The following is a 288,358-nucleotide window of genomic DNA, read 5'->3' on the forward strand; positions in this document are numbered from 1 at the left end:
TCTAGCAATTTTATCCCCAAAAGATGGGTCTTGGGGTTCCCAAATGGGCAAAATCACCCCTTTCTTACAGTAATATGAGCCAGTACATTCAGTGGTTTCATTTCCTCCTGTTTCTGCCTCTGTATCTGCAGTTATATGGTCAACATGGGAAAAGAGGAGAGTCACCAGAGCTACCAGACGAAATCCCATTGAAACATTGGGTGGGAGACTTAATCGGAGCATGTTGTACAGTAAGACTTCCAACTGTTCCAACCTGCAGTTTAAAAAAAAAAAGAGGAAGAGGAAGAGGAATCGCATCATTAGAGTCAAAGCATCATTAATAACAGAGTCCATCAGTGACTAAAACAATCTTTTGTAATATTTACAATTCAATCTCTCTGTTTGTGGATTTTCATCTTGTGGTCCTATTCATTGAGTGAGACACACAAATGACTCCCTGAAAATGAAAAGTCCCACTCCAGCACAGTTCTATTGAGCATGTGCTGGTGCACACTAACAGCCAACAATAAACAGAAAGCAAAACTTTCGAAGCCTTAAGTAAATCCTTCCTCATTGCGCAAGTAAATTCTTTTTTCTTTTTTTACATTTGACTATTTGACTTAGTATGTTATCTTTGGAAACTATTTCATTGACAAAATCACCTTATTAAGAGTCACATCTTGAAACTCAGACTCCTAATACAAGGCATGCTGATTATCTTAAATCCTGGAGTACATCTTTATTGTGTTTTGTAAAAATAACATCCCACTGCTCCAAGGTTCCTTGGAAACAGAGAAATCTTCAAGCTCGATGGCAATAAAGCTCAAAAGTATTTGTCCTTGTGAAGGAAATTATTTCACTGAAAATGCAGTATTCTCATATTTTAGTTTTTAAATGCAAGTTTTCATTAAGGCACAGCCCTTCTCCCCAACCTCCGCTGCCACCACCCAATTTCAGCAAGTTGGGTCTCCAGAAAGATTGCCAGCTGGTCACGTGGGTCTTCAAGCACAGTTCTTCACATCTGTATACACAGCCTGCTTAGAAGTTGCAGGCAGTGTGCAACAGGAAGAAAAGATAACCAGGCCAGTGCTGAGCCTGCAGAGTCAGCCATACAACATCCTTTCTCAGTGCCAGTGTCATACTTTCCATGATCATTCCAAAACACACATTAGTTCTATAGTGGGCTCAAGAGACCAAAAGATGCAGGAGTGGCGATTCAATCTGAATTTCCTCATATAGCATAACAACTGTGGCCACAAAGTACACATAAAGTATACATATGCTGAAGAGCTAAGAACATGGTAACTGAATCACTGAGCAAAACACAGAGTAAATAGTAAAAGTGAATTTGTTGACTAAGGCACTGGCTTAGCTAAAACTCCATAGCACCTCTGCCTCCAAGACCTGGAATTTGGGGTGAATGCAGAGGAACGTCTCTCTAACAGTCATCTGGAATGCCTCTTTAGAGCATCCATGAAGCATGGAAAGGAAAGAGGTCATAGTCAGAACTCTGTATCACCTGGGGAAAGTTGAACCAAAATCAGAATTCTCGTTGCTCAGTCTGACTGGAAGACATGCCACCTTGGCCTGTGTTTTCTGCCCCATGTCTGTTGTGGATGGCTGGTAGAAAAACACTGGGCCAAGAGAATCCCTTGCCCAGCACATAACCTCAGACCACAGCCAGGAATACATTCTAGCTAATAACTGAAGAAAGATCACTTTCTTTTTTTTTAATATTTCTCCCAAAGAAGACCAAATTGTGACAGCTGACATCTAATTTAAGGAAAAGACTGATAAATAAAAAGATGTATATTCAAAGTATGCAACAGTTTCTGTCTGTCACCCGTTTAGTCATTGAAGATCTTGTGTGGATTTTGAAATCATGACAATGGAGTGACATTCAACCAGATAGCAAGAGGAATGAATTGTCCAATTCCAACTTGCAGGTGTATTTAGGCCACAACATTTATGCGTTTAATATGGATTTTGCAATCACTTCTCTTCCGTCCTGAAGATTCACCAGTGACTAAAACACAAATCTCTGTGTTCATTAACTTCTGTTCTAATGGGGAGGTAACACATAAGCATATATAAATACTGGCTATTAGAATGCACCATAGTGTAGCAGAGAAGAATCAACGCAAGGACAGAGACTGTCTGTGTATTGATGTGTGTACACAAAGGGCCTGCCTGATTTTATACTCAAGGATGAGGTAATAGTTGAGCAAAGTCCAAAGACAAGGAAGAGACCAACCAGGTAGATACCTATAAGAGGAGGATTGCAGCCAACTACACAGGGTAAAGGTTCTAATAATAGCAATACTTGGCATGGTATGTCTCCAACCACAGAGATATCAGTGTGAGGATGCAGCAAATGAGAAAGATAGGACTCTGGAATATGGAGGTATTGGCCTTGGTAGGAATGGAAATGAATCCCCTAGGATCCCGTGGCTGATCAGAGTATGGTATCACACTATCTATTCAGAGATATCTCTCATCTAGATGAGAGCGATGAGTTGATTATGACATCAGACATGGAAACAGGGAGACTATAATAAGATCTGTGTTTTAAAGGAGCTCAGTATCTGGCAGGTATACAAATTAAAGATCAGACAGCTAACGTTTAGAAAGGAGAACGCCTTTGTAGTAATCTCTTCCGGAAGATGTTCAATGCAAAAATGTGAGCCTAAAAAGATAAGGGAAAGATTAACTAGAAGAGTCAAAAGTCTGCACCTGTCTCTAAGCCTGACACATTAGGTACTGTCCCCAAAGTGCTGTCAAACTCAGCATTCCTGTCTCCAGGCTTCAGTCAGTTTAAACTTGTAGAAAGCAATGAAGGTTATTTTCAACACATTAAAATCCTTTATTGGTTTCCTCCTGCCTCTTTCCCCATCGTCAATGCCTAAACGCCTAGGGTCTGCTGAAGACCTCTTAAGGCCTGATCTCTGAGCTCCAGGATGTAGTTCTTCCTGCTTGACACAAAGGACATCACTGGCTTATCTCTGTGTGATTACAGACTGTGTTCTCTGCCCCGACTAGTCATTTTTTCCCTCTGAGCCTCAAATTTTAAAATCACAATAACAACTCACTGTCAACTTCCTGAGACTAAGACGTTCTACATATAAACACTGTTGTAGAAATCATGCTAATTTTTTATGTGTATCAGTTAATTATAATATTTACAAGAACCACTTCTGTGTTATACTGCCCTAGTATCAAGGTTTCCATGACAACCCAGACAACTAGCACCCCTCTGGAACTTTTTGATAACCTGACAGTAACTCTATGTTGGAATGTGATAAATGAGGCTAAGACAGGTTCACTCTGTATAGAAAATACAACTCTATATATGATATGACTGAGGATTAGACAGTACTTAGTAAAAATCACACACATAGTGAATTCTTAAATGAAGATTAAACCCTGGCCTGTTTCAGAAACTAATATTAGCATCTCCTTTTTGATAATAGGAGAAGCAATATTTGACAACTGTGGTATTTCTGCTTGAACTAGCCCTTCAGAAAGCCTTTTAGAGTAAGGATTGAGTTAGCATCAGTCTCCTGAAAGGTTCCCAACAGCCTGACTTTTTTTCTTATGGATTAGACAGTGGCAGGCAAGCATCAATGACAGCACAAGAGCTGGCATGTTCCTAGAGACAGCTGCCCTGCACGCCCTACCCTTTAGCAATTGCCTGGCAACCACTTCCTGTGTACACTGTCAGGGCAATCGTAGGTCCGCCAACAAAAAAACTCTGCCCTCCACCCCTGCTGTAGCCCAAATCTGACACTGTTCTTAGCCAGAAGGCTAACAGATGTGGAAAGGCAGGTGGATCTGTACAAATCCATCACTGTGATTAGTGTCAACAAAATGAGGGTCGGGGTGGGGGGCTTCTGAGGTGACCTAAAAACATCACAATGATGTTCAAAAGGGGACAGAACAATAATTTATGAAATCAGTGACTATAAAACACTGATGTAACTTACTGGCAATGATGCAGCTGGAAAGAACTCTCTGGACTTCAGTTTCTTTCTCCATTAAATAAATACCAAATCCAAATACTCATTAGGGTATGGATAGGTGTTATATACAAGGCAGTTTCTTTCTTGGCCCTTTTGTCTCCCTTCTTGCAGGGTCTTTTTCTTCATTATTTAGTTAGTTAGATTTCATCTTTCTTACATATCGTTACATATCATTCCATAAAAATAGAACACAGAGATAATCTAAGACCACAGAAAAAGCAAATATAAATCCTGTTCTCTTCCAGGATTTCTTCTATTCTTTTTCTTGAATACTAGGATAAGTATAGGCTGATTACAATGGGCTCAGATTAACTATAGCCAAAGATCACTTAGAAATATCCATTATACCATCCAATTAGTTCTTAGTACCATGTGAATAATACCTGGGTTATTTCCTAGATACAGCCTATTTTAAATTAAAACAACAGTAGGTCATACATGTTCCTGAGCTGAATGACAGTGGCAGATGATGGTAAATAGCCAACCAGGTGCTCGTAAGCCTGTCCCTGCTGTTAAAGGAGAGGTAGCAACTGTAAGGAACACACACATGCAAGATGGCTGTTCATCAAATTGCCACTCTGACAAAAAGGAGCCTTCACCACAAAGATGTCTAAGCAGAATGCTTATTCCCTTTGGAGGCTGTAGTCAGTTTTGACTGTCAAGCAGTACAGTGCGTGGCTCTGAGAAAAGAATATTCCCACCAGCCCAGCTTACCAGGTGGCCTTATCACATTCTGTTGACTGGCAGTTGGTGTTATATCAAGGAACTCCTTAACATGCTTTCCTAGGGACCCAGAATCCCCTCCCATGTCACTCTTGCTGACTGAAATCTTCAAAGCTGCTAAGTTACTGATCTCACACCCGCCCACTACACCTAGAATGCCGTGAGAGCACCCTGGTTCCCAACCTTAGTCTCTCAGACCACAGGTAGACTTCAGGAGAGGACTCACGTTCCACAGTCGCTCTGCATTAATACTAATGTAACCTCTTGACACCCACCCCTGCTCCACATATCAAACAGAACAAATGGTGTTTACTCTCTGCTGATGGATAATGGATAAACTGGAAGGTACTTGCAGGAGCCAGGATGTGGAGGCCAGATGACGGGCTCATGACCTCCTCTTTGAACTAATACAACTGGAATCAGGATCCTGTCTCGTGTCAGAAAACACCCACTTAAATTGTCTAGCAAAGGAAGCGACTGGGGTAAAGGTTGGGCAATCCAGTCCCAAAGAAGGAAGAAAGATTTAAAACAGAAGATTTAAGCAAATGAAGAAGTTGTGGAGAAGCCATGTGTCCCACCCACAAACACATCTATTTTTGCCTATGGTCTTTACTACTTTTACATGCTGAATAATTTATTCAATGATTCTACTTATTGCCGTCTTACTCCAATCAGTGCAAACTGTACAGGACCAGGAAAGGTTTTATTTATTTATTTATTTATTTTTATTTATTTTTTATTTATTCATTGCAGTGATTCATTCCCAGTTCCTAGAATCAGGATTGGTGCATAAAAGATATGCAGCACATACTTACTGGATGAATAAAATGATTCTCATAAGCTCATGTGCTGACTCATCAAATCTCTGGTGCTGTATCAGAAGCTGGCAACTGGGTCTGGGCACCTGCACTTAAAAATATTCACTATGCAAAATGGATGTGCCCTCCATAAGCAGAGGTCAGCATCAGGAAGAAAAAGCCAGTAGTGGTGTCAGCCAGAAGAGAGGAAATTAGTTATCCAGGCTCATGGCAAAGAATCTCGAGCTGGAAAGGCTGGCTTCTAGCTTGGACAAAGGGTCTTCTGCCACAGTCTGGGGTTCCAGGGTGGTCTCAGGATTTCCTAGCCCAGGTCTGGTTTGCTGTTGGATGCATTGAACACTGTAAGCCTACTTAAGGAAGAATCTATTCCCTTTCCTTTCAATTGAAACCAAAGACATCCAATCAAATCTCTTCCCACCCTGCCATGCTACAGGCCTTAGAGGAGGGAAGAAATTTTAAATTTAAATATGTTAACTCTGCATGCCAACATGAACATGTGAGAAAGAAGAAAGTGGAAAAGAAAGGAGACAGAGAGGGAGTCAGAGAAAAGACACTGATTATCTAGATGGAGCCCTAGTCAGTGAGGGTTACTACACCTGAGCCGTGTAGCAGGTGTTATGACTACACTTATGGAAATTATGACAACAAAGGCTGAAATGTCCGACTAAGCATGACTCCCCCTACACACACACACACACACACACACACACACACACACACAGCACCACTTTCTTTTTGTCCATCTCCCTGAGCTTTCTGTCAGTAGAGAGGTTTGTGATATTCTTATTTTACAAATTAGAAAAGTATAATGCATAGGTTAGAATAGTTCATGGAGAAAGGTCATTTGACCTTAAATGATGTGATGAGGATTTTTTTTAACATGAGCTCTTGGCATCAGCTCATAGTGGGTCTTGTTCACTTCTACAACAGGTTAACAATACAACTGTACAAAGGCAAACAGCTCCGAGTTTAGATACTTAGTGTTGAATAAGCTCTTGACCAGCCTTTCTTTCCATATGACTACATGTGTGTAGGTTGCTTTATCTCTAAGCTTTCCAGGTTTTTACTCCTCTCTCCTTCCTCACCATCATCTAAGGTAGAATTTTGTAATTTGGGGCGTGGTCATCAGCTGAAGTCTAAAGGCCAAGATCTTTCCAAAGTCATGTGACACACTTAAGGATTTAGGCAGCAAAACTGGCAGAGAAGAAATGGGTGGCTGGTAGGCGGAAACTGGGACAGAAATTTGTCACAAGTCAAAACTACATTATTAATAAACCAAAACTTATTCAAGGATATCAGTGAAGCTCACAAATTCATTATCTTACAGTTAAGTCTTATTTTAAAAACTTAAACTGGTCAATAATAAAACAAAACAAAGCAAAAATAATTATCTCTAAACCCTACACGAGCAACATATCGTTCATGGCTTCACTGACCAAGCTTCTCTGAATCACTCGCAAGTGCCAAACACTTAAACACCATGGGGCAACGATATCTCTCCAATGTAGTTACACTTGCTAAGGTATTAATGAAGTCAAGGTATGAACCTCCTTTCTAGGAGGCAAACCTCTTCCATTGCTAGAAGATTTCAGAAGAGGAGGGACTCACTGAGCATTTCAACAGTGTAACTGACACTCAAGTAGACAACCTCGAAGTTCCCAGATTCATGCACTAAGTCCATGACTCTAGAAACCTCAGACCATCACACCCCTGGTCCTATATCAGGGGATTTTTTTCTTTTTTCTTTTTAATTTTTTTCTATATTCTTTGTTTACATTCCAAATGATTTCCCCTTTCTCGGTTCCCCCCTCCCCATAAGTCCCATAAGCCCTCTTCCCTCTGCCCATTCCCCAATCACCCCCTCCCACTTCTCTGTCCTGGTAATCCCCTACAATGCTGCATCAAACCTTCCCAGGACAAAGGCCCTCTCCTTCCCTCTTCTTGGAAATGGTTTGATATGTGAATTGTGTCTTGAGTATTCAGAGCTTCTGGGCTGAGGACACTGTCAATTGGACAAAACAGCAACCAACAAATTGGGAAAAGATCACCAACCCTACATCCGACAGAGGGCTAATATCAGGGGATTTTAAGAGTAAGGGAGCCAAGTGCTTGGAAACCTAACCTTTGTATTCTTAGATTCTTCCAAGGCCCTTCTGGTTGACAATACTAACTGCTTCAATGAAAATTTTCTTATCTTCCATATTAAGAAGAAATAACAGCCTTTCTTTGATAATTGATTTTATATGCTGCAAAATAAAGAATGAGGTCTTATGTGTGTTCCTATATATAAGTCATTTCAAAAAGATTTTTTAGCAAAAATATGTGCCATCCTAGACTGGAGACATTTAACCTTGAGAAATGTGGGGTGACTGTCAGACAAGAATAAAGACCAGATCTGGATCCCCAGAATCCACTTAATACCCCTCTAAGCATAGCAGCCTGCTTTAATTCATGTGCTGTGGAAACAGGTATATGGGATTGCCCAAGACAAGCTGGATGGTTAGTCTAGCCCACTGGTGAGCTCTGAGTTATACTAAGAGACTCTTCTTTAGAGAAATTGAGAAAGACACCTAATGTCAACCTCAGACCTCTAAACTCATTATAGAATTCTGAAGAAAAGAAAAGTCCATAAAGGAAAGAATCTAAAGGAGAAGACCTCTCTCTAGTACATGGAAGGTGAAAAATCTGAAAGGAACACAGAGTTGGAATAATGGTAGGAATGCAGGTCTCTTCAACGTCATTTCACTCGAAAATTATCCAGAGACAAAAGAATACAGGTACCTGGGCCATATCTTCAGACACACAGTGGATAGAATTGCAGTGTTCCTGCCTACACAGGCAGTTAAGAATGTGCAGTATGGGCATTATTCCCTGCAAAGACCCAGAATAAAGGCCAGATAAGAAGAGTAGGAAAAACTGAGCAAAATGCAGAGAGGACTCTGGGGCAGGTGCATGTGCAGCAATCATATACTCAGGAGAACACTTAATTAAGGAAGTGGAACTAACTTAGTGCCGGAGCATTGGAGGGCAGTCATGTGCTTTGTATTACAAAACTGGTGTGGGAAAAATGTATCACATGGCTTTGCCTCTTATGGACTGAGATGGGACCACTATGGGATTAAAATAGGGAGGACCTTCATGACTATGTTGGCAAGGAGGGGGAAGATGAGAGGCTGAGGGGAAATGGAGTGAAAAAAACACTCATAGGGGTTCGTCAAAGGGGGAGATGAAGAAACTGAGTCACTACAAAGCACCAAATTCATAATCTTGCTGCACATTAGTTCTGCAGGAAAAGGCTGGGGTTGCTAGATGCTACAGCAGTACCTGACCAGATTCAGGGAAAATGGAGGTTCCAGATACAAACCCTAAAAAAACAGAAGTTGAAATATGCATAACCATAAATGATCAGATATGATCAAATGATCAAATATGCATGTTCAGATTTGAGTGTGGAAAAAACTATACTCCTTAAAATATAGGCTTTTCATAGGTGTTACCTATTTACCGGCCTCTTAAACTCCAGAGCTTACCTTTGAGCTGTATAGTAGCTCCTATAGCTATATATTGCTATACATTGCTTTCTAGTGTGCCTCTTGGAGCTGGGAGGATTAGCTTTATAATTCAAATTCAGGATAGATGATACCAGAACATCTCAAATAATTTGTTTTGTCAGTGTATATTTTTATAAAGAAAATGCTGGTAAAATCAATTAAGCCCAGTGAATTTAATGAGCTGATGCCCCTGCTTCATCTTCAAGTAAAAACTTTCTTAGGAGATAGACATCATCACTGAAAATAAGTCTTCTTCCTGTTTGGTATCAAAACTCAATCCATGGACAAATTCTCCTGAGAATAGCAGAAGTGGGAAACAAAAGAAATTATATATATATATATATATATATATATATATATATATATATATGATAGATAATCAAATGCATAAATACTTTCTTTATGTGAATCTTCTATTAATATTATATGTTACAGTTTAGGAAAGTTCCTGAAAGAATGCTTAATAGTGTGCCCCTAAAACGATGCACAAATCTACACAGAAGCAATAAAATTTCAGAAGGGAAGTCAGCTTGAAGAGGAACTTGTCAGCTCTTATTATTCAACAAAATAAATGGAGTGTTGGTGGCCTGTGGGAAAACACAAAAGTTCTACACAAGTCCTCGAGCAGTGAAACACACGTGCTCCCTGTGACATAGGACGTGCAGCATGTGTGACCTTCAATCCAGTCTTGCTTATCTTGGGAAAATTGTTTAAATGCCAGTTGAAGGGTTACAGGGTTTTGTTAGGAAAGCTGTTGAAGCTACTTTATTATTGCCTTTTTCTGACAAGCAAGGATCTATCACAAAGTTAATCCTGAGAGAAGATACTGAAAAAATTAGGAGAAAAATTAACCGAGGAGAAATTAAAACCAAGCCACCAACCAACCAAGCAACAAACAAACAAACAGAGCTAGCCATTTAGTCATTTGATTCAAGATAATTTTGTTGCTTCTCAAGTCTTTGCTTGAACAAGAATCATTTTATCAATATTAATGAGTAGCACATCACTCAATTATCCATTCATTATCCATCCATCCACCCATTCATCCATTCACCCATCTACCCATCCATCCACTCATCTATACATCCATTCATCCATCTACCCATCCAGCAAATACTGAATGTCTATAAGGTGTCTGGTAATATGTAATTCGCTGGGGCTAAAACCACACACACACACACACACACACACACACACAAAGACAAATACAATCTCTCTCCTTTTGGAATGTATGCCCTCACTAAAAGTCAGTAAACAGATATTACTCTAAGTTATTATCCCAAATTGTAATCATTAGCTTGGCAAATTTTCTTCAAGAAAATCGCAATCATATAAAACATAAAAACATGGGGACTGCTCTGTAGGGTTTTAGTAAAGGCACCATGAGGAAATGACATTTGAGTTATTTAGAAATTTAGAAAACTACATGAAATCAGGCAAACCAGTTGCTTAAGTGCAAGGCTGACCCCTTGGCATTACCCTTCTGGATAATGAGATTACTCATAGACCTACCTTCATATGGGAGGTTTTAGATCATATTAGAAAATGCTGGAAATGGCTTCTCTTGTTTATTTGAGATTTTTCCCTCTTGGAGTCAGAGCTATGCAGCTGCCTTTATTGCTTCCTAACACATAGTTTTGGGGAGTAAGGTGGACAAAGGGCTCATTGGTCTAGAGACTACAAAAAATGTATACCAGATTCATCCCCACTGATGACCTTTGGACAAGCCCCTTCTGCTTCCTCTTTCCTACTCAACTGTAGAAATGAGGAATTCTGCTAACAATCTGGATTTAGGATACTCAAATCCCACATTTTGGTACTCAATGCCATTCACAATACAGCACTTGTCCACTTCGCTGGGTCTACTGTCTCCAACAGTGAGCTTAGCTACCAAATGAAAAAAAAAAAAAACATAAATAAGACTTATATTTTCCTTTCTCAACTTTTTATACCTAACTTCTGTGATCCATCCTCAAAACCAAATTTTTCTCTGTAAAATTTTCTTTACTATTACTATCGCCCTCCCCCACCCCCATCCCGGGGAAGCTTCTGAAAGTCATGACGCTTTGCTCTCCACTTCTCAGTAAGGAACACCAGGTTGATTATGCAAAGCCACGTGTCAAGAAAGTGACAGACTAGATTCTAAAACCTGGTCTGCGCATTCCTAGGCCACCTCTCTTGACTCTGTGCCAGCTGGTAAGGTGTCCTGGGCTCACTAACGTTGCATTTGTATGCCCTCATGTTCTATTCTGTATGTCAGGAATCGGCAATCCATGGCCAATGGCCCAACCCTGCCTGCCACCTGGCCTTGTAAAGCCTATGAAGTTAAATTGCTTTCCCAGTTTTAGATGATTGAAAGCTGGAATAGGGGAATATTTCACACGTCAATGGAAACTTGTGAGATATTCAGAGTCAGTGTTTATAAATAACTTCTTAAGAAAATCAGCTTTCTTTATGTGTGTATTGTCTACTTTGGCTTTCTTGTTGCAAGAATAGAGTTGAATGTCTGCGACAGACCACAAAGCCAAAAGTATTTTTATTTTTTCTCACTATTTAAAATAGTAATTATATATGTATGCATATATGTGCATCATATATATATGTATATATGTACATATATTGATTTTGAGGTCTATGAAATTGTGTGTATATTTACATTCCATCTTCCCATGACAAGACTCTATATTATTTAGCATATGCATTTAAAGTTAAAATTGGGACAAAGACTCTCTTAAGCTATGAATAAGTCTTTCTAAAATACTTGCATTATAGAAACTGTAGCATTAAAATATTATTGCCCCATAAAAGCCATAGACTTATTATTATCATTATTGATAGTATTATAATTATTATCCCTCCAAAAATAGGTGATGAAAGTTAGCTGAGAGAAATGTTGAATTCAAACAAATAGTATAATTATAAGGGGATATATCTGCTGGCCTCAGAGCCCTGAAGACTTAGAAGACGGGTGCCTTCAGTTTAACAGTCAACATTGCCATACAAAAAACAATGATTCAATACTCTTTCCTCCCTGGGGAATACTGCCCCACTTGGGAAGGTCTTCTCTCATGGCCAAAGGGGAAGCAAAGCAGACTTGACTTGGATGGAATGACCTCTGGGTATCACTTTCTCCCCTTTTAATCTCAGAGCCATTTGATATTAGGTATTCTTGATTTTGTTATTTGTTTATATATATATATATATATATATATAGATGATAGATAGATAGATAGATAGATAGATAGAGATCACTTGCTATCTATGGTCTGGATGAGAATATTGATTTAAAAAAAAACAAAACAAAAATTACTCATGTTCTGGGAAGAACGGTAGAAAAGATTCATGGGGATAAAATTCTTGGATTTGCCCAACACACAAAGACTTCAGTTCTGAGGTAGTCATTTCTGCTTTATGGGAAAGACACTTTAAAAGGGAGGTGAGGACGAGGTTCCTTCTGAAATGTAGCATCTTTTCAAACTCCCTGGTGCCACCTATAGTGAAGGCTACAAAGCAAGTGTCACTTTGGGAGCAGAATAAGCAGCCCAATGACCTGTTACTAGGCCTGGATACTCTATACTGAGGAATGCACACACTAGAGAGAGGCCCTATATCCTGTGTGTTAATGAGGAGTGCAGAAGAGAATGCACCAGAGCCATCAGTGGTAAATAAACAAAACCGGCTAGAGTGTACCAAGGAATGATCAGTGTAGCATCACACCTAAAATCTCAGAAATCTGGAGGCACAGGTAGGAGACTTCAAAGCCCACTTTGGCTCCATAGTGAGAATCTATTTCTAAAACCAAGTAAAAAGTAAACCAAGAAGAGCATTGACTGGTGGCCTATCCTTTCTCCTTGCCTCTGGCCATTGCAGCCTCCATCTTTCAAGTCTATGCTGTGACTCCACAATGAATATTACCTTCCAGTGCAAAATGCATTTGAAAAATGCCATTTTCAAGATCCTTACTCTATAGTGTATGCACATGGTCCTGACTGGGTGCAGGGCAGGTCAAGAGCTGTGGAGACACTCATGATATTGTCCTATGGTTGTCCTTCTGATAAAATTCTTAGAACATGTTTCACTTGGTCAACATGACTTGGCTTATTGGTTTTCTAAACCCCTTGACCTCTTGGTGATGACCCAAAATCCCTTTTCCTCTCCTTGAAGAGGTCACAGGCCAAGCTTCTCACTCCTCTGCAGTTCTGATCCTATCTTAACCAGCCATGCCATTCCATCTATGAGTGTTCTAGGTCATGACAGGAAGGACTGAATCCAGAGCATGGCTTTTGTAGTCTTTTATTTACCCACAGCTAAGTCACCATTCAACTGCACCATAGTCTTCATCTTCAAATGCGTTTTGTTTGTTTTGTTTTTGCTTCTTTGCTGGACAGTTAGAAGCATCAAACATATATACCAGCTTGTCTAGATAAGGACATGACAAGTGCCCACCAAATGTGAAATGACTTGCCTTTCCATGTGTCTTTTACACAACCCGAGTGCTCGGTAGATACCATGGTTGGATTAGTGTAAGGAGGTGAATCACTGGTTGCCTTGCTGTTTTGATCTCACATTAGATTCCACAAAGCCATCATTTGTGACTTGGCTTGCAATGGCATGACATCTACAGAGTGATTATTCCATCTTTTAAGATGGCCTCTGATACAGATGTTAATTTTTCAAGATCTCTTGAATGGGTAGGGGACAGTTTATCTGAATTGGCCTCAAACTAGTGTTGTCTAGGTGATTGGTAGAAATGTTATGATATAGCACCTTCAGGATTTTGAGACTGTCAATCTGCTCTGGAGAAAATGCTTTGCCCATTTCTTGGAAGACTTACAAAGGCTAATTTTTCAAGAAAAGAACCAAAGGTTGCTTCAGAGTAAAACCTATGTATAGGAATCCATGTTTCTCTGCTTCTGGTTACTCTCCAGTTACTCTTATTCAAAAGCTCTGCTCCCAGGCCCTTGGTTCCCTGTCCTCCCCCATCAGCACAGTCTTAAGAGGGCATTCACTGGGCAGAAACTCAGTTATAACGCTTCCACTTCCTCTTTGTCTTGTTGTATTCCAGGTCCTTGGGACTTTCTGCAAGGCAATTACATAAAGCATTTCAGGCTCACACATGACGACATATACTAATGGCTTGTGTAGATTCACACCTAGTACTTCTTTGCTGGGCTATTAATATCTCTGTATTTTGTTAGGGATTTGGTCAGAAATCCTTTACTCAAATGAATGATTTTCATGTTAATGGTTTCAGATTCTATGTTGGTCAGTAGATAAGGGCTTCGAACCCATGAATGCTTTACCAGACTCCAAGAACTTATTATAAGTGATGCACTAACCCTCAGTCACAGAAATTGTTTCCTTGCTTCACTTTTCAGACAGTATGTTCCTTTCCTTCTTTGAAAACTGAGCAGGAAGTAAGGATGTGTGTAATTTGCAGGAAGTAAGGATGTGTGTAATTTGCAGGATGTAAGGATGGGTGTAATTTGAACCTTCTTCTGCCTGTTACATTCTGGACATGAAGGACCAAGGACTAAAAGACCAAAGGGCAGGTGTAAATATGAGTGCAAAGCAATCGATTCCAAACAGAGTCATCAGGGAAGAGAGCAGTGAGCTCTCTGGAATCAAGGCAGTTTCTACTCATATTCTAAACTCCATCCATGAAAACGTAGCAGTCAGAACTTACCGTAGAAGTCTCCATGTTAGAAAGTGGGCTGTCACAACTACTCCATGGTTACTTTAAAGTTTCAACACAATGCACGTGGACACATGAGAGACTAGAGGCCACAGGAAAGAGAGAGGAAGAATAGCGAAGAGGAAAGAGAGGGAGGGGAGACAGAGAGGGAGGGAGAGAGAGAATGGAAAATAGTCCTACTGCATTTAATGAGGCCCCAGGGGACTAGTCCTGAGTTTAAATCAAATTCCCAAAGGCAAAAGCTGAAAGTTCACATTTCCAGAGTCTGGTCTATCCCAATGGGCCGGAAAACACCTGACGTCTACTTCCCCTACATCTAAGAGACATCTCCCAGGAGTCAGAACCATTTTGTTCAAAGGGAAAAGTGGGAACAGGTAGTGTTGTAAGCCACTGGCCTGGTTAGCCTTAGTCACCACTGAGAATTAGAGCTGGAGAGGCAGTTAAAGGAGCCATGAGGATCCAAGGCCTCACTAGAGTCTAGAGAAAGTCGGGGAACATACTTGCCACAAGAGGGAGCAGTAGAATTTGGTCAGATAGGAGGATCCTGGATAAATGTTCTTACTGTGGAAAGAGGGTAGGTATCTCACGAGTTTGAAGTAGACATTGGATCATGAGGTGTGGATGGTTATGAATGATATTAAAACACAAGACATATCCATAAGTGGCAGAGAGTAGCACTTGGACCACTAAGTTTTTAACAAAAACAACAACTGAAAGAAACACATACAACAGCTCAAAAATATGAAACCTGTAAGTAACCCCATGTAACATCCTCTTCTCTAAACATGCCTTACGCTATATTTATCTTCCATTCCAGTTTGGTCCTTGTGATACCTAAACCTGCTTCTTGCCTGTAGACCATTCTCCCTCCACCTTGAGCATCCGGGAGGAAAGACGGGCCTCACTGAATGGCAACCTGAAAACAACACACTTAAGTCCAAAACTACGACACTCACAGTCATAGGCAGACTACTTTCTTTATGCTGCCGTGTCTTTTAAAATATTTTTTCTATCCATTCTCTTTTTAAAAGGAGGAATGCAATTTATAGAAGCTCCAGGGCTTTTATCATTTATTCAGTCCAAGACACAGATTAAGCACTAAGAGGGAAGGAACCATGCGTTTACTTTGCAAGATAAATAAAAGACTATTTTTGTCGATTAAAAAACATGTTAAATATAGCGCACTAGCAAATGCCGACGCTCCTTTCGATGTATTTTACTGTTTCAAAACACAGTGAGCTTGAAAGAGCAGCTATGGTAGTTCCTACACATTAGTCTTCAGGGTACCCCTCACCTTCCATCCCTATTTTTATTTAGAGTTACAGCACTCACAGTACTATGCTCTTTCCTTCCCAGTCACAGGCAACAGAATTTCCAGCTGTCTCTTAATCTAAATCCAAATTGATACTATGGAAACTCTTACACAGCAACAGTAAGGTCTACAGACAGATAAGGGAACATGAGGGTTCCCACCTATATCTTTAATTCACTCTCTCTTTCCAACCCTGGCAAGGAGTTTTCAAGACAAGGGTAGTGAAGGCTGATCACCCCCGGAACACTTTCCATCCTTTGCTGCCTCTGGTCAGTTTGGCAGTGAAGGATGGTTTATCTCTGGTCACCTTTTTTTTTTTTTTCATTTTCCTCTCATTTTTCTAGAAACTGAGTTCATTTTTAATAAAACGCAACAGCCATTTTAAAAGGGGGAGGGGGAAATCAGGCCTCTCTTTATGGGGGGGGGGATCTTATTTAAAGTGCCCAGAAATCCAAAAAGAACACTTTATTAAAACAGGCAGAATTTGTAAAATGAACGTGGTTTAAGAAATCCCATCTCACTGAAAGCAGTGGGTTCTTCCCTGCCAGCTCCTTCACAAAACCCTAAAGATGGAGCAGGCTCCTTCCTTCCTTCTGCCTTCACACTCGGCTAAGCTCAGCAAATTAAGCAAGTTTAGCAAACCCAGAGAGCAAAATCCCAGTAACACAGGATTTGAAAGAGGAACCTAAAGGCAGCCCTCCTCCTTCCGGATGGCTTTCTGTTCTTATAACAAGTGAATGAAGAATCCAGATTCATCCCACCTGCCACCCTATGTTTTTTTTTCTGCAGAAGAGCTCTAAGAGAGGAGATGAGTGTGGTGTGTGTACTTGTGTGTGTGTGTGTGTGTGTGTGTGTCATACATTCAGAATTTCCTCCAGGTTGTCCCCACGACACACTCCCCCATACTCCCTCTGAGGAATCTTCACCCAGCAGCTCCTGAGTTGTAGATGTTCAGCTGCTCTTCCCTGTACTCAGACACTCCTTTGAAGCAGATCTGATCAGAAATCTCCACCTCCTCAGCTGTGGGCTCCATGACCAGGATGCCTGAAGTGTCTTTAGCTCATCTGTCATTCTTTTTTTGTAAAAAAGCTTCTTCCACTACACCTCCCACTGATATCCTTTTTTCCTCCTTTTAGTCTTTACACCTCCAGCAGGACAAAGTTTGTGTTGTTAATGTTCACAACCACTAGTGGCTGACTAGCAGAGAGCCAGAGAGCGCCTTTCAGGGAGCCAGGCTGAGGAGGGTTAAAACCATACCTAGCACAGAAAGCACGACTTTCTGCCCAGGACCACAGACGACATGCGTATGCTCTCCCAAAAATGCTTTGTTAAATTGGATCACTGCTGCTCTTGACTCAAGCGCTGCCACTTTATCTGGGGAGGGAGGGAGGAAATGCTAGCAAGTCATTCATCAGACAGAATCTATGGGTCGACAGGGGAGGGCTAGTGCGTGTGTGTGTGTGTGTGTGTGTGTGTGTGTGTCGCGGGGGGATGGGGGGCGGGCGGAATGCAAACACGCACATATGTTGTATTTTTAAGGCATCTCCAGGACAGATTTGGTTTCTCTGCCTGTCCTGCTGTAAGACCTCCCTCTTCCTCGAGAAGGAGGAGCCAAGAAGGAGATACTTGAATCTCAGAATACAAGCCATTTCCCCAAGAGCCAGCATAGCCTCTGTGTCAAATAATGCGACTGTGAAGTTCCCTTTGAATTTCTGGGTAGAGACGCCTGTGTATGCAGAATCCACAACACACACGAAGGCTGGTGCCCAGGCTCTGGGATCCTACAGCCCACTCCCCACCTCATTTCTCCCTCCTCTTCCTCCGCTACGCAGCCACACCTCCCTTCGCTCTGCAGTCCTCCCCTAGTAGCACCCAGCGCCCGCCAGAAGAGGTGGCTCATAAGTGGAGCCCTGGGGAAGACCCCAGGGATCACCGAGAAGAAGGGTGACCCACCGTGAAAGGAGCCCAATGGATGGAGGTGCCTGGCTTCCCAGCAGCGCTGCTTGTTTTCCGGGTGGACTTAGCTCTTAGCGCCCTGAATCCTCGCAGCCCAGCCAGCACTGTCCAGGGTGCAGCATCCCCCCTCCCCCCCCCCCCCCCAGCAACCCTTTCTTCCTCTGGCAATCTGCACTGGCAGGCGGGGACCCTCACGCCCAGAACCACCAACAGCTTGAGCAATTTCACTCTCAGAGAAGCATGGACACACTGAAAATGTGCAAGCGCGCACACGCTCACACACACACACACACACACACACACACACACACACACACACACACTCCAGAACCAGCCCTTTGATTTAAACCAAGGGAGTCGCTGCGAAGAGAGCAGTTCCTGTCTACCCGATGTCTGTCTCTGCCTGCCGGGGACCGGCTCCTACCTGGGCTGAGCCTTGTGGATGGATCCCTTTCCCCGATCCTGCACCGCCCGGAGATCGGGCGCGCTCACTCCCTTCTGAGACAGCTCTTGCTCAAGAAGAGGTCGCTCCCATCCTCTGCTGGAAGCACAAAGCCGGCGGTGGCGGCCCAACTCCCGAGCAGCGCCCGGCGCGAGCAGCGGCGGCGGCGGCGGCGGCGGCGGCGGCAGCAGGCAGCGGTGCGCGCGGGCGGGAGGCGGCGAGGCCGGCGGGCTGGGAGGGCCGGGGCCGGGCGGCGCGCGCGCTGCGCTCCCTCCCTCGCTCTCTCCCCCTCCCTCCCGCGCACCCCGCCCGCAGCCTCGCACTGGCTCGCACAAGCCGGGCCCGCCGCCTCCTTCTGTCTCCCGCCTCCCGGGACCCCCGTGCTAACCCAGAGTGATTTGCCGGAGCAAGAGCTAGGCAGGCAGTGGTGGCAACCACCGGGGTCTCCTCTGCTCCTCCAGTGGCCGGATTTCCTTGGCTGTGGGGCCCCCCGCAGTGCGTACAAACCACTCCAGCCAGCGTTCTCTCCTGCACCCCAACAGGCGCGGACCCGTGCTGCTGCAACTTTTCTTTTGAACCTCGCTAGACTGATTCTTAGACAACCCCCCACCCCAAACACACACCCCAACTCGCCTACTCCTTCCTTACCTCGGAATTTGCTACTCCAGATACATCTTTCTTCCTCCACATTCTAGTCCTCTGCTAATGCATGCTTTATACAGCAAAGGGAAACTGGGCATGTATCGCTGATTTTTTTTTATTTTTTAAATCCTTACTCTGTGTTTCACCTTCATATCTAGAGAAGAAGAAACAACACATCCTAGCTACTAGACGCTGCGGATCACATCCAGACTAGGGCAGGGGTTTCCCCAGCGGAGATCTCTGAAAGATTCCAGGTGTTGCTATTTCCCTCACACCTTGCCTCTTACAAGGGAATAAAGACCTAGAGGCCCTTTAGTGTGAATGGTGTGCGGCTTTTAAACTACAGACAGGAAGGAAAAAAAAAACAAACAGAAAAACAAAACCAACTGAGCATTAAGACTGAGTCAGGAGAGACCTAATGCAGCAATCGACGAACCATTCATTGTCCTTTCCAAGAGAAGCCCTACCATTGCCAATATATCACTTCCCCATAATTAATAAAGGAGCATTGCAGCAGGCGCTCGCTCCCAAGACAGCTCATTCATCCTTACAAATCCTTAATGACTTGGCAGGATAAAAGGCGAGACCCACTGTGGTCCCTCAGTGGTTCCCAAACCTGGCTGCGTATCAGACACACCTGGGAATGCAGACTCCGATACTGTAGAGGCTGTAGACAGAAGCAGCTGCAGATCCACTCGCAGTAGTCCTAAAGCAGAGCTGCAAGTTCCAAGCTTTTAAAGGACTGCTTGCTAAGAGCCCTTGAGTAAGATGCGGGGGACAGCTATATGGTGGAGACAGAAGAGACAACTGCAACTCAGGGCCTTGGAGGCTCAAGTCCTTCAGTAAAGTTCACCCCTCAGATTTACAGCACAGGTCTGACTGTCAGGACTTAAGGAAGGAGAGATTATGGCCCTGGAAACCAGCCTGACTGTTCAGCAAAGAAGTCGGGTGGGAGAATCAGCCCTTGTCTGGACCCTGGTCAAGGACTCTTAGGCCACGACTGTTCCGAAGATCTGCATGGCAGGTTTTTAAAATCCCAGTGAGTAGGCCACACCCCAGACTAGTGAATTTGCAATCTCTGGGGTGTCAGTGATTGGTATTCAGGCCCTGGTCCTCTCCTAGGCTTGTGAGTGAGGGTGGGGTGTAAGAATCAGGGCTCTGAGCTAATATGCTTTCAGTATCAGTATCATGAGGCAGTGAATCTCCTGGTGATTCCTCTTCTTGCTCAGAGTAGGACCTCCTCCATTTCTAGCAAAGTTCACTTGTCATGGCTGTCCTCTGAAGGAGGACGGCACTCTGTACAGCACACATAGGTGGTTCTAGAGCCGGAGCTTGGCAGAACAAGCTCAAGCTGTCTCCTGTGCTGAAACTCCCAGGAATCCTCCCTGCCTCAAAACAGTTTCCATTCTTTGCTGGAAGCCCCACTGCTCTCCATGCAGACTTCACAGTTAGACTGCACAGCCCACTGACATGTGAGATGACAAAATAGGTTCCCATCACTCAGCTAGAAGATGTCCTCTGCTAAAAATTTCCATAGAGCCCTGATGTGTAGGAAGAGAGAGGGGCAGCTGTTTGCCTCATAGTCTAGGAAAGGGGCTTCCCAAGAAGCACACCCCTTCTAAAGGGCACAGGAAGAAGCTTGTGGCTAAAGACCTCACTTCCTTCATAGGAAGGAGAAGGCAGGTATGAAAAGAGAGAGAGAGAGAGAGAGAGAGAGAGAGAGAGAGAGAGAGAGAGAGAGAGAGAGAGAGAATGAAATGGAAATGTGAGTGAATTGTATTCCACTGGGATAGATCTTGTGGGAAGTGTGGGGAGTGTATTTGCTGTTATGGACTGCCTAGCAAACACTCCCTGATTTTCTTTTTTGTAACATTTTTTGTAACATTTTTGTAACATAGGGTGCCAAAAGAGCTGGTCTTTTTAGGGTACCCTGTGGTGCCTCATGTCCATCTTGTTAGCAACTGAAAAGGTATTAAAGTGACATCCTGCCCTTCATTCTTTTCTACTTGAAACAGATAGGTTCATTTTAATTCCTGGAGAAAACTTACATTAAGTGTCCCCACCCACTTTTTATCTACAGTCAAGAGGCAGATCCCATGTGTAGTGATTTGGTAACCATTTTGATTTGGCTCAGTATCTGAGCCTCTAATTTTCTTTGTCTTCCATTTCTCATTAAAGACAACTCTGTAATGGTTCCAGTGCCCCAAGGCAATTTGAACCTTTTGCGCCCTACCTCCTAAATGTCATACATGACTGGATTTTTATTGCAAGAATTATCAAGGTCTACATCACTGGTGCAAGGCTGTGGAAGACGGTAGCTGTTCTTAAGAAAGTACTCTGGCTGCTGCAGGCTAGAGATCCAGAAATAAGGGGAAAAAATGAGCCTATGGAGGTGGGATTTTCCATTCCAATATAAAAGCACTTCTTAATGGCCATCTCTCTCATATATGATGGCTGTATTCATCTTTTTGAACTTGGGGTTTCACAAATGAGTTTCTACTGTATTACCAACTAAAAGAGTGTGAAACAACCACTTTGGAAATTGCACAGGATTGTTATTAGAATTGATGCATCCTAAGGTTTTCATGAGTTATTTCCTAGAAAACATTTGTTGGAGCCTTCAGCAAATTCTTTACAGAACCAATGTAGGTAACATAAATTTGATCCAGCTTTGTATCTGGTCTTCAGAAAGATGGGACAAAGAGTTACCCATTTTAAATTGTACTTAGTGCTGGGTTGAAACTCACAATGATTTTTATCCTAGAAAAAAATAAGTTCTATGCTATGGTTTCTTTCCTTTTGACCTGGATTCCCTGGGCCAGAAGTACCACAGTTCTTTCCATTGCTTGATGCCTCCTTAAGCCTGTTGGTTAAGCCCTGATCATTCTGGTCTCCTTTCCTTGTTACCAGCCTTAGATACTCACTAACTCTGCTCCTTCTTAAATCATAGGGATTTCTGCCTAAGGCAAAGGTCCTGCATTACACCAGACTGTCCAGAGCAGGGCGCTGTGGCTAACTCCCCCTCCCGTGGAACCTCAGGTAACCAGAATATCTCATTTTGTCCTTTAGGTTTTCTTTGCTGTTGACTGAATTCAGGGCTCTTCTCTGTGAGAATGACGGTGGGGACTCTTTGTTGACATCCTGTGCAATTGGTCTTGGTCCCTTGGTCTTACTCTTGCTGTTGAACACAGCTGTATTGTAACCTGATGAAAACCAGTCTAATAATGGCTCCAGTCTAACAATAGTCTGTGTTCGTGCATGTGAAGCTTCACAGAGTGTGGACTGCTTTCTGCTTTCCTGGTGGACTGGTAGAGCCAACCCCGCCTCCCGCGCGCGTACCCCTGCCACCTAGGAATCACCCACTTCCTTTGGTGGGACAATGAAGGGGTCACTTGCTTAGGAGCAATCCTATACTTGAGACATCTTTATTCTTTGACTTATCCAACAGTTTCTTTTCTTTTCTTTCTTTTTTTTTTTTTTTAAGTTTAGCTTCGCACCACACCAAGGAAACACCTAGTTCATATTCTACAAGGTTACCAATGGTAACCCAAAGGCAGAATCATTGTCTGAGCAGAAAAGACCAAATCTCTGGTTAAGGTCGAGTGCTTGGGAGTCAGAATACACGTCCTCGGATCCAGAACTCTCTTCTGGCTCTGTGGAAGCTTCTTAGTCCTTCGAATGCCATATCTTTGTTACAGAAACCAGAGTCACCAAGTCTCCTTCAGAAACTTGTAGGAAGGATAAAATGCATATAATATGCTTCACTTAGTGATCGTAGAAGTTACTCCGCAAATATATCATTCTCATTGTTGGGAGTGAAGTGCTATCAAAATGGTCACAAAAATAAAAACAACTAAACAATTGGTTCTGCAATCATGCCATTTTATTACTGGTGACAACTATGTTGTTCTTGCTCCTTGTTGCACAGAGTCCTGCTCAGTGAGCAAACCAGGGAAGGGAGGCTTCCCATCAGGGACTCACTTTCTTTTTTTCATAACAATCGAGAGAAACCACTTGACTACTCTCATCTTGTAAGGACTCAGTGTGGCTATATTCTTTCATATTATTCCTTTGATTTTAGAGTTACATATCAACTTGATCTCATCTGCATTAAAACTGGGAGTTCCAAAGAGAGCCATTTGAAACATATCCAAATACAGCCACGAGTTTGTCACTGACATTAATGATATCCAAGGAGACCTTATCTATAGGACAAAAACAACTTTCTTCACTGAGTTTGTACAGACTCTCTTTAATGTGGACCCAAAGACTCTTCATCATAGGAGCCTAAGATGAGTCCCTCGTGACGCTGTCTACCAGGCAGCTGTTTCCCACCATCTGCTTCTGAAGTCCTGTCCCTATGAGATTACACACCAGCTCTCTTAATAAATCTCCTTCATGACGTACCATCCATGATGCATGGCTCCCTTACTGCAGTTTCAATTGCTGGCAACTACATACAATCTTCTGAGAGCTGCCAGTGTTTTAGAGCTTAGAACAATGCAAGATAGCTGCTGCCTTCAAAGGTGAAAACAGCCAAGAGAGTTGAAAGCAAAGTAGAATGAACTTGAAGAGTCTTAATTCACGGTGTTATCAATACAGGTTCTGCTACCAATAGAAGAAGGGCTTGGACAACACACCCGTGTGTTTCCCTCTCCTTATGGACTCAGACTCACGCTATAGGATTTAAGGACATAGCAATGATGAGCAAACAGAGGTCAGAAGCTCCAATCCTCTACTCTCCCATCTCAACTCTACTCTGCCAAGAAAAACATGACTATCTCTGGAAATGTTTCAGCATCTCCTGGAATGTAAAACTAAGTGAACAGTAAGGCACTGGGCACTGGAGCAGTCACGGGGAATGATTGTTGTCTATAATTTAATTTTATATCAGATCATTATGAATTAGTCAGAGAAGCTATGATTACTTCTATACCTCTATTTTAAAGATTGAGAAAGAAAATATGCAAAGTGTGTTTTTCCCTAAGCATGACTCTCATATGTATTATCTGTTTAATCTGAAGAAAAGACCTAGCCACTAAAAGCAAGGCGGCACCACTGAAGGTTGTCTTCTGTTCAGAGGTCATGTCTGCACACTGTATGTAAGGGGCTTCTCTGACTGGGAGATATTTTGTTTTTATTTTCAGTTCTCTTGGCAGTTCTAGAACTCGGTCAGGACTGAAAAAGCACTGGCCTAGTTTAAGTCAGGAACTGTATAGACACTTGTTTTCTACTCTGTAGCTCTACTGAATATCGATTCTTAACAATATAAAAGCAGAAATGTTTCTTGGAAATTTAAACAGGTAAGCGTGTACTTTATAGCTTTTCTGTTTCTAAGAGGCTGGGGTGGATACCGTAATTCACCTTACAAAAAAGAGCAGATTGGAATATTCTTTCAGGAAAGCCCAATTTATGAAAAGAGGATTGTGGACTATTCATGCCATTTTTATAATCTCTAAAAGTTTTTGGAGCATGACAGATAAATCAATAGAGTGGATACTGTTTACTGCAAGGGGACTCGTAATGTGGAAACATGGCTGACTCTACTTGTAAGGTAACTCAACCGTCTGGCACCTATCCAGTGCAAACTGCAACTTAACTCCCATCACTTTCTGGTCCCTAAATACAGATCCTAGTTAGCAACTGACACAGTCACCATATCCACGCACCAGTCCTGGCTGGCCACCTGCTCTGTGGTGACAGACAGATTGTCTGTTGACTCTGCAGGAGGCTGAAGCACACTGAGGAGGCAATCTGACCCAGCTGCAGGCCTGAGCCTGTAACCTGACCCTCTGTCAGTTAGCACAGGAATTACTGATAAGCTGTCTGATGGTCCAATATATCAATTCTCTTATTTTGTCTGTTAGCATGTCTTAGTTTGGGCAATTACTTATAAAAATTAAGCTTGAGATTTTATTGCTTTATTAGAATCCAGGAACTTTTAAGCACTCTGATGGCATTCAAGGTCATCCAACTATTCATTAAAGGAAAAAACTGGGAAGAGTGGAGAAGAGCAAATCACATTCCATGGTTATTTTATGTGCTTTTAAATTTTATTTTATTCTCTCTCTCTCTCTCTCTCTCTCTCTCTCTCTCTCTCTGTGTGTGTGTGTGTGTGTGTGTGTGTGTGTGTGCTGCGTGTGAGCATGTGGGGTCAAGGTCAAACAACTTAACAACTTTCAGCAGTCAGTTTTCTCCTGCACCTTGAATGTCTTGGGCATTGAATTCCCATCCTTAGTCTTGGTGGCAAGTATATTAAGCCACTGCGCCAACCTGCTGGCCACCAACCTTTCATGTCTTATACCCAACAGATATTTATGAAGACATATTATGGGTTACTGAAGAAATACCAGGAAAAACTTGAGTAAAATTCCTATTCCATTCTAGTGTGGACAAATGTCAAGGCGGAACAAAATTAGGAAATTAGCACATTTTAGATGTCATATGAAACAAGACAACAAAAGGAATAAAGTTAAAATAAAAAAGCAATACAGAGAGGTCAGTGAGTAGGTGCTCAGTTAAAGATGGCGTGCCATCCATGCCACCACCAACCTCAATGATGAAATGATGCAGCCTACTATTTTGTTTGTTAATTCACTTCTACTCTGCATTGATGTTTTTTTTCAGGCTCACCTCAGGGACAGAGAGCTTTGATAGTGCAAAAGCACGGATATGTAAATACACTTCTGCACTCAGAATGTAGTCACCATATTCATACCTGAAATTTATGGCAAAAAGACAGGCTGGCTGTCTCCAGGGGCTGCATATAAAATGATTATATTTCTTCCAACTTAGACTCACTGCAAACTCCTATGTGCTACTTCAGCTTTCCTTAATGAGTATCATCTAAGCGGTGCGCACAGTGCCAGCTTGGTGTCTGTGAGCTGTGCTCTGCAGGCTCTTGTCACACGGTCAACAGCTTTGACCGAGAAGGAAAACCTGCCATGTCAGCTCATGTTGGGTCAGAACTGTTTTCCCAGGCACCATTTTTCCTTACTCCCCATTTCTCTTTTTCTGCAATCCTATCTTCAATTGCACAATACCCAGCACCCTTACAATCATAAACATACACACACATTCAGGCATACACACATATATGCACCATATGCACATTTGCTCTTTATACAAATGTACACCCTTTTATAAAAATACACAACCATGCATATTTTTGGTCCTTTTAGCTATGATCAAATATTCATTTATTGAGAAGTCACCACATCAACAGTTGCAAATTTTCATTGAAGTACAAGCTAGCTACTTTTCTCATTTTTAACATCATGGTCTTTTATTATTAAGGTTTTATATATTTAGTTTCAATTCTAATCAAAGGCTCATAAACTAAAGCAGAATAGGAAACGCCCATGAATATTCTCTGTATCAAGGCAAAAAACAGATCATTAATTTTGTTTCTTCAGGAAGTTTAAAAATACTTTTTAAATTTTGTGTAAAAATGAAACACAACAAAAGTCTTGGATGTAGAAATTGCTCAAGAAAAGGCAAAGCTAAGATGGAAAATTATTCAGTACTTCAATATATAAATACCTGATTCTGGTGATCAATATGTAAATACAGGCTTAGTAAATTATGCCAATTAAAGTACCATCCAAGCCTCCTTTCATGGCAGTGGAGTAGCAGTTTAGTGACTAAAGATTTAAGCCATTCTGAAAAAAAAGAGATGGTAAGTGGTGCCTCAGTGCGGAGTCACTCACTAAGCTCCTTGGCTGTTACAAAGTTCATTTGACACCATTTCTGACCTCTGGGAACTTCACCTCATAGGCAGAGGAGACTCATGGCTTTTGAAGTAGGTGTGATAGTTGGGAACATATATCTTGACTGTGTGTAGGAGATTACTTAAAGTTAGCATGACCATGAATAATGAGATTTTTTTTTTTTAAAACAAAGGCACAAATTGAAGATTGTAACTATTTTCTCCCTGGCCCAACTCTTGGCAGAATACCATTACCTCCCAGACCAATAGTTCCCCGAAGTCATGTTTTCATTTTGAAGAAAATTATTCTGGATGGTTACAGACAAAACGCATGTGATTTCCATAATGCTGCAAGTCCCCTTTCATACCATCATCCAAGGTGGGAGTGAAAGCCTGCAGTCTCAGGCAGAAGATATTTCATCAATGAGACAATGAACGGTATTAATAAAAATCAGACGGACTCTGGCTTGGTTTTATGAGTGTGTTTAAATTCTCTGCAAAAGATGTACCCCTTCTTCTTTGAACAGTAGATTTACTGTCCTCCTGTTGTGCCCTTGTGTTTGGAAGAGGTTAGAGCAATCCAAGAATATTTGGTCTTCCTCCTATGACATATAACTGACCTTATCTTGCTAGCGGGTAAAAAGATCATTTCCCATCCACTATACATTTCAAGTCAGTAGGTGGAGAATGTAAATGAATCTCAGGTGGGTAAAATATGTACTTATGCAAGTCTCTTACTTATAATCACAACTGACTTACCATTACTTTAGCAGTAGTCTCAATCAGGGAAACCTGAACAAACCGGCAGCATTCAATCAAATCATTACCTATCTGTCCATTCATAGGAGGCCGTTGTTTTGCTAAGACCTGCCTTAGTTGTTAGATAACATAATCAAAGATAAAAATCTCTTAAACAATTATCTATCCATGTTTTTAACATCTCTGATACATTTTTAATATGATACAACCTAAAATATGCCTATAGCTTCACTGTTATGAAAAATGTGGTGTTCATATAATCCTGCTTATAAAACTTGTTATAAACTATATGAAATGAAAAGCGCCCATTAGATTTTCATTGGTTTATCCTCTTATTTAAGGTAGTCTTTAATTTGTATTTAAGTAAGTGATGTCATTAATACTAACTGACTTAAACTCTTTTTAATGCATTTATATCAAGCAATTTAAACGTGTGAAAGTTTTCTCTATGTATTAATTACTTTTCTTAGTCTGTGATGAGATATGACCAAGGTAACTTAAGAAGAGGTTTACTTTGGGTTAAGAGGCTGTGGTGGCAGAGACTCATGGCAGCAGGCAGGCAGAGTGTCAGGAAAGGAAGCTAAGAGTTTACATTTATAACTACAAACAGGAAGCAAAGAGTGAACAGGAGTAGCAGAAGACTTCTAACCATCAAAGATGTCCAGCAGTGACATACTTCCTCCAACAGGCTACAGTCTCTCTAAGTGGGGATCAAATGGTCAGATATCAGAGCCAATAGGGAGAATCATTCTCATGGAAACCACTACAGTGTAAAAATACTAATGTTAAAAATAGTTAATGAATTTTCTGACAAATTTGGAAGCGTTTTTCCTTGTAAGAAGAAGAATCTTATGTTATAAAAAATCAGAACAGATATAGATTTACATTTTGTAGAAGTTAATTTGAATTTGGGGACCATTGCGTGCTTCCTACATGATCACAGGTAAACCTGGTTATTTCATTTATTTATCTGAGTGACTATTAAGCAGAACATTGAGTCAGACATCACATCTTTGCATTGTTACTTTGGGTTTACAGATAAGGGAGGATGGCAGTAGAAAAAAATATTGGTAGTCAATGTGAACCAAAAACTGATCAAAAGCCACTGGCTTAATGGTGCAATAGATATAGCGCTTTTCACAACTTTAAAAGTATACCATATTTCCACCACTCCAGTGCAGATTAGGCTTCTCAGAATCAGTATAGAAGCAGATGCAAAGCAATGGTAACCCTATTTGTTGTCCTCCCCAATGGTGAAGGAAACTAAGCACCACTAATTATTCCTTTGTGAAGTAAAGAAAGATGGTGACTCCAAAAAGTTGGTTCAAAGTTGTTGAGCTGCTGACAGCTGACATCCCAGTGGCATCTTCAAGCCTTATCCAGTGTACCAGACTGGGTAAGGGAAAAGCAGTCACTGGGGAAATAGATATAGATGAGATTTGTTATTATGGAATTATTTTCAAATGGTATGAGAAAAACATCTAGAGTAGAGTGATGTCACTGGAGCTGTGGATATATCAAGAGCTATACCCAGGGTCCAGGATAGAGGTGTACAGGGCAAGCACACTTAAGTTCCCTCAGGGCTTGAAGGAGGTACTGAGTTAAGAGTTCTCTTGGCTTCCCACTGAGCACAGAGTTAGTAGGGTCAGTTAACCACTATATGAACTCTCTGCAGCCTTCACTGGGCTCTTCTCTGTCAGACTCTGTGGGGGTATGGGAAGGAAAGGAGGCTGGATGGGTATGTAGACAGGTATCCTTCCTTCCTAAGGCTCTGTTAGCCGAGCTTGTCCGTTGGAGTGGTGCTACTCTCTAGGGACTATCTGGAAATTTTGAGGTGTGTAGCTATCACAATGATACAGAAGCTACTATGGATACTTGCTGCTGCAGTCAGGGAAGCAACACGTCCTGCAAAGTGTGGGACAAGTTTTAGTCAATAAATAACTGTTTCCCATTCCTTATGTGTTCTAAATGTTCTGCAGACCATTAGGTAAGAGAAAGATTTATTATCCTCGTTTTCAGTTTCATCTGGGTTTTTTTAAGTAAGAGCCAATACTTTTAAAAAGTACATTTTAATTTACCCTGATTTTTTTCAGGAATGTAATTATTGTGAATATTGAAGATAGATTGTGCTTGGCTTCATTTTTTAATTAAACCAGAACTGATCACCATTTCTATGAGTCCATTTCTAAAACTTATTTCACTGCTGGTAATACTGCCTGTTAGAGTACATATCTTGCCTTTATGTAGTTCTCTATAATAGAAAAAAGTTGGATGATGGAACTTTATCATCTCCTTTGGCCATATCTGAGTGTTTCTACCCTAAAAACTAATTTGATAGCAGAATATTGCTATTTCTAGCCTTTTACATTATGGCTGTAGTAAGATACAGCATATTCTGTATGAGTAAGGCATAGATTGCATTATCAATTATCTCTTAGACTAATGAGCTGCAGCATGTTATGTAGGAAAGGAACGAGATTGTCTCTGAGGATGCCCTTCAATATATGTGTTGGAAACAGACCCTGGATTACAGTTGTGAAGCCTGATGAGGGATGGCTGAGTCTATGGAGTTCTGTCCTTACAGATGACCTCATGCCACTATTAAAGGACATGTGGGAGCATATATGATCTTTGCTCTTTGTGTGAGAATCTTTGCTGTCACCTCTCTGACTTCCAGCTTCCACCATGAAGTGACATAACAAGAATGCCTTTAGTAGATGCTATGATCTTTGGTTTTCAGACTCCAGACTGTGACAAAAAAAAATCTTCAAAAATGTCTGATCTCTGATATTTCGTTAGTCATACAGGAGGAAACTGAGTCTGAAGGAGTTGATGACCTCCATGCTTATAATGCCCCTTCCCCTAGAATTAACACAGAATGATTCATAAGAGTAAGTGTTAGGGAAATAGTTTTGAGTTAATTGTGACTTGCATTTTAATGTAAATAGAAAAGACCCAGTCACTGGAATAGCTACACATGAGTGCTTTTTTATACTGACAAATTCTTCAAAGAACAACAGGGAATAAACTCCATCACTATTATCACTGGATATTCTCATCAGAAGAAATGGAGCTCAAGGACCCCTTATAGCTGTTATGTCCAATAAGACAGCCATCAACCTTCACACATGAAGGTAGAATTGGTGTTCTATAGATAACTAGTTGCTGGTAAACCCACAACTGCTTCCCTTGCAAACTGAGGCTATTAATGACTCTTCTGCCTTTTTCAATGCTTTTCTGAGAGTCTTGGGGTGCCTTAAGCAGAAGTGCTCTATAGTGACAAGAAATATGGTTATGCATTTTCTTGCCTTCTGCAGTGTCCAGGCGCATGCTGTGCATATAATAATAACTCATAATTCATGTAGGTTGGTTGAATGTATCCCCCTTTTCCTCTTATAAAGCATAGACACCAGCAGTTTGTGACTTAGTTATATTTCTAATGGGTATTGCTTAATTTCTTCATGTTTGCATATGAGGTACCTGAAAATCTATGCATTATTAATCTTCCAGGAACCAATTATTAAACATGAACTAAAAATAATCCAAGAGAAGCTGAATATGAGTACTAAAAGTCAGATTGATTGAGAGAAGAATTCTAGGTGGGACACACCAGGAGGAGAGTTAATTAAAGCCCCTGTGGAGATGTCGGGAGCTCATCCCAAAGGCTGAGACTGGGTTGGCTAGAACACATTCCGTATCATGTCCTTTAAGACATCTACCTAATCCCCAAGTAGGATAGATATTCAGTTTCAACTCTTGTCTATGCGAGTCTCTACTTTCAAAGTTTTCAGTCCTCAAGGTGTCAGGCTTTTGCTTGGAGCTAAAACTGGGAATCTGATAGAACCCAATTGGCTGGATGGGTTGTTTCAAGTGAAAGCATTTACACTGCAGAACACTCCAGCTATGTCCCCATCTTAGCTGATCCTGATGGGGGAAAGGGCATGATGGTGTTATTAATTGCTGCTAAGTATAGATGGAGAGGAAGCAAAAGTCTGAACTGCTTAATTTGCTTCCCTAAATTATCTTTTTCTCAATTAAAGGCATTGGTGATTGTAGTTATCTCCTTGTTCCTTCTGCAAACTAAGGATCCGGCACCCTTTGGTTATCTTGAGAGAGTCCCCTCCCCCCATAATTAAAGGTCATGTGAGGTGTCCCTCCATCTGACACTCTCTTTTCAATACTATCTACCTTCATTAAACCCATTTCAAGTTCCTATATGTCCAAAGAAATCAGTAGTAATTTTGTGGGGCACATTTGAATTTGCTTGTTAGCCACTATATTTTATTTAGTCTTTTATCTGTATAGTAAATCAGTGATCTTGAAAGTCATCTTTAATCACTGGGGAGCTGGTTTTGGTTGCAAAATTGAATAAAGAACTTTTTATACATGGCTATACCATTGTACATAAACAATCCAGACAATAAGCACCAGCTATTAGTACAGCTTTGAAGACATCAATTCAGCTGGGTCTCATGCTGAGTATCTTCCAATTAGCTGAGCAGAATTGACTTTGGTCTCTTTCTCAATTAAAAACACTGAGGTTTCAGGTCATAAAGTCTCAGTGTCCACCTTTTTAGCATTTAACCTCACTGTTTACCATTTAACATGCATCGAATCCCATAAGAAAAACCCTGTCAAATTATTAGCAGTGATTCACATTCATGAGAACGTTTTAACATGTACAAATGTACAAATTATAATCATCCTTTTTCTCTTGAAACACAACATGGAGATAAAACTGATTTTACTAGTACTTACTTTCATGTTTATGTTTGTTGTTCTTTTTATTTGTATGGTCTTTGTGTGTGTGTGTGTGTGTGTGTGTGTGTGTGTGTGCACGCGTGCATGTGTATGCAAGTACTTGTGTAGGTCAGAAGAAGGCATCACATCCCTGGAACTGGATTACAAGCTGTTATGAGCCACTTGCCATGGGTTCTTGGAACTAAAACTGGGTCCTGTGCAAAGCAATAAACACTATGACTCTTTGAACCATATTTTCAGCCCCTTGAAACATTATTATTATGAAATAATTTTGATGTCTTTTCACATAATTCTAAACAAAACTAATTGGGTTAAAGTAAGTGCCTAAGTACCTTCTAAGCCAGAAAGGGTTGTTCATTATTACACTTTCATATTTTTAACTTCTTAATTACAGGTGGCTGTTGTCTGTATTCTGTGTGGTCAGTGTGCACAAGTCTTGTTTATTTAGTAATCAATGTTTAAATATTTGAGCAAATTTTAACAGATAAAAGGTTGAGGGATAGTGCACAAAATCCTACTTGTCAACTGATGATCAATCTTTTTAGACCTAAGTTCAACAGTGATTATGTTAATGCCTTTTAACTCATTATCACACACACACACACACACACACACACACACACTTCTGTTTATCTTTTCTTTAGACTATGTTTTATAATTACAACAATATGATCACATTTAGAAAGTTAAAATAATTTTGTACTCTCATCAAAGATCTCTGATAATCTCATTAATAATACCTCTATGATTGGTTTGAGAAAAAATGATCCAGGATAGATCAAAACATTAAATATTTTTGAGGAAGAATGCATAAAGAAACGAAGTTAATTTTCTTCTCCCAAATTTCACACTCATGCTACAATTTTCAGAATACAGGCCCTCGTGTTTTTAAATAGATTGTTCTCTCCCCTGTCCTTCTTTCATGCGAATGCCAGGGCCATTGGCTGTGACTGTTTTATAGGCAGTATAGTGTATATATTTTTATTTTGTCACATAAAGATGAAAATATAGTCAGGGTACTCTCTTCTCATGCTGCTGAAGTTGTCAGTGTGTTTAAGTTTTGTCAGGCTCCATTGTGAAGTTCCCCTCACATCATTTTAATAAGCCATTTATCATTTTTGCCTCTTTCTCATTTTATCACAGATCTCAAACTTTTAGTATTTAAAAAAATAGAATCCATTTATTATCATTGGGAAAGGAAGAATTTGTCTCATCAATTTCTGGTTTATTCCAAATTTCTATTTAAATAATATTTTAATATTTTGATGAAATTTGATGCCTTTTTTTCCATTTTTTTCTTCTTGGAACTAATCTTCATTTTTGAGTATATTTCTCTCTTTGAAAGAATATTAAGAATCAACAACCTTAGTGTTTGTACCATCTTACAATCCCACCAGCAGTGAAGGAGTGTTCCTCTTTCTCCACATCCTCGCCAACACCTGCTGTCTCCTGAGTTTTTAACCTTAGCCATTCTGACTGGTGTGAGGTGAAATCTCAGGGTTGTTTTGATTTGTATTTCCCTAATGGCTAATGATGTTGAGCATTTCTTAAGGCGCTTCTCGGCCATCCGAATTTCTTCAGATGAAAATTCTTTGTTTAGGTCTGTACCCCATTTTTAATAGGCTTATTTGGTTCCCTGGGGTCTAACTTCTTGAGTTCTTTGTATATATTGGATATTAGCCCTCTATTGGATGTAGGGTTGGTGAAGATCTTTCCCCAGTTTGTTGGTTGCCGTTTTGTCCTTTTGATGGTGTCCTTTGCCTTACAGAAACTTTGTAATTTTATGGAAATCAGTCTGGCGGTTCCTAAGAAAACTGGGCATGACACTTCCAGAGGACCCTGCTATACCTCTCCTGGGCATATACCCAGAGGATTCCCCAGCATGTAATAAGGACACATGCTCCACTATGTTCATAGCAGCCTTATTTATAATAGCCAGAAGCTGGAAAGAACCCAGATATCCCTCAATGGAGGAATAGATACAGAAAATGTGGTATCTATACACAATGGAGTACTATTCAGCAATTAAAAACAATGAATTCATGAATATTTTAGGCAAATGGATGGAACTGGAAAATATCATCCTAAGCGAGGTAAAGCAATCACAAAAGAATAAACATGGAATGCAATCATTGATAAGTGGATATTAATTAGCCCTGAAGCTCTGAATACTGAAGATACAATTAGCATATCAAATGATTCCCATGAAGAAGGAAGAAGAGGGCCCTAATCCTGGAAAAGCTTGATCCAGCATTGTAGGGGAGTACCAGGACAGAGAAAAGGGAGGGGAAAAGATAGGAGAATGGATGGAGAGAAGAGGACTTATGGGACATATGGGGAGGAGGGAACTGGGAAAGGGGAAAGCTTTTAGAATGTAAACAAAGAATATAGAAAATAAATATAAAAAAAAGAAATAAAAAAAAGAAATTAAAAAAAATCAACAACCTTTTAGTATTTACATAAACACTTTCCCAAGGACAATCTGACAAGCTGTACAGAAGTTTCATTGTGCTATACTCAAAGTAATTCTTGCGGTGACAAGAATTCTTGCAGTGACAAGTTGCTCTTACAAGAGCAACTATAGAATATGTTGAAGTACACAAGCCTGGAAGCTCAAAATTACAGTTTTGGGAGAAATTCATCACAAACATTTTAAATGTCTAAAATTAAGTTAACAAAATCATGTTAATAATCATAAATAGACAATAAGATTAAAGATCTATATCGAGACTGGCAGCGTGACATATAGATACATACAGATCAATGATCATATGAATATATGTTGTAAGGAGACGTTGTGTTAGAAGCTTGTTACAAAATATCATCTTGTATTTGGATCCTGTCTTACTAGGAGGATAGTTTTATATTTATAGGAACAAATGTAGTGATATAATATACACTTGAAATTTTTTTTCAATTATTATATTTATTAATTTTAGGTGTTAATGTCTGAATAGCTTTCTTTTTGTAGATTGTTTTCTTTCTGAATACATTATTGTTTACAAGAAAAATAAAGTTTAAATTTCATTAACTTTATGATAAATATATAGTGTCATATCAAATATATGATATAACTTTATAGAAGTATCTGCAATCAGAAAAAATACGTATTTAATTGTGGGATTAAACCTTGCTAGTCAGATACCAGTTTGCATGTGAAGAAGACCCTACATTGCCATTTAAGTGGTTGCACAAGCTACTAATTTTCCCCTAAGTATCCACACTTAACACACAAAGGTAGATAACATGTTATCTATCATTGTATTCTGAAACCCAGTGCTTCAATTATTTATTGTTGTTTATTTGAGGTGGGGTTCAGTCTATAGCCCAAGCTGATATGGAACTCCCTAGGTATCACAGACCAGTCTTGAACTGTCAGCCATCCTTCTCCCTCAGCCTCCCAGATGTAGGGGTTATAGGTACGGATCATTACACTCAGCTCCAACTTCTGAAATGTAATACACAGACCTCTTCCTTTATTCTCTATGCAACTGCTGACTGTACACTGTGGTATAAGAAGAAGAGATTTGTACCAAAGGCTCTTCTCACTTTTCAGTCATGTGCTCCATACATGTTCTATGCTCGGAGGTTGAATTAATATTATGCTATTTAATCTTTAGCACTACCCTCTTTCATAAGTATTAATCCACTTGTGTAGGTGGCAGAGATTCACGTAAGCTTCTGAGTGAAACGTGGACCCAGGTTCACTTGTATGCTCGTGGTTTTTCTCCCCTGTGTGACTGCTGTATTCCAGCTCAGCCTCGATCACTCAGTTTCTACCTGATAAGGTTTAACATCACAGAGAGTATCTTACTTCTCTGTCAACATGCACCTCTTTGAGTACACTAGCCTAGACTACCAATGTTTAATTCCCTAAGGGATATGCTTCTCCTGCCCTATAAAAACACAGCAATAGATTATAAGATTGAATTGTTCTTGTTGCCTAGGCACAATGTCACTCCATCAGTCAGCTACACCGAAGAAGTGTCCTTCATTAAATTAAGAAGTAATTAAACTACTCTGAGCATTAGTCCTGAAACACATCTTCATACATCCCCGTGTAAAAGGAGGACAGAAAATCTGAAACGATTGCTGCAATTTCAGTAAATTGAAGCTTAAAAAAGATTACAAATACTAGAACCATTAGATACCTTTAGGAAGTTATGACAAAGCATATATGTTATTTAAAATTTATAAACAAAATTTTATTATGTGTATATCTGCATTATGCTGTGAAAAAAGCTTGACAATAAGACATTTCGAAAATATGCCACTAGCTATAATGTATGCTTTCTTAGATTGAAAAAACTCAGCATGAAGCAGACAAAGATAGAGAACTCTTTCAACTAAAGAAGAAAATGGTCAGGGATTCACTTCAACAGACTGACCTAGGTCTGAGTCAGGGGAGCCTTTAGACAGGGCATGGAAGACCAAGCATCACAGTGGTGTGTGGGGCCAAGTGCTGTCCAGGGATCATCAGCCTTATTCAGGGGAACACTGTAGTAAACCTTTCTGTGCACACTGCAAAGCCAAGTAAATCAGAGCTTTGGTGGGAATATGTGGACCCAAGGTTGACAATATCTGCCAATCAAATTCTCCTTGAATCCCTGGATCTTCATCAGACCTTTCTCTTAAAACAACTAAGAAGAGACCCTCTAACCTCTCTACTCCTCGGAGGTGGAGAGATTGCCTGAGAACACAGAAAAGGCATGTTGTAAAGAGTAAATCACTATGTGAAATAAAGCAGAGTTGGAATATTAACTGCCACTCTTATGACCCTATGCTGTTCTCCAGCATTCTACGGTTAGCTCACAGTGCACATCCCTCCAAACAAAGGCATTTTATAGGCCTAAGGTGGGTTTCATCTGTTTAGAATTCTATACTTACAGCAACACACAATACAATTTTAAGAAAATGTTCTGCCTTCTTGGAGTCTGCATAAATAGAGACTAAAATTATAGATGGCAAGGGTTGTGTAATGTATTCGCTTGACTTGATGTCCTATGAACAGCTGCCACATACAGAAAATAATAGTGAAACAGTGTTCAGTAGAGCCTTGGTTCTGAAGCTTAAGGCTGGCAGGGTAGCTAGGAGCTTGGCAAGTTTGAAGTGAATTTATAACTTGGTGTAATACTGCTAAGTCAGTTGTATAGCAGACACTGATGTGGATCTCAGAGAGCAAAGGAAAGGGGCTATTTACATCCAACAGAAGGTAGGGCATAGCGCGAGGCCATTAAAACATTTCCCTATTCTGCTCTGCATTTCAATGCTATTTTTACTCCGGGTCTGCCCATGGCAGAGACAAGACACAAAGGACTGAGAAAAGACACATTGCACATGATAAAACATGAACGTATCTAATATATTTATCCCCAGAGATTAAAGAGTAAACATTATGAATAAATAGGTTTGATATGGATCCAGATAGCTAATTTCAATGAATGGCCAAGCAAAAACCTTCCTAAAATTCTCACTCCTGTCTCTTTTCTTTCTTCTGGAAATACCCTTTGCTCTACTGCTGACTGACCCTCACACCAGTGCTAAGATTACTTATCCATCTACCCTATTCAAATTTTGCCCATAGAACACAATTTCTGATAAGTCTATTTTTATTTATTATATATTGATCTGTCCTGTTCTGGAATAATATAGCTTGTGAGGGAAGATGTTTAATAGTTCTTATTGTTACAGAATGTTTCAGAAAAGTCTGACTAGTGAATATTTTTAAATAAATAAGTCAGAGTATTCCAGAATGTGCAATGAATTGTAATGTCAAGTGGGTTGTTGATATCACAATTAATTGATGGATGGTGGTCTTGCTTACTATACCACTAATGCAATGAACCTCTGTAGAAAACATATTTTTTGGTGCTTGGGATTGAACCCAAAGCCTTGTATATGCTACACAAGAGTTCTACCACGAGCTACAACTTAGCTGCAATGGGAAACATGAAGAATTGAACTGACTTGCACTATTCTTCTTTCTGATGAAAATATAAAGGTATTTATTTAACACAGTCATTGTTGGTCAACTTAGTGCCTCAGTCCTGGTTAGGCCATTAAAGCCCATCAGAGCTGATTCATATATTGGATCAAGGCTGCTACTCCAGAAAATAAATCTAGTAATCCAAATTTTAATATGAACTGATAATTGATATAAAGGTTAAAAACTGATTAATTCAGGGTTAATATTTTTCAAAATAAAGTCCCACTCATACTATGATTAGGAAAATAATTTAGGAGTCCTGGAACATTCCATTTCAGATTATTTCCCATAACTCTCCTTTCTCTTGGACAAGTGGTGAGGCCTGCTCTTGCAGCAGATCATCTTCCGATAAGTCTGGTTGTCACTGACATTTCAACTTCTGTGTCAGGAAAGTTGTCTTCTAAGTCATGGGACTTTTAACAGGGTGGCCAAGAGCAGTGAACAGTGGTTCCCATGGATGACAAGTATTGAAACAAACAGATTTCCCTCTCTGTAAACACTAATCTCCATACCTTGTAGCCTCCATTTCCTCTGGTAGGAACATATGTACAATGGACATAAGAAAGCCTTATCGTGTGCTTGGTTGCTGGTGAGTGGACCAGAAAGGGAAATTTACTCCTGAATGAAACCATAAATGAATTCCCAGAAAAGAAAATGGGTACGGTGGTGAGATTAAACTTACATTCAATGTCCACTGACCCTGAATTCTCAGTGCTTTTGAAGGGTTTCGTAGTGTTTCTCCTGCCTCCTCTAGAGTTTATAGTGCTTTTCTCAAAGGACTATGAGACCTGTCCTTACTAAACTGGCTGTGATGACAGTTAATTTATTCAGTTTTATCCACCATTGTTCAGGCTATTTATAAATTTGGCATTTTTTTTTAAACTTTCTGAGCAGCCTTTTGACCTAGATGCTAATGCCCTCCGTCCTTGGACTTAAGAGCACAGACACATCTGGCCAGGCTAAATAAACCAGGCTGTTCGCTTCAGGAACCTGTGCTCTTGGCTACAACGTTAGACTGTAAAACTTTCTGAAGCTTGACAAGAATCCATGTTCGTGAGCCTTTATTAATGCTAAGGACAAATAGATTCCAACAAGTGTCTGGATCGACTGAGGACCTTTGTGGAAAGAGGAAGTCACAACAGGTACATAATATAGCTATTGTCTTGCAGAGAAATAGATATTCTACAGCGACTAACGTCAACAAAATTCAATACATACTTAAAAATGTATTTATTGGTAGATCAATATCTTAGATTAGCAGGAGTCAAGCTCTGAGGACCCCTCTACTTTTAAAACTTATCCTGATCTCTAAACAACTCCTATTTATGTGAATAATGTCTATAATATTAATATTAAAAATTAAAATAGAAACTAGAAATGGAAATAATGATATATTCACTGCATGTTAACCTAAATAACATAATTTTTTTAACATCGCTGCTTTTTCCAGGGGGAGAGATGTGTCTGCAGTTCAGCAGTAGAACACATGGCTTAGATCTGGGCTTAGATCGTAATCATCCAAAGCAAAAATCAAAACAAACAACAACAACAAAAAAACCCCACAAATGCGCACTTTTCAAAACTCAGCTAGTAATAGGTGTCTGTTTACTGTTTGGGAAGATCTCTGAGGCTTGGCCCAGGCAAAGAGAGGCAGATGCTCTCACATAGCTGTCCCTTCACCTACTCTGCTGCCGTGTTACAAGGCTCCTGACCTTTGGAAAACTCCAGTGTACACGTGTATGAAAGTAAAAACCAGGAAGTCAAACAAGGTCTCTGACATACTGTGGAGCTATCATAGCCTTTAAGATTCCCTTGAAAACTCTTCAGGGTGCTGGGGTGGAGGTGGGGGGGTTGGGGTAGGGAGTGGGGAGTGGGGGGGGGAGGTCATTGGAATGGCAGCTGTAGCAACATTAAAACAAAAGAAAATAAAACAAAACAACTTTCTGGTAAACAACAAAACAACCCAGAAAAGTGAGACCCTAGGGTTTACTGTGCAGCTGTTGACATCTAGCCTGAACTTTTTTATTGTCAGTGGTTTAATCCCCAGAGCTAACTTTCTAGGATACTTCTCAAATTTTAGAGATTTGGGGAAATTTTTCTGCCCTAAATACTTTCTATCAATCAGGGAAATTGCATAATTATATTCCCACCTCAAAAATGAAAATAAATACATTTAAAAAGAGCTAAAAATAAATTTAAAAAATTCGTAACCAAATTCTTAGCAAGTTTAGCCTAAGAGCTTCTGTTTTGGCAAAAGCATAGAAATAATGAGAAATGAAAGCACTATAGAGAAGACACTGAAAATATTTTGAGGTAAATTTGGAAACACCCGGACTCCTATGGGAAAGTAAGGGGGTCTGTTTCAGGAAGTCTGACCTTTCCTTGGTCATGTCTTTCTCATATGATTGACCATGACCCATGTTGACTTGCTTTTCTCAAAGGACACCTGATGGTACTAACTCCAAGGCTGAAGGCAGCTCTCTGTCTCCCAGTGTCCATCACTCCGTACGACTGCTGAAGAGGGTACTTTGTTTCTCTGCATTTACCAGGTTCAATTCTTGGTTCCTGCCAGGACCAACTCGTTCATTTAGAAATGCAGATATGAATTCTTGCCCTTGTGAAGTTTTACCTCAGCTGGGGACGACTGCAAATAAACGAAAATGACCCTAACGTTCGATAGTGAAAAGTCAAAAAAAAAAAATCTTTAGGGAAAGGCAGTGACAGATGCAGGTTTTGGACAAGGTCAGGAAAAACCCCTCCTGGAGCCCCGATAAAAGTGACAGGGAGTCAAGTGCAGCGACAAGGATCAGTGGCTAGTAAAAGTCCCTAGAAAGTATCCATCTTCTCGGGTTGGAAGAAGGTTGACTTGGATCCAAATGAACAGTATAGAAAAGAAAGTGTGTGAAGTGTTATGGCTGGGGGTTTTACCCTGGACCACGTTAGGTTGTTCCATTGTTTTATAAGTGTGTACAGATCAATCCGGAGAATATCCCAAGAGAATATGGTGTTGAAGGAGACTCAGAGCAGACAGAGCAGAGTCCTGGCAACTTTAAAGCGGCTAACTGCTCTAAGTGTGGTATTTTCTGAGCACAGATAATTGGACAGACAGCCGAGACTTAAGTCTATCCAGGAGTAATGGGCGGTGCAGACATCTCTTCCGGGGGCTTTGGAGTTGAAGATTGACAGTGTCAATAAAAGCAAGAATGAGACTGAAAACCCTCATCTATGGAGGGAAGTGGACTCAGCGCTGACAGGCTAATTAATGCCTGCTTCACAAAGCAAGGAGTGTCTGCAGAGTTCATACAGCTCGAGAGAAACAAGTTTGAAGAGGAGGCATGAGTGATGCGGGCATTAGATAGCTGTTGAGGCTCAATTCACACGGAGCAGCCTCCAGCCAAGGATCCTGGTGGGAAACTAATAGAATGTATATTAAAAATGATAACACAAGAAATGGCTCTGCTAACTGAAAAAGAGCAGCTGTCACACCCTGTGAATGCTTGAGGCGCTCCTGCTGGTGCCATCAGGGCTGGGAACTGATGTCAGCAAACCTGGGAAACTGCAGCCAAACTTTACAGGTCCACTGGATATCCAGGTTTCTCTGTAGAATGAGGAGAGGCAGGGGTTTTGTGGATGCTGAGTTGAAGTGGGGATGCTGCCTCTCCATTATTTTAATTCATTCATTTAGTTACTTGACTCCAACTCTGCCTTCTAGATCTGTAGAAGGAGGCAGAGTTGAACTGGTCAAAATCATCCTTTCGAGAATCACAAAGGGCAAGGGAAAAGTCATAAGGTTTGGTCTCACAAAAACAGAGAGGGAGCTATTGGGGCGCTCCAGCAGAGCTCTTCTGGTCAACTAAGGACAAACAGAGATTCGGAGGCATGAGGGGGATATTTCAGAAGGCCCACCTCCTCTACCAAGAGGAGGTGGTGACCTGTGGGGATAGGGCAGCTCAAGAAATGGACTGATTCCTGACACGTGTTGGTACAGTGTGGTTAAAATGCTTACTGCGTCCAGAACAATGATGGGAAATGAAGTTTGAGAAGCAAGGTACTCTAACTACTATCTCAATACAAACGAAGAATTTTAATTAAGGGGTCGAAATAGACAAACAAAACCATCAAAGCTTTGAAGGATGCCACTGACTTTATGTGAGGGTGTAGGTAAGGGTCTTTGGTTCTTAGATGTATATCGTGAAGTCTAAAGATGGAACATGATTCCCAATTACTTCCAAATTGACCTTTAACAGGTCTACACCAGCAGCTCCTATACAACTGAGTTACCTGACTATCCTTTAACTGAAGTGAATTGACCACTTCATATGTAAAAGGACTTCAAGGTGTTTTTCATAAGCAGCTATGAAAACATTCAAAACCTGGAAAGATGCTTTGAGACGGGCGTAAATATTACTTTGTGCTGATCATGTGAATAAAGTAAATCACTTAATAAAGTTTAGGCCATTTTATGATGTTTTAAAATTTTGGGACATATGACCCAGGTTTATGCTTTACGTACAGTAATTAGAGCATTTAATATTTAAGTATGTTTAATGCTTAACATTAAACATGAGTAATGGATTTATAAGGCAAGACCTTTCAGTCTATTTAAAGAGACTGAGCTCCAGTGGTTAACAGAAGTGTTAAATTTCTATCCTCCCAAGAAAGTCTTTGTGATACAGCCTTAGAATGGGGCTGAGGTTTCTAACGTATTCTGTTAGAGCCCTCCAAAAATGTGAGCACACTGACTGCGACTTTGTTTCTAGATGCTTTTCCATAAAACCATCCACTTGTTCTTTGCCCCCCTTCCAAATTCCCTTTTTACTGCACCATTTAAAGGGAGATCGTTTCTTGTCACTGAAACAATGTATTAGAATCCATCTTTTTTTAGACAGTTAGCTGGCAAGAGAAGTTTTCCTCTCTCTGTTTGGAGATGAACTTGACTCCATTTTTCACCGCTTTGCACACTTAAGCAACATGAGTAATTTGTCCTCTAGTTGAACTGCTTGCTGTCTTTAAATAAAAATGGGATGGTACAGGAGAGAAGCACCAACTGAAAAGTGGAGGGGAGAGACCAACGCAGCATCTCTGGATTCCTGGGTACAGGCTGCTGAGTGCATTGAAGGTGATTTGACTTCCACAGATCAAAGGTCCCAACAAACTGCAACACTCATTCATCATTTTAGCGCCCAGTCCAAACACTACAAAAACAATGTAGGTTTAGGTAATCAAGTGCATATGTAAAGTCTGTGATTTTGATTACTGAAATCCCAAGAGCATTTCTTTCTGTAACTTTTTTCTTTCATTAAAACATTCTCTTACAGACACTAAGTTACCAAGATACTTCTCTTCTTCTGAAAACCAAGCTCTGAGAAGCTCCAAAGGAGCTAAGAAAAAAAAAAGGAGGTAAAAACTATTTTATTTTTATATCAGTGTGTGTGTGTGTGTGTGTGTGTGTGTGTGTATGTGGTGTGAGTGTCAGCCATGTATGTGTGGGTGCACATGCAGGCCAGAAGGAGAGTGAAACTTTCTGAAGCTGGAATGTTGTGAGTTGCCTGATGTGGGTACTTAAAACTGAACTCCAATCCTTGGGACAGTAAGCGCTCAATCTGAGTCCATAAAAAATAAATAAACGTTTTAACATGACTTTTATACTATGTTGGACTTTCTATGAGAAATTTACATTTTTTTCTAGATTTTTTTAAATCATATACCAGTGAATTTGATTCTCCAAGGAAACTTCTAAACCCAATTCAGTGCACTAATTTGGAATGCACACATCGTTAAAATATGTGCCTAATGTTGAATACTTAAAAACAGTATTGTTGATTTAACATTTTACTGAGAATTTAATGATAAATTCTATCACTTCTATACAATTGTTCACAAATTTTCAGAATTAGTTTATCTCAGCATGTAATAATTTCCAAATTTACATTTTTATATGTCTCTTTTCTGTTTGGCTTTTACACATAACTTTAATGACTTAACTTTGATGATGCTGTATCCTGAACATTAAATTCATAAATAGTAATTTTTGGACACTTTCCTCAGAAATGATAACAGAGAAATTCTAATTGCTTCTATCTATCTATCTATCTATCTATCTATCTATCTATCTATCTATCTAATCTACCTCCCTATCTTTCTATCATCTCTATCAGCAACATCTTTTTATGAAAGTTTAGGCTGGCCTGAGCAATCTTCCTATTTCAGTACCTGTAGCCTTAGAATCAACTGTATGTACTATTATAACCAGCTTCATAAATATGCTTTAAATTCTCAACAACTCCTGTGGATCATCTGGATGGATCCCTTCTCTTCAGGGACCTACAATGTAGTGCTGCAGATGTTCTACATAAGAGGAAGTACTGGATTTTTTGTCTGGGCTAGGAAGAGAAAGTAGTCCAGGATTATGAAGTAAGATTTTCATATCCCTGTCTCATGTTATACAGGTTTTATTTTTAATTGGGGAAGAAAATAAGACTGAGTTGTTATCAATGAACATTGCTGTCTCAGCTTTGATCAGAAAGTGCTTTGACATTCATCAGTGTTCTAGGTTTATAAATAGCTTTATAAAATTACTTCCTGTCTCTTGTTGCCAGTCTGTCTGAGAGCTGTGCAAGTGCTTAGCCTCTGTTCTCGCCCAAGGGCTGGTGACTAAAGTACCATAGCAGTTTCTTCTTGATGTTACCATCTGATGATGCAGCCATAAGGACTGAGAGTGGTCCTTGATCAGGTCATATCGTAGTGTCTTGATCTAACTGCAGCATGGAATAAAGAGGGAAGCAAACGCCCCTTTTTATTCCCTTTATTTAAGATTCTGATTGTCTCTGGTGCCGGGGGAGAAGCCATCAGAACTGATACAAAATTTATCAAGAAACATCAGAAAAGGAAGTCGAAAGTTTCTTCTGTTCCCCAAATGTGAACTACATTGCTACATCAGGTAGACAGTGTTGGCTCCATGAAGCATCAGACTAAGAGCCACTGACTCAAGACATAGCCTGAAACTTGGAAGAGATTTGCTAGAGTCGGTACTAAAATGAAGCCTGAATCCAAATATCTAAGAACACAATCAACCGCAGCCACAGTCATCTAGTGACAGTGCCACCCTTTAATGCTGGAGGGAAGTGGGAAGTGCCTCCTTTGATCAGGGATTGCTGTGTAGTATGTCAGGTATCACTCAAAGGTTCTAAAGAAAAAGAAGAAGTGTGTGTGTGTGTGTGTGTGTGTGTGTGTATGTGTGTGTGTGTGTGTGTGTGAGAGAGAGAGAGAGAGAGAGAGAGAGAGACTATGGGGCACAGGGCCAGAGACAGAGTCAGAGACAGACAGAGACAAAGACACAAGTTGGGGGAGGGGAGGGAGGAAAGGAAGAAGGGACAAGGGAAGAGAGCTTTTAATACATTTTAAAGAATATGAGTAATGGACTGGGCAGATGGTTTAGTTTGTCAAGTGCCTGTTATACAAGCATGAGGACCTGAGATCATATGCCCACAACCCATATAAGAGCTAAAATCATCATACCCTGTCTGTAACTTTTGTGTTGAGGTGGTGGAGACAGGCAGATCTTTGAGCTTCAGGATTGGCTCTGTAGCCTAACCCATTGGGAGAGGCACCTTCAGAGAGAGGCTGTGTTTGAAATGCAGAATGATTGCGGAAGGTACCAATACCAATCTTTGGTCTTCATGTGTGCACATGAATTAATGTGTACACATTTATGTGCACATCAATAAATGAAGCATATGCACACAAGCAGTTAGGTATTTCTAAAAACATAAAACGTTGTTGTTTGGGAGAGGTAAACATGAAAACAAGGATAATTAATTGGGTTTGGTCCATATTTAAATCATACACCTATAAATTTCAGCATTGAATATTATCCCATGCACAAGTTAATGGCATCATGCAGCACAGAATTAAGGAACATGAAATAAATAAGGAACTCAGCCATACCTGGGCTTAATCTCCAACACATGTCAAATACGTAGATTCTTTTTCTTTTTTTCTTTTACGAAGGTCACTTCTCAGTGCCAGGACTGTTGAAGTCAACTGAATTGTAGAACGTGGAACATGTGGTAGGGAGACTGGGGAAGAGTAACTGCCAGTAACTGTTCCTGCCCTTTCTATCTCCACAGGAACCACAGCTTGCTGTGGGCCAACAACTCTCACAGCACTGAGAGTTACCATGGTCTCTGCTCCTAGACTCCCCAGCAGAGGGATGAAGTGGAATGATTTGCTAAATTCTTCAAAAGCCACCAATGGGAAACTAATAGGTTGCAAGTCTGAACCCCTCCAGAGAGGTTGTTTTCATTGCTGATGTGAGATGCCAAATCTTCATTTCTCCATTCTTTTTCTCTCCATAAAATCCAGGATAGCCCCCCTGCAGCACTAATTCTGCAAAGGAAGCCATGTGTCTGCTGTCTGATGCTCCCTTGACCTTTGACTGCTAATTTCAGAAACAGAGTCATGTAGTTTATAATTAGAACTTTGAGCAGGAAGTAACCTTAAACTAGAACAGTTCAAATTGTACAGCACCGGGCAATCACCTGAGAAGCTTGAAATGGAGACTGCTGAAGGCCCAGCTCAGATGAGTGTCTTTATGGAGAAGGGGAAAGGCCTGATGTTCTTGCTTTTCCAAACGGAATTCTACTGTGAAAACACGTGGTGTGAAATGCAGCCTCTTAACATATTTTCAACTGCATTTATTTATTTAGAGTGTCAGGGGTGTGAGGTGGGTATTTACATGCCACTGTGCATATGTGAGGTCAGAGGACAACTTGAACATGTATATTCATATGCTTCCTGGGTCTCTAACTCAGGCCATCATCTTTGTTGGCAAGTTCTTCTAACTTCTAACCACCAAGCCATCTCACTGGCCCACTCAAAACATGTTTTTAGCATACGTTATTACTAGATGTAGATGCACCAAGGTCTTGCATGTTGAAACAAGTGTCCAGGCTTCTTTAAAGGGTAGCTAATAATTGACTTTCTGCCAGTGCAAGGAAGATGCTGTTGCTACTTCAGAGAAGGCCTGGCCATGGAGACAGAGTGGCAGGCTTAATAAGGAATGAAACTTAGTTTGAGGCCCATATCAAGAGGTTATGCTTAAAATTCTTGCATTTTCAGTGTTCCACAAGCGTAATGAACATGTGCACCTACTGTTAGAGGTCCTCCCAGGGTGGTGGCATCACCTGTAAGGACTTCACAGGTCTGTGAGTCCTGGATACTATGATAGTCTGTCCTAATTGATATCTCTACTATGTGAGATGGAGACATGGAAGAAATGGACACATTAAGAAATGAGCCAGATTCATTCTTCTGGCAAGGGGCAAACATTGGGTTTGGATGTAAGCAGCCCTTCTCTGTGGCGCTTGCTGCTCTTAATACAGCACTGCCAAGCCTTTTATAGATACTTCCTGTTTTCTGAAACCCCTGAGAGGCACTGCTTCTCTTTTCTTCCAGTGCAGGAAAACTCTTTAGTATTCTTAGTGAATTGAATTACAAAACACTGTAACCAATTCAGTATTCTGTATTGTGAGGGCTATCAGCCCACTTTATATATTTAAAAATTCAATTCATGGTGCACAATCATGGTGTGTGTGTGTGTGTGTGTGTGTGTGTGTGTGTATGTGAAATAATTGATGGAGTCTCTAGGTGATTAGAAGGAATGAATAACTTTGATTCTCAGAAGCATATAGGCCAATAAGCCAAGGAGAAGAGCAAGCTATAACACTAAGCATATTTGAAAATATGTGAAAACTAATATTCAGAGGAGAGTTTAATCCTATCCTGCACCACAGAATAGCTAAAGTTAACATATAAATCACAAACAAAACAACAGAACAAACAAAAAGGAAAGAAAACTGATTTCATGGTTGCTCTGCATTGAGCTGAATAGGGTCCCTTAGTTTCAACTGCTTAGCATTGTGCTGAAGTATGATCACATGGCTAACTTATGTAACAACAAAGACATGTCACATGACGGCTTCCAGCAAGTCATGCTAAAAGAGATTGCTCTTGCTCATTTTGTTACTTTCTTTCCTTTGTGTTGGTGTGCTGGCTGGAATGCACAGTGAGGACTGGGACTTGAGCAATCGAGATTTTTCCCGAGAGCACTTTGAAGATGAGAAAATAGATTAAAGGAGTGTTGGAGATTGAGAGCCACTGTACCTGTCTTGAATTGCTTCTCTCCAGACTAAATGACAGAGGGGGGAGGGAGAGAAGGAGGAAGGGAGAGAGAGACAGAGACAGGGAGAGACAGAGAGACAAAGAGGAGGGAGGAAGGGAGAGATAGAGAGAGTGTCTTATTGATAATTTCTGTCATCTGTGGTTTAACTTAATCCTAATAGTTCTTTATTGAGAATGTTGACCTCAACCATTATTCTGTTGAAAGGATTCCACTGCATAGTGCAGATAATTAATGGAATTTGACTGCATACACACACACAAACACCCCCCACACACCCACACATATACATACATATACATCATATGCATCATATACGTATACATTATCATATACATCATATACATCATAAACATATACACATACACACATATGTATATATGTATATATATATAATGTATTCAAACAGATGTATCTCTCTCAAACAGTTCTTCTGGGAGAAAACAGTAGTCTACATAACTACATAACTGTGTAGGTAGTGTTGAGAGAGGCACCAATATTTTGTTTGGGGTCCAGTGGTGATTCCTGTCAAATGGACGGACTTGATTATACTATCCCCGAGGAGCAGTGGTGTCAGCTTAGCACCCAGGGGTCCATGGTGAAACAATGATCTTTAGATCTTCATGGGTTAGTTTGGATGCAGTCTGACTTCCAGACCTTCCCCATCCCCATCCTTCCTCCAGAAGGATGCTGGGCATGGATAAGCAAGATATAGAGAACAGCCTTGCTCCTATCTTGGGAGTTATACGTACATTTTAATGAATCCAAGAAATTCTTGTCAGAGAAAGAGTCAGATATCTGCCCTGCCCATCTCTGACAATTCATATTATCAGAGAATGGAAGTCCCTTTCCCACTCCTATTTCTTCTTCTCCATAATGTTTAATCTGTTTGGGTTTGGTAAAAGAGAAGAGGCTGATTGGTAGGAGACACTCAAGGAAAAACAAATTCTCTCTCACTCTCTGCCCCTTCATCGCTGCTTGGTTCTGCCCCCGTCTTTACCCTGAAAATCTCTAGTCCACAGCCAACATCAACTATGCCACAGGAAAGGGTTTACTTTTCCATAAAATCAATGTGATTATTATCTGGGATCATGCATTCTGCATGAGAACTATGTTAAGCCTTAGAGTAATTGCAAACAGCTTTTAACCCCACTGCCAAGGTAAAGTAGGAGAACAATAAGTGTAGCCTCTATGACCATTCTCCGAGTCCTGCTTCTTCTGTTCTGTTACCCTTCAGTACCAGGGGCACTAGCAAACACCAGGGCAGGTGGTTTTCTCTATCTCCCCTTGACTGACTCTGCCTTTCCTGTGATCCATCCTCATGCCAGTCATGCCATTTCTTTTGTGCTCTGATTTTATTCATCAGATGAAAAACACATAATAAAAATCAAACACTCTTAACTGTTTTATTAATGGCTAAAACCATTGCTCTCTCTGGGATAATTACCACTTCAAAGAGCTTCTTTGGAAGACAACTTTAATGATAAAGTAATTTGCCAAATTTCTAGCAAAAGCAAGAAAAGATCTCTTGTATATGGTATATTTCTGGCAATGATTAAAAAATATGATGCTGACAGTTTCCTAAGTGATCAGAGTCTGTGGTGCCCTCAGCACTAGCAAATGCTTTAATTAATAAAGACACTGCCCCTGTGCAAATGGCACAGTTGGCAAATGTGAGGCAAAGGAAACATCTGAGCCAGGGGGAGCGTGGGTGGAGAGGAAAGCACAGCCCACTCTGAGGATGGGAAGGAGGCAGAAGGAGGTGTTTGGCCACAGGAATGCAATTGACCCATTCATTTTCTCCAGCCACATGTCCCAATCAGCACTGTGCTATGGAAGTAAAAATAAATTAGTTCAATGAATGACTCCCTCTCTCCAATGTAAGCTGTCATTTCTAACTGTATAGAGTATTCAAATAAGAATCAATTGTTCAACCTTGGCTCGTTAAAGGTCCTGTTAAGCTATAAACTGTGAAAAGTGATTTATAACTTAAATGTCTAAGAATTATGTCTATTGCTTGTGTTCTTTATATTAATGTTCATATGCAAGCCTTTCTTTAACTCCTCTAATATCTACACTTTTGGTTCTTTCACAGGATGTTATAGTTCTGAGGAAAGAGACTTCAAGATTGTTTTACTGGGCCTGCAGAGATGGCTCAGTGGTTAAGAGCACTGGGTGCTCATTCAGAGGACTCCTGTTAGATTCCCAGCACCCACACAGTGATTCAGAAGCATCAACAGTTCACTGTCAGGGCATCTGAAGCCTTCTTCTGATTTCCATAGGCACCAGGTGTGCACAGACTTACATGCCAGCAAAACACAAGTAAATATAATACTAACAATAAAAACAATAATATTTTAATTTTTTAAAAAATATTCTTTTACTAATATTCAGCTTGTATTTTCCAATTGTAATTATTTGCCTTCAGCACATAGATATTTACCAGATATACCTTGCTTGATCACTTCTTTATTGGAAACTAGATTATGTATGAAAAATAATATATACAATCTGCTTTTTACTAACATTACACATCTACATGTGTATGCATATTGAATGTGTCTTTAGTTGGCATCGGATTCTTTGTGACTTATATTCATGCATATTTAGCTTGTCAGCCAAGAACTGCTACATTTGTTCTCTCATAAACCTAACTCTTCCTCACTCACAAGAACACTGCACAAATTCTACTTCCTGAATGTAACTTCCTCTGATTCTCCAGATCCATTTAAGTATCCTATTATATAACTGTGCTTCAAGAAATAGTCACTGTAATTGCAATGGGCAAGAGTTTTCATTGGTCTTTATCATCTAGCTTTATAATTGTGATATAAGCTCTTCAAAGGTATAAAATTTCACTGGTGTTCCCTGGACCTATAGTGGAACTTGACACAAAGAGGGTAGACATACCTAGCACATTGTCCTCACAAACAAGGAAAATTGATTGAACAAATAATGATTGAATATCTACTTTGTGGTTCCATTAACTATATAAATCATCTAATACCCACATTCTAGTTTTCCAGACCAAATTGCTATTACATTTCATTTGGGATTGGTAATTTCATGTTCTAGGTCCCTGAAGTATACTTCTGTTTTCATCCAGCAGGCTATATGCTACTGAAACATTCTGAAGCTAAAATTACCTTCTGACCTTCCATTCTTTTGAAATTTTGCCATTTTCCAGCTGATCAGATCACTTTAAAAGACCTGAGTGGCATGTGACCTTAGAGATGCCACAGTATAAAATATTTTGGATAAAGGCCTTTCTTTTAGTAACACATCTGAAAACTAGGCGCTGGAACTATTTAAAGACTTCTAATGACCATACACGTCTTAGTGAGGAAGACAACCTTTTGTTGTCTGCCAAATTAGTAGATAACTTTTCTTCTTCTGAACTACTCTATACTCTCAGGTCCCATGTGGAAGATGGGATTGTCCTTAGAATGAAAACCACAACTTTCTAGTATGAGCCTCTCCGCATTCAATAGGAGGCCCTTGTACTTTCTCAGGGAGTTTAGACCTTCAATGTTCCTTCATCCATCACTGACCTGCGCTCTTCCCAGATATTTTGCTTTCCCCACCCCCTTTTTATTAACTCTTAAAATGTGACGTACAAAAATGTGATGTGATGTATTCCCCAGGTGGTCAGTTTAGTTCTTTGAATGTGGAAAATTTGCCTCCTGGGAACTTTGTAAGGATCTTTGGATTCAATATTAACTCATTGGCAGTTGGTCCTAAAACCACAGTGGATGATAAAAATCAAGATTGTTTTTTTATTAGATTGTACCCATTGGCACAGGGAAAAAGAATATCCCAATAATATTCAGAGGCACACTTACATTTTATTATTTCATTTCCCTTCCAAAAAATCAATGATGATGAGCCCATTAACCATTGCTCTGTATTGATCTAAGCATGCTCTCCACATTTGCCTAGACCATCTCCATGATGAAAGGCTGATGGTAATAATTAGTTTCACTAAAGGCTTATGCTAAGTGATCTATAAATTAAAATAATTTTCGATGGAAATACATTCACTGTGAAAAAGCATTAGTCGTCCAGGTTTCTGTCTGAGTGTCAACCTCCTCGTTCTGTCCCTAGATCTGCATGCATGCTAAGTCAGATCATGTCTTCTGAGACACCGTTCTGCCACGAGGTATGTCCCTTTTTCTATCAAATTATTCTCATATTCTACAATGTCTTTATATGTATACTGTTATATGTTTGATTTTTTGAAATTGTTCCATTTTCAATAAATACACATGGTAGCATTGATGAGTAGGGGAAAAAAAGCTAAAATAGATAAGAGCCAGGAAAATATGTCTCAAAGACTCATAAATGAAAGCCTGTGTTAGTATCTTTCTGATATATTTTTATAACACACCCAATTCAATGGCAGTTGCATGAATCTTTATTAAGTTGCTACAAATAGACCAGGTATTATTAAATATCCATATTATTTTCTGTATTATAATCAAGATGCATCTTGATTGCAAGATGCATAGGAAACATTGTGGGCTATCAAGTGTTGCATGACCTACGACATAAACAAACATTTTTAAGGAGATCATCCTATTAGAGACTCATTTATCACTTGGAACTTACCCCTTCACTTCTGAGAACTAAAACATTTTAGATGGTTACTGTACATGCTTGTCCTGAGGTGTCCTTGGAATTGTACTATTTATAGAAGACAGCAGAAGAGAGCACACCCCTCTCTCTACTTTCCTGTTTAAGTTGAATCTAGTTTAATTTGCTCCATAATAATTTGTCTCCATGCTGAGTTAACTTTTAAAAAAATGCTTCCTTTAGACTGCTTTAGGAATCTTAACTTTTCCCACAGCTTTGGAGAAGAAAAGTGTGTATATAGACACAGCAGAAGTAAATAGGTCAGTTCTGACTCAAAAGCGGGAAGCAGCGGCTATCTGCAGGTGCTTTCTTAAAAGTAAATAAATCCCCCCAACTCTCACTACTGGAATGCCTATTAAGACTCCAGGGAGAGGTGACCGAGGAGAGAAGCCCTTTGGAGTATCTGCTGATCTAGACCAGTTTTCCCATTGCTTTGCAGAGCTGGGCCAGTGCCTAAGCACCTTTTCAAGGTCCAGTAAGTAAATTGTTAATGGAGTGATAACACCATCTTAATCTCCTATAGGCCTCTATGGAAAAAAAAATAACAACAAAAAATAATTCAGCTAGTCCCAGGGAAAGAGAATTTAGAAAATAATGACAAGCGAGGTTAAAAGGTTTAAGGCCAGCTGACTGCATATCTCCTGCTAAGTTTAGCATTAACTTTTAGAAAGGAATGAACATTCACATAAAAGCACTTCTTTTAGAAACAAGAGCAGTTTAAGGGTGGAAAACCAGAAAGCTGAAGGTCTTTGTTATTGGTGTGTGACCTGCAATATGATGGAGTGCCTGTCTAACCTTCCTGACTCCTGACTACCACAGGGGGACACCTTCAGTGGGAAAAATGAAAGAAGAGAAAGAGAAGAAGCCATTTATTTATTTATTTAGCATAATTCACCTCCCACCAATATGCTGCAAGAGCTGGGGAGGAAAGGAGCAAGGGAGAGAGGGAGGGAGGGAGGGAAAGAGAGAGGGAGGGAGGGAGGGAAAGAGAGAGGGAGGGAGGGAGGGTAAAATCCTAGGGATGTGCCATGGGATGGAATTTAAGACATTCGAGTCCCTTGATACTATCTCAGGACTGATTCTACTTGGCCTCTGATTTCACTGCTGTGAAGGCAGATGTTCTTGAAAGGATATTGCAAAGCTGGTTCCCAAGATCACTCACTATTTGTGGTTGTTTTTCCAGCAAGTGGAATGAGCCTGTTCCCTTTTAACAGTCAAAAGGGAAGTCACATATGACAAAGCACTTTCCGCTTAAAACCAGCCTCCCCCCCCTTTGTGTGTGTGTGTGTGTGTGTGTGCCTGTATCTGTATTCATGTTCTAAAGTAATATAACCAAAACAGGTGGAAGAGGAAAAGAAGAAGAAAAAAGATGAGTTGCTTTGAGCTAATAATCTAGTTCATAATTTGTTACTTTCTAACCCAAAATAGCACTTGTTGAAGATTCACCCAAGGTCTTTTCTTGTACCTCCCAAATAGTTTTTTAATTATTATTAGTTTTATTTATTTTTTTGTCAGATTTCTACAAACCATGCTTGTAGAAGTTTTAAGTCACTGGTCATCTACTCATAGTGGTATTTTAGTAAGAGTCAAGAAAGATATAAAATGCTTTGGGACTGATCTGTCGGAACTGGGTTTGGAAGCCAGTTTCACAAAATAATTACTGGGATTACATTAATATGCTATGAAATTAACTGGTGTTTGTGGAGTGACAGAAACAGCATTGGTTATGAGTAAGCATTACCTCAGGCAAGTGTTGCATGGGCCTCTGGAAGGTAGTGGAGTCAGTTGCTCATACACAGGAAATTTGGGCTCAGTGAACTAATCAAGCCTGTGCAAGTTGACACATCGTGTGTAATCTGGAAAAGAATCATGGTTCCAATGTTTTCTCTCTGCTCACTTTCACTGTCTATACAACCAGGAAATAAGCAACCTCAACTGTTCTGTACCTAAAGAGATGGCGTGAGCTTTGTAAAACAAAAAAGAACAAGAGCACGTTTTAAAGTGAACATGCCAGGCCGAGTGGGCAGGGAATTGGAAACTGAGTCCTCCAAGAGCACTGCAAAGGCACAGGACGATTTTCTTCCCAGGACTGTGTGTCTTATGACCACATAAAGGTCTTTTCTCCCTTTCTAACATCTGCCATGACTCTGAAGATACCAGAGCAAGTTTTATTTCTTATACCTGAGTACAAATACTGTAGCATATTGTGTGTTTGGGAAGCTGGAAATCAAGAAGGACACAAAATGATTTGCAACTGATCCATCTGTCTCCAGTGGATGCCTACACAGTTATTGAAGGCAGTGGGCCTGGAAGAACAGATACGATGTTGGGTTTACTTTGGGGCTGAGAACACTTTGATTGGAAAATAGCAGGCAGGGGAAGCACAAAGTCCAAAGAACAAATATCCAATCTCTTCTAACTTGAGCAGGGTCTCTATGTCTGTGGGCTTCCTTGGACTTAGCAAGAGGATCAGAAGGCTTGCTAGCTGAGTTCTCACATAGCAACAAGCCCTGACCTAGCACCATTAAAACAGTCTCCCAGATCTCCCAGATCTCCCAGAAGTTGGCATTGTATTGGGCTACTGAAAATCCATTTCACAGACGTTATAGCCCCTGTAAAGAGACAGGGGCTGTTTTCCTCACATGACACATTCCAAACATTTTTGCATGGTGTCATAAAGTATATGCTGAACATGAAAAGAAATGTATAGTTTGTTCTCTTAACTATCTAGAAATTCTTGTGAGACTGTTGATGAAAACTATGCAGAAGATTTTCTTCCCTCATGATACTGGTGAAATTGCATGTATGTTATTTACTTTCAAGGAAAATATGAATTGTCCTCCGAGCAATGTTGGTCACTTGAAAGATGCATTAACATGCTTATAAGGGTAGATGCAGTATGCTTTACTTGAAGACATAAGGCTCAGTGGAAGACAGAAAGATAGTTTCTGTTATTGTTTTAACCTTGCATTGTAGATGGGAATTTTAAATTGACATTCTACCATTTCAGATGGAAATAAGCACAGAATAATTTTGTTATGCAGTTTTCAGATCATTTAGTCCTAATTTCATATGCTCTAATTGTTTGTTTGCCTAAATCTGGAATGCATGCATCATATTTTTCTCTATAAATATAAATACATTAATGTATTCAAGATTGATTGTAACTCACTGGATAACCCAGCATTCTAATAAGTTTTTAGTAAGCAAAGACGGATGTCCTTTAGATGCTTAATGAGTCATATTCATTTAAAATGCTGTGCATATTCTGAATATGCAAATTTGAATATAACAGGGTAATATTTTGTTATAGGAATGTGAAGGAGCAGTGAATTCATAACTATGTAGGTAATCAAAGACGCCTAAGGGGCGTCTAAAAGGGGACAACTAAAGGGGACTAAAACAAAACTAAAAGGGGACAACTTCTCATGTTAGCTTGGCAGAGAGTTTTGGACATAAGCATTGATCGCTCTTATGAAACCTTGTCAAAAATTACAAAGAACAATGAACTCTAAATGGGTAACTTCTACTTGGGGTATGTGAGCAAAGATGACAGTTAAAGTATAAAGAAATATACAAACACATATACACATACACACATACACAAATGTACATACATACAATATACATATATACATATACACATATACATAAAATATGCACACATATACACACATATACACACATACACACATCACCACACATATACACATATATTTAAACACATAAACACACATTTTAACACATGTATACATACATGTCTACACACATATACACATACACAATATATATATACATACAGACACATACATACAAATACACACATATATATTCATAAACATACATATATACACAGAAATACACACTATATCAGATCCAGATAAAGATATCTACCAATCTTATAGAATAGATAATTAATAAGCAATATTTTCTGAAGCCTAACTCGAAATTTCTGCCCTTTATTGTACTCATTATGGGATTTATCCATTATGTGAAATGTAAAACACCACCAAAAAGTTCACGTTATATGAAAAGCATAGTATCTCATAACTACTTATGTTCTCTTTTTAAAAATGTATTTTAGTGTATGTGTGTGTGTGTATCTGTGGTGTGTGTATGTGTGCGTGTGTGTGTGTGTGTGTGTATGTGTATGTGCAGGTACCCAAAGAAGTCAGAATGGAATTAAATCACTTGGAGAAGTAATTATACTTGGAGATGTAGGTACAGATATTTTGAGCCCCAAATTAGCATTCTAGGACTGGAGTCTAGTGCTCTGTCAGAGCAGTAAGTTCTCTTAAGAACGGAGCCATCTTCCATATCTTTGTATTCAATTTTCCAACACACACAAAACTTAAAAGTGGTAAATATATTAAAAAGCCATGAAATTCAAGCTCTTATTTTAAAGTAAAAAATCTTGGGTCAAAAAATTTGAATTTATAAAGATTACAGAATTTGATAGTGGATAAATCAAGACTAATTCTCAGATTTTCCTCAATACCAGTTTCACAATCTTTATCCACATTATCCTTTAAGAGCCTACCTGTCAGTGGTTCCTTAAGTGGAATTTCCTTTTTTCCTTTGTTTCATACGCATACACATATGAGAAATGTTTTCCTTTAATTTTTGGCATTAATTTTTGGTTTCATATATATGAATATATATATTCACACACATTATATATATGTATATAATGCATTCTGATGACTCTTCCCCACTCTCCACCCACCACTGTCAGCTTCGATTTATTCCTGCTACCCCATTTGTGACTTTGAATTATTCTGTTTTATGACCTATTTATTTAGCTCAACCACTTTTTGTTTTTTACACTTGCCATGAAAAAATTCCTTCTTCAAACATTACTGCATCTAAATCCTCGCAGTTGAGGTAAGTTCCAATTTTTCTGAGTGTATGCACCATCTCTCTTTTCAGGTTTCTTAAATCACTAAAATATATATACTTGCATCATCTGATCTCTATTTTAATGACTACCCCAACCTCCCAAATGGATGAGCCTGGTTTTCTCAGCAACAATATAAATTTTAAGTCAAAAGTTTTGTTAGACAGAGTGGGAAACTTCATCGAACACTCTTCTTGTACATGCTGATTTTGAACTCACTGAAGTTCCATCTGTGATTTCTTTTTACACCCACAACCACCCTTTGTTCCTGATATCATTTTTTGCATAAATTGTCCTACTCACTGACATCTGATTAGAAAATAAGGAGGCAAAAATGGAGAAGAGTTAAGAAAAAATCACTGCTGCGAGTCCATCATAAGCTTGGGTCCTTCCTTTGGTGTCTTAGATATTCAGTAGAAGTTATTCTGATCTGAGAGTTACCTTTACCTTCAGTCATGGAAAAAATCAAATGTCTCTCCATTTATTGACCTTTTCTGTGCACATCTTATTGATACTAAGATCTATCCTTCTTTTCACAATGTCTTGTGACTCAGATAACAATTATAAAAAGTGGCTCTTCTCATGATCATGAACTCTGGGAACTCTTGTATTTAAACAACCATAAAATTTGGCATGAATTGAATCACATCCTAAATTGTATATTTTTTAGTTCTTTTATTTTTGAGATTACTATGTAATTATATAATTTTCCTTCCCCTTTTCCCTCCAAGATCTCTGTGTACACCTTCTTGCTCTTTTTGAAATTTATCACCTCTGTTTTCAGTAATTGTTCTTACATGCATATATGCACATATTCATAAATATATAATATAGCTAGCTCAGTCTGTATAGTGTTAATCATACATATATTTTCAAGATAACTAATTGGTGTGCTTTTCTCTGGGGAAGACTGTTTCTCTCACTCTTGGCATTACTTAGTTGCCTGGAGTTCTTTGTGTAAGGCTGTGTGCTTGCCCTCCCCCACCCTCTTTAGCATGTCTACTTCTGTAGCCTTTCTTTGGTTCATGTTTAGACACTTGTTTGGTGAGACTTTATCTCTATAGCTTTGGGCAGAATTCAGAGTCAACCAATTAAGCATCAAAATGTTAATCTTTAGCAATATGACTTTAGTTTTAACCTTTGTCTTCATTTGTTAATTAATAGTAAAAAATGTTCTCTGGTTCGAGTGTTGGTGGACAGACAAGAAAGTGAGGGTATGACACGAGACAGTGATTTGTCTCTCAGTTTATCAAAAACAAAAATAAGATCATTAACAAACAGAACTGTCTATTCCCAATTCTTGCCCTACCAATAGCCAACAAAGGTAATGCCTGTGAATAAATGGTACAGTTTTCTGAGGACCAGCAAGGCAAGGTAGAGCTAGCCCCACCTCTTAACTTTTCTTGACATTAAATACACACTATCTATAGGACCTCAGAAGTTGGTTCTTACACTTGATTTTATTCTTTCCAAAACTAGACTTATTTTTAGTGAGTGCAGTAAAAAGATCCTAAACTATTCAATTTTTATTTTAAAAAGTTTAGGTAGTTGAAAGAAAATACAAACTAGCCTGTGCACACCATGTGTTTTCAGTAAGACACCCCAGTCGTATGAATCCAGCCCCTATGACCCAAGAAGGAAGCAGATGTTGATAGTAACTTGCTCATACTTTGCTTTGTGACAGAACTGAAACTTGTGATCAGTATTTAGAACCTTCAGGGTAGTAATTATCCTTTTATTCCCTAGGCTTTAAATTGCGTCCCCATAAGAATTAAGCCTCATGACTGATAGGTGTACCTTTCCTCTGAGGTTCAGTTGTTACCAGAAATCATTTCATTGTCTTGCAATCACTAAGCTGAATGAAGCAGAGTGATTGGCAGCTCTACATGGAGAACTCTCAGAAAGTCTCTGAGTAGTGATGAGGTACTTGCTTTATTCTCTTCCCAGGTCCATTTATGCAGCAGAGGACATCTGGATGGAAGAAAAGAAGAGCTCAAAGCCAAAACCATGTCTGAGCATATACCACACATATATTTGAGATGTCAATGTGGCTCGAAATGAATAGATTCTTTCACTGAGTTGACTTGTGTTTCTGCTTATGGCCATTAGAAACAAACTTTGTCTAGAAATAGATACAAAAGTCAAACGAAGTCTACTGTTGTTTTTTGAAAGACCATTTGTGCAAATATGACCCCAAAAGCATTTCAGATTCTGAAGGGAAATGAGACTACCATATGGCCTGTTCTTCAAAAGGTTAAGTCAAAATCTGAATATAGTTGCTAAAAATGGTAATGGATGTTTTGAACTACCTCCACGTACTAATTTTACCCTGACCATCAAGGAAACCAATGTTTGATTTTTAAAGTCATTCTCAGACATTTAGAAGACATTAGAAGACTATTAGAAGACAAATCAAGAGGAGAAATATTGCAAGTACTTTTTAGGGTCAATGTTCATTTTGAAGCTGTTGAAATTGATAGTTTTTAAGAATGGTTAGTACAGATGGCCTTGTAATAAATAAACTATACTTTGGAGTTTTTTAAATCTACCAATGCCTACACATCCTTTAATATAGCTCTCAGAACTCATCACAGATTGGGGTGTGTGTGTGTGTGTGTGTGCGTGCACAAGCATGCTTGTGCCTATGCGTGTGCGTGCATGTGTTTGTATGCACATTTTCTGCAGGTATACAGTGGATGATGGTTACACAGAAACTCAGAACTGATCAAAATACAGACATTAAATGACTGTTGAGTGTTCAATCCCAGTTGGCATCTGTATAATTACTCCTCTTCAAGAGTCAGAGGCCATAGTGGAGTAGACTGAAAGATTTTAAGAGCCAGTGGTCAAGAGAACTGGAACAAAATGCTGTTTTCTGTACATGACAGAATCTCTACACTCACAAACTCACAGCAACTGTGGTTGCATGCACATTATAAAACTGTCCAACACTCCAATGGGAGGAATTCATGAACACCCAACCTTAACTAGGGATGTATGGGCAGCTGATGGCTTTTTAAATAGGGAGAGTCCGTTTTCTTTAAACGTGTGGCTCCTGGTTGGTCAACCATGCTCCACTGAATAACTCTGTGCGAGCATGTTTATAGATAGAACAAAATGGAGTTGATGGGTTATTAAATTAATGGCAAACTGCAGGAGAAAGTTTAGGGCATAGAGAGATGGGGATAAATCTTGGAGAAGATGAAGTGAGAAGGAAGGATGAATATGATAAAATACATTATATGAAATTCTCAAACACTCAGTAATGCAATTTTAAAGATATGAATCAATGATAATGCAAAAATCTTCCTTGTACTCAGGTGGGCTTCAAAAACTAAAAATAATAAAAATCCATTAATGTTCAACAACTTGGAGGTTAATGAGCTAAGTCATCTCTTTGAGACATGTACAAAAGAATAGAAAACAGCTATTATCCACGTTTTTCTGTCTTCTGTTATACTGAGACTTACTTAGATTTATATTTTTAGTTAAGAGTTATTGAACATACCAACTACATGATAGACCCTGTGGCTATTCTTGTATGTATAAAGAAAGATGGTTGTGGTGCTTTGAATATGGTTGGCCCATAGGAAGTGGTATTCTTAGGAGGTATGGCCTTGTTGGAGGAAGTGTATCCCCATCAGGGTGGGCTTTGGAGGTCCCCTCCTATGTTTATGCTCCATCCACTGTGGAAGAAAGCTTCCTCCTAGTTGCATAAGGATGCCAGGTTCTCCTGGTTGCTTTCAGATCAAGAAAAAGATAAAACTCTTTCTCCAGGACCATGTCAGCCTACATGCTGTCATGTTTCCTGTTATTATGATCATGGACCAAAGATCAGAAACTATAAACCAGCCCCAATTAAATGTTTGACTTTATAAGAGTTCACATGGTCATGGTGTCTTTTCAGAGCAATGGAGACCATAACTAAGACAATGGGTAAAATAAGTATATGCTCTCAATGAGCTTGGCATGTAATGAGAAGGCAGAAAAATATATGTTAATAGCACTAAACATAGTCACAGAGATAACTTCAAGTTTCAGTGAAAAAAACGAGACTATATACTAGGACTGAATAAGAAGTTGAATATCACAGAGAAAGTGGTTCTTGGATGGAGTCTCAAAGCACATACAGAAAAAGAAGCAAAATAAAGCAGTTAAGAAAAAAGATATTGTACATGTAAGAAAATGGATATCTGATCCATTCCCACTAATTCAATGGCCATTAATACTTTGTTATAGCTAGGACAAAGACAGGTTATAGAGACAGAGAAAAACCAACTTAGACCTGTAACTAGGTATTGCTAATGCTCGACATCACTGCATTTTTAAGGGTTGTATTGCTAACTGAATGAATTTGTTGGGGTGCTTGATCAAAACTGAGTTTTAGCAGGATCATTTCGGCAATTATGATACTTTAAGAGAACACACAGATATTCTGCCTCCTGTTCTCAAACATTCTCCTTTAGTATCATTTATTTGCCTGGTGTAATTTTTGTCTCCAGAGGCTTACTGCCTCTCTCTGCTAACCTAGGTCTAGTTCTGGAAGCTTGTAACCTCCATAGAATCGTATCTAGGCCTAGCGTGTCTTTAGCCTCTGAGAATTACTGTGGAATAAGCTTGCCAATTCTAGTTTTTTCTAAACTCTTGATGGTTGGTCAACTCAGTTGTTCTGGCTCAAAACTCAATTCCATTCTAACTGATTCAATCTTGCTTCTTTCAGATTCTCCTGAATTTCTTCTCTACCTGGCCTCACACTAACTTTGGCAATCTGTTCTTATCTTCTGACTCCTCATTCTCTGGCTTGTTCTGTTTTCACTTTTGTCTAGTTTGTTCTCTCCTTAATCTGCTTCTCTGTAACTGTCCTAGTAAAACTGTCTTCTCTGTGTCTCTGTGTCTCTGTGTCTCTGTGTCTCTCTCTCTCTCTCTCCCTCTCCCCCCCTCCTCTCTCTCTCTCTCTCTCTCTTGCCCTCCTCCTCAAGAACACCCCCTTTCTCTCTCTCTTTTCATGAAACCTGGGTACATGCTATTCTGTCAAATCTTTTTCTTTGTCACTCAATTAGACATCAAACTCTGGTGCTTCCTTCTACAAACTAACTTTACCTTCATTGTTTTGGATTATAGGGGTGTTCTAAGAGCATGTCTATATTCCAGCCAGAGAGATTAAAGGGGTCTGCTAAGGCCGAGCCACAATACAACTGGACATGGCTTTTTCCAGCAAACAACATAATTCTGGGGTTCCTAGTGAGGTTAAATATCCTGAAACTGCATTTTATTAAAATATAAAATTTAAGAAATTGAAATTTATCATTTGTCTATGTCTCTACACCTCCATGTATCTATGCATCTCTCTATGTACCATCTATTTACCTATCATCTGTCTTATTTATCTGTGTACATGCCTCAAATCATCACATTATACTTACATTGTGCACTTTGAATATAAAATTTACAATGTTTATCAGTCAGTTAATTCTTTTAAAAAGTCATGCTTTAGAAATCTCCAAAACTCCATGGAAGTTTCTTTTCAGACCTCAGAATCATGTTTCTTACCCACCCACTTTCTTATGTGAAATTTCATCCTAGTCTTAACAAATAAAAGTTGTCAAAAATGACTATAAGAATCCCTGATTCACAGTGAAGACTAGTAAGGCAGGTAATATTAAGGCAAAGTGACTCTTTTAAAGCCCAAAGAATTCACTCAGTAAAGAATTATTTGAGTGATTGCAATGTTTCACTTTCATAAAATTATTTTTCTCAACAGTTAATATTTGCAAATCCAGTACTTGGTGGAAGAGTTTGAAGTTATTATTATTAGCTTCTGTTCTTTAATCACCCACTCAGTACTGATTTGTACTCTTTAGTAAAGGAAAACATATGTTCCTGTTCGTCTGGGACATTCCTAGCTTATTGATTTTAATACATCATGATAAATGTTCTCCCTTTACTCTTAAAAAATTATTTTCTTAAGCAATTATGAACTGAGCCTGTGATTTACTTATTTTCCTTTTACCTTTCTGCAATCTAGTATGCCTATTTTACTCATGAAAATTTAAAAATGTAAGTGATATCCTTTCATTTCTCAGCTAAGAACCAGCCAATGGCCAACTAACATGAGTATGAATTGTAGACAGATTTTTTTTGAAGCCCATGATGGCCACATCTCTGATGTAACCTTTACAACATTTGACTCTTTATCTGGATTCTGCTGAGCTCCTCACTGGTCCTAAAGTGGTCCACAGGTGAGTTCCCACCTCTGAACTTTCACATTATTTGTTTCTCACTTTTCCTGGAAACACTTAAATATTCATATGATTTGTTTCTTCATTTAACTTAGTTTTCCAATTAAGTTTAATTTCTTCTGATTGCCATTTATAAGATGAATTCCCATATATACTTCTGATCTTCCCATTATTAATTGACATTTTATTTGACTTGAATGTTTGAATTGTGTCTATCATATGCTTTACATTATTATTTGGATATTTCTATTAGGATATATTAATAGACTAAGTATACCATTTACACTATTTTTCATTCCTCAGCACAGCTTAAGAAACTAGGTACAACTACACACCTTTGCTCAATTTAGAAGACTGAAATTTCAAAATAACAATGCCAATTTTCATATGGTATCTCTGTCTCTTTCTAGATACTTTGATTGGCAAACATTTGCTTTTGACATATGTGTTCACTCTTTTGATGAATATGGATGCAGGGTAGCTTCTTCACTTTGAAAAATAAAGCTGCAATTGAATCAGAGATACTTAGAAATTGAGCATTTCTAGAAATCCCCCAGTACAGCCAGACAGGAAAGTCCATTAAGGAGCAGAAATATATGTGGAGGAACATCAAGCATTGTCCATGCTTCATTGTGTCCTTTTGTGGTTGTCCCTTTCACATCGAGTAGGACTCTCAATACTCAGTTCCACCTCATCCAATGCATTTGTGCAACCTGTGCAGACATTATTCATAAGAATGTGCCATTGTCTTATGCAAAGTGTGCCAGTTTTTGAAACGGTGCTAAAAAACCAAAGCATCTATGAAGTGCCTATCATGTCACTTTGCTCTCCCCTGTCCCCTAAAGCAAGATCTTAGCCATCAGCATTGCTTATATTATTTCTAAACATATTTCAAAATTTACTCTTAGAGTAAAGTGCCTCCTTTCCTAATATTCTGGATAAGATTCTGGTTTGTCAGGCTCACCCCGGACCAATGAGTGTATAGACATAAAAGCAAAGCGAATATAATTCTAGAAATAAACTCTAGACTACAGAACGTATAGTCATCATTACATCCCCAGTGTATTTCCCTTGCATCACAATGTTCATCTGACCTGCACACAATAGTGTAACCATTTCATCCCAGTGTGCACTGCAGAATTCCTCAGGGCTCATAGTACAATGGTGATATAATAGTGAGCTTTTCACATGTCTGCAATGAACTTGACATATGTACAATGGCTCATAGACTTTTTTTTTCTTTTTGCCATATAGTTCTCAGTCTATGACACTAATAGTCATGATGTATTTCACTGAAAATAAATGTTTTTTTCAAGCATTTATGACATACTTTTTATCTATAATCAAAATGATAATGGGGGAGAGAAATCTTTAAATGTATATATTGCTTACATTCATTATCTGTTTAGTTTGTGTTTTTCAAAGCAGCATAGGCCCTTTATTTTGGCTCTGAGACACATTAATTGATCATGTTAAACACATATTGACAGTGCTCTTATTTAAGTTTTATGTCATTTTGAGTGTCTATTTTTAGCATACTGGGAGTGGAGATTTTTTTCTCAAAATTTATTTTTTTTATTCATGTGTGTGTGTGTGTGATTATGTGTGTGTGTATGGTGTGTATGTGGTATGTGTATGTGTGTGCATGTGGTATTTATTGTGTGTATATACGTATGTGGTGTGTGTGTTTGTGTGTGTGCACATTCATGCTTATATCATGTACTGCTTGTGAAGATCAAAAGACTGCTTTGAGTGTTGGCTCTTACCTTCTACCTTGTTTAAGACAGGTCTCTATGTTTACTTCTGTGTTCTACACATGACTTAGCACAGGAACTTCTGGGGATTCTATTGTCTCTGCATCAGTCCTGTCTCTGCCAGGGAACACAGGGGTTATAGATGCACACTAACTGCCTGGACTTTCACCAGTCTGGGTATTTGAAGCCATGTCCTTGTGACTGTACAGGAAACATTTTTACCAAACCCTTCAGTGTTTTTAATTTTTTAAATTTCTCAGAAAATTATGCTAAATGATTTATGAATTACTGTGGTTGTTTACTGTTGATGTGGTACTGGTTCCTGATAATATTTTAAAATGAAGCTTATCTAGGTCTATAGACACCTAGGGGGTTGAGAGTATTCTATTATTTGTGCCTCTAATCTTTCTTGTTCTCATTTCTCTCTTCCATAATAGAGTATCTCTCTCTCTCTCTCTCTCTCTCTCTCTCTCTCTCTCTCTCTCTCTCTCTCTCTCTCTCTCTCAGCAAAAGAGTACTTATGTTAAGTAGCATAACCACCTCTGGGGAAACGAAATAATAAGCTATTGTGAATGTGTACTGAAGAAATACAAGTGCATTAGAAAGTGGATTTGACACAGTCCTCTGCATGTGCATGAGGAGAGGAGGAGCAGTAGGAGAAGGAGAAAAGATTTGCTTTCATTATATCTTCTTGCAAAAAAAAACTGGCCAATTTTTATTGCTTTAGATTTAGTTTTTATCATAATTTTTATTGAACTAAATGCATGACTCACAATATTGGTGCGTATTTTACATTAAATTTCCAGAGGTCCTGAACTCATAAGTGTAATTTAAAATGTATGTTGAACATCAAGTGGCTTTTTGTTCTTGGGTTTAGATTTGTGAATTTGAATTTAAATGGGATTTAACACATATGGGAGAATTATAATACTTTCATTTAAAGATTCTTATCTTATTTTTATCCAAATTCCCATGCTTTATGACATTGAAGAGTGCTGGAAAGGATGATTAGATTTTCCTTGCAATTTATTCAAATATGAAAAATATGACAGCCATGATAAGGATGCAAATATAGTCACAAAGAAATGGTTTAGCTTCCGCTTCAGAAGAATGTCCATGTGACAATCTGAAAACATTAAATTTCATAGAGCAATTAATATTGCCTCTTAATTAGCTGACACTTAGAAGGAGCATTTCAAGTGATTAGTTTATTAAACATATGAAATTAAATAAATGTAATCCAAAATAGCATCATTTTGTTCTAAGTACTTGACAATACTATACAGACTTTTCACATATTAATTTGATTAATTCTTACTTTTAGGAAACCGTCATTGGATGGTGTATGGAAGAAACTAAGCAGAGTCTTCCTATTCTGCCTCGTTAGTTTCCTGTATGATGTTAGGCACATTATTTAATTGTTTGGGCACTGGCATCACCATCAGTAATGTGGATGATTACCTCATAGAGTATTTTTCAAGATTAATGAATGAGTGCATGCTATTTTCTTGAAAGTGTGAGGAGAAAATAATAAGGATTCAACATCTATCAAGATAGATTTTAGTAACTTGCCTTCAACATGCTAGCAAGCTGTATAGTTGGTATTTGACTATCGATTTGTCTGATCATGAACTGAGGCTTCCGACATGTAAAATAATTTTCATCCCACAGAATGTACTTCATTACTATGGATAACCCAGTAGTAGATTTAGTTAAGATTTGCAGATAGTTTGGTAAACTTATGTTTCTTGACATTAAATTTAATACCTTGTTATTGAGAGTGTCCCATAATGTCATTTCATATATGATTGCGTCTTACCTCTCAGAAGACAGGCTGCCAGATGGAGAGACTAAAGTTACAATCTTACGTGATATCATCGTTGATTGTCATCTAATAAACTTCTCTAAATAAATAAATAAACTTCAGTCTATTCCTCTCTCTCAGTTTTCTCAAAAACCACTCAGAAAATAATTTATGATACTGACTGTTCCTGGGTTCTTTGCCATAATGTTAGGCCTTAATTATTATATTATCTTATATCTCTTAATATTCATAAATCTAGAACCTAGAGAGTTGTTTCAGCAGCTAGGAGTACATGTTGCTCTTGCAGATGGTGTGGGTTCAGTTCCTAGCACCTGCACAGCAGTTCAACACTTCCTGTAACTCCACTTTTGGGAAATGTGACACATTCTTTAGACTTCTGCAAGAACTGCTCACACACACACAATAATATATATATATATTTTTATATATGTTATTTATATAAATATTATTTAATATATATTAAAATACATAGGCAAAACACATAAACACATAAAGTAAAAACTGGCAAAATGAAATATTCATAATTCCATATACATGCATGCTTATTTTTGAAACTGGAAGTGATAGTGTTTAGGGTCATCTTGGTAGGATTCAGAATACAAAAAGAATTTAATGGTCTTCACCAACCAATTCAAGACAATTCATCTCAGAATGCTGAATCATTCAAGACACCTAACAGAAGTCATCTCTACTCTTCTAGAAATGTGGCCGCTCTTCTCAGCATGCTTAGTGATCAGAAAATGAATCAGACTTGAGGGAAACACAGGTTACTTATATAAGTATGAGTTGTTGTCAGAAGCAATCAGTATTTTGCAAACTTCTCCTTAAAAGGTGGTTATGATTTTACCGAAAGTAGAGAATTATAGCGACTGAGTTCACAGTCCAAATTATACAGTCAGTAACACACCAAAGAGTCAGGCTGAAACTCACACTATCCACAAAGCACCCTTAGCTCTCATCGTCCTGACAACTGCCCCTCCTCACAGACATGCCCAGGGAGCTTCCTCTCCTGATTTCCTAGATACTGGCATTCAAATGTAGGCCACTGTGACAGGATATTTTAAGGAGACTGAACTGGGCTCTTATGCTTGCAAGCAGTTTATGCACTGAGTTTCATCAAGAGCCCTAAAGTGACATTTATCTTTTTTGAGGCAAATTAATATTAACTATTTTGCAAAAATTTATACACATCCTCTCCTCAGAGTTCTTGGTCCCTACTGGAAAGATAAAAGGCAAATGGCTTAATTTTTCATTAAAGTAACCTGCCCACTTTTTTTTTTTTTGAGAATTATTACTACCAAAAGTAATATACCCATTCAAGTTGGCTGTGTGATGATTTGTTAAGCAATATGAAATTTCATTTAGCAGTAACAGTTAGGAACCATAATGCCAATATGCAGAGTTTATATTTTTAATAATTGTAACTAGTGTTCACACAGGATTTGGGTAAAGAGTATGAAATACATCAAATATCTAAGGCAGTTCCATCTACAGACAAGAAGTTCTATTTACATATGCTGAAGGTTTTAATAAGAACTTCTCATCAGCAAATGTTACATAGGCTGTCCTTTGATTTTTCTGTCCCTCTGTCCCACCTTCCCTCTATCCCAGAGAGTGTATAACTATGCAGCCCTAATTGGTCTCAGACTCACCATCGCCCTATCTCTGCCTCACCAGTACTGGCATTTCCAGTCATTTCCTACAAACCCTGGCTTTTATTGTTATTTTATAATCTTCAGCTGTAGAGATTTCACTCCCCTTGTTACAATAAACTAGACTGTTTATTGTGGTTTTATTGCAAGCAGTGATTCTTAGTTTTGGCTGCATGTTGAAATTTCATGTGGGTGCGTTCAGAAACTCACACTATTCTCAACAGACTATTCAGTTCGTCAGAGGTGCTGCTGAGCCTCACTTCCCTGAGAGACACAAAGGTGCAGACAGAAGAGAGAACCATGATTCAGTAAGGAAGCAACAGTAATTGGGAGAGAAAGATGGCTCCTTCTAAACAGTGCTAAGTGCCACCTTCTCCCTTTGATTATTTGTATATTTTAAAAATATCTAGAGTAATGTTTTGATGTATCCTTTTTTTCTAATATTTTAACATGAAAGAACATGTAACTTTAAGCAGTTGAAAAAAAGGTGTTTCTTGAGCAGGGCAGGTCACTTATGACCTGAAGGTCTAGGGAATTTCCACTGTTATTCATTGACCTGCAGAAATAAGTCTCTCTGTTTTTCAAATATCTCCCCAGTAGGTCGTTCCTTGAGTCTTATGCTTTTTGTAATTTCGTTTTTTAATCTTCTTGAGATTTTGGATGTTCTGCCTGGACCCAATCAGTATGTCAGGTTTAAACACTCCAGCAAATAGTGTTGTTTGGGACTTTATTTTTTTGAAAGAATAACCAATGGTATTTTTTGACTAAACTGTGGTAAGCTTTCACATGGACCAAATTGTCTATACTAACTCTTGCTCTCCTATAGACTCTCTCCATTTCCATCATTCCTCTTCAAACCTCCTTGGGCACATTCCCCTTGTACCTGTTATGAAAAAATACCCAAAGTACCCTTTCTGGCTCCACAATAAAGACAAAAAACATCAACTCTTTGTTGTGTGCTATCTGGACACATGTTAACTTTTGCCACTTCAGGCTCATCTAACCTGCAACATTAAATCCATTTTGTTCTCGCATAAAACATTTTAGTTCTCACAGAGTAAGATCTTAGAATCAATTTTCTATAATGCATAGTCACATCTCAATACTTAGAAAGTTGTGAGTCACTGAGGTTCTACTATCCTCTCTGACTCAGGGTTTCTATTACCATGATGAAAGATCATGTTAGCAAAAAACAACCTACCAGCCAACCAACAAAAAACCAAAACCAAACAAACAAAAAAAAAAAAAAAAAAAACAAAAAAATCCAGTCTCGGGTCATAGTTCATTATTGACAGAAGTCAGGGCAAAGTCAGGGCAGAAAGTTAAGTTAGGAGCCTGGAGTCTGGAACTGAAGCAGAGGACATGAGGAACACTGCTTACTGGTTTTCTCTATATGGCTTGCTCAGCCTTGTACAGCTCAACACCACCTGTCCAGGTTAGCACTGTCTCAAACCCTGTCAATCATTAATCAAGAAAACGCACTACAGAGTCCTTGCTGACAATCTGATGCAGGTGCTTTCTCAATTGATGGTCCTCAGAGGTAAGTGTAGCTGTGTCAAGTTAACAAAATAAAACCATAGTACACTGATTTTGTCCCCCCTTGGGTTGGATATCAACCTTAGAGTGAAACAGTGTGCATGCTCTAGTTAAAGTTGGAGGTAGGCAGTGAAGAACAGATATGATCAATATAAATGGTATAAACATATGGAACTTCAAATACATGTCACACATCAGAAGGACAAGGAGCTTGACTGTCAGTAATGTTACCTACTACACATAAAAATAGCAACCAACCATTTCAATCACTTAGAGTTGTTTCTTACATTTGTTTATCAGGGGGAAAACAGGCACAGACATTTCACATGAGCGTGAATTTGAAATGTGCTTGGCGGTATCTAAATGGGAGAGAAGTTGCCAGCAACAGGTACGCATTGCATCTCTTCAGGCCTGCTGCCAGCTCAGCAGCCTTTCTATGACCCTTCTATATCCTGAGACCTGGGAGGGTTCCGACTGTGCTGTTTCTTTCTGAAAGCCAGCTGGTCTGTGATGTTTAGTTAAGCATTTTAGAGCCACTCTTTTGTTCTTTTCCAGGTCTGTTCCACTTTAGCTAAAGTTCTGACAGCTTTGCTCTGTTGGTAAAGAATGTACAGTCTCTGGCTTCTCCTCACCTCTCACCTCCTTTGCTCTCCTCTCGCCTCCCCTCTCCTCCTCCCTCCTTTCCTCTCTTCTTTCCTTCCCCCTCCTTTCCTGTTCCTCTCCCCTCCCCTCTCCATTTCTTTTACTTTTGTTTCCCTTTCTTTTTCCTCTTATCTCTCTCTTTCTTTCTCCCAGAGTATTAGTATTCTTTAGTGCAGTTTAACCTACCTTTAGAAAGAAAAGTGTTAAGTGTAAATGTGTTGTAAACTTAATATATCAGCAATGTAGATGGATAGATAGTTTAATGCAAATTCCATTCTTCAGTTCTATATCATGATAGTGGTATTGTATCATCGAAATAAATCCACATGTCCTCTTTTCCTCCTTTTTTTGTTTGTTTAAGTGGAGTGAAACACTTACAGCTTAGACAAAAACAGTATGCACACTTCCTCTATATTTGTCAAACTTTTTACCCAGAAATCTAATATATCCAGAGAACATTTCCCTTCCCAGTACTACAAGCTATACTTATTTATTCTTTATTTTCCATGTCATATTTGTCACCAGAGAAAACCAATCATGTTAACCATTTCTGCCTCCCCAACATGTTACGTCACACAATTGAAACCTAAAGTAATTGGGAGTCGGGTCAAACATGACTTGAATCATACACACATTGTGTTTACCAAGATAAATCCAGAGGCTAAATTTCATCATCCTTTATAAGAATTACTTCAGTTTCACCTTAGGAGAAACATGTGTATTTTGTAGGTATACCTTATGTTTTCCTTGCATAACTTTTATGTGTGTTTGGCTGATATGCCTTGCTCACAATATTAATAGAACTCCTTGATTTAATGACCACAGTTTGGCAACTATCTGGAATGGAGCTTCAAAATGCAATGAACAGGACTGGCTGGTTAACTGGCTTTCCAGAAACTAAAGTAGCCACAGAGATGCTTTGTTGTCGCTCTTGTTGTTATGCACCTACTTTGACCTTGAATTCCTGAGTGGGAGCTTTTCCTATTCTGGTGAAAGAAAACTATTATTTCCACTATTATTAAAGCATGACTAACAAAATGATAATAATATTTAGAGGAATTTCCTTTCAAGTGGTTAAGACTCTGCACCTCTACACTGAAGAAAGAAGAAAAAAATGCCAAGAGTATTTAGAAACTTGCAGGACATATATCTAGCTTTAGCCATTTTAACTCATATATGACATGCTTGTGAAAACAATCTTTGAACAGGATGTGACCAATCTATGAGCTGCTGAGAAAAGCTGAAAAACTGACTTCAGTTGCTAAAAATAATAATGCCTTTTACCAACCTTCCCTTGTTATTCCAAGAAGAACTAGCCACACATGTATTTCCTAGCTTCCAAGAAAATGCAAGAAAACTCACACATTGTGCCCGCCCTACCCTAAAGCCCACAGAGTATAGCAGAGCCTCTGTAGCCCATCCCAAAACATGCTGGCAATATTAAGGAAAAACTAGGTTCACACAAATCTGAATGATGAGTGGCCCAGGAAAAAGAGATTTAATTAGCTAGCCAATCTGGGGTGTTCCCTCAGCAGTTAAATTGCCCTGCTTGGTGAAGGAATAGGTGCTAAATACCTCAGGCATCAACTTCAACCCAAATCTCAATCTCGCTCTAATTCTTTTTTAAAAAACATTTTGGCACCCTCCCTTAAGAACATCAAGGGCTCTGCTGGGAGCAGCGGCGTATCATCCCTTATGTAAGTTTCATAAAAGCTGTGCACCTACCTCTGTCAAGCCGTCTCTGCCTGCATGGGCTGGATGAGAAACCGACCACTTCTGAAGGCTGCTCCAGATCGACCAGAAAGGAGGGACCCGGGAAGCTTGTCCTTAGTGTCTCTGAGCATGGCTGCATAGCTGGCTCTCAGCTTATCTGTGCCTTTCGGCTTTCGCTTCCATACATGGACCTGTTCCCAACAGTAACGCCAAGCTGTCGAGAAGCTATCTGGCAGCTCTCAGCCTCATCCAACACATGGGTGATAAAAATACAGATATAGACATCCCTTCAGCCAGCCCGTTTCCCACCCACAATTCTGCCACTACACACGCTTACAAATATGCTTTAGAGTGGCAGTCTTATTCTCCAGATCTTGGCGTATAATCAATTTCTACCTGATTCAAACACAAAGCTTGTAGGATATGGGCTTGCTTAAGGCTGGCTCCTTACCAGCCTCTTCACACTGAGAGACTTAGCAATAAGATGCTAATGGAACCTGAGAGACACTTATTAGATGAATGAATGAATGAATGAATGGTAGCTGAATGAACACTCTCCCCTATTGCACCACATATGAATTTCTAGATTTATTCTTGAGACATTTATTTAACTGGAAATGATTCTTAACCCTCTCAGTGACTCACCTTAAAGGAAAGACAGCACAGGGCCAAGGCTGTCAAAATCTCTCAGACAGGAGAGGCAGGTTTTTATTTAAACAGTTTTACATTTAGGTTGCTGTGGAGGGCCCGTTAAGCTAGTAAGACTTGGGTGAGAAAAGAGGATTGAGGGAATGTTTTTACTCTTACAGAACATAAGCCTAAGCAAATAAGAACTGTTAAGTTTGTTGATTATCACTGATAAGTTTTTGTGGTACATTATTCTGATTTAATCCTTAATCAAGGAATAAATCTTGCCCTCATAAGTAGAGAGGGGGGTTTTTAGTGGCAGGTAGTGTTTTGTGAGCCTTTGTGTTTTGTTTGTTTGTTTGTTTGTTTGTTTTTTACTTATTTGTAATTTAGGCTTTCATTTTTCAGATTGTGTTTTAAAAGTGGAGTTATCCCTCTCTCTACTATGTGGCACTAATCCCTGAGTTCATTCCTTTTAGTTAAAAATCAATTTTATTGCTTCTCCCTAAGGGTAATTTCTGGAGGTCACCTATGCACAGGCACATATATAAAATATATGTTTATTTGATATTTGTTTTAAAATTTCTATTATACATTAAAAAGGACAAGCTAGTATAGAGATGCCTTCCTCCAATCCTAGCACTTGGGAAACAGAGGCCAGAGGACCAGGACTTTAAAGTCATCCTCAACTACACAGCAAGGTTGGACTGTGCTTACAAGACTCTATTTCAAAACAAACAAATAAGAAAGGAGCACCAAAAGAATTACAGGGAAAAGAGAATTCATAGCACAAAACTATGTAGTAAAAGAAAGAACGGTCAAGAAGCATGGTGGAAAGCTTAAGGAATCACACTGGTAAGCACACTGTAAAAAAACAACAGGTTCAGAATGACAATGTTTAATAGGATATATATATATATATATATATATATATATATATATATATATATATACATTATAACTTTAATTTACAACAAATATTAATGACACGATATTTTTAAAAACCAACCTCATGTGACCAAGTACCAGACATAGTTGATGAGCACATAAATCAGGAGCTCTTTTTATGGTCACCTAACATAGGAGGTGTGAATGCTTAATCTTCTTTTTTTCTACTTCTTAAGTCCTATGCAAAACCCTTTATTTTGTTGTTGCCTGTAACTAGGAATGACCAAGTAATAGTGTTTCAGCCAATTAGGTTTCAACAGATGTGCAGGTGACATCCCAGGAAAGTTTTCATTTACCTGTTATAGAATGGCCCAGGCTTTGTCCCTCTCTGCCAACTTCCTTCTTGAAGAACAAACTTGAAGCCTCAAATTATACCAAAGTGAGAGAGACTTTAGCAAAAATGTTACACAGGAACACATGTAGAGTGGAAGCCAGAATTAAACAACTACCTTCAGTTCTTCCTGCTGTCACTAAGTAGCTGCAGCAAGCCTGAGGGAACCAGACTTAATGTTAAAGCCTGCATTCCAGATAATGAATAGATGAAAGGGCTAAGTTCTGGTCATCACTCCACTAGCTGATCCTTTCTGACTGGTTGCATAGTACTGTTTACATCATGTAATTCAACTCCCTCTCCTGTCAAGACAACAGCCATTTTCCTTAGGACAAGCTTTATTCCACAGACTAGTATGATGCTGCATCTTAGTGCATTGTAAGATGCCAGGTATTTATTCTACAAGGTGATTGATACACAGGACCCACAGTGACTCTGCAGCTAAATATAACAGCGATGGGGTGTCTGCTTTCTGTCGAGAGGATTTGCAGACATTTGCTTTGACTGGCTGAACTTCAAAACTCTTGGGAATTTTGCTCTGATGTTAGGAACATCCAAGGTATGGAGTGCTTGTGTATTCCAAATTGTGTTTGCCATTTTGAGCTTGCCAAATTGAATTGGCATGTTCTTGGTGAGGCTGCAGTAAAATGGGACAGTTTCCTGATTTGCCTTGGATAGGCAGTACTCTAGGGAAAAAGAAATCTCAGGAGACTCAATAGATTCAGGAGATTCTATTTCCTCCATACTCTTAGGGATGATTTACAGGTCACTTAAATATCTCGTGAGAAAGATAAAGTTCTTTCCAGAGAAAAAGAGCAAAAGGATTCCTGTGAACCTTGTAGGGTAGACTTTATGCATTAACATGTATTTGCCTTATTCTGAGAATAAGAAGTGAGAACAGCAGTCTGGGTATGCTGTTTCTTTCAAGGTACACTGCAGCAGCTGCTTATTCAGTGAAGTGGACTGCAACTTTTAAAAAAGTACATATATACATAAATACACACACACACACACACACTAGTTTCACATGAACATAGCCTCTGTCTTGTGACTCAACTCAATGTCTCCTCTGAAGTCTTTACTTCCATCATATATTCTGAAAGAATCATAATAATTCTCCCATTAACTTTTCTGCCTTTGGTTATTGAATTTTAGCTCCTACAGGACAGGAACTTTGTATTATGTACTGGTGTTTCTCCAGCATCCAGAAACATCTGTCCTATACAAAGCAAACCTTAGCATGCATTTATGAAAGCATCCAATGCAGTTAGTGTTATCCCCCTTGAATCCTTGGATCCTCTTGCCTTCCTGATCTTTGGGACTTTCTGTTGGCTACCCCAGTTCCTCATCCCCCATTGTTACACAGCTCTGTTCAATTTCCTGACCTTCTCTACATCTCCCCATCTCCTCCCTCACCTAATTCTGTACTTCCTTTTTTTTGCTCCCATCTAAAGGAAATGCAGGGGCAAAGAATGGAGCAGAGACTAAAGGAAAGGCCATCGAGAGGGTACCCCACCTGAGGCTTCATACCATCTGCAGCCACAGAACCCAGTCACTATTGCTGATGCTAAGAAGCTCTTGCTGACAGAAGCCTAAAATAGATATCTTCTAAGAGACTTTGCCAGAGCCTTACTGATACAGATGTGGATGCTTACAGCCAACCACTAGACTGAGCATTGGAACCCCAATGGAGGAGTTAGAGAAAGGACCCAAGAAGCTGAAGGGGTTTGCAACCCCATAAGAAGAACATCAACCAACTGGACCCCCCCCCAGAGCTCCCAGGGCCTAAATCACTAACCAAAGTACACACATGGAGGGACCCATGGCTCCAGCTGCATATGTAGCAGAGGATAGCCTTGTCTAGCATGGATGGGAGGGAGGCCCTTGGTCCTGTGAAGCTTGATGCCCCAGCATAGGGGAATGTTAGGGTGGTGAGGCTGGAGTGGGTGGTTGGGAGGGGGAGCATTGTCATAAAAGCAGGGGGGAGGGTGTGGTAGGGGATTTGTGGAGGGGAATCTGGGAAGGGGAATAACATTTGAAATGTAACTAAATAAGTTAATCAATAAAATTAAAAAAAAACTAATAGTGTTCTAGGAAAACTATAAAATATGCAAAGTGGCAGGTTACAAAATCAACTCAAGCAAATCAGTGGCCTTCCTATACTCAAAGGATAAGCAGGCTGAGAAAGAAATTAGGGAAATGACCCCCTTCACAATAGCCACAAACAGTATAAAGTACCTTGGGGTGACTCTTACCAAACATGCGAAAGATCTGTATGGCAAGAACTTCAAGACTCTGAAGAAGGAAATGGAAGAAGACCTCAAAAAATGGGAAAACCTCCCATGCTCATGGATCGGTAGAATCAATATAGTTAAAATGGCCATTTTGCCAAAAGCAATCTACAGATTCAATGCAATACCCATCAAAATCCCAACTCAATTCTTCACAGAGTTAGAAAGAGCAATTATCAAATTCATCTGGAACAACAAAAAACCCAGGATAGCTAAAACTATTCTCAGCAACAAAAGAAAATCTGGGGGAATCAGTATCCCTGACCTCAAGCAATACTACAGAGCAATAGTGTTAAAAACTGCATGGTATTGGTACAGTGACAGGCAGGAGGATCAATGGAACAGGATTGAAGATCCAGAAATGAACCCACACACCTATGGCCACTTGATCCTCGACAAAGAGGCTGAAAACATCCAATGGAAAAAAGATAGCCTTTTCAACAAATGGTGCTGGTTCAACTGGAGGTCAGCATGCAGAAGAATGCGAATTGATCCATCCTTGTCTCCTTGTACTAAGCTCAAATCCAAATGGATCAAGGACCTCCACATAAAGCCAGACACTCTGAAGCTAATAGAAAAGAAACTGGGGAAGACCCTTGAGGACATCGGTACAGGGAGAAAGTTTCTGAACAGAACACCAATAGCGTATGCTCTAAGAGCAAGAATTGACAATTGGGACCTCATAAGGTTACAGAGTTTCTGTAAGGCAAAGGACACCATCAAGAGGACAGATCGGCAACCAACAAATTGGGAAAAGATCTTCACCAATCCTACATCAGATAGAGGGCTAATATCCAATATATATAAAGAACTCAAGAAGTTAGACTCCAGAAAACCGAACAACCCTATTAAAAAATGGGGTACAGAGTTAAACAAAGAATTCTCACCTGAAGAACTTCGGATGGCGGAGAAGCATCTTAAAAAATGCTCCACTTCATTAGTCATTAGGGAAATGCAAATCAAAACAACCCTAAGATTTCATCTTACACCAGTCAGAATGGCTAAGATTAAAAATTCAGGAGACAGCAGGTGTTGGAGAGGGTGCGGAGAAAGAGGAACACTCCTCCACTGCTGGTGGGGTTGCAAATTGGTACAACCACTCTGGAAAGCAGTCTGGCGGTTCCTCCGAAAACTGGGCACCTCACTTCCAGAAGATCCTGCTATACCACTCCTGGGCATATACCCAGAGGATTCCCCACCATGTAATAAGGATACATGCTCTACTATGTTCATAGCAGCCCTATTTATAATTGCCAGATGCTGGAAAGAACCCAGGTATCCCTCAACAGAAGAGTGGATGCAAAAAATGTGGTATATCTACACAATGGAGTACTATTCAGCCATTAGAAACAATGAATTCATGAAATTCTTAGGCAAATGGATGGAGCTAGAGAACATCATACTAAGTGAGGTAACCCAGACTCAAAAGGTGAATCATGGTATGCACTCACTAATAAGTGGTTATTAACCTAGAAAACTGGAATACCCAAAACATAATCCACACATCAAATGAGATACAAGAAGAAAGCAGGAGTGGTCCCTGGTTCTGGAAAGACTCAGTGAAACAGTATTTGGCAAAACCAGAACGGGGAACTGGGAAGGGGTGGGAGGGAGGACAGGGGAAGAGAAGGGGGCTTACGGGACTTTCGGGGAGTGGGGGGGGGCTAGAAAAGGGGAAATCATTTGAAATGTAAATAAATTATATCAAAAAAAAAAAGACAAAAAAAAAAAAACTAATAGTGTTCTAGGAAAACTATAAAATATGCATTATGTGGCTTCATTATATTTAAATGTTTAGCTCCTGTTTATTTAAGCTGTATTATAAAATTGAATTAAAGTGTATGACTAGTTACCTTCTTAAAAAAAAAAAAGAAAGGGGTGGCTCCGGTGGCGTCGGTGGCAGCGGCAGCAGCTGGTCCAGCGGAAGGGCTATCAGCAGTGGAACCAAGGTGACAGGGTAAAGGCAGACCTTGTCCACTGACCTTCACTGGCCAGCTGGGCTGCAAGCGGTGGCAGATTACAGTGCCTTCCTCCCCACAGAAGCTATATCAGAACTCTGACTCCCGCCAGTCAGTTATGAGAGTCTCTCTGCCATCTTGGATCTTGGGCACCAGAGAAATCAGACAGACTGAGGTATGCAAATATAACCCGAGGCCAACATCGCAGGGGTCTAAGCCTGACGGGCGTTGGCCTGCACCCAGACTCCTGGGCTGTTTGGAGGGCCATCGGTGTGCAAACCCGGCCAGGAGGTTGATTGCCCGGCCAGGCGAGCACCGCCATTTTGACTACTGGACGCCAGAGAGTTCTAGCAGGCAAAGTCAGCTAAGAGTCATAGCCTGAAGCTAACATAGCAGGGGTCTAGGCCCGACAGGCCTTGGACTGACCCCAGGCCCTGGGCTGCTTGGTGGGCCATCTGTGTGCCAACCCAGCCAGGAGGTTGTTAGCCTAGCAGACTCTCCTGACACTTTCTTTCTTTCTTTCTTTCTTTCTTTCTTTCTTTCTTTCTTTCTTTCTTTCTTTCTTTCTTTCTTTCTTTCTTTCTTTCTTTCTTTCTTTCTTTCTTTTAGGGAAACCTTGCTTTTAATTTATCTTGTGGTCCTTGCTCCTTATACTTCACTCACAGAAGGAATTGTCCATTCATTTTGACTTACAGTAAGTACTGACTGAGCACAACCATTTAAATATTTTCTTAAACATAAAAACAACAAGGTGAAAGAGAATAAGGTGACAATGACTATAAGGCAGTGGAGGTGACAATGGCTATAAGGCAGTGGACTGTGCCACTATGCAGAATAACTGGTAAGGCTGTAGCAAGTTCAGAATCCTGATAAATCTTATAATTAAGAATGGCATGAGTTTGAACTAGCTCTTGACCAGATTCCTGTCCTAGAGCAAGTGACCACAATACTACACTAAGAAGGTCATGACAACTGGTCACATAGCATAAAAACTTAGAGTTCTCCATGCTAATTAGGTATCTTTATAGGCCCTGAGTGTTTAGCCAATAAGCTCCCCTTCTTGGGTATTCCTTCCTACAAAAGGTATTTAATCCTTGATTCGTCCTGAGTAAGAAGTATTTATCCTCATTCACCACGAATAAATCAATTTGGCCAAGCAAAGGCCTTCTCTTTCAGTATACAATCTAAAAAATAATCCTCCTCACTTTCCTGACCACCCCCAATACCTTCTATTTGTCATTCTGTCATACTGCTGACAGAACAACACCGATGTGCCAGTCATTGAAGGTGAAACACATTCTAAGATCAGATTCCAGCCCATGTTTCTCAGGGTGAAACTAGTAGTAACTGGGACTTCTCAAACTCTTGTGTACCCAGACACCACTAGGAACTGAGAGGAGTTGGGAACGGGAGACCGGAGGCCCTGCAATGAGCACAGGAGGAGGGTGGGATACCAGCTTAGCTCCAAGTGAGTGCCAAGTTTATGGAAGGGCTGAGACACCATCATGGGAGATTTAGGCACTGCTCTGTGTGACAAAGTGTCTCCCTCCACAGTGGTCTTAGATGGAGGAGAAGGTCTTTGCTTCTCCCAGAATTTTCAGGGTGCGGACACTCCGCCATCCTGGCCACCTGACAGAACCAATTAACAGTCATAGCCCGAGGGGAACTTTGCTCAGGCCTTGGCCTGCCAGGCTTTTGCCTAGACTCAGGGCCTCAACAGCTAGGCTAGCCTTGTGTGCACCAACCCAGTTGGGAGATTGGCTGCCCAGCAGAGTGACTAGCACTCGAAAAGGTCCAGCAGCATAGGCCATCAGCATAGACCATCAGCACTCACTGAAGGAGCAAACTGGCAACACCTGGTTCACACAGACAACCTGGGGCAAGGCACACTAGGGCTCCAAGGGCACCAAAGAGGAGGACAGCACATCAGCAATCTGTAGCAGGGGAAACCCAGCCATCCAGTATTGCAGAAATAGCCCTACAGCCTAACAGGAGGCACAAATGCCAGCCAGAGACAAGACCAACTAACACCAGAAATAACAAGATGGTAAAGGGCAAATGCAGGAATGCTACTAACAGAAATCTAGGCAATATGGCAGTGTCTGAACCAAACTCTCCAACATCAGGAAGTCATGGTTACACAAACACACCAGCAAAGCAAGATTTGGATTTAAAATCACTGTTCATGATGCTGCTAGAAGAACACAAAAAGGACATAGATGAATCTCTTAAAGAAATACAGGGGAACATGAATAAGCTAGAAACCCATATAATGGAAACACAAAAATCACTTAAAGAAATTCAGGAGAATAAGGCTCAAGAGATAGAATCCAATAAAGAAGACACACACACACACACACACACACACAAAACTTAAAGAAATGCAGGAGAAAGTAAGTCAAACAGCAGAAGTCACGAAAGAGAAAACACAAAAATCTCTTAAAGAATTACAGAAAAACACAAACAAGCAAGTGAAGGAGCTAAGCAAAACCATCCAGGATCTAAAATCAGAAGTAGAAACAACTAAGAAATCACAAAAGGAGACAACTTTAGAGATAGAAAACCTTGAGAAGAAATCAGGGGCCATAGATGCAAATATCAACAACAGAATACAAGAGATGGAAGAAAGAATCTCAGATGCCGAAGATACCATAGAAACCATTGATTCAACAGTCAAAGAAAATGCAAAATGCAAAAAGCTTGTATCCCAGAACATCCAGGAAATCCAGGACACAACGAGAAGACTAAACCTAAGGATTATAGGTATAGATGAGAGTGAAGATTTACAGCTGAAAGGGCCAGCAAATATCTTCAACAAAATTATGGAAGAAAACTTTCCCAACTTAAAGAGAGAGATGCCCACTTCCAGAAGATCCTGCTGTACCACTCCTGGGCATATACCCAGAGGATTCCCCACCATGAAATAAGGATACATGCTCTACTATGTTCATAGCAGCCCTATTTATAATTGCCAGATGCTGGAAAGAACCCAGGTATCCCTCACCAGAAGAGTGGATACAAAAAATGTGGTATTTATACACAATGGAGTACTGTTCAGCCATTAGAAACAATGAATTCATGAAATTCTTAGGCAAATGGATGGAGCTAGAGAACATCATACTAAGTGAGGTAACCCTGACTCAAAAGGTGAATCATGGTATGCACTCACTAATAAGTGGATATTAACCTAGAAAACTGGAATACCCAAAACATAATCCACACATCAAATGAGGTACAAGAAGAAAGGAGGAGTGGCCCCTTGTTCTGGAAAGACTCAGTGAAGCAGTATTCGGCAAAACCAGAACGGGGAAGTGGGAAGGGGTGGGTGGGAGGACAGGGGGAGAGAAGGGGGCTTGTGGGACTTTCGGGGAATGGGGGGCTAGAAAAGGGGAAATCATTTGAAATGTAGATAAAAAATATATCAAAGAAAAAAAAGAGAGAGAGATGCCCATGAATATACAAGAAGCCTACAGAACTGCAAACAGACTGGACCTGAGCAGAAATACCTCTCATCACATAATAATCAAAACCCCAAATGTACTAAACAAAGAAATAATATTAAAGGCAGCAAGAGAAAAAGGCCGAGTCACATATAAAGGAAGACCTATCAGAATCACACCAGACTTCTCACCAGAGACCATGACAGCTAAAAGATCCTGGGCAGATCTCATGCAGACTCTACGAGAACACAAATGTCAGCCAAGACTACTATACCAGCAAAACTCTCAATCACCTTACATGGAGAAACCAAGATATTCCATGACAAAACCAAATTTACACAATATCTTTCAACAAACCCAGCCCTACAAAGAATAATAGGAGGAAAACTCCAATACAAGGAGGGAAATGACACCCTGGAAAAAGCAAGATAGTTACCTTCTTTCATCAAACCCAAAAGAAGATAAATACTCAAATATAAAAATAACATCAAAAATGACAGGAAGTAATAATCGCTATTCCTTATTATCTCTTAACATCAATGGACTCAACACCTCAATAAAAAGACATAGACTAACAGACTAGATAAGGAAACAGGACCCTACATTTTGCTGCATACAGGAAACACACCTAAATGTCAAAGACAAAAACTACCTTAGAGGAAAAGACTGGAAGACGATTTTACAAGCCAATGGTCTCAGGAAATGAGCCGGAATAGCCATTCTAATATCAGATAAAATTGACTTTCAACCTAAAGTCATCAAAAGAGACACAGAAGGACACTTCTTGCTGGTCAAAGGAAAAATCCACCAAGAAGAACTTTCAATTCTGAACATCTATGTGCCAAATGCAAGGGCACCTTCATTCGTAAAAGAAACTTTACTAAAGCTCAAAGCACACATTGCACCTAACACAATAATTGTGGGTGACTTCAACACTCCACTCTCCTCAATGGACCGATCAGGAAAACAGAAACTAAACAGGGACACAATAAAACTAATTGAAGCCTTGGACCAATTGGACCTGACTGATATTTATAGAACATTTCACCCTAAAACAAAAGAATACATCTTTTTCTCAGCATCTCATGGTACCTTCTCCAGAATCGACCATATAATTGGTCACAAGACAGACCTCAACAAATATAAAAAGATCGAACTAATCCCATGCCTCCTATTGGATCACTATGGAGTAAGAGTGGTCTTCAATGGCAACAAAAACAACAGAAAGCCAACATACACATGGAGGCTGAACAATAACTCTACTCAATGACACCTTGGCCAAAGAAGAAATAAAGAGCGACATCAGAGACTTTTTAGAATTTAATGAAAATGAAGGCAAAACATACCCAAATCTTTGGGACACAATGAAAGCAGTGCTAAGAGGAAAACTCATAGCTATGAGTGCCTCCAAAAAGAAAATGGAGAGTGCATACACTAGCAGCTTAACGATACACCTGAAAGCCCTGGAACAAAAAGAAGCCAATTCACCCAGGAGGAGTAGAAGACAGGAAATCATCAAACTCAGGGCTGAAATCAGTCAAGTGGAAATAAAGAGAACCATACAAAGAATCAACGAATCCAGGAGCTGTTTTTTGGGGAAAATCAACAAGATAGATAAACCTTTAGCCAGACTGACCAAAGGGCAGAGAAAAAGTATCCAAATTGACAAAATTAGAAATGAAAAGGGGGATATAACAACAGAAACTGTGGAAATTCAAAAAATCATCAGATCCTACTACAAAAGCCTATACTCAATACAACTGGAGAATCTGGAGGAAATGGACAATTTCCTAGACAGATACCAAATACCAAAATTAAATCAAATAGGACCAAATCATCTAAACAGTCCCATAACCCCTAAAGAAAAAGAAGGGGTCATAGAAAGCCTTCAAACCAAAAAAAGCACAGGACCAGATGGCTTCAGTGCAGAATTCTATCATACCTTCAATGAAGACCTAACACCAATACTCTTCAAACTATTCCAAAAATAGAAACAGAAGGAACACTACCCAATTCCTTCTATGAAGCCACAATTACGCTGATACCAAAGCCACACAAAGATCCAACAAAGAAAGAGAACTTCAGACCAATTTCTCTTATGAACATGGATGCAAAAATATTCAATAAAATTCTTGCCTACCGAATCCAAGAACACATAAAAAACCATCATCCACCATGGTCAAGTAAGCTTTATTCCAGGGATGCAGGGTTGGTTCAAGATATGGAAATCCATCAATGCAATTCACTACATAAACAAACTCAAAGAAAAAAAACACATGGTCATTTCATTGGATGCTGAAAAAGCATTTGACAAAATTCAGCATCCTTTCATGCTTAAAGTCTTGGAAAGAACAGGAATTCAAGGACCATACCTAAACATAGTAAAAGCAATATACAGCAAACTGGTAGCCAGCATCAAACTAAATGAAGAGAAACTTGAAGCAATCCCACTAAAATCAGGGACTAGACAGGGCTGCCCCCTTTCTCCTTATCTTTCCAATATTGTACTTGAGGTACTAGCTCGGGCAATTAGACAACATAAGGCACTGGCTCCCTCCAGAAGAGCTGCCTCAGAGCTCACCTTGTCTCGGGTTTCTTTGGCTTGTCCTTAGCACCACAGTCAATAAGATGATTGAGTTTTATCATACTTGACTTCAAACACATGTCCAGATTTCTTTTGTAGAAAGCAGCTTTATTGACACATAATCCATATACCATGCAGTCACTAGTTGAAGGTGTACAATTCAAGGATTTTTAGTATATTCATAGATTTATGCAAGTATTGACATAATCATTTCTAGAAATTTTTATCATTTCACTCTTTCTCTATCCTCTCCAGCAGCAAGCCATAATTATTTCATTTTTTATCGATTTTTTTCTCACACAGATATAAGTGCATGTGCACACATGTGTGCCCACACACAGACAGGCAAAAAGACAGACACACACACACAAATGCATGCATGTGCATGTACATGCCACACATGCACACATACACACATGCACACACACACAACACACACACACACACACACACACACACACACACACACACACACACACACACACACACACACGATGGGGATTCTGAGATATTTCTTAAAGGAAAAGTCTCTGTTTAGAAGTTTGAGGATCTGCCACATTGTTCACCAAAGCAGATTCACCAGATTGCATCCTATCAAAACTGTATGAGATATTAGCTTCTCCATGTACTATTTGTTTTTGATTCAGGGTCTCATATATCTCAGTCTGACCATGACCTTCAGGTCTCCTCCTTCTTCTTGATCTTCTGAGTGCTGGGAACGGAATCATGGCTCTGTGGATCCTGGGCAAGCATTCCACCAGCTTTATCACCAGCCCATTGGCAGTCCTTACACGCTAACTTCCTGATTTTAGCTCTCCTAGGACATATGGCAGGGTCCGTCATTATCATTTCTATCTTCAGTTCACTTATGACTGACAGTGTTTAGCAGCTTCTTATGTATGAAGTGTCTCCCTGTATGCCTTCTCAGAAAAATGTTTACTAAGACGCTTATATCATTTTAAAGTTATTTTGTTCATCATTCCATGTATGTGTCTATACAATTCAGATATAAGACCTTATCAAATACATGGTTGGAAAGAGATCCTGATCTGCTGTGTTGTTTTTAACTTTCTTCACAGCGCCTTTAGAAGAATAAAAGGTTTTCAATTTTTGATATTCAGTTTATTATTTTCTTCTTTGGGTTCATTCTTTAATAGTTGTATCTAAAAGCCTCTTTGCCAAATTCAAAGTCATGAATATTTTTCTTCTTTGTTTTATTGAAAGAATTGTATGGTATTAGCTCTTAAATTTTAGTTTTTGATTCATTTTGGGTTACATTCTTTGTTTTTAGTTGAGCTTTGATGCGAGCAGGAGCTTAATTTCATTATTTTTCCTTGGATAATTACTTACTTCAGCATTGTCAGTCAAGGCTGATTCTTATCACTTACTGAATGGGTTGACCCATCCTTGTTGAAAATCAGTTGGTTTTCCATCTGTGCCCTGGATCTAAGACTGTGCCACAGCTCTCCATACCCAAATCCAGTCCAGAGAGAGCTGGTCTGGATTTCCTTCCTGGAGACACCAGTGCTGTCACTCCTAAATTCACAGGTGAGAGAACTAATTTAGCTCCAATAATTGGCTAAAGGGGGATACTGCAGGAGCCCACAGGGCACAGGAACCTCAAAGCAGTCAAGGACAGGAACTTTCCAATCTCCATTAGCACCCAGAAGCTAACCCTGTGACATAGCTCTCCACACCCAAATCCTGCCTGGAGAAAGCTGATCTCCCAGGAGTGCTGACATATATAAGATCACAGGCTTACAGGTTTACAGGAGAGACAAGCTCTGGTCAGAGACAGTAAGACCAACTAACACCAGAGATAAAAAGATGGTGAAAGGCAAGGGCAGGAATATAAGCAACAGAAACCAAGGCTACTTGGCATCATCAGAACACAGTTCTCCCACCACAACAAGTCCTAGTTATACCAACACACAAGAAAAGCAAGACTCTGATTTAAAATCACATCTCATGATGATGATAAAGGACTTTAAGAAGAAAATAAATAACTCTCTTAAAGAAATACTGGAGAACACAGGTAAACAGGGAGAAGTCCTTAAAGAGTGTACTGGCTAGTTTTTTGTGTCAACTTGACACAGGCTGGACTTATCACAGAGAAAGGAGCTTCAGTTGGGGAAGTGCCTCCATGAGATCCAGCTGTGGGGCATTTTCTCAATTAGTGATCATGTGGGGAGGGCTCCTTGTGGGTGGTGCTACCTTTGAGCTGGTGCTCTTGGGTTCTATAAGAGAGCAGGCTGAGCAAGCCAGGGGAAGCAAGCCAGTTAGCAACATCCTTCCATGGCCTCTGCATCAGCTCCTGCTTCCTGACCTGCTTGAGTTCCAGTCCTGACTTCCTTTAGTGATGAACTGCAATGTGGAAGTGTAAGCTCAATAAATCCTTTCCTCCACAACTTGCTTCTTGGTCATGATGTTTGTGCAGGAATAGAAACCCTGACTAAGACAAAGAGGAAACACAAAAGTCCCTTACAGAATTACAGGAAAACATAACCGAACAGAAAAAGGAATGGAAGAAAACCATCCAGGAGCTAAAAATGAGTATAGAGACAATAAAGAAATCACAAAGGGAAACAACCCTGAAGATGGAAAAACTTAGGAAAGAGATCAGGAATCATAGATGTGAGCATCACCAATAGAATACAAGAGATAGAAGAGAGACTCTCAGGATCAGAAGACACCATAATAAAGATTGATACAGTCAAAAAATGCAGAATACAAAAAGCTTGTAACCCAAAACATCCAGGAAATCCAAGACGCATGAGAACACCAACCCTAAGGATAATAGGTGTAGAAGAGTGTGAAGATTCCCAAATTAAAGGGTCATTAAACATCTTCAATAGTATCATAGAAGAAAACTCCTTTAATTTAAAGAAAGAAATGTCCATAAACGCACAAGAAGCCTATAGAACAACAAATAGATTGGAACAGAAAAGAAATTCCTCCCATCACATACTAATCAAAACATCAAATATACAAATCAAAGAAAGAATATTAAAAGCAGTAAGAGGAAAGGGTCAAATAACATATAAAGGCAGGCCAATTAGAAATACACCAGACTTCTGAACAGACACTCTAAAAGACCGAAGACCTTGGGCAGATGTCTTACAGACCATAAGAGAACACAAATGCCAGCACAGGCTCCCATACACAGCAAAACTTTCAATTACCATAGATGGAGAAACCCAGATAATTCCATGACAAAATGAAATTTACACAATATCTTTCCACAAATCCAGCCCTACAAAGGACAATAGAGGGAAAACTCCAACACAAGGAGGGAAGCTAAACCATAGAAAAAGCAAGAAAGTAATCTTTCAACAAACCCAAAAGAAGATAGACACACAAATACAATTCCACTTCTAACAACAAAAATAACAGGAATTAACAATCTCCTTAATATCTCTTAACATCAATGGTTTAAATTCCCCAACAAAAAGATATAGACTAGAAGACTGTATACATAAAAAGGACCAAGCATTTTTCTGCATACAGGAAATGGACCTCAGTGACAAAGACAGACACTATCTCAGAGTAAAAACCTAGAAAGCAATTTTCTAATCAAAGAATCCCAATAAACAAGCTGGAGTGGCCATTCTAATATCAAATAAAATAATATCAAACACTATCAAAAACCATAAGGAAGGACACTTCATACTCATCAAAGAAAAATCTACCAAAACGAACTCTCTATTCTGAACACCTATGCACCAAATGCAAGAGCACCCACATACATAAAAGAAATTTTACTAAAGCTCAAAGCACACATTTTATCTTATACAATAATAGTGGGAGACCTCATCATCCCACTCTAATCAATGGACAGATCATGGAAACAGAAAACATTTCAGAGATACAGTGAAACTAACAGAAGTTGTGGTCTAAATGGATTTAACAGATATCTATAGAACATTACATTCTAAAGCAAACGAATATACCTTCTTCTCAGCTCCTTCTCCCAAACTGACCATGTCATTGGTCAAAAAACAGGCCTCAACAGATACAAGAAGACTGAAATATTCCCTTGCATCCTCTCAGATGACCACCTACTAAGGAAGGTCTTCAATAACAAATACAAAACCAAAACAAAAAAACCAAACAAACAAACTGAAAAACAAAACAAAAAGCCCTCATACAGATGGAAACTGAACAACTCTCTATTCAATGATAATTTTGTCAAGAAAGAAATAGGGGACATTTTAGAGATTAATGAAAATGAAGGCACAACCTACCTATAGCAGCCCTATTTATAATTGCCAGATGCTGGAATGAACCCAGGTATCCCTCAACAGAAGAGTGGATGCAAAAAAATGTGGTATATATACACAATGGAGTACTATTCAGCCAATAGAAACAATGAATTCATGAAATTCTTAGGCAAATGGATGGAGCTAGAGAACATCATACTAAGTGAGGTAACCCAGACTCAAAAGGTGAATCATGGTATGCACTCACTAATAAGTGGATATTAACCTAGAAAACTGGAATACCCAAAACATAATCCACACATCAAATGAGGTACAAGAAGAAAGGAGGAGTGGCCCCTTGTTCTGGAAAGACTCAGTGAAGCAGTATTCGGCAAAACCAGAACGGGTAAGTGGGAAGGGGTGGGTGGGAGGACAGGGGAAGAGAAGGGGGCTTGTGGGACTTTCGGGGAGTGGGGGGCTAGAAAAGGGGAAATCATTTGAAATGTAAATAAAAAATTATACCGAATTAAAAAAAAAAGAGGAAAAAATCATAGCTCTGAGTACCTACACAAAGAAACTGGAGAGAGCACACACTATCAGCTTGACAGCAGAACATCTGAAAGATCTAGAACAAAAAGAAGTAAATATACATAAGAAGAGTTGACTGCAGGAAATAATCAATTTAGGGCTGAAATCAACAGAGTAGAAACAAAAAGAACTATAAAAGAACCAACAAAACCAAGAGGTGGTTCTTTGAGAAAATCAACAAGATAGATAAACCCTTATCCAGAATAACCTGAGGGCACAGAGACAGTATCCAAATTAGCAAAATCAGAAATGAAAAGGGAGAGATAACAATAGAAACCAAGGAAATTCAAAAACCCATCAGATTCGACCATAAAAGCCTATATTCAACAAAACTGGAAAATCCGGATGAAATGGACAATTTTCTAGACAGATACCAGGTAGCAAACTTAAATCAGGATCAGATAAATGATCTAAACATTTTCATAATCCCTAAAGAAATAGCAGCAGGCAATAAAGGTCTCCTAACCAATAAAAGCCCAAGACCAGATGTGTTTGGTGCAGAATTCTATCAAACCTTGAAATAAGACCTAATACTCATACTCTTCAAACTAGTCCACAAAATAGAAACAGAAGGAACACTACCCAATTCATTCCATGAAGGCACAATTACCCTGATGCCTAAACCACACAAAGACCCAACAAAGAAAGAGAACTTTAGACCAATGTCCCTTATGAATTTCAATGCAAAAATATTCAATAAAATTGAATCCAAGAGCACATCAAAATGATCATATTTCATGATCAAATAGGCTTCATCCCAGGAATGCAGGGATGGTTCAATACCCTGAAATCCATCAATGTAATCCACTATATAAATAAACTCAAAGAAGAAAACCACGTGATCAACTCATAAGATGCTGTAAAAGTATTTGACAAAATCTAACACGCCTTCATTTTAAAAGTCTTGGAAAGATCAGGAATTCAAGGCCAATACCTAAACATAATAAAAGCAATATATAACAAAACAGTAGATAACATCAAACTAAATGGAAAGAAACTTGAAGCAATCCCACTAATTTCAGGGACTAGACAAGGCTGCTCACTCTCTCCCTGTCTACTCAATACAGTATTCAAAGTCCTAGCCAGAGCAATTAGACAACAAAAGGAGGTCAAAGGCATACAAATTGGAAAGGAAGACGTCAAAATATCACTATATGTAGATGGTATGTTAATATATTTAAGTGACTCCTTAAACTCCACCAGAGAACACCTACAGCTTGTGAATAACTTCAGGAAAGTGGCTGGATATAAAGTTAACCCAAACACATCAGTGTTTGAGTAGCCTTCCTCTACTCAAAGAATAAACCAGTTGAGAAATAATTTAGGGAAATGACATCCTTCACAATAGCCACAAAACCATAAAATACCTTGGTGTGACTCTAACCAAACAAGTATGATAAGAACTTAAAGTTTCTAAAGAAAGAAATCTAAGATCTCAGAAGATGGAAAAATCTCCCATGCTCATGAATTGGCAGGATTAATATAGTAAGAATGGCCACCTTGCCAAAAGCAATGTACAGATTTAATGCAATCCTTATCAAAATTCCTACTCAATTCTTCATAGATAGAGCAATTTGCAAATTTATTTGGAATAACCAAAAACCCAGGATAGCAAAAACTATTCTCAACAATAAAAGAAATTTTGGGGGATTCACCATTCCTGACTTCAAGTTGTATTACAGAACAATCATGATAAAATCTGCATGGTATTGGTACAGAAATAGGCAGGTAGATAAATGGAATAGAATTGAAGACTCAGAAATAAACCCACACACCTATGGTCACTTTATCTTAGACAAAGGAGCTAAAAGCATCCAGTGAAAAAGAGACAGCATTTTCAACAAATGGTGCTGGGTCAACTGACTGTCAACATGTAGAAGGATGCAAATCGAATGGTATTAGGTCTTCTTTGAAGATCTGATAGAATTCCCCACTAAACCCATCTGGTCCTGGACTTTTTATTGGTTGGGAGACTGTTAATGGCTGTTTCTATTTCCTCAGGACTTGTAGGACTATTTAGATGGTTTATCTAACCCTGTTTTAACATTGCACCTGGTATGTGTCTAGAAAATTGTTCATTTCATCCAGATTTTCAAATTTTGTTGAGTATAAGCTCTTGTAGTAGGATATGATGACTTTTTGAGTTTCCCACAGTTTCTGTTGTTATCTCTCCCTTTTCATTTCTCATTTTATTAATTTGGGTAGTGACTCTGTGCCCTCTTGTTAGTTTGGCTAAGGCTTTATCTAGATTGTTGACTTTCTCAAAGAATGAGTTCATGGTTTTGTTGATTCTTTTATAGCTTATTTTGTATTTATTCTGTTGATTTCAGCCCTGAGTTGATTATTTTCTGCTGTCCACTCTTTTTGGGTGTATTTGCTTCTTTTTGTTCTAGAACTTTCAGGTGTGTTGTCAAGCTGCTAATGTAAGCTCTTTCCATTTTCTTTTTGGAAGCACTTAGAGCTATGAGTTTTCCTCTTAGCGCTCTTTTCATTATGTCACATAAGTTTTGGTATGTAGCATCTTCATTTTCAATAAATTCTAAAAAGTCATTAATTTCTTTCCTTATTTCTTCCTTGACCAAGTTATCATTGAGTAGAGCATTGTTCAATGTCCACATTATGTGTGTTTTCTGTTGTTTTTGTTTGGACTTAAGACCAGCCTTAGACTGTGTTTATCTGATAAGGTGTGTGGAAATATTTTAATATTTGTATATTTGTTGTGGCCTGTTTTGTGAGGTTAATTTTGGAGAAGGTATCACTGCTTTAGGATGGAATTTTCTATAAATATGTTAGATCAATTTGGTTCATAACTTCTGTTAGTTTCACTGTGTCTCTGTTTATTTTGTTTCCATGATTTGTCTAATGCTGAGAGTGAGTTGTTGAAGTCTCCCACTATTATTGTATGGGATGAAATGTGTGCTTTGAACTTTCGTAAAGTTTCTTTTATGAATGTGGGTGCCCTTGCAATTGGAACATAGATGTTCAGAATTGAGAGTTCATCTTTGTAGATTTTTCCTTTCACCATTATAAATTTTGCCTCCTCATCTTTTTTGACAGCTTTTAGTTGAAAGTCAATTTTATCAGATATAAGAATGCCCACTCCAGCTTGTTTATTGAGACTACTTTCTTGGAAAACTGTTTTCCAACCTTTGACTCTAAGGTTAGTCTTTGTCACTGAGTGGACTTCTTGTATACAGCCAAATGTTGGGTCCTATTTACGTATCCAGTTTGTTAGTCTATGTCTTTTTATTAGGGAATTGAGTCCATTGATGTTAAGAGATATTAAGGAAAAGTAATTGTTACTTCCTGCTATTTTCATTGTTAAAGGTAGAATTCTGTTTGTGTGGCTATCTTCTTTTGACTTTGTTGAAAGAAGATTACTTTATTGCTTTTTCTAGGGTGTAGTTTCCCTCCTTGTGTTGGTATTTTCCACCCATTATCCTTTGTAGAGCTGGGTTTTTGGACAGATATTGTGTAAATTTGGTTTTGTCATGGAATGTCTTGTTTTCTCCATCTTTGGTGATTGAGAGTTTTGCTGGGTATAATAGTCTGGGCTGGCATGTGTGTTCCCTTAGTGTCTTTATGACATCTGCACAGGATCTTATAGGTTTCATATTCTCTGGTGACCAGTCTGGTGCAATTCTGATAGGCCTGCCTTTATATGTTACTTGACGTTTTACTCTTATTGCTTTTAATATTCTTTCTTCGTTTAGTCCATTTGGTGTTTTGATTATTATGTTATGGGAGGAATTTCTGTTCTGGTCCTGTCTGTTTGGAGTTCTATATGCTTCTTGTAGGTTCATGAGCATCTCTTTCTTTAGGTCAGGGAAGTTTTTTTCCTATAATTTTGCTGAAGATATTTACTGGCCCTTTAGGTTGTATATCTTTGCTCTCTTCTATACCTATAATCCTTAGGTTTGGTCTTCTCATTGTGTCCTGGATTTCCTGGATGTTTTAGGTTACAAGATTTTTGCATTTTGCATTTTCTTTGACTGTTGAGTCAATGCTTTCCATGGTATCTTCAGCACCTCAGATTCTTTCTTCTGTCTCTTGTATTCTGTTGTTGATGCATCTTTGACTCCTGATTTCTTTCCAAGGTTTTCTATCTCCAGAGTTGTCTCACTTTGTGATTTCTTTATTGTTTCTACTTGCATTTTTAGATCCTGGATTGTTTTGTTCAGTTCCTTCACTTGTTTGTGTTTTCCTATAATTCTTTAAGAGACTTTTATGTTTTCTCTCCTAGGACCTCTACTTGTGGACCCATGTTCTCCTGAGTTTCTTTAAGGGATTTTTGTGCTTCCTCTTTAAGTGCTTCTACCTGTTGACCCATGTTCTCTTGTATTTCTTTAAGGGAGTCACTTATATCCTTCTTGAAGTCCTCTATCACCATCATGAGATGTGAATTTAACTCCAACTCTTGCTTTTCCAGTGTGTTGGGGTATCTAGAATTTGCTGTTGTGGGAAAAATGTGTTCAGATGATGACATGTTGCCTTAGTTTCTGTTGGTAATGTTGTTTCCTTTGCCTTTTGCCATCTGGTTATCTCAGGTTAGCTGCTCTTGCTGTCTCTGATCATAGCATATCTGTCCTGCAACATGTGTATATGTACTCCTGAGATTCACATTCTCTCTGTGCACACAGGTATGTAGGCATTCCTGAGAGACCAGCTCTCTTGTGGTGGTGTTTGTGTATGTATCTCTGTTGCCCAGGATCAGCTCTGTGCTCTTAGCCATCTCTATACTCCTGGGAGGCTAGCTATTTCCATGTGCCACCTGGATATGGTGCATTGTGTAGGAGGATGATCCTCCACTGAAGACAGAAATCAGAAGGCTTCCACCTGAGGGTTCTGGACAGGTTTATCTGAGCAGCAGGGGTGGTCTTATCTGTGCTCCCAGGCCTCTCCAAACTTCTTTGGAGGGATATGTAGCAGATGGGGTGGAAGGAATGGAAGGGGAGTGGTATTCTGGAGGGTGGGGGCAGGGGGTTGGTGGTTGCTGGGTGGAGAGTCCTACCAGCCCTCCAGCAGCAGCAGCTCTGGGACTCCAGAGGTGGGAGGGGGTTCTTACCAACTGCTCTGAGTGCAGCAGGTTCTCTAGGATGGATCAGAAGATGCTGTTTTCACTGTGGCAGACCCTGTAAGAGTTTGGAGATCCTTGCAGTGGGAGCAGGGATACCTACCTGCTCTTGATCATTCTTCTCTGGACTTATCTTCCTCAGCAGGCAGTGGGGGATAACTTGATGAAGAAAGCCTTCTAGATGAGGGATGGGCTCTTGGCACGACTATTTTGGTGTGAAGGCTCTGTTGGCCTTGCTGAATTGGAGAGAAAGGAAGTGGAAGTGTTCTCCCTTCAGATTCCAAAGACTCTTGCAATTCTTGTTGGATTTTCAGGAGGTAATATTTTTTCATTTGCTGTCTGCCCCTAGGAACAATTTCCAGAGGACTGGGTTATTGAAACAGTGACTATCAGTTTCACTAGGAGAATATCAGAGATGCATCCTGTGTACTTCCAGGAGAAACTGGCCATGCCCAGACTCCGACCTTAGGCTGTGATGTGGTGTGAGAGCCTCACAGGCAAAACATATGTCTTCATCATCAGATCTTGTAGCATAGAACAGTCTCTAGCAGGCATTAGCTACCCAACTAAAATCCCTCGCCTTGCATTTTTAAAAAGCTCAGATTTATATTTGTTTTTGTTTTGAATCATTCAGCATGTGTACTTTCAATATGCAAGTCTACCACAAAATCTTATTTCCATTTGAGCTTATTTCCAAATGAGCCTATAGAGAACTAGAGAAATGAAACTGCTTGCTTACAACGCACAGAAAACCAATGAATTATCCAAGAGACATCCCTGACTCATTGCTTCGTTGAATGTTGTCAGCCTCCCCATTTATCCTTAAGATAAATCACCAGTCAGAGGGATCTGTCTCATAAACAGCAGGAATACCAATAATTGCTGTATGTCTCAAGGCTGAAATTCCATCTCTACCATCTCTAAAGTTGCAAGAAAATGACACTTCTTATTCCTCTCAATGCAGCTGCTCCTCAAGTTAAACCTGGACCACCCCAAACTTGAAAGGAGACAGCTTTTCCTTAAAGAGTCTGCTAATCCAAGAAGATCTTTTCTCACCTGGCTGGCAGTTTGAATTTGCCTGTGCTACTTCAAAGTTGGATAGGTAACTTAATCACTAGGGGTTATAAGCACAATTCTCATCCAATGAAGGTAAGAAAAAAGCATTATTTGGCAAAGACAATCTAAGGGATGGATTATTTCAACCCAAACATAACAGTTATCCACTTTACAAGTGAAAAGAAATGGCAGATGGGTGTTGACATGTGAATTAAAAAAAAAAAGTACAGCTGTTCTTCCCCCACAGCTGTCCTTGGGACCACAGGAGGGAACAAGGGAACAGGAGTCATTATCACATCAGCTTCCTATTTAAGATGGACAATTAACTTCCAGAGTGACCCTGTTCCCAAATGCATACATAAAGCTCTTTAAGCCCCAAGTCTTAAGTTTCATTACTTTCTTAGATTTCTTGTCCACTACTCTAGATTTCTTCTTCCTCTGAAGTTTTGTTTAAATTCCTTTTTTTTTCTAGTGACAAATAGTGGTGTGTTACTTCCTAGAATTAATTAATTTTGTTTCTCTTGAGTTTTCGGCAAAGTCCACCCTTATCTTAACATTTTGACATATTTATCCTGACATTTTAAAAACACATTTTTATATAGTAAATACTGAGGTTATATTTTGAATTAATATAATGATAACATAAAATAAATAAATGGAATATGTTAATCTGCTGTAATGAACAGACTCTCACAGAGACAGTTCTAGTTTAATAACCATGGTGGGGTTTGGTTAGTCTTTAATGTTATACATTTTAGTCTATATACAGTGTTAGTCCTTGATATTTTACATATATGTATTTTAGAATCATTCTTATAGGTATGACCTATATAAATGGGGAAACAATGTCAATACATTTAGTCATTTTTAAGAAAAATGTGGACTTGTATACTTTGTGATTAAAATAAGTTAGGACTAGGCTATCTCATTTATATAGTATAAACAATTATACTCCATGTTAAAAACCAGCTATATTCCAACATTATATGATTAAAAAAGAAATCACTGAAAGCTGATCCACCTACTTACAATCATGTCAGTGCCATTATTAATTTACTTAACCAACCAGGATTCCATCCTCAGATCTCATATATGCTGTCTAGCAATTAGTTTACAGCAAATGTATTTGGGATTTGAAGCTAATTTAAGGTCATGGCTGATTTGCCTTGCCACTGTTTTCAGGGCATATGTCCTTGAATTAAATTCATCTGATAGAAGAAATCTTGAAAGAGGCAAACAATGCCTTTCAATGTACAGAGCAGACTGAAGAAAACCATTTTGGAAGACTCTGGGCAGGTTTGCATTTGTTTTCACTCATGACTTTAACAGCTACAGAATGCTCTTTGTAAAAATTAACAAAGTAAGGATATCCCCTTTTAAGGAATGGTTGGCACAAGAACTGGATCTTTCCTCCTTGTGGACATAAATCTCTCTCTTGGGATTTAGAGACATTGAATGTTTTACATTCTCAAGGCTGATAGTAAACTAGCCTAATGTATTTACAAGAAGGCTTTTGAGTTTGATTGTATTTAATGACTCTGACACTTAAATGAACAGTATCACAAGCACAGGGCATACATGAAGAACCTATCCTGGCTGAGACTGTTAGCCCATCCATTGTCTAAAAACTGAAGTCTCCATTCTGATTCAGCTTTCCTTCTTGCAGTAGCTATAAGCACTTATATATTGTTTACTATGGTTTTCTGCTTATTTTTTTAAAATATGAGTTGCAACCATTTTTATGTCATGTGTCACCTGAGCAATTAGTTACAACTCTTTTGCCCATGATATTATAATTAGAGACAACAAATTCAACCAGCAGTGAATATAGAATATTCTTTCTGTTCACCATCTTGATGCAAATTGCAGAGCACAGACAGTTTTCACAGCTCTCCTTACCGGTTTTCTCCCCTGCCCCTTACTTATGCTTTACAACGTATCATGTCAGGATACATGATAAAACTAGCAATGAGAGAGCAATGGGGACTGTGCCAAAGGTCTGGAAGGTAAAGTTCACACTTCTCGCAGTTAACAAGCTTGCCTGCCATAGATTCACGAGTTCCTGAAGAAGTCATTGGAGCTACCACTATGTCAGGGCACATGGTCCAGCAGGAAGCACTGCCACCAGCACTATTGTATCAGCTCCCCTGGGGCTGAAGTGTTGCAGGAAAGTTCACATTGACCCTCAAATAGATGTTTTTCACACAGAAGGAATTATATTACAGTGGGGAAAGAAGCTAAAGCTTGGAGCTCTGATTCTTTTATAATGAGTAATGAATATGGCTGCTTTCTGTCCTAGAAGTAGTTTGGGGGGTGTGAAGGCTTTTTGAGACAGTGTTTTAATGCAGGTTGACCTTGGATGCCAAATGCTGGCATTATAGGAATGTATCACTATTCTTGGCTGGGAGATTGTATCTTTATTGTGTGCACAATAGCTACTTTTATTGTGCAGAAAGAGAAACTGTCTTTATTTTGCAAGTGTACACCTTATACAAATATACTTGATCAGAGTCTGAAACAAAGAGCTGTTGCTGATTCTATTTGTCAGACCTGTAGAACATGAGAGACACATGGAGATTTGGTGCTCAACAAGAAATAGCAACAACTGAATAATAATAGTGACTAAGTTGGTGTTTAAAATGATGATTTTACTGCATCTATATTTAGCTGCAGTTATAAAACATAGACCTTTGGAATAGCTGGGTACAAAGAGATTCAAGAATTGGAATGCAGACACTCTGACATTAACAACCTTTCTGGTTACTCATTCAAAAGGACTGAGGTTGGGTATGGGAAGCAGATACTGCTGATGTTATCAACATTACTTTTTTTTTTTTTTTTTTTTTTTTTTTTTTTTTTTTTTTTTGGTTCTTTGAGACATGGTTTCTCTATGTAGTCTTGGCTGTCCTGGAACTCACTCTGTAGACCAGGCTGGCCTCTGCCTCCCAAGTGCTGGGATTAAAGGCATGTATCATCACTGCCTGGCCTCAACACTACTTTCATCATTTTTAAGTTACATATTAGATTTGTTATATGAAGAGAAATTAGATTTTTATATACTATTTTTCTACTTTGCATGTATCTTGATTATCTCAACAAGATACTTTATTTCAAAATTAATGAAATAAAAATCCAGGCATAAAAGAGAATTCACTCAGAAGGACAAAAGATTTTTTAAAGTTAAGAAAGCCAATGTCTGTGCTAAATAATTTATGGTTCTCTTCTCTGCTACCAGTATGTTCAAAACCTTCAGATTTACCATTTTTAAATGGCAGCAACTTCAAAACCTACAGTAGCTCAATATCATAGCTGGCAACTGAAATTAACACAGTGAAGGTATAGAATAGTTTCATCAACATAAGGATGTATAATACTGTCTCTTTCTAATTCCAAACTCTGCTCTCCCATTCACATTAACCAGTGGCAAGGACGAATGCATCTGCCATTTGTATAATATAACTCCAAAGGAATTGTATAAATGTACTAATATTTAACTTTGGAGAATTGGCTTTTTCATCTAGAAGAATACACTGGAAAACATATTCTTGTTGTTGTGGGTAATTTTCCATGATATAATATACTGTAATTTTTCTGTCCATTCATCAGTGGAAGTCCATCTCAACTATTTATAGGAAATATCAATTAAAAGTAAAGTTTGTGTGGACATCTGTATATAGGCTTTGTCTGAACATTAACAATTCATTTTTCTAAGATTAATATCCAGAAACAATGATATGGTCATGGTATGGCCAGCCTATTTAGTATTTTGAGAAACTGTCTATCTTCCAGAATGGCTATAAAATTTTATATTCCCAAAAGAAATGCATGAGTGTCTGATGATTCTGTCTTTCTATATCATGATAATTATTGTGGTAACAATATATTATTATTAAGAGAATGATATTTTATTGATATTCTCTTGGATTAAATTTCTATATTTGACTTTGATTTTAAGCAATTTTATATTGATTTTGAGATTTTTTTTGGATTATTAATCATTTGTAGAACAATTTCCAAAATGCTTAGTGTCTATTAATCATGGTTCCATCCATTTAATGCTTTTGAAATAGATAACACTTAAGCTATCGATTTTATAGTTCACTAATTGAGCTTTGATATCAAACCTAACTCCTTTACTGGATCAAGACAGAGATTAATTTTCCTTTTCTAAAAGTTTTGAATTTAAATTCAATGTCCAGTCCTATAAATCTAATGCTCATTTGTGGTTAATTTCCTAAGAAGTTGTGAGACTTAAGGTAAATTAGCTTCCTAACATTATAGAAAGCAATTCATGGTCTTCTGCTTCCTGGAAGGAAGAGAGTACATATTGTTGGTGTACAAATTTCTTTAAATGTTTGGGAGAATTTTCTGTTGAAGCCATCTCTCCCTGGAGACATTTTATGTGAATCTTAAAATTTTATGTTCAAGTTCATTAGTAGCTACTTGGCAATTAAGGTGAATTGGGGTAATTTAGGATGATCTTCCATCAGGATTTAGCACTTATTGTGTCTTTTCTTTGTGATTGTTCCTTGGTTTTGTTTTGTATTTTTGTTTTGTTGACTAGCAGTTCATAAAATTTTAAGAGAAGCTTTTAGTCTTTGACTGTAGCTTTTGATCTATCTGTTGCCTTTTTGAATTTTGTGGACAAATAAGTCATTTATTTTGCTAGTCTGTTTTTAGGCTTATGCATATTAAGATTGTAATGTTATCTCAGTTGATTGGTTGATCAGTCATTTAATGTATATGTAGTTATTCCAGCCCTATATAATATTTGATTAATGCTTATGTGATATATTACTTTAAAACTATTTTTTTTCATTGTTCAGTTTGTCTGTTCCTATACCAACACCATGCAGTTTTATTACTATTGCTCTGTAGTACTGCTTGAGGTCAGGGATGGTGATACCTCCATAAGTTCTTTTATTGTTAAAGATTGTTTTAGCTACCCTGGGTTTTTTTGTTGTTCCATATGTAATTGAGAATTACTCTGTTAAGGTCTGAAAAAAAATGTTGGAATTTTGAAGGGAATTATATTGAATCTGTAAATTGCTTTTAGTAAGTTGGCCATTTTCACTATGTTAATCCTACTGATCCATGAGTGTGGGAGGTTTTTCCATCTTCTGATACCATCCTCAGTTTCTTTCCTCAGCAACTTGAAGTTCTTGTCATATAGGTCTTTCACTTGCTTGGTTAGAATGACACCAAGATATTGTGAAAGATGTTATGTTCTTTCTCAGCCCATTTATGATATGTATAAAGGAGAGCTACTGATTTTTTTTTTTTTTAGTTAATTGTGTATCCAGACACTTTGCTAAAGATTTTTTTTTGAGTTTTCTGTGAATCTTATTTTTTTATTCGATATATTTTTATTTACATTTCAAATGATTTCCCCCTTTCTAGCCCCCCACTCCCTGAAAGTCCCGTAAGCCTCCTTCTCTCCCCCTGTCCTCCCACCCACCCCTTCCCACTTCCCCGTTCTGGTTTTGCTGAATACTGTTTCACTGAGTCTTTCCAGAACAAGGGGCCACTCCTCCTTTCTTTTGTACCTCATTTGATGTGTGGATTATGTTTTGGGTATTCCAGTTTTCTAGGTTAATAACCACTTATTAGTGAGTGCATACCATGATTCACCTTTTGAGTCTGGGTTACCTCACTTAGTATGATGTCCTCTAGCTCCATCCATTTGCCTAAGAATTTCATGAATTCATTGTTTCTAATGGCTGAATAATACTCCATTGTGTATATATACCACATTTTTTGCATCCACTCTTCTGTTGAGAGATACCTGGGTTCTTTCCAGCATCTGGCAATTATAAATAAGGCTGCTTGCCAACCGAATCCAAGAACACATCAAAACGATCATCCACTATAATCAAGTAGGCTTTATCCCGGGAATGCAGGGTTGGTTCAATATACGGAAATCCATCAATGCAATCCACTACATAAACAAACTCAAAGCAAAAAACCACATGGTCATTTCATTGGATGCTGAAAAAGCATTTGACAAAATTCAGCATCCTTTCATGCTTAAAGTCTTGGAAAGAACGGGAATTCAAGGCCCATACCTAAACATAGTAAAAGCAATATACAGCAAACTGGTAGCCAGCATCAAACTAAATGGAGAGAAACTTGAAGCAATCCCACTAAAATCAGGGACTAGACAGGGCTGCCCCCTTTCTCCTTATCTTTTCAATATTGTACTTGAGGTACTAGCTCAGGCAATCAGACAACATAAGGACGTCAAAGGGATACAAACTGGAAAGGAAGAAGTCAAACTATCATTGTTTGCAGATGATATGATAGTCTACCTAAGTGACCCAAAAAACTCCACTAGAGAACTCCTACAGCTGATAAACAACTTCAGAAGAGTGGCAGGTTATAAAATCAACTGAAGCAAATCAGTAGCCTTCCTATACTTAAAGGATAAGCAGGCTGAGAAAGAAATTAGGGAAATGACCCCCTTCACAATAGCCACAAACAGTATAAAGTATCTTGGGGTGACTCTTACCAAACATGTGAAAGATCTGTATGACAAGAACTTCAAGACTCTGAAGAAGGAATTGGAAGAAAACCTCAAAAAATGGGAAAACCTCCCATGCTCATGGATCGGTAGAATCAATATAGTTAAAATGGCCATTTTGCCAAAAGCAATATACAGATTCAATGCAATACCCATCAAAATCCCAACTCAATTCTTCACAGAGTTAGAAAGAGCAATTATCAAATTCATCTGGAATAACAAAAAACCCAGGATAGCTAAAATTATTCTCAGCAACAAAAGAAAGTCTGGAGGAATCAGTATCCCTGACCTCAAGCAATACTACAGAGCAATAGTGTTAAAAACTGCATGGTATTGGTACAGTGACAGGCAGGAGGATCAATGGAACAGGATTGAAGATCCAGAAATGACCCCACACACCTATGGTTATGATCCTCGACAAAGAGGCTGAAAACATCCAATGGAAAAAAGATAGCCTTTTCAACAAATGGTGCTGGTTCAACTGGAGGTCAGCAGGCAGAAGAATGCGAATTGATCCATCCTTGTCTCCTTGTACTAAGCTCAACTCCAAATGGATCAAGGACCTCCACATAAAGCCAGACACTCTGAAGCTATTAGAAAAGAAACTGGGGAAGACCCTTGAGGATATCGGTACAGGGAGAAAGTATCTGAACAGAACACCAATAGCGTATGCTCTAAGATCAAGAATTGACAAATGGGACCTCATAAAATTACAAAGTTTCTGTAAGGCAAAGGACACCATCAAGAGGACAAATCGGCAACCAACAAATTGGGAAAAGATCTTCACCAATCCTACATCAGATAGAGGGCTAATATCCAATATATATAAAGAACTCAAGAAGTTAGACTCCAGAAAACCAAACAACCCTATTAAAAAATGGGGTACAGAGTTAAACAAAGAATTCTCACCTGAAGAACTTCGGATGGTGGAGAAGCATCTTAAAAAATGCTCAACTTCATTAGTCATTAGGGAAATGCAAATCAAAACAACCCTGAGATTTCACCTTACACCAGTCAGAATGGCTAAGATTAAAAATTCAGGAGACAGCAGGTGTTGGAGAGGGTGTGGAGAAAGAAGAACACTCCTCCACTGCTGGTGGGGTTGCAAATTGGTACAACCACTCTGGAAATCAGTCTGGCGGTTCCTCCAAAAACTGGGCACCTCACTTCCAGAAGATCCTGCTATACCACTCCTGGGCATATACCCAGAGGACACCCCACCATGTAATAAGGATACATGCTCTACTATGTTCATAGCAGCCCTATTTATAAAACTATTTTTAAAACAGTATATATTTTCTTTCCCTTAATTAGTGCTGTTTTGGGTTCATCAGTATCTTGAATTAGAAGTCGACTTCTTTCCCAAAATGTAGACAGTTTTCAGCTATAAATCCTCCAAGTGATTTTTCAGTCTCATCCTTTCTTTTCTCTAGGACTCATGGATACATAGTGAAAACATGCCACTGCATGCTCCTTGGAGTTAGCTTTAAATTTTTAGTCTTTTCCTTCCTTCCTTCCTTCCTTCCTTCCTTCCTTCCTTCCTTCCTTCCTTCCTTCCTTCCTTCCTTCCTTCCTTAATTTTTTCCTTCCTTTTTTTCTTCCTTTCCTCTTCCCTTCCTCCCTTTCTTTCTTTCATTCTGTGAGTAGTGGTAGGATATTTTTTGCTTCCTCAAGACCCATTCAAATACACATCCCTGTATAATCCTATAATGTGTGTTACCGTCTAAAAATTTTTATGTGCATGTATAGTTTCGTGAAGGTGTTTTTATTATGGAATTTACTTTGTTATCTAGCTCTCTAGGACTATCTCAACTCCATATAATCTCACTGAACTATGATATGATTTTTAATAAACTTATTGAAGACTTAATTCTTTCTTTTCAATTTCTCTCCTTCTACCCTTCCTTTCTTTCATTCTTACTTATATATTGGATATATCATTGTTTCCCTTCAATTACTTAGCTTGGATAATTTTAATTTTTCTTTTTTCTCCCCCACTGATTCTTTCTTCCATTCTACTGTTCAGCTTATTTGCTGAACTATGTATTTTTAATTATGTTTTCAGCTCTAATGTCTGTGGATTTTTCTCTTATATATTTCTTATATTCACTAACATTTTGTTTGTTTTGTGTGCTTCTATTATATTTAGGATTGTTTTCTGACCATTTTATCATGTACTTTATTTCATGTTTTAAGATTATTCTAACAGTTCTGTCTTTTCGTCATTTTATGATGTATTTTTTTGTCATTTCTTCATTAAATTCTAGAATTACTAGTATGAATGGTGACCTTTGGTAGGAATTATTTTGGCAAAGATTCTATGAGGCTCTGACTTGAAGTATAGTGTCAGCTTCCCTGATGAGGGAAGCCAAACAAGTGGGGTCGCTAGTTCACTATTGCCAAGTACATCAAATTCCAGGTTCCTTACTGAGACAGTGTTGACACCAGAATCATCACAGCAGTCTAGTGAGCCTTTGTTATCTTTGGGTTTCTCTCTCAATCAGAAAATGAAGGCTGGAAGTAACACTTCATAATTGTTTAAGAATGAAGGCTGCATCTATTTAAAACAGGACATACTATATCAACATTTTATGAGTCCAGGAACTTTGCTTATCGTATACTTTATCATCTGTTTTTAGTAACTAAAGTAGCATCTATTCCTAAGTAAATTCTACAATTAATATTTGTGAACTAATATTTTCATTCATACAGTAAGGTATATATATGGCTACTAAATTGATAATAGTTAGTAATTATAAGAATATGTGCTGAAAAGCTATGTTAATTACTTATAATAGAGAATCATGTGAAGTTTTTATCCTAGTTTCCTATCTAGGCCCCATATTTAGTGTTATCCCTTCTATTGGCTTATTTTTACAGAGCCAGAGATATTGATTCAAAATAAAGTAAAATATAGATTTCTGTATTATCTATCTATGGCATTGATTTATGATAGGTAGGATTTGAAAAGAAATACTAAATTGGAGATGTGTAATTTAAAATTATTTTGATTCACACTGTTAGAAAATCAAAGCACCAAGAAAAGTCTGAGTTCTCTCACTGGTCTCTTTTCACAGTCTAGTTGTAACCCAGCAAATAATTTGATGAGAGCATAAAGGTTCCTCTTTAAGCTTCTTGAAATCAGACAGAGTTTGCACAAACTCTGAATTGAGTGATTATTGAAAAGAGGAGAAGGCCTGATTGTTCTTCCACACGTGTCCATTGGTTTGTAAAGAAAATCAAGCTTTGTCACAAAAAAAAAAAAAAAAAAAGATGTTACAGAGCTGGGGTGATAGCTCAGTGGTTAGGAGTCTTGAAGCTCTCCGGATGAGTTAGATTCAGTTCTGAGCACCCACATGCCAGCTAAGACCTGATCATTAGGAATCCATTGCCTCCTTCTGGCCTCTGTGGACACAGCACTCATATAGTGACAGACATACATGTAGTCAAAACACCAGCACTCATACATCTTTTTAAGCATCATGATATTAGATTGTTTAGGCACTAATCATATCTGGAGGATCTTAAGCAAATAATACATCATTAAATATATTGTCTGTGTTATGCATTCATAGTAAAAATAGAAAGTAATTGTTAAGAAAAGCACACAGACAATACATAGGGATATTTTTCTAAATCATTGTTTAGACTGAGATAATTCAGAACCATGTGCATCTCACATTAATGAGACCATTTCCAAGGAAAACCTAGCTCAGGAAATCACTCTGCTTTTCTACAGTCTTTAGATATTGAGTGTAAAAAAACAATATTCACATGTGAGGGAGAGAAAATTTTACTTATTTAATAAGCGGCACTTGGTTTATTCACAGATTTTTTTGTAGCAGAAACTACATCTGCCCTGTAACAACACCAGCCATCATGACTTGTTCTCAACCTGTTATGGAGTTAATGGTGGTGAGTAAAAGAGTTGCTTCCAAGTTTCATTTCCAAGGTAATGCATCTCATTAAGGACAAAACTCCAAGCAATGTGTTCTGAGTGGAAAAACAAAAACAAAAACAAAACAACAAAAAACCAAAAACCAAAACAAAATGAAGCAAACAAAACAAAACAAAACAAACAAACAAAACAAAACAAACCAACAATGACAACTACAAAATTTGCTAAAAATAGAGGAAACATCACACGAACCAATAAGGAATTAAAGGCTTGGTTAAGTGTGTAGGGGATGGTTCTCCCCAAGTGGTTCTTGATCATTCAATAAAGACACTAGGTACAAATGGTTGGGAGGAAAAGATGAGACTTTCAGGTCCCTGTAGGCGGCTAACAGATGCAGAGGGCTAAGGAGGATTTGCCATGCTTTGGAGGGACAGGGAGCCACCAGCCGTGTGAGATCTCAGGTGGAGTGGCCATTGGCCGCTTCCCATGGGCCTGGGGTAGTAGACAGGAAATTAGAAATGTAACTGAGGGCAAATTTAGTGTGCTGAGCAAGACGGTAACTGGGCAACTAGGTTGAGGGCAGAATTAGAGGTGTTGAGCTGGGAATGAAGGTTAGCTGTGGGAGGCTTAGAAGTGTCTGGCCATTGAGCGAAAAAGCATACTAAGAATAAGTTAGTGTGTGTGTGTGTGTGTGTGTGTGTCTTTCATCCTCAGATCCAAGGGCTGGTAGTGTGGTCCACCTGGAGCTTAAAGCGAGGTAGTAGAAACTGCACACTAAAGTGAATAGAGCTGGACAGCTTTGGGACTTAATGATAGCACCTCAAAACATAGGCAGACATAACATCGACGAGAAGTTTAGTTAGAGAAAGCTGTCTCTGTTTCAGGACTCTTTAGAATCACCTTCCAACTGCTGCCGTCACTCATGGCACTGGGGAGGAGGAGAAAACTTCCTCAATATGTTATTCCTGTTACTCTTAGTAACAACTCTGAGCTATATTGATTTGAAATCACAAGGAAAAGCATCCCTTTGAGGCTCAATGATACAATAAATTCAAACACTATCTTGGGTATTGGACAGGTAATAGTGGTTCAATATACCCTGACTCTGTAGCCAATCAGTTGTTTAAACTTTAAATGAAATCCATTTATTTATTTACTTGGTAGATTTGTTTTTTGACACAAGGTCTCTCCACATAGCCCTGGTTGTCCTAGAACTCATTATGCAGACTAGCCTGGCCTCAGAATCACAGAAATATGCCTGCCTCTACCTTCTGAGTGCTGAGGTTAAGTGCATACAACACCACTGTCCAGCTAAATTTATTTTTTAATGAATACATAAAGCCATAAATTTTACATAGCCAAGGGTATCACATGATGAATATTTGTGACTTGTATTAATGTTAAATCATCAGATTAAATATATTTATCTTCTTAACTATCTACCAGTTCTTTACACAATCAGTATTCTTTTGTTTTTTCAAATTGTGCAATAAATTTGAAATCATATTGTGCAGCATAGGCAATTTAGTAACTACACAATATTGATTTTTCTGATCCATAGTCACAGAATAGCTTTCCATCATGTCCCATACTATATTTTTTCATAATATTCAATAGTTTTAAATTTTCTATACCCATGTAGTTGTACCTTAGACCACAATAATTAACCTCTCCTCATCCCTTGTTCTGCCTCATAACCAGATCCTGGTAACTTTGTGTGTATTCTTAACTGCTATAATATCATCTTTTAATAATATATGTTGAAAATAAGAGTGTGGTCATATGATGCTAGTGTTATAAATGGATTGCTTCACTTATGAAGTAAGACCTCGGGCTCCATTGACGTTTTGTGAGTGGATACTATTCATCATGCACATGGAGCCCATTGAGTTTCTCCAGTCATCAGCACATGGGCGGCTGCATGCCTGCCTTGACTGTTGTGAGGAATGCTATAGCACACCTGTGTTTCCGTCACTTCAATGTAAACTAACTAGTGTTTTGTTTCCTATACTACTAAATATGTGTAAAATTTTATTTCCCATTCCAATTTCTTTGATTAGCATTTATAGAAAAAAATCAGTTGGTTATATATAAACGAATTCTCCACTACTCTTCTTTCTGTTTGTTTGATTTCTTGAAGAACAATAAAGTGCTGTTTTGATCCCAATAGCGTTATAATATACATTTAAAGCAGGTGGTCTAATTCCCTATGCCTTTGTTCTTTTGTTGGACTTTGACTTGTGTTTTTAGGATTTCTGGTGGTTTTGTAGAAATTCAAGTATCATCTAGTTCTATGAAAAAATATTATTAGCACTTTATAGAGATACAATACATTTGAAATCACTTTGGACACTCTGGACGATTTAGCAATACTGATTTCACTAATGCATAAATGTGTAATATTTTTCACCATTTGTAATTTTAGTGGCTTTTTATAGTAATCAATCTTTATAATTTTCATTGTACATATCCTATATCTCTTTCATTAAATATATCCCAAGACATACCTTTCTTTTTGTTTGTTTGTTTGTTTGTTTCTCTATTTACTTTTATGGGGTTTATTTTGGCTTATGGTTCTAGGGGGATAAGAGTCTACCATGGTGGGACAGCATAGCAGTAAGCAGCTGACATGGCAGCAGGAGCCAGCAGCTAAGAGATAGTATCTTCAACCCCAAACATGATGCAGAGAGAGCCAACTGGAACTACAGTCAGGCTCCACATTCACAAAGCCTACCCCAAGTGCATACCTCCTGAAGCTTCCAAAACAGAGCCATCAACTTGGAACTAAGGCTTCAAATGACCAAGCCTATGAGGGGCTTTAAAAAATTATTATATTTACATTCCAGTCTTTACCCTGTCCCCAGTCTCCCTCCCACAGTTCCTTCCCCCATTCCTTCTCCACTATGCCTCCCAGAGGATGGTCCCTGTCTTCCATCCACCACCACCAGGGATCCCCCTTCCCTGGAGCCTCAAGTCTCTTTAGTGACATCCTTACTCACTGAGGCCAGACTAGGCAGTTCTCTGCTATATATGTGCTGGGAGCCTTGGACCAGCCCATGTATGCTGCTGGTTGGTGGCTGAGTCTCTGAGAGCTCCCAGGGGTCTAGGTTAGAGCTGGTTGCTCTCCCCTTCAGCTTCTTCAGTTCTTTCCCTAAGTTAGACATAGGGGCCCCAGCCTTTAGTCCAATGGTTGGGTGTAAGTAGTTGCTTCTGTCTCAGTTACAGCCTGGTTGGGCCTCTCAGAGGACAGTCATGCTAGGTGCCTGTCTGTAAGCACATCATAGCAGCAGTAATAGTGTCAGGCCTTAGTGCCTCCCTCTTGCTCCCATGAGGTAGATCTCATGTTGAACCTGTCACTGAACCACCTTTCCTTCAGCTTCTTGTTCATTTTTGTCCTTGCAGTTCTTTTAGACAGGGACAGTTCTGGGTTAGAAATTTTGACTGTGGGTTAGTAATCCCATCCCTCCACTTGAGGCCTTATCTTTCTACTAAAGGTGACCTGTTGGAGTTTCTTCTCCCCACTGTTGGGCATTTTTGACAAGGTAACCTCTACTGAGTCCTCAGAGTGCCTCACTTCCCAGGTCTCTGGTACTTTCTAGAGGGTCCCCCTACTTCACACCTCCAGAGGTTGTATGTTTCTACTCATTCTGATAGACCTTTGGGTTTCTCCTGTCCCCCCACCAATAGTTGATCCTATTTCCCCTTTCCACCCCCTCCTACCCTGTCTAACCTAGATCCCTCCCTCCCTCTTATCCTATGATTGTTTTCTTCCCCCTTCTAAGTAGGATTAAAGCACCTCACTTGGGCCTTCTGCTTGCTAAATTTCTAATTTTTTCTTTTTTTTAATCTTCAATCATTTTTTATAGTCCATTCATTATTCCCCTCCTGTTCTACTCTCCAACAGTTCCTCATCCCATTCCTCTTACCCCTACTCCGAGGAGATGTCCCCACACCCCCACACCACATTCCACCTGGCCTCCCCACTTTCTTGGACCTCAAGTCTCTCAAGGGTTAGGTGTATCTTCTCTCATCGAGGCCAGAGCATTTAGTCCTCTGCTGTATACGTGTCAGGGACCTCAGACCAGCTTATTACATGTTGCCTGATTGGTAGCTCAGCATCTGAGAGATCTAGGGGGTCCAGGTTTGTTGAGACTGTTTGTCTTCCTATGGGGTTGCCCTTCTCCTCAAATTCTTCCAGCCTTTCCCTAATTCAACCACATGAACCTCCAACTTCAGACCATTGCTTGGCTGTAAGTATCTGTTTCTATCTCGGTCAACTGCTTGTTGGGCTTCTTGGAGGGCAGCCATGCTAGGCTCGTGTCTATAACCACACCATAGCATCAGTAATAGTGTCAGGCCTTGGCCCTTCCCCTTGAGATGGGTCCCAAGCTGGGCAGGTCATTGGACCTACTTTCACTCAATCTCTTTTCCATTTTGGTCCCTGCAGTTCTTTTAGTCAGGAAAAATTCTGAATGTTTTTGACTGTGGGATGGCAAACCCGTTCCTCTACTTTATTCTCTCTTTCTACTGACGGTAGATTCTACAAGTTCTCTCTCCTCACTCTTGGGCATTTCATCTAAGGTGTAAATGTCTTCAGTTCTGTGGATTGTATTCTAGGTATTCTGTACTTTCTGGCTAATATCCACTTATCAGTGAGTATATACCATGCATGTCCTTTAGCGCCTGAGTTACCTCCCTGAGGATGATATTTTCTAGTTCTTCCATTTGCCTGAAAAACTCAGGATGGATTGTTATTAATAGCTGGATAGTATTCCACTATGTAAATTAACCACATTTTCTATATCCATTCTTTGTTAGAGGGTAATCTGGGTTGTTTCCAGTGTCTGGATATTACAAATAATGTTGCTATGAACATAGTGGAGCAAGTGTCCCTGTGGGACATCTTTTGGGTATATGCCAAAGAGGGCTATAGCTGGGTCTTCAGGTAGAACTATTTTTAATTTTCTGAGGAACTGCTGGATTTGTTTGTGGTTGTACTAATTTGCAATCCTACCAGCAATGGAGGAATGCTTCTCTTTCTCTATAGCATGTGCTGTCACCTGGGTCTAAGCCACCAACCAAGGAGTACACACGGAGGGACCCATGGCTCCAGCCGTATATGTAGCAGTATATCAATGGGAAAAGAGGCCCTTGGTTCTGTGAAAGCTCAATACACCAGTGTAGGGGAATGTGAGAGCAGGGAGGTAGGAGTGGGTGGGTGGGTAGGTGGGAGCATTGAAACAGGAGGAGGGGGTAGGATAGGAGGCTTCTTGGGGGGTAGAATCAGGAAAGGAGATAACATTTGAAATAAATAAATAAATAAATAAATAAAATATCCAATAATAGTTAAATAAAATTGCTTCTAACTGGTTAACTTTCTAATTGAGAATATTGAACACTAACATCTTTCAAAAATTCCTTATGTTTTGTTAACACAGAAATTTAAAATTTTCTATCTTATAATTCATCCATACTTGTTTCTATGTCAACCAATTTTATTTTCTGGCACTTTGATAGTTAGATGAATTCATAGTTATTTTTGAAAGTGCTCAGTGATTGTGGGGGTCTGATATTGCAAAGTATGTGAAGACAAGGAATTTATTCTAGTCTTCACATAATTTGACCTTATTTACTTCTGCCTCTCCAGAAAAAAAAAATGGAGCAGGTCCATTTCAGAGCTTCTCACTCCCAGGAGTGTGTCACTAAATGTCTCCTATTTGATGGTTCATTGCAAGTTGCCTGTTGGTGTTGTACTATATTTTCAGAATTAGAGAGCGATCTGAGTGCAGGTCAATCACAGATCTACAGTTGAAGCACTGTAGGGTCTCAGGGTGAATCTGAAAATGTTAGTTTGTCCCCTAAAACATTTCTACCACTCTAGTGGTAGTAGTTCCAAACAGCTTGTATTCTTCCACCAGTAGACAACAAGTTGCTTCAAAGGCTTCACCTATAGGCTCAGGCCTGGGCATCTTCAGGGTTTTCCTAGTGTTAGGACTTACCAGTCTAGCACTAAGTTTCACAGAAATGATCTGTGGTTATTATTCCATCTTCTCACTAGTTAAACGGTTTCATTCCAGCCAAAGCTTCCAAATTGGGCTAATGCTAGTAAAGGTAGTTCCTGATCTATAGAGGCTGATGCTAAAATAGGTTTCTTCAGTGACTGATAGCCACAAAAGGAATGGAGTTTCAGAGATGAAGTTACTCACATACTGAAGATGCTTGTGATGAAGGCTGAAACATGAATCCTTATTAGGGCAAAGGTGTCTGTTTAATACCAGAGAAGTTCATGCATAAGCTCTGGCCTGGAGATAGCTCTGATATCTGAGGTTTGGAATAGCCCATTGACCATCAAATCTGATATCAAGCTGTGACATACCTGAGACTCACAGCCTAGGTGTGCCTGAAGACTTGGGATGGGAAACTCAGGGCCACCTCAACATTGGCCATTATATGAGTTAAAACGTGTGTCTATCCTGTCAAAGTACAGGTTTCTGCCCTATGATGAGGAAGTACAGAAATAACATCTAAGGGCTCTGGCTGTAATAAAAGCCTTTGCTTTCTGTCCGATGGCCTGTAGTTCTAGTGGCTAAGTTCACTAGCACTATTCTCAAGAAGACCTCGGGAGGCTTTGTGTAGCACTAGGTTATAATGGGGAAGGTCCAGAGCTGGGTTCCACATGTAAGACTTGGACTTAGCTACTTGCCTCCTTCTCTAAAAGCAGGAGGTATCTTTCTCAGTTCTGTTTGGATTAGAGAAAGGCAATATAGTCAACGCCTTCCTGTCTCTTTCACTGTATCCTTGTTATTGTGCTAAAAGCAGATACTGTAGTCTCTCTCTTGACTTTTTTGAAGGGAGATTGTTGCATAAATAGCTGTCCAACATGGTGTTCCTGTGAAATGATTGGTGAAAGACCTTCTCAGCCTACATCTTGCTTAAGCCACTTTTTTCATAATAATTCCTTTCACTTTTCTAGTGGCTAAGTTCACTAGCACTATAGTATATCTTAGCTACTTCTCTATTACTCTGATAAAATACCACTATAGAAGGAACTTATAAAAGGAAGGGTTTATTTTACCTTTTAATTCCTGGGGGTGTAAGAGTTAAGAGTTTATTACTATAAAAGCAAGGAAACATGGGGGAGGCAGGTATGAGCATTAACATCTTAAACCACAAGCAGGACACAGAGAAAATTTGAGATGATGAGAGGCTTTTAAGCCTCAAAGCCTGCACATATTACTAGACTTTCTCCAACAAGGCCACACTGCCTAAGCCTCCACAGACAGGGATGCCAACTGAAAATCAAGTACTGGAAGTTTAGAGCCTATTAGAAACATTCAGTTTTATCCCACCATACTGTAGTCATACTGATAAATAATTTCATTCTTTTTGAACTATATCAATATAATTACTTTATTAATAGAAGACTTTTGAACTATTTAATGAATATTTGTTATTGCATATGCTCTATTTGTAACATTTTTATTTGGATGCCAGTCTGTGGCTCAAAGGGCACTTTAGTCTGTCTTGTTTCTTGAAAACTCACTTTAAGAGTAATAGCCAGGTGGTGGTGGTACATGCCTGTGATCCCAGTACTTGGGAGGAAGAGACAGGTAGATTTCTAAGTTCAAGGCCAGCCTGGTCTACAGAGTGAGTTCCAGGATAGCCAGGCTACACAGAGAAACCCTGTCTCAGAAAAAAAAAAAAAGAGTAATAAGAAAATGTAGATTTATCCATTAGGATTAGACTCCACAATGCTGCATTTTAATTAGCTGCAGTTTTCTGTAATGGCCTCTGTCTAGTGCAAAGAGATGTTTCCTTGGTGAGGGGTGAGGACTCTACTTGTTTGTCTTTTGGAAAAACTTTTCTCCTGTGTATGTTGCAAAGAGATCACGTGATTATTGGCAAATGTTTCTTAAGTGCTTTTTGTCTCTCTAACTGCCCATAGCAATTGTGAGGGCAGTCACTACACAGAAATCAAATGTAAATTAAGTGCTGGACTTTGGGCAAATTAAAAGTTATTCCCCTCTTTACTCAGTCCTTGTCAACTCTCCTACTCAGTAGACAATGACTGTAATTCTTTTCCTTTTTTCAAATCTAAGAGACTTCTCTTACAGTCTTGGTGGAGTCGGTGTGGCTCTGACTCCTGTTATCACCTCTCCTTTTGTCCTTAGAGGCACAACACTTCCCTTTATTACCTACTATTCAAGTCAGAGTCAGTGGATCAAGAGCATTGAAATATCTCAGTGACAAAGTCAAGCTTCTCTAGTTTCTTATGGAACACTTGAAAAATCAAAAAGAACAATAGACCATCCAGGGAGAATGGAGAGAAAGTTGGTTTTAAGTGTTTTTATTGCCAGAAGAGGGTGTTAACATGTACAGAAGTGTTAGACCTCTGCTGTGAAAATCACAGTGACACATGTTGCCGCAACTCACTCAACCCTGACTTAACAGTCATTTGCAATCCTACGAGGAAAAGAGTCTCAAATACAAAAAGTATTTCCATATCTTTTGAGTGTTAATGCACATGAAACACTAGAGGGGAAGCCATCATAGAAATAGAATGACTATACTCCCACCCACACTAAAAAATATTATAGTGTGGTTGCCTGAAAGCATATGCAGAATGCGGGTTAAATGATAAGTGTATAAGCCCATAAACTTGAAAATGGCCAAGTCTAACCCATGATATAGACATGGTCAGTAGCAAAAGTACTCGTTATTGGAATGTATTGTTGTTGTTGTTGTTTATTTGGTATTTTTTGTTTTGTTATCTGGTGTTTTTTTTAATTCTAAAACATCTTATATTTTTAATCTTCCTGAGAGTAGGGCTTTAATTTAGAATTTTAATCACTGTGCTTTAACTACATTAGAAGCCTGAAAAAACAGCCAGATCTTATTCTCTGTGAAGTATTTACAATTGGATAAACTTTGTATTTGCAAGCCTGTCAAGTGGGAGGTAATGATTACTGAACCTAGGTGTAGCATACCCTGTCTAGGGTTTCTTCAGAAAGACTATTACATATGGGGTGGTACACCATTCAAAGTCCACTCTGATCATTTCTATATTGCATTTGAGACTCATTTGGGTGATATATAAATAAACCACAACTCAATCACATCTTTGAAAAGTCTATAATCTTGACGCAGACATTGCCAGGCTTATTTGACATTGAAAGATCTAATACAGAGGTTCTGCAAACCTTCCAAACATTGACTACAGATTTTATTATTTTTAAAGTTTCACTTTCTGCTTCTATATTTTGCATCAAGAACATTATTTTAGAGTTCAGAAATCATACTAAAAAGCAATCGTTGTCCTTGTGACACTAGGACCTATGCCAGATAAAGCACTTTGTTGCCATGGGGACCAGTAAATAGTCCTTGTATGAGACACTAGTTCCCAATATCAAGATGGGTGGGAGAAAGAGCTTCTCACAGACTGTTTTCTCTAGACTAAAAATATAGTATGCATTCTACTAAAGGGCAATTAAAAATTCCCAGTTATTTAGCCTTAAGGAAAAACACCCTATCATTTTTAGAACAATGAGGCATCAAGTCATCTACATAATACATTGAGATTGTATTTGTATATAATATTAATTATACTTATAGTCTGTCATGTCAGTTTTGTTGCAAGCCCAGCTTTTTTTAGTTTTTTTTTTTCATTTGGTTTGTTAAAATGCTTTATGGAAATTCATGTATGCATTACAGATAAAATATATATTTGTAAGCGTTATGATACAAATTTAGCACATTGAATTGAGCTCTTCAAAAAGCTGCTTTGGTTTGTGGATACATTATTCTGAATAGCTGTCATAACCCTAAGTTATTTTTAGTTTTATTTTGTGGCCAAGGTGTTCACTTTTTCCCAAAGTCTAATAAATAACATATTGACATAATTGTAATCAGTTCTAAGAGTTACAGGATGTTATACAAAGTGAAAAGTATCATTATCCTCAATTATTTTATAACTGCTTGGTATGAGGATATTAAGAATGATAAATGCTATCACGTTTTCCTAAAGGTACATAGACAATATGTACATGATTGACTACAAAGCACACCCATAAAATATCCACAAGGAAATACATTATCTTAGATTCACATCTAAAAATAAAAAGTAAATTTGTCTTTTCAAGTGAAGTTAGCTCACTTGAGGTTATAATGTCACCTCTCCCAAAGAATAAAAGGCAATCTGACAAAAGCTCTGATGCTAAGGATAGGAAACCTATCCTTAAGTTGTTGGTCAGGATCCCAAGAGGCTTTCAAAACCACTTAGGATATTGCTTTTGCCCTTGGTTACCTTCAATAACTTGAAGGTAAGACTCGATTAATGAAGATACTTGAGATCCCAGGGCTTGGCAGACATGGAGGACTTGGGGGAACTGAGCCAAAATACTCTTACTTGAGGACAGCTTCTCATAGAATCCAAGTGTGATGTGTAAGGTACCAAGGAGAAAAGCACACAAGCCACCCGGGAAGCCGGCAAACCACAACAAAGACCAGCCTCTCAAGACATCACCTAAGGTGGGATGGTGACACATCTTTTGGGGGTAACTGACACCTGTCTTATTGTCTTTGTTGTAGTTGTTAACGTGTCATAAACTAGAGTCATCTGAAAAGAGGAATGTAAATTGAGATAAATACCTCCTAAAGATTGGTCTGGAGGTAAGCTGGCGTGGGATTGCCTTAATTAATGATTGGCATGGTAAGGCCCAGCCTACTGTGGCTGGTGTCACGCTGAACAAGCCACAGGGAAAAACTGGTAAGCAGTGTTCCTCCATGACTTCTGCTCCAGTTCCTGCCTTGGACTTCTAACTTGAGTCCCTTCCTGACTTCCTTTGAAGATGGAACTAGAAGAGGAAATAAACTCTTTCCTCCTCAAATTATTTTGGTAAAGGTTTGAGCACAGGGACAGAAACTCTTAACTAAGACACCAAGTAGTCTCAAGGCCTGCTCAACAGGAAAGAATTCATCCTTATATTGTAATTGTAGCAAACTTAGCCATGGTTGCTGAGGTCATGGACTCTAAATCTGCTAATGCCATTTTTCTAAACCAGTGTGAGTTCTAATACTACAAGCAAGGTATAAATATTTGCTCTCATAGACACAGAGAAGTGGTGCTCTCATCATTCATCAAGTATGCTTCTTTTCACAGCAGATAAAGATTATTACCGAAATCCACAAGCAGTCAAAATGTAGAGAAGAGTTGATGGTAAAGTGTGCAAGTCAACTTAATGCATCTAAAACACAAGCCATGCTCCCAAGAATTAGGAAATATTGTAAAATAGGGAGAAGAAAGATTGTAACACCCACAGGACAAGGATATCTATAGTGAGCTGGTGTCTTCTCTACATAACAGGAAAGCTGCTGCTATGAAATTTCAACAAGAATGCATCTAAATGAGATGTTCACAATGATAATACCAGTTGACATGCTAAAATGGATGGGGAAAATCTCATAAGATCCTATTCTTTGATGATGTTCTACAGGCAAGTAATGGCTTCTAAGAAAAGAGAATTTTATTTTTTGTCAAGGACAAGTCCTGCTAGGTAATCCAAACTTAAGAGGTCAGCCTTAAATACTATATATGTATGTGCATGTGTGTATACATACATATATATATAGATAGATGCATGTATATATATATATATATATATATATATATATATATATATATATATATATATATATATAATTGTTGACTCTCATACCTGGGACAAATGGCTGAGATGATTAACATATCACAGTGGATATGTCTATCAAGTTTTCCCTCCATCTCACAGTCCCTACTTGTTACAGGGTATGGATGACATACCCTGCTCTCTACTCGAAACTCTCCAACCCAGGGTCTGGGCTGCCCTTCCCCCAGATGCTTTTCCCTATGTAATCCAGCCATTTTGGATTCCTGACCCTTTTTACTCCTTTATCCTCTTGGCTGCTATAACATTTCCCCCTCTCTCTGTTCCTCTTCCCCTCTTCCACAGTCTGGTCTTGTCCACTCTGAACACTCCCAAATGTCTCTGCCTCTGGATATGCTCTCCCACATATCTCTAATAAAGTTCTCCTCTACTATATTTAGGGGAGCAGTAGTGTCCTTTCCTTTCTTTTTATTACTTTTTAAATTCAATAACAGTATAATAATATATTATGTAATATTACAATTATATATAATTATAATTTTAAATATCACAATATATTTTATTTTAATATATTATATTTATAGATATTATATATTACAATTATAAATTAAATGATTATATAAATGTGTATTTATACAATAATTTAATATATTAATATATTTAATACAATAATTTATGCATAATCATTTAATATATTAATATATAATGACATATTCACACACACATACATATCTAAATATATACATACTTATATATTGCTTTTGTTGTGGAATACCTAGCTTTGGTTCTCAGGACCCACTTAGTCTTACTGTTCAGAGGTTCTGATAATTTTTCTGGCCTCTACCAGCACTGAGCTCCTGCAAGTGCATGTGCACACACACACACACACACACACACACACACACACACATGAGTATGTGTTTATATGTGTATAAAAAGAATAATTAGAAACCACATTAATTTGAGTGGGAGTTAGGAGGCATAGGAGGAACTTATGGGGGAGAAGATGAGTGAAAATGATATAAATACAGTATTCATGCAAGAAGTTCTTATGTACATATACATATAAATGTAGATATAGATAGATGACAGATAAATAGATGGACAGACAGACAGAATAACACCCCTTTTCCACTGTGGTGTAAGGACAACAGCACACTTTGCAAACAATGACTTTAATGGCCACCACTGTATGGGGACTTTGGGATTTAGTTCTTAAGAATGAATCTATATAAAATTTTCTGCAAAAATAAATAAATAAATAAAAATAAAAATAAAAATAAAAAAAAACAGCTGGGCAGTAATCCCAGCACTCTGGGAGGCAGAGGCAGGCGGATTTCTGAGTTCGAGGCCAGCCTGGTCTACAGAGTGAGTTCCAGGAAAGCCAGGGTTAAACAGAGAAACCCTGTCTCGGAAAAAAAAAATTCTGCAATAATCTTCAATTCTAACATGTTTTTCTACATTTTTCTACAATTTTATCAGAAATATTTTCCATGTAAATCTTCAATTCTATCACAAATGTTTCTATTTCATATTTCATTTAATTTAGCAATGTCTTACATGTCTACCACTTTACTTTTTAATTTTCCATGAAAATTGCCATTTTAATGAGAAAATTTAATTCGTTAAAATTTTAATGTAAAATTGAAATTTTAACATATTTTTCTATATATCTCTTCTATTTTATCTGAAATATTTTCCATGTAAATCTTTAATTTTATCATAGTGTTTTTATTTCCCTTTTCAATAAAAAAGAATGATAACATTCTTAACTCTCTGAATTTTCAGAAAAGTCAGTTGAGTCAAATAGCAATTAGGTAAAAATAATTGGCTGTCACTATGGTCCCATAAAGGGTATTTTATTTTAAAAACCTAAGCACACAGCCTGGAGAGATGGCTCAGCAGTTAAGCTTACATATCACTCTTGCAGAGGACTGGCGTTTGGCTTCCAGTAACCACATGATCTTTTAATCTGAAAGGTTCTGATCCTCTCTTCTGGCCCTTCCTGCACATGCTGCACTTATGTACGTGCATGCAAAACACTCATATACATGGAAAATCCTTAAAAATACTAAGCACAAACATAAAAAAGAGCTAATTTTGAGTTCATTATAAATTTTTACCAAAACCAAACTTTAATCTTCTTCTTTGAAGCTACCTTCCTCCCCTTACTAGTCATCCTCTCCCTGTGAAACCACTGAGTCTTGAGTATTTATATATTTATTAACCAAGGTAGCAAACCAGGCTGTAAATGATCATTGTCCTCACTCTTCACACTACCTCCCTTTAAAAGACTCTTCTTCACTAAAATATTCTAGTTCTAAATGAGTACAGGTCATCAAGAGACCACCACTAACTATAATGTGTGCTTGTTGATTGACTGTTTCAGGAACTCTGGGATCCATGTTTTCTTTTCCATATACATGACTGTTTTTCAGGCATGTACCGCTCAATGAATGTTCATTTAGAAAGCTGTCATTAGTTTTCCTAAGGAGTTCATCCATCATTCTCATTGTCCCTAGAGAGGAGACTTCTGCTCTGACCTTTAGACCCCTAGAGCTAAATGCCTCATGTCTTCCTTCAGCTTCCTCTTTGGTTTACATTTGTTCCCATAAGCCATCCCAAGTCCTAGTGTAATTTTTCTGCTTTACCAAGATTAAGCTTGGCTCCTATGCTTGCAGAGCAAAACAGACAAAACACCAATCAAACAAACAAAACCAAAATCCCACTGTTTGCTATGTTAGAGTAAAAAGAAAAGTGTTATAATTCTTAAGGGTTCCACATTGGATCAATAATTAAAAATAGCCAAATGTTTATATCATACATGGTCTTTATGGTATTATTACGTTTTCCTTAATGTACTATCATTCATGTATTGAGCTTATGTACATTTTGCTGGATTTCTGTCATAATCTGTGTTCATCTCCTGTCCCTTCTTTTTCATAGTCAAACAAAATGTGTATGCATAGAAAGAGGTCTGCATTCTGTTTTCACATTAGTGGCTCCAAAATCATGCTGGCCTAATCTAACTTAATACCTTGTTCAGATGATGTCACTCACTTCCAGGCTTACTTAGGAGTCAAAAAAGAGAACTACTAATCGTTCTGTAGTCTCTTCCAAGGCTAAACACTAGGCCTTGGGCTGGCTAATGGGAATAGATGTCAGCTAAAGAGGAAACTGAGGGAAGACCTGAAGGATTTAGCTCTAGGGATCTAAAGGTCAGAGCAGAAGTCTCCTCTCTGGGAAAAATGAGAACAATGGATGAACTCCTTAGTTTAGTTCCTTCTCTAGTCTGAAAATCTATTTGCTCTCACAATTATGTTAACCAGGTCAGTAATGACCCTTCTGCAGAGGGATGGAGCAGGGAGGTAAGAAGTCCATTCACAATGGCACGTGAATTGCTCCCACTCCCTGCATGACACCTGCTAATGGGAGTCTTGGCATGCCAGACCCTAATTGGCAAAGATAAGTGGTAAAAGCATGTTCCTAATAAGTGTGTTATGTCTAGGACTTGAGTCTTTCCCCTCAGATACTGCCATTATCTGAGTATAAGCACCGGTTTCCTATCATGGGAGGTAGGGCAGGATGAATGGGCCAAGGGCTAGGATGGGCATCTTCCACTTCCACTGCTGTTGTTCCTAAGGGCACATCATTCCTTTCTCTGCACATACACAAAAACACAGTGCCTTGTTGTAATAAATACTAAGTAATCATGGTGATGGTTTCCTTTCCACTTTAAACCGCTCATGTTCTTGGATGAAACACACATTGAGCCCTATATTTTTAAATATGCCTTAGGCAGCACAATAACTGGGCAACTGGGTATCCTCCATACTGTTAGAATCCATTTTCCTACCAATAACTCTGAGTTACTACTTACTACTATCTGTGTTTCACCTGGGCTGCTCTTAACTCCAAGTGGCCAGCCAACATGGATGGGTTCCTCTGGCTCAGCTCTCCCAGTGCAGCTCTCCTCACTCCTGCAGGTTCTTCTCTATCCTACAGCAGCGTGGATTCCTTCTCTCTTCCCTTCCCCACTGTCTCTCCAAGCCCTCAAAAACTCAACCCCACCTGTGGTTCTTCTCCTCAGCTACTAGCTGCGGGTATCTTTACCAATCAGAATTAACTGGGGGCAGAGGCGCTCAGTGTCCTATGTGGGAACTTTCTAGTCTTTGGGGTAAACAATTTTGGGGGACTCAAATTAGCTATAGAATACAAGAAGCATTAGGCCAAACCACTACATGTCTCCCCTTTTATCCTATCAAAAAGGCTCTTTATTCTCAGGTATAAATGTGGCTAAGAGAAAAAGAAAACCTTTTCTCTCATCTCTCTTCTCTCTCTTTTCTCTCTTCTCTCTCTCTCTCTCTCTCTCTCTCTCTCTCTCTCTCTCTCTCTCTCTCTGTATACTCTTTAACTCTTTATTAAATGTGTCATTTTCATTTCTCTCCTTTTTTCTCTTAATTTGCTCTAAATGAGAGATGATGAAAACTTAAGGGAAAATGGAAGCATATTTCCTCAAATCCACTTGATTTTCCTGCTGATCCTATGTTAGTATGGAGCTGTCCAACTGGTCTCTGGCTCTCTTGCCTAGAATCTTTTTTTTTTTTTTTCATGTCACTTCCACATATACTAAGCTTAGGTCTAATTTTTTTTAATTTTTTTTAATACAAAGTCTAACTGAGTAGCCATGGTTGACTGTGGAACTTGCTATATAGATTAGGCTGATTCGAACATACAGAGATATGTGTTTGCCTACCAAGTGCTGGAACTAAAACATTGTGGCATTCTGTTTTTGCTCCCCATATTACAGGACTTAGCTTGTATCTATCTTGGTTCTAAAGGTTTTTTTAAAAAACATCCTAATATTGATTTCCATTTAACATTCTCAAATGAGTTGGTGTTCCTTTCCCCCCACAACTGTGACAGCACTTGCTAGCCTTTTTTCTCTTCTTGTTAAACATAATCACAGGAGTAAGATAGAACGTCAAAGTAGTTCTAACTTAAATTTCTCTAATAGATAAGGATGTTAAACCTAGTTTCAAGTATTTAATGTTCATTTGTAATCTATTAGTCCTTACTAATTAGAATGTTTTTGTTGTTATTTGATTTTTGTAGCTCTTTACATAGTCTAGACATTAAACTTCTCTTTGTAGTATATGTGCCAAGATATGCTCCCTTACCTTATGCAGGTTTTTTCATTCTTTTGACAGGTTTTTTGCTGTGCACAAGCTATTAGATCTCAGGTGTCAATTCTTGTGCTTATTTCCTGAAGCTATTAGAGTCATTTCTAGAAAGTTCTTTCCTATGTCTACATTTAAAGCATTTCTCTCTAAAGGTTTTGGTATTTAGCTTTCATATAATAAGGGTTTTATCCATTGTGAACAGAGTTTTATACAACCCAATATAAATATATATATATGTATATTTCTACATATATATTTACACACACACACACACACACACATATATATATTCAACATCTTAAAATACAATCTGTTCAATAATATTCTGGAAGTCCTAGTGATAAAAAGTTACTTTACTATAGGAATTATAGAAACCAGTGTAGATATTGACATCCCTTAATTATTTACTCTGGAATGTTCTCATTATTGTCTTTCAAAGAGAGATATGGACAAATGTGAAAAGCAGGAAGAGTTTAGGCCTGAGGGCTATAATATGAGGAGCATGCTGGGTAGTGGGTGCCTGGTTGTCCTATGCCAAGGTGTCCCCTGAGAAATCACACCATCCGACAGACCTGGTATAAGGGAGTTTTATTGCAGGGAAAGGGGAGAGACAGAAGGGGCAGATGCAGACAGGCTCAGAGCTATGAGAGCAGAGAAAGGGGGAGAGAAAATGACAGAAAGGAGAAGAGGTAGGAGGGAAGAGGGAAGGAGAAAGAAGGATAGGGGCAAGAGAGGGCACAGGACCAAGTGGGTACAGAGAGAGTAAAAGGGGAGAGCTGCTGTGCTGGAGTCCTTTTCTATGCAGCCAGGCCACACCTGGCAGCAGCAGGAAATGGAGGATGGAGGAAATGGAGGATGGAGGCAGGTGATGACTATGGTGTAAGGTTTCTGCGAGGAGCCCAGTGGCACCATCTGTAGGCTAGCACTGAGGGGCACTACCACTTCCATCATCTACACACTCTTATTTCTAAGGGGCAGTGCCTGAGGTTTGCACTTCTGCCTCTTTGTGGCCAACATCATTCAGTATACTCACAGTTATGGTTACTAAATGTAATCCCGTGGTTTCTTGGAGACTTGTCCTTGTCTCATCTTTCTGAGCTCATTCTTATGTGCCCCCTTATCTCCATTCTTCCCCTTTCTGTTTAGCAGCCTGGCAATTGGCCTCAAAAAACAGAAAGCCCTCCCCAGACCCTCCCAAGTGGATGCAATCAATGAAAGACACATGTACCACGGAAGACCTGGGTGCCCTGCATTGTCACCTCATGATTTGCCTGGCTGTGGTTCTAGTAATTGCTGTCCTCCTCAAGTTTATAGCTTCTGCTGAACAAACTCACAGCCAAAACTCTAAGAAAAGACTTCATTATCATTATCCTTATGGCTAACAGCTTAAATATAAGAATAATACAGATTTCCTGATATGAGAGTTCTTAGGCACTCTGTATTTCATTGCTGAATACTGAATGCTATATTTTTCTACAAAGAAAAAAATAATCTTTGCTCTGTTAGGTCCAAAGTGGGGCCCCCAAAATGGCAGAGCTGGTGACAATGTATGAAACAGAAGAACTCTGACCTGGTAAGCAGTAGAATTGTTATTGGCAAAGCAAGTCTAACAGCATTTCTCAGGAATCTTGTAGGGCAAGTTATTGTTTACAAGGAAAGCAAATCTCTTAAAATGGGATTTATCAGGAGGTTCTCTTAATCTATCCTCAGAGGTTAACTACCTCAAGCCAAGCATACAGGTTCCATTTAGTCTGAACAGTCAATATCAGCTCAAAGTTCCATGCTGTGCATCATATAAAACCTGTGTGTTTCCCCACCATTTTGTTTCCCACCCCACCTTTGGAGATAGTCTTGACAGTTTTATTCCCAATAAACTTTACCATCCTTCTTGATCCTCCTTAGAGAGAAGAGGCTAAGTCAGTCATCATCAGTTTCCTTTTAGTCAGTTGGCAACAGTCTCCAATAAGGTCTAGCATCCCTGGTTTCAATTATTTTCTCTGTGCCTCAGTGGGGGGTAATCTTTTAAATGCAAATGAGAGCACTTTTAGCATGTATGCATATATATGCTTTATTAGAGTGTTTCACTGTGGTCAAGCTAGTCCAATTATGGCTGTCTTCAAGACAAAGTTCAGTATTTGTTCAGTTAGTCCTTGGTCCTAGATATCTCAGTTAGTCCTCACTCTGCTAGAATCCTGAAGAAATGAGATAAAATACAGCTAAAGTAGAACTCCAGCAACAGGTTATATGAAATTGCCAGTGAGAGCAAAAGTGAGTAGGTAAAAACAAAAGCTTTCTTCTTCAGCATCCCATCAAAAAGTGGAAGCCAGACTTAGGGTAGGTCTTTCCACCTCAACTGATCTATTCAAGAAAAATATCTCAAAGATGTGTCCAGAGACTTGGCTTTTAATCCATTCCATATATAGTCATGCTCACAAACAATTTTAGTCATCTCAAGCTCAAAAGCCACTTGCTAGAGGACACCTCTGAGATGTCCCAGAGATCACATGTTCTATCGGCTCACCTCTTACATGGTCTAAGATATGCTACAATTATGTTTTATGGTGGTTGTTTCAATTCTGATTAAGTGTGCATTGCTTTTCCACAGTTTAGTCCTGGAGAACAAATATGATTTCAGACTCCTTTCACCCTGTCTCCAATGTGGGTCGAATGTTATACAAACTGGCAGAACTCAATAAATATTTCTGAATAAATATTGAATTAAGGAAAGTAAAACAGAAAACAACATTTAAACCTAGTCGTGAGTCCTGGGTGACAGTGGCGGCAGCAGCAGTTTGTCCAGCTGAAGGGCCATTAGCAGTGGAACCAAGGCGACAGGGTCCTGGCAGGCCCTGCACCTGCTACCACTGACCATCTCTGGCCAGCCGGGCTGCAAGCAGTGGCTGATTTACAGCGCCTTTCACCGCTCTGAAGCCACATCAGAACTTTGCTTCCCGCCAGTCAGTTACGAGAGGCTCTCTACCATCTTGGCTCTTGGATGCCAGAGAGAACCGACAGCCCGAGGTTTGAGAGGCATGCAGACTTAGCCTGAGGCCAACATCACAGGGGTCTAAGCCCAACAGTCATTGGCCTGCACCCAGACCCTGGGCTGTTCGGGGGGCCATCGGTGTGCCAACCCGGCCAGGAGGTTATTTGCCCGACAGTCTGCTCTGCCATTTTGGCTATGGGACACCAGAGTTCTAGCAGGCAAAACCAGCTAACAGTCACAGCCCGAGGCCAACATCGCGGGGGGGGGGGGGTGGTGGTGGTGGTGGTGGGGTGGTCTAAGCCTGACAGGTGTTGGACTGCACCCAGGCCCTGAGCTGTCCAGTGGGCCATCTGTGTGCCAACCCAGCCAGGAGGTTGTCAGCCCGGCAGACTGTCCTGGCACTTTCAGGGAGCGTGCGAACCCCGCCATCTTGGCTACAGATAGAACCAATTAACAGTCATAGCCCTAGGTGAACATTGCTCAGGCCTAAGCCTGCCAGGCTTTTGCCTAGATTCAGGGCCTGAGCAGCTAGGCTAGCCTTGTGTGCACCAACCCAGTTGGGGGAGTGGCTGCCCGGCAGAGTGATCAGCACTCTGCTGATCACCTCAGAAAAGGTCCCCACAGCATACACCATCAGCACTCTCTAAAGGAGCAAACAGGTACCATCTGGTTCACAGACACAATCTGGGGCAAGGCACATTAGGGCTCCAAGGGAACCCAAGAGGAGGGAAGCACATCAGCAATCTGTGACAGGGGAAACCCAGCCATCCAGTGTTGCTGAAATAGCCCTACAGCCTCAAAAAAGGCTCAAACATTAGCCAGAGACAAGACCAACTAAATCCAGAGATAACAAGATGGCAAAGGGCAAACGTAGGAATGCTACTAACAGAAATCTAGGCAATATGGCAGTGGCTGAACCAAACTCTCCAACATCAGTTGGAGAAGACCAGACCTAAGGATTATAGGTATAGATGAGAGTGAAGATTTACAACTGAAAGGGCCAGTAAATATCTTCAACAAAATTATGGAAGAAAACTTCCCTAACTTAAAGAGAGAGATGCCCATGAATATTCAAGAAGCCTACAGACCTCCAAACAGACTGGACCTGAGCAGAAATACCTCCCATCACATAATAATCAAAACCCCAAATGTACTAAACAAAAAAGAAGAATATTAAAGGCAGTAAGAGAAAAAGGCCAAGTAACATATAAAGGAAGACCTATCAGAATCACACCAGACTTCTCACCAGAGACCATGAAAGCTAGAAGATCCTGGGCAGATCTCATGCAGACTCTAAGAGAACACAAATGTGAGCCAACACTATTATACCCAGCAAAACTCTCAATCACCATAGATGGAGAAAGCAAGATATTCCATGACAAAACCAAATTTACACAATATCTTTCCACAAACTCAGCTCTGCAAAGAATAATAGGAGGAAAACTCCAATACAAGGAGGGAAACTACACCCTGGAAAAAGCATGATAGTAACCTTCTTTCATCAAACCCAAAAGAAGATAACCACTCAAAAATAAAAATAACATAAAAAATGATAGGAAGTAATAATCACTATTCCTTAATATCTCTTAACATCAATGGACTCAATTCCCCAATAAAAAGACATAGACTAACAGACTGGATAAGGAAACAGGACCCTATATTTTGCTGCATACAGGAGACACACCTCAGTGTCAAAGACAAAAACTACCTTAGAGTAAAAGGCTGGAGGACAATTTTACAAGCCAATGGTCTCAGGAAAAGAGCCAGAGTAGCCATTATAATATCAGATAAAATTGACTTTCAACCTAAAGTCATCAAAAGAGACACTGGGGGACACTTCTTGCTGGTCAAAGGAAAAATCCACAAGGAAGAACTTTCAATTCTGAACATCTATGCACCAAATGCAAGGGCACCCTCATTCATAAAAGAAACTTTACTAAAGTTCAAAGCACACATTGCACCTAACACAATAATTGTGGGTGACTTCAACTCCACTATCCTCAATGGACCGATCAGGAAAACAGAAACTAAGCAGGGACACAGTGAAACTAATTGAAGCTTTGGACCAATTGCACTTGACCGATATTTATAGAACATTTCACCCTAAAGTAAAAGAATATACCTTTTTCTCAGCACCTCATAGTACCTTATCCAAAATCGACCATATAATTGGTCACAAGACAGACCTCAACAAATATAAGAAGATCAAACTAATCCCATGACTCCTATCAGATCACTATGTAACAAGAGTGGTCTTCAATAGCAACAAAAACAACCGAGAGTCCACAAACACATGGAGGCTGAACAATACTCTACTGAATGACACCGTGGTCAAAGAAGAAACAAAGAATGAAATCAGAGACTTTTTAGAATTTAATGAAAATGAAGGCACAACATACCCAAATCTTTGGGACACAATGAAAGCAGTGCTAAGACGAAAACTAATAACCCTGAATGCCTCCAAATAGAAACAGGAGAGAACATACACTAGCAGCTTAATGGCATACCCGAAAGCTCTGGAACAAAAAGAAGCTACTTCACCCTGGAGGAGAAGAAGACAGGAAATCATCAAACTTAGGGCAGAAATCAACCAAGTGGAAACAAAGAGAACCATACAAAGAATCAATGAATCCAGGAGCTGGTTCTTGGAGAAAATCAACAAGACAGATAAACCCTTAGCCAGACTGACCAAACGGCAAGAGAAAGTATCCAAATTAACAAAATTAGAAATGAAAAGGGGCATATAACAACAGAAACTGAGGAAATTCAAAAAATTCATCAGATCCTACTACAAAAGCCTATACTCAACACAACTGGAGAATCTGGAGGAATTGGACAATTTCCTAGACAAATACCAAATACCAATATTAAATCAGGACCAAGTAGATCATCTAAAGACTCCCATAACCCTTAAAGAAATAGAAGGGGTCATAGAAAGCCTTCCAACCAAAAAAGCACAGGACCAGATGGCTTCAGTGTAGAATTCTATAAGACCTTCAAAGAAGACCTAACACCAATATTCTTCAAACTATTCCACAAAATAGAACCAGAAGGAACACTACACAACTCCTTCTATGAAGCCACAATTACGCTGATACCAAAACCACACAAAGATCCAACAAAGAAAGAGAACTTCAGACCAATTTTCCTTATGAACATCGATGTAAAAATGCTCAATAAAATTCTTGCCAACCAAATCCAAGAACACATAAAAACGATCATCCACCATGATCAAGTAGGCTTTATCCCAGGGATGCATGGTTGGTACAAGATACGGAAATCCATCAATGCAATCCACCACATAAACAAACTCAAAGAAAAAAAAATACATGGTCATTTCTTTGGATGCTGAAAAAGCATTTGACAAAATTCAGCATCCTTTCATGCTTAAAGTTTTGGAAGGAACAGGAATTCAAGGCCCATACCTAAACATAGTAAAAGCAATATACAGCAAATCGGTAGCCAGCATCAAACTAAATGGAGAGAAACTTGAAGCAATCACACTAAAATCAGGGACTAGACAGGACTGCCCCCTTTCTCCTTATCTTTTCAATATTGTACTTGAGGTACTAGCTCAGGAAATTCGACAACATAAGGAGGTCAAAGGGATACAAATTGGAAAGGATGAAGTCAAACTATCATTACTTTCAGATGATATGATAGTCTACCTAAATGACCCAAAAAAACTCCACTAGAGAAATCCTACAGCTGATAAATAGCTTTAGCAAAGTGGCAGTTTATAAAATCAACTCAAGCAAATTAGTAGCTTTCCTATACTCAAAGGATAAGCAGGCTGAGAAAGAAATTAGGGAAATAACACCCTTCACAATAGTCACAAACAGTATAAAGTACCTTTGGGTGACTCTTACCAAACATGTGAAAGATCTGTATGATAAGAACTTCAAGACTTTGAAGAAGGAAATGGAAGAAGACCTCAAAAAATGGAAAAAATCTCCCATGCTCATGGATCAGCAGGATTAATATAATTAAAATGGCCATTTTGCCAAAAGCAATATACAGATTCAATGCAATATTCATCAAAATCCCAAATCAGTTCTACATAGAGTTAGAAAGAACAATTCTCAAATTCATCTGGAATAACAAAAAACCCAGGATAGCTAAAACTATTCTCAACAACAAAAGAAATTCTGGGGGAATCAGTATCCCTGATCTCAAGCAATACTACAGAGCAATAGTGTTAAAAACTGCATGGTATTGGTACAGTGAGAGGCAGGCGGATCAATGGAACAGGATTGAAGATCCAGAAATAAACCCACACACCTATGGGCACTTGATCCTTGACAAAGGAGCTTAAAACATCCAATGGAAAAAAGATAGCCTTTTCAACAAATGGTGCTGGTTCAACTGGAGGTCAGCATGCAGAAGAATGCAAATTGATCCACCCTTATCTCCTTGTACTAAGCTCAACTCCAAATGGTTCAAGGGCCTCCACATAAAGCCAGACACTCTGAAGCTAATAGAAAAGAAACTGGGGAAGAACCTTGAGGACATCAGTACAGGGGCCAAAGTTCCTGAAAAGAACACCAATAGCTTATGCTCTAAGATTAAGCATTGACAAATGGGACCTCACAAAATTACAAAGTTTCTGTAAGGCAAAAGACACCGTCAAAAGGACAAAATGTCAACCAACAAGTGGGAAAAGATCTTCACCAACCCTACATCAGATAGAGGGCTAATATCCAATATATACAAAGAATTCAAGAAGTTAGACCCCAGAAAACCAAATAATCCTATTAAAAATGGTTTACAGAGCTAAATAAAGAATTTTCGCCTGAAGAACTTCAGATGGCTGAGAAGCATCTTAAAAATGCTCAACTTCATTAGTCATTAGGGAAATGCAAATCAAAACAATCCTGAGATTTCACCTTACACCAGTCAGAATGACTAAGATTAAAAATTCAGGAAACAGCAGGTGTTGGCAAGGATGTGGAGAAAGAGGAACACTCCTCCACTGCTGATGGAGTTGCAAATTGGTACAACCACTCTGGAAATAAGTCTGGTGGTTCCTCAGAAAACTGGGCAGGTCATTTCCAGAGGATCCTGCTATACCACTCCTGGGCATATACCCAGAGGATTCCCCAGCATGTAAGAAGGATATGTGCTCCACTATGTTCATAGCAGCCCTATATATAATAGCCAGAAGCTGGAAAGAACCCAGGTATCCCTCAAGGGAAGAATGGATGCAAAAAATGTGGTATATATACACAATGGAGTACTATTCAGCCATTAGAAACAATGAATTCATGAAATTCTTAGACAAATGAATGGAGCTGGAGAATATCACACTAAGTGATTTAATCCAGTCTCAAAAGATGAATCATGGTATGCACTCACTAATAAGTGGATATTGGCCTAGAAAATTAGAATACCCAAACCTAATCAGCACATCAAATGAGGTACAAGAAGAAAGGAGGAGTGGCTCCTGATTCTGGAAAGATTCAGTGTAGCAGTATAGAGCAAAACCAGAACAGGGAAATGGAAAGAGGTGAATGGGAGAACAGGAGGAGAGAAGGGGGCTTATGTGACTTTTGGGGAGTGGGGGGCCAGAAAAGGGGAAATCATTTGAAATGTAAATAAAAAACAAATCGAATAAAAAAATAAAATAAAAACTAAAAAGAAAAAAGAAAAGTAAAACAGACTAAGAAAGTGTATTATATATTTTAGTTGGATATGCAAATAATTGGGAGCATCAAAAACAAATGTGAAAGGGGATTGTATTGGCAGAATCTTGAGTAGGCTTTAGATACACAATGAGAAATATATACTTTTGAGTTTGATAAGCAGAAATTATTTTATTAAAGACTTATTTTGTTAGATTAGTTGCCTGAATAAATAATGGATTTATACACATATGGTTAGAAGAATAGAGGCCATGGATTTGAAGGAAGGGGATATTAAGGAAGAAATATTGGAAAGAATGAGAAGGGAAAATTATATTATTATATTTTAATTTTAAAATAAAAATGGATTTTTGGGGGGCTGGGAGAAGCTCTATATAGAAGAGTTAAAAAGAAAATTCAATTTTCTGGAAAATTCCTATGAGGAGGAAATTAATGCAAATGAGCTTTTTGTTAAGTTTTTTCACATTAAAATATTCTGAGAATTCAGAGCTTCTGGGCTAATTAATATCCACCTATCAGTGGTTGAATTCCATGTGCATTCTTTTGCGATTGGGTAACCACACTTAGGATGATATTTTCCAGTTCCAACCATTTGCCTAAGAATTTCATGAATTCATTGTTTTTAATTGCTGAATAGTATTCCATTGTGTAAATATACCACATTTTCTGTATCCATTCCTCCATTGAGGAACATCTGGGTTCTTTCCAGCTTCTGGCTATTGTAAATAAGGCTGCTATGAACATAGTGGAACATGGGTCCTTATTACATGCTGTGGAATCCTCTGGGTATATGCCCAGGAGATGTATAGCAGGGCCCTCCAGAAGTGTCATGTCCAGTTTTCAGAGGAACTGCCAGACTGATTTCCAAAGTGGTTGTACCATCTTGCAATCCCACCAGGAGTGGAGGAGTGTTCCTCTTTCTCCACATCCTCGCCAATACCTGCTGTCTCCTGAGTTTTTAACCTTAGCCATTCTGACTGGTGTGAGGTGAAATCTCAGGGTTGTTTTGATTTGCATTTCCCTAATGACTAATGGTGTTGAACATTTCTTAAGGTGCTTCTCAGCCATCCGAATAAAATATTCTGGTCAGATACTAAATTTAACAAGAATTAGGATGGGGCTAAGACAGAACTTTGGTTAAATCAAGTTTTTGAGGAATTCTGACACCCATGTAACTTCAAGAACCAAGAAACAGGAAAAGGCAGTGAAATATAGATATGATTTTGCTGAACAGTTGCACAGAGAGAATTCTATACTAATGAGGAATCCATAATAACTTTCAAGCTGTTATATACAGAAATGTTTTTGTGTCGTGGCTAAGATGGGGAAGCGGAGACCATTCTGCATCTTTAATATTAGGACACGTCAATTGTATTTTACTCACTTACTGGTGTTTAGACTCAATGAAGTCAATCCTACTTGTCCATGGAAAAGTTAAAGCTAGAATCTTTCATCATATGAAATAAGATAGATCGTAGCCAATCTTGGGTTTTCTAATTTCTAATTTTCTAATTTAATGTCTTAAAAATAAAAGCAACATGATATGATTTTAGACTATATCTTTGTCTGTCTGTCCATCTGTCCACCTGTCCATCTGTCTTTAGGCCTGCCTGCTTGTCTGTCTGTTTGTCTTTCTTCAAGATAGGCTATTTTACATTTCACAGTGAAGTTGCATTACATTTGAAAGAAAATGCAAAATTCCATAATGTATTTGGGTTTTTTCCTGGATACTGTTTACCAATTTGTTATCATTTTTTGACTGGTTCACCACAGTTTAGTAATATATTAAAAGTGAACCTTGTAAAAGAGCAACTGAGAAAGTGTTTGTTCCTTAACCAAGTTTGATAAAGCACTATCCACACGGTGCTGATATTTGCTAATCTTTAGTAGTATTACTGGTTCCATAAAAGTGTGTGGCAGTTTTAATATTAGTTTGACCTTTGTTTAATGCTAGGTTAATAGTAGTATTTCCTGGAATTTGGACTTAAATATGAAATGTAGCATGGGAAATAAAATTAAATAAGAAAGTGGCCAGTAAACCTGTATCCCATACTCCTATAAAGTACTGTAAATATACTTTTAATTTTTTAATTTTTTTATTAGATATTTTCTTTATTTACACTTCAAATGGTATCCCCTTTCTGAATTACACCTCAGAAAACCCCCTATACCATCCCCCTCCCCCTGCTCACTCCCTCACCCCAATTTCCTGACTCACATTCCCCTATTCTAGGGAATCGAGCCTTCACAGGACCAATGGCCTTTCCTCTCACTGATGTCTGAAATGGTCCTCTTCTGCTACATATGTAGCTAGAGCCATGGGTCCTTCCATGTATGCTCTTTGGTTGGTGGTTTAGTTCCTGGGAGGTCTGGGGGTACTGGTTGGTACATTTTATTGTTCCTCCTGCAGGGCTGCAAACCTTTTCAGCTCCTTGGGTCCTTTCTCTAGCTGATCCATTGGAGACCCTATGCTCATTCTATTGTTTGGCTGTGAGCCATGGGTATCTTGATCCACTTTCCAATAAAGATCAAAGTATCCACACTTTGGTCTTCCTTCTTTTTGATCTTCATGTGGTCTGTGAGTTATATCTTGGGTATTCTGAGATTTGGGGTTAATATCCACTTATCAGCGAGTGCATACCATGTGTGTTTTTTTGAGATTGGGTTACCTCACTCGGGATGATATTTTCTAGTTCCATCCACTTGCCTAAGAATTTCATGAATTCATTGATTTAACAGCTGAGTTAAATCATTGTGTAAATGTACCACATTTTCTGTATCCATTCCTCTCTTGAGGGACATGTGGGTTCTTTCCAGCTTCTGGCTATTATAAATAAGACTGCTATGAACATAGTGAAACATGTGTCCTTATTACATGTTGTAGCATCTTCTGGGTATATGTCCAGGAGTGGCATACCTTTGTCCTCAGGTACTACTATATTCAATTTTCTGAGGAACCACCAGACTGATTTCTAGAGTGGTTGTACCAGATTGTAATCCTACCAGCAATGGAGGAGTGTTTCTCTTTCTCCACATCCTTGCCAGCATCAGCTGTCACCTGAGTTTTTGTTCTTGGCCATTCTGATTGGTGTGAAGTGGAATCTCAATGTCATTTTGATTTGTATTTCCCTGATGACTAAGTATGTTGAACATTTCTTTAGATGCTTTTCAGCCATTCGGTATTCCTCAGTTGGGAAGTCTTTATTTAGCTTGGTACCCCATTTTTCATAGGGCTATTTGGTTCTCTGGAGTCTACCTTCTTGAGTTTTTTGTATATATGGGATATTAGCCATCTATTGGATATTGGATTGGTAAAGATCTTTTCCCAGTCTGTTGGCTGCCACTTTGTCCTATTGACAGTGTCCTTTGCCTTACAGAAGCTTTGCAATTTTATGAGGTCCCATTTGCCAATTCTTGATCTTAGAGCATAAGCTATTGGTTTGCTATTCTGGAAAATTTCCCCTGTGCCTCTGTGTCCAGGTTCTTCCCCACTTTCTTTTCTATTAGAGTAAGTGTACCTGGTTTTATGTGGAGGTCCTTCATCCACTTGAATTTGAGCTTTGTACAGGGAGATAAGAGTGGATAAATTTTCATCCTTCTACATGTTGACTGCCAGTTGACCCAGCAACATTTGTTGAAAACGCTGTTGCTTTTCCACTGAATGGTTTTAGCTACTTTGTCAAAGATCAAGTGAACATAGGTGTGAGGATTAATTTCTGGGTCTTCAATTCTATTCCATTGATCCCCCTGGCTGTCACTGTACAAATACCATGAAGTTTTTATCACTGTTGCTCTGTAGTATAGCTTGAGGTCAGGGATGGTGATTCTGCCAGAAGTTCTTTTATTGTTGAGAATAGTTTTCCCTATCCTGGTTTTTTTTTGTTATTCCAGAAATATTTGGAAATTGCTCTTTCTAACTCTATGAAGAATTGAGTTGAAATTTTGATGGGGATTGCATTGAATCTGTAGATTGAAATGCTCCCTTTGGCGAAACATTCTGGGATGGTTGGGACAGCAGAGATCTGGCTGAGAGACACTGATAGGTAAGTCTGGATCCTATCCTAGCACTTCACTTTATCAGCTTGACAGGCTCTTCATCCCTGAAATGTCAGGATGATGTCCTTCAACACCCCTCCTGTTTCTACAGTTCTCTGATTCTCAATTCCATAAACTGAGGCTATTTGTAGTTTTTTTTAATAGAAATATAACTTGCTCTTAGAACATCTGCTATAGCTTGTAACATACATTGGAAGGCCCTTGACCTTCATTTTTCCACAGGAAACAGATGTTCCATCAGATTCTACTCTCATTTTTCTAGAGGATCATCAAGGACACTTGTTCCATAAGTAGTATCAATCTGAGTAAAAAATATGCTAGATTTGTTAATGTTACCTTTAGGTGGCTTCTTAATCAAGGCTGCAAATATCACTAATGATTTAATTCAGAGCCATTTTTGCATTAGAAGTTATATAAGTAGCCCCTTTGCATTTTTATTTTTATACATATTGTCAAATAAAAAATATTCTTGCTGAAAGCATCATACTTTCTCCAATCACACATTTAAAAATAATTCTATGATGCACTGATTTCCATATTAATTCAGGATACATCCTGTCTTCATTTCTCCTAGTAAACGAACATTTCACTACTGATCACTATATTTCCATCTATCATTTACCCCAAGCTTGCCTACAGAATGTACAACATTGGAATCTATTCCTGTATTTAAGTCTTCACATGTTTCTTTGTTTTATAGTTCCTGAGTATAGCAGAGAGTTCAGGCCATAGTCTGGCCTTGTGGTTGGCATCAGTCATACTAGCATTTAGTGGACAGAGGTGGCAGGAGGGTAGCAAAAGAAGTTAAAACCCAGCTGCAGCTACATGATGAGTTTGAGACCAGCCAAGTCTAAACCAAACTGAACAAAATATAAGCCTATAAGCCAACATAAATTCAAAAGTCTGGGTCATAAAAATGATGAAGTTTCTTCAATTCAATCTGTCATCTCTCCATCATCTGTATTATTATTTTAGAGAAATAGAGCAAATGCTACTTGGGATAGCTGCAGATCATCTGCTGTCCCATAGACAGGTAGAGAGCAGTAGGATCAATTTAGTAATAGAACACAATTGTACTTGAGAAATCTCCTTGAATCTACAGCATTGCTCCCTCGCCAGGGTCACGTTAACAACATCACCATTCTGTTTTCTCTGCAGCTAATCAGGCAAAGTCATTGAGCAAATTGGACTTCCTAATGCTGTTCCTTGTTTCTGTTTGTGGCTTCATATTTTAGTCAGAATAATGTGCTTTTAGCATCAAGTTATCAAATATTCATATTGTCCCCCCAAAATAATTTGACTTTTAAAAGTATTAGTGTGTGTGTGTGTGTGTGTATGTGTGTGTACAGGCACATATAAGTGTGGGTGTACATGACATCACAGACATGTCAAAGGACATTTTGTGGTATTTTAGTTTTTTATAATTGATTTCTTTTTTATTTTTTATTTAATTTTTTATTTTTTTACTCAAAAATCTATTGATCAACCCATAAACAAATACTGAAAGTGCCATTTGAGTTTGTATCCTTATGAAAAAAATGTTTAACAACCTGCCGAAGTATTCTGGGAAGTACAACAGGTTTGTACATCTGCTTATATGATCTGTTTTGCCTGTTGTCTCACTCTTCTCCATGTCTGAGCCACTCCCTTTATCTCCAGCTACAAGTTCTAATCAGACAGCTTGTGCTGGGGTTCCATGAGTGTCCACTTAAACTCTTCTGCTCCTAGAGAGCTGGGTCTGTGTAGTCTGTTCATGAAGAATCAGGTACTTACGCAAAGGAATAGGGAAAATAAACAGCAGGCTAAAGAAGAAAATTATCCATGTGTGCTGAAATCCTGAAAGTGTAAAATGCCTAACTGTGGCTGCTGTGTTCATGACCCCTTATGTGTGGCTTAGGTAAAAACGTCCACCTTGGTAGAGATGCAGAGACTCATGAGAGTCACACGACCTTCTCAAGGTCAAATCATTTGGAAACATTCCAAGCGTGTAGTTTCTAAATGGAGCTCCGGGATTCTTTCCACTACTTCATTCCCAGCATCTCTATTCTGGGACCACTATCAGGAGTGCCTGAACATGTCTTTGGGAATCTCTGTCACTCACTTAAGAACTTTGTAAGGTGGTTTGATTACAAAAGCAGGAGAGAGCGGGAAGCTTTGATAGATAGGCTCCTAGCGATACTGTAGTCTAACAAGAAGGGCGGAAGGACTTAGAAACCATCTTTCCCTCTTCGAAAGCAGCATTTCCAGAATTGCAATGGGTTTCTCACAGCAGCATGAGATGAACAGGGAAGTTTGTAGCATGTTCCCATACTCATAAAGATGGTTTCATTTGGTAAAAACTCCCCCATGTCAATAGTGATGGAGAGCTTCATGATGTCCTCTGAGAAGTGCCTGCAGCAGGTAGGATGCTGGACATCAAGCCACACTGACTTAAACTGCCTGGACGCTTGTTCTCATAATGTGTGAGACTCCTTTTTTAAGGTAGTTAGAAAACCGGGTCACATTCTAGTCATTTAGGGATTAGCAAAAAGGACATTTCTGAGTTTTGATTCTCCATTTTAGACCTAGTAAATCTGAATGTCCTGACCATAGTCCTGTGGTTTCTATAAAAGTTCTCAAGGTGATTCTAATGTGTGGCCAGCTGAGATATGTTTACTTGTAACATCAACTGTCCTTGGGTCATCTAAGCATGAAAGCATACATCAATGACCACAGATTAGTATATCTACTTCTGGGCTAATTTTCTTTTTCTTTTTTCCCCCCTGTTTTTTTTTTTTTTTTTTTTTTTTTTAAGATTTATTTACTCATTTTATGTATGTGAGTACACAGTGGCTGTTTTCAGACGCACCAGAAGAGAGCATCAGATCTCATTACAGATGGTTGCGAGCCACCTTGTGGTTGCTGGGAGTTGAACTCAGGCCTCTGGAAGAGCAGTCTGTGCTCTTAACCACTGAGCCATCTCTCTAACCCCACGGGGTGCATTTTTAATAGCTCATGGATTGTGTCCCCTGTTCCTTTAGATGACGGCTTTATTCATAATCATGGCACATTAGTCGGCCACGTCATGCAGCATCCTTCCTGTGGTAAGTGAACAGAGTGAAGGGTGACCTGGGCCCATGTCGCGGAGTGTAGGGAAGAGACCGGTGCTCACACTTGTTACTGCTTCTCAGCTGCAGTGTCTGCTCGGCTCTTCCTTTGCTTCCTTAACCCTTTCTGTTTCCACACTACTCATCCTATCATGTCTTCTATGTTTCTCAATCAGACATCCTTTATTGCTTCGATATCATGTTTAGGTGGTATGTCTGTGTATGCGTGTGTAAGTATTTATGTGGTATGTCATTGTACATATGTGTATGTATGTGGTTTGTGTACATATTCATGTGTGTGTATGTCTGTGTACATAGTTGTGTGTATGTGTGTGTATGTGGTATGTCTGTGCATGTGGCATCTGCATGCATGCATGTATGTGTGTTTGTGTGTGTGTGTGTGCAGGTCAGATGTGTCACTGGCTGTTTTATTCAGTCACTTTCTACCTTTTTTTTTTATTCTTGAGAATCATATAAGCATACAATTAGATGTGATTAAATACATTCATATCCCCCTCCGAACTGCTCCTCATACCCACTTTCATTCTATCTCTCTTCCAACTTCATATCTGTTTTTTATTCTCCCTTCAGCAAACACATTCTTAAATTCTCTCCCAACAGTTATCAGTTACCAGTGGCTCCTCATCTAGGGTCAGGTTATCGTGCCTTGTTAATAACTGGGATTTTGTGTGTCTTGAACATGCGTGGGTATTATGACTACTGTGAGCTCATATGTGCTCTGTTGTGCCCAGAAAACAACAAATCAAAATAAAAAATGCTTTTCTTATGGTCACACCAGAATAGTCTTTGGCACTTGTGATCTTTCTGCCTCTTCTTTAACACACATCCTTGGGTGGAGGGTGTGAAATAGATGCCACACATTGGTCTGAGCATGCTATAGTCTGTGTACATTACCATTTTCCACAGTACCTATTTTATCTCATCCTGTGAACTTCTCTGTCTGCCTTCCTTTACTATTTTCTGCGTGTGTGTGTGTGTGTGTGTGTGTGTGTGTGGTATGTCTGTGAACATGTTTATATGTGTGTCTGTGTTGTTCAGATATGTCACTGCTTCCTTCAGTTACTCATTACCTTATTTCCTTATTCTTGACAATTTCTCATGGAAGTACAACTAGATATAGTCATATATACCCCACCCCACCTCCTCTTCCTATTTAATCTCATCATCTTACCCGACTCCAACTTCAAATCTGTTTTTTTTTTTAATTCTTCTTTCTTCAGTAACTGTCAGCTGCTAATAGCTCTTTACTAAGGGATGTGTGGAAGCCATCTGCCCCATCTCTGCCAAGCTCATGGCTAACTATTTTTACAAGTCTTGTGCAGAGAGAACCACAGCTGGCATGGATTCATGAATGTGATAGCTACAGTCTTGTACAAAAGATAGCATTTCACAACACACCTCTCCATCCTCCAGCTGGGTATCATAGTATGTCTGGTGTTTCCTGAGCCCAGAAGCTTGGGAGATGGAGACAGATATGTGGCTGATGCTGAGACTTCAGTATCTCATTCTTAGTAGTTTGACCAATTATATAAGGTCTACAGCGTTTTTTAAAAAATCTGTGGGTCAAGAACCCAACAGGGTTTGCCTAACAGATCTCCTGAAAATCAAATATCCTGAATATCAGATATTTATGTTGTAATTCATAAAGTAGCAAAATTATAGTTATGAATCAGCAATGAAACAATTTTATAGTATGTGGTCACCACAGCATGAGGAGCTGTGTGAAAGGGTCTCAGCATTAGGAAGGTTGATGACTGGGCTAAAGTAACTTGCTCCGGGGCAAAACCAAGTGTCTCAGACCAAGACTGAGAGCAACCCAAGTCTGGGTACAATAAATATTATAAGGAAATTTGATAGCTTGTTTCCTTTACAAAATAGCAATATCTCCCTAGCTCTTTGTCTTGACAAGAATTACAGTACCAGGAATTCTGTCCTGTGTAGAAGGCCTCAAATCCAATCAGAATTGTACTTACCCCATAACAAAGATACTGCTATTGGTGCATCTTGCCTGGCTGATGATGGCATGCAGGGTCTAGGAATGGGTAAGACCATTGTTTTCTTCCCTTCATGCAGTCTACAAAACATCTGTTGGCACTATGAATCCCAGCAGGCAGGGATTAAGTTTCCTGGTTGGCTTGAAACTGATTTCTCTATGTCCTGTGGTTAAAGCATGTAGTATATTCAAGCAATAGGGTTTTTCCATATAGTTATGATGGTGACAAAGGGCAATGTCAGTACTCTGTGCTGCTTGGAGACCTCTGAGTCCTTCATAACAATAGTCTGTAGGAATATGTCCCATTCTTTAAACTGTGGTTTTATTTAATAATCCACACATCTTAGGAGCAACATTTTCCACCTATGCAAGGAAATTCCATTTAAAACGAATTCTGTTTTTAAAAAGTTGTATTTTGAAAGGAGCTTAATAACTAGTAGATTCCCACAAGGCTTTTTCATAGATTCTTACTTTTTGTTTAGCTATTTACCCTTTTCTCATCAAACCTTGGGCTCCTAGGCAGGACAAGCTGGCCAGCCATGGGGTGTAATGATCCTCTATTGTCTGCTACCACTTTCTCACACTGGGGATGCAAACAGACATGAGGCATCTGGCTTTCACATGCGCACCCTGGATCTGAACTCGGGTCTGTGTGCTCACATGGCAAGTGCTTGTTGACCATCAGGCTTCTCGCCCTTACCTAATATTTTTCTTTCACTTTCTCTATTCAGAAAGTTGGAAAAGTTTAGAAAATTAAACTAGACTAAACTCCACACCTGAGGATTTGATATTTCAATTACCACTATTTGTTCTGAGTTCTCTTTGGAACTAGATGTTCTCAGTATAGTCAAGCAAGCCTAACTTCTGATGAAACAGTAGCCTGTCAGTTTAAAGTTAAGAACACTAAGTTAGCCAAAGAGCCTGTTCTCAAGAAATCTTCAAACGAGTTGGTAATATGGGTGTTCTGGATGTATAAGCATTGTCAACTATAGAGTAGATAACCCTGAAGACAGTGTTCAGTGTATTCACAAATGTATGCCACAGAGATGACTAACAATCTCAAACACAAAAGGTAAAGAGCAATCACTTAGGACAAGAATTTAGAACAGGAAAACAAATGAAGATATGAAAGATATGCCAAGACTGCCATGTTCTGAGAATGTTGTGGAGTTTGGGGTAGTAAGATAAAGTATAAATCGTTTCCTGTGTCCATCTAAATTGATTGAGCTATAGAGTCTAAGATACACGAAAGCTTCTGGTATTTCATTTGGCTAGCTCGAGGTAGTTGTAACAACAAGTTGGTCAGTTTAAATCCCATGGCTTCCTGTTGGATAGACCATATTTACAAACATGAATGAATCTAGTCAAGACATTTTAGTATATAGAAAAGGTGAGGCAAGTGAAGTTTCTGAAATAGGTATGGAAAGCTAGAGTTGGAAATATTTTGTCTTCTAAGGACTTTTGCCTTGATGCTATAGACAAGAGGGCTAGGAAGGGAATTTAAAGTGGAATATAACTAAAGTAGAATGTGAGTGTTTTTCTCAGCGGTGTATGGAGTAAGTTAAGAGACTGTAGCAGGTAAAGCAGTCCAGCAAGAGACTGTGTTAAAAGAAGATGGAAGATGGTTGATGCTCTAAAGACTTTCATGAGATGTAACAGGCAGCGATTGCTGTTGATCAGGATGAAATTGTGGCAGAGATTGCTTAGAAGGTCAACTCAGAAGGTCAGCACAGTGTTATCAATGGTAACTAATTAGCAGTTCACTAGAATCCACATCTGATGTTTAAGATTTGAAGTGTCCAACTTCAAGATATAGCAGAGTGCAGTTCCACTGGAAAGGTAAGTCACACAGAGGCGAAACTCGGGTGGCTGCCTTTCCATTGCCAATGCCAGCCAGGCCTTAATTCCAGGGGGCTTTCCCCATTCAGAGGACTGATGTGTTTCTACAGGGTCAACAGAATGAATTATTTTATGATCATCCTGTTGATCACTCTTCACACCCCCTGGTAAATGAATGGGCTTTATTAGTAGTATATTGTCCTTTATTGGCGAAGAGTTCCCAGGTTGGAGCAATAACATATTTCTTAATGACAACAGTAATTGCTAATCACATAAAAATGTTGACCAGAAGAGAAGCCTAGTAACAGAGGTTCTAGTCATAATCCCTTAAAGCAAAAACAATTTCTAATGACTTTTTATTACAATACAGAGAACGGTTACGGGTTAATCAATAGGCTCTGTATCTCCATATTCCCTTCTCTAAACTGTGGTTTTCAAAAATTATCGATGCCTAGATCTGCCCTTAGAGAGCTTTTTCTCAATTCCTCCTAGTGTAGCTCAGTGTCCTCAAAGATCCCTTTAAAGTCTAACTACAAGAAAAGATGCAAACCCATGCTTAAACCACATCACTTCACTAATTTCCCTTCAGGAACATACTGACCATGCCACTCAATCTCAATGGCACCCCCTGCAGTTCAATTCAGATAACATTCCAGCGGCTGTGCCTAAACACTAATGCTTAACAAGACTTTCAAATATAGGTTGTAGTAAATCTATTTAATGGCTAGATTTCTTGAAAAAAATTGAATCTTGGGATTTTTTTTCCTCTTTCAGAATTATGTTGTGGATTTTTAATCACATAATTTCATACTCATCAAAATAACCATAATCATATTTGCTTGATTCGTTTATATATATAATAAGTTAAAAGGATTACAGATACTAAATGCTTCAAATCCGGAATGCAGTATCATGGTGACATTCTTCAGAACTATGTTGTCGGGCTTTCTGGAAGGAGACAGCCATGGAGGGAAGGCAACTGGGGTGGGCAGTCAGTGCCATTGCTTTCAGTTTTCCCATTGCTTTGGGAAGCTTCTGGCTTCTTATGCTGATGAGAAGACTGCAGAAAGTTCCAGTACAACTAGAATAGGCAAGGACCTAATGGGAAAAACAAACAAAACTTAAATAAATACAAAAATAAAAGTGTCCTCTGTCTCAGGACAGAGCTAGGCTGAAAGGTCTTATGGAGTTAGTTCTCTCTCCTATAGAAGGGGGTACCAGTCCCTCTTACCACCACATTCATGAGAACTGTGAATGAAGACAGTAGAGCCTGAATAAGCACAGTAAATTCTGTATTAATGGAAAGAGATTCGTAGAGATTGAAGACATATCTAACCTAGCTAGGTGTTTTACCAGCTATTTGAACTTGGATCACATAATTCGCCATTGAAATTTTGTTTGCTTTTCTGTTAAAGGGTGTGGTAAACCGAATTCTTAATGTGAGAGTACCTAGGTTAGAGCTGATCTATTCACTCCCACCCATCTGTGTTCACCATGGCTGGAACACAGCCCTTAGGGAAGTACAAAATGTCTTGTGGCTGCCACAGTGGTAGAAAGTCAAGAAACTGGGAACTCATCATCATACCAAGACTTGACTTGTCACTGAAGCCACAGATTCATATGCTAAGTTCCTTGTGTTTGTGAAGGAGGAACCAGCTTGGTAACCTTGCAGGTAGCTTCTTATCAGGAATAACTCAGGCTGGCCTGCCTGAGGTCAGGCAGCAGGAGTCTTATGCTCAGTAGGGGCTCCTCAGGAAGAGCACTGGCTTCACTCACTTCAGCTTTTAATGCCATTGCCTGGGTTTCCATTTAATTAAGAAGGCTGACCTTTAGAGAGAGTTCCACCCCCCCTTCCTTTAGCTTAGCTTACTATGATCCTAATGGGAACTGAAAATCTGATGCTAAAGAAGGCCAAATTTTCCTTGATAAGGCCAGCACACTGTTCCTCTTTTTACAAAGACATTTAATAGGCATCATTATGGAGGCATAAGCCAAAATCCCTTTCAAATAAATCTGACCTCAAGCTGTTGAGTAGGCGGCAAGAACATGAAGTTGAAGATAAGCCCTAACTGAATGTGTATCAGAAAGGACAGCACAACCACCAAAAAGCATGGCACTCGGAATGGATACCTTTATAATGAGCCTTATCTAATGCAAATTGAAGTTAAATTCTTACTTAATCATTTAAACCCTTGGGTTGAGGGAAACAGCCACTTAAAACCTTGGTCACGTATAGCATGTGGTATGCTTTATACAAATTCTTATGTCCTTGGCAAAGGATAATGACCTCGGTATAGAGTGCTCTGAGCTCACCAATGGTATTCTTTATATTACCAGGCAGATGGGGATCTTCATGCACAGGCAACATCTGAGACCAAGCTGGCCTCTTCTCTGCTCTGGTAAGCCAGTCTCTCTGTGTGAGAAAGATCTCTGCTTGAGAAGTTCACCCTGACTCTTAGGTATAGCAGTTGTGTTTCTGACTTGTATTCTTTATTGTTTGGCATCTGAATGAGACCCTCTTCCTAGACATCTGGCTCTTGATCACACCTAGATGCTTGATGACTCAGTATAGCACTCTTACTAGGTGCTCAGCATGTATCAGTGACTACCCATTCAGAAGATGACAAATTGTATGACTACTGTAACTAGCAAGGAGATGCCTTCAAGTCTCAGCCAACTGTTAAGCAGCTTCTCTATGACAGGCTAGCAATAGTTTATGGACAGGTGAAACAGATAATACCATGTCCATTGGCATGAACCCTTGGCTCCAGGGAGATGCTGAAATTTGTGTTACAAACTGTGAGCATATATGTTCTTATACTTTATGCCTATAATGAGATTTAGTGGAAAAGGAGCAGGCTTTAATTCTCTGCTTGTAAAATGTTGCCAAATATCATTAAATAAGAATGAGACTACAGAAAAATAAATACAGTGTAAATGGTTTACTAAACAAATAGTCTTTGGTAAGGTCAACATCATGTTGTTATACCCACTGTTTCTGTCTATGTTAATAGAGATAGCAAACTAGCATTGCTTCTCTAGGTATATTCTGTTGAGTGAAAAGACAGCAGATGCTTCACGTCATTAATCTAATATTCTTGTTCCAGGTGCCAGTATAAGATTAAATGAAGAATATCCTGAAGAAAAACTAGGTAAGAGTCCATAGCAGTTCCCTCTACCTTTCTAGAAATCATCCTTTCCTTGGAAAATGTCAATCCATTATAATTATTTGCGTGGGAGGTTACATAATTAGCCACATACCTGAATGAGCTGTGGGAAAGGAATTGTTTCTGTGTACTTATTGATATTCAACACATATACAAAGCAAAACATCCCCCCGGGGAGGGAGGGAGGGAATGAGAGAGAGAGAGAGAGAGAGAGAGAGAGAGAGAGAGAGAGAGAGAGAGAGAGAGAGATGGAGGGAGAACCCTATATGTCACTAACATATACCTATCCTCTCATAATAACAAAGTCTCAAACAACGTCATGCCTTGCTTTTGAGCTCTCTCTATAGAAGAGCCCTTCTTCCCCTTTATAGCTCATTATACACAGCAAATATACTTCAAGGTCAAATACCAATGTTTATCATATGCCATTCAGTTTTATGATGGGAGTATCATGAAAGAGTTTATTTTATTGGAGCTGGCATTAAAATGTGTCCTCACCCAAGATACTAATAGAAAAACAAAACTCGTTCACAGAGGAGTCTAGCTAGAGGTGAGCCTGTCTTCTAGAGGGGCCTGCACACAGAATCCTATGAAGGCTTTAACTTCAACTTTTTAAAAATTAAGAGAGAATATATATGTATGTATATATATATATATATATATATATATATATATATACTTGTTCTTTTATTATTCATTTTCTGAACATTAACATCTTTAATGTTCTTCAGGTGACTTTTAATCCCTGTGACAGGTGCACACAATTCCAATCAGTTTGCCAACCCCTCCTGCAGAGCTACGATCTTGTTCCCACCCCTTTATGTACCTTCTAAAACCTTATTTTCTTTTCCAGATAATGCATCTGTGAAACTATATAAATTTAACAGTTATCACTGATGCCCTCAACTGGTAACACTGGACTCCTCACCAGGAGCAGGGGTCATCTACTGAGCACATTCTTTCAAAAGAACACATATGTAATCTTTCTAGATAGCATAACCCACAGCAGAAGGCATTGTTCTGTTGACCCCAGAACACTGGTCTGGAATGTATAGCAATACACACATATTTACAGTATTATTATAAATAAAGATTGGACTTTTGACATATTATAAAATTGTCTTTGGCATCTGGGTGTTTGTTGAGTAGGGTAGATAGATAGAGATGGGTTGATTTCCTCCATTTTGTAATGGTCACATGAATATGTGCATGTGTAGATGGTTACAGAGGGGTGAAATGTGACAACAAAATACTTTTCTTCAAAGTTGTATTGAGTTGTAAATAGAAATTAATCATTTATGACCATCTTATTTGCTTTCTCCTCTCTTTTTCTTAATCCTTTCTTTTTGTATGTTTATTTGGTTTCAGGATAAGTGCACATGCATGTGTGTTACTAAGCCTAATAATAAGCTGGGGTGTAATTTCTCAGGTCTTTCTTTGGCCCGAAAATTGCTAAATAAGTTACTCTGCCTGCTAGGAATCCACAAGAATCTACTCATTTCTGTTTCCCTAGTAATGTGAGTACAAGTCAAGATTGTATGCCTGGCCTATTTTTATTTTTATTTAATATATGTTCTAAGAATCAAAATCACCGTTTCATGTTTCCAGGGCAAGAACTTTATCTACTGAGCTATGGCCGCAACCCTTATTTCTTTTCTTTTTAGAGTAAGTAGCTTCATCTCTTAATTTAATTCAGATCTGATTTCCCAATGGAGGGAATAATAAGATGAGAAGGAGAGGCTAATGGAGAGGAGAAGACAAGTCTGTCACATGAGACCAAATCCAACGGTGAGATCTGACATCCCTCTCCCTTTTGTGACACTGAGAAAGTGTTGTATCACAGTTCCCTGAGATGCTAATCCATTCTGCCCAGAAGGTCATTAAGACTCTAAGGGACACCCGTAAAACCCAGGAAATAAGTAACACACAAGCTTTAGGAAGGACAGGAAAATGAACACATACACTAGGCCACTCCCTGTCCAAGTTGATGTAAGCAGTAAGGACTGATGGGAAATACCCGCAGATAAACTGAGCTGCCTAGAAGAAACCAGCGGAGCTGCCTGGAACTGCTCAGACTAACTGATCTAACTGGAGAGACACTCTCCAGTGGCCTACGAGTTGTGCAGTTAGCAAGAGGTTTCTGGCTTTCATAAGTCATCACCGATGTTGGCTGGGGCTTTGATGATGCAGCTATGGATCACTTCCCATCTCATAAGAAATCGCTCATCCGTTCTCCTTTAAGTAAGAGTAGCATTGGGCTGGAGAGATGACTCAGCGCTTAAGAGCACTGGCTGCTCTTCCAGTGGTCCTGAGTTGAAATCCCAGTAGCCATATGGTGACTTGTAACCATCTGTAATGGAGATCTAATGCCCTTTTTTGGTGTGTCTAAAGACAACTACAGCATTCTTAAATATCATAAATAAATCTTTTTTTTTTCAAAAAAGTAACACCAATAACTCCACCAAGGTACTTCTGATGGTTTCCTTACCTTGTTTTGCCATTGGCTACTCATATATGGTGAGTAGTAGATGTTTCTTTACTTCTCCCCAGGAAGAGTGTCAGTCAACCTGAATAAGCGGTGGGAAAGAAATTTTATAAACAAAATTGTTTCTGTGTACTTATTGATGTTCAACACATATACAAAGCAAAACATCCTCTCTAGAGGGGAGGGAGGGAGAGAGGGAGGGAGGGAGGAGGAGGAGGAGGAGGAGGAGGAGGAGGAGGAGGAGGAGAGAGAGAGAGAGAGAGAGAGAGAGAGAGAGAGAGAGAGAGAGAGAGAGAGAGAGAGAGCCTTATATGTCACTAACATATATACTTATCCTCTCATAATAACAAAGTCAAGATTTAGGTCACATGTTGTGTTTGAATTAATTAAGAAAGAAGGATAAGCAGATTCAGGAGAGCAGAAAGTGTACACAGGGTCCCTCCAACATCTAACAAGACTATTACATTGCTGACAGATTCTGTTGGGTTTTTTTGTTTGTTTTGTTTTTGTTTCTAACATTGTGTCACAGTAAAACCTACTTCTAAGCCTTACAAAGGCAAGGAACTTTTCTTTCTCAAACACCCTAATATTTCCTGCCTAGCAAGTTAGTATTTCCTGTGTCCACCAAAGTAATGTGTGGTGTATGTGATTGCCTGTCTTTAGTCATGCAAAGACCTGGCACACAATGACCCCTAACAATATGAATTTAATGTTTGCTTGGAAAAGCATAAGGTAGAGCTTTGAATATTAGAATCACATTTTGCTGAGTAGTGCTCTTACGCACTATTAGGTGTGTGGGCTCTTGTCACTTAGGACTGGAGTTCCTCTCAGTGGACTCACCCTGCAGAAGATTGAGTCTCTGTCTCTCATCAGCCACTTATCCACAGCTCATCTAGGGGCGAGGCCTTGATCTCTATCCCCTGTCTTCAGTGATTTGTAGACTGATACTATTATTAAACAGGACTTGGTTTTACAGCCATACTGTTGATATTTCATAAGTACAGCTTTGCTGTCAATATTGGAACCACTATAGTCTTTATTTAGAATTACTGTGTGTGCATGCGTGTGTGTTTTACAAAATTCTATTTCATTTTATAATTTAGGTTCAGCCATTTTTCTTTAGTATACAACCCATTCAGAGTATTCTGAGTTGAGAACCTGCAAGAGTTGCTCAGAAAACCAGCAATGTTGAATGAAAACTCTCTGAACACTGCTGCAATGTCCCTGATGCTTAGAATAGGTAGAGCTCAGCCCTACCTAGGCCTTGCACATGACATTATTATACACCATTCTGTGGTTTACAAAATTTCTTTTGTTTTCTCTACTGTGGTGCATGCCTGCCTATATTTAGAAAACAAAACAAAACAATAACATATTTTATTATGTTCCCAGAGAATCATTGGCATATCTTGACAGTTTTACATACATGTTTGATTTGATTTGATTTTTTTTGCTAGAGGTATGCCATTAAATAATGTTTTATTATGTGAAAACAATTTAATTGGTAGCATTTTCAAGCTCAGGGTATACATTTAAATTAACTTGTTAGGGTGCTTGTAAATAAACAATTTGGTCATAACTGAAAAACTTTACCACATATCCTACAAGTGAATAATAAAAACTAAATTTGTTATTTGTTATTTTTTTCTGAGTAAATTAAGAAGTTATTTTCCTGGAAGGTCTTTGGGATAAAGAAGCCTATTTGTTTCACTAATGGCTCTTTGAGTTGAACCCTGGGAATAAAAAGAACTTTGATAAATACAATGACTGACATAGCAAAAAATTGATAATACTTTTAAATTTGAAAGATCTTTATCATTGTAAATCACAATGAGGAAGAGAATCTGAGAAAGCTACAGCAGATGATGTCAATTTTGACACTTGAGTGGGAGTATTATGGATGTAGGAATAACAACAATGGTATGTTATTGCCAAAATGTCCTGTAGGTAGTTTGGGCTCTAAACATCTGAGTCCACAGAAAGATTCTGAGTACGGGGAATGATCATCCCCCAAAAAGCAGTAGCTGAGAAGGGGATGAGTGTGTGCTGAAGTTAAAGGAATGCAAATTAGAATTTTACTTCTACCTCACATGTATTTTTTCAAAAACATAAATAAAAATATGCCTATCTTAGGAAGTTTTAATCAAAAATACAGAATACTATTGTCTACGTTTCTTAGAAACAATTACATTTGTACAAGTAGTGGCTCAGCTGTTATATAACACAGTCTCAGAAATGCTTTGTGGGTGCCCTCCAAAAGGTTGGTCCTATCTGCAGGTGCACCGTTAGGGTTTTGAGAGGAATCCTTGCTGTAAAGATGAAAGTGTGAGGAGAAAAACTGAGTGGCTCTTATATATGTATAGATAACTAATACATATATACATACACATATATATACATATACACAAGCACATACATGCATATATATGTATGTATATATGTGTGTATGCATGCATATATAAATATGTATATATATGTATATACATTACAGTTCTGCAACTTCATTTGACATTCAGCATGTTAGTTCTCATCCACTTTGACTGTAGATTTTGGAATGTTGTAACAGGCACGTAAGTTACCAATGTGCAGAGCTTGTTTGTTGAAATCCTCATCATCATTACATTTTCTGGACAAACATACGTGGATGCGATACAGAACATTCCTTATTCCCTTGGCCCAGACAGCTTTATTGAGCCTGGTGTCAATGCACACATTTGGAGTCCCCATTTCCTTCATGGCAAACTTCCAAATTTCTCTGAGTGCCCTAGGAGCATGCTTCTTGAAGCCCACTCCACAAATGCACTTGTGAATGTTGATGGTGTATTCTCAGGTCACCATCTCGTTGATGGCAGCACAGCCCTTCTTCTTGCCACCCTGCTTTGAGAAGCCATCTAAACTCAGGCGACAGGGAGGGAGGCTCAAAGCTAAAGTTGATGACTATTTTTTTAAAGGCAGAAATTTAATGCTATTTTAGTCCCTGAAAAAATGCACAAAGAATGGAAATTGTTTTTTAATGTGGCATGGAAATTGTTGGAAACCTAATAAAGTGGAGTGGTTTGGAGATGTTGATGTTCTCTAATGTATATGTGGTTACTAGCAGGGGAGTGTGAAGAGAGAGACTAAATAAAGGGTTGGAACAGGGAACGTTGCATTTGGATCTATATCTTATAACATGAAAGGCATTTATCCACTTTAAATTTCTCTGCAAATTGTGCTGGCCTGTATGTATTTGCCTCTATTTAATTCTTTATGCCATTTTGCCTTTTTATCCCCTTTGCTAAATTAAAAAGTCTCTTTTCCTTTCTTGTGACAGGATAGAAATCAAGTGAAACTATAATAAACCTACACCTTTACATTTTCCAAACTAATCATAATCTGTTAATTTTATGCCATTCTGTCTTCATGCTAGGAAAGTCCTGTTTTTGTCATTATCTGATATTGCCTCTCCTTTTCTTACCTTGTCTTTAATGAAACTGCTTTAAAGATTTCACTTCTTCTCAGAAAAGTCACACCACCCCTGCATACATTCTGGGTTCTGTGGTCTCTATAATTAATTCACCATTCAATAATACAGACCAGAGGGAGACCAGATGTTAATATCAATTCTTTCTTTTCTGCAAATAAATTTGGTCGCATGCCTTGCTACTCTGCAATCAGGGAAGCAAGAGAAGCCTGATACACTCTTCCAGGATGATTTTTAGATCTATGACAAATAGTTGAACTCTTGGAAATATTAAATAACCTGTAAGTGGGCTATAAGCCCATCACCAGTTCTTCAGGTACCTTCATCTCTGCAGCTCTCTAGTTAAATACATTCTTCATCCTTACTGTGAGAGAGAGCAAATTCTGCATGTGCTCTCTCCCTCTTACCACAGATCTATACTGTAAGGACAAGGTGGCCAGTAGAGTTTTAGAGTCCTCCCAGAACTGGCCCACTATTACCATAGTCTAAGGGATGATCTGGTCAAGCTTTTAAACATGAGACTATTGTTAGCCAGTCAAAAGTTTAACACTTTGTTCTTTATCATTTTATTTAATTATTCGTATATGTGCATATGTAGGTGTGTTAGTGTGTAAGTATGTGTGTATACACATGTGTGCACTTGTAGGCCAGAGGGAGCTAGAATTATGGACATTTCTGAGTTACCTGATGTAGTGCTGTGGTGCTCTGATCTGGACTCCTGCCTTCTGATACAATGGTAAACACTTTCCATTCTTCATCAAATACTCTTGATCTTTGCCTCACCCTTATTTATTTCATTATTTCATTATTCATTATTAAGTACCTTATATTAAAAAAACATGAAACTTAGATAATATTAAATAAAAGTGTATTACTCCCCTACTCATTAGTGTTATGTAATAATGGCTTATGTTAGTTTTTGGAAAATCAACTGCTTTTGAATTATTTAATATTCAATTAATATTCTCTTCAAACTGCAACTGTGTTGGGGGTTGGTCAAGCCACAGAAGGAAATGAACCAAAGAAAAAGCTAAAGAAACATATATAGACACAGAGACACACATTTAGGCACATCATAAACCTTATATACATATAAAAGACCTGTAAAGTAAAACAAACTAACTAACTTAACTAACTTACTAAAAAGCTCCAACAAAGCGTTATGAGACAAAAACCTTTAAAAATGCCATCAAGTTCATTTTTTGTTGGCCATCTATTGCTGGGTATGGGGGCTGGCCTTAAGAGTGGTTTGTATATATGGTCTCTCTATACTTCCTTTGTGAGAAATTATCAGTTGGAGATAGCTTCTGGTTTAGGGATGGGAGGCGGTGTCCTTTTCCTCTATCAGCACTGGGACTACATCTGGCCTGGATCCATACAGGCCCTGTGCATGCTGCCTCAATCTCTGTGAGTTCATCTGTGCACTGCTCTTGTTGATTTAATGGTCCTGATTTTTTTTTGCACATCATACAGCTGTAGGTCTCTACATTTGTTTAGAGGGATCTTTTCAGATGATACACAAAACACTGATTTATAAATATAGCACAATAGCATTAGGAGCCATTTTATTGCTATGTTCTTTTAGCATCACAGTAGTATTTTTTTTCTCCAAGTCTCTAGCTTATGTAGTCTCAGGTCTTGGCCACCCATACAGTTTTGGGCATGGGCTCCATCTTATGGACTGTGCCTTAAATACAATCAGATATTGGTTTGTTTGTCTCACAAGTTTTGTGACATGTAGGTCAAAGTTTTATAGCTGGGTTGGTGTTTGCATTCTCCTTCAGTAGTGTTCAGAATACCTTCTAGAACCAAAAAGACTACTCAGTAGGAGTGAAGGCTGTAAGTAGATATTAGCTCCACTTCTCTATGGTCAATGAGTTGTGTAGGTTTGTCTTTACTAATATGACCTTAATGTTAGTCTGTGGGGCAATAGGCTAGATTGTTTAGAGGGTTCCATAGGGCCCCTTTGTCCAGCAATTCAATTATGAGTAATCAATCCATTTTTTTAACTAGATGTTTCATTTGGTGGTGAGAGATGTCCCAGTGTAGCTCCATTTCCCCTGTGTTATTTAGTGATTCCATTTAGATCATCACCTTCATATATGAATATGATTTAGGAAGAAGCTCTTACTGTGTTAGGATTCAATACAATTCTTCAAATGACCCTTTAGCTGTCTCTCCCCTTATTTCCTCCTGCACTTCCCTCTTCCTTCCATCCTTCTCCTCATATGATGATACTCCCAGTTCTGTACCATCCTTCCATACTATTTGTTTTATTCTCCCTTCATAGGGAAATACGTTTCTCTCTTCCGGTTTCTTACTCTATACCCAACTTCTCTGAATATAGGTTGTAGCTTACCTATCTTTGATTTAATGACTAGCACCCACCTATATGTGAATACATGCTATATTTGTCTTTTTGGGTCTAGGTTACCTCGATCAGAATGACTTTTTAATCACTACTTATTTACCTAAAAATTTCATGATGACATTTTTAACAGCTGAGTAAAAGTTAACTGTATAAATATATCACATCTTTTTTTATCTATCCATAGGTGGATATATCATCCTTTTCCAATTTCTGGCTAATAAGAATAGAACAAGAATGTCTATTAAGCAAGTGTGTCTGCAATAAAATGTAGAGTTCTTTGAATATATGCCCAAGAATGATGACTAGATCTTTGGGAAGGCCTATTCCCTGCTTCCCAAGGAACCACCATACTGATTACCTTTGCAGCTACAAAAGTTTGCAGTCCCACCAGCAATGTATGAGTGTTACCCTTATTCTACATTCTTACCAGCATAAGCTGTCCTTTATTGATCTTGGCCATTCTGACTGGTGTAGGAAGAAATATTATGTTGAATATTCCTTTAGGTGCTTCTTAGCCATTTATATCTCCTCTTTTGAGAATTCTTTGTTTAGATCTGTACTGTATTTTAAAATTGGGTTTATTTTATTTCTTGATGCCCATTTTGAATCATTTATTAAATATATTAGATATTAGTCCTCTATCAGATATGTAGTTGGTAAAAAATATTTTCCCATTCTGTAGTCTACTGCTTTGTCTAAATGATGGATACTCAGAGACATTCTTGGTTCTGGAAAGACTCAGTGAAACAGTATTCGACAAAACCAGAACGGGGAAGTGGGAAGGGGTGGGTGGGAGGACAGGGGAAGAGAAGGGGGCTTACGGGACTTTCGGGGAGTGGGGGACTAGAAAAGGGGAAATCATTTGAAATGTAAATAAATTATATCGAATAAAAAAAATTAAAAAAAAATAAATGTAAGCTATTAACTCCATATAGTTTTACTTGTATGTACATGTTTTAAGAGTAGACCATTTTATATTGTATAACCAATTGATGTGCTCTTTCCTGGGGAAAACTATTTCTTTCACTCTCAACTGTCCATATTTACCTGTAGTTCTTTTCTGGAGCTGAGGCATCATGAGCCTTCCCCCTTCCACATTAGCATGACTATTTGCCTTGTTTTTATTCACATCATGTTTTGGCAGACATGTTTTTAAGACTTTATGGGTGTGGCATCTGACATTCCAAGGAGACACAGAATCACAGCAAATTACTTGTTCCTCTGACTCTTGCAATCTTTACACCCCCTCTTCCTTAATGAACCCAGAGCCTTTGGTGCAGGTTATATATGATGCATGTTTCTCTTGGAATCAGGCTCTACAACTCTGCACACAATTTGGTTGTGTTTTTTCATGATGATCTCAGTTTCTTGCAAAGAGGAGTTTTCCTAATGAGGGGTAAAACTACACTTATTTTCAAATTTCATAAACTGAACAAGGACAAGTACAGTGGACCTGTTAACAGATAGAAGAAAGCCCAGGAGATCTTAGTTATAAACAAAGAACAGTAAGCAACAAAGGAATGCTGAGAGCAGGAGAAATACTCTTCCCCAGGGAGGAGAATATCAATTGGTTATCCAATACCAAATGATCATTCCTGAAAAACATACATTTTAGTAAAAATATACAAATTGAACAGTTTGTCCTTATGTACCTAGGTATAAATATATACATATTTATCATTCTATCATCCATCTTTCTTTGTTTCTTTGTTTGTTTGTTTCTTTCTTTCTTCCTTCCTTCCTTCCCTTCTCTCTCTCTCTCTCTCTCTCTCTCTCTCTCTCTCTCTCTCTCTCTCTCACTTTCTTTCTTTCTAACTATCACAATTAATGAAAAAGAGACAGAAGAGAGATATTGAAATGGTTGGAGGGAGGAAAGGAAGGGAAAAATGATGTAATTATACCATCTCAAACAATTAACTAAAACAAATAAACAATAAAATAAACAATTAAAATTTTCTTTTAGCAGTAGAATTTGCCATTAAAACTCAAAATTTAGAAGATAGTTTCTGTTCCCAATTTCTGATCTGGATAATATAACACATTTGAAACTTCTAAATAATAAGCCAACTTCTATCTTTAGTTTTATATTCTGTGTTATGACAATAAAATTCATTCAAATTACTATTACACACACACACACACACACACACACAAACACCTCTGAATTGCCTTCTTGACACAGAAGTTTTCTTCCTCATTTTTCCTTTGTGAAGTGATCATAATTCTTGCCTACCTGGGAATTGCCTCCAGGGATTCCTATTATGAGTGCTGATTCAGCAAGGAGACCACTGAACCCTCCTAACTAATCCTTTAGGAATGGGAATGTAGCAAAAGCTCAAGGGTTTCAATTTTTTAGCATAATACAATTATTTAGGACAAGATTTGGTGTCAATCCCTCATGTCTTACTTGAACAATATTAAGGTACTAGGAACAGATCTTTAACAATTTTAGAACAGATTTTAGTTTCAAAAGTTTCCATCTGATCCAATTATAATGTCTAGAAGCAGATTTGTTCCATGTTCATCTTGAATATGGAAAAATAAGTAGAAAGGAAGAGTAGCCAATGGCAATATTTTAAAAGCCAAGAAAAAATGAATCAGAAGAAATAATGCTTGAACAAAGTTTTCTGGGCTAGTGTTTTCTACAAATGCTGTAACATAGTGTTTGCTGTTGTTAGACACTATTTATGCCATGCCAACATTCATTCAAGCACTAAGAACAAATGTTCAATCTTTGAGTCACTACAGTTTACATAACCAAGTTAGCAAGTTAATAATGTGTTGTATTAATGGAATCAATATTCACTAAGCTTTGGGTACTTGAGGACCAATGCTGTCTTTTGTGTCCTATTAAAGAAAGAGCAAATGGCAATGCTAAAGCCATGATTGACTTGAAAGGAGAAAATGTATCTTCATGGAATATAATACATGACAGAGCTAATCAGGATGACAAAGAGTCCAGGATTTCGGGAGAGAGAAAAATAAGTTTGAAGCCTGGATGTAGGAGTCAGGCAAGTGACAACTTGGAGTTTTATCTCTGGAGTAACTGCTGTATATATTAGCTAAACCATAGTATGAACACGGATGTAGGAATGTAAACAGTGAGTACAATGCTGTTGGAGTTGGTATCTGAGGAACAGGAAATGCAAATAAATGTATAGAGGGGAAGACAAGGGTCAATGGAATATTAGTGAGAAGGAATGACAGATCATGAGGGAGGCAAGGAGACTTTGAACTTTATTATGGATGTTTTATAAATAGTGCTGAACCTTTCACTGTTTTATAGAGGCCAGAGAAATCTCCTTTTTAATGGACTGCTGTATTACATAAGACAGAAGCCGCATGTCCTATATATAAACATTGGCTCATATGAAACATTTTTAGGCACATTAGTCTGGCAATGTTTCTCTTATGGCTTTAGAAATGGAAGAAAAGACAGCTTGGTGAAGGAACTATTAAAAAATCCAGGCATCAGAAGTATGGGCCAAAACAAAACATGGAAGAGGAAGGAAGGTAAAAATTCTAAACTGAGCTTCTAAATTTTCCCTTCAAGAAAGCAAAGAGCTATCTTTGTCTGCTAGTTGTATAGATACTACCCCTCTGTCCTTTATGCTAGGCTGCTTGTAGTCTGACCTGATATTCTTTCTGCTACAAAATGTATTTTGGGATTTCTCTCTGCTCTTTTCATCCGTATTACAAAGGATTGACCCAGTGATGTTTGTGATGTGTCCACTCCTCCCTCCTGCCCCCTGAAGACCATAGATCTAGCCCTGGTGATGAAACTATAGCTAACTGGAGGTGTTGTATGTTCCTCTCTAGATGTGCTGCACCTATTGGGATGTGCAATATCATGACTTAAATATGGGAGCTCCCCTCCAACTGGTTTATGTGTCAGACGCTTGTTCCCAAGGTGGTGGCATTGATTTTAGAAGTAGTGGAAAACTGAAGAAATGCACTAGGATTGGAGGAAGTAGGTCACTGGGGGACATTCCTGTGAGGAGAGTGTCTGTCCTTTTAGCCCCTCCTCCATTGTCTCTGTTCCTGCAGTCTCTGCAGTTCCTGCATTTCTGCATCGTCCTCATATGGTCTTCAAGCTCACCAGAATCAATCAATGGAGTCAGGAATAATGAACTTAAATCTCTGACTTGTGAGACAGAGGGTCTTTTCTCACTCTAAGCTGCTGTTTTTTCTTTGGATATTTTGTTAAATGCTGCACAAAAGTAACTAATAAGCATTATAGTTTATATCCACAAGGTTGAATGTTTGAGGGCTTGTCCATATAATTACCTGCGTTGGCACAGAAACCTGACTTTTATGGGTGCCTTTAACTCAAGCTTTAGCTATCTTTATGCCTGAATTTTCTTATTTGTAAAGCTGGCATAATAAAGCATTTTATGGAAACTGAAAGAGCACTCATGAATGTGGAGTGTTTTACATAGGGTCACGAGCACTTTAAGTGTTCAAAGCATTCAATAAGTGTCACTAATTACTTAAAGACAGGATTGATGAGCTGGACATGTGGCTCAGAGTCCTTGCTCCTCTTGAAAACAACACCAGTTTAGTTTCCAGCAGCCATATCAGGTGACCGCTCAGAACTCCAACTCTTAGAGGTCTAACACCTGCCCTCTTCTGGATTCACTGGGCACTGGGATATGCATACATATACAAATAAACAAAAGTGAAAATAAAATATTGATTGTGGCTAGAGAATGAATTCTGAAAATGTTTACTAGTTAGCTTTTATGTGAGTGATTTTAATACTATATAATTCCAACTGCAGTTTACGAGTACACAATAGTAGAGAATTAAATGAGATTTGATTTCTAGATTTTTAAAGTTAACATATTTTGATTACTATAGTTAAAATAACTCACTGATATCACTTAATTTTTATTTAATGAGGTAGAGCATTCATTTGTATTAATTTACATTAAAACTGTGGAAGGATGTAATTTGATTCCATTCATAAAATATTTTTGAAATCTGTGTGCCATTTTAAAAAAAATGTAGAATGGGATGGAGAATCATTCCTTATTGGAGATGTGACGCTTAGAAGGTGGTCAATGACACCGTGGATGACCACACACCCATAAACATAGTGGCAGCAATAACTGAACTTAGGGAGCTATAAACACAAACAGAGACAGATAAACAGACAGACAGACAGACAGACACATACCACAAATAAAAAGAGGACATGAATCTTGAAGGAACACAGTGTGTGAGGCAATAGAGGGATTTGGATGGTAATAATGTGGAGGACTTTTACTTCAAAGAAAAATGTTAAAAGGGAATTGCAGATAGGCAATGGAGGCACAGGCCTTTAATCCCAGTTCTAGGGAGTCAGAGGGAGGCAGATCTCTGTGAGCCAAAGGGTATTTCGTTCTTCAGAATGAATTCCAGGACAGCCAATGCTACTTTCCTCAAAAACCAAAATTGAACATAAAAGTGAATTTTAGAGTTCAAAGTTGTAATGCCAATAACACAAAGCATTTAAACTTTGTAGATTCATAGTGTTTTTAAAAATATTCTAAAAAGTCATGACATTTACTTTTAAAAAATAACTACTCTGTGTGTGTATGTATGTGTATAAATACAACATCAAAAGGACAAATCGGCAACCAACAAATTGGGAAAAGATCTTCACCAACCCTACATCAGATAGAGGGCTAATATCCAATATATATAAAGAACTCAAGAAGTTAAACTCCAGAAAACCAAATAACCTTATTAAAAAATGGAGTACAGAGTTAAACAAAGAATTTTCACCTGAAGAACTTCGTATGGCAGAGAAGCATCTTAAACAATGCTCAACTTCATTAGTCATTAGGGAAATGCAAATCAAAACAACCCTGAGATTTCACCTTACACCAGTCAGAATGGCTAAGATTAAAAATTCAGGAGACAGCAGGTGTTGGAGAGGATGTGGAGAAAGAGGAACACTCCTCCACTGCTGGTGGTGTTGCAAATTGGTACAACCACTCTGGAAATCAGTCTGGCAGTTCCTCCGAAAACTGGGCAACTCACTTCCAGAAGATCCTGCTATACCACTCCTGGGCATATACCCAGAAGATTCCCCAGCATGTAATAAGGATACATGTTCCACTATGTTAATAGCAACCCTATTTATAATTGCCAGAAGCTGGAAAGAACCCAGGTATCCCTAAACAGAAGAGTGGATGCAAAAAATGTGGTATACATACACAATGGAGTACTATTCAGCCATTAGAAACAATGAATTCATGAAATTCTTAGGCAAATGGATGGAGCTGGAGAACATCATACTAAGTGAGGTAACCCAGTCTCAAAAGATCAATCATGGTATGCACTCACTAATAAGTGGATATTAACCTAGAAAACTGGAATACCCAAAGCATAATCCACACATCAAATGAGGTACAAGAAGAATGGAGGAGTGGCCCCTTGTTCTGGAAAGATTCAGTGAAGCAGTATAGGGCAAAACCAGAACGGGGAAGTGGGACAGGTTGGATGGGAAAGCAGGGGGAGGGAAGGGGGCTGATGGGACTTTCGGGGAGTGGGGGTCTAGAAAACGGGAAATCATTTGAAATGTAAATAAAAAATATATCGAATAAAAAAACCAGACACACTGAAACTAATAGAAAAGAAACTGGGGAAGAGCATTATTTGAGTAAAAAAAATATTCAAAAAAGTCATGACATTTACTTTAAAAATATAACTACTCTGTGTGTGCATGTACGTGTATAAATACAACAGCTTCATTTCCATAGGAGAGGACAGAGTACACACATTTCTAAGTGTTAAAATTATGGTATTTCTTGGATTCAGAAGATGAAAAAAGTACTGGTTAATAAGTATTAATTTTTGCCTTTTCTTTACAAATGATGTAGCCCTCTGGCTATTAGTAGAAAAGATGATTGCAAGTGATTTTTGTAGTTTGTGAACTCTATACCTCAAGGACCAGCAAGATGGCCTGGCTGGTTAAGGGCACTTGTTTTGTCACCTGGAAATATGAATTTAATTTCTGGATTTCATATAAAGAAGGAGGGGAGAACACGTTCCATAAGATTGTTCTCTAACCTCCTCATGTGTGCTGTGGTAACTGTGCCTCCCATACACACCTTATACACACAAATGTAAAATAAAGAAACTGTAATTTCTCAGTCAAGCCTGTCCAGTGCTCTCCTTAGATTTGTGTCTATCATATTCAGAATACTGAATGAACTATTAGCATCAGTTCCATGAAAATTAAGTAAGAATGAATGTGTTCTTCTATTATGCACCATCCTCTGGTCTAACCATACTCAAGAGATATGTTCACAATTGAGCAGCCTTCTTTTTTTTTAATTATATTTTTTATTCAATATATTTTTTTATTTACATTTCAAATGATTTCCCCTTTCTTGGCTCCACATTCCCCGAAAGTCCTATTAGCCCACTTCCCTCCCCCTGTTCCCCCATCCACCCCTTCCCACTTCCCTGTTCTGGTATTGCCCTATACTGCTGCACTGAGACTTTCCAGAATCAGGGGCCACTCCTATGTTCCTCTTAGACATCATTTAATATGTGGATTATGACTTGGGTAATCCAAGTTTCTAGGCTAATACCTGGTTATCAGTGAGTGCACACAATGATTGATCTTTTGAGACTGGGTTACCTCACTTAGTATGATGTTCTCCAGCTCCATCCATTTATCTAAGAATTTCATGAATTCATTGTTTCTAATGGCTGAATAGTACTCCATTGTGTATATATACCACATTTTTTTTTGTATCCATTCCTCCGTTGAGGGACACCTGGGTTCTTTCCAAGTTCTGGCTATTATAAATAGGGCTGCTATGAACATAGTGGAGCATGTATCCTTATTACATGCTGGGGAATCTTCTGGGTATATGCCCAGCAGTGGTATAGCAGGGTCCTCTAGAAGTGACGAGACCAGTTTTCTGAGGAACCACCAGACTGATTTCCAGAGTGGTTATACCATCTTACAATCCCACCAGCAGTGGAGGAGTGTTCCTCTTTCTCTACATCCTCGCCAGCACCTGTTTTCTCCTGAGTTTTTGATCTTGGCCATTCTGATTGGTGTGAGGTGAAATCTAAGGGTTGTTTTGATTTGCATTTCCCTAATGACTAATGATGTTGAACATTTTTAAAGATGCTTCTCAGCCATCTGAAGTTCTTCAGGGGGAAATTCTTTGTTTATCTCTGTACCCCATTTTTAATAGTCTTATTTGGTTTTCTGGGGTCTAACTTCTTGAATTCTTTGTATATATTGGATATTAGCCCTTTGTCAGATGCAGGGTTGGTGAAGATCTTTTCCCAATTTGTTGGTTGCCGATTTGTCCTTTTGATGGTGTCCTTTGCCTTACAGAAACTTTATAATTTTATGAGGTCCCATTTGTCAGTTCTTGATCTTAGAGCATAAGCTATTGGTGTTCTGTTCAGGAACTTTTCCCCTGTGCCCATGTCCTCAAGGGTCGTCCCCAGTTTCTTTTCTATTAGTTTCAGTGTGTCTGGATTTATATGGAGGTCCTTGATCCACTTGGAGTTGAGCTTAGTTCAAGGAGATAAAGATGGATCAATTCGCATTCTTCTGCATGCTGACCTCCAGTTGAACCAGCACCATTTGTTGAAAAGGCTATCTTTTTTCCACTGGATTTTTTACAACTCCTTTGTCAAAGATCAAGTGGCTATAGATGTGCAGGTTCATTTTTGTATCTTTATACCTATTCCATTGATCAACCTGCCTGTCACTGTACCAATACCAGGCAGTTTTCATCACTATTGCTCTGTACTAATGTTTGAGGTCTGGGATACTCATTCCCCGAGAAGTTCTTTTACTGTTGAGAATAGTTTTAGCTATCCTGTGTTTTTTGTTATTCCAGATGAATTTGAGAATTGCTCTTTCTAACTCTATGAAGAACTGAGTTGGGATTTTGATGGGGATTGTGTTGAATCTGCATATTGCTTTTGGCAAGATGGACATTTTTAACTACATTAATCCTGCCAATCCATGAGCATGGAAGATTTTTCCATTTTCTGAGGTCTTCTTCCATTTCCTTCTTCAGAGACTTGAAGTTCTTGTCATGCAGATCTTTCACTTGTTTGGTCAGAGTCACACCAAAGTACTTTATATTGTTTGTGGCTATTGTGAAGGGTGTCATTTCCCTAATTTCTTTCTCAGCCTGCTTATCCTTTGAGTATAGGAAGGCTAATGAATTGTTTGAGTTAATTTTATAACCTGCCAGTTTGCTGAAGTTGTTTATCAGCTGTAGAAGTTCTCTGGTGGAGTTTTTGGGTCACTTAAGTATACTATCATATCTTCTGCAATTACATCTTAAAGATGATCACTGGTGACCACTTTTCTGCCTCAGTCCTATTCAGAGTGGAGTCAACATTTCTCATTGAGGCTCTTCAGGCACTGCTGATAAAAGAAAACACATAGTGACAGGGAAAGCAATGGCCTACCGAGGGGGTGTCACTTTCTGGGTTCAGTTGGTGCTGAAAAAAAGCCATGCGCTCAATGATGCCTCTCTTGCCAGGAACTCTGGAGAGGCAATATGTTTTGGCATCTGTTGCTGGCTTTCAGATGTGTGCAGCCCTTGGGCAACTGGCTGATAGTTAGTATGCAAGCCAGACTATTTCAGATTACTTGTAAGTGGAAATATGTGTAGGAAATAGAAGCTAAGTAATTCTGCCACACAGCTTACAAAGACTCTTGTGGTCTCTCCTACTACATTAGTATTGAAAGGCAAACCTGCCATTTGCTCGGGAGGTTCACAAAGATTCCAGTCAAGCAGAAGTGAACTCCAATGAGCATTCACGTACAGTGCAGATAAAATACCACATGTACCATTTCTGAGAAGGTTAATAATGAACAGTGAAGGGTTGGGGTGAGGCAATACTGTAAAAAATGGCAAGGAATGAATCTGCTGAAGAATCACCACCTTCTACCTCAAGCTAATAATCCTCTGAAGGGACTATGAGTCAAACTATGAACCAGAGGCTGTAATGAGCATATTCCTTATTAGCACATTCAGAGGTCTTACAAACCTTGGTGTTACAGCTTGAGTTTTCAAATCTACATGTGGAAAGCAATAGGCTATTGGCTTCATTAATAGAAGATCTTGACCATGGAGCAATATTAGTATTGTAGCCATACTGTGTGACTACAAACAGAACATGAATCAGTTCCAATAGGTTCTTATAATAGGTGGAATCCAAACCAGACTATTAGAATTTAGTATAGAGATAAAACTTTACCAATTGCCATAGACTCTATGGCAAAGGAGTTGGTGCTAATTTCTGAAAACAGGCATTTACATTTGTGTTTCATTTGTTTTGAAATTGGTTGGAATTAGTGAAATAGGATTCAGTATGTAGAAAGCCAGTGAAGGTAGATTCTCGAGGAAAATAGATAGAGATTAAAATGAGCATCTATAAGAACAGAGACACAGAGCCCTTGATTTAGTGGCACATTTGATGAAGCTTCCAAGCTTTTACTCACAAACTTTTACTAATAAACATCTTTACATAAGAATTCTCTACTCTGAATGGAGGCAATACTGTAATACCTGAAAAGAACTCATTTTAGTTAAAATTTGAGAGTACATCCATCCTTAGGGCAATTTGCTCTGTGTTTCTTATTACTTATGACCTACAGGGATCCAAATTGTAGTAAAATGCTTAGGGGTAATATATTAACTATAAACTAAACAATTTTATAAACAATTGTATATATTTTATAAAAAGTTAAAAATAAAGAAAATGCTGACAATTGAATTCTTCAAAAATTTCTTTCATGTTACAGTTTTAGATGATAACATAGGTAAAAACTGATTTAAAAGCCCCATGAATACACAAATTAATTGGTCTATTTTATATTACAATAGGATATATTTTCATCAGTATTAATTCCTTTTAATATATATTATTTTCATTTTACAATAAATTAAATCTTTGGAAATTGTCTCCAAATGTGTCAATTGTATGTCTACCAACAGCAAAAAAGCAAAAACATATGTGATATCCAGTAAAGAAATATAGTAAACACTGAACAATTATTTTAGAACATTCTTTTGCTCTCAGGATGATCCTGGAATGCATAAAAAATCAATAGCAGGCTCTTGGATGGACTATTGTGCTTTAATTTGGACAACTTTGGAGAACTTGGAAAGGTATTTAAGTTGTCTGTGTCTCTTCTCATTTGTAAAATGATGACAGTAGCCCCTTGCATCTGATGGGGTCTGAGGGTTAAGCAAGCAGTTAAGGACAGGGTACTCCATGCTCCCCTACTCCTCACTGACACTTTCATTCTCTTCTGAAGACTTTAACTGAATGTTATACTGTTGTGTCTTATTGAGAACTTCTGAAAGTCAACAGTGAATTCAGTTGGAAACAGGGCAAGAGGATAAAATGCAAGACCAATAAATTGGAAGAAACTTTAAACACACAAAAACATCATTGAGCACTAATAGTAGTTAAGTTAGTGCTTTCAAAAGAATTAATGCTCTTGATTTAATAAAATAGAAATTGAGGAGTCCTGGGGAGGCACCTTGCTCGGGTGAGTCCATCTGACCCGGTAAAGCAGAGGATTTATCCTGAGACCTCTGGCGGGAGCCTTCCAGCCGACACCCCTGGATCAGCAGCAGCCTGGGCCACATGCCCTTCCCCAAGCAGTGCAGAGGGACAGTGGCGCATCTGGAGGCCAGCTGCAGGGAGGCATCTTGCAAGGGTGAGTCCTGCATTGACAACAAGATCAACTAACACCAGTGAGATCTAGATGGCAAAAGGCAAACATAGGAATGTTACTAACAGAAATCAAGGCAATATGGCATCATCTGAACCCAGTTCTCCTTTAATAGCAAGTCCTGGATACCCCAACACACCAGAAAAGCAAGATTTGGATGTAAAATCACTGTTTGTGATGCTGTTACAAGAACACATAAAGGACATAAATAAATCTCTTAAAGAAATTCAGGAGAAAAATGATCAAAAGCTAGAAGCCCTTACAAGGGAAACACAAAAATTACTTAAAGGAATTCAGGAGAATATGGGTTAAAGGATAGTAGCCAATAAGGAGGAAATGCAAAAATCACTTAAAAAGGTACAGGAGAAATTTGATCAACAGGCAGAAGTCATGAAAGAAGAAAGACAAAAATCGCTTAAAGAATTACAGGAAAACACAAACAAGCAAGTGAAGGAACTGAGCAAAAACATCCAGGATCTAAAAACAGAAGTAGAAACAACTTAGAAATTGCAAAGGGAGACAACATTGGAGATAGAAAACCTTGGGAAGAAATCAGGGACCATAGATGCAAATATCAACAACAGAATACAAGAGATAGAAGAAAGAATCTCAGACGCTGAAGATTCCATAGAAACCATGGACTCAACAGTTAAAGAAAATGCAAAATGCAAAAAGCTTGTAACCCAAAATATCCAGGAAATCCAGGACACAATGAGAAGACCAAACCTAAGGATTATAGGCATAGATGAGAGTGAAGATTTACAACTTAAAGGGGCAGCAAATATCTTCAATAAAATTATGGAAGAAAACTTCCCTAACCTAAAGAGAGAGATGCCCATGAATATACAAGAAGCCTACAGAACTCCAAACAGACTGGACCAGAACAGAAATACTTCCCGTCACATAATACTCAAAACACCAAATGTACTAAACAAAGAAAGAATATTAAAGGCAGTAAGAGAAAAAGGCCAAGTAACATATAAAGGAAGACCTATCAGAATTACACCAGACTTCTCACCAGAGACTAGGAAAGCTAGAAGATCCTGGGCAGATCTCATGCAGACTCTAAGAGAATACACATGCCAGCCAAAACTTATATAGCCAGCAAAACTCTCAATCACCATAGATGGGGAAACCAAGATATTCCATAACAAAACCAACTTCACCCAATATCTTTCCACAAACCCAACAAATATAAGAAGATCGAACTAATCCCATACCTCCTATCAGATCACTATGGAGTGGTCTTCAATAGCAACAAAAACAACAGAAAACCCACATGCATGTGGAAACTGAACAATATTCTACTCAATGATACCTTGGTCAAGGAAGAAATAAAGAAAGAAATTAACGACTTTTTAGAACTTAATGAAATTGAAGATACAACATACCCAAATCTATGGGACCCAATGAAAGCAGTGCTAAGAGGAAAACTCATAGCCCTGAGTGCCTCCAAAAAGAAAATGGAGAGAGCATACACTAACAGCTTAATGACACACCTGAAAGCCTTGGAACAAAAAGAAGCGAATTCACCCAAGAGGAGTAGAAGGCAGGAAATCATCAAACTCAGGGCTGAAATCAATCAAGTAGAAACTAAGAGAACCATACAAAGAATCAATGAATCTAGGAGCTGGTTCTTTGAGAAAATCAACAAGATAGATAAACCCTTTGCCAGACTAACCAAAAGGCACAGAGACAGTATCCAGATTAACAAAATTAGAAATCAAAAGGGAGATATAACAACAGAAACTGAGGCAATTCAAAAACTTATCAGATCTTACTACCAAAGCCTATACTGAACACAGCTGGAGAATCTGGAGGAAATGGACAGTTTCCTAGACAGATACCAAACACCAAAATTAAATCAGGATCAAATAGATCATCTAAACAGGCCCATAACCCCTAAAGAAATAAAAGGGGTCATAGAAAGTCTCTCAACCAAAAAAAGCAGGTACAAGATGGCTTCAGTGTAGAATTCTATCAGACGTTTAAAGAAGACCTAACACCAATACTCTTCAAACTGTTCCACAAAATAGAAACAGAAGGAACACTACCCAACTCGTTCTACGAAGCCACAGTTACACTGATACCAAAACCACACAAAGATCCAACAAAGAAAGAGAACTTGAGGCCAATTTCCCTTATGAATATCGATGCAAAAATACTCAATAAAATTCTTGCCAACCGAATCCAAGAACACATCCAAACGATCATCCACCACGATCAAGTGGGCTTCATCCCAGGGATGCAGGGATGGTTCAATATACGGAAATCCATCAATGCAATCCACTACATAAACAAACTCAAAGAAAAAAACCATATAATCATTTCATTAGATGCTGAAAAGGCATTTGACAAAATTCAGAAACGTTTCATGCTAAAAGTCTTGGAAAGAACAGGAATTCAAGGCCCATACCTAAACATAATTAAAGCAATATACAGCAAACCGGTAGCCAACATCAATTGGCTAGTACTTGAAGTCCTAGCTAGAGCAATTAGACAACATAAGGAGGTCAAAGGTATACAAATTGGTAAGGAAGAAGTCAAATTATCACTATTTGCAGATGACATGATAGTATACTTAAGTGACCCAAAAAACTCCACCAGAGAACTCCTACAGCTGATAAACAACTTCAGCAAAGTGGCATGTTATAAAATCAACTCAAGCAAATCAGTTGCCTTCCTATACTGAAAGGATAAGCAGTCTGAGAAAGAAGTTAGGGAAATGACACCCTTCACAATAGCCATAAACGATATAAAGTATCTTGGTGTGACTCTAACCAAACAAGTGAAAGATCTTTATGACAAGATCTTTGTCACTGAAGAAGGAAATCAAAGAAGACCTCAGAAAATGGAAAAATCTACCATGCTTGTGGATTGGCAGCATTAATATAGTTAAAATGGCCATCTTGCCAAAAGCAATATACAGATTCAATGCAATCCCCATCAAAATCCCAACTCAGCTCTTCACAGAATTGGAAAAAACAATTCTCAAATTTATCTGGAATAACAAAAAACCCAAGATAGCTAAAACTATTCTCAACAGTAAAAGAACTTCTGGGGGTATTAGTATCCTAGACCTCAAGCAATACTACAGAGCAATAGTGTTAAAAACTGCATGGTATTGGCACAGGGACAGGCAAGTGGACCAATGGAATAGAATTGAAGACCCAGAAATGAATCCACATACCTATGGTCACTTGATCTTTGACAAAAGAGCTGAAAACATCCAGTGGAAAGAAGATAGCCTTTTCAACAAATGGTACTGTCTCAACTGGAGGTCAGCATGTAGGAGAATGCGAAATGATCCATTCTTATCTCCTTGTACTAAGCTCAACTCCAAGTGGACCAAGGACCTCCACATAAAACCAGACACACTGAAACTAATAGAAAAGAAACTGGGGAAAACCCTCGAGGACATAGGCACAGGGGAAATGTTCCAGAACAGAACAACAATAGCTTATGCTCTAAGATCAAGAATTGACAAATGGGATCTCATGAAATTACAAAGTTTCTGTAAGGCAAAGGACACCATCAAAAGGACAAAAAGGCAACCAACAAATTGAGAAAAGATCTTCACCAACCCTATATCCGATAGAGGGCTAATATCCAATATATACAAAGAACTCAAGAAGTTAGACCCCAGGGAACCAAATAACCCTATTAAAAAATGGGGTACAGAGCTAAGCAAAGAATTTTCACCTGAAGAAATTCGGATGGCTGAGAAGCTCCTTAAGAAATGCTAATGCAACATCATTAGCCATTAGGGAAATGCAGATCAAAACAACCCTGAGATTTCACCTCACACTAGTCAGAATGGCTAAGGTTAAAACTCAGGAGACAGCAGGTGGTGGCGAGGATGTAGAGAAAGAGGAACACTCCTTCACTGCTGGTGGGATTGTAACATGGTACAACCACTACTGGGAAAGGGAAGGCTTCTAGAATGTAAACAAAGAATATAGAAAATAAATTTAAAAAATAAAAAGAAAGAAATAGAGTTATTTTCTCCATATGCTAAATGAACTGTTGTTTTTATATAAAAATCATTGGCAGCTAGGAGTAAACTTAAATCCAGTGCTATTAAGGACATTAAAATAGGTTAAACATAACTTTTAAAAGTATCAGTTAAGCATTATATTGACCCTTGCAGATAAAGATTCCTTGTCTTTGCATAAAGAAGAACTTCTTGATTCATAGATTCGAGATACATTTCCTATTCTGGAAAAAGTGCAAGAATTATGACATTTATATTTCTTCATATCTACATATGAAGTATATATGAAATGTAACTGTCATAATATATAAAAAAAACTGTTAAACAATGAGAGCTACTGTTGGCAGCACATTGGAATAATTAGTGAAATTGTTCTCTGAATACATGCCCTACACGTCTTAATTATGAGTAAATAGTTTTGCTTACATTTTTCTTCATTATTACATGAAGTATTTACTCACAACTTGCAACTATTATTGAAATCTGCTTGTTTAATATTTCATTCAGAAATATTAGATTTTAAAACACACAAATATGCTGACATTTTAAATTAAGATCTCAAATCTTGAAGTCATTGATATTCAAAGTAAAGTTTAAAAAGACTGTGAGGGTCAATTATGATTTCTTCTTTTATGGACAGGCACGTGCATTTGTTTTAAGTGACCTTTTAATGAACAAGTGATATTAAAATCTATACATATTACTAATTAACCAATTAGTGAAATATGGTGGGTTTTCCTCAATATTGTTAATTTCTCTCTCTCCTCTTGCTCTCTCTCTGTATGTATTAATGGTAATTCAAACTTAAATCAAATTATTCTCTATTTTTGTATATGTTTCAAATATCGTATGTGACATACTTTCATCAAAATGTATATTCATTAAAAAATTCAATCAATTGCATTTTATCTGATAATCTTATAATTTGAGTGTTTTCTTTTTTTTTAATTTTATTCAATGTATTTTTTATTTACATTTCAAATGATTTCCCATTTTCTGGTTCCCCACTCTCCAAAAGTCACATAAGCCCCCTTCCCTCCCTCTGTTCTCCCACCCATCCCTTCCCACTTCCCTGTTCTGTTTTTGTCTTATACTGCTACACTGGGTCTTTCCAGAACTAGGGGCACTCCTCTGTTCTTCTTGTACCTCCTTTGAAGTGTGGATTATGTTTTGCATATTCCAGTTTTTCCAAGCTAATATCCACTTATTAGTGAGTGCATACCATGATTGATCTTTTGAGACTGGGTTACCTCATTTAGTATGATGTTCTCCAGTTCGATCCATTTGCCTAAGAATTTCATGAATTGTTCAGATATTTATACTGCTTACTTAGGAATGATTGCTATACATTAAGTTTTACTTAAGATCTTTCCTTAAGATCTTCCTATAAGATCTATAAACATATCTTATAGATCAATTTAGTATTGTCTCCAAAATTTGTTTATGAAAGGAAAATGAAGTCAGTGCTCACTTATGCATGACAAAAATCACCTCAGTTAAAATTTTAAAACATTTGAAGTTTTACCTTATTAAGCTCAAATCTACTCTTACTGGGAGGAAAACTGATAAATTATTAATATTGAGAATATAAAAAGTAAAACTTCGAAGGAAAGGTGGAACCATAATCTTAGAACTTGATAGAATAGTCTCACAAAATTGAAAAGTAAAAATGAGTCTGTTTTTATAAGAAATAGTGCTGTTAAAGACAATTTAAAAAGAAGAAAATTATAGAGAAATGTCATTCCTTTTCTAATTCTGTCATAATGTCATTTATGTTTCCAATTTATATCTACATAGTATATTTATATATAAAGAATCTAATTGCTAAGTGAATTATATGATGACTTCTATTAAAAAAATTAAGACAATTTTCAAGTGAACATCTGGTAGAGTGAGCATTGCCTATAAAGTTTAATTCAAGATTCATTCATTTCAGCAACAAGATGATATTGTAAGCACAAGATCTTTCCCTAAGTATAGCATAATATTTAACTTTGAATGGGGTAATGTTTTGTGTGATATAGTGATATATTTACCAACATGAAGAATAAAATAAATTTTAAACAATAATTAAAGAGATACAAATATTCTTTTGTTTTCATTTAAATATCACAATGAAAACCATGTAATTTGAATTATGTTAGTCCCTAGGAATATTTTACAATTGATATTAGAAAGACTTGGCATATATGGTCAAAACTGTAGAGAAAATTTTATAATTAAGGAAAAACAGTAAGAATAGTCAATGAAATTTACTATAAGGCTAAACACAATGATAGGTACTTGAGACCCTGGTAAGTTATTGCAAGCAATTTCAGTGAATCCTGTGTTTTACCCACAGTATACTTGAAATGATTCATGGATGGGCTACTGTGACCAAAACTACAGTAAAAATGGAAGTTAACATGTCTCTTTGACACATCATTTTATATGAATACGTACCAAGTAGGACAATTACTGGGTCACACATTTGTTCTATATCAAACTTTCAAAGAACTACAATATTCTTTCTGATAGTGGCTGTGTTAATTTTTATTCTTACTAAGAATGTTCAATAATTCCCTTTTTTCTCTGAGTCTTTATTGGCACTATTTATCTTCTGTGATATTAATAAAAACTATTCTTGTTGGTGGGAGGTGACATCTCACTGTAGTTCATGTTCCTTTCCCTTAGTCCTGGCAAGATAGAAATGGAAATTATGTCAGCCATTTTTATGCACCCTTCTGTAATTTGTATGTGTCTATGTGTGTGTCCCTGAGTGTGTGTGAGTGTGTACATGCGTGTGCAAATAACTATCTACTTGTATTCTGTTTTAAAGAAAGTTATTAGATTTAAAGCTTTTCCTATTGTATTCTCCAAATTTCTTGTGTATTCTTGATTTCAATGCTTTGTGAGACCAAGTGTTGAAAACTTTCTATTCTACTTTATATGATGGCTTGTATTTGATGATTGTTCCTTTTGCTGCAAAGAAATTTTGACTACAGAGAATCACATTTGCCCTATGTCTCTTTGCCCTATGTTTTCATGAGGTCTTTAAAATGTCCTGTTCATCCTAACATCCTGAAGTGTTCCCTCTGTGCTTCCTACTTAAAATGAGAAGTCTGCCATCTTCAAGTGAGGACAAAATCTTACTCCCAGGATGGATCTTTTGGCTTCTGGATTTTGTATTTCCCAACATTGTGTGAAACAAATACCTACCGTGTCAATCATGATGGTTTTGGCAATGTTTTACAGCTGCTCTAAGGAACTTGTTTATGCTCTTGCTGATTCTCTCTATCAGGCTGCACACTGTCCTCTGCTTCCCTCTTGTGCATGCACAGAGGTCAGTGTGGTCACCATCTTTCCCACCTTCATCAAGATGTCTGTGAACCTTGCCTCAGTTTTACTCTCCAGGGTTCTTGCATGCTTTGATTGGTAAGCTTCCGGACACCCTGACTACACACTTCCTGTCACCATGATGCAGTATTAATTTTAGTATTTTCTCATTAGAATCTGGCCTATCCTTTTATTTTGTTAGGAATTCTTGTATTCATACTCATTATTTTTAGCATCAAAATAGTTTTAATTATATTAAATAAGTTATGGTGTGTTTTTTACTGGAAGAATTTTTGTAAGTTGAAATGTATAGAAATACAATGTCATGAAGAAAATGATGGCAAAGCCAAATCTCTCTAATATTATAACTGAGCCAAGTTTTTAGTTAGTTATGAAATTTCATAGTATTAGTTATAACATTATTCTATTTTTAAATTTCTTCTTACAGTATTTGAATTATGTTTACTAGTTTATTAAGTTTTAATAATTTTGATATATATGCAATTATTTCACCTTATCAATATCAGCACTTTATGTCTGTATTTATATTCTATGCTGATTCATGACATATTAGGATTTTTTTTAGTTTTATAAAGTAAATTATGCATGATTTTCTTTTTATATAATATGGTCCTTGTAAATTTAGAAATGGCAGCAATTTCTATGCTTTTCTTTACAGATGAAAATTAGCAAGTGCTTGGAGTCATCTACCTCTTCAGGTAGTGCACCTGGCATTCCTATCAAATGAATTATGTACCAGGGATTTTGTATACATATAAATATATATAATACATTAAAATTGAAGTTTTACCAGTTGCAGTCCTTGTTTGAAGTCTCATAATTTATTAAGACTACATTAGTCAGTTGAACCAGCACCATTTGTTGAAAAGGCTATCTTTTTTCCATTGGATGTTTTCAGCCTCTTTGTCGAGGATCAAGTGGCCATAGGTGTGTGGGTTCATTTCTGGATCTTCAATCCTGTTCCATTGATCTGCCTGCCTGTCACTGTACCAATACCATGCAGTTTTTAACACTATTGCTCTGTAGTATTGCTTGAGGTCAGGGATACTGATTCCCCCAGAATTTCTTTTGTTGCTGAGAATAGTTTTACTTATCTTGGGTTTTTTGTTATTCCAGATGAATTTGAGAATTGCTCTTTCTAACTCTATGAAGAATTGAGTTGGGATTTTGATGGGTATTGCATTGAATCTGTATATTGCTTTTGGCAAAATGGCCATTTTAACTATATTGATCCTGCCGATCCATGAGCATGGGAGGTTTTCCCATTTTTTGAGGTCTTCTTCCATTTCCTTCTTCAGAGTCTTGAAGTTCTTGTCATACAGATCTTTCACATGTTTGGTAAGAGTCACCCCAAGGTACTTTATACTGTTTGTGGCTATTGTGAAGGGGGTCATTTCCCTAATTTCTTTCTCAGCCTGCTTATCCTTTGAGTATAGGAAGGCCACTGATTTGCTTGAGTTGATTTTATAACCTGCTACTTTGCATGCAGAAGAATGCGAATTGATTCATCCTTGTCTCCTGTACTAAGCTCAACTCCAAATGGATCAAGGACCTCCACATAAAGCCAGACACTCTGAAGCTAATAGAAAAGAAACTGTGGAAGACTCTTGAGGACATCGGTACAGGGAGAAAGTTTCTGAACAGAACACGAATAGCATATGCTCTAAGATCAAGAATTGACAAATGGGACTTCATAAAATTACAAAGTTTCTGTACGGCAAAAGACACCATCAAAAGGACAAATCGGCAACCAACAAATTGGGAAAAGATCTTCACCAATCCTACATCAGATAGAGGGCTAATATCCAATATATATAAAGAACTGAAGAAGTTAGACTCCAGAAAACCAAATAACCCTATTAAAAAATGGGGTACAGAGTTAAACAAAGAATTCTCACCTGAAGAACTTCGGATGGCAGAGAAACATCTTAAAAAATGCTCAACTTCATTAGTCATTAGGGAAATGCAAATCAAAACAACCCTGAGATTTTACCTTACACCAGTCAGAGTGGCTAAGATTAAAAATTCAGGAGACAGCAGGTGTTGGCTAGGATGTGGAGAAAGAGGAACACTCCTCCACTGCTGGTGGGGTTGCAAATTGGTACAACCACTCTGGAAATCAGTCTGGCGGTTCCTCCGAAAACTGGGCACCTCACTTCCAGAAGATCCTGCTATACCCATATACCCAGAAGATTCCCCAGCATGTAATAAGGATACATGTTCCACTATATTCATAGCAGCCCTATTTATAATTGCCAGAAGTTGGAAAGAACCAGGTATCCCTCAACAGAAGAGTGGATGCAAAAAATGTGGTATATATACACAATGGAGTACCATTCAGCCATTAGAAACAATGAATTCATGAAATTCTTAGGCAAATGGATGGAGCTGGAGAACATCATACTAAGTGAGGTAACCCAGACTCAAAAGATGAATAATGGTATGCACTCACTAATAAGTGGATATTAACCTAGAAAACTGGAATACCCAAAACATAATCCATACATCAAATGAGGTACAAGAAGAATGGAGGAGTGGCCCCTGGTTCTGGAAAGACTCAGTGAAGCAGTATAGAGCAAAATCAGAACAGGGAAGTGGGAAGGGTTGGGTGGGAAAACAGGGGGAGGGAAGAGGACTGATGGGACTTTCGGGGAGTGGGGGTCCAGAAAAGGGGAAATCATTTGAAATGTAAATAAATATATCAATAAATTAAAAAAAGACTACATTAGTCAAAAATGGATTTATTCAGAAGGTATTGGGTAGGTTTAAAAGAAACCTGGAGAACAGAATTCAGAACACAGGCAAAATTCAAGGGTAGTTCTCTAGTTAGACAAAGCAGACTGTAACAAAGAAGCTGTCTATGTAGCATTCTGATGCTCACTCTATCCATGACAACTGGCGATCATCTCAGTTTCTGAGGCTATCACATAGAGCTGTATTTTTTGTTGGCTTTTTGCTTCTTACTCAACATCCCAGTCATATATATATATATATATATATATATATATATATATATATATATATATATATATATATCCCAGTCATTCATATATATATATATATATATACACACACATATATATATATATATACATATACATATATATGTATGTATGTATATTTGGTTGAATCTGAAAGTTTGCCTGCCCCCTGTTGCCGGGGTGTAGCAAGAGCACACACAACTATCAACTTGTATTTGTTCCGTAATATTTAGGGTTGTAAGCAGTCATGTGATGACAGTAGATGACTGTTGTAACTGGGTCTTTAGACTCTGGTTGGATGTCTCAGTTTATAACATGTTTAGTGCAGGAAGAGGAAATGAAGGATAAAAGAAAAAAGAATTGGAGGACAGATAGGCAGATCCCAGGAATTCATTGGTTAGCAAGTCTAGCTAGATTTGTGAGCTCCAAGTTGTGGAAAATAAGCAGGTGGTGACTTATAGAGGAAAATACTGCCCCCATAAACATGTATACACGTTCACATGAATAGATGTTGATGGATATACTACGCAACACATACATACACGTACATATATACACATGCACGTACATACATGTGGGGCTAGCTACTAGAATTATAATAAAAGTGTCAAATTCCCAAAGGAAAAATGAACATTATAATGTTTAATGCAAAATGGAAAAAGGGGAAATAAGTAACTAGAACAAACTAAACCAACCGCTCCCCAAACTGACATAATAATAGAGACATGCACCATTTTTGACTGTCTAAATAAGTTTACTCTCATTCTGATACTGTCCTCTGGGTTTGACTCACAGAACAATCCCTTTCAATTTTAGTCTCCATGATTTAGGTCATGATATCTGGCCATGGATAAGGCCAACCTATCTGATACTGTCTGAAATGAGGCCTAGTTGAGTAGGTTATTCACATGGCAAAGGATACCATTGTAGGTAGCTTGGGACACTTAGAAGAGAAAGATACACTTGCATCAGAATAGCTTCCTGTTTGTCACAGTATCTTCAGCCACTTGTCACCATTTTGCCTGAGAAAGAATCCATTCAGATGGAAACTTAGGCCATAGGAGGAGAGATAAAAACCTAACTATCAACTACAATTTATTCCAGTCCTGATGGAGCTAGTTCCAAATCATCAGTGGAAATCCCTAACTCACTAAGATCACTCAAAAGCCTTAAATGTTCAACTCTGTTTCATTATTAAATTGAACTTGTAAGTTCTAAGGTGATTTCCAAAAGACTTTGTATAAATTTAGTAGAGAAAAGCCAATATGAAAATTAATAAAAATTGAACATGCTGTGAAGTTCCAAGAATTGGCATGGGGTGGGTGCAGGGCCAGAAGAAAGTAATTACTGAAAAAAAAGCCCGGGAATTTGATCATTTGTGTGATCAGTTCAGATAACAAATAATATTGCCAGTTCTTGTTAGTAATTAAAAAAATGGGCTATTCACCAACTAATAGTGGGGAAAATATTGACTCCGAAAAATAAGTTAGAAATTTATCTAAAAAAATACAGTATTGTATGGCTAAGAAAATTAAATTTCATATGGATGAGAAAATCAAATTTCAGAAGAATTAAACATCTAAATGTTTTAGAACATCCCTGTCTTTTTAACTGCTTTGGGCTGAATTGTGTCCACTATGTGTTTAGAGAAGCATCAACACACGTGTTGAATATATTAGGATATTCTGTTTTAGAAGGTAGAACAGGTTAAAAAGAGCATAAAAGAGCATGGTCTTTTAAGTACGGTCTTTGTGTGGAGACTATCTAAAATTAGAGGACGGAGCAGGAGAAGACAGGAAATGGGGGAGCTGGAGGGGAGGGAAGGAGGAGAGGAGAGGCAAGGCAAGAGTCATGTGAAATGGGCAGTCTCCAGCTAAAAATTCTCACTAGAAACAGACACTGGAATCTGGATCTTGGAGATTCAGACTACAGAATTGTGAGAAATACATTTCTTCAACTTGAGCTGACTAATAAAGAAATGTTAAAGATAAGAATAGTTATCAAACAGAAGAAAAGTGGAAGCCCAAAGTGGAGAGGCTATATAGATTTGATTTACTTGTAGCATACAACTATAAAGTTTCTGTGTCATGGCAATTCCCATAACATAGATAAAAGGAGAAGAACACAGGAATATTATTTTTTTGATAGGGATTTTCAAGTCATCAAGAAAATAAACCATTCAATAAGAAAGCAGACAAATGACAGAAGCAGAAAATTTGCTGAAGTTCTTATGACTAATAGACACAAGAAAGTGGCTTAATTCCATTAGTGACCAACATAGTATATAAGTGAATATTAGCTTATCTGTTTTACATTGAATTAGTGAAAATGAAGGAGAAATGGTAGCTGGTATTATTTAGATGCAACAGGAAAGAATTCTTATGTATCAAGTATCAGTCACATTCTATAAGTAATATGTCTTTTACTATTAAAAACATACCTCTTGTTTCTCATGAAATACTAGATTTCATAAAAGCAGTGCTTTTTTGTTGATATATATATATATACTCTCTATATATAAATATATATTTATACATTATATAATAAATTGGAGCAAATTTGGCAATGAAAACATTTGAAAAGTTTCTAAATACATTTTCAAGGGAGTGTAGACTTATTAAAAAATTGTTACATCCCTATACAAGTTATTCTAGAATTATGAAAACAATAACAATTTTCCTTATAGTCTTAAGAGGATGGTTCAATAAGAATTACTAAACATCAAAATGATTTACAAATGCATTCTGGATTTGCTGCCACATGCACATGTGCATATAAATATTACAAATCAACAAAAAAGGGGAAAAACAGGAACAGAAAGATATGTGTAAAATTCTTGGTAAAACTTATGTTAGAGGCAGAAGCAGATGGTGAATTAAATATTCTTTGGTTACTTAGATTTTACTACAATTTAAATTCACATTTTGTGTTTGAGTGTTTTATGTGTTTTTAAGACAAGGCCTCACTATGTATCCCAGGGTAGCCCAGCCTTTGCCACCTGAATGCTAAAATTCCAGCTGCCTTCTACTCTCCCCAGCCCCACTAACACAATTAAAAACACTAGAATTAGCACTTACCCTGAAGTTACTGTGAAGAGAGAGAGAGAGAGAAAGAGAGAGAGAGAGAGAGAGAGAGAGAGAGAGAGAGAGAGAGAGAGGGAGAGAGAGAGAGAGATCCTTCACATATGGAGAATCATCTATTACAGTGCCTGAAATACAATACAAACAGGGACAAAAGGAATACTCTGAGCATCACATTTTGGAGCTGTGAAACAAGATGTGCTTGGGAGACATTATTAGACAGTTGTGAGAATAAACAAAACAAATCAAAACAAAACGAAATGATATTCAATCAACTTTCAGTCACTAAAGGAAAATCATGAAGGTGATTTGTCTCTCTGCTGATGTCTGAGTATGAAGTGCGGGGCCACAGGGCAGTATTTATAAGAGAAGGACCCCAACCTCAAAATAGACTCATTTTATACTTACATACTGGAATAAGAGTTCTGGGAATAAGAGAGACACCCCCAGAGTCTCCTAAGTTTCTTTATAGCCCATTGTTTCATGTGTTAAGAATATTTTGGGAGCTCTGCCAACATTCATTGGTAGAAGCCAATTAACAGTGGATGAAGATAGTCAATAGCAATGCTGTTATGCGAGCACACAGAACAAATCACACTATGGCTAATTCTAGGCTGTATCTTTTCTGATAAAACACACCTAGAATAAAGTTTCATGTATTATAGATCATGTGAGTTTTCGAGGGGCCCCTGTAAAGCTTCAGAATAGAAAACTTTAAAATGGCCTGCTAGTAAATCAGGAGACAGTAAATCAATAACAGGTCTATGTCAGACAAGAGGCCTTCAGACAAGGACAGGGTACTAACTTTAAGTGTGTGTGTGCACTCAAATTTATAAATCCTGATGAAATCAATTCCTGTTCAGACCCTTAATTATACCCTGATAGCGGGAAATCATAAATACAGATTTAAGACCTTATATTGGACATTGTAATGATCTAAATTTAATTCAGCATAGCCTTTAATGCATCCTAAGTGTCACAGAGTGGTTGATATATTCTTTTTACAGTGTTCTGTGTTAGTCATATTAACACATTAAAATCTGAGCTCTTTTTGTCATTTCTTCTACAAAGGTATCTTTTAACTCATTTCTTCTAAATCTAGATATAATTTACATACCACAATGCTCACCATTTTATGTTGTTTAATATGTTAACAATATTGTGTGGTTACCATGAAGTAACTCCAAAAGTCTCTAGCATCCCAGTAAGAAGTCCCATATATACTAGGATCCACACCCTATTAATGCTGATCCCTCACTAATTCAGGAAAACAATAATAAAAATTATATATATTTGTTTATTTTATTTATATATATATAATTGTTTATTTTTGACAGTTGTATTAAGTAGAATTGTGTAAATGTGGTCTAACTCCTTTTCAAATTCATATAAAACCTGAGCTTATTCTTACTGTATCAGTAATCAGTACCTTATTTTTTCCTATGGCTGAAAAGTACTCTGTTGAATGAATAGATCATATTGTTTATGCTTTCTTTTTTTTTATTTTTTTATTTACATTGCAAATGATTTCCCCTTTTCTGGGTCCCCACTCCCCACAAGTCCCATAAGCCCTTTAACTGATGAACACTGAGGGTTTTCCTCCCACTTTTTGTCTAGTAGGATTGATGTTAAAACACACACTTGTGTAGATATATACTTTTACTTGACATGTGCTTAGAAGGAAACTCTTGGATGACAGGGCCTATACCACTTCCCTCCACTTCCTTCCTTTCTCTGTCTGTCTGTCTGTCTCTGTCTCTCTGATTCTGTCTTTGTTTCTCTCTGCATCTCTGTCTCCATCTCCCTCCCTCCCTCCTTCTCCCTCTCCCTCCCCCTCTCTCTTCTTCTCTCTCTCTCTCTCCTCCCCCCTCTCCACCCCCTCTCTGTTTTACAATTTGCTCTCTGGGTCTGATGACTACCAGGTGAGCACTCTGACCCCCATCAGCCCCATCCTTCCCAAAGACTGTTTTAAACTATGGCTCCATTGCACATTCCACAGGCAATGTTTAAGGCCATGCCCTCCCCAATCCTTTATAATTCTAGCTTATATCTTCCTTTGCATTTTATCCATCTTGTTTTGCATTATTTGATTTAATAAAAATGCAGTTAACTCTTTAGGATTCCTGCCTCCAGTAGGAATTGACCACTTAAGATAATCAGCAATTAAAGCTTAATTATTAGCTATTCATTTTCAGCATGCGTGAAATAGTACACTCCTGCTTTATTCACTTTGGATGATTGGTTTTCCTTTTTTTTTTTTCAAATAATTCCACTGAAGAATAAGCTTAAATAGGTTTAATGTATATCTTTTCAAGTCCAGCCACTCATATTTACAGATCACACATAAAAACTCTATTATTTTGGTGAATTATAGAATATCAAAGTCTAGGTATTAATTCTGAATTATGTGGTTTTTCCATGTGACCTTCAAGAAACTGCACAACCTGGTGTGTCACTTTTTAAAAAAACAAATGGTGAAATATTCAAAGTGTAATGCACTCAAAATAAAGTCTCTATTGGAATGTATTAGTTTCTTTCTGATGTGCTAATTTCCACAGTCAGTAGATTGAATACAACAGACTGATTTTCATGTATGATTCTATCAGCATCCTGACTAGAGTCTCACATTGCTAAAGCCAGAGCTGCATTCCCTTCTATATGAACAGAATCTTCTCTTTTCTGTTTGTTTTCCAGCTTTTAAAAATCTCCCCCATCCTTTGGCTCACAGCCCTCTCCTACTTTCAAGCCAGCAAATGCGGGCAGAGTTGTTGTGATACATTTTATCTTTATTGTCAGAAAAAGACAAAAGTTGTGAACAGGAGAGGAAGTTCTGTATTTCTGAGGTAGGACTTCAAACACATAAGCTTCAATCAATAGAAATAAGGCATGTTTCTCTATGTTCTTGAAAAACTGATCCTTGATTATCTGCTGGTAGGCAGCATATACTCAAATTCTGGGGATTATAAAACATATACATTTGCTGAAACATTATTTTGTTTTCTTTTTCTTTTTTAAGATTTATTTTTATTTATGTGTATGTGCAAATGTATGTACAAATATTTGGGTGCCTATGGAGGCCAGAAAAGGGCACTAAATCTCTTGAAGCTGTAACTACACATAGCCGTGAGGCACCCTATGTAGATTCTAGAAATCAAAGTCTGGTTCTCTGAAAGATCAATAGGCTCTCTTAACTGCGGAGTCCTCTCCCCAGTCCCCACCAGTATTTTGATCATGGAGATAATGAAGATCTCAAGGTAAGCACAAAGATGGCACAAAATTAAAGTTAGATAACTATGAGTTTCGATTTTGCTATTTAAAAGTAGGTACTTTGTAGGGGACTGGATAAGAAAGGGGTTTGAGTTTTAAGAGCATCATAGTTTTGGTTCTGAGCAACCACATCATAATCATGTGTAACTCTAGTGTCAGGGGATCCAAAACCCTTTTCTGGACTCCACAGGCACCTTCACATATGTGGTGTATATACAGACAACCAAACACATATGTGTACACACAGATAAATAAAAAAATGAGTCTTATAAAATGAGTATGTCAAATAAGATAATAAAGGATCACCCTTCAAATGTGTCCAAGGATCAGCAATTGAGTCTTAGAATGTAAAACAAAGACTTCAGATGTGCATATCATTCCTTCCTTAGTATAGCCACTCTGGTGGGTAAGTACGATCATGTGACCATCTATACACCAGGTGAGACCTTCATAGCTAATGTGTTAAGTATATGCTGCTAACCAACATCATTTTACCTTTTCTGTGTCTGTGTAGCCCAGGTATTTTAGTACCATTAGGATAGATGTCATTGTTTTTAAGCTAATCCTCAAAATCGTTAACAAAAATTGATGAGACACCCCCAAATTATTCACAAAATAGCTTTTTATTAATGAAAATTACTATTCTAATACGTCTCTCTTTAGACATACTCTCTGTGACAAAGTTCATGATCCTTCCAGATGTGCACATCAATGTGCACACCTGAGAACACCATTTTAGGAGATACAGAGATAAGCTTTATGAAGAAGAGACATTAACCTCATAGGTGCTACATTCCAAGTCAGAAAAATGGGTTGTCTCTAATGTCTACACACACACACACACCACATAACACACATAACACACACATGAATACACACAGGTACAGGACAGGCACACACACACATGGGTACACCCAGACACACACATACACACACACACACACACACACACACACACACACACACACAAAGCACAGAGAGGAGAATATAATACACACATGGATACACACATGTACAAGGACAGGAATACACACATGGGTACACACAGACACATACACACATTTATATACATCACATATACACAGGCATATTCATGCACACATCATCATCAAGCATGTATTCAAATTACTAGACACAACAGTAGGGACTCTCCACTTCATAGTTTCTAGCCTTTATGAGGAAAGGGTGGGGTTAAATGTCAATTATTGTGCAAACTGCAAATACAGCAGCTATTGCCATGAGTAGATTTCTGCTAAGAAAGCCCAAATTATAATGGAAAATAAGAAGTCATTTTTGTAGAGGCCAAAGCCAAAGAAAATAATTTTTCTCACCACATTGGAAATTCTAGTCTTGCTTTAGAATCTTCTTTTTGATAGTAAGAACTACTTTTCTCCAAAGCAATTAATTATAAAATTAGAATTATAAAATTCTAATTGAAGTTGGCCATTTTGTGTCATGATTTTGTTTCTTTGATCAAATAATCTTGAGCTGTATCCCCTGCCTTTGGGTTGTGTTGGTCCAAAAAGCTTTCAGTTGGAAGTCAGCCAGTCATAAGACAAATAATTGCTTTGTCAAAACTGTTTACAAGGAAATCTTGCTTTTACTACTTGTGGGCATTGCTTTAATGCCTCTCAAAGTTGGATCAACATTTGCCAGTTTTAGAATATGTTCTGGTAGAAATTCAGCAAGAAACATTTTAATCAAATCCTAATTAAGAATCCTTTATTTGTTAATAATCAAAGCATAGCTTTTGAAAGTTAATATTTAATGATGGTATGATTCATTTATATACCACTATATTCAGACAATATATCTCAATTGATAAGCACAGAGTGTAAGTATTTGTTTAATATTTTGACATGGACTTGGGCATATACACTCTAGTTTCTTGGTGGCTTAATGTACTGAGCTGCATATTTATATAGGACATGTCACATCCCAAGGAAACTGATTGTTTAATTTTAGTGAGAAGATGAATAGAGCAATGAATATGTTCACATCAATGGACACATCACTTCAGTTCAGGTGCTATTTGTCTCTAACCTCACTGTCTTTGAATGACATTGTTCCCTCTTTGCTGGCAACTGGTAAAAGAGGTGAGGATTTTTGAGACAAATAGCAGATAAGAAAATTCCCATCCATACCTTGTGTAAGATAGCAGACATTCTTTCTACACACTAAGTTTCTTGCATATTTCAATCCAAAGACATAAGTCAAAACAATGGAGAAAATTAATGGCAGGAAAATATTTTAACAGCTATGCTAAAGGCATAGTAGTACAGAGCTTAGGAAGGAGGTAGGTGATCTTTTGTCAATCAATTGTTTTCTTGGTTTTTTATCAATCTACATTTAAAAAACATAGAAATAAAATAATGGGAAAAAGCAAGGAAAAGTTATACATTTCATGTATTTCTATGTCAGCTCCTCTGTATATTATCTTTTTACTTGTAATTGCTGATGTTTTCTGCTTTACAGAACACTTGGAAGGAGAGTGAATTGCCTTGTTATACTTCCCTAAATTTACTCTATTTGTCATGTCTTTCTTGCTTTGTGTTCAGACAGGTGTGTGCATATATTCACATGCATCTATTCATGCATGAATATACACTACCTATATACTAGTTATGGCTTTCTGTAATGATGTCCATCTATTGCAAACAAAAGCTTCTTTGTTGAGGGATAAGAGCTGTACTTATCTGTGCGCATATGTATTTAAAATTATTAGAGATTTTGGTGGACAATAAAGAGGTAGAAGTACATTTTAGAATTTATGACCTCAGTAGTCTCAGATGGTTGACTAGGTTTCCTGAACTAGGTATGATTTCCTTCTTGTTGAGTAGGATGTCCACTTAGAGAACTGTTCATTATCCCCAGTTACAAGTGCCTCTATAGCACTTTTAAGATTATATTCTTGACAACATAATTATCACTGTTGTTGTGGTTCATAGTTATCAAAGATGGTTAGGACAAATAGGTGAAGTTGGATTATATGTTACAATAGTCATACATGAAGACATTTGTCCTTTAGAATATACTATTCTCTGATTTCTGGTATATTATTTACATGTTCTCAATATATGACATTACTTCCTTTAGTACTATATGGTGCTAGTAAATGTGCTAGACCCAACAGTGATTTTCTTCTAATAACTCATAGGATACCAGTATAGTAGGGAGCTTCCTTTTGAAACTCACCAAATAAGTAAATCTTTAAAATAAACTTATCTTAATTACTAATATGAATACAACATATGCATATGATTCCTGAATTATGGATGGGAGAAAATAATTTGGACAGCACTCTCTGGTTCTAATACTCATTCTTGACTCCAGTAATCTCTGGAACAGACATAATCTAATCTTTGGTTTGAAAGAAAATACACTAAACCCATGAAGTGAGGGCTTTTTATCAGTGACTCCTTCCCTGTCCACTTGTTTTGTTCCTTCCTATTAAACAACCCTTTCTTTTCTGAAGCAATCTGCTCTTGAGTCTTTATATTTTGATTCTCTTTATAGAACTCTTTCTACCTCTTCTTTTGCCTTAATAATAGTATCATAGAATAATTTCTATTGCCTCATTTGTTTTCTTCTCATATTCTAACTAGAAACAAGCTCAGAAGTAAAAATGAAGTGTATGAATTCCATTGATCTTGAACTATTGGCCAATGTCTCTTTATATAGATTTCCCCAAAGAGAAGTCTTTACCTTGTGATTTTGAGGATAAGCAGAGCAGCATTGACACCAACAGAGAACTTAATAGAAATGCAAAATCGCAAGGCAGGACCACAGTCCTCGACAGGTAATTATTAAAGCTTAAGAAAATCTGGTTTATCCAGAGCTTGCTTCTGAATTTCTTTCCTTAACTTATGTTTCTGGAAACATAAGCCTCAAGCTTTTCTCTGCCACAGAACATTGAAACTATATAAGAATCCATGAACTTACTTTTTAGTCTTTAACGGTTTCACAAATTATACATTTTGGTCATATTTACTTTTGTTTACTCTGTCTTACATCCCCTCTCCTTTTTAACAAGCCTACCTCCTACTTTCATGGATATTATTATTATTATTAATTACTGTTATTATTATTAGTAGTAGTAATAGTAGCAGTCGTAGTAGTAGAAGTAGTAGTAGTAGTAATCTCTCTCTGTGTGTGTGTGTGTGTGTGTGTGTGTGCAAATGCACAAGCATAGAAGTGGGTTATCTACATGCAAGGAAATGCATCTGGAGCTCAGTAGACAGCTTTTGTGTACCAATTTTCTTCTTCCAATCTTTTGAGACCAGGTCTTTTTTTTTTTTTTTTTCATTTGTTTTCCCATACTGTATATCCCAGGCTAGTTTTCTTGGGAGCTTCCAAGAAGCTCTTATGTTTCTATCTCCTTTCTTTCCTTAGGAGTGTTGAGATTATAGATGCAATCTTGTTTATCATTTTAGGTTATCTTTGTTTGGGGATTGAACTTGGGTCATCAGGCTTGTGTCAGCAGTCCTATGTTATTTAACTTGATTGTTTCATAATCTGTGAATTCTAATTAGAGTTATTTGCATGGACATAGGTGTGGAGTTATTAACTAGAGCCTTAGCAACTAACTGAAGGCTACACTGGAATGCAAAATAAGGATTCCTAAGTTTTGCAAAGTGGTGGCTTTCAAGTCATGTCTTCATGATGGCTACACAGCAATCCCAATCTTTCTGATTCTTTCATTTTGAACAGCATGGTGGTATCTTTTGAAGGATCAATGCTTTGGGTAACAAAAACATATGTTCTGGTATGACTGACTGTAACTGCCTGCAGTTGCATTGAATGAGTTACCTGGAAGATAACCTGGGGATGTATGGGATGACAGCAAAAAGAGACAGAGACCAAGATAACACTTGTTATTCAAGGTCTTAAAGTTTAATGAAGAACTCCCAATATATGTATATATGCAGGGGGAAAAGTCTGGAAGCTTCTCAGCATAATCAGTTCAGTTGCTCCACAGGTGGCTAGTGTTTCTCAGGAAATAGCAGGTCCTTGAAGAACAATATGCTTCACCTTTGTCTGAGCACTCCACCCTAGGTGGAGGGGATTATGGCTGACACAGGAGTTCCCACTCAAAGCCTAGGAGAGGAACTTCACATTGGTCATGTCAAGCTCCTGGCTCTCTACATAAGGCTCTCTACATCTCCTCCATTTTTATTAGTTTTAAGATGAGAAGATAATCAAGTGGACAGTCATCCATCAAAGGAAGGTAGACATTAACCACGGCAAGGGGTGGGGAGTAGTGACCTGGTCCTCCTAAATATGTTATGGTGTCTTTTTATGGAGGAGAGGGCTTAGGCTTCCTTGTCATTTGTTAGTCTAAGGACTGTCATTATACACCAACCTCTATGCAACCAGGTTTGCTTCATAGGGGACTCAGAGGCAGAAAACATGGTCCTCCCCTTGCAAGTGCTTTGCCTTGCACCTCCCACTGGTGCCCATGTCTGCTCGTAAGCAAACATACATAGATCTGAGCTCTATGTAGCTCTCATAAGAGGTCCACTTGTATAGGTTTTGATGTCAGAGAGTCGACTTTTTGCCAAACACCCTGCAAGTGTCTTTAACAGACTTGTCAGTTTTCAGTCCAGGAGAGCCTGAGTGTAGACAACCAATCTGCTTAAAGTATAAGGTCAATAGTTAGAAGCGAAACAGGATTAATTTATCTGCAGATATTCCAAGGTATACAATTCAGTTGTAAATTAGCAACTTTCAACTGTGCCATAGCTGTTTTTAATTCTTTTATCACTTTGAACTCCAAGGTCTTGCATTGTCTAACTCTATTCTGCAGGGCTATGATCTCAATGACAGGGAAAGCAGGCGGGTCAGATGTATCCTGTCCTTCCCTGCGAGCCTGACTCACAGCTCTTTCTAGTGGTGATTGGTGCATCCCAGGATCACTGCTCCTACCTGTACTTGATTCCCTTTTTAGCTCCTGCAGCTCATTAGTCAATTTCTGCAACTTAACTTCAAACCACAATTTATATAGTTCATATCCATCTGAGTATCATCTTGTACAGTAAAGACCACAGGTGGAACAGAAGGTGCACTAGGAGGCCAATCCTCCCCATAATATTTGGCAGCTCCTTTGTCTGAATGAGCTTTCTCCTCTGTTAGCTCATCAGTAGTATCTCTATATCTTTCTAATTTAGGGTTGAGAGGACCCTTTTCTGAGAAAGTCCTCTCTGTCAGGCTTCCTTTTTGAGTTTCCTTAAGTTCTTCCAATGTGCTATCTGATGCCTGCAAGTTCTCTACATCAACATCTTTTATAAGCATCCAGAGGCAGAGGGTAGTATTATCTGCCTTGGTGGCTCTTAACACTTTCCCAATTTTTTTCTCATATCTTATCTATATCTCTTATCTATAGTTCTTTTTGTTTGTTTGTTTGTTTGGTTGGTTGGTTTTGTTTTTTGTTTTTTGGTGGGTGTTACAGACCGTGGGTCTGCTGTGGGATAACCAGGGTCCTCTGGTCCAGGAAGGCATAGGTCCGGCTGAGATGACAGACAGAACAAACCACACACACACAGAGGCGGTTTGAACTGAATGTATTTTGGAGCTAAGGCAAGGATTTTTATACAGGAAGAGTTGGTATTACCATTTCAAAAGATGTAGCCAGTGAGGCAGGCACAATTATCATAGCCATTTGGTACAAGGAAATGCAACATCAATCAGGAACAAAGTTTCTCAAGAAACAGATACAGAGGATCAATTTACAGATGCCATCAAACTTCCTGATTAGAATACAGAGTCACTCAGAGTTTACAGCAAACCTTCAAAGAGTTTGAAGTTTCTTATACCACCTGGGTCTTAACAAGTTCTTGTGAGAAATCCTTATCTAACATTTAGTCTTCTATCTTGTGAAACAAAACTTTCTGACTTAATCAGAGCTTTCAGTACCAGAGTGCCAGAGCCATCCTCATACACATACACACAGCCATAAAAACCTGCATGTGGTTGGAAGGTAGTAATTATGTAAACAACTATGAAGCAAGGCATTGCAATTCTGAAAAGGGGGTTTGGCGGGTCAGTGAGTTGACTTCAAAGACCGGATTATCAGCCAGGAATCCCAGTAAAGAGAGAAAAGGAGGAAGTCAGGGCAAACTGCTACTTGAGAAGTAAGGACCCATCTTAAATAGCCAGAAAGTAAGAGAGTACAGTAAATTGCCAGGTGAGATTATCAGCTTCCCAGGAGGCATTTCTTTTCCGCCTCTGTCTGTAAAATATCATTTTTTCAGGCATCACTGGGCCACCGCGGCAGGTGGGTTTTTTTGTTTGTTTGTTTGTTTGTTTGTTTTTCTTTGAGACAGTGTTTCTCTTTATATTCCTGGCTGTCCTGGAACTCACTCTGCAGACCAGGCTGGCCTCGAACTCAGAAATCCACCTGACTCTGCCTCCCAAGTGCCGGGATTAAAGGCGAGCACCACCACCGCCCAGCTATTATCTAAAGTTCTTTTTTCTTGGAACCATGGGAAACAACAATATATCTGATCTAAAAAACCTTCTAACTATTGTTTTTCAAACCCTTCTCCTTTCACCTGAAGCAGCTCTTGAAGGCTGTGGACAAACGCCTATAAAGTTCCTATCCCATTTTCCACTGTAAACCCCTAAGCGAGTTCAGCACTAAGTCAATACTGTCCCACTTATCCTTCTGAACCTACAATAATAACTTAAAAGGATGAAACTTTAGACTAGCGCTAGTATTTAACTCCTGTAGTTGCACACCGTGCAGGATACCATCTTTTTCCTTTTTCTTCAAAGCTTCACCAAGACAGGGTCACCACAAGAGACCTTCCCATACCCAGTCACACACTCAGGCACCAATCTGAAACTGCTCACAGTTACATCGAATGGCTTACCTGGAAGGGAAGCTGGGGGATATATGGGAATGTGGCAAAAAAAGAGATGATGGAGACCAAGATAGCAACCGCTATTCAAGGTCTCAAAGTTTAATGATATATATAGGCAGGGGAAATCAGAATCAGTTTAGTTGCTCTACAGGTGGCTAGTGTTTCTCAGGAAACAGCAGGTTATGAAGAACAATAGGCTTCATCTTTTTCTGAGCACTCCACTCTAGGTGGCAGGGTTTATGGCTGACACAGGAGTTCTCACTCAAAGGCTAGAAGAGGAACTTCATTCATATTGGTCAAGTTCCTGCCAGGTGGCATGGCACCTCAGTAAGGCTCTCTACAGATGACAGTGAGGTCTCTTTTAAACTTTTCATATTCTTAAAAAAAAAGTCACTCAGAAATTAACCAGATCGAATGTCTACAATCTCAATAAACTTTATTCAATTGGAATATTTATTCCTATGCAGTAGTGTTTAGGGAATGAAGGGAAGAAAAATGCAGGTAACTGACAAGGCCTCCGATATACTGGCATATAAAATAGGTATAAATATCAAATGAATCTTCTATAATGGCACCAGAGAGCAGATCATGTGCTCCAGTGCTCCTGCCCTGGCCACACTCAGAGACAGGTTGAGCCACAGGAGTTTTGACACCACCAGGGTCACAAATGAGACCTGTTCTCCTGCCTCAATATTTGGCCTAACTGGGACCCCCACCATAGGGCCCAGAGAACAAGGACCCCATGTCCTGCTGGAGGCATATTTTCCTTCTTGTCTGCAAGTGCTCTTGGGAACAGATCATATACTCCAGCACCCCAGCCTCACCACCCCCCCACACACATCTTGCCCACACCCAAGACAGCTTAACTCCCTGGAGTTCTGACACAACCAAGATCAATCAGGTGATCCATCACAGCCAGGCTCACAGATCTGGTGCTCCAGTTCTCCTTTCACACCCAGAGACAGCCTGACCCAAGGAGCTCCATCATTTCCAGGTTGACAGGAAGGGCAGACTCTAGCCAGAGCCAGCAAGGCCAATTAACACCAGAGATAACCAGATGGCTAGAGGCAAGTGCAGCAAATCGCCTTCTGCACCTGGGAGCCCAGGCAATTCCACAGACCTTTGTGCAATGGCCTGCTAGGAGAGAGCTGGGCTCCAAGGAGTGCTGACACAGGCTTACAGGCCCACAGGAGGGACAAGCTCCAGGAAGAGACAGCAAGACAAACTAACACCAGAGATAACCAGATGGTGAAAGGTAAGTGCAAGAACCCTATCAACAGAAACCAGGGCTATTTGGTAACATCAGCACCCAGTTCTCCTACCTCAGCAAGTCCTGGATACCTCAACACACCATAAAAAATAGGCAAGTACACAAACATAAGCAACAAAATCTTGTACCATCAGAACCCAGTATTCCTACCCAACAAGACATGGTTACCATAACACACTTGAAAAGCAAGATTCTGAACTAAGGTCCCATCTCATGAAGATGATAGAGTATCCTAAGGAGGACATAAATGACTTTCTTAAAAGAAAAATACAGTATAACACAAGTGAACATGTAGAAGCCCTTAAAGAGGAAACACGCCAATTCCTTAAAGAAATACAGGAAAACACAAAGAAACAGGTGAAGGAAATGAACAGAACCATCTAGGATCTAAAAATGAAAATAGAAACAATAAAGAAATCACAAAGGAAGACAATCCTGGAAATGGAAAACCTAGGAAAGTTATAGACAGAAGCATCACCAAAAGAATACAAGAGAAAGAAGAGAATCTCAGGCATAGAAGATATTATAGAAGACACTGACACAACAGTAAAAAACAAAACAAAACAAAACAAAAAAAGCAAAACAAAACAAAAAACAAAGTGCCAAAAGCTCCTTACCTAAAACATCCAGAAAATTTAGGACACAATGTGAAAACCAAACCTAAGAATAATAGAGGTTTAGAAGAGAGTGAAAATTCCAAATTCAAAGAGACAGTAAACATCTTTGATAATGTCATAGAAGAAAACTTCCCTAACTTAAAAGAAAGAGATGCAAAGATACAAGAAGCCTACAGAACAATGAATAGATTGGAACAGAAACAAACCACCAAATGTACATATCAAAGGAAGAATGTTAAAAGCAATAAGGGGAAAAGGTCAAGTAACATATAAAGGCAGACCTATCAGAATTACACCAGACTCTAAAAGCCAGAAGTTCTTGGACATCTCATGCATACCATAAGAGAACACAAATGCCAGCACGGGCTACTACACCCAGCAAAACTCTAAAGCACTATAGATATAGAAACCAAGATATTTCATGACAAAACCAAATTTAAACAATATTTTTTCACTAAAACAGTCCCCCAGAGGATAATAGAAGGAAAACTCTAACACAAGGAAGGAAACTACAGCCAAGAAAAATCAAGAAATTAATCTTCTCACAACAAACTCAAAAGAAGAGAACTATAGAAGCATAATACCTAACAAGAAGCAACAATCATTAGTCTTTAGTATCTCACAACGTCAATTGACTCTATTGACTCAATTTCCTAATAAAACGATAAAGAATGGATACATAAACAGGACCGAGCATTTTGCTGCATACAGGAAACATATCTTAGTGAAAAAAAGACAGACTACCTCAGAGTAAAAGACTTGGAAAAATGTTTCCAAGCCAATTGTCCAAAGAAACAAGCTGGAGTTGCCATTTTAATATCCAATAAAATAAATTTTCTACCAAAAGTTATCAAAAAAGATGGAGAAGGACACTTCATACTCATCAAAGGAAAATCCACCAAGATGAACGCTCAATTCAGAACATCTATGCCCCATATGCAAGGACACCCATACTTGTAAGAGAAATGTTACTAAAGTTCAAAACACACATTGAAGATACCACAATAATAGTAGCAGACTTTAACACCCTACTTTCCCCAGGGACTAAGACTGGTCTTCAATAACAAGAAAAACAACAGAAAGCCAACATACTCATGGAAGCTAAACAACTCTCTACACAATGATAACTTGGTCAGGGAGAAATAAAGAATTTAAAGACTTTCTAGAATTTAACAAAAATGAGAGTATAACACACCCAAACTTATGTGACATAATGAAAGCAGTGCTAAGATGAAAATTCATAGCATTGAGTACCTTCATTAAGAAAGTTGAGAGATCCTGTAGTAGCAACCTAAGAGCATATCTGAAAACTCTAGAACAGAAAAAAAAAAATCAAATATACCCAGAGGACTATGGGGCAGAAAATAGTCAAACTCAGAGCCAAAATCAACCAAATAGAAAGGACAAGAAAGCTGCCACCCAATTCTTTCTGCTGGGGCAGACTCTTGACTGGTCTACTCCAGTGAAGACACCATCTCCTAATCCATCTTAGAGAACCTGCTGCACTCAGAGCAGTTGATCCCATTGCACTCAGAGAAGTTGAGAACCTGCTGCACTCAGAGCAGTTGACTCAACAGTCTGAAGGCCTGCCAGGAGATTTACTGCAGTCAGGGCAACAGATCAGAACCCCCTCTGCCCCTGTGAAGAGCCTCCAGTCAGAAAGCCACACAGGTAGTCTGCTACAGCCAGGACTGCAGTCCTACCAGGAGAACTGAAGAAACCCAGGGTCAAAAGAGGCAGACTCCAGACAATCACCCAGACCAACAAACACCAGGGATATCCACATGGTGAAAGGCAAGTGCAAGACCATAAGTAACAGAAGCCAATATATGTGGGCATCATCAGAACACGGTTCTCCCATCAAAGCAATTCCTGAATATAACAACACACCCAAAATCCGGAAGCTGACCTAAAATACTATCTCTCGAAGATATTAGAATGCTTTAAGGACGTTATCAATAACCCAATGAAAGAAATACAGAAAAACACAGGTAAACAGGTGAAGGAATTGAATAAAGTGATTCAATACCTAAAAGTAGAACTAGAAACAATAAGAAAACACAAATGGAGGCAAACCTGGAAATGGAAAACCTAGGAAAGAGGTCAAGAAATACAGATGTCAGTATATCCAACAGAATACAACAGATAGAAGAGAGAATCTCAGGTGTAGGAGATACCATAGAAGAGATAAACACAACAGTCAAAGAAATGCAAAATGCTAAAATCTTCTGACCCAAAACATACAGGAAATCCAGGATACTGTGAGAAGACCAAGCCTAAGGGTTATAGGTATAGAAGAGAGTTAGGATTCCCAACTTAAAGGACCAGTAAATACCTTCAACCAAATTATAAAAGAAAGCTTCCCTAACCTAAAGAAAGCCAAACCCATGCACAAACAAGAAGACTACAGAACTCAAAATAGGTTGGACAAGAACAGAAATTCTTCCTGTCACAGAATAATCAAAACACCAAAAGCACTAAACAAAGAAAGAATATTAAAAGCAGTAAGGGGAAAAGTTTAAGTAACATAAAAAGGTTACTATCAGAATTACACCAGATTTATCAACAGAGACTATGAAAACTAGAAGATCCTGGGCAGATTTCACAGACCCTAAGAGAACATAAATTCAATCCCAGAGTACTATACCCAGCAAGACTCTCAATTAGCATAGACAGAGAAAACAAGATATTCTATGACAAAACCAAATTTACACGATATCTTTCTATAAACCTAGAGCTTCGAAGGATAATGGGTGAAAAATACCCACACAAGAATGGAAACTACACTCTAGAAAAATGCATGAAGGTAATGTTTCAATAAATCCCAAAAGAAGATAGACACACAAACAGAATTCCACATTAAACAATAAAAATAGCAGGAAGTAACAATCACTTTTACTTAATATCTCTTAACATCAATGAAGTCAATTCCTTAATAAAAAAGACATAGACTAACAGACTGGATATGTAAATAGGACCCAACATTTTGCTGCATGCAAGAAACTGACCTCAGTGAAAAAGACAGTCCCTACCTCAGAGTCAAAGGTTGGTTAACTATTTTCCAAGCATTTGATCCCAAGAAACAAACTGGAGTGGCCATTCTATTATTGGATAAAATCGACTTTCAACCAAAAGTTGTCAAAAAACTTTGGAAGGAAATGTCATAATGGTCAAAGGAAAAATCTAGCAAGATTAACTCTCAATTCTGAACATTTATTCTCCAAATGCAAGGGCACCCACATTCATAAAAGAAACATTTTACTAAAGCTCAAAGCACACATAGTACCTCACACAATAATAGAGGGATACTTTAACACCTTACTCTCAGCGATGGACAAATCATGGAAACAGAAACTAAACAGAGACACAGTGAAACTAACAGAAGTTATGAACCAAAAATGGTTCTAACAGATATTTATAGAACATTGCATCCTAAAACAAAAGAATATACCTTCTTCTCAGCACCTCATGGTACCTTTTCCAAAATCGACCATATAATTGGTCACAAAATAGGCCTTAACAAATAGAGAAAAACTGAAATATTTCCACATACCCTATCAGACCGCCATGGTCTAAGGTTAGTCTTAAGTTCCAACAAAACACACATGCACATGGAAGCTGAAAAATGCTTTACTCAATGATAACTTGGTCAAGGAAGAAACAAAAAAAGAAATTGAAAACTTTTTAGAATTTAATGAAAATGTAGGTATATCATACCTAAACTTATGGATGCTAAGAGGGAAACTCATAGCTCTAAATGCCTACAAAAAGAAAATGGAGAGAGCTTAGATTAGCAGCTTGACAGCACACTTGAAAGCTATAGAACAAAAAGAAGCAAATACACCCAAGGGAAGTAGACTGCAGGAAGTAATCAAACTCAGGGCCGAAATCAAGCCAATATAAACAAAAAGAAATATACAAAGAATCAACAAAACCAGGTGCTGTTTTTTTTTTTTTTGAGAAAATCAACAAGATAGATAAACCCCTAGCCAGACTAACCAGAGGGCAAAGAGACAGTACCCAAATTAAATAAAATCAGAAATGAAAAGGGAGACATAACAAAATAAACAGTGGAAATTTAAAAAATCCTCAGATCCTACTAAAAAAGCTTATACTCGAAAAAACTGGAAAATATAGTTGAAATGGACAATTTTCTAGACACATACCAGGTGCCAAAGTTAAAACAGGTTCAGACAAATCATTTAAATAGTCCCATAAGACCTGAGGAAATAGAAGCTGTCATTAACAGTCTCCCAACCAAAAAGAGGCCAGGACCAGATGGGTTTTGTGGAGAATTCTATCTGATCTTCAAAGAAGACCTTTTACCAATACTCTTCAAACTATTCCACAAAATAGAAACACAAGGAACACTACCCAATTCATTCTATAAAGCCACAATTATACTTATACCTAAACCAAACAAAGACCAAACAAGGAAAGAGAACTTCAGACCAATTTTCCTTATGAACATTGATGCAAAAATACTCAATAAAATTATTGCCATTTGAATTCAAGAATACATCAAAATGATTTTTCACCATGATCAAGTAGGCTTCATCCCAGGAATGCAGAGATCATTCAATATATGGAAATCCATCAATGTAATCCACTACATAAACTCAAAAGAAAAAAAATGATCATTTCATAAGATACTGAAAAAGCATTTGACAAAATTCAGCATCCTTTCATGTTAAAAGTCTAACTTCTTGAGTTCCTTGTATACATTGTATATTAGCCCTCTATCAGATGTAGAACTGGTAAAGATCTTTTCCCAACCTGTTGGTTACCATTTTGTCCTATTGACAGTGTCCTTTGACTTACAAGAGCATTTCAATTTTATGAACTCTCGTTTGTCAATTCTTGTTCTTAGAGCATAAGCCATTGGTTTTCTGTTCAGGAAAGTTTCCCCTGTGCTCTTGTGTTCAATGCTCTTCCCCACTTTCTCTGTATTTGGCTTTTTGTGGAGGTTCTTGATCCACTTGGACTTGAGCTTTGTACAAGGAGGTAAGAATGGGTTGATTTGCATTTTTCTACATGTTGACTGCCATTTGATCCAGCACCATTTGTTAAAAATGCTGTCTTTTTTCCACTCGATGTTTTTAGCTCCTTTGTCAAATATTAAGTGACCTTAGTTATGCGGGTTCATTTCTGGTTCTTTAATTATATTCCATTGATATCCCTGCCTGTTTCTGTACCAATACCATACATGCTCCACTATATTCACAGAAGTCTTATTTATAATAACCAGAAGATGGAAAGAACCCAGATGTCCTTCAACAGAGGAATAGATACAGAAAATGTGGTATATTTGTACAATGGAATACTACTCAACTATTAAAAAAACCGAATTCATGAAATTCTTGGGCAAATGGATGGGGCTAGAAACTTTTATTCTGAGTGAGGTAACCCAATCACAAGGGAACACACATGGTAGGCACTCCCTGATAAGTGGATATTAGCCCAAAAGCTCAGAATAAACAAGATACAACTCACATACCACATGAAGCTTAAGATGAAGAAAGATCAAAGTGTGGATGTTTTGGTTTTTCTCAGAAAGAGAAAAAATACTCACAGGAGCATTTATGTTGATAAAGTGTGTGGCAGAGACTGAAGGAAAGATCATCCAGAGACTGTCTGATCTGGGGATACATCCTACAAACAGTCACCAAACCAGGACACTATTGTGGATGCTTAGAAGTGCTTGCCGAAAGGAGGCTGATATGGCTGTCTCCTGTGGGGCCCTGCCAGAGCCTTACAGCTACAGAGGCAGATGCTAGCAGCCAACTATTGGACGTAGTACAGGGTTCCCAATGGAGGAATTGGAGGGAGGACTAGAAGAAATGAAGGGGTTTGCAGCCCCATGGGAAGAAAGATGATTTTAGTCAACCAGACTCCCCAGGGGTCCCAGGAACTAAGCCATCAACCAAGGGTACACATGGTTCCAGCAGCATTTGTGGCAGAGGAATGCCTTGTTGGACATCGGTGGGAGAAGAGGTCCTTGATCCTATGAAGTCTTGATACATGCCCCATGGTGGGGAAATCTAGTATGCAGGGTAGATGGGAGTGGGTTGGGTGGAGGAGAGTCCTCAGGAAGGCAAGGGGATGGAAGATGGGTTGGGTGTTTTTGCGAGGGGAGGAAACCTGGAAAGGGAATATCATTTGAAATGTAAATGAAGAATCTATTCAATAAAAATAAAGAAGGGAAGAGAAAGATACAAAGAATCAACAAAAGGCACTGGCGGCAGCGGCGGCGGCGGTAGCAGTGGCTGCTCCAGCTGAAGGGCCATCAGCGGTGGAACCAAGGCGACACAGGGTCCAGTTAGGCCCTGCGCCCACGACCACTGACCTTCGCTGACCAGCCGGGCGGCAAGCAACTGCGGTTCTGCGGAGCCTTTCGCTGCACGGAAGCCACTTCAGAACTCGGCTGCCCGCCAGTCAGGAGAGACTCACCGCCATCTTGATCCCGGGCTCCAGAGATCGGTCAGACTGAGGTACACAAACATAATCCTAGGCCCAACACCGCAGGGGTCGGAGCCAGACGGGCGTTGGCCTGCACCCAGGCCCTGGGCTGTTCGAGTGGCCATCGGGGCGCCAACCCAGCCAGGAGTTTTTTTTTTTTGCCCCGGCCGGTGCACGCGCCGCCATTTTGCCTACAGGAGCCAGAGTGCTCGGGAGGGCAGAGACTGCTAACAAGCGTAGCCTGAGGCTAACAAAACGGGGGTCTAGGCCCCAAAAGGCACAGGACTGACCCCAAGAACTGGGCGGCTTGGTGGGCCATCTGTGTGTCAACCAGCCCAGGAGGTTATTAGCACAACAGACTCTCCCGGTGCTTTCGCGGAGCGCGGACGCGCACGCCCGCCATCCGGGTCACCTGGCGGACCCAAATAACAGACATAGCCCTAGGGGAACTTTGCTCGGACCTTGGCCTCCCAGGCGTTTGCCTGGACTCAGGGCCCAGGCGACAAGGCTAACCTAGTGTGCGCCAGCCTGGTTGGGGAAATTGGCTGCCCAGCGGAGTGAGCAGAGCACAGGGGAGGTCACAGCAACATTCACCTTCGGAGCTCCCTGGGGGTGCACACGGGTTCCACCTGGTCCACAGACACAATCTGGGGCAAGGCCTCAGGCAGAAGCCCCCAGCTCAACTCTCTCCGCTTCAGATCAGCCTGGGTGGCCGCCACATCTCCAGGTCCCTCAAGAGGCTAGTGGGGGCTTCCGGGCGGCCAGCTGGGAGAAGTCGGTGTGCTCCAATAAATCCTGCGGGCCCCAGCGGGAGCCTTCAGGTGCCTGCTTCGGGATCTGAACAGCCTGGACAACAGCACCCTGTCTATAGGCAGTGCAGAGTGTAAGCTGTGCACCAGAGGCCAACGGGGAAGGGGCAGCTTGCACTGGTGAGTCCAGCACTGACAAGACCAAGTAACACCAGTGAGAGCTAGATGGCAAAAGGCAAACGCAGGAACGTCACTAACAGAAATCAAGGCAATATGGCAACATCTGAACCAAATTCTCCTCTACCAGCAAGTCCTGGATACCCCATCACACCAGTAAAACAAGATTTGGATTTAAAATCACTGGTCATGATGCTGGTACAGGAACACATGAAGGACATTGAGGAGAAAATGGATCAAAAGTTAGAAGCCCTTGCAAGGGAAACACAAAAATCATTGAAAGAAATCCAGGAGAATACAAAAGCCAACAAGGAGGAAATGCAAAAAACACTTAAAGAAATACAGGAGAACTTTGCTCAACAGGCTGAGGTCATGAAAGACGAAACACAAAAATCTCTTAAAGAAATACAGGAGAACTTTGGTCAACAGGCTGAGCTCATGAAAGAGGAAACACAAAAATCTCTTAAAGAATTACAGGAAAACACAAACATGCAAGGGAAGGAGCTAAGCAAAACCATCCAGGATCTAAAATCAGAAGTAGAAACAACTAAGAAAACTCAAAGGGAGACAACTTTGGAGATAGAAAGCCTTGGGAAGAAATCAGGGGACAGAGATGCAAATATCAACAACAGAATACAAGAGATAGAAGAAAGAATCTCAGATGCTGAAGATTCCATAGAAACCATGGACTCAACAGTTAAAGAAAATGCAAAGTGCAAAAAGCTTGTAACCCAAAATATCCAGGAAATCCAGGACACAATGAGAAGACCAAACCTAAGGATTATAGGCATAGATGAGAGTGAAGATTTACAACTTAAAGGGCCAGCAAATATCTTCAATAAAATTATGGAAGAAAACTTCCCTAACCTAAAGAGAGAGATGCCCATGAATATACAAGAAGCCTACAGAACTCCAAACAGACTGGACCAGAACAGAAATACTTCCCGTCACATAATAATCAAAACACCAAATGTTCTAAACAAAGAAAGAATACTAAAGGCAGTAAGAGAAAAAGGCCAAGTAACATATAAAGGAAGACCTATCAGAATCACAGCAGACTTTTCACCTGAGACTATGAAGGCTAGAAGGTCCTGGGCAGATCTCATGCAGACTCTAAGAGAACACAAATGCCAACCAAAACTACTATATCCAGCAAAACTCTCAATCACCATAGATGGAGAAACTAAGATATTTCACGACAAAACCAAGTTCACCCAATATCTATCCACAAACCCAGCCCTAAAAAGGATAATAGGAGGACAACACCAATACAAGGAGGGAAACTCCACCCTGAAAAAAGCAAGATAGTAACCTTTCATCAAACCCAAAAGAAGTTAAGCAATCAAATTTAAAAAATAACGTCAAAAATGATAGGAAGTAACAATCACTATTCCTTAATATCTCTTAACATCAATGGACTCAATGCCCCAATAAAAAGACACAGACTAACTGACTGGATACGTAAACAGGACCCTACATTTTGCTGCTTACAGGAAACACACCTCAGGGTCAAAGACAAACACTACCTTAGAGTAAAAGGCTGGAAGACAATTTTACAAGCAAATGGTCTCAGGAAACAAGCTGGAGTAGCCATTTTAATATCAGATAAAATTGACTTTCAACCCAAAGTCATCAAAAGAGACTCTGAGGGACACTTCTTGCTGGTCAAAGGAAAAATACAACAAGAAGAACTCTCAATCCTGAACATCTATGCTCCAAATGCAAGGGCACCCTCTTTCATAAAAGAAACTCTATTAAAACTCAAAGCACACATTACACCTAACACAATAATTGTGGGTGACTTCAACACTGCACTTTCCTCAATGGACCGATCAGGAAAACAGAAACTAAACAAGGACACAATGAAACTAATTGAAGCTTTGGACCAATTAGACTTAACTGATATATATAGAACATTCTATCCTAAAACAAAAGAATATACCTTTTTTTCAGCACCTCATGGTACCTTCTCCAAAATCGACCATATAATTGGTCACAAGACAGACCTCAACAAATATAAAAAGATAGAACTAATCCCATGCCTCCTATCTGATCACTATGGAATAAAAGTGGTCTTCAATAGCAACAGAAACAACAGAAAACCCACATACACGTGGAAATTGAACAATACTCTACTCAATGACACCTTGGTCAAGGAAGAAATAAAGAAAGAAATTAAAGACTTTTTAGAACACAATGAAAATGAAAACACAACATACCCAAATCTATGGGACACAATGAAAGCAGTGCTAAGAGGAAAACTCATAGCCCTGAGTGCCTCCAAAAAGAAAATGGAGAGAGCATACATTACCAACTTAATGACACACCTGAAAGCCCTAGAACAAAAAGAAGCTATTTCACCCAGGAGGAGTAGAAGGCAGGAAATCATCAAACTCAGGGCCGAAATCAATCAAGTAGAAACAAAGAGAACCATACAAAAAATCAACAAAACTAGGAGCTGGTTCTTTGAGAAAATCAACAAGATAGATAAACCCTTAGCCAGACTGACCAAAGGGCACAGAGAAAGTATCCAAATTAACAAACTTAGAAATGAAAAGGGAGACATAACAACGGAAACTGAGGAAATCCAAAAAATCATCAGATCCTACTACAAGAGCCTGTACTCAACACAACTGGAGAATCTGGAGGAAATGGACAATTTCCTTGACAGATACCAAATACCAAAATTAAATCAGGACCAACTAGACCAACTAAACAGTCCCATAAAGCCTAAAGAAATAGAAGGAGTCATAGAAAGTCTTCCAACCAAAAAAAGCACAGGACCAGATGGTTTCAGTGCAGAATTCTACCAGACCTTCAAAGAAGAGTTAACACCAATACTCTTCAAACTATTCCACAAAATAGAAACAGAAGGAACACTACCCAATTCCTTCTACGAAGCCACAATTACGCTGATACCAAAGCCACACAAAGATCCAACAAAGAAAGAGAACTTCAGACCAATTTCCCTTATGAACATCGATGCAAAAATACTCAACAAAATTCTTGCCAACCGAATCCAAGAACACATCAAAACGATCATCCACCATGATCAAGTAGGCTTTATCCCGGGAATGCAGGGTTGGTTCAATATACGGAAATCCATCAATACAATCCACTACATAAACAAACTCAAAGAACAAAACCACATGGTCATTTCATTGGATGCTGAAAAAGCATTTGACAAAATTCAGCATCCTTTCATGCTTAAAGTCTTGGAGAGAACAGGAATTCAAGGCCCATACCTAAACATAGTAAAAGCAATATACAGCAAACCGGTAGCCAGCATCAAACTAAACGGAGAGAAACTTGAAGCAATCCCACTGAAATCAGGGACCAGACAAGGCTGCCCCCTTTCTCCTTATCTTTTCAATATTGTACTTGAGGTACTAGCTCGGGCAATTCGACAACATAAGGAGGTCAAAGGGATACAAATTGGAAAGGAGGAAGTCAAACTATCATTATTTGCAGACGACATGATCGTCTACCTAAGTGACCCAAAGAACTCCACTAGAGAGCTCCTACAGCTGATAAACAACTTCAGCAAAGTGGCAGGTTACAAAATCAACTCAAGCAAATCAGTGGCCTTCCTATACTCAAAGGATAAACAGGCTGAGAAAGAAATTAGGGAAATGACCCCCTTCACAATAGCCACAAACAGTATAAAGTATCTTGGGGTGACTCTTACCAAACATGCGAAAGATCTGTATGGCAAGAACTTCAAGACTCTGAAGAAGGAAATGGAAGAAGACCTCAAAAAATGGGAAAACCTCCCATGCTCATGGATCGGTAGAATCAATATAGTTAAAATGGCCATTTTGCCTAAAGCACTATACAGATTCAATGCAATACCCATCAAAATCCCAACTCAATTCTTCACAGAGTTAGAAAGAGCAATTATCAAATTCATCTGGAACAACAAAAAACCCAGGATAGCTAAAACTATTCTCAGCAACAAAAGAAAATCTGGGGGAATCAGTATCCCTGACCTCAAGCAATACTACAGAGCAATAGTGTTAAAAACTGCATGGTATTGGTACAGTGACAGGCAGGAGGATCAATGGAACAGGATTGAAGATCCAGAAATGAACCCACACACCTATGGCCACTTGATCCTCGACAAAGAGGCTGAAAACATCCAATGGAAAAAAGATAGCCTTTTCAACAAATGGTGCTGGTTCAACTGGAGGTCAGCATGCAGAAGAATGCGAATTGATCCATCCTTGTCTCCTTGTACTAAGCTCAAATCCAAATGGATCAAGGACCTCCACATAAAGCCAGACACTCTGAAGCTAATAGAAAAGAAACTGGGGAAGACCCTTGAGGACATCGGTACAGGGAGAAAGTTTCTGAACAGAACACCAATAGCGTATGCTCTAAGAGCAAGAATTGACAAATGGGACCTCATAAGGTTACAGAGTTTCTGTAAGGCAAAGGACACCATCAAGAGGACAGATCGGCAACCAACAAATTGGGAAAAGATCTTCACCAATCCTACATCAGATAGAGGGCTAATATCCAATATATATAAAGAACTCAAGAAGTTAGACTCCAGAAAACCGAACAACCCTATTAAAAAATGGGGTACAGAGTTAAACAAAGAATTCTCACCTGAAGAACTTCGGATGGCGGAGAAGCATCTTAAAAAATGCTCCACTTCATTAGTCATTAGGGAAATGCAAATCAAAACAACCCTAAGATTTCATCTTACACCAGTCAGAATGGCTAAGATTAAAAATTCAGGAGACAGCAGGTGTTGGAGAGGGTGCGGAGAAAGAGGAACACTCCTCCACTGCTGGTGGGGTTGCAAATTGGTACAACCACTCTGGAAAGCAGTCTGGCGGTTCCTCCGAAAACTGGGCACCTCACTTCCAGAAGATCCTGCTATACCACTCCTGGGCATATACCCAGAGGATTCCCCACCATGTAATAAGGATACATGCTCTACTATGTTCATAGCAGCCCTATTTATAATTGCCAGATGCTGGAAAGAACCCAGGTATCCCTCAACAGAAGAGTGGATACAAAAAATGTGGTATATCTACACAATGGAGTACTATTCAGCCATTAGAAACAATGAATTCATGAAATTCTTAGGCAAATGGATGGAGCTAGAGAACATCATACTAAGTGAGGTAACCCAGACTCAAAAGGTGAATCATGGTATGCACTCACTAATAAGTGGTTATTAACCTAGAAAACTGGAATACCCAAAACATAATCCACACATCAAATGAGATACAAGAAGAAAGCAGGAGTGGTCCCTGGTTCTGGAAAGACTCAATGAAACAGTATTTGGCAAAACCAGAACGGGGAACTGGGAAGGGGTGGGAGGGAGGACAGGGGAAGAGAAGGGGGCTTACGGGACTTTCGGGGAGTGGGGGGGGGGCTAGAAAAGGGGAAATCATTTGAAATGTAAATAAATTATATCAAATAAAAAAAAAAGACAAAAAAAAAAAAGAATCAACAAAAGCTGTTTCTTTGAGAAAATCAACAAGATAGATAAACCCCTAGTCAATCTAAAGAGCACAGAGTCAGTATCCAAATAAACAAAATCAGAAATGAAAAGGGAGACATAACAACAGAAACTGAGAAAATTTAAAAAATCATCAGATACTACTACAAAAGCCCATACTCAACAAAAATGGACACTCTAGATGAAATATATGAGTTTTCTAGACATATTATTTACCAAAGTTAAATCAAGACCAAAGAAATTATCTAAGCAGTCCAATATCCCCAAAGGAAATAGAAGCAGTCATTAAAAGTCTCCCAACCAAAGAAAAATTCAGGGCCAGATGGTTTTAGTGTAAAATTCTTTCAGACCTTTAGAAACTTAATATCAATATTTCTTGAACTCTCCCACAAAACAGAAATAGAAGGAAGTACTACCTTATTTGTTTTCTGAAGCCAGAGATAAGCTGATCCCTAAATCACACAAAGATCCAACAAAAGGGAAAACTTTTGACCAATTTCACTTATAAATATTTATCAATGCAAAAATATTCAAAGAAATTCTAACAAACTGAATCCAAGAGAACATCAAAACATTCACCACAATAAAGTAGTCTCATCCCAGGGATGCAGGAATAACAGTTCTATGTAGGGAAATTCATCAAGGTAATCCACTAAATAAATATGCTCAAAGGAAAAAAAAATTCCATGATCATCTCATTAGGTGATGAAAAAGCCTTTGACAAAATACAATACCCCTTCATGTTAAATGTCTTGGAAAGATCAGGAATTTAAGACACATACCTAAACATAAATAAAAAAGAGTATAAAGCAAAGCAATAACCAACAGCAAATTAAATGGAGAGAAATGTGAAGCAATCCCATTGAAGTCAGGGACAAGACAAGAATGCCTACTCTCCCTATATCTACTCAATATAGTACTCGATATTCTATAGGGACATCGATGTTTGAAAGGGATACAAAATAGAAAAGAAGAAGTCAAAGTATCACTATTTGTGGATGATATGATAGTATACATAAGCCACCGCAAAGGTTTTACCAGAGAACTTCTACATCTGATAATAAACTTCAGCAAAGTGGCTGGATATATAATTAATTCAAATAAATCTGTAGCCTTACCCAACACAAGGGATAAACAGGCCAAGAAAGAAATTAGGGAAACAAGAAACTTCATAATAGTCACAAATAATATATCTTGGTGTGACTCTAACCAAGCAAGTAAAAAATCCACATGAGAACATCAATATCTGAATAAAGGAATCAAAGAAGACCTCAGAAGTTGGAGATATCTCTTATGCACATGGATCAGTAGGACTAACATAGTAAAACTGGCCATTCTACCAAAAGCAATCTACAGATTCAATGCATTCCCCATCAATATTCAAACTCAATTCTTCGCAGAGATATTAAGAGCAATTATTAACTTCATCTAGAATAACAAAATCCCAGGATAGCATAAACAACCCTCAACAATAAATGAACATCTGGGGGAATTGTCACCTCTGATCTCAAGCTGTACTACAGAGCAATAGTGATAAAAAAAAACACATGGTATTGGTACAGGGACAGACAGATCAACAAAACAGAATTGAAGTCCCAGAATTAAACCCACATACCTATGGTCATTTGATCTTTGACAAAGAAGCCAAAACCATACAGTGGAAAAATAAAGTATTTTCAACAAATGGTGCTGTTTTAACTAGTGTTGTCTATGAAGAAGAAGAATGCAAATTGATCTGTTTTACCTCCTTGTACAAAACTCAAGTTGAAGTGCAACAAATTCCACATAAAACCAGATGCACTGAATCTAATAGAAGAGAAAGTGAGAAAGTGTCTTAAACACATTAGAACTGGGGAAAATTTCCCAACCAAAACTCCAATAGCTCAGACTCTAAGATCAACATTTGACAAATGGGACCTCATAAAATTGAATGCCCTGTGTAAGGCAAAGAACACTGTCAATTTCAGCAACCTACAATATTGGGGTAAGATCTTTTACCAACTCTACATTGGATATAGGGCTAATATCCAAAATATACAAAGAACTCAAGAAGTTGGACTCCGGAGAACTAAATACCCCTATTAAAACATGGGGTACAGAGCTAAACAAAGAATTCTCAACTGAGAAATCTCAAATGTCAGAGAAGCACCTAAAGAAATGTTCAATATCTTTACTTATCAGGGAAATGGATTTTAAAATGACCCTGAGATTCCACTTCACCCCAGTCAGAATGGCTAAGAGAAAAAAATTCAGGGGGCAGCAGATGCTGTCGAGGATGTGGAGAAAAATGAGCACTCCTCCATTACTGATGGCATTGCCAATTCCTATAACCACTCTGAAAATCAGTCTGGTTTTTCCTCAAAAAATTGGAAATGGTTCTACCTGAGAACCCAGATATACCACTGATGAGCATATACCCAAAAGATACTACAACATATAATAAGCAGACATGCTCTACTATGTTCATAGAAGTCTTATTTATAATATCCAGAAGCTGGAAATAAATCAGATGTCCCTCAACAAAAGAATGGGTATGGAAAATGTGGTACATTTATACAATGAAATACTACTCACCTATTAAAATCAGTGATCTCATAATTTCTCAGGCAAATGGATGGAACTAGAAAACATTATCCTGAGTGAGGAAACTCAGACCCAAAAAGACACAAATGGTATGTACTCACTGATAAGTGGATATTAGTCTAAAAGCTCAGAATACCCATAATACAAACCATATGAAGTTTAACAATAAGAAAGACCAAAGTGTGGGTGCTTTAATCCTATTTAGAAGGGGAAGCAAAATAATCACATAGAGGGTGGAGGAAGGCAAGGACCTTAGTGTGAGAGAGGAGTGGGAGGGGAAAGGGGAGCTAGAATCGTTTCTGGGAAGAGATAGGAGGGAAAGCCAAAGGGCCAAGAGAATGAATAGAAATATGTAGAAATGGGGAATGGGAAATGGGGATAAGCACTAGAAAGTCCAAGATTACAGGGAAGAGAGAGTCTCCCTGGACTTACCAGGATTTACATTAACCAAAATACTCAACAGAGTAGAGATAGAACCCAAAAAGATCACCCCAAGTGTTCTCTTTTGCATGGCATTCAGTCGAAGGATGGTACCACCCACCCATCTCAAAATGTTTTAAGCCAGAATTGTTCTTTATAAAAGAAATGTGGGGACAGAAAAAGGAGCAGAGACTGAAGGACAGACCATCCATAGATTGTGTTGCCTTGGGATCCACCCCATCTACAGACACCAAACCCCAACATTATTGCTGATAATAAGTACTTGCAGACAGAAGCCGAATATGACTGTCCTCTGAGAAGCTCTGCTAGCACCTGACTAAGACAGATGCTGGTTGGCTCACATTGGACTGAGCCAGGGGACCCCAATGGACTAGTTAAGGGAGGGACTTGAAGAGATTAAGGGGATTACAACCCCATAGGAAGAACAATACTATCAACCAACCAGATCCCTCAGAGCTCCCAAGGACTAAACTACCAACCAAAGAGTGGTATACATGTGTTGGCCCATGGCTCCAGCTACATATGTAGCAGAGGACTGACTTTTCTGGCATTAGTGAGAGGGGCAGCCCTTGTTCCCGTGTAGACACATTGCCCCAGGATAAGAGGACGCTAGAGGGGTAAAACTGGAGTGGGTGGGTGGGCGCGGGAGCATCCTCTTAGAGGCAAAATGGAGGAGGGATGGGGTAGGAAGTGAGTGGAAGGTAGACCAGGAAAGGGGACAACGTTTGAAATATAAATAAAATAATCAGTTAATAAAAATCAAATGTTTGTTGATATGAAGTCACTAACAATTTAAAAATAATCCTTTTCTATCTACATACTAATGCTATGGATTTGTTAGTTTATTTTAAAATACTGAACAAAGTTGAGAGAGAACCTGTAGAGATTATATCCAGAGGTTAGGCACTGCCGTGGGTTGAGGGATGAGGCCACCCACCTATTTCAAAAACATTAACCTAGAATTTCATTTTCTAAAGGAAACACAGGGACAAAGAGTGGAGCAGAGACCGAAGGAAAGGCCATCCAAAGACTGTCCTACCTGGGGATCCATCCCATATGCAGATACCAAACCCAGACACCATTGCTAAGGCCAAGAAGTACTTGCTGACAGGAGCGCATATAGCTGTCTCCTGAGAAGCTCTGCTAGAACCTTACCAATAAAGATGTGGATGCTCATGACTAACCATTGGACTGAGCGTGGGGACCTGAATGGAGGAGTTAGAGAAAGGAGTGATGGAGTTGAAAGGATTTGCCATGCCATAGAAAGAACAATATCAACCACCCAGGCCCCCCTCCCCCAGTGCTCCCAGTGACTAAACCACCAATCCAAGAGTACACATGGAGGGACCCATGGCTCCAGCTGCATCTGTAGCAGAGGATGGGAGGGTAGGCCCTTGGTCCTGTGAAGGCTCGGATACCCCAGCATAGGGGAATGCTAGGGAGGCAAGGCCAGAGGGGTGTGTGTGAGAACATCCTCATAGAAGCAGGGGAAGTGGGGAGGGGATAGAGGGTTTGCTGAGGGCAACCCAGGAAGGGGGATAACATTTGAAATGTAAATAAATAAAATAACCAATAAAACATTAAAAAAAGAACTGAATATTGACTGAATATTTGGTACTCATATATCATCTTCAATGGGTTTTATATATGATTGATATTTCAATTTCATAATGTACAAAATGGCAGAAATAAGTTTAGAATTATTTAAGATATTATTTAGAACTTTTGTACTAATCATAATCCAAAATTTATTTAATTATTTAATGATTTTTTTACTTGTATATCAAAGCTTTTATTGATTGCTAATTAGAGTGTATCTACTAATTGTTAGATACATGGATAGATATATAGCAAAAGCACATTCAATTTTTTTCACCAGATGGAGAATAATTAGGAAGAACACTGTTAGGATAAATTCAAATAGGGGAAAAAAACCAATAAAAAGGTGTAAGTATTATTTGAGTGTTAGAAGTGAATATGAATATCTTTCTAAGCAGGGGGTCTAATTTATTAATAGAGAGTGGATACATGGTAATGATGGACACTAAAAATGTCTGAAAATCTCTGCCTTATAAATTAATTTAAACACAAAAATATGCAAGCTTATGTTTCAATATGTCTTCAAATTATCAAAGATAGAATTGCTATAATCAAAAGAAATCAACTCTGCTAATGTGAGGAAAGGGAACTTACTGAAGAGTGAGTATATGTTCCAAGTTTCCAGACTTTAAGGAAAGAAGGTGCTAGCTTAGATAGAGGAAGAGCCAGGCATATGTGTGGAATGAGGGATTAGGTCCAGCTGAGCAGCCTCAGTATTAATACACCATTAGAATATAACTAGAATCTTTTAGCCTGAACTTCATGTAGGCTTATTCAAGAATTTTATTCCAGAGAAAGGGTAACTTGTTGATAATTTTAATGATAAATATACCAAGATTGAGGATGCTGACAAGATCCTATCCATGAGCATGTGTCTAAGGAATCTCAGGGTACTGTTAAAAATAGATGGGGGCTGGAGTGGATGCTGAGGGAAAAATACATTTTTGATCTTACTGTGGGAAGTATGCAGTAGACTTTGATTTGATTCTGAGTATAATATGAGGACCTAACATCTTATTTGTGAACAGGAAGAACAAGTACTAAAATATAAAGCTTCCCTCCTCTCTGAATTATATATATATATATATATGTATATATATATATACACATACGTGCATATTTGTATTTTCAAAACTATCCATCTGTCTGTATGTGTTGATCAGTCAGTCTGTCTGGTTATTTATATATTGATTGATGCTGTTATAGTAGTGAATACGGTATGAGAGTAGGAACTGTAACATTTTTGGAGCTAAGACATCAGAAAAGCTGGTAACACCAGAATAGAACACTAAGTGCTTAGCCTTATGTCTTGGCTGATTTCCTTAGTCTAAATGCGTACAGCAGATCCTTGAAAGGGTAAGCGAAAGCAGTGCGGTCACAGGAAACTTTCCATGGATGCTCTTCTTATCAGCTGTGTTTTATCTTTTTTCTATTTATGCTTCTATCCACTGTAGCCCTAAAGCCACAACTTAGAGAATAAATCCTTAAAAATTCCTTTGATGTTCACATAATTTTATATAAGGAAATAATTGTGAATTTTAAAAAATTATTACCAAATTTGGCATTACCAAATTACCAAATCAAAGGACACTCTCCAACAAGTGAAATACATTTCTGTTTTTGGAAAACTGTATGAGGGCCTGTGAAGATGACTTACATCCAGAAGACCACTGTAAACAACTTTGAATCTGAGTGGTTGTCTGCATAAATAGTGTGCAAAAGACTGACAGGAAAGACAGACAAATAACAAGAATTGAGGAAGGTGAAAGAGGAAGAAATTTACATCAAATATTTAAAATTTTTTATCACATTTGAATTATATTCAAAATATTATCATTAAAAATGTAATCTTACTAGCCAGGCATGATAACAGGCTCCTACAGTCTTCCCTCATTGGAAGTTGAGGTAGGGGAACCATGACTTCATGCTCAGCCCAAGCTTCACATAACAGTTCTGTCTTGGAAAGAAAATAAAACCATTTCAAATACCTATAGGGAAAGCAAAGTGACTTGGCTATTTTTATTTAATCAGAAGTTTTCTGGATAGGATTAGTTTATGTCTAGGTGATATATATCATGTATTTTAATATAGATATAAATATATATCTTCCTTTATTTTACTACCATAGAGCCAAGATTTCCAAATACTAATTTCTGTTCATTTTGTTTCCTTCTTTTCAAACTTTTAAGAGGTCGCTTAAGGCAGCTGGTCAAAAGGCCTGATAACAGAACCATTCCCAAACATTCACAACTTAACACATACCAAAGCACAGTTTCTAAAGTTGGCTGAAAGCTGGAAATGTGATAGGCTGGAAGAGGCTAACAACTTTAGAGATCTTAGGAAACATAAGCTTTATGTGGACAAAACAGAGGACTTCCCTTTTCTGGACAGACATGGTGACTGATGCTGGTGACTTCTCTATATGCCTTTGGGAGAGGGGCATAAAACTAAAAAGGAGGCTTCCCATGCAGCTCAGCAGGTAGTGTACTTATTTAGAACACACAAAGTCTTGGTAACTTAGGGTTTCCATTGCTGTGAAAAGACACCATGACTCTTATAAAGGAAACATTTAGTTATGGCTGGATTGCAGTTTTAGATGTTCAGTTCATTATCAACATGGTGGGGAAACTTGGCAGGACACAGACAGATGCGGTACTAGAGAAGGAGCTGAGAGTTTTACCTCTTGATCCAAAGGCAGTCAGGAGGAGACTGTCTCTTCCATACTGGGCAGCACTTGAACACTAGGATCTCACTTTCTCCAACAAGGCCACACCTACTCCAATAAGGCCACACCTCCTAATAGTGCCAATGTTCAATGGACAAGCATAGTCAAACCACCATATTTGGTTTGGTTTGATTTCCAACACAGTATTTAAAACTCAAAATCAGATAGCTGCTTGGACAAAATTTCAAAGTCATTCTCTGCTATACTAGAGTGTGAGATCATCCAAGACCTACTTGGTGTTCTCTAAAAGTCAAGAGAAAGAGTCGAAAAACTCTCACTGGGGCACCTGTGCTCTGCCAACCCTGAACAGTGTGCCTTGTATGTTATGCAAATAGGCAGGCCACCTCTCCCACAGTCTTTCATTTTCTTTCTTTCTTTTTTTTTTTTTTTTCTGTTGGGGCCAACTGTCTTTTACACAACTGACTATCACTGTGAAACTAACAGCAATCATTAACTGGCACTATTTTCAAGGGTCTAAGTTTCAGGGCATATAAAATACATGTTATTTTGTAAGGCACCAAGTATTGTGACCTTGCATTGTAGAACACTATTATAGATTTAGAGTGTCCGAAATAACATTAATTGGATTCTAGACCAATGTAGTTTGCCATAAAAATCATTACAAGTCTGCATTTTGATTTATTTATAAGCAGCAATTGGAACTGGGGATGAATCAAAGTAGGAAGATGCCTACCAAGTACATGGGCCTGAATCCTACCCTTAACACTGCAAACATTTATCTTGACATGGCTGGCATAAATTGAATTGTCTCATAACCTTGAAAAGATTTAATAGTAAGTGCTACAGCACTTGTGCAGTATGCAGTAGGCATGGGTGACATATGATGTCAGCCTTAAGGATTTGGACAGGTGGCATAATGCACAATATAAGGATGGCAAGCACCCACTTACAGATCAGATCCCAGTTCTTTTTTAAAATGTTCTATATTATTTGTTTACATTCCAAATGATTTCCTCTTTCCCAAATCCCCCATCCCCATAAGTCCCATAAGCCCTCTTCCCCAATCAACCCCCTCCCACTTCTCTGCTCTGGTAATCCTCTACAATGCTACATCAAGCCTTTTCAGGACCAGGGACCTCTCCATCCTTCTTCTTGGGAAGCATTTGATATGTGAATTGTGTCTTGAGTATTCAGAGCTTATAGGCTAATATCTACTTATCAGTGACTGCATTCCATGTGTGTTCTTTTGTGATTGGGTTACCTCACTTAGGATGATATTTTCCAGATCCAACCATATGCCTAAGAATTTGATGAATTCATTGTTTTTAATTGCTGAGTATATTCCATTGTGTAAATATACCACATTTTCTGTATCCATTCCTCCATTGAGTGACATCTGGGTTCTCTCTAGCTTCTGGCTATTATAAATAAAGCTGCTATGAACATAGTGGATCATGTGTCTGTATTGCATGCCAGGGAATCCTCTGGGTATATTCCCAGGAGTGGTATAGCTGGGTTCTCCAGAAGTGTCATGCCCAGTTTTTTGAGGAACTGCCAGACTGATTTCCAGAGTGGATGTACCAACTTGCATTCCCACCAGCAGTGGAGGAGTGTTTTTCTTTCTTCACATCCTCGCTAACACCTGCTGTCTCTTGAGTTTTTAATTTTAGCCATTCTGACTGGTGTGAGGTGAAATCTCAGGGTTGTTTTGATTTGCATTTCCCTATTGAATAATGATGCTGAACGTTTCTTAAGGTGCTTCTCAGCCATTCGAAGTTCTTCAGGTGAAAATTCTTTGTTTAGATCTGTACCCCCATTTTTAATAGGGTTATTTGGTTCCCCGAGGTCTAACTTCTTGAGTTCTTTGTATTGGATATTAGCCCTCTATCGGATGTAAGGTTGGTGAAGATCTTTTCCCAGTTTGTTGGTTGCTGTTTTGTCCTTTGGACAGTGTCCTTTGCCTTACAGAAACTTTGTAATTTTATGAGATCCCATTTGTCAATTCTTGATCTTAGAGCATAAGCTATTGGTGTTCTGTTCAGGAACTTTCCCTCTGTGCCCATGTCCTCAAAGGTTTTCCAGTTTCTTTTCTATTAGTTTCAGTGTGTCAGGTTTTATTTGGAGGTCCTTGATCCACTTGGAGTTGAGCTTAGTACTAGGAGATAAGAATGGATTAATTCGCATTCTTCTGCATACTGACCTTCAGTAATTTCTTATCCCATTCAACGGTAGCACTCGGAAATGGAACTTTAAATATATTCCCTTCTTTGCTTTGCTTCCCAAGGATTCCTATTTACTTAGAATGGGGCCTACATAATAACAGTTTCATAATGTCACTCTGCTCAAGTCCATCCTCCTGCAGGAGACAGTGGAGCTGCATCCATGGATGTCTGTGCTGGAGGATAGGAGGAAGGAGTTCCCAGTGGCAGGAAGAGGAGTCAGGCTGATTTCAGGCTTAAAGCCTTTGCTATTCTGTCCTTTACTGATGCCCTGTCTTTGCTCAATGGAGTCTTATGTTGACAGGTTTTTAAAAATGGGAGTGAGGGTCTAGGGATGGTAAGAAGTGGTGTCAAAACCTGGAGCAACTGCTGGGAGGTTGCACCAAGAACTTTGAAAAGCTCACCCATGAGAAGAGGCGAACAGGAAACTGTAGAGAGTTTGATGCCTTTCAGACATCTTGTTGAAATCAATGGTGCATTTCAGGTCAGCGGAGAAGTCCATAGAGCAGGAAGACCTGTAAATTTGATTGGAATCAGGAATTTTCCTATTAAAAATTATATGAAGGAAATCTTTTAAAAATATTTATCTTTTGAGAATTCCACACATGTAAATAATGTCTTTTGATCATTCCATCCTCTCAAACTCCTCCTAGACCCCCTCCTAACTTAATGCTCTCTCTCTCTCTCTCTCTCTCTCTCTCTCTCTCTCTCTCTCTCTCTCTCTCTCTCTCTCTTTTTCATAGCTAAATAAGGCTGCCAGTATTTGAAAAAATTGGGGGTTATCTGCTGGAGCATGGACCACCTTTCAGGGAGTCACCCTTTTGACAGGAGTTTTTGAGTTTAAAATCTCACTGTCTAAGGTATATAGTCAGGTATGGAAATCCTTTCCTGAGCTATAATAGGCAAACAAATGTAAAATCAATGGAAGAGACTAAACAGAAGAGTATGGGGAAGTGGAGAAAGAGAGAAGATGCAGAAAGAAAAGGGGAAACATGGCAGAGAGTAACCCCCCAAAAGGAAAGAATAAACTTTCAGTGGAAATCCAGAGTGCGGCAGTGAGCAGCTGCCGACTGTGATTTGTACCAGTGTAGAAGAAAGGAGGCAGGAGAACAATGACTCCTAATCCACAGGGACCGTAATTACCCCTGCATTCATCGTTTGTATACTAAAAGTAAATTAATTGCAATAAGGCATTGTTGGTGAATGGACGCCTTCTGCTTCCGGGTTTGCCCCTTTGTGTTCCATTGGATGCTGAATGTTATCAGGGGGACAATGTTCCATTCTACTGACATCCTTAATTATACATCCGCCACATCTGACTTTCAGAACTTTTACTGAAAACCTTCCTAAAAATGAATGCTTTGAATGAGAACATATAAAACAGAGAAGTAAAAAGCCATTAAATGCATATGACTCCAACTTGATCTCCTGTCACTCATCTCCCAGGGGACACAGTCAGTGTTCTCACTCTGACTCCAACTGAACTGAGTTTGTCTAACACTTCAACATGAAGAGGATGCCAGGGAATAGAAGAATAGTGAAGGTTTGCGGTTAAGATATACAATGTGTGGAAATGCTCTCTGATTAAATGTCAAAATTGAAAAAATACAAGCTGAGCTAAAATTACTTTTCTAAATGTGGCTAGATAACTCATATAAGAAAAAAAAATGTTCCCATTTTGACTTTCAAATGTTCATTTATGTTGTTTCAAGGTTTACTCCCTCTTCCATCCATGTTCTGGCTCAGAAGAGTGCTCCATCCTCTAATGGTGTCTGGACACACGTTATGTTTCTTTCTGAAGGGAAAGGCTCTGTTTTCTGGATCTCATGGACAATCATAAGCATTGTCCTTATTTAAATGTCTACATGAGATTCTCTCACAGCTTGCTAAGCTCTATTACACACACACACACACACACACACATTTCCCTATAATGTTGGTTTTCTTGTAACAATATATTTCAAGTGAAAGACCAGTTATGTGCTAGGAGGTTTCAGCGATCAAGTAAGTGTTTTGTTCCTAATGTTCCTTGGTTCACTGATACCCAAAATATCAAGTAGAATTCTTGTCATATTCTTCAGTTAGATAAAAGAATAACAAGAGGAAGTCAAAAGAAAGAGGAAATAGATAGAAAGAGGTAAAAGGAAGATCTGTCCTAATTTGGGGAAAGCTTCCTGGTGTTAAGACACTGCAGAGTCCTACAGAGAGGGGTCAACTGCTTATTCTTGTCATCCAAGCTACCCACTCCAACGCTGCCTAGTAATGAGACAGCTCTGTCCAACCCCTCTCCTGCCCTGGAGGTGGTTCAATTCCTCCAATTCCTGTACAAGTGGTTTTTATCCACTTATGTGCTCTCTACAGATGCTCCTAACACTAACAACCCATCCAGTTCATTTCACTCTCTCTAGGTCCTGCACACCTCTCTTCTTGACCTGTAATGCACACTTTGCCTTGCTGTGTCCTGCCACTACAGAGAATGCAGAGCATTTGTGTTGGGGAATGACCAGAATACCAGTAATCTGTGTCTTAAAGACATTGAACACTCTATGTATAGTTATTGCTGAAAAATAGGAGGCTTTTTGTGTTGTTTTAGTTTTTAAAACATTGAACCTCCTATTTGGGATTAACATTTTGTCTTCTGCTTTGCAAGCCTTCCCCTTGCTTTCTGACTTGTTATATTTATGTTATGGTATCTGTATGATTTCAAAAATCTTTAAAACTTTTGTTTTCTTTCTATTTGGACAAGATATTATTAGCTAGGCCTATCTGGTCTGGAACTTACCATGTAGATCAGACTGTCCTGAAACTCACAGATACCCACTTGCCCTGGTTTCCTAAGTGCTGGGGTTAACAGAATGTGTTACCACATTCCCTTCAGTTATCTTCTTGAAAGGGCATCCTTTTTATTCTGGTGCTGTTTAGTCAGGGTTTCTATTCCTGCACAAACATCATGACCAAGAAGCAAGCTGGGGAGGAAAGAGATTATTGAGCTTACACTCCTACATTGCTGCTGATCACCAAAGAAAGTCAGGACTGGAGCTCAAGCAGGTCAGTAAGCAGGAGCTGATGCAGAGGCCATGGAGAGATGTTTCTTACTGGCTTGCTTCCCCTGGCTTGCTCAGCCTGCTCTCTTATAGAACCCAAGAATACCAGCCCAGGGATGGCACAACCCACAAGGGGCCCTCCCCCCTTGATCACTAATTGAGAAAATACCCCACATCTGGATCTCATGGAGGCACTTTCCCAACTGAACCTCCTTTCTGTGTGATAACTCCAGCCTGTGTCAAGTTGACACAGAAAGCCAGCCAGTACATGTGTTATTTAGAAAAAGAAACTTGAGTAAGGCATATAGAGACAGAAGCATGAGGAAAGAGATTATGTATAATTTTAAAGTGGTAATCACAAGCAAACCATAAGCTTGCTAAATTTTCATGATCAGAGCAAGAAGTACTTTATACATCTAAATGATAGTTCTAAATATATATGTGTACTGTTTAAAGATTTCAGTTTCAGTTTGTTTATTATTGTGTGTTTGTGTGTGGATGTTGAACATAATGGTGTGAGTGATGATGATGACAATATAGTGATTGTGATGGTGTGTCTGTGTCTGTGTGTGTGTGTGTCTGTGTCTTTGTGTGTGTATACATGTGCATGTGCATGCGTGTGTGTCTGTGTCTGTGCCTTTGTGTCTGTGTCTGTGTGTGCATGCAGGTGTGCTTATGGAGTACAAAGGACAACTTTCTGTAGTCATGTCTCTCCTTCCAGCATGGGTTCCAGGGATCAAGCTCTGGTTGTCAGGCTAGTACAGTGAGCACCTTTACCTGCTGAGTCATACCAGCCTGTAGCATCAGTATCTTATTGCCACTATGCTAACTGCAGGACAAGGAGACCTCTTCTAGATATACTTAGAAACAAATAAAATTAATTAGAGAGGACTAGATGCTCTGAGCAGTCAAGTCAGTCTTCCCCATGTGGTTATAGGAGATCCATGAGGAATGTGTCAGTCTTCACTGTGTGGTTATGGGGGATTCATGTGGACTGTATTTAGCAGTGATTCTCCAGTTCACCATCTCTGTCCCACCACCTGATAGTTGCTCATGTGCCTACCCACATCCTTCTTCTATTTGCATAGTGATTCCTTCCCACTTCTGGGTCATTTAACTTCCCCAACTGGTCAAATCTTCTTTTATTCTCCTTATTAAAATAACCAAGACTGATAGCCTCTTCTTGTGTTTGTAACACAGGAAAGAATATGAGGTAGATAAAATAGACATTTCCCAATAGAACAAATATCAAAAGAAAGTTCTGGATTTCAAATAACAATCTGACTATGAAAGTTCATGTTTCTATACTGCTCAACCAAATTGTTCATGGAGGATAGGCAGGTAGTTGTCTGATTTCTCTGGCTTACATTAATCTAATCTTGATATTTAACATGTCATGTTTGTGACATTTAAAATCCTTTGTTATATGATTGCTTGCTTAATGTGTTCTTCTGCACAAATGCTGTGGAGTTCCTTGTCTTGTGTAATATGAGGCTTATTAAAGAAGCTTGGCACTAAGGCTTTAAGTCATAGCTTATTCATTATTCATTCAGCAATACATTTTGGAAAGCTTAGATTGTAAATGTTCCTTAGGTGGTGGTGAAGAAGTTACAGGACAGGCTGATCCCTTCTCTAATTTGTTTTATATTATAGTGGAAAAAAGTGTCACTGAAATAGTGAACAATAAGAAAGTAAAAATGTTTATTTCTTGTTGTAAAGTTTTCTTTTATTACATAATGAGAATTGTGTGACAAATTTAAAATATTGTTTACTGTGTAGTTAAATTTTGCACAAATATAATATTATAATATAACTATATTAAGGAAGAATAGCATAAAAAGAGAACATAAAAATATCTGAGATTGACTCACTTCTTTGACTTTATTTGGGATATCCTTCTGTAAAACATCTCTGAATTTCTGTCTTCTCTTCTCAGAATGGCATCAACATTTGTTCTTATGTTTCATTAATCTCTGAAGCCAATGAGATTATCTACACAGAGGTTAAAGTTAAATAATCGCTGTGGTCCAAATGTGTTCATCTAAAACTTAATCTCAGGAAATTATTTGAGGGTGAAACATCTAGAAGGTGATTAGGTCACAAAGGTGAAACCCTTATGAATGAGTTTAGTGCTCTCATAAGAAGCATGAGGAATCACTTGTTCCTAAGGTGTTTGCTGAGACAGCACAATGGCACAACCAATGAATCAGAAAGTATGGAGCATAGGCCAAATCAGACAGCTTCTTAGTTTCAGATTTCATAGTCTCATTTATAGAAAATAATTTTCAAGTGTTTATATACTATCCTGTCAATGTTTTTTGTTGTTATAATAGCCAAAAGACTAAGGCAACAAGATATAGCAAATAAAAAATACTATAAAATCATTTTCTATTTAAAAATTAAATTAAACTGAATTTACTTCTTTCTCTCTTAATGTCAGCTATCATGCACACATGTACTTTTCTGAATTTGTACATGCAAATGTATTTCATAGATGTGAAAAGTCTCTATATGTTTTTGAAATAAAAAATGAAATCCTGAAGCTGAAAAGGGGCTCGGAGACTGCCTAATCCAACTTTTCTTTGATGCTTAAAACCTTATGAACAATTTTCACAACATATCCACACTTTAGGATATGTTTAGATATCCACAATTTAGATAAAGTTTCAATACCTCAGGAGGACCTGGAATTTAAAGTTGAGTTTGTCAACTATACTTGAACTGTCTTTAGTGCCAGAGTTTCCCCCTGGAGTTTCGGCCAAGTGGATCCAACTGAAAAAGCACAGGAGATACCCATGGCTTCAGATACATATGTAGAAGAGGATAGCCTTGCCTGCCAGCAATGGGAGGAGAGGCCCTTGGTCCTGGGGCGCTTTGATGACCCAATGTAGGGGGATGCTGGAATGGCAGTGTGGGAGACTATGGGTGGGTGGGGGAGCACCCTTATACAGGCAAAGGGGAGGAGGAAGAGCACGTGTAAGATGAGTGTTGGGTTGGTGGAGGGGCAACTGGGAAGTGGGATATCATCTGAGATATAAATGAATGGAATGATTAATAAAAACAAAGAAAGGAAGGAATGAAGGAGGAAGGAAGGAAGGAAGGAAGGAAGGAAGAAAGAAAGAAAGAAAGAAAGAAAGAAAGAAAGAAAGAAAGAAAGAAAGAAAGAAAGAAAGAGAGAGAGAGAGAGAAAGAAAAGTTTAAAAAGCGTAAGAATTTCTGTCTAGCTGTGTGTTTTCAGAGTTGTTGATGTAGAGGCAATGACTTGGTTGTAAATATCACATAGTCATATGATAGTTTTAGCAATGTTCTGAGTGGTACATGCAAAATCCAGTAAGGAAAAAATGTCTTCTGCTTGGTGCATGGAAAATACACTAAGAAAAATGTCGTCTCCCAGGTTTTGGAAAAGTGCTTAGAGTGAAGAGCACACTATTGTTCTCATGAGCTCAGCCAATTTCTAACCCTCCTCACTATTCTTTTCAGTGTTTTATTCCCACTAGACTACCTCTAAGGGCCTGTGGACTTCTTTCCTGTGAGGGACTAAGTTTTTCTTTCCTTTTATTCTGTTTTCCATTATATCATGAAAATTTCCATTAAACACAAAATTGTCAGAAGCATCTGCATATTCAGCTTTCGATCATTTCTACCTCGAATCCTCTTTCATGGTGGAACTTCAAGGTTATCCCTTGTTTTGAAAAAGCAGCTTGCAGTGTTGTGTTCCAGTGTCTTATGAACTCCGTTCTTGTCCAGTTAGAATATACATGTTCTCCTTGTAATGTTCTAGCCAAATTTCTGACTCCCATGTCACTTCCTACAGTCTCATATGAATTTTTGTTGGCAGTTAAGAAATTTCCAAACTCCCTTCTCAAAAGATTATAGCTATTATCAGTTTCATTGATATTCTTGTGAAAACTATTAACTACTTTTTTGGACATATTGGTGTGTGTATCTCTCTCTCTCTCTTTCTCTCTCTCTCTCTCTCTCTGTGTGTGTGTGTGTGTGTGTGTGTGTGTGTGTGTGTGTGCATGTGTGTGTGTTCTTCCCTTGGGAAGGGCATTTCTACCCCTCTCAACATTTCTTAGCTTCCTGTAGTTCTTTGTATGGGACTGAGAGATTGTGGGCTTTTTTTCAATCCACTTTGAGATATCTATTGTTATTCATACTCAGCTCATGTTTAGGCAATCATGTTGATGAGATTTTAAGAGTACATCTCATGGTATTACTAAAAAAGTACCTGATCCTCCCATTCCTCCTATTTTTTACAATCATTCTACTTCCTCTTCTGCAATATTTCCTAAGCCTTATGTGCAGGAATTGTTTTCTAGGTATAGCATCATAGCTACATTTTTATTCATTGTAGTTATCTACAGTGGGCTCTGTCTGTTGCAATGAAAAGCTTCTTGGATGATGGCTGAGTACTTTGCTGTGGATAAAAGGGCAAATATTTAGAGTATAATTAAGGATTATAATGCTTCAATAAAGTGGTAGTTATAAGTTTTTATTCAACATATTTGTCTTCAGTAGCCCTGGGAAGTTGGCTGTATTTTCAGTATTAATCATTGTTTCCCTCCTGTTGACTGATTTTAAGTTCAACTCTAAAGCTGTTGGTCACTGCTGAGGTATGTGTGCCACTACTATATCCTTGGGGTTATTAAATCAAACTGGTTGTAGTGGTTCCTAGGAAACAAGCTGTGTAGGACTGCTGGTTCCTTTTCTCCATTGGAACTTATATGGCATTTTCAAGTTCCATGGAAACTAGTTATCATGGTGGATACTTTCATTTTAGTTCCAGCTCAGGGGCCTCTGGGCCATGTATCTGAATTGCATGGTGTTTTCGTCTTTAGCAATATAGGGTTTACTTAAAATGCAACATTTTTATGAATCTGATGTAAACGGAGGCTGATTATAGATGAACATTTCAACCAAAAGCTTTATACAAAATGAAGAGAACTAGAAAAACTACAAGGAATGATCATTTCCCCCCCAAACCCTGAATTCATTTTCTAGAACACACGTACAACTGTCAAGTTAAAAAATACAGATCAGATTCATGAGGTCCCTTTTATTAATTGTTGATCTTAGTGATATTGGTGTTCTGTTCAGGAATTTGTCTCCTCTGCCAATGTATTCACGACTGTTCTCCACTTTCTCTTCTATTAGATTTAGTTTATCCAGTTTTATGTTGAGGTCTTTGTTCCACTTGGACTTCAGTTTTGTTCAGGGTGATAGATATTTATCTATTTGCATTCTTTTACATGCAATTCTTCTACATTTCAATTCTTCTACACATATCCAGGTAGTTCAGCACCATTTGTTGAAGATGTGTTCCTTTTTCCACTGTATGGTTTTGGCTTCTTTGCCAAATATCAAGTATCCATTCATAGGTGTGTGACGTTATTTCTGTGTCTTTAATTTCATTCATCAATGAGTCTGTTTTTATGTCAATGTCATCTGGGTTAGTATTATTGCTCTGTAGTACAGCTTGAAATTAGGGGTGGTGATTTCTACAAAATTATTTTATTGTACAGGATTGTTTTAGCCATCCTTCATTTTTGGTTTTCCATATGAAGTTGAGAATTGCTTTTTCAAGTTTTGTAAAAAAAAAAAAATTATGTTGAAATGTTGATAGAGACTGCATTGCATCTGTAGATTGCTTTTGGTAAGATGTCCTTTTTTACTATGTCAATCCTATTGATTCATAAGCATAGTGAGGCCAGAAAACACTTGTGTGTCCACCTGGGCTTCTCAAGTGTCATGGAGTTCATGCCTGTAAACTGATTTTTGCTTAGAACATGATTCATGACATTTGAATGTTTGTTCAGGTCCACATTTTAGGCACATTGGTTACTATTGTAGTTCACAAAGCTCACAGATGAGCAAGATTGATGACTCTTTATCTTACTTAGAGATAATTAATCATTCATGTTCATTTCTGCTTTATTCACAAATAGCCAGAAATGTAAACAGTCCAAATAATCCAGATTTCCATCAACAGAAAATGGCTAGCAAAAATGTGGTATATTGTCTAGCTGTTAAGAAAATTGAAATCATGAAGTTTGCAGCTAAATTGATGGGACTGGGATTCTTAGTGAGGTAGCCCTGACTCAGAAACATCACATTTTTCCCATACTAGCATTGAGTCTTTGCATATGTATCCTTAATTTTGAATATTCATAAAGACCAGACACTAGTATAAGTGATGATTTTTCAAGAGAACTAAGAATGAGAGTGATACAAAAGATGGATGGGAAATAATGTAGCAAGAAATATATGTGGAGTAGGGGATGGGAAGGTTGTGTAGGGGAAGAGTATGGAGAAGAATAATTAATACTGAAGACATTTTAAAACATCATATTGAAGCCTACAATAGAATCACATCTACATATATATAATATATTCATACATATATAAATACATACACACAAAACACACATACATATATATAATATATATTATTAAACACTAATATATATATTAGTGTTTAATAAAAATGGATGGCTATCTATGAAGCCTATTTGGATTGGTCTCAGAATAGGTATATAGAATAAAATTAAGCCAGTAAAAGAGATGCATATGCATGTGCTTATTATATGCTTCAATTCTGTAAATCCAATATATTAAAATTAATTTATATTGAGAGAATACATGGTTATAGAGACCAGGAAGAAAAGGAAGAGATACTGCAAATGGACACAGTAATTTAAAAAGTAAGAAAATAACTTTTCATAATGGATTTCTTTATTATCTTGACTCATTGGCATTTTTTAACAAGTATTAACATATGCCCACCTTGTCACAGTCACTGAATTATACTTCACCAATATTATACTTTTCAAAGGGAAATGTGCTGTTCTTGGGCAAGAACAGAGTGAACTCATTTTCTCCAGACATTTTAGAATGTTAGGCTAAATGAGATCTTTCTGGAAGGCAAATAGAACAGTGGAATAAAATAGAAATTCCAGAAAAAGACCCGAGCATATGTGGAGTCTTCATTTTTTTAAAGGTGCTACTCTGAAACTGAGGAAGGAAAATATTTTTTATTGTATCTCACTTGGCCATTTTATACTCATAAGAATAAAAATGTGGCTTCAAACTTGTGTCATAGCAGATATTATCTTTTCTGCCATCAATAAATCAAAATATAAAACTGAAAAGAATAAAGTACTTGGGGGACAGTTCAGGAGCATATATTCATGGAATAAAAATAATTTATATAAAATTGCTAGTAACTACCATATCAGTGAATTTGGCTGTAAGATTATTCATCAAAAAAAATGAACACTTGAAAATCTAAGGTAGATTTATCAGTGAAGAAATGGAGACATTTGAGAACGTTCACACCACTAAATGGCTAAAGTGGCTAAATGTGTAGCAAATGTCTAGAATCAGTAGGAAAAGTAGAGTTGAAGAGACAAAGAAATATTGAAAAGATGGTCAAGTTTATTAGTAATGAGAAAAATGGAAACCAAAGCCATTCTGTGATGCTCTGAAGCATCCCTGGGATGACTACAGTAAAACAGCTTGAAGCCAGCGGAAGGCTTGGGTGCTGCTGGTGTGGACCAAGTGAACCCTAGCACTTTGAGAAACCATTTGACATGGGTACAAACTTCTCACTGTCCACCCTACAGTCTGGCAATGTCAGGCTGAAGCATGTAAAACAACCAGTGAGAGGCCAATCCTTGCAAATGTATACCTGCTATTAAAGTTTCAGAAACTCACAACCTAATTCTTAGACCAGATAATTTGAGATAAGTTGCGCTGAAAGTGTTTACATCAGCAGGTTTTAAAACACAGCACATGGCAGAGTAGAGGGGTGACTTCCTCCACTATTGAGAATATTTGAGAATGCTATTGAATATGAAAAGTAAACTCCAGATGGAAACTGCCTAAATATCCATGTAGGAGACAAATAACAAATAATTTGTAGGAAAAGCATATATTAAGTATACATTATTAAGAAAAACTGAGAATTGCAGGGATATTACTACAGAAGTATGATTATAATTTTATTGTTCGTCTGCATGCTAACTTGTCATGTAGGTATATGTTTGGAGGTAAACATGTGATGATTGCAAATTTGAAAGACTAACAATAACATGTGACTTAATATTTAGCTGGTGACCTTTCTGCTCTCTGTCTCACTCCGTCCCTCTCATTTTGGCTCTCATCCCTTCCCTTCATTTATTTACCCAATGGTATTGTTGTGAAACATAACTGAAGGCTGACCTGGTTTTAGACAGCATTACAGGATCTTTTCTTCTCTAAGACTTTATTGATGAAGTATTGCTTTATCATCATGGATAAACAATAGTATTTCCTTTGTTTAAAATTGGAATGAGGAATGGTAGCTATGGTTGTTGTGAAAATTAATTTTTTTGCTCAAATGTTGTTGATCTAGTTGCTGGAGTTCTATGAAAAGATTTTGAAAACCTGACATACTACAAGATACAGGAGTAGATACAGCCATTTACCTTTAATGATTTCACTTTCTTTCAATGTTCCATTAGCAAGTTAGTCCCCTAACCTACAGGATAAGAAGAATAAACATGGGGGTTTATTCACAACCTCACATAGTGACCACTGTAGAATGCTTTGGTTTTGTTTGTCAATGAGTATTTTCTTTCAGCTACTTTTGACAGTAATTTACTTAGCAGATGTTCTAAGACCATATTTTTTTTTTTTTGCTTTAGCTAGGAGTGGACATATTTACAGTCAATAAGAAACCATTATTGGCTTTTTATATAAACAAATAATGGAATATCAGTGCTACAATTTGAGTAACTAACAGAAAGCTTTAATTTATTAATGTCTATTTGAAAAGTTATTCAGAATCCCCCAACATATTCAAATGTGTTGAATTCACTTACCTACTTTTATCTTTGAAATAGGGAGATATTTTGTTGTTGAACACATTAAATGGAGACTAAAGATGAACATTTTCTTAGGTCAGCCACACTGGGAATGTGGTTCTCTTTTCTCTGTCCTTAATAGTTTTTTTTTTTTTAACACAACTGTTGGATGAGTTTACTATGAAGGGAATCTTACTCCTTACTGTGGGAGCAATTGAGGTTCAGTAAGCATAAGCCCTGACTCACTATAATGAGAGATTAAGCTTTAATAAGAGAGTGTGTTTAGTTGAGATTGAGTCAAAGAGCTATTAATTAACTTTGGTAGTTTATTGACACATCTCATACTTGCATTATTCCCCCAGAATTTTACATTTCACTTTATATAATGAGCAACACTCTGCTAATTACATTAAAAAAGGAAAGAACATAGCCATGTATGTTTAACTACTGTGTGTGTGTGTGTGTGTGTGTATGTGTGTGTGTGTGTGCACATGCGTTCAGGATCAGCATAAGAATGCTGAAATGGTGGTGATGTTTATTTGGAGAAATAGTGCAGAAAATGTATATTGTAATTCTATCTTATTTTAATTTAGGTTTTTTTCATAGTTTAATTTTATACTTGATAGCCACTAGAGTTTTTGATACAATTACACTTTTAAATGAAGAATTTCAAGTAATACTAAAGTAATCAAAAAATTAAAGCAATAATATTCACAATGATGTGGAGACCTTGCAGCTCCTGTGAACTGATGTCAGACATAAAACTGTCCATCTGTTGTGAAAAATAATATAGGGAAAAACAAATTAAAAGGTATGACCCCTGAAATTCACTTCTATGCATTTATATAAAATAGTTGAAAACACTGAGGCAAGTAGTGCATGTATACACATAGTTACACTAACACTATCTATAAAAGCCGAAGTGAGGAACTAAATATGCATCAACAGAGGAGTGGATGAGCCATTTGTGCTGTATTCATATAATGGAATGTTTTTTCCAAGGTACAATTCAAGTAAACGGCAAAAAGTACCATGCTAAATGAAAAAAGCCATGCACAGGTGGTGGCATAACTCACGATTGATTTTATAGGATGGGTGTAGAGAAGACAAAACCATTGAACCAACCCATATGAGTGGTGATGAGGGGCGAGAGGGAAGGAGATATGGGCTTGACTTACTTCTGCTAGGTGTGTAGAGTTTCTGTACAGAATAATAAACTGAATGGACATGGTGACATCTAGTGAATGACTCAGACTTCACTTCATATAGCTCATTCGATAAATTTTATGCAGACAACTTCATCCTTTTAATTCCAAGAGCTCTGACATATAGTCTGAATTAACAATACAGTGAAGTGTTCACTTCACTATTTACAATGTTAGTATGTAATACATCATTTACATGGAGTACTAACAGGGACATAAGAATAGATGTCAGGACCACTACAGAACAAGAATGGCCTTCACATTCAAATTACCACTGCCATGATTCATGGCATTGGCAAATCCTCTTACTTCTATTTAACATGATACATACAACAGTGTAGTCATTACTCTAAACTATAATGTCTAATAATTTACTTCAGTGTAAAATTTTTGTAATTGGTAGCATTTTCTGTTACTTTCTCATTGAAGTACCAAGACACTTCTAATATAGATTGTTCTCTTTTTATTTTAAACTGGTTAATTAACAAATGAAATGTATATATTAACAAACAATTACTATTTCATACTTATAAACAGTATATTGCAGAGTCAAAAGAATGATACAATCAGTACCAATCACGGTTGATATTTCTGTGTGTGGAGGGTCATGAATGAGATCTAGCAAAATCTGCTAACTTCACAATTTCGCATTAACCTTTGTAGTATTAACTGTACAGGCATTATGCTGGACAATATAGTATTAACTGTACAGGCAATATGCTGAACAATAGATCTCCAATACTTTTAATCTTACTACCAAAGTTTATACCCTGCCACATTGGCTATGTTTTTGTCTCTTTTGCATTCATGTGTTGGGAGTGTGAGCCTTGGTGGAATATTATTGGGAAGTAGAGCTTTATGGGCGGTGTTAGGCTATGGAAAGACTTGTGGGTTAGGTGCCATCTTTCTCCATTTCTCTATGTGAGAATTTCTTTTATGAAAAGGATGCAGCTTGCAGGTACTATATTGAAAGTGGAAAGGGAGGTTTGGGTAGGCATTGAACCTCTGAGCATCCTGATCTTTGACTTTCCAGGTTCCAGAAAAGTGAGAGTAATTTTCTGTTTTTACAAAATTCCTCAGCCTCATCTGTTTTAATATAGTATAGTGATACAAACCAGAGTCAGACATTTAAGCATGTGTGTGTGTGTGTGTGTGTGTGTGTGTGTGTGTGTATATAAGGTTAATATGTTTACATTGTAAACTCCTAGAGGAAAACAGAAGAAAACTCCTCAACATTGGTCAAGCATCAATTTCTTAAGATATAAGAATATATATATATATATATATATATATATATATATATATATATATATATATATATAATCACCTTATTTTTCCAGTATTATATTTTATTGTTTGAATGTACCAACAATACTTATATGTTCCTATGCTTATGTGTGTTTGTCTTTCTGTAATTTGTGAACTAGTATTTCTACAGCCATGTCATAGGCTTCCCAGGCACATACTGAAGACATCTCTAAGTGACTTTCCTAGAAATAGTTCCCAGCCTTGGATTTGCACATTAATGCACTCTCCTGCCAGCTGTGTGCTGTGCCTGTCCCTCTGGAGCCTCCTAAATAATGCTATCATCAGACCTTCTCTGTAGACTTTGCTTTCTGTCTTTTTATTTGTTTCTACAAACTGGAGGTTATAAACTGTCATAAGTACATACATACACACACATGCACATATATAATATCATATATATATAAAACATAAGATGTCATATATGTATATGTGTGTATAATATTGTTACTTTACTGTTATTATATATGAGTATACATTTTATTAAATGTTCATTTCATTTCATGAGAGCTTGCATTTGCATTTACATGATCCTTAATATGATAAAACTTGGTAAAAAAAATAAAACTTTTTTCTTTGTCTTTAATAGTATACTCATATGCAAATCACATTGCACAAAATAAAGTTGATATTCTGTCTTCTTTTTCTTTTGGATGATGTTCAAATACTGGAAGTTAAAGGGACTCAGCCTGGAAAATGTCTAACTGACATAGCAAAAAAAGAGAAAAAAATTGAATGTGTTTAAGTTATTTTTATTGCTGAAGGATTTTAGCACTGTATCCAATAATTTTATGTAGAACTTCTTCCACTTGATTTATAGTAGTGAGGAATGGCTGGCTGTATTAATTTCATTAGTTGTAGATGAGCTAATTGGAGACAGCAGAAGTTAATAACTCTGGACAGTCACAAGATCCGACATGTAGCAGCTGTGCAATGTAAATATTTTTAAAGAAATGAATTGATTCCTTTAATATGAAGCATGAAGAACTGTGAAAGAATAAACATTAATGAAGTTAAAGTTAAACATTCTTGAAAATATCCATAAGCTGGACAGTGCTTTTAGGCTATATAAATATATTACATTTAGAAGAAGATGCTAATATTATGTGATGTATGATCCCCTGATGAAATACAGCAAAGTTTAGATAGACCATTTTACAATGAGTAAGCAATACACCTTTCCTCTGGCTTCCTGCCATGTTGGTCATATGTTCTATGTTGGAAGCAGGCAAGAACTTGACTTTGAATAGCACTTTCTATTTTCTGATATGATCCAGATGCTTTCCTGAGCAGTAATCTAATGTGTTAAAGTTGGAAGGACATGACAAAGCAACCAAGGGGAAAGAAATGTGTTCCTTTAAACAGTGAAATTATTCTGTTGAAAGGCAGAATGATGTAGGACTTCTAAGACATGGGACTCAATTATCTTCCTGAAGTGTGCATCAACTCAAAGTAACATTCTCCATGTTAAATCTCATTTATACTTAAATTGCTTTATTAACCACACTTCATCACTCAGTAGAACAGAGCAGCTCTACGGTTCATTGGTTCGTTGTAAATACAACTCGGAAAAAGATCTTATTAATATTTCCACAGGACTACAGTTAGAAATCACATATCATTCAAAAGCATATTTTAGTTTGACAATTGTACAGAGCCACATTGGGGAGTCATACCACATGGTAGGAACTTGACATTAGCCAAGGACAATCCCTGGCTTCAGGCAGGAATCTGACATTAGGACATAATAGGGAAGTAGGTTACAGCAGGAATTTTTATCCTAGGGTGGAGAAGCTCAGAGTGAAGGTTAAGCTCTTTGTTCCTCCAGGTCTAAGAATTCCTGAATTAAGCAGGTGACCCACCCAGCTGACAAGGACTGCCAGGAGAAGCTAGATGCCAGAAGTCAGCCTGGAGTCTGGGGGGAAGGGCTTGCCCAAACTGTTAAAAGGTCTGACCACCATTAAAGTTGGGGGCCTCGATCAGTAAAATATTGTCCTGGCCTTCTTTCTTTTCACCCCTTCCCCATCTATTTCCTCAGCTTCTGTCCCAGCAACCCAGTTCATAGTAGCTGCAGGCAGTTACGGAATACAACAGACAATAACAGTATTATTTTGAAATTTGGTAGACAACATGTGAATTATTATGAATTCCACTTACATTTATTAAGATATTTGAGACAAAATATCTTATATCCTTTTTTAGGATATACAAATGTACTATGGAAATAGCATTAGTCATATCTTGCTTTTTTTGAGATGTCTGGAGAATAGAATCTTTATGCATGTGAGAACTAAGAAGATAATGAACAAGTCAAATCCATACAGTAAGAATAAGACAGATTCTTACAGATAAACATCCCAAGAACTTGCAGATGGCTTGAGAATGGATTCTCACTTGCCAGAAAATTTCGAAGTGGTAACAAAGAATTTCTTGGGAGTTTAGAAATTGAAGAATTTAATTTGGATGTTTTCCTTAATGAAGGTAATCTTTAATAATAGAACCCAGCTCTTAACCCAAATTTTCCACCATGATCCTACTGCCATAAAATAAGTGAGGTTTTGCTCTGTAGTTTTCTTAGAAGATGTGAATTTGCTTACAGGTCTGTGGAAACAGTTTTGTATATAGTCTCTTGCCGGAAGCTCAGAATTATTTAGTGCTCACTGTAATTGCATCTTCGAGGAGGTAACAGGCAGCATGTTGACTCGTATTGCCAAAAATAAATCTTTTAGGTTTCCTGGGAGCACATCTAAAAATATTGGGTCTTGTTTGAAGATTATCTAGCCCACCAAATAATCTCTCTCTTCTCTTTCTTTATTAAATAGAAACATATATTTATAAGTGCGAGGTATGAAGTTTTTCAGTAACCTGGGAGCCAGCAAAATTATATGAATAAAGATGTAATTTACAAAAAGCTTTGATAATGTTTAAGTGCTAGTTTCCATTTAGTGTTATTTATTTTAAATTCTTTTGCAAATAAAGATTGCAAAGTTATTAGTATATTCAGATATATGTCATGATAAAGATGGTGTCTATTTCCTGACTTTGGTGTATTATATAGAATATTCTTTGGTGTTTGAGGAATAACTATTTTATTGTGATTGATTGGTTTTATCTCCCAGGAAACCCAATTAAGCGCTTAGATTATTTACCTTTTTTGGGCTTATATAAGCAAAATTTAGAATAATCATTTAGTATATACAACAGTGAATTGATGGTGTATTTTAAAATTTACAATTTCAACCATTTCTTAGAAAATTGTAAGAAAATGAATTGGTTTTCACCACCACATTTATGGAATTGAGTGTATTTTCATCTAGAATCCTTTTTTAAAATTTAGACATGAATCATGCCTGGTAATTTAGTGTGAGAAATCTCAGAGATAAGTTAAGCTTGGGAGGATAGATCTTCTGTCGATCAGATCCTGAATGGAAAGTTGATCATTAGGCAGCCATATGATATTCCCGTTTTTCAAATCTGAGTTAGATTATGAAATTCAATTCATTTTACAATGCTGTCTCTTTTTCCTTCTTTTCTTCTATATATGCTCTGCATTTAAATATATTCTGAAGATTAAGGAGAAAATTTTGGTATTGATTTTGAAGGTTTTGAAATTATTCTAGGTAGTCATTAATAAATTATAGACAGGTTATTTCTAAAGTCAGATGAATCACTGCACCATTCTGATGTCTGTTGATAAGCTAGAGGGGGGGAAGGGAGGGAGAGAAGGATGGAGGAAGGGATGGAGAGAGAGATTCTTAAGAATGAACCTCAACTAAGAGAATGCTTCTATCAGACCAGCCTCTGGGGGCATTTTCTGGATATATAGCTGATGTCACCTCCTTTGCTGTGCATGGTGACATCCATGGGCAGGTGGTTCTGGGTGCTATAAGAAAGAAGGCTGAGTAAGCCATGAGGAGCAAGCCAGTAATCAGCTTCCTTCATAGTTTCTACTTCAGTTCCTTACTCCAGGTTTTTGAATACCTGCCCTGACTTCTGTCAATGATGGACTACGATCTGTGAAGCAAAATGAACCCTTCCATGCCCAAGTTGCTCTAATGGTAGTGCTCATGACAGCAATACAAACCCTGAAGAACAGGTGTCTATAAAGCTATCCTTACTATTTCTCAGCCATGAGCATTGCCTACTGCCCACTTGCTTGTGCCCTTGAAATGTAACGGGAGAAATGGAGACAGAAGTCTAGAAGTACAAATGAAAATTATTAATGTAGCCATAAATTCAAAGTAAATGTACTGTGCTTGTCATTACTCCTAACACATTAATATATGCATCATGAATCGATGCATTGTGGCAAACATATATAATTCTAGGACTTGGGGCCTGAGACAGGAGGAGCATGAGTTTGAAGATGGTTTGAACTTTATCCTCATACACTTTCCCTAAACAAACAAACAAACAAACAAACAAACAAAAATAAAAACTAAAACAATCAAACATCCAAAGAAAACCACCATAAAATTTTCAAAATAGTGATAATTTCCAATGTCACCATGAATGCAAAAACTACCACCTGTATATCTAGGGGAAAAGTATTTTGGTTGCAAATGTTAAACTCAAGTGTAGTTTGGAAATTAGTAGCTCAGTTATAAACACCCAGATAAAAGTTTGTAAAGGTCCCAAGATAGCTTTCACTGTTAGGAATCATTTGACATGTCAGCTCAGGTACATATCAAATTGGAGAAACCACAGTACCTCGGGACCTATATTATATACCGGCCGTGTAAGTATCAGCAATTAAAAGTTGTACATGATGATAATGATAATAAAATAAAAAAGTTTTCCACTGGATGCTAGTAGTGCTTTTTGGAGGAAACATGCAATAGAGTGAAGCTGATAATTATTCTCATGCTCTCTTAGCCCCCTAAACTTCCTTTTGTTCACTGAGGAAAGGGATTACGTTGTAGCAAGTTTAGAATCTTCTGCTAGTAAATGATTCAACATAAGGACAATACCAGCTCATTTATAGTCACATTGACTTTAGTATTCTCCTCAGCCCAGTGCTGTGCTAAGGTGTTTCCATTGAAGCACAATGAAGGCATCGATACAAACCAGAACTCTTCCCAAATGCTCAGCACAATTCCATAGTGGTTTTGATGGGAAATAGCCTCCCAAGCCTCAGGCATGTGGCCACTTGGTTCCCAGTTGGTGGCAATATATGGGGAAGATGAGGAGGCACAGCCTTGCTGCAGAAAGTAAGTCACGGGCTAGGCTTTGGGAGCACAACATTCTGTCTACTCCCAGCATACTTGATCTATTTCATGGTGGCCTCAGAAGATGTCAGCTTTCTTTATGTTCTTTCCTATAGGACTATAACTTAAAACCCCAAGACTGAGTTTCCTCCAGGAGAGTGTTCTCTGACAAATAGCTCTAAAGCTCTTCTTCCTTGACAGACCTAATACATTTTCCTTCATTTTTATTTTTTAAGCCTGGCTTTGCTTGTTGGCCCTCTACTCACCAAGAGAGGGAGAGGAGGAAATCATTATTTCTTTGTACTACCAAGTTGCCTGCCAAGTTTGCTTTCATTGTCTACGCCTGGAACCCACAGTGATAGAGGAGTCATCCTTACATGGTATATGAAATGTAACTTGTATTTTCTAATTCTAATGGCACTGAACTTTTTTACATGGGTTTATGGTCTTATTGTCTTATGATTCTGCAGTATACACTGTATTTTCTAGCTATTTTTAAATGCCTCTCTTTGTAGTTGATGGTGGGCAACTTGCCTGGTTACTTTTATTTATTATCTTTGGTATTTTTAGTGCATCTTAAAATCTAAAAAAAAAATAAATAAAAAAAACATTTCTTACTTTACTGCTAGACTGTTCCTTTTTTAAATCTTCAAATATTTCAACACATGCCCAACTTTTTATTTTTCCAAAACTTTATTAAAATTATTTTGTACTTTTAAATCATGTGTTGTGTTTTGTACATTCTTTTTTTTATATGTTGTTTTTCTTGGTAGAACTATCAGTGACTTCCTTAGAGTTGCCCTTGATACTGTTTTTTTTTTTAACTTTTTATTGGTTCTTTGTGAATTCACACCATGTACCCCACTCCTACACATCTCCTGCTCCCTTTGCACCCACTCTCCACCCTTTCAATTTCCCCCCCGCAACAAAGAAAAATATCTTGTTATAAAACCTGTAGTTGTGTCCCACAATATACCCTTTTGTCCACACATCCTGCAAATGTTCATTGCTGTGATGGCCTCCAGCTTCTGCTGCTCTATCATTACTAGAACCTCACTGGGACTCCTCTCTGGTATCCTGTTGTTGCCCTGTGTCATGGAGATCCTGTAATTTTGAGTTTGTAGAGTTGGCCCCCTCCAAGCACTCTGTTTCCTTGACAAAGTAGATGTTGGGGTGAAAGAATTCAAAGCCCTAGATATAGGTATGAGATGTATCTGAGTTAGTCAGCTCACCAGCTCTCCTAGTCTTACCTTCCAACCATGACCAGTTCTACCCTGTTGCCCAGGAGAGATGCAGAACACACTCTACAAAGTATTGCAATCTCTAAGGCACATGCCCAGTTCTCTCACCCTCATGGCCCTGAGGCCACCTCTCCTGCCTACCATAGGTGGCAAGGGAGGAAGGAGAAGAGGAGAGCATCTCTTTGTCTTCTGTGCCTTCTGTGCATAGCAGACAAGAGGGGGTGACAGCTTTTCTACATTCAGGCACTTGGGGCTAGCTCATCTGCCATCCTCATATACAGGGTCAGCTCTACTGTGCTGCCTAGGTAAGATAAAAAGTTCACTCTTCTGAATGTTGCAGCAGGCGAGGGGCAGGGCCAGCTCTCCTGGTCTCTTGAATTACTACATTGTTGAATTGCTGTTGGTCTGTTATCAAAATTATTTTGTTTTGTTTTATATATTTAAATATATTTAAAATATTTTATTTGCAAGCTGATTTGGTGCTTTCAGCAGCTGATTGGTACTTCTGCTTGGATACCCTTGACCAGAGACAGGTTTTCTTCTATTTGGTGAAGGTCATTATCTTTGTCCCAGAAGTTGCTTCAGGAAACCCATGGTACAATGAGGGAGGAAGGGGACACTCAAGGAGATAGGGAGATCAAAAGGATCAGCCCTGGCTACAAATAGTTTTGCAGGTACTGTGCTCTGCTAATGGAAAATAACAATAAAACAATGGCTAATGACATACTCATCAGAGGGGCTTCTTCCAGTAATTAAGACAGAAACCCACACCATGGCAATATGTGGCAGACAGTGAGAGATTTTGGAGGTCTCTATCCTAAACAGGTTGTCTTTGTCAAACTTCTTCCCGCAAGGCTTGGGGAATCTGTGCAGAAAAGAATATAGAAAGACTGTAAAACCAAAGGTGGTGGGTGGCTCCAATGATCCAGTGTCTTCTTCACACAACAGAACTAATACATACAAAATGACAGAGCCTGACAGTACTAACAAGACCTGCATAGTTTAACTTCGACTAAGGCCCAGCATTGAGGTGAAGGGAACCTAAAGTCCCACCTTTAACCTGCTGAGAAAAGACGGTTTTTTCTAATGGAGTCTCACTGTAGTCCAGGGCAGGCTCCATGTCAAAACAAAATGAACTTCGTGTTTTCTTATGCTTTTATTTCAGTATATTTTATATGTTTTCTTTGTTTTGAGGGAGATATAGAGACAGAGATAGAACATAAAGTTGGGTAGGTAGAGAGGTGGAGTGGATCTAGGAGAGGGAAAAGTATGTGATCAAAGCATATTGCATTAAAAGTTTTAAATAAAAAGTTTAAAATATTAAAATGAAATAATAGTGTGTGTGTCTGTGTGTGTGTATGTGTGTGTGTGTGTGTGTGTGTGTATGTGTACTATGTATGAAGTCAAAGTATAACTTTTGAGGTAGATCTCTCCTACCACCATCAGTACTGTGGTCTCTAGATCGCCATTAGGCTTCCAAACCAAGTACTTTACTTGCTGATCCATCTTGATGGCCCAAGTCCATGATTTCTTCCAGGTTCTAATTGCTTCTATTTTTCTTTACTTATTGTGTATATATACCTTCCTTTATGTCTTATAGCACCCAAAAATATTTTAAAATTGAAACGTTCCATAATTTAAGCTAGAGTGAATTGAAAATTGCAATATATTCTGTTCATGTATTTGCATACCCTTTCTTATGTGTAAATTGCATATTATATAGCAAATTGTGTACAAATCAAGCACATACTTTAAAAACTACTTATAAATAGATGTTCATAAAATTGCCACTAGAAAAGTAAAATTAGAATTTTAATCTCCCTTAAATCATCATGGAAAAGAAATTTCTTTAAAACATGCAAATATAGAAAAGCTTTTAATTGAGTTTAGAAGTTATTTTGTGCCTGATATAGAAAAACTTTTGAAGGTCTTTCATGAACAGGTCAGGAATGGAATTACTGATCCTATGCATATTGTTAAATCGTATTAACCTTATCATTGAGCCCCCAGCTCCTGCTGTGTTTTCTCTGAGCACCTGCCCATGGTCTCCTGCCTCTGAAAAGTTCCTGCTGGTTTTAATCTAAATACCTTAGTGTTTTTGTTGGTGTGTGGAGACTTAAAGGTTTGGGCAAAATTACTTTGTCAATGTATCATTGAAGACTGTTATGAGGTAGTTTAATAAGTGCTTGCTAAATACTCATTGTAGACAGTTTCAGAAGAAAATTTTGAGGAGTAATCTCTGCTCCATGTAGGTAAAGACCTCAGATTTCAACCAGTTCTATTTCCTTAATGTCCAGTTGAGTGAATGTGGCTGCCAAATATATGTAGACTTAAAGTGAGCAAGGCAATAAGGCTGTGTTTACCTCAACACAAACTTCCTGTTTCTCCAAGTTTGGATTGTTGTACCACAACACCTCAGTTCTACTGGTGTCTCACAGACAAATAAACAAACAAATAAAACTTGAACATTCCTATTATTTTGTACATCTACTTATGAGTAGGCACATACTTTCCAGAGGATGTGTGTGGAGGTCAGGTGACAAGTTGTCTGACACTTGAAGACTGGTCTGCATGCAATCACATTGCTTTAGGGACCTGGATACACTGGCAAGGCCTCTGGGAAGCTTTAGTACATGGATTTGGTCTCTGCTTTCTCTCCTCTGGTTGTTTAGAAAGCATTGTACTGCTGTCCATGGCTTTAGCATACTGTCTTAGTACAGATATTCTACTCACAGTTTTTGTTTTTGTAAGTTAGGATGGGCCATGCAGAAATTCTCTAGAGAGAATATGAGCATCCCTAGGTGTCTGATTTTTCCCACTCTGCAGGAATTTATCTAGCAGTTATTCTGATTTGTTTGTCAATACCACTCCTCACATAATTTCTTTTCCTGATTTAATGGGGTAACACTTCCATGACCTGGAGACAGGGCTAAGATCAGTTGATCTCACTTCCTTATTATGTGGAAGGTATCTAAATATTTCAGCATCAACTAGGTGAGCCCTTTTTATATTTTTTGTTATTTTTTCAGTTGTCATTGTTGTGCACATTCATTCCACATGGTAATGTGTTGCCTGTATTATTAAGAAACAATCCATGCTATTGCTGGCTACACATTAGCCAGCGGTCTTGGTGTGTTCCCAGCCAGGTACCAAGACCCCATGTTTCCCCTCATCGCCTTTCCCACCAACGCTGGCTCTTCCTCTCCAGAGCTCCGAAATTGCTCTTTCCTCCCTGTGGCTGGCTGCTGCCAAATCCACTCAGCACTTCCAAATTTCCACAGCTAGTTGGGGGCACACTCTTGCCAACCCGATGCTCAGCTGTGGTTACCTTTCACTGGAGCTCAGTTGAGACGCTGCAAAATGGAAAACACCAGACCATCTTAGTTTAGAATCAGCAGATAATTCAATTGCTGAGTGCTGAGAGCAGAATCTAGCTCTCAAAGGCCCAAATTCAGCAACTATTACAACTGTTAGAAATCTTCCTGTGGTGGATCCTGATGGATTCTGCCACCAGAACAGCCCCCAGCCTACATCTTCTTCACTTCACTCCTGCCTCTCCATCTGGAGGCCTTCCTTTCTCCTGTGTTTCTTCTTCCTCCCCAATCCTGGATGCCCTGCCTCCTCCTCATCCAGTGATTGGCTTACTGTTGTCTTTATTCCTTAATCAATTAGGGGAAAATTCCGCTACAATAATGTAAAGAGATTTTCATCTAGCTACACGTTGTTTGTTGAACATATCTCCTATTTTTCTTATCCTTCTATTTCTTGCCACTACAGGAATTAATATGGAAATTTTTATTTAAAAAGCCCAAAAACTAAAAATAGGTAAGCCTTGACAATCACAGTTCTCTGTGTCTTATGGAAAAGGAGGAGTTCCGAGAGATCCGAGGGATGACTAGGATGTGAGTCACTGCTGGTTGGAAGACAGGGTAGCCACATGGAATGGATGCAGATGCCACGTCAGAGGCAGACTACCATCTGGCTCACAATCTGCAAGGTGAAAGGGACTTCTAGACTTATGGGCACAAGAATTCAAATGCTAGTAAAAGTCTGAGCAGCACTCATATACCAAGTATGAATATGGTTGTAGAATCCTCAATGCCAGTTATGGTCCCCCAAACAAACCAATAGAACATAAGCTGATGAGTGAGTTCTGCTTTAGTTGTATTAAGAAGCAATGATGAAAAATGGGTGCAAGGCACAGTTAAAACATCTGCTGGCAAACTTGTAAGGTACTTCCAGACTTGGTGACCTATGTGTGACATTGTGTGGCATATTTAAGAACTGACTCTTTTTGCCACAGTGCAACATTTTTTAAATTCCGCGTTCTGTTCTGTTTAGAATGTCTCTCCCACCTAATGTTCCTGGTTCTGTCAGTTCCCGCCCTGACCAAACCATTTGTTTCCATCAACACTCAGATCAGATTGGTGATTCCATTTGTTACTCCCCTATTTTCCACCTTCTGTCCTTTTCTTCTCCTCCTTCCTCTCTAACATCCCTCCACCCATAACTTTGATGAATATGGGATGTTTGGTCATATATTTTCACATATTAATAAATTTTATTTCTTTTACAAATAATCTGGAGCACTTATAAAATAATGACAGCAGCTATAAAAATTGTAATGAAACCTAGTAAACAGCATATATATGAAACAGAACTTTAAATTATCGAGTATGACATTTTAAATCCTTCATGTTTTTGTCAAGTTGTCTTTTAAATGATCCCGTGTGACACTTTATCATCTTTCCGTATGTTTGCATCAATTGATTATATAGTTTACAAATGTGATTATATAGTTCACAATGCTATACAATGTGAAATACAATATTTCCTTTATGAAAATCAATTTTATTTTTCTTTCCTGTAATCATATTCTTTGAACTAAAGCAAATGGCTAAATTGATTTACACTTTATAAAAGCATAGTATAAAAGGATAAAGAACATGAGGTTTCATTGTCGCCGTGAATTATATTTATGATTTAAAGTTTATTTTTAGTAATAAAGAAGCTTCTTTTGAAATGTGTAGTTATAAAACATGATGTCTTTTTATTCTAATATTTTTTTCAATTCACATTACCCAATTTAAAAATTGGGTACCAAGCTAAACAGACAATTCTCAAAAGATAATGTCCTAAAAGCACTTAAAAATGTGCAACATCAGTAATAATCATGGAACTGTAAATCAAAATGACCCTGATATTCCATCTTACACCCATCAGTATGGATTAGATAAAAACTCAAGTAGTAGCACATGCTGGCAAGCATGTGGGGCAATAGGAGTACTCCCCCACTGCTGGTGGGATTGCAAACTTGTACAACCACATTGGAAATCAGTTTAGCAGTTTCTCAGAAAACTGGGGATAGTTCAATCTCAAGACCCAACTATACCACTCTTGGACAGATACTCAAAGGTGCCCCATACTACCACAGGGACACTTGTCAACCATGTTCATAGCAGCTTTATTCGTAATAGTCATTGACGTCTCTCAAATGAAGAATGGATAGAGAAAATGCAGTACATCTACACAGTCAAATACCATTGGGCTATTACAAACAAACAAAGACATCATGAATTTTTGCAGGCAAATAGATGGAACTTACTATCATCCTGAGTGAGATTACCAAGACTCCAAAGGGTCTGCTTACTGATAAGTGGATATTAGCTATAAAATACAGGATACAGACCCAAAGAAGCTAAATAAGAAGGAAGGCTCAAGTGAGGATGCTTGAATCCTACTTATAAGGGGGGGAATAAAATAGTCATAGGAGACAGATGGAGGGAAGGAATTGGGGTGGAAGAGGGGTGGGAGGAGAATGGTGGGGTTCAGGCACAGATGTGCAAAGAGACAGAAGAGAGGGCCAGGAGAATGATCGAAAATCTTTAGATGATGGGGCTAAGGGGTACGGTGCATCTCCAAGACCTACAAGAGATCTGGAATGGAGGAGGCTCCAAGGAATCAAGGAGAGTGATCTTAGCTGAACCTCACAGTAGGAGAAATATGAAGCCTGAAGAGGCCACCTCCTGTAGCCAGGCAGGAACCACACTGGAGTGTTAGGGACATCAATCCACACAGAAAACTTTTGACCCAAACTTTGTCCTATCTATAAGGAATGCAGGAATGGGGGAATGAGGGAATAGCCAACTAATAACCAGTCCAACTTGAGACCTCTCCCAGGGGCAAACACCTGTTTCTGATGCTATTAATGATATTCTGTTATGCTTGCAGACAAGAACCTTGCATAACTGTCCTCTGAGAGGATCTACCAGGAGCTGATTGAAGCAGATGCAGAGACCCACAACCAAACATTGGACGGAGCTCTAGGATTCTTATGGAAGACTTGTCGTACGGGAATTAAGGGCCTAAAGGGAATAGGAGCACTGTGAAATATTTCTAAATAGAAAAAAATAATAATAACTAAGTTATAAGTGAGAAAACATTAACCTAGCACATCCTTTACCTCCTTTCATCCCATTTCTCCCATAAAACCAGGTTATTTCAAGGCATTACAAATTCATGAACATCATAAACATGGGAAAGAAAAATCAAGTTTTGAGGAGAAAATATCTTTATTTACTGCCAAAATTTTGCCTTACCAAGTCTAGAGAATCAGATCTAAAAACAACAACAATACACAAAACAAAAACAATAACAAAAATGGAGCTGATGCAGAATAAATGAATGGGATGGTTGTGGTGTTAAAGTTGCTACTCCCAAATTGTTTTGAAATGTTTGCTTAGGAAATGCAGTGTTATTGTAGGTATCCTTAGCAACGGAGTTTCAATTGCATCTTGTTCTCAGACAAACGTGAAAGTACAGTTCATTAAAAATAACATGCTCTCCACCACACAATAGTATCTGCCATTTTCTGTGATTGTCATCCTGTAGCAGACCTAGAGTATTAGAGATAATCAGAGAGAACTTTGAATTTTACAGAAGTAAATAACATTGTGATTTCCCTTCAACATATCCCAGACTGCCTTATTACCAATTTGTAACAAAAACTCACAAAAACAAACTGCTTGCACAATTATGCTTAGAAGTACATCTTTGTAAACAAAACCCATTTTTTTTCAGACCAAAGACACAGTTGAAGATAGTATCAGAAGACAAATTCACAAATTTGTTGAAAATGTTTTTATATCAAATGTACTGATCATTGAAATTGAAGACAGAAAACTGACTAAGACATCATCCCCGACCTGCAGGGCTGTTGGAGTTATGTGAAGCAGACTTCCCCAAGATCTAAAGTAATCTATTGTTACACCTACAAAAATAGTTTTCAAAATACTTTATAATGTTCTTCCTGCCCCCCTAATCACAAAGTTGTCTTTTCTAAGCCACAAAACTCATAAAAGGAAACAAACAAACAAAAGTGAAAAACTCCAGCAATTTGAGGCATATAAAAGTTAACTAGCAAGAATCTCAATGAGTGAGAAAATAAATTATCCAGAAAGCCTAAGTGAGGACCCAAGTTCTAATTCTGGAACTGAAGGAGGATGTAGAGAGCTGGAGTGCTGGGCACTGACCTCACAGGTACACTGTGGTATGTGTGTGTTTCCCCCACTCCTCCACCCCCATATGTGGTATGTGTGTGTTTCCCCCACTCCTCCACCCCCATATGTGGTATGTGTGTGTTTCCCCCACTCCTCCACCCCCATATGCACACACACACACACACACACACACACACACACACATACTCTCTATAAATATAATGATAATATATGAATAAAAATTAAAAACTTTTGAGAAAAATGTATAAACATTAAGTTATATATCAATGTAACTTAAAAAAATAAAACTATTCACTACTGTGCCAAGACATGGATAGTTTTCTGTCATTAATTTCTGGATAAGCTATAACTTAAATGTGTATGCCTATTTTCACCTTAGAATTAAAACTTTTCAGAATAAAAGTCAGTTTAAACTTCTATGGAAATGAATCTGTTAGTGACTTTTAACTAAAGAAATTGGCAATTTGATTCTCTATATTTACTTTAACCCACAACAAATTAAGAACGATCAATGTCATAATGACTATCTCTTTGAATGTTCAGACTTTCAATGACAGAAAATAGTTTTATGCTGTCATGACAACATTCTTTCGTTAATTGTAGAGTTACTGCTGAAGTTCAGAGAAGTTCTTCTTTGACATCTTCATGATGCTTTTGTATCTCTTATTATTGATCACTTATTTAATTCATTGCTCTGATCAATTTAGAGTTGTTTTACCAGCTCACTTCCTTTCAGGCATTAACTGGTCTTGGTGTACGATTGTATATCTATGGATATTTCTGTGGTACTTAATTTGAATTAAATAATTTCTACCTTCATGTTCATATGAGAGGGAGGTATACACTGTTGTTTTCTCCTTTCACAGATTTCAGGTTTGATGTTGTGTTAGTTACTTCTCTGTGCTTCGAACGAAGCACCATAACCAAGGGAGAAGGAGGCTAAAACATGAGGCGTTGATGCTAATATTTTAGAGAATTTCTATTTTTTCATTGTGAATTCAATTACCTTCAATTTAAGTAAAAAGCAAGTACTAATTGTACAATAAGGAAGGCATACTTACTTACTGGGAAATATATAATTGTTTCTAAATATTTAGATTTTCAGAAGGTATTCAGGGAATACATGAAGAATTGTACATAGTTTGTTAATTAAAAAAGTAATCTATTTGGCTTATGAAATATTGAATAAGCATTAAAGTTTTACTTTTATACTTATACAGGTTACTTTTTGTCTTTAGAGTGACTAATACGAATATTTTAGAGAGCAAATTGAATGTATATTACAAAATAATTGTCATATACTTGCAGCAAGTTCATAGTAATACCAAACCTGTTCTTGGTTTAAAACAACATCCTCTCTTCTTATTGGATAGAGAGCTATGTTAAGTACATCATCAGAGATTAGCTATAGGTACCTAAACTCTCTTCTCACAGCATATTGTCTTAAAGGATCCCTGAGCACTGCTTTTCAATCCCAGCATATTTCAGGCAGTTTCACAAGTTCAGATTTCAGGATTTTAATCAAGCATGTTGGATGTGCATGAATCAGTTTGTGATGTCTAATCTCCTCCTTTATCCAGAATTTTTCTCTTCTTCATTTTAATACGATGCCTACTTCTTTAGCAAGTAGACCAGAAAAGAGATATTATCTGCCCTCTAAAAAAGCAAAACAAATGAAAAAACAAAAAACTTTCTATGATCTGCACTTATATTTTCTACTTCCCTCTACCAATAAAGAATAATCTGTTCTTGCTTAATTTTACTTTTCCCTTTGTGTTTTATTATGTCTCTGTAGATAAACAACACTTCTGTAATAAGATTTCACTCATATAGATGGTATGTTTTATATATATGCATATAATATGCATTGTGCAATGCGTAATGACTTTCCTTCTTTCCATAGTTATTTCCTATGGAAAGAAACAGGAGTGCTTTGTGCCTTTATATGCATGTATGGTGAGTGAATGACTATCCAGTTCCTCACTTAATCTTATTGTGGAAACAACAATGCAGCCTAAGTAGGATTTAAAGGCTTTCTTCGCCCTGAAGACCAGCCAGGAGATTCTTGAGCAGAAGCAGGAAGAACTGACAACAGGAGGGCTTTTAAAGACCAAGCTAGAAAGAGTTGGTTGGTGGAAAAGCAAACATAGGGTGTTGATGGACTGATGCACTGACAGTATTCACTTCAAATCATTGTAAACCTTGCTTTTGGGACAGGTAGAGAAAGTTCAGGTTTTTATTCTTTCCCCTTTGTGATTGTTGGCATATTGACATTCCAGTATCTGTCAGAGCAGTTTTCCTTTTGAGAACTGTTTGATAAACTTGTGGATTATAGGCAAGAGAGTATTCAAGGAACAATTCCCAAAGGGGAGAGAAAAAGGGTAGAGAGCAAGGTAAAATCATGTTGGGCCTGGGGAAGCAAGTGAAGTAAACTTCTGCTCCACAGCACCTCTTTTAATTCTTTTACACACTGATTTACACTATTAAAAAAAGTCCCTGAAATTGTTTTCACACCCCTTGTCTTTAATTCTTGCTTCACATCTTTAAATATTTTTTTAGATTTATTTTATTTTATGTATGTGAGTATTTTCCTTACATGTATATCTGTGCATCCCATGCATGCAGTGCCTGTGGATGCAAGAAGAAGGAATCGAATCCCCTGGAACTAGAGTTATAAGATGGTTGAGTGCTTTTCACAGTGGTGCTTCACATGGGAGATCTGATGCAGACACAGAACCATATGCCTATTAATTCAATTAGTGACCAATTAGAAAACCAAGTATAATCCCTTTCCTTTCAAAGTAGGCATAGTGAAACACAGCTGTAATCCTAGCACTCACAGGGTAGAGGCAAGGGAACCAAGACTGTGCAATGATATCCTAAAAAATGACAAATATATACAATGACAAAATACCAAGAAGGAAAAGGAGGAAGAGAAGGAAGAGGAAGAGGAGAAGGAGGAGCAGAAGTAGAAGTGCCAAGAAGAAGAAGAGGGAGGAGGAGGAGGGGAAGGAGGAGGAGAAGAAGGAAGAGGAGGAGCATGAGTAGGATGAGGAGCAGGAGGAGGAGGAGAAGGATGGGGAGGAGGAGGAGGAGAAGGAGAAGGAGAAAGAGAAGGAGAAGAAGGAGAAGAAGGAGGAGGAGGAGGAGGAGAAGGAGGAGGAAGAGGAGGAGGAGGAGGAGGAAGAAGAAGAAGAAGAAGAAGAAGAAGAAGAAGAAGAAGAAGAAGAAGAAGAAGAAGAAGAAGAAAGAAGAAGAAGAAGAAGAAGAAGAAGAAGAAGAAGGGCTCTTCTCTGTTTCTGGATCCTGTTGTAAATAACCACTTTAAAGTTTGGAATTCAGTCACAGTCCAGTTATACACACTAACTCTCTGTTGATGAGCATGGCACACTACAGTCCTAGCTTTGCATCTTTTGTCAGACATTTCTCATTTCAGAGTTTCTCATGGGAATCAACATCAATTGGCACATTGTTATGTCCACCCATGCTTTTGTTATGATTCTAAACCTTTTCAGGTGAAATTAATGCATGTGTAGGAGGGCATTTAATTTTAGACATTGTGAATATAATTTGAAACATTTCATTTACAAAAGAGAAGTGAAAAAAAAGAAATGGGTAGCATCCTGATAAAATAGACTTTCTTGCTATGCGGGAACTGCTAGATGTACACTGCTGTGTGCATAGATTAAGGTGGGATCTGATAGTCAGCTCAGGTGCCCAGGCTAGTAGGTTATAGACAGCAGGAGAAACTGTAAGAATGCCCAAGGAAGAGCTCCCTTCCTGCCAGCTGACACCTTTGGACAACTGCAGTGTGTGGGAGAGATGTACAGTAATGAATGTGTGCATGAGGCAAACTTAGGTTTAAAAGCCCCATTATACTGGGCTAAATGCAGCTAGTTTACTAAAATTATCACTTTGATTTGTCCTTCTGAAATATCTTGCCTGCTTACTTTTTTCTCTGGGGAGTAGCTTTCTGTGAGGAGAAGGGAAGCAGAGCTTGAAGAAGGAAAGAAAGAGAGGAGCATTAGCTTGATCTTCTGGGCATGGAGGAAATAGAGGATGCCCAGATTCTTCGTAGGGTGATAAAGTCAGCTAGTACTGCCCACCCACTGCCTCCAGAAAAGCATCATCAGCTAAAACTGGGGCTCAGCTTTAATAATAGCTTTAATAATAATAATAGTATTTATAAACCATTGCTTTCCAAAGAACTTAAAACACTTCCCACTCACAGTCTTACAGTGCTTGAGTGCGCCCAGCTAGACAAGGAGCACAACTGTGTGCCATTGTTTGCTTTCTGCCGTAGAGAACTGTAGAAACATAACGCATGGCACATGCTCAGGCTTCAGTCCCTTCTTCTACCCCTCCCCCTCCTCCTCCCCATGAGCTCCTTGCATTTTGTTTTGACCCACTTCCCCCTCTCCCCCACACTCCTCAGGGATCAAAATGAACAAACTATCTACAAACCAATATTTTGCAAATAATCTGTAACTTTCAAATACATTTACTAAATTTCTCAGACTTTTTATCTCATCCTGGATGTAAGTTCATCTTTCCTTGCGTACAATTACCTACTGCCTCTTATCAATAGCCTTAGATATGAAGTCTGTGTGTTCTATGGGCTATGACTTAAAATTCTACTGATTTTTAGACTGTTTTAAAATGCTTTAGTTCTCATATATACCATGTCATACCAATGATTTTGAAGCATGAGAGATATCTAAAACCAAAGTCTTTTTGAAAACTTTGGTAACTATGAACAGTAGCAGTAATACAGGTATAAACACAAACGCTAAATTCATTTGTAATATTCATACACTATTAAAATTTAGTCACCCAACATTTCTATTTTTCTTAGTTATTACATTTTTCTGTATTTTCTTGGACTGAAAGTGTTCCCCCCCCACCCCCGTCTCTCTTCTTCCCACTTAGGCAGTGTGTAATTTAGCATTGCCAAAAATAGGAGATCAGTTCAGTGACTCATTTCCCAGATTTTACAAATAATGTGGTAAAGTATGGATATATCCAGAGTGGAGTGTTGAGTAAGAGACAACGAGAAAAGGATGATTAACTTAAAATATCAGCATGTGTGCATTCGCATGGGGCAGGCATAGTCATGGGCTACTGGCAACTATGGGATGATTTCTGATGACTTCATTTTGTTTACAGATTTCATTTTGTTTCCCCCACAAGTTGAGGAAACATCGCAGATAGATAAGCAAAATGAAAGTCTAGGTGTTTAGGTGTTTGTTCATTACAAAGAACGCCTGCCTCTCATCTGTTTTCAAAGTATGTATACTGTCTAAATGCATGATCATATTTATATAAATGTGAATGCTATCCACTTAAATAAAAAAAAAAACGCTTTTTTTTTCTGGGGACAGGAAAAGATCAGATGTTGCAGGAGGCATGGGTGGGGAAGCCCAGGCAGACTTAAAGTCAGTGTCGCTGAGTCTGGTCTTGAACTCTTGAACCAATTCTGTAGCTGACAGCTGAGGGTAGAGGCAAAGTCACTATGCCAGGCTCAGGTGAAAGGGTTGGAAAAGGTTTTGCAAATTTACATCATTACAAATGATGTAAATACATGGCAATTTACCCTGTGAAGGAAGTTCTTCTCATGACGTGTGCCATCTTTGCCAAGCTTGTCTCCCTCTTCTGTAGTTGTCATTCATGCAGCCATGGGAATGTCTACATGAAACACACTAGCTGCTTCTGAGCCTTTCCTGGTTTTTGATTGTTTGTTTGTTTTGTTTTTTCAGATGTTACATTTATGGCTAAAGTCTTTCTTGTTTTTAGACCGACCTTGACTCATGTCCAGCAAATCATTATCTAAATATATCCATTTATTATTTTTTTCATCCCACAAGCGATTTCTTGAATTAACACATACAGAAGTTGGAAGTGAACAAAATTTTTCCAACATGCTATGAACACACTCATTTACATGTTTAAAATCTGCAGAATTAAATAAATGAGAGAACATATTCATCACAATTTTAAAAATGTAATGATTATATTAATAAATATAGCAAATTATTGCTAAGCTTGGCTCAATATTATAATTATCTATGGTTAGGTAATATATTTTTCAGAGTGTTGAAAGAATTAAATGAATTGATTTTCTTCTAGGCAATAAAATGAAATATTTCACATGGTTTTTCAAACAAGATCTCAGTAATTTTTAAGTTGTATTCTCATTAATTCTGCTGTGTTAGTTTAAATAATACTTTTACATTGCTTAGTTCATTGATAATAATACTAATTTAAAATTTGTTTCTGGTCCAAAATGAAAAATCTCTTTTATAATCAAGAGTATGGCTCATTCCTGTGCAGCAGGTAATTCTGGAACTTTTATAACTGATACTTTCCTGGATGAGTACATAAAATTTTAAAAATTTCATTAAAAATCCTATAAAGGAGGTAGCTCTTAACTAGGACTATGTGTCATGTGCTGCTTATGGTTAAAAGTTGATGTTGTACACTGCTCTGTCACTCCCAGGCTTCAAATGATCCTTAAATATTTATCCACAAAGACAATCTCAAGAAATACAATAAAAAATCCTATATAATTTTGTTACTTTTAATAAGCATGTTTATAATAATATTTAATGCAGAAAATATTTATTTATCTCAGGCTTTAATTTTTCTTCTAGTAGTAACTGTTCATTAATAATGTTGAACAGCAATGTACAAAGGAAAATGATATAAATTTGACTGAATGATGATTGTTAAATTGATACCCTCTTTCTAACTTTTCCATTAAAGACAGAAGTTTACCAACTGCAGAAAATAAATAAAGAAGATAAAAGGAAGGAAGGATGCAGACCCTAAAGACTTAACCAGAAAACTAAAACTGATCAATAATTTTGACAAAGTAGCAAGATACAAAATTTAAGAAAACCACTAATCTTTGCAACACCAATGATAAACATGCTGAGAAGAATATCAGGGAAATTATTCCATACATAACAGACTAAAAAACAGCAACGATAAAATATCCTCATAATGAACCTAGCCAAGGAGGTAAAAGAAACTTACAAGGAATGGGAATTTGGGGAAAGAAGAAAGACCAAAACACAAATAAAAACTATTTTGAAATTTCATCTTATCCCAGTTAGAGTGGCTTGGAACAAAGAAGTGAGAACAAATGTTGGAGTAGATTTTGGGGCGGGCAGATATAAGGTAGTTATTCACTGTTGATGCAAGTAAAAGATTAGTTCAGTGGCCTTGGAAATCAGTGTGAAGATCATCGAAATGGGATGATCCAGAGGTTCCACACCTTCACATATATCCAAAGAACTTTATATCCTACAACAGAGGCATTTGTACATCCACATTCATGAACACTATTCACAATATTGTGAAAAATACAATCAACCAAGATGTCCATCCACTAATAAATGGATAATGAAGATGCAGTATATATGCACAATAAAATATGGACTATTTTCAAAACTCAGAAAATTAGAAAAAGGCTCATTGAAAGACTATACGCTTAAAGTGGTGGTGTGGTCACCAAGTGCAGATGCTATGATAGTAGATAAGTTGACTATTGGTGGTGGAAAACTTTTAAGCACAGAGGGGTGAGCACTCCAGATACCAGTGCATGTTACCCAATTTGAAGTAGGCATGAAGAAAAAAAACTATAATCATCTTGTAACCAAATCAAAAACATATTTTTAAAAATAATTTAAAGATTTTGGAGGGCAATACCCAGCATGGGTGGATAAAAGTGCTCCTAGAAGAAGGAGAACATTAAGCAAAATCCTGGTGCAAGACTGGACTATCCCTCAGCAAGCTGTTAGTCTAAGAAGCCCCATAAGTGCTCTCGAAATGTAGGCTCTAACAATTCCTCCTGGTTGTCCACCAACTATGTGCCAAGATTCTATTGCTGGAGATACTACTCACTTGGGTTGCATGATATGGAGAGATGAAGCTAGAACTGACTGAGAGGCTTCCTCCCTGCCCCTTGGGCTTCATGGTCCTGGAAATGCTAAGACACAGGAAACACATTCACACACTCTCAGTAGATGAGTATGATTACACTGGGTCTGCACAGAAACTGGGCCTCTCAACACTTAGACAAGGATGTGGGAGGACTGATGAGGCCCCCAACTCTCACTACCTGACTATTTGCTGTTGATAGACCGAGGGAGAGGTGTAGTCACTGCTTCCAGTTTTTAAACTGCAGATGATGCCATCAGTCTACAATGCATGGCCCCAATCCAATGCTCATATGAATGACCCTAGTTCTACTTCATGGGTCACAAAACAATCTCAAAGTCATAAATCTAGGAAGGGTACTGGTATGGATGGAGACGTGTTAGACAAGGGTGGGAGTGACATAGCATGTGGGGGAAAGTTATGTATCGTATTCTATCTGTCTGTCTGTCTATCATCTATCTATCTATCTATCTATCTATCTATCTATCTATCTATCTATCTATCTGGTATTCTGAAATATCAAACTATAAATTATTAAGTAAAATTTAAACAAAATTAAAAAAAAAGAAAAGAATGGAAGAGTAAAGTAGATTTAATTATGAGTAAACAATACAATGTACAAATATAATTTCAATTTTACAGTACACCTTAGAGAATGTACAAATTTTAGGATAAGTGTTCATTTTGAGAAAAATATTTTTAATTAGAAAAATTGTAATTTTAATTTTGTTATTGATGAAATTTTTAAAATTTTATGTACTCATCCAGGAAAGTATCAAATATCAAAGTGCCAGAATTACCTGCTGCACAGGAATGTGCCATACTGCTAATTATAAAAGAGATCTTTCATTTTGGATGAGAAAAAATTTTAAGTTAGTATTATTATCAATGAACTAAGCAATGTAAAAATATTGTTTAAACTAACACATTAGAATTAATGAGAAGAAAACTTAAAAATTACTGAGATCTTGTTTGGAAAACCATGTGTAATATTTCATTTTATTGCCTAGAAGAAAATCAATTCATTTAATTCTTTCAACATTCTGAAAAATATATTACCTAACCATAGATAATTATAATATTGAGCCAAGCTTAGCAATAATTTGGTTTCTGCAATTTTAGGATTGCATGCACTGCTTTGTACAATTTGTACATTCACTTCAAACTTTACACTGTCTTGTTGTGTATTTCAAAAGTTAGACTTGGGTATATGCTAGATTTTTACAAATTCCAGATTCTTTTGTTGTTTTGTCAAGTAGACATTGGAGTAGTGGCACTATAAAGAACATTTATGGAGTACATTTTAAATTAATATCATATCAATTATAAGAATTACTTTTGTCATCACTTAACATAATACTTAACATAAATAGTGTGCAGAGGAGGCTTGTAGAGTGGCTTTTCCAGCTCTGCTGGTAAGAACTTCCAGTGCAGATCTGAACATTTCATGGGATGAAGAAACTAGAGTTCTTCAAGAAGAACTCCAGCTATAACTTGTTTGGTCTGCCTATAATCACTTACTTTCTCTATCCAGCCTCCCCTTTCATAAAAGTTTTACAATCTTCCCAAACAGTGTGATCATTTGAGGAACAAACACACAAATATATGAGCCTGTTGTGGGCAATTCACAGTCAATCCGTAGCAACTAACCGGTCAACAAGAATACACTCCTGGGCATATACCCAGAGGATTCCCCACCATGTAATAAGGATACATGCTCTACTATGTTCATAGCAGCCCTATTTATAATTGCCAGATGCTGGAAAGAACCCAGGTATCCCTCAACAGAAGAATGGATGCAAAAAATGTGGTATATCTACACAATGGAGTACTATTCAGCCATTAGAAACAATGAATTCATGAAATTCTTAGGCAAATGGATGGAGCTAGAGAACATCATACTAAGTGAGGTAACCCAGACTCAAAAGGTGAATCATGGTATGCACTCACTAATAAGTGGATATTAACCTAGAAAACTGGAATACTCAAAACATAATCCACACATCGAATGAGGTACAAGAAGAAAGGAGGAGTGGCCCCTTGTTCTGGAAAGACTCAGTGAAACAGTATTCAGCAAACCAGAACGCGGAAGTGAGAAGGGGTGGGTGGGAGGACAGGGGGAGAGAAGGGGGCTTACGGGACTTTTGGGGAGTGGGGGGGCTAGGAAAGGGGAAATCATTTGAAATGTAAATAAAAAATATATCGAATAAAAAAATTTAAAAAAAATTATACATCTTAGGATGAGAAAACTGAGGTCAAGTGACACAAGGGGGCAAAGAAATCAAGAGCAAAGTCTAAACTCAGGTCTTGGGAGAGAAATCAATAGCACTGCTCTCTATATCTGGCTTAGCACATATTTCAAACAACTGGTTTGGAGCATATTGCTGGGGTTCTCAGAAAATACTAAAGGTGGTAAAAGTAAAAAACATTGAAGAACTCAACTTATTACTGTTTTATTTTATGCTTTTCTTTCAGAATCTTTCTACCGATATGTATTTTTCCTACTGCTCCATCATTAGTATTGCATGGAATTAGTATAATCTTCATGTAAAATGGAACAGACTGCATAGGTATGCTACTACATATATCTATTACATGGAACTCAGGGTAAGCTTCTAGTCTTACTAATGCATAAAATGTCCTTGATAGAATATTCACGTAATAGATAACATAAAGTCATAAAACAGCATATTGACAGCTGATAAACCTTGCAAACTAGGTAAATTCACTTTATATGCAAGACAAGTTAAAACTCTCATGTTTGCGCAGTAGAAGTAAAGGCATTTTTGAGACACTGAAAATTGAATTTTCATTCTCTAAGATGAGAGGATGGGTAAGCTGTAAATTTTGTGCAGGACCACGGAGAGTTCCTGATTTGCATGTTGTGCATTTATGCTGGGCTGCAAGTAGCTGGATTGACTTCTATTAAATTCTACAGTAACGTTGTTTCAGAAGACAAAATAATTAATGAGCCCATTGAAAAGATAACCAATTTTGCTTTCTTTGTCAATATGTTGGTGATTGCTTCACAAATCACCCATTTTTTTAAAGATTTTTGTATAAAGTCAATTTAAGCGGATGGAAGAAGCACCCAATGTGAGGAAACCTATTTATGTGCAGATTAGATTTAAACAGTACAAGGAAACAATGAACAACATTAAATACATTGCTTACCTGAGTAAAGATAAAAGTCAAGTAAAGTCAGTTTACCATTTGCTCCATGCTATTTTAACTGTCATCTTTTTAAATTTAAAATAAGTGGTCACTTCATTTAGAATATTTTAAAATGTTCATTAGTGTGTATATTAGATCATCCAGTTCTCTATGCAGCTACCACTCCCTTAGAGTCTCCATAGCCACTAGTTTTGTGTTAGAATAGATTCTCCAGCATTATTTATAAAGATGTATCTCCATTTTCAGGAAAAATTACTTACACTCCTCCCTTTATTATTATTTTTAATTAATCATTTATATGATCCCTTCTCGGTCTCCACTCATAACCCCCCATCCCATCCCATGCCCCTTTGCCTCTAAAAAGGTGCTCCCCAACCTACCCACCCACTCCTTCTTTACCCCTCTAGCATCAAACCTTCACCGAACCCTCCCACTGATATAGTCTTCTGCTATATATGTACTGGGAGCCATAGACCAGCCCATGTATGCTCTTTGGTTGGTGGTTTAGTCCTTTGGAACTTTGAGGGGTCTACTTAATTGATACTGTTGTTCTTCCTATGGGGTTGCAATGCCCTTCAGCTCCTCCTCTAACTCTTCTCTTTGGGTCCCCAGGCTCAGTCCAATGGTTGACTGTGGATATCTGCATCTGTCTTAATCAAATGCTGGCAGAGTCTCAGAGGGCATTCATAGCAAGCTCCTTTCTGCAAGCACATCTTGGCACCAGCAATAGTGTTGGGTTTTGGTGTATGTGGATGGAATCGTTCACACAATGGGGTGGAATATAGATGGCCTTTCCTGCAGCCTCTGCTCCATTTTTGTTCCTGCATTTCCTTTAGACAGGGGAAATTCTGGGTTTTGTTGCATACATGATATACGTCAGTGATGAAGACAGATACTATGTAAGGCTAAAAGGCTGGGAGAAAAAACATTTTCAAGAAAATGGTCCCAAGAAACAAGCTGGAGTAGCATTCTAATGTTCAAATAAATAGACTTTTAACCAAAAGTTATCAAGAGATAGGGAAGGGCACTTCAACTTAATAAAAGGAAAAGTCCACCAAGATGAACTCTCAATTCTGAACATCTATGCTCCAAGTGCAAGGGCATCACATTTGTAATCACACAATAATAGTGGGAGAATTCAACACCCTACTCTCATCAATGGGCAGATAATGGAAACAGAAAGTAAACAGACACAGTGAAACTAACAGAAGTTATGATACATGGATTACACAGATATCTACAGAACATTTTGTCCTAAAACAAAAGAATAGACCTTCTCAGCACCCCATGTTACTCTCTCAAAAAATGACCATATAATCGGATGCAAAACATGCTTTAACAGATACAAGAAGAGTGAAATAATAACATGCATTCTATCAGATCACCAGGGACTAAAGCTGGTTTTTAATAACAAAAACAATAGAAAGCCCACATGCTCATGGAAACTGAATAACTTTCTTCTCAATGATAACTTGGACATGGAAGAAAGAAATAAATTAAAGACTTTCTAGAAGTTAATGAAAATGAAGGTATAGCATACCCAAACTTATGGAACACAATTAGGGAAATTAATAGCACGGAGTACCTTCATAACAAAATTGGAGAAATCCTACACTAGCAACTTACCAGCATATCTGAAAGCTCTATAACAAAAAGAAGCAAACCCACCCAAGAGGAGCAGACAACAGGAAATAATCAAACTCAGCCTGAAATCAACTATTTAGAAACAAAGAGAACCATAGAAAGAATAAACTATACTAAGAGCTTGTTCTTTGAGAAAATCAACAAGATAGATTAAACCCTTAGCCAAACTCACTAAACAGCACAGAGAAAATATCCACATTAACAAAATCAGAAATGAAATGGTACACATAACAACAGAAACTGAGGAACTTAAAAAGAAATCATCAAATACTACAACAAAATCCTATACTTAACAAAATTGGAAAATCTAGATGGAATGAATGATTTTCTACCAGGTTCCAAAGTTAAATCAGGATCAGATAAACTATCTAAACAGTCCCATAATTCTTATGGAAATAAAAGTAATTAAAAGTCTCCCAACCAAAACCAGCCCAGGGTCAAATGATTTTAGTGCAGAATTCTATCAGACCTTCAAAGAACAGTTAATACCAATATTTCTCAAAACTATTCCACAAAATAGAAACAGAAGGAATACTACCTAATTTATTCCATGAAGCCACAGTTAAGTTGATACCTAAGCCACACAAAGACCCAACAAAGAAAGAACTTCAGACAATTTCACTAATTAATATTGATGCAAAAATACTCAATAAAATAAAATTAGGTTTGCTAGAGCAAACCTAATGCCAAAACACATTAAAACTGTCATTCACAGTGATCAAGTAGGCTTTATCCAGGGATGCAGAAGTGGTTCAATATATGGGAATCCATCAATATAATCCACTATATACATACACTCTTCCCTTTATATTAAAGAGATACATACTATGTCAAAAGACCACAAGCAACTTGATTAATGTTAATGCTGGCCTCCATTATCATAATCTCTATTCCTCAGTTCTCTATCAGACTTGCTCAGACATGCAGATTACACCAAGTGAAGGGAGGCTCTGCTTTGTCGTGTTTGTTGACATCAATGTTTTGACAAAGTCAGTGTTTAAATTACATGTTTCTCAAGACTTTAAAGAATACATATATCATCCTCATGAACAGCCACATACATGAAATGACATGATAAAGCAAACCAGAAGGTCTTGAGAGAAAAGAAAGAAATAGGGTGAGTATAATTGATTGTCAGACAAAGGCTCTAAGATTAATATGTATTTTTACACTGTTTCACATGTTCTGCACTAGTGTCAGAGAAGTCCACTGGAGGTGGATCTACAGTTCTTTTATTTGTAAAAGAGGTAAATAAAAATGCTATTTTTATAATTATAAGCAGAGAATAAGTTATAAAATTGAAAAGTACAATATTTTTGAGGTACTAGAAACCTGTAACTACCAGCAAAGTCCTGACCTATATCTTCAGGCATTTTTCCTATTTTTAAACATCATTTTCTAAGAAGTAAGAGCATAACATACCTCTCTCTAAAATTAAATATGACAAAATAATATTGTTATTTAAAACAGTTTAGTTTTATTTCTGGTATTCTTATTTTTATGGTCGTATAAAACAAAAATTATTCTTCTAGTGCTAATATATACCATTAAAAGTAGTAACATATACCATTAGAGGTATATATATATATAATATATTGTCATATATTATAATTATGTACATGTATAATTATAATATTTATAATTATATGTTTAATATTGTATTATATTATATTATATATTTTACATATATGTTATACATAATTTATTTGTTATATATGTTATATATAGTTTGATCCCCCTAATGAACTTGTTTGGTTTTATTGTTTTCTCTTGCTTTATTGCTTCAGCTCAGACTTTAAGCACGAGATGTCATTGAAATGGAGAATGAATGGCTTTGACCCATATTTTTAGAGATGGGCTGTTCATTTTTCTCTTCTAAGAAAATGTTGGCAATAGGTTTGTATGTAGCCATGGATATGTTATAGTGTGTTTCTTCTGATTAGATCTTCTTTGCAGCTCTGAAAAGGGCATTTCGATATATCAAGATGATCATAGGATTACAACCCTGGGATATTTACACACTTTCTTTCATTTATATAATAGATCTCTAAATACAATGTGCTGAGGAATTTAGTTTTTCTCTTATCAGACCTAAGTTTTTAGGTCTGATCACTTAGTATTAGCCAACAAGTAGGTGTGTATTCCTGCAGAAGAATAATCCTTCCTCTCTTAGAAGCTGTTAATTTCCTGTAGCTTTTGATCTAGTGTCAGGGACCTGTGACACTCCCCACCCATTTTTTCACAGCAGCTAGTGTTTTCTTTGTTCAGGTTTTGTTTAGGTGGACTTATTGTTACCACTTCGTCATGTAGCCTCCCTGTCATAGATACAATCTCAGAGAAGACTTCCTCATCTTCTGGTTCTTATGATCTTTCTGTCCCTTCTTCTGTGATATTCTTTGACCCTTGCATGAAGGGGTTCTGTTTAGATATATCAGTTAACACATGCAAGTTTTGAAAAAAAATGCACTATAGAGTGTTGCAAGCATTTTATTGAGAATTTTGAAACTCATGTTCATCTGGGAAATTGATGGATTATTTCCTTCTTTCAGTCTTCTTTCATTTGTTCCTCTGTTCATTGTTCCTTCCTTCCTTCCTTCCTTCCTTCCTTCCTTCCTTCCTTCCTTCCTTCCTTCCTTCCTTCCTTCCTTCCTTCCTTCCTTCCTTCTTCCCTTTCAGTTTGAATACCAGGAAGAGGCTGGTTTTAAAAACTGAGTTTAGTAACAATACTCTGTTTTTACTTCATGAACCATTTGAGAAACACTGGTATAGGTTCTTGTTTAAAAGTCCTGTAGAATTAAGAAGGGAAAATAGTTGTTTTTAAATTTTAATTTTTTTACTTTTATTATTTTTAGCTCTCTGTGTATAGTGGTGTGTGAGTGCACGTATCTGTGTATGCATATACACTATGTATATATGCATGTGTATGCATGCAAGTGTATGTGTACTTAAAGTTCAGAAACACCAGGCTTCCTCAGAGCTGAGATAAGGGCAGCATTAAAACACCTGGCATGGGTATTGGGAACCAAACTTAGGTCCTCTGAAGACCAACATTTACTCCTTTTTAACTTTTTTTTTCGACTTTTGAGATTATAATTCAATTACAATATTTTTTTTTCTTTTCCTTACTCTCTCCAAAGTCTTTCACATATCCCTCTCTGTTCCATTTCAAATTCATGGCCTCTTTTTTCACTAATTGCTATTATGTTCCTAAATACATCTTCCTAAATATAACCTGTTTATTTTGCATAAAGTTATTTATCTGTACATTTTTCAGACTGACTGTTTGGCACCGGACAATTATTTGGTGCGTCCTTCCTGGGAAAGAGCATGTTTTCCACTTTGGTTTTCTCAGTTGCCTACTGTTCTTTGTGCAGGGTTGAGGCCTTGTGGACTTTTCTCAGTCTCTTTTGACATGCCCATTGGCGTCCTTTTCATTCAGCTCATTTTGGGCATCATGATGGTGAGACTTTATTGGCGCAGTTTCTGTATTAATCACAGAGTAAAGTCTTCTGCTCCTGAATTTATCTTTTAAGTTTGAGACTTTATTACTGTTCAATATAATTGTTTAATACAGGCCTAAAATTTAATACTATTAGTTTAACTATAATTTGTCATATGCGACTAGATACATACCCATTTTTCTAACTTTTCAAGTTAATTAGAATTTAGGGTTTCAAAGCATTCTCTAATGATCTTTTTAATTTCATTAACATGTATTTGCTGCTCAACAATCATCTTTAATTGCATTAACTTGGGTAATTTATATTTCTTCTGGTTAGGGTGGCTAACTCTTACCAATCTTGCTTATCTTTCCAGTGAGCTAATTTTTTATTTGATTGATTCCTTGCACTGTTCCCTTGGTCTCCCTTACATTTGTTTCTGTTCTGATCTTTACTATTGTTTTCTGTTCTCCAAATTCCCTTCTGTGTTTCTAGGACCTTAACATACATCATTAGGTGCTTTTGATAGGATTTCTTAATTTTGAAAGTTAATACTAATAACTGAATTTTCCTCATAGAATTGCCTTTTATGTATTATGAAGGTTCCGATGTGTTATACTTTATTTTCATTCAATTTATAAGTTTGTGAATATATTTCCTCATTTCAACAACCCACTCATCACCCAGAGGTGTGTTGTTTAATCTCTAGTTGTTGGTATGTCTTCTGTATTTTTGTTTTCAATCAATTTTTTATTGTATATACTTATGATTGGATAAAGTGATCTGCCAGCTTCCTATTCTTTCCCCCATGCCTTTCCCACCATTAGGGACATCTGGAATCACAAGCAAAACTAAAATCTTACCTGAGTTGCCTAAGTTGGTGATTGCAATTTATCACACCAACATAAAGACAGCCAATACAGTGCTGAATTCAGCTATTGAATTTCATTTTAAATATCTCTTAAAAATAAAATTAACATAATTCCTTTCATGGAAGTCATGAAGGTAGGGTATGGATCTGTTTCTGCAGGCAAGAACTAACAGAACAGAACCTTTAGATTTTACGGGCACCTTCTCAGAAATACTCACTTCATGGAAGCAATTGACTTCTTTCTGATTGTGTATTAGGCATGCTCCATAAGCTCAACTCATAGTTGTCACCATCACTGGGTCCAAGAACCTATGGATAGATAGACCATAAGCCCTAAAGGAGAACCTACTACTAATATGTTGCACAATGTCCACAGTATCAAACTGACTTCTATTGTTTTATCATTATGCATATACATTAATGTGTCGCTCAGTCTCTCATCAGAAAAGCTTCTTTTGCAGTAGATGATGATGAACACAGGGAATCATAATTAATCTTGGAATAGTGAATGACAGGCTAGGAAATTCTCATCCTAATTCATATATCCACATCTTATCCCTTCCCTCCTAGTCTCAGGGGCCATTGCAGAAACATGTTCTGAAATATTCTAAAGTGGATGACTACAAGGAAGTATTGTTTTCCAGATTCAGCAGGGTGAATTGCACCCAAGAGCTTATAGCAATTGTGATAAATGGACAATAGCGGTGAAATGTCATGGTATATAAAGTTCCAGCATGGAGAATGGAGATGGTCATGAAGTTCCACCCTTAGCCAAACAGCTATTGCCAACTGATAACTACTGGGAAAGAGACTCATCATTCTTAAAAATGTGTCTGCAGAAAGACTGACCATGCTTTATTGGAAAGCTACATATCTAAGATTATAGAGCACCACAAACTATACTTGATGTGTTTAAAAAAATCAAAGAAGATACAAAATTGAGTAGTTAGAGAGGAGGTGGTTTGATGTGGGAGTTTGGTGACAGGGTGAATATGATGAAAACACATAGCACATAACTCAAAGAACTTGTAAAAATTGAGGAAAACAAAGTAAAGACAATATGAGTCCACATTTTATTCTGAGAAAGGAATTCCCTTCAGGTTATTTCTATCACAATTCTATTTATAATTCATATATTCCTGACACTAAACATTTTCAAACCACAGCTTTGTTATTTCTTGCCATTGGGCCTCTGCTGATGCAATCTACTTGATTTTATACACTGCAGTAAAATGGGCACATCATGGCAGTCATTAATCAAATTTAGAAGGTGAGGTGTGCCATGGAGTACACTTTTGATTTTTGGCTCACTTGCTATGCTGTTTTAGTCTGGAAATTTCTTGGATGTTTCTATTGTTTACATGACCAAAGAAGGTTAGAAGCAATGATATAAGCTTTGCCCCATCAATTGAGTTACTGGCCTTGTAAAAGTGGTTGATTCCTTGAAATTAAATGAAAGTCTATAAAAAGTTTGCTGTTCTTACTTTAGAAAGCTAAGTCAAAACTAAAGAACTCACAGGAACAACAAAATACACATGTATATTTGAAAGATGTTTGCTAAGAATATTATGGTAAAACAGTTTTCCTACTTGACAAGATCATGTAAAACTCATATTAATGCTTTTAGAATAAAAAAGTGATTAATGATTTACAAACAGATAGCTATTCACTTAAAAGCATTGCAGATGATTAAAAAGGCCATCTGAAAGTAAGATATTGATTTTAGATGATTAATATTATATTGGAATTCAATTTTATCTGATTTATAAGAAAAATGAAAAGGTTAATTTGGAGTCTTGGCAAATAAAACATCACCTTGACATTTATAGAATGATAGAGTGAATCTATCATTGGTAAATAGTTACTTAAAAAATGTAAGCATTTTTTTAGTGTGAGAAAAATTGTATATTCCTAAAAAGAAACAGGAGACAAAATTAGTCAGAGAAGTCTAGTTAAAGATAGAAAAATAAAGAACTAAGAAAGTATGAACAGGAATCTTAGCAGAATATACAAATGTTTTGTTCTTTTGTTCAAAAGAACAGTAAACACTTGCTGTAGAAGACAATTGTGGTTAAGATTTACACTTACAAATTCAGAACTTCACTTTAATTTGTACATGCAGTGTTTAACCAGCAATGGAGTAAGACATTGTACTCCATATAGACCACAGGAATAGGTAGAATACATTGTATGTCCTAAGCCCTGAAATTTGAGTTTTATGTGTTGTGAAGTTAGGACAAGGTTCACTGAATTCTAAATGAGGGAGGTAGTAAGAGAGAATAAAGATGAGGAGAGAGGGAACAATGAGGAAGAAAGAAGAGAGAGAGAGAGAGAGAAAGAGAGAGAGAGAGAGAGAGAGAGAGAGAGAGAGAGAGAGAGAGAGATAATTTTATGTGTTGTGAGATAGACTGTTAAGTGTTATAAAGAAAGGAAGACAGCAAAGGAAGGCAGGAAAGCAGGAGGAACTCCTAAGAAAGCACCACAAGCCACATTTAGTTCCATTCCTCCAAAATGTAGATCTAAGAAATGATTTCTGAAAACCGTAGGCTAGCTGTTAGAACTCTCTAAAATCCACAGCTCATGCAATTCTGGAGTTGCCTTGAGAGGTTATCATACCTGGTGTTTTATTCCTTGTTAGACTTTATTGTGTAGATTAATTGGGTTGCCAAAACTGATGTTAAGTCCTGCAACTAACTTAGTGTTCCTCACATTGTTATTTAAGGCTGAGTAGGTCATGGTTCAAGTTTCATTTTACATGAAAGGAACACAGTGACTCTGCAGTTTGTGTTTTATTTTCATTGGCCTCTGTTCTATTTCAGCATGTGAGACATTTTCATCTTTATGGTCTATAATAATCCCTGGTTTGGACGTGAGATATTCTCATTAAATAGTATCCCTGAAGAAGGAAAGACAAAGGAAACCTGATGTTAAAGTGAGGCTGCTCTTGGGCTCCTTGTTTCTATTTTGTTTGTTCCATTTAAGTTTGCTTGTTTTTATCTTATCTTAGTTTTGCTTTTTCTCATGTAGATGCCAATTTGTATACTAATGAGAGAATTCTATTTGTTTTATTAAATTTATTTTTTACTTATTTACTTTGCATCCTGCTTACTTCACCCCTACCAGGCACCCCCTCCCATAATCCTTCCCCCCTCCCCCTCCCTCCTTCTCCTCTGAGCAGGTGTGGAGACCCCTGGGTATTCCTGACCCTGATACTTCAAGTATCTGCAAGGTTAGGCATATCCTCTCCCACTGAGGCCAGACAAAGCAGTCCAGCTAAAATACCATAACTCACATACACAACAGTTTTTGGGATAGTCTCACTCTAGTGATTCAGGATCCACACGAAGACCAAGCTGTATACCCGCTACATATATACAGGGAGGCCTAGATTCAGCCATTTATGTTCTTTGGTTGGTGGTTGGGCCCAAGGATCCAGGTTGGTTGATTCTGTTGTTGGTCTTCCTGTGGAGTTTCTATCCCATTAAGAGTTGTCATTCTTCCTACTATTCTTCCATAAGAGTTCCCAAGCTCCATCCACTGTTTAGCTGTGTCTGGATCAGTCTGAGTCAGTTGGTGGGTGTAGCCTCTCAGACGACAGCCATGTTAGACTTCTGTATACAAGCATAACTGAGTAACATTAATACTTTTTGGAACTGGTGCTTGCCCATGGAATGGGTCTCAAGTTGGGCCAGTTATTGCATGGCCATTCCTTCATTCTTTTCTCCATTTCCTATTGCTGCATTTCTTATAGACAGGATACATTTTGGGTTGAAATTTTTGTAGGTGCGATGGTGTCCCTATATTTCCACCTGCCTGGCAAAGGAGGCAGCCTCCCTAGGCTCCATATCCCCAATGCTGTGAATCACAGCTAAGAATACTCCATTGATTCTTGGGTACCCCTATAATCCCAGGTTTCCATCTTTTTTCTGGATATGTCTCCTACTTCCCCTCCCTAGTCAGTTGCAAAGTTCCATTCCTTCTCATAGGCATCAGGCCACCCTATCTGCCCTCCCCACATCCGACTCACCCTGAATCCCCCCCTCCCCTCCCCATCCTCTTTCCAACCCAATATCCTCCCTCCATCTGCCTTCCACAATGATTCCATTCCCCCTTCCATGTAAGACTCAAGCATCCTTGCTTGTGCCCTCCTTTTTGTTTATCCAACTTGGGTCTATATTCTAGACACGGGCAACCTATATTTTATGACTAATATCCAATTATAAGTAAATACATACTTTTCATGTCCATTTGGGGCTGGGTTACCTCACTCAGGATGATATTCACAAGATCCATTCATTGGCCTAGAAAATTCATGATGTCTTTGTTGTTCATGGCTGAATAGTATTCCATTGTGTAGATATACAACATTTTCTTTATCTATTCTTCAGTTGAAGAACATCTAGTCTATATCCAGTTTCAGGCTATTACAAATAAAGCTGCTATGAACATAGTTCAGCAAGTGTCTTTGTGGGATAGTGGAAAATCTTTTGGGAATATGTCCAGGAGTGATGTAGCTGGGTGTGGAGGTAGATAAATTCCCAGTTTTCTGAGAAATCACCAAATTTATTTCCAAAGTGGTTGTACAAGCACCAGCAATGTAGGATTGTTCTCCTGGCTCCACATGCTCTTCAGCATATGCTATCATTTGAGTTTTTTATTTTAGGCATTTTTTACTAGTGTAACATGGAATCTCAGAGTTGTTTTGATTTGCATTTCCCTGATGACTAAGCACTTTCAACATTTTGTTAAACACATTCTCTTTTGAGAATTCTCTGTTTAACTCTGTACCCTATTTTTAATACCCTTGAACTCATTGGTACAGGAGACAACTTTCTGAACAGAACACCAATTGTTCAGGCTCTATGATCAACAATTGATAATGGGACTACAAAAAATTGCAAACATTCTGTAAGGGAAAGGACACTGACAATAAGACTAAATGATATCTTACAGATTTGGAAAGAATCTTCAACAACCCTACATCTGGCAGAGGAATAATACACAAAATTTATAAAGAATTCAAACTTGAAGACCAACAACCCAAATAACCCAATTAAAGTTTGTTTGTTTCCCTTTCTTCTACTCCCAGATCTTCCCTACTTCCCCACCCAAGCAAATCTTAAACCCTTTCTTACTCTCTTTCATTAGAAAACAAACAGGCACCTAATAAAAGAAAGAAAAGAAGAGCTCCCCACGGCCATCTTCACTGTCTGCCAGGGCAGAAAAGCATGACCAGGTACTGTATTATTTCAAGCTTAAGATTTCTGGGGGTACAAATCGCCAGGGGTCTGCCTGCGCCCAGGACCTGAGCACATAGGTGGGCATGTGTCCTACATGGAGAGCAGCAGAGGGAATGACTCCCCACCGCCATTTTCACTCCATGACAGAGCAGTTGGGGAACACCTGGTTCACTGAGACAACCCAAGTATAAAATTGCTTGAAGCAAGACTCAGCAGGGCTCCAAAGGCACAAAAGACAAAGGCAGCATATCGGCAATCTGTGCCAGAGGAAACCCAGTCATCCTCAAACCCAGTCATCAACAAAACCAGTAGCCAAAATCAAACTAAATGGAGAGAAACTTGAAGCAATCCCACTAAAATCAGCAACTACACAAGGCTGTCCCCTCTCTCCATATCTTTTCAATATAGTTCTTGAAATCCTAGCTAGAGCAATTAGACAACATAAGGAGGTGAAAAGATGCAAATTGGAAAGGAAGAAGTCAAACTATCACTATTTGCAGGTGATATGATACTATACTGAGGAAACCCAGTCATCCAGTCTCGCAGGAATAACCTTAAAGGTCCACAGGAGGTTCTCAATGATACCTTGGTCAAGGAAGAAATAAAGAAAGAAATCAAAGATATTTTAGAATTTAACAAAAATGAAGGCACAACATACCCAAATCTATGAGACACAATGAAAGCAACGCTAAGAGGAAAACTCATAGCTTTGAGTGCCTCCAAAAGAAATTGGAGAGAGCATACACTAGAAGCTTAATGGAACAACTGAAAGCCCTGGAACAAAAAGAAACTAATTCACCCAAGAGCAGAAGAAGAAAGGAAATCTTCAAACTCAGGGCTGTAATCAATCAAGTAGAAACTAAGAGAACCATACAAAGAATCAACAAAACCAGTAGCTGGTTCTTTGAAAAAATCAACAAGATAGATAAACCCTATCCAAACTAGCCAAAGGGCAGAGTATCCAAATTAACAAAATTAGAAATGAAAAAGGAGATATAACAACAGAAAATAAGGAAATTCAAAAAATATCATCAGATCCTATTACAAAAGCCTGAACTCAACACAACTGCAGAATCTGGAGGAAATGGACAATTTCTTAGACAAATACCAAATACCAAAATTAAATCAGGATCAAATAGATCATCTAAACAGACCCATAACACCTAAAGAAATAGAAGGGGTCATAGAAAGCGTTCCCACCAAAAAAAGCACAGGACCAGATGGTTTCAGTGCAGAATTCTTTCAGACCTTCAAAGAAGACATAACACCAATACTCTTCAAACTATTCCACCAAATAGACACAGAAGGAACACTACCCAACTCCTTCTAAGAAGCCACAATTACGCTGATACCAAAACCACACAAATATTCAACTAAGAAAGATAATTTGAGGCCAATTTCCCTTATGAATATCGATGAAAAATACTCAATAAAATTCTTGCCCACTGAATCCAAGAACACATAAAATTGTCATCCACCATGATCAAGTTGGCTTCATCCCAGGAATGCAGGGATGTTTCAATATACGGAAATCCATCAATGCTATCCACTACATAAACAAACTCAAAGAAAAAAACCATATGATCATTTCATTAGATGCTGAGAAAGCATTTGACAAAATTCACCATCCTTTCATGCTAAAAGTCTTGGAATGGACAGGAATTCAAGGCTCATATCTAAATATAGTAAAAGCAATATACAGCAAACCAAACCAGTAGCCAAAATCAAACTAAATGGAGAGAAACTTGAAGCAATCCCACTAAAATCAGCAACTACACAAGGCTGTCCCCTCTCTCCATATCTTTTCAATATAGTTCTTGAAATCCTAGCTAGAGCAATTAGACAACATAAGGAGGTGAAAGGATGCAAATTGGAAAGGAAGAAGTCAAACTATCACTATTTGCAGGTGATATGATACTATACCTAAGTGACCCAAAAAACTCAACCAGAGAACTCCTACAGCTGATAAACAACTTTAGCAAAGTGGCTGATTACAAAATCAACTCAAGCAAATCAGTAGCCTTTCTATACTCAAAGGATAAGCAGATTAAGAAAGAAATTAGGGAAATGGCACCCTTCACAATAGCCACAAACAGCATAAAGTATCTTGTGGTGACTCTAACCAAACAACTGAAAAACCTATATGATAAGAACTTCAGATCTCTGAAGAAGTAAATCGAAGAAGACCTCAGAAATTGGAAAAATCTTCCATGCTCGTGGATTGGCAGGATTAATATAGTTAAAATAGCCATCTTGCCAAAAGCAATCTACAGATTCAATGCAATACCCATCAAAATCCCAACTCAGTTATTCATAGAACTAGAAAGAGCAATTCTCAAATTCATCTGGAATAACAAAAAACCCAGGATAGCTAAAACTATTCTCAACAGTAAAAGAACTTCTGGGGGAATCAGTATCCCAGACCTCAAACATTACTACAGAGCAATAGTGATAAAAATTGCAAGGTATTGGTACAATATCAGACAAGTGGGTCAATGGAATAGGATTGAAGACCCAGAAATGAACCCACACACCTATGGTCACTTGATCTTCGACAAAGGGGCTGAAAGCATCCAGTGGAAAAAAGATAGTCTTTTCAACAAATGGTGCTGGTTCAATTGGAGGTCAGCATGCAGAAGAATGTGAATCGATCCATTCTTATCTCCTTGTACTAAGCTCAACTCCAAGTGGATCAAGGAACTCCACATAAAACCTGACACACTGAAACTAATAGAAAAGAAACTGGGGAAGACCCTTGAGGACATGGGCACAGGGGAAAAGTTCTTGAACAGAATGGTTTATGCTCTAAGATCAAGAATTGACAAATGGGACCCCATAAAACTGCAAAGTTTCTGTGAGGCAAAGGACACTGTCAAAAGGACAAAAGGTCAACAAAAGAGATTGGGAAATGATCTTCACCAAGCCTACATCCAATAGAGGGCTAATATCCAATATATATGAAGAACTCAAGAAGGTAAAACCCAGTGAACCAAATAACCCTGTTAAAAAGTGCAGTACAGAGCTATCACATGAATTTTCACATGAAGAACTTCCGATGGCTGAGAAACACCTTAAGAAATGTTCAGCATCATTAATCATTAGGGGAATGTAAATCAAAACAACCCTGAGATTTCACCTCATACCAGTCAGAATGGCTAAGGTCAAAAACTCAGGAGATAGCAGGTGTTGGTGAGGTTGTGAAGAAAGAGGAACACTCCTCCACTGCTGGTGGGATTGCAAGATGGTGCAACCACTTTAGAAATCAGTCTGGTGGTTCCTCAGAAGTCTGGGCATGACACTTCCCGAGGACCCTGCTATACACTCCTGGGCATATACCCAGAGGATTCCCTGGTGTGCAATAAGGACACATGCTCCACTATGTTCATAGTAGCCCTATTTGTAGTAGCCAGAAGCTGGAAAGAACCCAAGTGTCCCTCAGCGGAGGAATGGATACAAAAAATGTGGTATATTTACACAATGGAGTGCTATTCAGCCATTAGAAACAATGAATTCATGAAATTCTTAGACAAATGGATGGAGCTGGAGAACATCATACTAAGTGAGGTAACCCAGTCTCAAAAGATCAATCATGGTATGCACTCACTGATAATTGGATATTAGCCTAGAAGCTTTGAATACCCAAGACATAATCCATATATTAAATGATGTCCAAAAAGAATGGAGGAGTGGGCCCTAGTTCTGGAAATTCTCAGTGCAGCAGTATAGGGGAATACCAGAACAGGGAAGTGGGAAAGGGTAAATGGGGGAACAGGGGGACTCTCAGGGAGTGGGGAGCCAGAAAAGTGGAAATCATTTGAAATATAAATAAAGAATATATCGAATAAAAAAAAGAATAAAAAGAAAGAAAAGAAGAAAAATAAGTTATGATGAAATAAAAACAAATAAATCAAAATAGAGTAAAACAAATGAACAGAAAAAAATAACCAAATAAATAAAAATAGAAAAGCATAAGAAACATATTAATGCAGAGACACTTGCATTCACATAGGCAGAAATTCCAAAACAACATAAACCCAGGTTAAAAAATTATCCAAATACATCTAGAGCAAAGAAAATCCAAAAAAATACCATTTAGTTCATTTTGTGTTGGCCACCTAATGCTAGGCATGGCTCCTCAACTTAAGCATGGTCTGTGTCCCTAGTGAGACTTTTGGAAAAAAGCGTATTTTTTATTTTATGAGCAGTTTATTAATTGGAGATGGATTCTGGACTAGGGATGAGGATGTATACCTCCTTCCTTTCACAGTACTGGGCAACATCTGGCTTAGAATTGTACACACAATCTCTGTGACAGACTTGCCCTGTGTGTGACAGTCTTGCAGTGTTTGAAGGGCCTTATTTTCTTGGTGTCTTCTATGCCCCTTAGCTTTTACATTTTTTTGCCTCCTCTTTCTCAAGGTTCCTTGAGCCTTGGGGTGGGGGGTATTGGTGAAAACATTCCATTCAATACTGTCTCACATTCTGCACATCAACCCGTAGTCGGTTTCTGTATTTGTTCCCTTCTGCTTCTGCTGCATGAGGAAGTTTTCTCTAATGATGGCTGAGCAAAACCTGAGCAGTGAGTATAGCAGAGTGTCATTATAAGTCACTGTATTGCTATGTTCCTTTAGCAGAACAATATAATCTCATTTTCCCTTAGGTGTCTGGGCTGTTTAGTCTGAGGTTCTTGTTCACCTGAGCAGTATTGGGTATGGGGTCCATCTCATGGAGTGGGCCTTAAATCCAATCAGATAGTGGTTGGTTGGTTCCACAAGGCTGTGTCAGTATGGTATTGGAGTTTCTTGCAGGTATATCACCATCAAACATCATAGGCTGAGTTAGTACCTAACTTTCTCCACTATCATGCAGAACCAAGAACAGTCCAGGATCTTAGTAGGTCCCAGCTTGATTTGTCTGTATGCAATGAGTTAGTCGGTGCTTTCTGGAATAGGGACTTGTTGTCAGTGGTGAGCCACCCATAGCTTTGGCAATAGCTCAGGTTGTTTGGTGCTTCTTTGGCTAAGCACTTCATGAACCCATTCCAGGTACTGAAACTTTAATATGCCGGACAGAGATGTTTAATCATGGCTTTACCTCCCACATTATTTGGTAATTCCATTTAGATTTCTTTCATATATGTATGTATTTTAGGAAGCTTCTAGTAGTAGGTTGCCATAGGCCCAACAAATGGCCCTTAGTTTTAGCTGTCCTGTCCCCTTTTCTGCCTTCCCCTTCCCCATTTGACCCTTCTGTTTTAATCACCACACCACTACCCCACTACTATTTCCCCTTCCTAGGGAGTTTCTTCCGTCCCTTCTAGTCCCTTACTCTACACTTAACTTCTATGGGTTTATGGGTTGTATCAAAGACTTAACAACTATTATCCACATATAAGCAAATGTATATGATATCTGTTATTTTGGGGCTGGGTTACCTCACACAGACTGATTTTTAGCTCCTATGAATTTCATGATTTAAGATTTTGATTGCTTCTTTCCTTTTTGTTTTTTGTTTGCTCAATTTAATAGCTAAGTAATACTGTGCTTTTGTAAATGTAACACATTTTTTTATCCATTAATTTATTGGCAAGCATCCAGGCTAAACCCAGCTATTATAAATAGAGCAGCAATGTACATGGTTGAACATGTACATTGATCTTTGTAGTAAGATATGGAATTATTTAGGTATTTGCCCAAGAGTGGTTTAGCGGGATCTTGATGTAGATCTATTCCCATCTTCCTAAAGAAGCACCACTGATTTCCATAGTAACTGTACAAGTTTGCATTCTGACCAGCAATGGATGAGTGTCCCACTTATCCCCACCTCCTTGCCCACATGAGTTATTGTTTGTTTTATTGATCTTGGGAGAGGCATATTTCATAAGGAGTACATTCAGTGAACCACAAGTTCACAAAATGCCATTTTGCCTCATTTAAAAATACATTGTGTTATAAAAGTAATAAGTAAAGATAAATATGGAGATCTACAAGTTTCATTGTAATTATCTGATGATGGAATGAATATTGGCTAATCACATAATCACAGAGGCCCACAATGCCTATCTCTGTGGCATCTAGAATTTGGCAACAAAACTACACAGTGAATGGAGGTTGGGGTCTGTCCATCAGAAGAAATTACTTCATTCCCTTACAGGCTGTCTAATTTCAGGTTAGCCCAGTTTTGGGAGGATATTAATACCCTCTTGGAATTATTGCCATTATAACCATTCTTTCTCATCCCCAAATTATAACATCCCCAAATAGTCTTTTCTGGATTAAACATAATTTCTGTCCTCTATGTGCAGCTATGTGAAAACCATTAATGCCTGTTTGAACAGAGTGGAAGTAATATCTTATAACCTGTTTGTATTCTTGATTTCTTAATACTCAAAAAAATATTGAGAACAAGTGCAATTTTCTACCCTTTCCTTGTATCACCCAATCACTCTGGGCTGGGGACTCTTCAGTTTATTTCAAGGTGACACACTGGCAAGTGATTCTAAAAATACAGAATCTAATTTAGACAAAAAGCACTGAGGTTTTGTGTTTTTATAGCTTTATATGGTGATTCAGTGTCTCTCATCCAATAACTATTCTTTTTAAGGAAGAAAAATATGGTATTTATAATTCCATTGGTAAATGCAAGAATGTTAATGGATCTTAATAGGAAATGTAAGATGGCGTAAACCATTTTGAAGTTAGTTCCACAAATGAGAGGAAAACATGGAACCTAACTTTAGTACTATGATTAATTCCAGCCATAGTTGCATTCATTGGAGAATATACAATCTAAGATTGTAATCATCTTAACAGTCATCTTCCCTTATATGTCAGTATTCTTATGATTTCAGGCTATTTGATATGATGGATGTGAGCTGATTATTTATGAAGATCATGCAGATGATGCTTAATTGCCAAATGGCAACTGTTTATTCCTATTGCTATAAAACATTCAAGGCAGATAAGGAATTCATTATTGAGTACCTACTCTGCACTGCAGAATATGTTAGGTATTGGGGAAAGGTAAATAACTTGACTTTGTCAGAGACACAGAACTCATACAGAGTTAATCTCTTAGTTCCTTGTTGCATAACAAGGCATTTAACACTCAATGACTTAAAACTATAAACAATTACTTAGCTCATCATTCAGTTGTAGTAGTTTAGACCAAGTTAGTTGAGTAATTTTAGTTCCAGCTATTTCCCTAGATTAAGCTTCTGCAGCTGTTTACATTTAACCTGAAGTAGTGGGGATAACCAATCCAATTATTTCTCATCATTTTATATAGAATAGGCTGGGACCAGACATGTGACAGCACAGCTGGGTTTCTGAAGAAACCTAGGGAAAGTGGGAAGGTTTCTTGAACCTTGTGTTCCAAAATAACTGAAAATTGCTTCATTAAAACAAATTCTAATGTTAGTTCAGATTCAAGTCATAAAAAAATGGACCAGCTTCTAGATAGAAATATCTATGAAGCAGAAAATAAATACACATTTTGGATGATTGCAACAACATCTTTTATACTATATTATTTTAAGGTTAAATTAGATGAACTATTTCTGGATTTTGCTGTTAATATCTAGCTAGATTATATGAACTGATTTGGGATGTTTTTAATATGACAGGAAATGGACCTCAAAGATAAATGGCTTAAGCATTATTGCAGATGCAGAGCTGTATAAGTTCAAACCACATTATTCTTTCTTCTGGCAGCTGAGGCCTGTTGGAGACCAACAGCACAGACTTCAGTCTTTTGAGGGAATGAAACAGATGTAATATAAAAATACTGAGGAATGTATGCGCTTCCCAGAGATGACTATCATATTGCTGCAGTTTTCTTTCCCAGAGGGAGAAATAAAACACAGTGGTCTAAGGAAGTCCATATATTTCTACTTTGTCTTTTTCTAGACCCTGAAGGGGTCATTACTTGTGAAACTATATTAAAAATGATTTTCTAAAGTGGGTTGAAGTAAAGTTTTATATCTGCCCAAAAGGACATCATTAACAGAATCTACATCTCACCATGGCTCCACAGCAGGGTTGGCAGATCTCAGTTGAGAACAATTACAGATGTTAGTTTCAGTAAAGACTTTACCTACCCTGGAGTTGCCCATTAGCAGATGTCCCTAAAGGGCATTTATCTGACAACTACAAGCTGATTCTCTTGTATAGATTACATTTATCAGTCATTTTCATTATTTAGCTGTTATCCTACCATGAATATGAAAATATCTCATACTCTGAAAAGCTCATGTTGGGATTCAAGGCAATTCAATGAAAATTCAAGGCATTACACATTTGGCTTTCTTTTTCTTTTTAATTGTCCTGGAGCCAATATAAAGCTAAAGTCAATGTATCTCAGTATATTATGAACTCCATTCAGGCTGATAACCAACTGAGTATTTCAGGTAATAAATATTTGAGAAAAAGGAAATCACATTGACAATCTATACATGATCATAAACCCCTCTGCTTCCAAAAGCTTCAACATCTTTCTTAAACTAATACATAATAAAGCTGTAAAAAAAACCTTTCTACCTCAATTTATTTTGTTGTTGTTTTATGTGTGTGCACGTGTGTCTGTATATGTTTGTGTGTGTGTGTGTGTGTGTATGTAAGTATGTTTCCTTATTATGACTAATTGCATCCACAGAGTTAATTGGAGTAAATAAACCCAAATCACTCAAAACCAAATTATGCATCTTTTGGGGTGTCAAACAATATTAGAGTGCCTGTGTATGAAAAGACTGTACTACTGATGTTCCAGACAAGCAGGGTCTCAGCAAGGCTGAAGGAGTGCTGTTGTATTAAGTTCAAAAGCAGTTTTTTTTCAGTCCTTCATTATATAACATGAGTGTTTAAAACCATGTAACTAATCAATTATAGGACTAGAGACGAGAAGTTTTTACTGAGCACATAGCTTTTAAATCAACATAACTCTTATTTGATTTTATTTTTAAAATGAAAAAAATAAAATGATTTTGATATTATGAAATTATAGAAACAAAACTGGGTCTAACTTCTAGAGTTCTTTGTATATATTGGATATTAGCCCTCTATCGGATGTAGAGTTGGTGAAGATCTTTTCCCAATTTGTTGGTTGCCATTTTGTCCTTTTGACAGTGTCCTTTGCCTCACAGAAACTTTGTAATTTTCTGAGGTCTAATTTGTCAATTCTTGATCTTAGAGCATAAGCTTTTGGTGTTCTGTTCAGGAACTTTTCCCCTGTGCCCATGTTCTCAAGGGTTTTCCCCAGTTTCCTTTCTATTAGTTTTAGTGTGTCTGGTTTTACATCGAGGTCCTTGATCCACTTGGAGTTGAGCTTAGTACAAGGAGATAAGAATACCCAAAACATAATCCACACATCAAATGAGGTACAAGAAGAAAGGAGGAGTGGCCCCTTGTTCTGGAAAGACTCAGTGAAGCAGTATTCAGCAAAACAAGAACGGGGAAGTGGGAAGGGGTGGGTGGGAGGACAGGGGGAGAGAAGGGGGCTTATGGGACTTTCGGGGAGTGGGGGGCCTAGAAAAGGGGAAATCATTTCAAATGTAAATAAAAATATATCGAATAAAAAAAAAGAATGGATCAATTTGCATTCTTCTGCATGCTGACCTCCAGTTGAACCAGTTTTTTTTAATTTATTGATATATTTATTTACATTTCAAATGATTTCCCCTTTTCTGGACCCCCACTCCCCGAAAGTCCCATCAGGCCCCTTCCCTCCCCCTGTTTTCCCTCCCAACCCTCCCCACTTCCCTGTTTTGATTTTTCTCTATACTGCTTCACTGAGTCTTTTCAGAACGAGGGGCCACTCCTCCGTTCTTCTTGTACCTCATTTGATGTGTGGATTATGTTTTGGGTATTCCGGTTTTCTAGGTTAATATCCACTTATTAGTGAGTACATACCATGATTCATCTTTTGAGTCTGGGTTACCTCACTTAGTATGATATTCTCCAGCTCCATCCATTTGCCTAAGAATTTCATGAATTCATTGTTTCTAATGGCTGAATAGTACTCCATTGTGTATATATACCACATTTTTTGCATCCACTCTTCTGTTGAGGGATACCTGGGTTCTTGTTTCCTGTCTGCAGCAAAATGTAGGGTCCTGTTTATGTATCCAGTCTGTTAGCCTATGTCTTTTTATTGGGAATTGAGTCCATTGATGTTAAGAGATATTAAGGAATAATGATTATTACTTTCTGTCATTTTGATGTTATTTTTATATTTGATTGTGTATATTCTTTTGGGTTTGATGAAAGAAGGTTACTATCTTTCTTTTTCCAGGGTGAAGTTTCCCCTCTTGTATTGGTGTTTTCCTCCTATTATCCTTTGTAGGGCTGGGTTTGTAAAAAGATATTGGATAAACTTGGTTTTGTCATGGAATTCCTTAGTTTCTCCATCTATGGTGATTGAGAGTTTTGCTGGGTATAGTTGTTTTGGCTGGCATTTGTGTTCTCTTAGAGTCTGCATGAGATCTGCCCAGGATCTTCTAGCTTTCATGGTCTCTGGTGAGAAGTCTGATGTAATTTTTTATAGGTCTTCCTTTATATGTTACTTGGCCTTTTTCTCTTACCGCCTTTAATATTCTTCCTTTGTTTAGTGCATTTGGGGTTTTGAACAGAACAGGAGGTATTTCTGTTCTGGTCCAGTCTGTTTGGAGTTCTAGGCTTCCTGTATATTAATGGGCATCTCTCTCTTTAGGTTAGGGAAGTTTTCTTCCATAATTTTATTGAAGATATTTTGCTGGCCCTTTAAGTTGTAAATCTTCACTCTCATCTATGCCTATAATCCTTAGGTTTGGTCTTCTCATTGTGTCCTGGATTTCCTGGATGTTTTGGGTTTCAAGCGTTTTGCATTTTCTTTGACTGTTGAGTCCATGGTTTCTATGGTATCTTCAGCATCTGTGATTCTTTCTTCTATCTCTTGCACTCTGTTGTTGATATTTGCATCCATGGCTCCTGATTTCTTCCCAAGGTTTTCTATCCTCAAAATTGTCTCCCTTTGTGATTGCTTAGTTGTTTCTACTTCTGTTTTTATATCCTGGATACTTTGCTTAGCTCCTTCCCTTGCTTGTTTGTGTTTTCCTGTAATTCTTTAAGAGATTTTTGTGTTTCCTCTTTCATGACCTCAGTCTGTTGACCAAAGTTCTCCTGTATATCTTTAAGTGATTTTTCCATTTCCTTGTTATCGGCTTCTCTCTTTTGATCCATATCTCCTGAATTTCTTTTAATGATTTTTGTGTTTCTCTTGTCATGGCTTCTAACTTTTGATCCATTTTTTCCTGAATTTCTCTAAGAGATTTATTTTTGTCCTTCATGTATTCCTGTAACAGCATCATGACCAGTGATTTTAGATCCAAATCTTGTTTTTCTGGTGTGTTGGGGTATCCAGGATTTGCTGTTAATGGAAAATTGGGTTCAGATGCTGCCATATTGCCCAGATTTCTGTTAGTAATGTTCCTACATTTGCCTTTTGCCATCTAGTTCTCATTGGTGTTAGTTGGTCTTGTTGTCACTGGCTGGTGCTTCAACCACCTTTGAGCCTGTAAGGCTATTTCCACAATACTGGATGACTGGGTTTCCCCTAGCACAGATTGCTGATGTGCTGCCCTCCTCTTGGGTGATGTTGGAGACCTGGTTTGTCCTGCCCCAAGCAATGTTATATTGGGTTGTCTCTGCAGACTGAACCTGGTGCTGCCTGTTTGCTCTGTCAGGGAGTGAAGATGGCAGCAGGGGTCCCACATGACACCATTCCCACACTTGACTGGCACACAGATGAACTGCTGCTCTCCCAGGTCCTGGGCACAGGTGGCAGCCTGCAACTCGGTGATTTGTGTCCCCAGAGGTCTTAGACTTGGATAACTCAGTACCTGGGGTCGCCTGTCCCATCCAGCTGGGGACAAAGATGAAAGATGGCGGCTGCCAACCTCTCCACAGCAGAGTACCTGTGCCTGGCTGGCACACAGATGAACCTCTGCTCTCCCAGGTCCTGGGCACAGGTGGAAGCCTGCAGCTTGTTGGTCTGCATCCCCAGTGGTCTTAGACTTGGGATAATTCAGTACCCAGGGTCACCTATCCTGTCTGGCTGGGGACAAAGTTGGTGGCTGCCGACCTCTCCACAGCAGAGTTGAAACTTTAACTCTTAACAGAATATAGCAGAAAAAAAAACAAAGTATTTAGAAATCAAGAAGAGAATTGACCCTTGACAACTAGTTTCAAGATACAGTTTCCCTGTTGAAAGTAAACAGAAAAATCTACTTCTTGGGACATCAGTGAGGAACAAAAAATGATAACTTTATTAAACAGAAAAAGCTGGCAGAAGGCACACTATAAGTAAAAACAAAGTGATGTTCACAGTGCAGGGCCTATTAAGCATGTTTATTTTTTCCAGCTATGAGAAAACAAAGAAAAAGAATCCAGCTAGATAGACTGATAAAGCTTGTTGACATTTTCCTCAGGGGACCAAATATAGTGACTTTTTGGCTAATATTGACTTCTCTCATTGTTCACAATGATCCAACCACCTCAGACTCTTCTCTGGTGCCCTCTTCCTGTGCCATAGACCATGCTGACTGTGGCTCAGACTTCCCGTTGAGTGCATTTTACACTGTCTCTAGGCATCCTCCAGTTTCAGTTTACAAATTTATAAATGTACAGGACCAGCATTAGAGAGAAAGATCAAATAGCTCCCTTGTTCTCTGAATGAGTCAGGCTCAGTGTGTCATCTTCTTTCTGGTCATTACTTAAATATAATGTCACTGAAACTCATTGACTCAGTGGATAGTAGGCTGTTTCCACAGAGACAAAGGGAGGTTGGATTGAGATAAATAAAAGTAGGATGCTTTTTATATAGTTCATTTCACTAGTTTTCCTTTCCTCCCTATAAGTGAATTATGTGATATTTTGCCAGATTTAAATTTTTTCTAGTCAGATTTCTGCTTGAAGCAGTGTGTGTGTGTGTGTGTGTGTGTGTGTGTGTGTGTGTGTGTGTGCTTAAACTAAAGCAAAGTAAAAATCACTAGAAATACTAACTTTCCATGTGTGCATAAAAATTCTGGTACATGCCACATTTTTTTGCCCATGAAAATTCAGGTCACTGAGGAGAGGAAGGAAAACACACCAGTCATCTGCTTCTGTAGAAGATGTCAGCCTGATGGTCATGGAAATCATCTGGAACTTTTTGGCTGGAGAAACTTGGTCTTCACAGCCTGACTATTTGTGAAATTCAAATATTCATGTAATTGCCAAATCCAGCCAGATATCTTTTTCCCCTTAGGGTTATCTTTTGACCATCACAGGATGTAAAGGTTTATTAAGAAGATATTTATAACATTAAATTATTTTTAAATTTCATTTTTAGAAAAGTTATATATGTGCAGGTATGACACATTCATTCAGTGACCGTAGACACAAGAAAAGTGTGTTTAACCCCCTTGAATTGGAGTTACAAACACTTGTGAGCCATCTTTGTGAATGCTGGTTATCAAACCTATGTCCTCCAGAAGAACAGTCACTGCTCTTTACTAAGCTATTTCTCCACCACCTCCCACCACACACATTAAGTTTTTAATTGAAACAGTCAAACAAAACTTTCTTGTGTACTATGTCCTGATGTAGGTAAAGGGACTATAACAAGAAAAGAAATTTCTGCAGTAAGTGAACTAACACTTGATGTTGTAAGGAGGATAGAGCCTCCAATAAATGTAAATGAGAACATGAGACCATAATTCAAGAGTAGGCCAGTGTGTGTAGGGGTTGGATGATGTTGTACACTTTATATGCAGGAATTATGATAGATTCTTAATGCAGGTTGAATACTCAGGATATAGAGGTTCAAAACAACTTCCCAGGGATAGAGATAGCTCAGTCTTTTACAAGTCTTCTGGGAAAAAATATGAACTTAGATTGACCCCAGAATCTATGTAAAAAAGATCTGTTGGTTTCTGGCTCTTATAATACCAGCGATAGGGATGCAAAGAAAGACGGGGGCCTGGAATTTACTGGCTAGCCAAGCTAGCCTACATGGAGACTGCCAAGCTGATAAAAGAACATATCTCAACAAGCAAGTGTTAGGCTCCCAAGGACAAACATCCAACGTTGGTCTCTATGGGCACCTGTGCATATGTGAACCCATATGAACATGCATGGTAATGCTCACAAGTGTGTATGCCTGAACAAAATAATTTTCTGATGTCAAATATTTAGGTATAAAGAATGAATAAAATTTGCCAGAAGATAAACCTCCTGGAATTGCAAGCTAAAATTTCAGTTTGTTTGAACAGTAAATTTTTGAGAGCAAACAGTCCCTTTAGAGGATTACATATTAGTTCCCCAAATCTGAGAAAAATCAGGGAAGAAACTAGAGAATTAATTCATATAAGAAATGTGATTGTATACCTCACATGCAGATTAATTTTTTGCCTAAAGAAGAGTGTCTTTCAAATAATGTTATCTGTACTGTATTATACTTGGAAAGTATGTAAAGGTAAACTTTCCTAGCCCAAAGCCAGTGTTTCAGATCAAGTGTTTACAAGCATAATGGTCTTCACTACTTTGTCTGCATCACTTTGAGAAATGTGGTGTGGAAAGCTGGAGAATTATTAAAGCTGTGTGAGGAAAACATGATTGGACTTTCATGAAGATTAACACTGGAAGATGTATAGATGATATATTGGGGGCATAGTGATTGATTTGATAGGAGAGTTGTGGCCCTCTCCATTATCTCCAAGAGGGAGACAATGAAGGCTTTTTCTAGAATGGCAGTGGGAATGAATAGAAAGGAGGAAATGAGAATTTAAAAGATTCAGGAGCTAGAGGTGTCAGTGCCAGATGACAGAGCATGGGATCCTAATTTATATCAGTGTGTAGGAAAGCTGGTGGTTCTGTTTGTTGTGATCTTATTCAGAGAACTGGATAAAAGTGTATCAGCAAGAGGATGAGTTAAGATTTATTTACTCATTACTTTTTCAAATGGGGTCTTATGTAACTCATGTTGAACTTGAACTTTCTATGCCAAGCATAACCTTAAACTTCTGTTCCTTCTGTAAGCAATACTCCAGTGATGGCGCCGTGTCACCATTGCTGGAGAATCAGCCCACAGCCCTGTGCACATGCAAGGACTCTAAGAGCTGAGGTACATCCTCAGATTATTTATACCTTATCCTTTTCTTTGCCTAAGCATCAAGGGATACCCATATTTACCAATTTGGAGATTATCAACATATTTATTCTACGTGTATTTACAAAGGTCAATAAAAATTAAATGGTTGATAGAAGATAAAAACATTAAAAGAGGAGAGAACTTAAAAGGAAGGTGCAAAATTCTGATAAGCAGTCAAAATGATGGAACTAGCTACTTTGAAATTAGCAACCGAAAAATCACAGTGACCCTAGTAAGGACAAATGGTAACCTATATTTTGAGAGTTGGCACTGAAAGGGAAGAGTACCAACAAACATAATGTGTCTGTGGTTAGGAGTGGGGACTTTTCATATGCATGCTCTTTTGGTATTTCTCATTGGATCACAGTCCCACACCATGAGACCGAATGCATAACTGATACTATAAACAGAGAGATAACTGGAAAATTAATGTGGTATCAAATTTCGATCATTCTAAGCATATACAATGGCTCTAGGAGAGAATAGGGTTAAGGGTAATCCTGTATAAATTTGTCAAAAACAAATTAAGGATATGTTGAAAATTTGTTTTATATATATATATATATATATATATATATATATATATATACTGAAATAGTAAATTAAAATGGCAAATGTAAACAAATGAAAATAAAATTAATAAGACAGAAATCATAGTTAACAGAGTAATTACTATTTGTGTAATAAATTAATAATACAAAAATAGTTTGAGAAAGAAAAGAAAGAATAAATCTGTTTACTAATCAGATTATGTAATTTTATGAGCCAGAGTTCTATAACTACATAGCTTTCACAATTATGAATTGAAATGGGTTTTTCTATTATTTTAGCATTGAAAGAGCCTCATCTGAGTAATTTATTCTTAAATAAAACATTAATGATGAAAGATTTCTTATTTGGTGTCTAAGCATCACATATTGTCAAGTATTTGGGCTACAGGAGTAAATAATCATCTATGCCTACAAAAGACCACCACCCTTTCTAGAAATGGAAACAAAACCTATGTTTAATACTTGATTTCCATGCAAGAATTTAGTATGGCACCTGTCAGCCTTTTCTTCCAAAATGGGATATTAGCAGTCTAGGCACACATGTCTGGAATATGTAATGAACAAAATTCTCAGATCTGGAGGAGGTAGATTAGCTGATGTGATTATAACACACCTTGAACTAGGTTTCAATACATAAATGATATTTAATTTGGCAGAAGTAAGAAAATGTATATCTAGGAAACAAAAGTAATAGAATTATGGCAGTTAGGATGCATATAGCATGAGAAAAAGGAAACTGCAGGTGATTAGATGGAGACAGTGGAGAAATGTTTCACATAGAAAACAGTAGAGACTTAGGCACAGAGCAATTTTCCTTTACTTCAATTGAGAACTTACTCCTTCCCATAAAAGTCTTTTTAGAAAATTATAATGTGGAAATGTCCATGCTGTTGCCTTGGACAAACTCCTGCTGGAAAAATCTCTTGCCAAAGGCAATATACTTTGATACAAATGAACATCATCCAAGACTTCTGGAACACAGCAGGAGACAACTCCATATTTGTCCCATCTCCTTTGCTTTTGTACCATCATAGAAATATAATGTAAACATATTAGAGCAATATGCCATAGAATCAATCTTTCAGAAAACAAATTATTATTGTTTTTAAAGACATGGGAAATTTAATTGCTTTTTAATTTTTATACAATATATTTTGATCATATTATTTCCCCTACTCTAGCTCCTTTCTTATCTTCCCTATCTCCCTACCCACCCATCTTAATGTTCTATCTCCCCAAAAATTCATCCATAAAATCAGCAACAAGAATCCCCCCAATCAAAACCAATGAACATTTAAAATTCACACACACACACACACACACACACACATACACACACACACACACACACGCACTACCACTATCACTACCACCACCGCCACCACCAATAACAACAACAACAATAACAAAACCTAATCAACAGGGAGTCCACTTTGTATTGACTAGCTAATCCTGCACATAGGCCCATCCCTGGATTGTGGTTGACATACCCAGTGGTACTCTATTGGGGAAAACTTATTTTATCTGTCCTAGAGATATCAATTATTGTTTCTTGGTTCAGATTAGGAATTTGTGTATATGTCCCCTTTTCAGTACTGACCTTTTGTCTGTTTTGAAGTTATGTAAGTCTTATGTATACCTTTGCAGTCTCTGTGAATCCATGTGTGTATCACTGCTGCTTCTTTAGAGTCATCTGCCATCTCTGTGTCTTACAGTCTTTCTGCCTCCTCTTCTGCATTGTTCTCTGAGCCTTGAAGATAGTTGCTTCATATGAGAATCCCATTTTTGGCTGAGTACTTCAAAATTTTTCATTCTCTGCACATTGCCCAGTTATGGGCTTATGTGTTAATTAGTACCCACTGCAAGAAGAATCTTCTCTACTGAGGGTTGAATGATACTTTAATCTATGTATATAACAATATGTCATTAATAGTTGTTTGATTATTATATTACTTTAGCAGTATAATTTTAGCAAGTTTCCTCTAGAGGCTAAGATCTATTGAATCTCAAGATCTTGATCACTTTATTAGAGTTATGTATGGGATTAATTTAATGGAATTAGTCATAAATCTAATCAAAAAGTCATTGTTTATTCCAACAATGTGTGTGTCTGTATTGTTCCAGTATATCCTACAAGTAAGTAACTGTTATATGTTGCTAGTTTTGTAGCTGAATGAAATTAATTATTATATTTCTACAAGTACCTTCCATAATCATGAACACTGATGAGTAGGGCTGATGTCTCTAGTTAAGCACCAGAAGTATTTTTTTCATGTTCAATTACATGAGTAAGTTGTCTATTAGGCTTGGGTTATCTCACTTAGGATTTTTTCTAGTTCTATCCATTCAGCTGCCAATTTTATTTTTCTTAGCAGCTGAATAAAATGCTGTTGTTTTAAGGTAGCATGTTATATTATCTATTTATCACTTAGAGGCAAGGCAAAATAAACAAAGATGAAGAACTACTCAGGGATATGATAAGCATCCTTTTCATGTATGCCCAGCAGTAGTATAACTGAATCTTGTGCTAGACTATTTTCACCTTATTGAGGAATCGCCACACTGAAAACTTTTTCTTTTTGTAAAGTATTGAAGTAATAAATATAGATGAGAAGATAGAAAGAGCTCTAATTCATCTGGATGATTAAGATTAACTTTGTGAAAATGGCCACCCAATAAAAAATTATCTATGGATACAATGCAATATCCATTAAAAATCTAACACAATTCTTTACAGCAACTGAAAAAAATAACTTTAAACATAATATGGAAGCATAAAAAATTCTGTAAGGTGAAAACAACCCTAAAGAAAAAAAATAAGTTATTGAGGTATTGCTGTCTTAGATTTCAAGTTGTACTACAGAGATATAGTAATAAGAACAACTTAGTATTGGCATGGAAACATGACCATTAGAATAGAATTATGGACCAAGGCATAACTACACAATAAACATTTAATTTTTGACAAAATTAAACTTGCATAAAAGAAAGAATCTTATATGGTGCTGGTCAAACTAGATAGTCTTATGTAAAAGAGTGAAAATAGCTTGCTATGTACTACCCAGGGGGAAACGACTCTAAAATAGATCAAGGACCTCGACACTAGGCCATAAAACCTGAATCTGTTAGAGAAGAAGGTAGAGAGTGTGTTTTAACTTATTGTCACAGAAATGGAATTTCTGGTCAAAACTGAAAGCATGGTAATTAAGAACAATTAATAAATGGGTCTCAGGAAGCTAAATGCTCTGAGCAGCAAATAAAACCATCACTCTAGCAAAGAGGCAGTCTGCAGAATAGGAAAACTCTTTACCAGTTATACATCTGACAAACGGTTAATGTATAGAATAAACAAAGAACTGAAAATAAAACAAAACCAAGAAAATATTGAACATGAGAAAATAAATAACCCAATTATAAAAGGGAGTATAGAACTAAACTCAGAGTTCTCAAAAGATGAAGCACAACACTGAGAAAAATGTAAGAAATGTCCAACGATCTTAAGCAACATGGAAATAGAAATTAGAACTACTCAGAGATGTCTTTTTTTAATTAATTAATTTCTTTCTTTTTTATTTGATACATTCTTTATTTACATTTCAAGTGATTTTCCCTTTCCTGGATCTCTCTTCCTCAAAAGTCCCAAAAGCCTCCCCCTGTTCCCCAATCCACCACTTCTACTTCCCTGTCCTGTTTTTCCCCTACACTGCTGCACTGAGCCTTTCATATTACTCTGTCAATGTGGCCAAGCTCAACAAAGTAAATAATCGTACATACTGGTGAGGGTGTGGGGAAAGGGAACAGTTATTCATTGCTGATAGGAGAGCAAACTGGTACAGCTACCACTGACATCAGTATTGATGTTCCTCAAAACCAGAAACTGATCTGCCTCAAAATCCGGCTACACCATTCTTGGGCATATACTCAAAGGACTCTACATCTCACTATGATGCTCATCTGTTGACAGTTATTCTTTTCAAAAGGCCCTGAAATTGAAAACAACTCAGATGTATATTAACCAACAAGAATGAGAATGTAGTACATTTATACAGTGGAGTATTATTCTGCTGTTAAGAAAAGTGAAATTAGTAAATAAATGGAGGGCACTAAACACAGTCATCCTGAGTGTGGTAGCCTTGACACAGAAGAAAAATAATGCATTTTCCTCTTGTATATGGATGTTGGCCTTTTGGCATTAGATGTATGTATTTCATTCAGAATACTCACACTGAATAAGTAACTAGTAGGAGGGTATCTTCTAAGGAAGAAAATAATAAGAGTGTTTAGGATTTATTTTTATTTTTAAATGTGTGTGTCTGTGGTGTGAGACATATATGTACAGGACTCACAAAGTCCCGAAAAAGTCATTGGATTTCCTGTAACTGATTTTTCATTAGGCTATAATTCCCCTGTTGTGAGTGCTAGGCACTGACTAAGGGTCTTCTGAAAGAGTAGTACATTCTCTTGGCTACACGGCCATGTAGAAAGCTCTAGAAAATTTTCTTATTTTTTGAAAAGTATCAAATGTGAGTATGTGCATGTCTTAGTCAGGGTGTCTATTCCTGCACAAACATCATGACCAAGAAGCAAGTTGGGGAGGAAAGGTTTATTTCGCTTACACTTCCACACTGCTGTTCATCACTAAAGGAAGTCAGTACTGGAACTCAAGCAGGTCAGGAAGCAGGAGCTGATGTAGAAGCCATGGAGGGATGTTTCTTACTGGCTTGCTTTCCCTGGCTTGCTCAGCCTGCTCTCTTATAGAACCCAAGAGTACCTGCCCAGGGATGGTACCACCCACAAGGTGCCCTCCCCCCATTAATCACTAATTGAGAAAATGCCCCATAGCTGGATCTCATGGAGGCACTTCCCCAAGTGAAGCTCCTTTCTCTGTGATAACTCCAACCTGTGTCAAGTTGACACACAAAACCAGTCAGTACAGTGCATGTCCACAAGTGTGTGTGAACAGGTCCCATGCGTGGTGTGTGAGCTGGATATAATATGCATATTCAGGTCAGAGGACAGCTTACTGGAGTCTGTTGTCTCCTTTTTTGCTGATTTTAATATCGGAAGCATCTAGTTTTGTTAAAGTATAATATGATGGAAAATGAATACATAGCCTATAACTCTGAAATTTTAAAATTTCTTGTGAGAAATTGTTGTTATTTATCTTCTGGGTGATACCTACTGTACTAGAGGAATCATTAACCCTATCTTTAGAGTAACAAACAAAGAAGACTGAACGGTGATAGCTACAGAATCAACAGCTCTGAAGTGATTTCATTTTCTCTAGCCACAGACATAGTTGCCACTGAACAAACTAAGACTCTTACTAGGCCTGCATTACTCTTAGCATTTTCATGGTTGTCATTATTTTGAAACTATTTTTTCAATAGAATCAGAAAAGTAATACCAAATGAAGTACCAAATGATGTTTGATCTATGAATTTATTTTGTAATGCTCAGACCTGTGTTAACTATTTTCTCAGAAATTTATCCGGCCTCTTTTATAATCATTTTCAAAATACTTAAAGTCTTTGTAATAAATAGTACCTTATTGTTATCTGTAATTGTTTATTTCTTGTATGTTATCACCCTATTGTGCAAGGAAACATGGATTGTCCTATTCCTCTCATCAAACTATAGTCTACAGCCCCAAAACAAATTTTCCTTATCCCCTCCTTGTCTCTACTCAGCCTTGGTAACCATTGTTCTGTGAAATCAACTCTTTTAAATCGCATTTGTGTGATGCATATGCAGCTTTTTTCCAAGGCTCACCTTCTCTTCATCATTTAACTCCACTTGTATTAATGCAATCCTTTCTATGACCAAACAGTGTTCTCTTGTGTGCACATTCTATATTTCTTTATTGACCTACTGATGGACACCTTTTGTTTGTTGCATTTTACCTAGTGTGCACAATGCTGCAGTAACATGAAGGAAAGATACGTGACTATATTTTCTTTGGCTGTATACTCAAAACTCTTTAGTAATCAGATTTTTAAACATTCAAGCATCCTCCAGGTTGTTTCCATAATGGCTCATAACTTTACATTTCCACTGATACTGTGCAAAGATTCCATCTGCTTTTCCTTCTGGCTTGCTACCATTTGTTATATTTTGCTTTTTCCACCATGACCTTTCTTATTAGAATCAAGCAATGACCTGTTGGGATTTTGAATTCTGTTTCTTTGATGGATAGTGTGTTTGAGCTCATTTCCATATACTCTTTGCACAGTTGTACCTATTGTTTTAAAAACCTAAGTAAGTAAGTTCACAATTTTCAAACCTAACTTGTCTGTTTGTTCAACAGTGGAGTTCTCTTTGGAGCTCTGTACACTAATCCCTTATTGTAAAGCTGCCAAGTATCTTCCTTCTTAGACCCTAAGTCATTTCTTCATTCTGTTGCTTCTTTCTGTTGCTTTGCAGGAGCATTTCAGTCTGGTATAATCCACTCTGTTCTCTCTGGATTTTGAGGATTGTTTTTTTTGGGGGAACTTAGCCCAAAACCTCTCCTCAATTTCTGTGTCTTTTTTCTCCCACTTTTTCTTTTTCTGTTTTCAAAATCAAATCTCACATT

General features: G+C 38.1%; 1 protein-coding gene across 4 annotated transcripts in view; it reads right to left on the reverse strand.

Moving 5' to 3' along the window:
- Positions 1-19,943, reverse strand: part of Slc8a1 (solute carrier family 8 member A1) — a 282,426-nt gene extending 262,483 nt beyond the window's left edge. For 2 of the 4 annotated variants that reach the window (XM_052186469.1, XM_052186472.1), the window contains exons 1-2: positions 18,478-18,732; positions 1-253 (exon numbers count right to left, since the gene is read on the reverse strand). The exon at positions 1-253 is cut by the window's left edge and continues 1,577 nt beyond it. In XM_052186469.1, coding sequence (XP_052042429.1) covers positions 1-222 — 222 coding nt within the window. In that variant the 5' untranslated portion in view covers positions 223-253; positions 18,478-18,732. Of the gene's footprint in view, positions 254-18,477; positions 18,733-19,774 lie in introns of those variants that run through there. The other 2 variants (XM_052186470.1, XM_052186471.1) reach the window with 2 other exon arrangements.
- Positions 19,944-288,358: the final 268,415 nt, after the last annotated feature.

Source organism: Apodemus sylvaticus, chromosome 6 (assembly GCF_947179515.1).
Source record: "Apodemus sylvaticus chromosome 6, mApoSyl1.1, whole genome shotgun sequence".
NCBI classification, from domain to species: domain Eukaryota; kingdom Metazoa; phylum Chordata; class Mammalia; order Rodentia; family Muridae; genus Apodemus; species Apodemus sylvaticus.